This window comes from Phyllobates terribilis, unplaced genomic scaffold (genome assembly GCF_046119375.1).
Source record: "Phyllobates terribilis strain yellow unplaced genomic scaffold, ASM4611937v1 Scaffold_2__4_contigs__length_985480577, whole genome shotgun sequence".
NCBI lineage: Eukaryota > Metazoa > Chordata > Amphibia > Anura > Dendrobatidae > Phyllobates > Phyllobates terribilis.
This window is the reverse complement of record NW_027362762.1, coordinates 125311425-125599782: the sequence shown is the minus strand read 5'-3', so window position 1 is coordinate 125599782 and position 288358 is coordinate 125311425.

Sequence of the window (288358 nt, the reverse complement as noted above, 5' to 3'; positions counted from 1 at the left end):
GCCAACGACCAAAAAATGGTCCAGGACACTTTGCAACGATCAGCGACCTCACAGCAGGGGCCTGATCGTTGCAAAGTGTCACACACAGCGACATCGCTGGTGAGGTCGCTGGTGAGTCACCAAAACCGTGACTCAGCAGCGATATCGCTAGCGATATCGCTATGTGAGACGGGGGTTTAAACCTTGCTGTATAATAGATAAGACAACTTTATTCTTCAAGTCAGTAAAATTACAAAGATACTAGATGTGACAACACAGCTTTTCTTCTTAATTATGCCAGATATAAATTCACTAGGTCGAAAGCCATACGCCTTTATCTTTATGTTGACTTTTGAATTTATGTGTTTTCTTTGGTTGGTCAACACAGACTATTGTTTGGATAAGCCTGGATGTTGACACTTGAGTTTATATTTACTGCAATTTATAGTCTGCTAGCTTATCCAATAAGAATATCTGACCTATAGAATGCAGCACTTCAAATCACAAATAGATCCAAGAAAAAAAGAAGTGCAACTGCTATAAATTCAAAACCAATATATCTTTATTAATTTCAAAAGAAATATTAAAATAAGGAGAAGTAGCAGAGAGACCCCACACATCCTGGTCTACAGATCAAAAATACATACAGTACAGACCAAAAGTTTGGACACACCGTCTCATTTAAAGATTTTTCTGTATTTTCATGACTTTGAAAATTGTACATTCACACTGAAGGCATCAAAACTATGAATTAACACATGTGGAATTATATACTTACCAAAAAAGTGTGAAACAACTGAAAATATGTCTTATATTCTAGGTTCTTCAAAGTAGCCACCTTTTGCTTTGATGACTGCTTTGCACACTCTTGGCATTCTCTTGATGAGCTTCAAGAGATAGTCACCGGAAATGGTTTTCACTTCACAGGTGTGCCCTGTCAGGTTTAATAAGTGGGATTTCTTGCCTTATAAATGGGGTCGGGACCATCAGTTGTGTTGTGCAGAAGTCAGGTGGACACACAGCTGATAGTCCTACTGAATAGCCTGTTATCTGCTTTTTTCTTGCCCTAATACAAATTCTAAGTAAAGAAAAATGAGTGGCCATCATTACTTTAAGAAATGAAGGTCAGTCAGTCCGAAAAATTGGACAAACTTTTAAAGTGTCCCCAAGTGCAGTTGCAAAAACCATCAAGTGCTACAAAGAAACTGGCTTACATGAGGACTGCCCCAGGAAAGGAAGACCAACAGTCACCTCTGCTTCTGAGGATAAGTTTATTCGAGTCACCAGCCTCAGAAATCTCAGGTTAACAGCAGCTCAGATTAGAAACCAGGTCAATGCCACACAGAGTTCTAGCAGCAGACACATCTCTACAACAACTATTAAGAGGAGACTTTGTGCACCAGGCCTTCATGGTAAAATAGCTGCTAGGAAACCACTGCTAAGGACAGGCAACAAGCAGAAGAGACTTGTTTGGGCTAAAGAACACAAGGTATGGACATTAGACCAGTGGAAATCTGTGCTTTGGTCTGATGAGTCCAAATTTGAGATCTTTGGTTCCAACCACCATGTCTTTGTGCGACGCAGAAAAGGTGAACGGATGGACTCTACATGCCTGGTTCCCACCGTGAAGCATGGAGGAGGAGGTGTGATGGTGTGGGGGTGCTTTGCTGGTGACACTGTTGGGGATTTATTCAAAGTTGAAGACATACTGGACCAGCATGGCTACCACAGCATCTTGCAGCGGCATGCTATTCCATCCGGTTTGCGTTTAGCTGGACCATCATTTATTTTTCAACAGGACAATGATCCCAAACACACCTCCAGGCTGTGTAAGGGCTACTTGACCAAGAATGAGAGTGATGAGGTGCTACACCAGATGACTTGGCCTCCACAGTCACCAGACCTGAACCCAATCGAGATGGTTTGGGGTGAGCTGGACCTCAGAGTGAAGACAAAAGGGCCAACAAGTGCTAAGAATCTCTGGGAACTCCTTCAAGATTGTTGGAAGACCATTTCCGGTGACTACCTCTTGAAGCTCATCAAGAGAATGCCAAGAGTGTGCAAAGCAGTCATCAAAGCAAAAGGTGGCTACTTTGAAGAACCTAGAAAATAAGACATATTTTCAGTTGTTTCACACTTTTTTGTTAAGTATATAATTCCACGTGTTAATTCATAGTTTTGATGCCTTCAGTGTGAATGTACAATTTTCATAGTCATGAAAATACAGAAAAATCTTTAAATGAGAAGGTGTGTCCAAACTTTTGGTCTGTACCGTATATAAAATTGTAAGACAGATACAGACATAAAGGGAATATCATACATAATGCAGGGGTTATATTCCTAGGTGGGAAGCATGCAGAATGCCATATATAGTAATAAATAATAAGTAATATTGTTTGCTAGCTTTGCAAGACAGGGACTCATGGTCATTGAACAATGGATGTTTGCTAAATATGTTAATGACCATTGTATAAGTCCATGCAGTTTGTTGACTTGCATTGATTTGGTGTTTGCAAGTCAACATTGGGGGATGAGCTGTGGATACTCAAGCACTGTGAGTTAATATCATCATCCCTGACCCTTGATCTCTGAATGATGGCTTGAAAGGACTATTATGAACTATAAGAAGGGGGTCTCTGCCTCTGTTCTTTGTGACTCTACAGGATGTCAGGCTACGGCCCCAGCTGGAGGAATACAGATCTGCTCCATTTACCATTGCTGAACCCTCAGAGACGTCTTGAAGAATCCAGGTTGGGGCAATCAGGTCACCTGGCCACAGACCTCACTGCTCTTGGCTAGTTTCCTAAGCTTTGGGTGCTCGCCAAAAGCGGGGTGTGACTGGAGGGGGTAGTCGGCCCTTTAAGCCCCAAAATCGCAGCTGCTCTATTCCCGGGGAGGCCAGCAGAAGGGTGAGACTCTGTAATTTGCACCATCTTGGGTATTTGCTGGGACTGCTCTATATGTTAATATTTGCTGGTGATTCAATAAATTATTGCCACACTGTTTTACCCTCACCCTGTCTTGCCTGTGTAGTGTTCTGCCCAAGGCAAAAGAGAACGGGTGTTCAGTGGTATGAGGCCTGGTCCATGCGGTCTTTCTAAAGACAGCAGGACCAGCGGACAAGAGCACCCACTGACCCTTGTGTATCCACACTAGACATATACCGTATTTTTCATTCTATAAGACACACCGGATAATAAGACGCACCTAGGTTTTAGAGGAGTAAAATAGAAAAAAATATTTAAGCAAAAAATGTGGTCATAATGCCCTGCTATAGAGGAGGGAGTTTGCTGCTGACGCTGGTATTGGGGTAATGTCCCACAATTCTGTTAATATCCTCCATCCTGGTATGTATGGCCCCTCCTTCCTAGTATACATGGCCTCCATACCATCTTGATATACGTGGCCCTCATCCCCATCCTGGTATGCATGGCACCCCCTGATCCCCATCCTAGTTTTCATGGCACCCCTTGATCACCCATCCTGGTATGCATGGCACCCCTTGATCCCCCATCCTGGTATGCATGGCACCCCTTGATCTCCCATTCTGGTATGTATGGCACCCCTTGATCACACATCCTGGTATGTATGGCCCCCCTCATCCCCATCCTGGTATGCATGGCACCCCTTGATTCCCCCATCCTGGTATGCATGGCACCCCTTGATACCCCATCATGGTATGCATGGCACCCCCCTGATCTCCATCCTGGTATGCATGGCACCCCTTGAGCTCCCATCCTGGTATGCATGGCACCCCTTTATCCCCCATCCTGGTATGCATGGCACCCCTTGATCACCCATCCTGGTATGCATGGCACCCCTTGAGCTCCCATCCTGGTATGCATGGCACCCCTTGATCACCCATCCTGGTATGTATGACACCCCTTGAGCCCCCATCCTGGTATACTTGGCACCCCTTGAGCCCTCATCCTGGTATGCATGGCACCCCTTGAGTACCCATCCTGGTATGCATGGCACCCCTTGAGCCCCCATCCTGGTATGTATGGCACCCCTTGATCCCCCATCCTGGTATGCTTGGCACTCCTTGAGCACCCATCCTGGTATGCATGGCACCCCTTTATCCCCCATCCTGGTAATCATGGCACCCCTTTATCCCCCATCCTGGTATGCATGGCACCCCTTGATCACCCATCCTGGTATGTATGGCACCCCTTGAGCTCCCATCCTGGTATGCATGGCACCCCTTGAGCTCCCATCCTGGTATGCATGGCACCCCTTGATACCCCATCCTGGTATGCATGGCACCCCTCTATCCCCCATCCTGGTATGCATGGCACCCCTTGATCACCCATCCTGGTATGCATGGCACCCCTTGAGCTCCCATCCTGGTATGCATGGCACCCCTTGATCACCCATCCTGGTATGTATGGTACCCCTTGAGCCCCCATCCTGGTATACTTGGCACCCCTTGAGCCCTCATCCTGGTATGCATGGCACCCCTTGAGTACCCATCCTGGTATGCATGGCACCCCTTGAGCCCCCATCCTGGTATGTATGGCACCCCTTGAGCCCCCATCCTGGTATGCTTGGCACTCCTTGAGCATCCATCCTGGTATGCATGGCACCCCTTTATCCCCCATCCTGGTAATCATGGCACCCCTTTATCCCCCATCCTGGTATGCATGGCACCCCTTGATCACCCATCCTGGTATGTATGGCACCCCTTGAGCTCCCATCCTGGTATGCATGGCACCCCTTGATCACCCATCCTAGTATGTATGGCACACCTTGAGCTTCCATCATGGTATGTATGGCACCCCTTGAGCCCCCATCCTGGTATGCATGGCACCCCTTGAGCACCCATCCTGGTATGCATGGCACCCCTTGAGCTCCCATCCTGGTATGCATGGCACCCCTTGTTCACTCATCCTGGTATGTATGGCACACCTTGAGCTCCCATCATGTTATGTATGGCACCCCGTTGAGCCCCCATCCTTGTATGCATGGCACCCCTTGAGCACCCATCCTGGTATGCATGGCACCCCTTGAGCCCCCATCCTGGTATGCTTGGCACCCCTTGATTCCCCCATCCTGGTATTCATGGCACCCCTTGATTCCTCCATCCTGGTGTTCATGGCACCCCTTGATTCCCCCATCCTGGTATGCATGGCACCCTTTGATCACCCATCCTGGTATGCATGGCACCCCTTGAGCCCCCATCCTGGTATGCTTGGCACCCCTTGAGCCCCCTTCCTGCTGCCCACAAAAAAAAATAAACAATCATACTCACCTCCTCTCTCCTCCAGTGCTGTCCCGCTCTGCAGTGACACTCTCACTGTGTGAGCCGCGCATGGCAGGGCGCGCATGGCGTCCCTGCCATGCGCCCTCACACAGTGTGAGAGCGCGTAGGGAGCAGGGAATATTCATTTTCCTTAATAACCGGCACACTGTACTGCAGCGCGGCTCCTGCTGCGCTCTGCGGCTAGTTTGCCTGTTATTAAAGACCATGGATATTCACTACAACCCATAGGAGTGGGTTGTAGGGAATATTCATGAGCTTTAATAGCGGTCACACAGACCGCAGAGCGCAGCAGGAGCCGCGCTGTGGTACAGTGTGCCGGCTATTAAGGAAAATGAATATTCCCTGCTCCCGACGCCCATGGGCATGGGGAGCAGGGAATATTCATTTTCTTTAGTAGTGGGCACAGCGCAGGCTGCAGCAGTCGGCTGCTGCCTCCTGTGCCCCACTGATCCCCCGCTGCTGCTCCCCCTGACCTCCTACCACGCAGAGCCACAGTATATACAGGGAGATAGTATTCTGACTATAAGACGCACTCTCCACTTTCCTCCAAAATTTTGGAGGAAAAAAGTGCATCTTATAGTCCAACAAATTCGATAGTTGTTTTTTAATTTTCTGATACTCTTACACACTGAAACACTTTTTTTTTACAAAAATACATATTTTTGGACCACTATATTCCACGTTGCCATATTCTGAGAGTAATATTGCTTTGATTTTTCCTCCAATAGAGATATGTGACAGCTTGTTTTTTGTGGGATGAATAGTTTTCAGTGATACTATTCTTGTGTACAGTGCTACTCAACATTATTGGAACCCCTTCATTTTTTTCATAGACTGCACTATATCTTCAGAAATAAATGGAAATGTACCATAGTTATATCCTCAGGATTTTTTAATTAGTGGTCCAAAGTAATACAACGCTAAAACATTGTTTTTCAACTTCCATGTTGCAATTTCAAAGAAGAAATAGAATAAGGAAGAAACAGAATAAACAGCATGTGCAGCAATAAAGGCACCCCTAATTAATACTTGATTGCACACACTTTGGCATTGCTGACAGCCTCCAAACGTTTCTTGTAGCCATCTATAAGCTTCTTGCACTTCTCAGCTGGAATTTTTGCCCACTCTTCCTTTGCAGTTTGTTCAAGCTCTTTAATGTTTGCAGGGTTCTTGTTAGAACCCTCCTGTTAGTTTTTTAGATCTTGTGTTTTGCGGTCACTTGACCATCTGCCTATATATTCCAGCTCCGCCCTTCTGGCTTTGCTGGACTTCAGTGTTGTTTGACTGTCTTGCTAGCCTGGTGCTTCGGTGCCTATCTCTGTCAGTTCGTTTGGTCCTCTGGGACCTCTAGTACTTTTTGTCAGTTTGTCTTTTGTGTTCTACAACAACTTCTGTTTAGGAGGTGTCCCATGTTTTGTCCCAGTCCTTAGTTCTTTTAGGACCCCTCCCTTAATTCTATAGGTCTTCGTTCAGACTAGCCGAGGACGAAGGCGGGTCTGTTCACTAGGAACAGGCAGCCCGCTACATCGTAGGGATTCAGCTTAGTCTTACTGTAGGGACAGCTTTCCCCCATCTTTCCTTAGTTCTTGTTGCAGATCATAACCGTTCTTTTTCCCAATGGCAGATTTCAGCTCAACCGAAAATTTTCTATGGGATTGAGGCCAGGACTCATTGCTGGCCATTTTAAAAAAAGTAGATTTTTCCTTTTTCAACCATTCCTGTGTACTTTTGGATGTGTGCTTTGGGTCATTGTCTTGCAGGAGGACCCATGATCTCCGACTCAAACCAAGTTTTCTTACACTGGGTAGAACATTTCGCTCTAAAATCTCTTAATTCTCTGATTTCATGATTGCTTTGATATGGTCATGGCCTCCAGCACCAGATGCAGCAAAGCAACTCCACAGCATTATGGATCCTCCACCATGCTTAACTGTTGGTAAGGTGTTATTTTCCTTATAAGCTTCATTGCGCCGTCTGTAAACAAACTGTTGCTTTGCATTGCCAAAAAGCTCTATTTCTGTTTCATTCAACATTTTCCCAGAAGGATTGTGGTTTGTTAAGGTACTCTTTGGCAAAAATCAGTCGTTCCTGTTTATGTCTTTTTTTTAGCAATGGTTTCTTCCTTGGCCTTGGTCCATAAAGCTCTGCTTGGTTTAGTGTGCGGTTTATGGTATTTGCTGAAACCATGACCCCAGACTGTTCCAAGTTGGCCTTCGGGTCTTTAGATGTTTGAGGTGGTGTTTTTTCCACCATTCACACCAACCTTCAAAGACATCTCTTGTCAATTTTTCTCTTTCCCCCACGTCCATGGTTGGCAAACTTCTTAATAACCTTGCGCACTGTTGAAACCGGGAAACCAAAGTCTTTGCAGATGGCCTTATACCCTTCGGAAGTCTTGTGTTTGCTAATAATAGCAGCTCTGATGTCATCAGACAGTTCCTTTGTCTTCACCATTGTGACACTGAAGTCATCATTCATTGTCTAATTCATGTCACATTGGCGTCGACAATTAATCACAGGTGAATCTCTTTTGTGATTTACCACAGGTGAGTCAAAATATGTTTCCATACTAAATTAGTGTAAAGGGTGCCAATACCAGTGACACATCAATCTTTAGATTTAGGTTTTTCTATTTTTCCCTCCCATTGTTTTTTGTTTTAAATTATGGTTTATCATTTGCTCTTTTGTATTTAACACGAGGGCTCTATGCAAAAAAAAACTGTTTCACTTGATTCATTTTTTTCATGAGATATTCCACATCATGTACTTACATTTCATGGGTGCCAATAACGAGGAGCAGGACTGTACATCTGACTTTTTGATTTTTTTGATTTTTTATTCCATTCTGGATGATAAAAAAAACAGTATTTTTGGCAATGTTTTTTAATTTATATTATGTGTTAAATAATGTGACGATTCTAGCTTTGGTCATTCCAGAAGCTAATTATGTGTAGGTCTTTATTTTTACATAACTGTATTTGTAATTGTTTTTCCAAGTTTTTACGTAATTTAATTTGTTTTTCTTTTTACATTTTTCTATTGAACATTTTTATTCTTTTTACTTAGTCTTACTTGGTACTCGAACATTTTATGATCTCTGCTTTAATACACTGCAATGCTTATGTATTATTATTATATATTATTATAGCGCCATTTATTCCATGGCACTTTACATGTGAAAAAAGGGGTATACATACAAAAACAATTGCAATGATCTTTAACAAAACGTGACGGCGACTGGTACAGGAGGAGAGATGACCTTGCTCGCGAGGGCACACAATCTACAAGGGATGGGTGAGGATACAGTAGGTGAGTGTAGAGCTGTTCGTGCAGCGGTATGGTGGAGCGGTGGTTACTGCAGGTTGTAGGCTTGTTGGAAGAAGTGAGTCTTCAGGTTCCTTTAGAAGGTTTCCACGGTAGGCGAGAGTCTGATATGTTGGCGTACAGAGTTCCAGAGTATTGCAACATAATAGATCTTTCAGATTTAAGGCAGGTGCAGACAACAGCACTTTTGGTCCGAGCGAGATCCGACAAAACATCTAATTGCACTCGGACCAATGTTATTCTATGGGGCTGTGCATATGTCCGATTTTTTTCCTTGGACAGAGTCTATATGAGGAAAAAATTGCAGCACACACGATTTGCCTCTGTAAATCGGATCATACTCGGCCATGCAAGTCACATCTGAACAGTCCAATTGAATAACATTGATCTGAGTGCTGTCCATGAAAAAAAACAGACAGCACTCTGAAAATACGGTAGTGTAAACTTGGCCTTACACTAACACACAACACCCCCGCTATGTTGTTATCATTCAGTGTGCTGATCTTATAATTTGTTTTGATTATTTTATGATTATGACTTAGTTTTTTAGAAATCTAGCAGTAAATCAGAAATTGTCTCTCTCTATTCTTAATAAAACCCTCCAGGCTGAATTTAAGGCTCTCATTCTAAGTAAAATCATAAGCAATCTGCAGGAACTTTGATTTTCATTTGATGAATGAAGCACTTGAGGGTATTGTATATTAGAGATGAGCGGTGTTCGACTAGAACTGTTCGACAATCTCAAATTCGAGCTGTTTTGGGCGGTGTTCGAGTTGCTCGACGAACCCGAACGATTTGCAAAAAATTCGGCTGTTCGAGGTTATGTTCGATAACTGTTCGTGCACCAAAAGCGTGTCCTGCATGTCTGGCGCTATTTAGAGCACCAATCATGCAGGGATTGTCTGCCACTCACTGTAATGCCACAGCCATGGTGGTTGTGGCATTACAGTGATTGCCCAAATCGATGGGAACAGTGCCAACAGTGAAACATGAGAAGCCGGCAATTCAGCAGCGGCATACACCTGTACCCGACAATTTAGAACCGAAAGAATAGAGCTTCACACATAGATTAGATAGATATAAACATGTCAGCCACATATATACGAAGTACAGTGAAAGTGCTGCTTACTGTACTTGTCATTTAGCGTAAAGGATTTATCAAAAAAAATAATAGTGTTTTCATGCACCGTCTCTTTAAAAAAGCCGGCCGGCAATTCAGCAGCGGTACCCGACAATTTATAACAGACAGAATAGAGCTTCACACATAGATTAGATAGATAGAAACATGTCAGTCACATATATATGAAGTACAGTGATAGTGTTGGTTACTGTACTTGTCATTTAGTATTAAAATAAAGGATTTATTATTAAAAAAATTGGCGTGGGGTTCCCCTTAATTTTAGGCTCTAGCGGAGGTTAAGCAGACGGCTGGGGCAGATGTTTGAAGCCTGGGAAGGGGGTAATACCCACGGAGCTTCCCAGGCTACTAATATCAGCCCCCAGCTGAATACATAGCCTTTACTAGCTATTAAAATGGGGGACCCCCCAAAAAAAATGACGTGGGGTCCCCCCTAATTTAATAGCTAGCAAAGGCTAGGCAGACAGCTGGGGGCTGATATTAATAGCCCAGGAAGGGAGCCATGAATATTGGCCCCCTCCCAGGCTAGAAACACCAGCCGTCAGCCGACCCAGAAATGGCGCATTCATAGGATGCGCCAATTCTGGCACTTAGCCTCGCTCTTCCACGCTGCCCTGGTGCGGTGGCAGGGGGTAATAGGGTTGGGGTTGATGTCAGCTTATAATGCCAGCTGACATCAAGCCCAGGTTAGTAATGGAGAGGCGTCTATAAGACACCCCCATTACTAACCCCATAGTCAAAGTTAAAAAAAACACAAACACCCAGAATAAAGTCCTTTAATTGAAATAAAGACACAATCCTTTATTGTTCTAAATTAAACCATACTTACCGTCACGCCCATTCCAGCTGAAGCCAACGATCTCCTGCAATAAAAGAAAAATAATAAAGCAACCTCATCCTTACCTTTCCATGGTTCCCACGACAGCTTCAGCTCTGCTACATCGAGATGACAGGCTGGACCGCAGCAGAACGCTGCCATCCAGCCTCTCATCCCGCAGACACTGAGAAGCGCAGGCTTGCTTGCGCTGCTCAGCGTCTCTCTGTGACGACATCCAGATGAGCCGAGTTCATGTCCAATGAACTCGGCTCACCTCATGCACGTCACTGACAGCGTGGGAAAATTCTCACGCTGAAGCGGTGAGTGCAGGAGAATTCTCCCACGCTGTCAGTGACGTGCATAAGGTGAGCTCATGTCCAATGAACTCAGCTCACCTCCTGCACGTCACTGACAGCGTGGGAGAATTCTCCTGCACTCAGCGCTTCAGCGTGAGAATTCTCCCACGCTGAAGCGCTGAGTGCAGGAGAATTTTTCCACGCTGTCAGTGACGTGCATAAGGTGAGCTCATGTCCAATGAACTCAGCTCATCTCCTGCACGTCACTGACAGCGTGGGAGAATTCTCCTGCACTCAGCGCTTCAGTGTGAGAATTCTCCCACGCTGAAGCGCTGAGTGCAGGAGAATTTTCCCACGCTGTCAGTGATGTGCATGAGGTGAGCCGAGTTCATTGGACATGAACTCGGCTCATCTGGATGCCCTCACAGAGAGACACTGTGGAGCGCAAGCAAGCAAGCCTGCGCTTCTCAGTGTCTGCGGGATGACAGGCTGGATGGCAGCGTTCTGCTGCGGTCCAGCCTGTCATCTCGATGTAGCAGAGCTGAAGCTGTCATGGGAACCATGGAAAGGTAAGGATGATGTTGCTTTATTATTTTTCTTTTATTTCAGGAGATCGTTGGCTTCAGCTGGAATGGGCGTGATGGTAAGTATTGTTTAATTTAGAACAATAAAGAATTGTGTGTTTATTTCAATTAAAGGACTTTTTTCTGGGTGTTGTGTTTTTTTTAAATACTTTACTAGAAATTCATGGTGGTCATGTCTAATATTGGCGTGACCCCATGAATTTCGGGCTTAGGGCCAGCTGATAATGCCAAGCTGGCCCTAACCCCTTTATTACCCAGTGAGCCACCGCATCAGGGCCCTGGATGAGTTGGGTACAGCGCCAGAAGATGGCGCTTCTATGAACGCGCCATTTTCCGGGGTGGCTGCGGACTGCAATTTGCAGCGGGGGTGGCCCAGAAAGCTTGGGCCTCCCTGCGCTGCGGATTCCAGCCCCCAGCTGCCTAGTTGTACCTGGCTGGACACAAAGAGGGCGAAGCCCCACGTCAGTTTTCTTTAAATTATTTCATGAAATAATTAAGAAAAAAAGGGCTTCCCTATATTGTTATGTCCGGCCAGGTACAAATAGGCAGCTGGTGGTTGGGGGCAGCCCGTTCCTGCCTGCTGTACCTGGCTGGACACAAATATAGTGCGAAGCCCCACGTCAATTTTTTTTAAATTATTTCATGAATTTCATGAAATAATTTGAAAAAAAGTACGTGGGGCTTCGCCCTATTTTTGTGTCCAGCCAGGTACAACTAGGCAGCTGGGGGCTGGAATCTGCAGCGCAGGGAGGCCCAAGCTTTCTGGGCCCCCCCCCGCTACAAATTGCAGTCCGCAGCCACCCCGGAAAATGGCGCGTTCATAGAAGCGCCATCTTCTGGCGCTGTACCCAACTCATCCAGGGCCCTGGTGCGGTGGCTCACTGGGTAATAAAGGGGTTAGGGCCAGCTTGGTATTATCAGCTGGCCCCAAGCCCAAAATTCATGGGGTCACGCCAGTATAAGACATGACCGCCATAAATTTCTAGTAAAGTATTTAAAAAAACACAACACCCAGAATAAAGTCCTTTAATTGAAATAAAGACACAATTCTTTATTGTTCTAAATTAAACCATACTTACCATCACACCCATTCCAGCTGAAGCCAACGATCTCCTGCAATAAAAGAAAAATAATAAACCAACCTCATCCTTACCTTTCCATGGTTCCCACGACAGCTTCAGCTCTGCTACATCGAGATGACTGGCTGGACCGCAGCAGAACGCTGCCATCCAGTCTGTCATCCCGCAGACACTGAGAAGCGCAGGCATGCTTGCGCTCCTCACTGTCTCGCTGTGACGGCATCCAGATGAGCCGAGGTCATGTCCAATGAACTCGGCTCACCTCATGCACGTCACTGACAGCGTGGGAAAATTCTCACGCTGAAGTGCTGAGTGCAGGAGAATTCTCCCACGCTGTCAGTGATGTGCATGAGGTGAGCTCATGTCCAATGAACTCAGCTCACCTCCTGCACGTCACTGACAGCGTGGGAAAGTTCTCCTGCAATCAGCGCTTCAGCGTGAGAATTTTCCCACGCTGTCAGTGACGTGCATGAGGTGAGCCGAGTTCATTGGACATGAACTCGGCTCATCTGGATGTCGTCACAGAGAGACGCTGAGCAGCGCAAGCAAGCCTGCGCTTCTCAGTGTCTGCGGGATGACAGGCTGGATGGCAGCGTTCTGCTGCGGTCCAGCCTGTCATCTCGATGTAGCAGAGCTGAAGCTGTCGTGGGAACCATGGAAAGGTAAGGATGAGGTTGCTTTATTATTTTTCTTTTATTGCAGGAGATCGTTGGCTTCAGCTGGAATGGGCGTGATGGTAAGTATGGTTTAATTTAGAACAATAAAGGATTGTGTCTTTATTTCAATTAAAGGACTTTATTCTGGGTGTTTGTGATTTTTTTAACTTTGACTATGGGGTTAGTAATGGGGGTGTCTTATAGACGCCTCTCCATTACTAACCTGGGCTTGATGTCAGCTGGCATTATAAGCTGACATCAACCCCAACCCTATTACCCCCTGCCACCGCACCAGGGCAGCGTGGAAGAGCGAGGCTAAGTGCCAGAATTGGCGCATCCTATGAATGCGCCATTTCTGGGGCGGCTGACGGCTGGTGTTTCTAGCCTGGGAGGGGGCCAATATTCATGGCTCCCTTCCTGGGCTATTAATATCAGCCCCCAGCTGTCTGCCTAGCCTTTGCTAGCTATTAAATTAGGGGGGACCCCACGTCATTTTTTTGGGGGGGTCCCCCATTTTAATAGCTAGTAAAGGCTATGTATTCAGCTGGGGGCTGATATTAGTAGCCTGGGAAGCTCCGTGGGTATTACCCCCTTCCCAGGCTTCAAACATCTGCCCCAGCCGTCTGCTTAACCTCCGCTAGAGCCTAAAATTAAGGGGAACCCCACGCCAATTTTTTTAATAATAAATCCTTTATTTTAATACTAAATGACAAGTACAGTAACCAACACTATCACTGTACTTCATATATATGTGACTGACATGTTTCTATCTATCTAATCTATGTGTGATGCTCTATCTTTCTGTTCTAAATTGTCGGGTACCGCTGCTGAATTGCCGGCCGGCTTTTTTAAAGAGACAGTGCATGAAAACACTATTATTTTTTTAAATAAATCCTTTACACTAAATGACAAGTACAGTAAGCAACACTATCACTGTACTTATTATATATGTGACTGACATGTTTCTATCTATCTAATCTATGTGTGAAGCTCTATTCTTTCTGTTCTAAATTGTCGGGTACAGAAGCTGAATTGCCGGCCGGCTTTTTTAAAGAGACGGTGCATGAAAACACTAATATTTTTTTTAATAAATCCTTTACACTAAATGACAAGTGCAGTAACCAACACTGTCACTGTGCTTCTTATATGTGTGACTGACATGTTTCTATCTATCTAATCTATGTGTGATGCTCTATTCCTTCTTGTCTAAATTGTCGGGTACCGGTGTATGCCGCTGCTGAATTTGCCGGCCGGCTTTTTTAAAGAGAGTGTCTTCTGAGCAGTTTGTCAGCTTTTGGACACCTTTGCAGGTGTTTTCTATGTGTTTCTATGTGTTTTTGTTTGCCTGCCATTGGTTTTAACGGTGTTCGACGGTGTTCTAAGGTGTTCGACGAACAGTTCGACGAACAGTTCCTCGAACATCCCGGTGTTCGACGAACCGAACCGAACCCGAACACTACGGGGGTGGCTCAACACTATTGTATATGTGTCAGCTCATTACATGTTATGGTAATGAAATTATATTATACTAATCATATATTATATGGTCAACAGCATTTTTGGTGCCAAAGATATTTCAACAAATTTAGGGTAACTTTGGGGTGCTGATTCTGAATATGTCATCAGTTTTGCCAGATTGGCTCTAGTTCTTGATATTTTCTGTGAAATGTGTAAAAAAATGACGTAATTTGCTACACGCGCATTAACTTTATTGATATTGTCATGAATACTATAAATTAAACAAAGTAAATGTTGATTATAGTTTATTTTAACTAGTTTTAGAAAGTAATCTTCAAAAATGAACAAGACATGAAAGATAGGAGACATTTAATCTCTGGAAAAGCGCTTTTTATATGATTTTCTTCTATGTGAGCTTTTCGGGCAGTCACGCTGTAGATCCCAGCAGTAATCAGCCATCATATGTCTGTCCCATCTGCCTTGGTACCTTTCCTCCATCACCATAATATCCTGATGAAATCTCTCCCCTTGTTCTTCGCTAAAATCTCCAAGATTTTCTGGAAATCTGTCCAAGTGACTGTGAAGATAATGCAATTTAATGCTCATGTGTACACCCAGATTTCTAAATCTCAATAGCATGTTTTGTACCAGTTCTTCATAATTGTCTGCCTTTTTATTTCCCAAGAAGTTCTTCACTACCAACACAAAACTACACCATGCAGAAGCTTCCATGTCATTCATTTCCTTAGGAAAATTTGAATCTTTAATGAGTTTCCCGAATTTGAGGACCATCAAAGATTCCTGCCTTCAGTTTTTCGCTACTAAGACCAGGGAAAGATCTGCAGATGTACATGAAGCAATTACCATCTTTGTCTAATGCCTTGACGAACTGCTTCATTAATCCTAACTTTATGTGAAGTGGTGGTAGAATGATTTTTTCCCTGTCCACCAAAGGTTTGTTCACTATGTTTGATGCTCCTACTGTCAAGGTGTCCCTTGGAGGCCAATTCACTTTCTCCCAGTGCTGATGTTTTGCTCTACTATCCCACATGCAGATGAAGCAAGGATACTTTGTGTATCCACTTTGCTGTCCAAGTAAAAAGTTGACCATTTTTAAATCAACACATATCAGCCACGAATGTTCATGGTAGCACAGTTTCTCCAAGACCATTTTGACATTTTTGTATTGTTCTACAAGTTTAGTTGAGTGAGCTACTGGAAGAGATGCACACTGATTGAAATGTGTTTTGTTGAACAATGGCAAACTCCTTTTAGAACTATCTATGAAAAGCCTCCAGTCTTCAGGACGATATACTTGTAAACCCATTTGCAGCATCAGGCCAGGAATATCCTTACAATATACAAGTAGGTCATCTTCACAGAAAAATTGAAGAAGTGCTTCTTCTCTGGTCCTGTAAGATGTAATTTTAGTTCCAGGCATCAGACAATTTTTCTCACTTAGCCTGGAAGCTAAAAGTTTGGATGCACTTTTTGAGAGGTTGAGGTCTCTTATTAGATCGTTGAGCTCTCCTTGGGTAAATTGCGTAGGTGTTCTGAAACTTCATTCATATTCTGGTTCACTTCCAGAACTAATGCTTAGCTCCATACCCTGCATTTCATCATCATCAGGTGGGGGAAGGTCAGGTAACATGGTAAACACAGGTACAGGCACATCTTCACAATGAGGGACAGGCCTTTTTGCAGATTCCATGTTAGGATACTCCCATTTTCATTTCTTATGCTTATTGAATCCTTGCACTTGCACTGCACAGAAATAACCGTCATCATGATGATTTTTTTGCTCTTTCCACACCATTGGAACACCAAATTTGAAGCTTTTTCTTTGTCCTTTGCTCCATTTTCGTAATAATTCGATACATGCTTTGCACACTGTGTGTGGTGCCCAAAACTTGTCTTGGTCCCCAAGCATAACCCCAAAATAGGCCAAATACACTTTTTTTACGAAGTCTGTTATGTTTCTTCTATGTTTTGGCAGTGTATATTCACCACAAATGTAACAGAATGAGTCTGGATCGTTAAGGCAACTTCTTCTTGATGAGTTCATGCTTTTTACTGGAAAACAGACAACAACATAAAGTTAGTATAAAAATCAAGCTATGAACAAACTTCTAGAACACTAATTAACACAAAACTATATTGAGAACTGCTCAGTTCAAGTACTAATCTAAAGAAATTAATGAGATGACGCGTCGCATTTACCAACACGTGCTATAAATAAGATACCAAAAATCTCAAAAACTAGAGCCAATCTGGCAAAACTGATTGCATATTCAGAATCAGCACCCCAAAAATACCCCAAATTCATTAAAATATCTTTGGCACCAGAAAAAAAATATTTTTTTGTTGACCTGTGATAGAACACATTCTGTTGTGTAAGTACTGACATTGGTGATATATAATCTAGTGATCCAAGAAATGTTGTGTCCCTCAAGACGTATTAAATGCTCTGCATGCCATGTATCTTATAACATGTCACTTCTCAGTGTAATGTAATATGGTTCATCTAATTAACAAATATCACATAATATTTAGTTTTTATTCAAACTACACAGAATGTTAGTAGAAAGACCACCACTAGGGGGAGCTAAAAAAAAGACTGATTTATAAATTTTACATGGTCGTCAACAATAAATCTGTTTTCAGTCAGCTCCTTCCTAGTGATGACTGCAGGAAGCTAGATTTCTGACATACAAAGAGGTTAGATGTTATGTTTGATAAGTGAAAAGGCATTTTTTTCAGTTAGAATCATTATTAGTAAGATGCTAAATATTGCTGTTATCGTGCCCAGGGGCAGATTAAGAGTAGCCAGGGTGACAGGCATTTTAGAGGGCATTGCCCCCCCCCCCAACACCTGATGTATCTTGTGACATGTCTCATGATTCCTTTGGGAAATCATGTGATAGGTTTCATGATTAACACACAGGTGCTCTAGTGCACAACTGCAGATGCAAAATTACAGAGACAGTGGCACATGCAGATATGACTTGCATGGGTGGCATTGGTCTCTGCTAGCTCGTTCTTTACTTACACTGTGCAATGACAGTGCGCTCTGCTGCCAGCTCATCAATTCTGACCAAAGAGAGAGCGCATTGTCATGGTGCACTGAGAAGAACAGTGACTGGAATCTACTGAACGTCTGTCGGAACTGACAACTGATGCATGCTCAGTAGATCAGGGACTGACCCAAACCCTGAAACGAAGTCACTCATGACTCTGCTCCCCCGATGACACTAAATTTGATTATCCCAGCATGCACTGAGAATTCTCAAATGAAGAGTCAAAGAAGAAGTAGTAGAAAAAAACAAAGCATATAGAAAGTGTTATTAGGGAAGGATAGTAAATTTTTAATTAAAGTATATTATGAAAAAGATTAGATTATAACATTAGATTATTATTATTATTATTAGATAGAGATTTAGGATGAAAATAAAATTTTGTTTCGCACCTCGCCTTTAACATCTGTTTAAACATACAGATCGCAGTAAATGACTTCCGATTGATAATGGTTTAGTGCCACAGGTCAGTCCGTGTAAATATGTAATAATTCAGTACCCCAATACAGATAAATATTTACATCCAGCAACTTACCGCTGACATCTTGTCTGATTACAGCCTTTTTCTTCATGCTGGCAAACCTTCATGTCAACGTCCTAACGCCATGATTCGGTCACTGATCATCGCACTGCTGAAAATAAATAAAGTCACATATATGTACATATTTGTCTCCTGAATAAGAAATCTCCCATCCTATGCCACGGAACGCAGACACGTACCCACCATTAATATATAATTAGCTATTATGCAACTCATTCTTACAAATATAAATTGATTATCCACCACTGTGCCCCCATTAACTTATCTCAGCTCTGGAAATCTCATGGCGTAAGTAGAAAGGTTACCGTTTTCCCCCAAAAAAAGACCTACTCCGAAAATAAGCCCTAGCATGATTTTTCAAAATTTTTGAGGATGCTTGAAATATAAGCCCTACTCCAAAATAAGCCGTAGTTACAATTCATTAAAAACATCAACTTAAATAGTGTCCAGGCCGCTATACATGTAAAAAAGTTAAATTAATCGGCAATAAAATGCAGCGGGACAGATAGACCCTTCACCAAGGAAAGCAGACACCCCCAAGAGAATCACACTCAAAAGACCCCACAAGACCTAAAACAATAAGAGTATGTGCCCATGGTCAGGAGCCGAATGTGACCTCGACACTGCAGGATAATGCAAGATATTGGAATTCAGAGTTTGGAGAGTTATGATGATGCTCCAGAATGTGAGGACATGATTATATTTGAATAAATGTTGATTTTTGGTTCAAGAATAAATGTAGATTGTTGTTCATGGAAAAATAAGGCATCCCCTGAAAATAATCCCTAAAGCATCTTTTGGAGCAAAAAATAATATAAGACGTTTTCTTATTTTCAGGGAAACAGGGTAAAATTAGCCACTTTTCCTTCCCCCAATAAATATATAAATAAATTAGCCACTATATTCTTTCCCCCAATACATTACCAGTCAATCTCCTGCGTCCTCAGTTCCCCACCACTGTACTTCTCCTACTCCCTGATTCATTAAAATTACAAAACTCCCTCACCCCCAATTCTGTGTCATTTCCTCTCTACCACCCCCACACTCAATTAATTATAATGTCCTCTCTCCCACTCCAACCCTCAATTCATTATATTTTCCTCACTCGCACCCCCTTATATCATTATAATGTTCTCTCTCTCCCTCCTCCCACCCTCAATTCATTATAATTTCCTCTCTTGCATCCCCCCACCCTTAAAAGCAACCTGTCACCAGTTTTGTCATGTATCAACTAAAACTATTATCTTATTCATGCACCTGTGCATTCCATAAATGGTTATATAACCTCTTGGCTCCTCCTGTATGCCCCCCAAAAACCTTTTGAAGTTCTCCCATGCTGTATGTTAATCGTGTTGGTCTGGTCGGAAGGGCGTCTGTTTTTGCTCTCTATCCTTCCTCCTAATTGCTGCTCGCCATCCTCCTGCCTTGATTGACGTGATTCCTGCGTCATCCACATTGCCGGGGCGAAATCTTGCGCCTGCGCAGAGAAATTTCGCCTTGAGCCTGTGCACTATGCTTTGCTCTACTGCCGGCAGAGCCGAAAACATAAGTGCACATGCGCACAGAAGGGGAAAGCATAGTGCATAGGCGTGAGTTGCGATTTATCTGCAAATGCAGGAGGCGTCATCCCCTCAATCAAGGCAGAGGGACGGCGAGCAGCAGCCGGGAGGAAGGATGGAGATGTTAGAAACAAAAACAAACAGGAGGGTTCTATCTTGTGTTTTGCGGTCACGTGACCATCTTCCTATATATTCCAGCTCCGCCCTTCTGGCCTTTCTAGCCAGGTGCTTTTGTGCCTATCTATCTCTGGTTTGCTTGGTCCTCTGGACCTCTAGTACTTTTGTCAGTTTATCTTTTGCTCTGCAACAACATCTGTTAGGAGGTGTCCCATTTTTTGTCCCAGTCCTTAGTTCTTTTAGGGACCCCTCCCTTTCTCTATAGGTCTCCGTTCAGACTAGCCGAGGACGAAGGTGGGTCTGTTCACAAGGAACAGGTCGCCCGCTACAACGTAGGGACTCAGCTTAGTCCTACTGTAAGGACAGCTCTCCCCTTCTTTCCCTAGTTTATGTTGCAGATCATAACAGTAAGTCCAGCCCAAACAAAAAAAAAACTTTAAGGAAAGAAATCCAGGCATCAGTATGGTTTTTGTTCAAGATTTGGCTCAATGCCTGCAGGGATTGTCTCTGGAGGTGTCCGAGCTCCGGCAACACGTGAGTAGCTGTCCTGGAGCGCATTTTGTGGAACCGAAGGTAGGACTCCCTGATATTTTTGATGGTAAACAACAAGATTTTTTTTCCTTTAAAAATGCCTGTTTATTATTTTTTCGTTTGAGACCAAAGTCCTCTGGGAATGAATCACAGCGCATTGGGTTTATCATGTCACTTTTACGCAAGGAACCAGAGGGGTGGGCCTTTTCTCTCCAACCTAATGATCCGTGTTTTAGGTCAGTGGAGGATTTTTTTTCTGCTATGGGGCTATTGTATGACGATCCTGATCGAGTCTCATCTACTGAGACAGAACTGAGACGTTTGAGTCAGGGGTCAGGTGATGTTGAAAATTATTGTACACACTTCAGAAGGTGGTCCTCAGAAGTGAAATGGAATGATTCGGCGTTAAAATGTTTTTTTCTTGCTGGTCTAAGTGAAAGGGTTAAGGATCTGCTGACTGCATTTCCTGCACCTGAAACCTTGCAAGAAGCCATGCAATTAGCTATACGTGTGGACAGGAGACTGCGTGCCAGGGTTTATGATGAAAAGATTCCTGCAATGGCAGCTCCTAGTTCCCAGAGGGTCTGCTCGGATGGCGGAGAACCGATGGAGGTTGGGGCGATGTCACTCCACTCTCAGGAAAGAGACCGCAGGTTTTCCAAGGGATTGTGTTTTTATTGTGGTAAATCTGACCATTTGATTAAGAACTGTGAGCTTCGTTTAAGTAAAGAAAAAAAAAAGCTCAGTTACGCCCGTATTGCTTGTTTAAACTCTAAGGGAGTATTTATTTCAGGGAGTACCTCATTGCAGGAAGATTTGATTGAATTTCAGGTATTTGTAGATTGTGGTTCAACACTTAATGTGATTGATAAGGGGTTTTTGGAAAAACTTAAATTGGAATCCAAACCTTTGTCATCACCTATTTCTGTGATTGCAATTGATAACACTCCTTTGAAATGCATTACTCACAAGGTTGCTGCATTTCCCCTCGCTATCAATGGCATTCACCAAGAAAATTTGGATTTGGTGGTAATAAATAATTTACCCTCTCCAGTCATTTTAGGTTTGCCTTGGTTACAACTGCACAATCCTTTACTGGACTGGTATACTAATGAGATTAAGTCTTGGAGTCCTAAGTGCTATGATAAATGTTGTAATGGTCGCATTGCGGCTGTGGAAAAAGGGGAATTACCTGTACCTATTCAGAATTTTTGGAAGGTTTTTTCAGAGGAGTTTTACCTCCTCATAGGGACTATGATTGCACCAGTGAGTTTGTTCCTGGAGCTACTCTTCCCAAGAGTCGCTTATTTAATCTGACTATCCCTGAAAGAAAGGCCTTGGAGGAATACATACAGACGAGCTTGGCTGCTGGTCACATTAGACCTTCTAAGTCGCCTGTCGCCGCTGGATTTTTCTTTGTTAAAAAAAAAGACGGTGGTTTACGTCCATGTCTGGACTTTCGTGAAATTAATAAGATTACCGTACGCAATTCCTACCCATTGCCGTTAATTCCGGATTTGTTTAACCAGTTAGTAGGGGCCAAGTGGTTCTCTAAAATTGATCTCCGGGGGGCATACAATTTGTTACGAATGAAGGAGGGTGATGAATGGAAAACTGCTTTTAACACTCCGGTAGGTCATTTTGAGAATCTGGTGATGCCTTTTGGTCTTACCAATGCTCCCGCATTTTTTCAGAACCTTATTAATGACATCCTGAGACCTTTGATTGGCAAGAATGTGGTTGTGCATTTGGATGACAAGGTTGCAGTTATTGAGTGATAATTCACTTTTTGCTAAGCTGGAGAAATGTGAATTCGCTGTGCAGAGAATTAGTTTTTTGGGCTACATTATCTCCAGCGAGGGCTTTGAGATGGACCCGGTGAAAGTTCAGGCTGTGCAGGAATGGCCTAGGCCTATTGGTTTGAATTCAATACAGAGATTTTTGGGTTTCGCCAATTATTACAGTAAATTCATTAAGAATTTTTCTATAATTGTTAAGCCGCTGACCGATCTCACCAGGAAAGGTGCGAATATGGTTCAGTGGACTACTGAGGCCATTGAAGCTTTTGTGTATCTCAAGGAGAGGTTCAGTTCTGCCCCTATCCTTATGCAGCCTGATGAGACCAAGCCTTTTTGGTCGAGGTTGATGCTTCTTCGGTGGGAGTCGGTGCAGTTTTGTCTCAGGAGAATCAGGATGGAGTACATCCCTGTGCTTTTTTTTTTCGAAAAAATTTTCAGAAACCGAACTTAATTACGATGTTGGCGATCGGGAATTGCTGGCTATTAAACTTGCGCTTGAACATTGGCGCCATTTCTTGGAAGGTGCTAAATTTCCTGTTCAGGTTTTCACAGATCATAAGAATTTGATCTATCTGGATGCTGCCAAACGCTTGAATGCCCGTCAAGCTAGGTGGGCACTTTTTTTTTCTCGGTTTAATTTTTCTGTTACTAAGTATGGTACTAAGAATGTTAAAGCCGATGCTTTATCTCGCAGCTTTTCTCCCATCGTTGGTACCGAGGAGGAGGAGAGCATTTTACAGGAAGGAATTGTGGTAGCAGCATTGGACTCCGTTTTGGAAGAAGGGATTCTGAAAGCCCAAGAGGATGCCCCATCTAACACTCCTCATGGGAGGTTGTTTGTGCCTAGAAACTCTAGGAGAGATTTGTTTGTGGAGTATCATGAGTCTCGGTTGACAGGTCATCCAGGAATTTCTGAGACACAGAGACTTATCAGTTGCAGTTTTTGGTGGCCTGGGTGGCAGAAGGAAGTTATCAAGTGGGTGCGCCAATGTACGGTGTGTGCTAGGTCAAAGGCTTCCCATACCCCTGCTGCGGGGTTGCTTTGCCCTCTGGAGGTTCCTAGTGCACCTTGGATGCATCTGGCAATGGATTTTATCACTGACCTTCCTGTGTCCGAGGGTTTCACTGTCATCTGGGTGGTCATGGACCGTTTTAGCAAGATGTGTCATTTGGTTCCATTCATTAAGCTACCCTGTGCTAAGACACTCGCTAAGGCGTTTGTTAAGGAAATTGTCAGGCTCCATGGCGTTCCCACCGACATGGTTTCTGATAGGGGACCTCAGTTTGTGGCTCGCTTTTGGCGTACTTTTTGTGACAGGTTGGGAGTCCATTTGTCATTTTCGTCTGGTTATCACCCTGAGTCTAATGGACAGACTGAAAGAAAGAACCAGGATGTTGAACAGTTTTTGCGTTGTTTTGTGGCCGACAATCAAGAGGGGTGGTCTGAGTTTCTGCCACTCACAGAATTTGCTCTTAACCATACATCCTCCTCTGCTGGGTGTTCTCCTTTTTTTTTGTTGTACTGGGAGACATCCGTCTTTTGGTTCGTTCTCCAAATTGGGGTCGGCGGTGCCGGAGGAGGAGAATTTTTCCGGTGATTTGGAGAGAGTTTGGACTAATGTACATTGTAACCTTCAAGAGGCTAGCAAAAAGTCCAAGAAGTATTTTAACAGGAAACGTAAAGAGGTTTTGTTTACTGTGGGTGACATGGTTTGGTTGTCCTCAAAGAATCTGCGGTTGAGGATCCCCTCTAAAAAATTGGGTCTGAAGTTTGTGGGGCCATTTAAGGTGCTTCAGGTGGTTAACCAGTCTGCTGTTAGGTTGGAGGTTCCCTCCTCCTGGAAGATAAATCCTGTGTTTCATGTTTCCTTGTTAAAAAAGGCTGATGTATCGGATAGGAATGCTACTGTCAGAGTTCCTCCGGTGGTGGAGGACGGCGAATATGAAATTTCTCGTATCCTGAATTCCAGAGAGCATAGAGGGAGATTGCAGTATCTCATCGCTTGGAAAGGTTTCGGTCCCGAGGATAACTCCTGGGTTAAGGCGTGTGATGTCTCTGCCCCTAGACTTGTCAGAGCTTTCCACAGGAGATTTCCGGATAGGCCTGGGCCTGGAGGATCCGGGGGATCCTCATAAAAGAGGGGGTACTGTTAGAACCCTCCTGTTTGTTTTTGTTTCTATCTTGTGTTTTGCGGTCACGTGACCATCTTCCTATATATTCCAGCTCCGCCCTTCTGGCCTTGCTGGACTTCAGTGTTGTTTAGACTGTCTTTCTAGCCAGGTGCTTTTGTGCCCATCTATCTCTGGTTTGCTTGGACCTCTGGACCTCTAGTACTTTTGTCAGTTTATCTTTTGCTCTGCAACAACTTCTGTTAGGAGGTGTCCCATTTTTTGTCCCAGTCCTTAGTTCTTTTAGGGACCCCTCCCTTTCTCTATAGGTCTCTGTTCAGACTAGCCGAGGACGAAGGTGGGTCTGTTCACAAGGAACAGGTCGCCCGCTACAACATAGGGACTCCGCTTAGTCTTACTGTAGGGACAGCACTCCCCTTCTTTCCCTAGTTTATGTTGCAGATCATAACAGAAGAGGCCCAAAACCACGCCATCAAACCGGACCAACAGGATTACCATACAGTGCGGGAGAACTTCAAAGGTTTTTGGGGTTATACAGGGGGAGTCAGGGGGTTAAAATAGAATTTATGGAATGCAGCACAGGTGCTGAATAAGGTGATAGGTTTAGTTGATATATGACAAAACTGGTGACAGGTTTTAAATTCATTATAATGTCCTCTCTCCCACCCCCACCCTCAATTCTTTGTCATTTCCTCTTTCAAACACCCACATTTTATTCATTATACTTTTTTCTCTCCCACCCTCATTTCACTTTTTTTATTGAAAAAAAAAAGATTTTAATACTTACCTCTTGATATGATCTTTTGTGGCTCCACTTCTCCTTGTGGCCAGTGAGTACATGCTAGCGCGATGAAGCCATTGCGTCAGTGCTGGGTGAGGCATCAGCACCGGCTGATGACATCATTATTGTCATTCTGTATTTCAGGAGCGGAGCTTCAGGAAAGCTATGGATTAAATAAATAAATGTCCCAGCTCCAAAAAGTTAATTTTTAAAACATTTCTTAGAAAATTTTATTTGAGAAAAATTATTTTAAAAACAAACAGGGTACAAGGGCCACAGTGGCTCAATACCATGTAACAACCATACAAAAAACGCACAGAGAAGAGGATAATAAGCCATGCATTTCGACTGCAACTGCAGTCTTTATCACTATGTGAGGATCAGGATGGAGTTCCGTGCACCACTCTGGAAAATTGGTGAGCTGACAACTATCTTTTTCCTAACTGCTTCAGGAAAGCTCACTGCTCTAAGATATGAGCACAAAACATTATAATGAGGGCAATCTGGCCATGGGACCTCCACAGAGCCTTGGGCCAAGACGGAAGCCCAGATTGCCCTCATTAGAATCCATCTATGATGGCGTCCCCTTGTGTTTGTTTTTGCTATTTTGTTTTCAGAATGTCCACGTAATGTGTCCAGTGATAGTGTACACATCTGCCCAGTAGGTCAGTCCCACTGAGATCATTTTGTACGTACATTAGATGTATGGAACAACCCCTTTAGCTATAGATGAGTTAATCTGAAGAAATTAGAATTTGACCAATTCACTAGAAATTGGCTAGCAAATTAATTTACAGTTAGAAAAATGTTTTCATTATGCTCTCTTGACCCCAAAGCATAATAAATTGAGGGGCAAGACAAGGATTAAAAACTGTCATTTATCATGTTCACAGTGCCCCCCACTTGTTCCTGCCACCACAGATCCAATATAGTCCAGTGCTCACTTCCTAAGCTCTGACTCAAGGATTCTCATCACGCTTTGATGGGATGTACCTCAACGCACGTTATGATGTCATAAATAGGTGGCCCACCGCGCGGTTATGACCATGCACATAACCACATGAGACATGGGATAATTTGCATTGAAGACAAGTTGGAGCCAAAAGTTCTGGTAAAGAGTGAAGAGAAGACTGGAGTCAGAGCTTATAGGGAGCCAGTGGAGAACAGCAGAAGAGCTGCTGCTGCAGGGACAGGTGAGGAGTCAGATGAGTAAATTTTATTTTTTAACCCCTTCCAGGCTCAAATGAATCATGCAACATGGCAGCTGACTTGCCTCCATTTTTGTAAATTTGCACAAATTGAATCCCCCAAAATTCAGATTCGCTAAAATCCATGAATTTGGAGAATTTATAAATTAATTTTATTTGTTTAAAATCGATTTGCTCATCTTTACCTTTAACTTAATAATTATGTTAAGGAAACTGAATTCTGAGCACAGTATTGGAAAGATAAAGCCTAAACTCATATAAAAGGTATAATATTCTGCAGCTATTTAAAAAAAAGAGAAAAATAAAAAAAATCACACAACACATTCAGACATAAACAGCTTTTAAGACTATAGAACATTGTTGGGAGTATTATTGAAATTCAGGAGCTTCATCATTTGATTTAATTCCGTTGTGTACAAACTGGTGCAGAGTTGCATAAGTGATTAGTACACGTTACACATGTGTAATATTTTTTATCTATTTTATATTAGCCAAGGAAAGAAGAGTCAAAAATAGATATTTGCAATTTCCTTTCTTGCCTTCTGTGTTTCCTCTTCTTGTAGTCTGTGGAATTCATATGATATCTTTACTTATTGATTTGTACTGCTCTTGTTAGAGGGAGCAGCTTTACTATTTTATGACCCGCCTGGGAGACTGCTATGTGTTTTGACTACCTGAATGTCTCTCTGCTTCATTAAAATTTCAATGTAAAATAATTATTCTCAGGGGCAGATTTATGAGATCCGTGTTCCTATATTTTAGCAGAGATGTTTCATTACTTGATTAGTGATGGGTGAGCACTAAAATGCTCAGGTGTTCGATGCTCGGGTCAAGCACATTGGAATACTCGGGTGCTCGACCCGAGCAACGAGCCCAATGTAAGTCTATGGGAAACTCGAGCATTTTTCCGGCGGCTCCCACCAGCGGTCTGCAGAGGGCCTAAAATTTGCCCAAATCGATGGGAACAGTGCTCAAATGACATGGGAACAGCATGGTGAAGACCCCTGGAAGCATTTCTGACTCCCAGGTCATTGCTGTCAACAATGTTGTCAGAGGTATTACGCTACTTTTACGGACTCACAATAAAATATACAAAAACAAATCCAAAATGGATTTTCCTGGGAAATAAGTTAAGGAACATCCTTTCCAGGGTAATGACTAGTGTTGAGCGAGCACTAAAATGCTCGGGTGCTCAAAGCTCGGGCCGAGCTCGCCGTGATACTCGGGTGCTCGACCCGAGCAACGAGCCCAATGTTAGTCTATGGGAGACTCGAGCATTTTTGCGGTGGCACCCCCGGCAGTCTTTTAAAAGCCTAACAAGTGCCCAAAACGATAGTGACAGTGCTCAAATGACATGGGGACAGCATGGGGATCGCCCCAGGAAGCATTTCTGACCCCCAGGTCACTGCTGTCAACAACGTGGTCAGAGGTATTAAGCCACTTTTACAGGCTCACAATAAAACGTTCAAAAACGAAAGTGAAACTTTTTTCCTGTGAAATATGTTAAGGAACATCCTTTCCAGGGTAAAGACTTGTGCATAAGTTAAAATAAATGACCAAAAACATAAATACTCCTCCACACCTTCGGCTATGTTCACAATAGCATTTTTTATGCGTTTTTGCACTTTTGTATTGCTTTCAACTATGACAAATGCATTCACCGTGAAATATCATTTTAACATTTTACAACCTTATCTGGCCATGTGCTGTGTGACACATGCATAAAGTGCTGAAAAGACAAGGGAACAGCATGGGGAAGACCCCTGGAAGCATCTCTGACTCCCAGGTCACTGTCTAAAAGTGTGCCCATCATAAGTGATCCTTACCGCATCAGAAGATGCAGACTTGCAACTATCCCCATGCAAGTTCTAGTCCCAGGGGAGTGTTCAATTGTACCTCCCCCATTCCTTGCAATACAAGCTCAAGCATGCAGCCTGCCACCCACCCACCCCCAGGCTGCAATACCATACTGCTTGCTTGCTTGAACTTGAAATTGGGCCTTTTAGGCATGTGGAGGCGGAATCTGGCCACCACGTCATGGCTGTGTTGGCGGCCTGGAATCCATACTCAGTCCCCAGCCGCCCGGCGGCCGGGTGTCCATACTCGGTCCCCATCCGCCCCGCGGCCGGGTGTCCACACACGGTCCCCAGCCACCTGGGGGCAGCAGGGTGTCCATAAACGGTCCCCAGCCGCCCCTATTTCTCCTTGGAACATCCCTCCACACACTTTTCTTAGCCCGGCCTGCTTTAGGCAGCATTGGACGAGCCCACCAGAGAAACAGACTCCTCCGGTGGGCCCTGACTTCTCCATCGGTGGAGTTGAGAGTGCCAAGGTGAGGAGCATGATGATGATGACAGAAGTTAGCATCTGCTATGTTTTCTTTTAATGCAAGTGTAAGTGTGCAGCCTGCCACACACCCACCCCCAGACTGCAATTCCATACTGCTAGATTGCAATTGAAATGGGGCCTTTTAGTTTGGAGGAGGCCGAAGCTGGCCACTACCTCATGGCTGCTTCGGCAGAGAGGTATCCATACTCAGTCCCCAGCCACCCATATTTGTCCTGGTGTGCCTTATACATAAGATTAAGCGCGTATACCAAAACATTACCTGTGCCCTCCCCAGTGCATTTAGTGGGAAGGAGAGCCTATTCCGCTGTAGTGTGTGCATGCCAAACCCCTGTTCATGGTACATGCGAAGATGCCTCCCACCTTGCACCTGTCGTTGCAGACTTGCAACTATCCCCATTCAAGTCCTTGTCCCAGGGCAGTGTTCAATTGTACCTCTCCCATACCTTGCAATGCAAGCGCAAGTATGCAACCTGCCACCCACCCACCCCCAGGCTGCAATACCATACTGCTTGCTTGCTTGCACTTTAAATTGGGCCTTTTAGGCATGTGAAGGCGGAATCTGGCCACCACGCCATGGCTGTGTCGGTGGCCTGGTATCCATACTCAGTCCCCAGCCGCCTGGTGGCCGGGTGTCCCCGCTTGCTCCCCAACCTCCAGGGGGTGGCCGGGTGTCCATACTCGGTCCCCAGCCACCCCTATTTGTCCCGGTAACCTTTCCCACACTTTACTTAGCCTGGCCTGCTTTAGGGCAGCATTGGCCGAGCCCACCGGACTATCAGACTCCTCCGGTGGGCCCTGGCTTCTCCATCAGGGGAGTTGAGAGTGCCAAGGTGAGGAGCATGATGAGAATGATAGAAGTTAGCATCTGGTTTGTTTTGTTGTAATGCAAGCGCATGTATGTAGTAGCAGCTAGGCCTGAGGTGGTCAGCGTTTTGGCGCATATCCTACCTCCTCCGAGGATTGCTGGATGTTGTCCTGCTACTATCCAAGTTCTATGACTCCCGTTAAAACAAAGCTTCAGGTGATAAATGATGGATGAGGTAGTGGCAAAGGAGTAAGAGCAGGAGAAACAGGGACCATTCACATCAATATCAGGCCAGTCAACCAGATAGGTCTTGTAGGATATGTTTCTGTAACAAAAGGAGCGGTTCGGCTACACAGTTATAGGGCATACAGTGAGTGCAATGCCTACCAAAAATTTCGAGGCACTCCAATGCCCCTTGGAAATGACATGGAGGTCAGAGGGCGTTAACTAAACCTTTTTTTCCATTTATAGCAACTGGGTCTCCCGTGCACTGTTGGCCTAAGCAGTGAATGGAAGGCTTTCCAAAAATTATGAGGAACTGCAATGCCCCTTACAAGAGCCATGTGTGGCACCCCAGGGGTCTGGTCACCACAGTAATAGAGATATTACGTCGGAGAGCAAGTGGGAGGTTTCCTGGTCAGGATCGCTTAAACATGCAACATCCTCCTGCCCCAATCCTGGGAGGGGAGAATTCTGCCCTTATAAACTGGATCTGGGGCTGGGTTGAGTGAGTCAGAGAACAGAGAACAGTCAGAGTCAGAGTGAGAGCAAGGGAAAGTAACAGCAAGGAGCTCTGTAGGAGCTAGGAGCTAAAGACCAGGGGCTGGAAGCTGAGCAGAGCTCGCCCTGGCAGAAGACAATAGGAACCGGACACAGGAGTCCGAAGCTGTGAGGACTTATATATCCAGCAGCAGAAACCAGCTGGCAGGGGATTTCAGGTCCTCTGGCCATAGAAGCCCGGAGGCTCAGTCACAAGCAAGGGACCAGCACCGCTGTCGTGGAGCGGAGGCTAACAGAAGGCCCCAAGTCACCAGCCATACGGGTGAGCACTACACGGTACACTCAGGGACGTGGGCTACTTCTACCCGCTTACAGCAAGGTAGCCAGGAAGAGTGCAGACAGACGGGGAGGCCTACAACTCCACCTGGCCAGGGGAACTCCTGCTTGCTCACAGACTGACCAGGCCTCTTATGCTAGCCAGTACTCCCGGGAGGGTCTACCTTATAATCATCAGTAAAGACCCTGAACTGCACTGCAAAGACTGGTGTCATTCCTGCTGCGCTTGTGCACCATCACCCCCATCATCCACACTCACTGCCCTGAGGCTATACTACTCCCGAGAGGAGTTATCCCATTCTATGCTGCGCACACAACACCAGCCTCAGCAGTCTGCCTCGCAGCGGTGGTACTCCCTGACCGCAATCCACAGGTGGCGCAGTCGGACAATTAACCTCAAAACCTAAGAAAGACTGCCACTGGTTTGACCAGCCTGAGCCATGGGACCGGGTCACCGCCACGGAGACTACAGACCCCAGAGACCCGGCACCGGGTATCCCACACACGTGTACACACGGCCCAGGGGGCGCGTCACATGCAGTACAGCATATTACAAACATAAGTCCCATTATTGGGGAGTGGGTGTCCCATGGTATTTGCTTATGCTTTCCAAGCAAAAGCAGCCAAAAATTAGGACGGAATAACTTGCAATGCCCCTTACAAGAGCCATGCAGTACAGCATATTACAAACATAAGTCCCATTATTGGGGAGTGGGTGTCCCATAGTATTTGCTTATGCTTTCCCAGCAAAAGCTGCCAAAAATTAGGATGGAGCAACTTGCAATGCCCCTTACAAGAGCCATGCAGTACAGCATATTACAAACATAAGTCCCATTATTGGGGAGTGGGTGTCCCATAGTATTTGCTTATGCTTTCCAAGCAAAAGCTGCCAAAAATTAGGATGGAGCAACTTGCAATGCCCCTTACAAGAGCCATGCAGTACAGCATATTACAAACATAAGTCCCATTATTGGGGAGTGGGTGTCCCATAGTATTTGCTTATGCTTTCCCAGCAAAAGCTGCCAAAAATTAGGACAGAGCAACTTGCAATGCCCCTTACAAGAGCCATGCAGTACAGCATATTACAAACATAAGTCCCATTATTGGGGAGTGGGTGTCCCATAGTATTTTCTTATGCTTTCCCAGCAAAAGCTGCCAAAAATTAGGACGGAGCAACTTGCAATGCCCCTTACAAGAGCCATGCAGTACAGCATATTACAAACATAAGTCCCATTATTGGGGAGTGGGTGTCCCATAGTATTTGCTTATGCTTTCCCAGCAAAAGCTGCCAAAAATAAGGACGGAGCAACTTGCAATGCCCCTTACAAGAGCCATGCAGTACAGCATATTACAAACATAAGTCCCATTATTGGGGAGTGGGTGTCCCATAGTATTTGCTTATGCCTTGCAAGCAAAAGCTGCCAAAAATAAGGACGGAGGAACTTGCAATGCTGGCACCCTGGTGGTATAGTGGTTGTGGAGGCTGAGGATAAGGAGAAGAAGATTAAACAGCCGAAACGAGGAAGCGTATACCCATGTGTGGGTGTGAAGCGGTGCATGTGAATACACCTCCCGAAATAACACAGTGGATTTGACTTTATGTTACTCTGCTGTCATTTGGTGGTGATGAGAAGTCTGGCCCAATCCAGCCCTTGTTCATTTTGATAAGGGTCAGCTTGTCAGCATTGTCAGTTGACAGGCGAGTGTGCTTATCAGTTAATTCCCCCAGCGGCACTAAAAACATGCTCCGATAACACGCTAGAGGCAGGCCTGGCCAGGACCTCCAAGGCGTACAGAGCGAGTTCATTCCAAGTGTCCAGCTTGGATACCCAATAATTAAAAGGCACAGAGGAATCATGGAGGACGCTGGTACGATCGGCAAGGTACTCCCTCACCATCTTTTGAAACTTTCCACTCCTTGTGAGAGTACCCCGCGCCTCAGGGCCTGTAAGCTGGGCGGGTGTCAGAAAACTGTCCCAGAACGTTGACAGTGTTCCCCTGCCTCTGCTGGATTGAAGTTGCATCTCTCTCGCCTGTACGCCTTGGTTGGGCAACGAACTGTGACCTCTGCCGCTAGCGTGTTCAGATGGGAATTTTTTTAAGAGTTCTGCAGCAAGGGCCTTGTGGTATTGCCCCATTTTTGTAGACCTCTCCACCTCAGGAATAAGAGAGTGAAAGTTCTCCTTGTAGCGGGGGTCTACAAGTGTCACCAACCAGTAATGACTGTCACCCAACATTTTGACAACGCGAGGGTCACGGTTAAGGCAGCGTAACACAAAGTCAGCCATGCGTGCCAGACTGGTAACGGGCAAGATTTCAGTGTCCTCACCAAGATGACGACTGACCATGCTCTCCTCCTCCTCCTCCTGCTCTTCCTCCTCCCCCCTGTCCTCAGGCCACCCACGCTGAACCGACGGTATGACACTTGTACAGGTACTACCGTCTACAACGCATGATAGCAGCTCCTGTTCTTCCTCCTCCTCCTCCTATCCCTCATTGTCCCCCAATGCACGTTGGGATGAGATGAGGCTGGGCTGTGTGTAATCGCCCGCTACGGCTTCTTGATCCATCTCATCATACTCTGGCTGCAATGCCTCCTCTTTAATTCTCTGCAGAGAGCGTTGCAAAAGACAGACAAGTGGGATGCTGACACTAATGATGGCGTCATCGCCACTCACCCTCTTGGTGTACTCCTAAAAGTTTGTCAGGATGGTACATATGTTAGACATCCAGGTCCACTCCTGAGGTCTTATGTGTGGAGTCTGACCTGAATATCGACGGCCTTGTTGCAGCTGGTACTCCACAACTGCTCTCTTCTGCTCACAAATCCTTTGCAACATGTGGAGGGTAGAGTTCCAACGTGTGGGGACATCACACACCAGTCGGTGTGCCGGAAGCTGCAAACGCTGCTGCAACACAGCAAGGGCGGCGGAAGTTGTAGCCGACTTGCGAAAATGAGCTGACAGGCGGCGTACTTTCACGAGCAGATCTGGCAACTCGTGGTACGATTTAAGAAACCGCTGAACCACGAGGTTAAGCACATGAGCCAGGCATGGTACGTGTGTGATCTCACCTCGCCTCAGAGCCGCCACCAGGTTACGGCCATTGTCACACACGACCATGCCGGGATGTAGGTTCAGCGGTCTCAGCCACAGATCTGCCTGCTCTTTCACAGCTGTCCACAACTCACAAGCAGTGTGAGGTTTATCACCTAAGCTTATGAGTTTCAGCACAGCCTGTTGCCACTTGGCGGAGGCAGTACTGCAATGCTTCCAGCTTGTAACTGATGTGGTGATATCTGAGATGGAGGCTGAACATGAGGAGGAGGAGAAGGATGCACAGGAGCTGTACACTGTGGGGGCAACTCTGACTGACATAGGGCCCGCAATCCTCGGTGTGGGGAGGATGTGTTCCGTCCCAAGGTTCGACTGGGTCCCGGCTTCCACTATGTTTACCCAGTGTGCCGTCAGAGAGAAGTACCGTCCCTGGCCACAAGCACTTGTCCACGTGTCCGTTGTCAGGTGGACTCTCCCAGTAACTGCGTTGTTGAGGGAACGGCAGATGCTTTGGGACACGTGCTTGTGTAGTGCGGGGATGGCACACCGGGCAAAATAGTGTCGGCTGGGGACCGAGTACCGAGGGACGGCCACCGTCATAAGATTGCAGAAGGATTCCGTCTCCACCAGCCTAAAAGGCAGCATTTCCAATGCAAGCAGTCGTGAAATGTGCGAATTTAGGACTGTGGACTGTGGGGCGTTAGCTGCGAATTTCCAGTCTGGGATATGGACAATTGAATGCTGCGGTGGGACGTGGACGTTGATGCGGTTTCTTGAGAAACTGCCATAACAAATGAAGACTGAGAGGAGGGGGCATCTTTACATGCAGTATGGACAGGGGATTGCCTTGCACACACAACAGGGGGTTCTATTGCACGCACAACAGTGGAAGAAGCAGTGGTGACACCCGCTGACACTGGTCGTGGACCCTGGGTTTCGCCCCACAAAGTCGGGTGCTTTGCTGCCATGTGCCTGATAATGCTTGTGGTGGTCAGGCTGGTAGTTTTGTCACCCCTGCTGATGCTGGCATGGCAGGTGGAACATATGGCCTTTTTGGGGTTATCAGCAGAGTCTTTAAAAAAATTCCAGACTCTGGAAGACCTACCGCTTGTACTGGCAACGTCCCTCGTGTTGGTGTTACGGGGAAAGGTTGCCTGCCTTCTGTCTGCGGCCACCACACTGCTTCTTCCTGCCTGTTGGGGTACTCTGCCTCCCTCCCCCTGTGTGCTGCTGGCCTCACTCTGCATGTCCTCCTTCCACATTGGGTCAGTTACTAGATCATCCACCACCTCCTCCTCTTCCACTTGCGCACCACGATCCTCCTCCTCACTGCCTGGCAATTGTGTCTCGTCATCGTCCACCTGTGGCCAACGTCGACTTCCTGTGGCCGTGGCTGTTCAAATATTTGGGCATCGCAACATGGGATCTCCTCTTCCACCACTTCAAGCGTATCAGGCGAGGGGCCCAAATATGGAAATGGACCAGTGAACAGCTCTTCAGAGTGTCCAAGTGTGGGATCACTTGCTGTCTGACGACACTCGGCATGGTGGGAGGAAGGAGCATCAGGGTGAGGAGGAGTATGCGGTCGAGACTCACGGCTACTAAGAGTTGGCCGTGTGGAAGACAGACCGGAGGTGGTGGTGCCCAGGTAACTGGAAGTATTATCTGCTATCCAATTAATAACCTGTTCACACTGATCAGTTCTCAATACTGGTGTTGTTCTGTGCTTCCCTAGTAATTCGGTCAAGAAGTGGGAGCGAGAAGATGTGGCTGTTGGTTGTGGCACATTTTCACCTTGGCCACGGCCCCGTCCTCTGCACGAACCAACACCAGAACGTCCACTTCCACGTCCCTTGCCACGCGCCTTGCCCATTGTAAATGAAGTAAAATAGCTTACACTTGCACTATCAATGGAAAAAGGGTAATAAAGAGTAGATTAGAACCGTGGAAGAGGAAAACCACAGTTATTGTTTACTGGGGTATACCACACTTTTTTAAATAGAGATATTTGCGGCTGAACAGTGAGCGACACACTCAAACTGCTTTTTTTTTTAGATACCAAATGCCCAAAACTGGATAGTACAGCGATTTGACCCGTGGAACTGCGAAACCACACTGGGATGTCGGGCCTACACAAGACTATTTTCAACAGATATATTTTTGTGTCACAACAGTCAGGAGACACTACTGTTTTTCTTTACGGAAAAAACTACCAAAACCTGAATAATAGAGATTTTTTACCGTGGGATGGCAAAACCACAGTTATTGTTTACTGGGGTATGCCATACTTTTTTAAATAGAGATATTTGCGGCTGAACAGTGAGCGACACACTCAAACTGCTTCTTTTTTTTTTAGATACCAAAGGCCCAAAATGGATAATACAGAGGTTTGAACCGTGGAAGTGCAAAACAACACTTCTGTTTCTCTAGCCTACACCAGACTATTTTCAACAGTTATATTGGTGTCTGAAAAATCAGAGACATGCTTTTTTTTTGGGGTGGGGGGGGGGACACACCAAAAGGTTAATAAGACGGGTATTTGTACAGTGTGAAGGAGGAAAAAAAAAAAGGAGGATTTAGATGAAAAAAAAATGATTTTTCCTGGCCCCGACACCTGGTGCTAAGTCCAGCAATTTCAGCAACAGGAGCACACAGTACTGTAATGCAGCGTTTGCTGGTATAACCACTGTGTCTCCTATACAGTCTGCCTGCCTGGTATCTGGGATGGATATTAGTCCTGAAAAGGACTGTTTGTTTGTTCTGGCAGCCTTTACAGACCCTACACTAACTATTTCGCAGTTTATATCTCTCCCTAAATCAGCAGCGCTGTCCCTACACTGTCTAATCCGGAGCGACTGTGTCCAAGATGGCGGCGCCCCGTTTTAAATACTCGAGGTGACGCTGTGCGGCCAGCCAATCACTGTAATGCCCACAACCAACATGGCTGCAGCATTACAGTGACTGGCTGGCAATCCCTGCATGTTCATTGGCTCTGTAAAGAGCGCCAAACATGCAGGGCGGAGACCCGAGCTCCCGCCCGAGTAACCCGGAAATGTTCGGTGCTCGCCGAACATCCCGAGTAGCGTGATGCTTGGGCGAGTACCGAGCAGTGTCGAGCATGTTCGCTCAACACTAGTAATGACTTGTATATAAGGCAAAATAAATAGCCAAAAACAAAAATGGTCCTCCACACCTTGGGCTATGTTCACACGTAGCGTTTTTGATTGGTTTTTGCATTGCTTTCAACCAAGACAAATGCATTCACCAGGAAATGTCATTTTAACATTTTACAACCTTATTTCACCACAGCCGTATTCTTTAGCTTGGTGAAAGGACTTGGGAAACCGTATCTACTCCAGCTGTCATTTCTCCCAGGAAGTCCTCTAAAGTTGCTTGCAATTGAAATGTGGCCTTTTAGGCTCGTGGAGGCGGAAGCTTTTCACAACCTCATGCCGGCGACGGCCGGGTGTCCATACTCGATCCCCAGCCGCCACTATTTCTCCCGGTATCGTCTGCACTTTCCACAAGCATGGGTCCCACAACATTACCCGTGGACTTACTGGGAAGGACCGCCTAACCACAAACATGTGGTCAAGTGAATGTGGCCAGGGACGGTACGGAGCCAGTCCACAGCTTTTTTTGCTGTTTTGTATTTCACCACAGCCTTATTCTTTAGCTTGGTGAAAGGACTTGGGAAACCATATCTACTCCAGTTGTCATTTCTCCAAGGAAGTCCTCTAAAATTGCTTGCACTTGAAATGTGGCCTTTTAGGCTCATGGCGACGGAAGCTTTTCACAACCTCATGCCTGCGGCGGCCGGGTGTCCATACTCGGTCCCCAGCTGCCACTATTTCTCCCCGTACCATCTCCACTTTTCACAAGCGTGGGTCCCACAACATTACTCGTGCCCTCCCCAGTGCAGTTACTGGGAATGATCGCCTAACCACAAACACGTGGACAGGTGAATGTGGCCAGGGATGGTACGGAACCAGTCCACAGCTTGTCGGTGAGTTGTATTTCACCACAGCCATATTCTTTAGCTTGGTGAAAGGACTTGGGAGCCAGTCCACATTAAAAATGCAGCCATAGAGTGTCCTGGAACCTTCCCATACACTTTATGTAGCCAGGGCTGCTTCTCAGTAGGGTTGGATGGGCCCACCAGAGAATCCTCGGGTGGGCCCTGGCTTCTCCATCAGGAGAGTTCATGATAGGCGCAAACTTTGCAGCTGCCATGGGATTCTTGAGCGCAGGAGAAAGGAGGGCCCTCAGAATCAAATCTTCTGGTGGGTTCAATGTTTTTCAGTCTGACACTGCTTCTCAGTGAGAGTTGTATTTCATCACAGCCATATTCTTTAACTCGGTGAAAGGACTGGCATAGAGGGAAACCGTATATACTCTGTGTGTCGATGGTGCTTCGACACACAAACATCTTTTTTTGCGCCTGATCTGCAATGCGGTTGAGAAATAACATGCATAAGAACGTCCAATCCACATTAAAAAAGCAGCCATAGAGTGTCCGGGAACCTTCCCACACACTTTTCTTAGCCAGGGCTGCTTCTTGGCAGGGTTGGAAGGGCCCATCAGAGAACCGGAGACTCCTCCGGTGGGCACTGGCTTCTCCTTCAGGAGAGTTCATAGTGCTGAGGTGAAGCCATGATGATGATAGAGGCCACCATCTGCTTAGTTTTCTGTTACTTGGAATGCAAGCGCAAGTATGCAGCCAGCACCCACCCACACACAGTCCGCAATACTAAACTGCCAGATTTCTGGGCAGCTGCTTGCACTTGAAATGTGGCCTTTTAGGCTCGTGGAGGTGGAAGCTGTCCACAACCTCATGGCGGAAGCGGCCGGGTGCCCATACTCGGTCCCCAGCCGCCACTATTTCTCCCGGTATTGTCTCCGCCTTCTACAAGCGCGGGTCCCTGAACATTACTGCTGGTACTTTTCTGTAGGAATCTGAAAGCTTCTCCAGCCTGTTAGATATCAGAGGGTGAACAGCAGCACATTGGATCAGTGGTTAGCACTGAAGCCTTGCAGCTCTGGGATCCTGGGTTCAAATCCCAGCAAGGACAACATCTGCAAGGATTTTGTATGTTCTCCCCATGTTTGCTTGGGTTTCCACCTCAGTAAAAAAGCAGCCATAGAGTGTCCGGGAACCTTCCCACACACTTTTATTAGCCAGAACTGCTTCTCGACAGGGTTGGACGGTCCCACCAGAGAATCCTCTGGTGTGCCCAGGCTTCTACATGAGGAGAGTTCATGATAGCGCAAACTTTGCAGCTGCTCTGGGGCTCTAGAGCAGGGGAGAAAGGTGAGCCCTCAGAATCAAAATCTCTGGTGGGCACAATGTTTTTCAATCTGAAACAGCTTCTCAGTGGGAGTTGTATTTCACCACAGCCATATTCTTTAGCTCGGTGAAAGGACTGGCATAGAGGGAAACCGTATCTACTCTGGCTGTCATTTCTCCATCACCTGGTTCCACCCATTGTCACACACAACCATGCCTGGCTGTAACTTCAACAGTGAGAGCCCCAGATCAGGCTGCTGTGTTATAGCTTTCAACAACTCTGCAGTGCTGGGTGATTTGTCACCTAAGCATTAAGCATGTTATCTTCAGCACAGCCTGTTGCCGCTTGGCCAAGGCAGTGCTGCAGTGCTTTCAGCTTGTGACTGATGTGGTCATGTAGGAGATGGAGGAGGAGGTGCAGGAGCTGAACAATGTGATTACATTGAGGTTACATTGGCGACTGTTTTTATACTAAAGAAAAATCCTATTGTTTTTTGCTTTTTTTACGTTATTTTTTAAGACAAATGCATTCACCGGGAAATGTCAGTTTAACATTTTATAACCTTTTCTGGCCATGTGGTGTGTGACACATCATCAGAAACATCCTGTTTCATTTATGATGGAGGGACTCTGAAAGTCAAAGCCTATTTTTATAGGGCCATCAGGTGGTCCTTACTATTCTTAAAGGGCCAGCAGTCGGCCCTCGCTATTGTTAGAGAGCCATCAGCCAGCTATGCTTTGTTGTTCCCAATATTGATGAGTGGACCTGCTATACTGTTATTGCGTATGCAGTGACTGCAAGGGCTGCCAAAAATTCGGACACAACCCAATGTCCCTTTGAAGGAACATAGAGAGTCTCTGTAAAAAAAATGTTACCATTATAAAGGAGCGGGTCTCCTATAGTGGTAATGCCCATGCTGTGAGTTCAAGGGCTAACAAAATTTAGGAAAAACCCCACTAATAATTTAAAGACACATAGAGCAGGGCCACAGTAATGACATATTTCCATTACAAAGGAGTGGGTGTGCTTTACAGTTATAGGGTATGCAGTGAGTCCAACGGCTGACAAAATTTGGGAAAAACCCCATTAACAATTTAAAGACATATAGAGCAGGGCCACAGTAACGACAAATTCCCATTAGAAAGGAGAGGGTCTCCCATACTAGCCTTGGCAAAATAGCAGGGAAGAGGGAGAGGGAAAAAATATTAACTCACCCGTTCGTAGACAGCTGGAGGCTCTGTGTTGGAGGTGATCCGACAGCGGAATAGCCTTGGTTCCAGGCAATCACTTGGAATATAGAGCAAGGAAAAAGAGAGCACCAGGTATCCAGCAGATCTTCATTAAAATATAGCTTTTATTGGAAACATATAAAAGCAGCCATGTCACAAGGACAACATGGGATCCCATGATTAAGGCTAACACCTAGCTGAAACGCGTTGGGACTACCATGCTCTGTGGATTAGTACTCCGTGTGTTGTCCTTGTGACATGGCTGCTTTTATATGTTTCCAATAAAAGCTATATTTTAATGAAGATCCGCTTGATACCTGGTGCTCTCTTTTTCCTTGGTCTCCCATACTGTTTGCCTATGCAGTGAAGCAATGGCTGCCAAAAATTTGGAGGAATTCCAATGCCCCTTGCAAGAGACGTAGAGGTCGGAGAGCCTCCTAAAAACAATTATTATTAGGAAGTGGGTCTCCCATAGTGTGTGCCTATGCAGTGAGTGCAAAAGCTGCCAAAAATTAGGAAGCACTCCAATGCGCCTTGGAAGAGACGTAGAGGGCCTAATGAAAAAATGTTCCCATTATTAGGAAGTGGGTCTCCCATAGTTTTGGCCTATGCAGTGAATGCAAGAGCTGCCAAAAATTGGGAGGCACTCCAATGTCCCTTGGAAGAGACGTAGAGGAGGGCCTCATAAAAAAAAATGTTCCCATTAGAAAGGAGCGGGTCTCCTATACTTGTAATTCCCATGCACTAAGTGTATGGGCTGACAAACATTTACCCCTGGTGGGTATACGTGAACATACTGTATAACATTTTTTTTTACGGGCATCATAAAAACCCTTTAAAAAAAACTATGTGGGTGATGTTGTTCATTTTTATAAGAGTCAGCCTGTCAGCATTTTCAGTGGACAGGCGGATGAGCTTATCCGTTATAATTCCACCAGCGGCACTAAAAACCCGTTGTGATAAAACGCTAGCGGAAGGGCAGGCCAGGACCTCCAAGGCATAGACAGCCAGTTCATTCCATGCATCCAGCTTGGATACCCAATAATTATAAGGCACAGAGGAATCACGGAGGATGTTGGTTAGGTCAGCAAGGTACTCCCTTAGCATCTTCCCAAACTTTGCACTCCTTGTGAGAGTATCCCGCACCGCAGGGCCTGTGCGAAGGGAGGGGCTGAGAAAACTCTCCCAGAACTTTGACAGTGCTCCCCTGCCTCTGATGGATTGGAGTTGTGTCTCTCACCTGTAGTCCTTGGTTGTCCAACGAACTATGACCTCTGCCGCCAGCGTTTTCAGATGGGAATTTTTTTAATAGTTCCACAACAAGGGCCTTCTGGTACGGCCCCATTTTTGTAGACCTGTCCGCCTTAGCAATAAGAGATATAAAGTTCTCCTTGTAGCGTGGGTCTAGAAGTGTCACCAACCAGAAATGACTGTCACCCAAAATTTTGAGAACGTGAGGGTCATGGGAAAGGCAGCATAAAATAAACTCAGCCATGAGTGGCAGACTGCTAACAGGCAAGACTTTCGTGTCCTCACCAAGAGGATGACTGACCATGCTCTCCTCCTCCTCCTCCTCCTCTCTGTCCTCTGGCCATCCACGCTGTACAGACGGTATGACAGTTGTGCAGGTAGTATAGTCTATAGCGCATGAAACTAGCTCCTGTTCTTCCTCCTCCTCCTCCTCTTCCTCATTGTCACCCAATCCACGTTAGGAGGAGATGAGGCTGGGCTGTGTGTAATCAACCTGTATGGTTCCTTGCTCCATGTCATCATGCTCCGCCTCCAATGCATCCTCTTTGATTGTGAGCAGAGAGCATTTCAGAACACAGAGAAGCGGGATGGTGACTCTAATTATGGCATCATCGCCGCTCATCATCTTGGTGGAGTCCTCAAAGTTTTAGAGGATGGTACATATGTCTGACATCCATGTCCACTCCTGAGGTCTTATGTGTGGAGTCTGAACCAAATACTGACGGCCTTGTTGATGCTGGTACTCAACAACTGCCATCTTTTGCTCACAAATACTTCCCAAAATCTGCAGCGTAGAGTTCCAACGCGTGGGGACATCACACACCAGTCTGTGAGCCGGAAGCCGCAAACGCTGCTGAAACATGGCTAGGGCGGCGAAAGCTGTAGGTGACTTTCTAAAATGGGCACACAGGCGGCGTACTTTAACAAGCAGATCCGGCAGCTCTGGGTAAATCGCTGAACCACGAGGTTAAGCACATGGGCCAGGCAAGGTACATGTGTGAGCTCGCCTCGCCTCAGAGCCGCCACCAGGTTCCGGCCATTGTCACACACGACCATGCCTGGCTGTAGGTTCAGCGGTGTGAGCCACAGATCTGCCTGCTCTTTCAGAGCTGTCCACAACTCTTCAGCATTGTGCGGTTTGTCACCTAAGCATATTAGCTTCAACACAGCCTGTTGCTGCTTGGCCGAGGCAGTGCTTCCAGCTTGTGACTGATGTGGTCATTTCAGAGATGGAGGCTGAAGAGGAGGAGGAGGCTAAGGAGGATAAAGTGCAGGAGCTGTAGATTGTGGGGGCATCCCTGATTGACCTAGGCCCTGCAATCCTTGACGTCGAGAGGACGTGTTCCGTCCCAAAGTCCGACTGGGTCCTGGCTTCCACTATGTTAACCCAGTGTGCCGTCAGTGAGACGTACTGTCCCTGCCCTCAAGCACTTGTCCACGTGTCCGTGGTTAGGGGGACTTTCCCGCTAACTGCGCTATTGAGGACACTGCTAATGTTTTGGGACACGTGGTTGTGTAATGCGGGGATGGCACACCGGGAGAAATAGTGGCAGCTGGGGGTTGAGTATCGATGAACGGCCGCCGCCATCAGGTTGCGGAATGCTTCCGTCTCCATGAGCCTAAAAGGCAACATTTTGAGTGCAAGCAGTCGCGAAATGTGGGAACTTAGTAATGTGGCCTGTGGGGCGTTGGATGCGTATTTGCGCTTGCGCTCCAAGGACTGGGGTATGGACAGCTGGGCTACTTGAGAGTGTGCAATGATAGGTGCAGGGCAGGAGGAATCTTCGCATGCACCATGAACAGAGGATCGGCTTGCATGCACAACAGCGGAAGAAGCAGTGGTGCCACCCGCAGACACTGTTCCTGGACCCTGGGGTTCGGCCCACAAAGTCGGGTGCTTTGCTGCTATGTGCCTGATCATGCTGGTGGTGGTCAGGCTGGTAGTTTTGCCACCCCTGCTGATGCTGGCCTGGCAGGTGGTGCAAATGGCCTTTTTAGTTTTATCGGCAGAGTCTTTGAAAAACAACCAGACTCAGGAAGACCTAACAGTTGTACTGGCAACATCCTTCGTGTTGGTGTTACGGGGAACGGTTGCCTGCCTTCTTTCTGCGGCCACCACACTGCTTCTTAATGCCTGTTGGGGTGCTCTGCCTCCCTCCCCCTGTGTGCTGCTGCCCTCACTCTGCATGTCCTCCTGCCTGGTTGGGTCAGTTACTATATCATCCACCACCTAGTCTTCCACTTCTGCACCCTGGTCCTCCTCCTGACTTTCTGGCAATTGTGTCTCATCATCGTCCACCTCGTGACACTTTCCCACCGTCACCTTCATGTGACCGTGGCTGCTCAAATATTTGAGCATCGCTACATGCGATCTCCTCTTGCCCCTCTTCAAGTGGACTGGGTGAGAGGCCCGAATCTATAAATGGAAAAGTGAACAGCTGTTCAGAGTATCCAAGTGTGGGATCAGTTGTCTCTGGGTATTCGGCATGGTGGGAGGAAGGAGATTCAGGGTGAGGAATATGTGGTCCAGACTCACGGCTACTGAGACTTGACCATGTGGAAGACAGGGTGGTGGTGGTGGCTAAGTGACTGGAAGCATTATCTGCTATCCAACCAACAACCTTTTGACACTGCTCTGTGTTCAATAGTGGTGTTCTGCGGTCCCATATTAATTGGGACAGGAAGTTCGAGCGAAAAGATGTGGGTGTTTGTTGTGGCACAAATTCATCTTGCCCACGGCCTCAGCCTCTGCATGCACCATCACCATCATGTCCAGTTCCCCATCCCTTGCCAGGTGCCTTGCCCATTTTAATTGGAGGACAATATCTTCCACGCTCAGTACAAATGGCTGAATTTGGAACAAACTTATATGTGATCCGTGTGATGGACAAACCACAGTTTTAAATACCTGGCCTGTAGATAACTATTTTGAACAGCAAACTGGTGTCAATAGCTTCACTGACAAACTGAAACAAATTTGTTATCAAGGCCAGAAATGGCAGTATTTTCTGCGCAATTATATGTGATCAGTGTGACGGACAAACCACAGTTTTAAATAGCTCGATTTTTAGCACTGTAATATGGAAAGTACCTGGCTGTATTCTGCAGTGCCAACAAGCAAATGTGTTCACTGGATTGCTTTTTAAGCAAATAATGAGAATTAAGATCCAAAAAAAATAATCCTGGCCCCTGAGACCTTGGCCTCTTTCTAGAAATATCTAACAGCAGCAGCAGGCTGAACTGGAATGGAGCCTCTTGTGCTATATACACTGCAGTCTGCTATATACCCTGCCTGCCTGCCTATATAAACTGCCTGCCTGATATCTCTGCAGATGGATTAGTCCTCAGAAGGACTGTTTGTTGCAATGGATATATGAATCTAATATAGTTTGGTACACCTACACTAACTAGAAACAAGCAAATCTCTCCCTAGCTCAGCAGCACCTCTCCCTGCAACTGTCCGATTCAGGAGTGACTGTGACGAGCACAGCGGTGCCAGGTCGGATATAGACCTGATGACGCTGTGCGGAAAGCCAATCACTGTAATGCCACAACCAACATGGCTGCGGCATTACAGCGAGTGGCAGACGATCCCTGCATGTTCACTGGCTCTGTAAAGAGTGGCAAACATGCAGGGAGGGGACCCGAGCTCCCACCGAGCAACCCCAGAAATACCCGGCGAGCGCAGAGCATCTCGAGCAGTGAGATGCTCGGGCGAGCACCGAGTAGTAGCGAGCATGCTCGCTCATCACTATACTTAATATATTACACCACTTTTTTTTATGACATTTACAGTTGAGCAAAAAGATTGGAAGGTCCTTGGTAGGACCATATTAGTAGTCTGTGGCTCTTCCACCAATCTGCCAACATCCCTGGTGCTTCTTCTATTTAGAAGCACCAGTATGATGCTATGCGTGTGTAACGTGGCGTGGGGCGGTAGCCGTGGGTGAGGCACTCGTCTGTGGCACCCCAGTATGTTACATGAAAGTGGAGGTCCTGACTGGGTGTGTGGACTGGTCCTGTGAGGGCATTATGCCTCGGCAGGTCGCATGTAACCATGGTTGTAGGTTTGCCAGGACCAGATGTTTCAAAGTTCAATGAGGAAGAGCACCATTCAAAAACAAACTCTTTACTGAACAACAACTTAATAAGGGTTATATACCACGGATAGTGAGTACAAAGTCTTATGAATGATTCCTTTACAACTTGAATCATTTTCCACACAGTTTCCTTCCTTAGTACTTTACTCCAGGGTTCTCTATGTGTACTGCTTCTCCCTACTTCACTACAAACCAGTTTTAAAATTGCAGTCCTGATCAACAAGTATCATCAACTTGTTCTGTGTTCTGTGGTTCCGCATCCTCTTTTCTCTTCAGCTTGTCAGTATGGGCGGTAAAGCTGACGCTGTGGAACTCCCACCCGGTACACTATTCTCGTTCCATGTACTCAGCCCATTACCTTCAAGTGTTAGAAGCTCAGGGTCCCGTGGCTAGGCACCCTCTTCTAGGACCTGTTTCCGGAAGGCCATTCTGTCTCTTAGTCACTTGTAATCTGGATCTCGCCATTCCTTTCTCTTCGGTCTCCTCTCACTTAGGGTCACACCAAAATGTGGCACTGCTCACCTTGGACCTTGTGCTCTACTCATTACGCACTCCAGGCCCTACCTGACTCTCTGACAGGAAATTATTTCTGAACCTGTGACATAGTCCCAACACTTAACTCTAACACTCCCTACTCACTGTCTGTTGCTGGGAAGAACTCAGCTTTCATGCAGTACAGTGCAAAACATTACACCACATCACAATTCACAGTGAAGCAGGACACAATTCACATAACATTACAATAATGCGATTGGTGTCTTCAGGGATAGGAATGTTACAGCAGCACTCCACCTCCTTACATGTGAGTCACGTCGCAACAATGACATCGCACCAGGGTTGCCCGGCTGGTAAAAGTTTGTTCGCTGGACTCTGATCCGGCGGTAACTAATTAAATAAGGCAACTGGACCAGGGTCCTGCAAATCGTTTAGGTCAACTATTATGTAATTGTATTATTTTGTAGAAAATCTTGACTTGGAAAAATGTGTTTCTTTATTATTTTTTTTAGTGAATAAAATAACAATGAATCTAAAAAATGATCTGTCTGTATAGGTATATAGTACAAAAGATTTAACGTCTTCTAAATATATTTTTAAATTGTTTTCTTTATTTATTATGTAACTATATGAAAACATAGTTGAAAACTCAGACGGAGACAATGTGACTACACTGTGTGCAGAATTATTAGGCAAGTTGTATTTTAGAGGATTATTTTTATTATTGATCAACAACTATGTTCTCAATCAACCCAAAAGACTCATAAATATCCAAGCTTAATATTTTTGTTAGTTGGAGTGTTTTTTTTTTTAGATTTGGCTATCTTAGGAAGATATCTGTTTGTGCAGGTAACTATTACTGTGCCGAATTATTAGGCAACTTAATAAAAACCAAATATAATCCCATCTCACTTGTTTATTTTCACCAGGTAAACCAATATCAGTGCACAAAATTTAGAAATAAACATTTCTGACATGCAAAAACCAAAACCAAAAAAATTACTGATCAATATAGCCACCTTTCTTTATGATGACACTCAACAGCCTTCCATCCATAGATTCTGTCAGTTGCTTGATCTGTTTTCGATAAACATTGCGTGCAGCAGCCACCACAGCCTCCCAGACACTGTTCCGAGAGGTGTACTGTTTTCCCTCCCTGTAGATCTCACATTTTATGATGGACCACAGGTTCTATATGGGGTTCAAGATCAGGTGAACAAGGGGGCTGTGAAGCCTCGAAAGCCCTACCCTGGGAGATGGGGGACTCGGAGCCGGGTCCTATGTTGTCGATGGGGTGCAGCCGTGGCCCGGAAGCCGCTCCGTGCCCAGGGCCACCACACTAAAAAGGATGGTATGGGCTTATCCGGGTTGAGTGGATGATCTCGACTACGCCACCTGTGGCACCTGATGAAGGCCACCAGCGCTGCTGCAGACCGCTGAGGCAGGATGTTAAGGCAGCCGTCGTTGTTACTACTCCCCACAGGCGGAGCAGGGCCTCAGGGCAGAGAGAGGCAGGATGGAGGGGGTTGTAGTCTAGGAGGTCTGGTGCTGCGTAGTGCGGTGTAAAGCAGAATAAAGAGTCCGGAGGCCATAGGGGTTAACTTCCAGGTTTTTTTTTACTCACAGTGAAGAGTACAGCTGCAAGGCTTCTCCCTGCTCCTCGCGGAGTTCTGCGATCACCAGGAACGGGGGTCCGACAACCTCCGAGTAAGTCAAGTGTTCAATCAGGACCCCGCACCAGAGTGTTCCTAGACTTCAGACCGGGTCCTTTCCTGTCTGTGTGTTTGTAGATAGGCCGGGTCGACCCTCTGAACTTCACTCAGAAAAAAGGGTACGGGTGGCAGCTCCGCTCATTCCGTTACCCGGTGGGATCCTCAGGGCCCACCGGCTTCCCCGACCAGGTCATAGAGTAGCAAGGTCAGGCGTCGGGGGCCAGCACCCCTCTTGCAGCCAGAATCCCCCTGAATAGATCAGACTAGCGAGGACAGGTGGCGTATACCGCTCCGTCTGCATCCCCCCCAGGATCCATTTGCGGTGGAGCTACACTCCTAAGCTCCGGGCCTTCTTGGTCATGGTCCCTGACCGGGCTGAGACATCCATCATCTGCAACCCGCCCCTCAAACCAAGGCCAGGGCACAAAAATGTGAATCCTCCACCCTCACCCACTAGTTGGTTCCCCTATCTCTTGGTTCCCCAGTCTCCCAACTTCCAGTAGGGGCAGCACCTAGTGCTTACTAGCCCCCTCTGGTGGGAGAAGTGTGGTGTTGGATGTGGAGGTAGGGTCCTGACCATCGAACTGTTCTTACCTCAAAGGAGGAACACTACAAGGGTGCCACAGGGCCATGTCATTATTTTTTCTTCTTTTAGACCTTTACTGGCCAGCCATGCTGTGGAGTAGTTGGATGCATGTGATGGAGCATTGTCCTGCATGAAAATCATGTTTTTCTTGAACGATACCGACTTTTTCCTGTACCACTGCTTGAAGAAGTTGTCTTCTAGAAACAGGCAGTAGGTCTGGGAGTTGAGCTTCACTCAATCTTCAACCCTAAAAGGTCCCACAAGTTAATCTTTGATGATACCAGCCCATATCAGTACCCCACCTCCACCTTGCTGGCGTCTGAGTCGGAGTGGAGCTCTCTGCCCTTTACTGATCCAGCGTCTGGCCCATCAATAGTCACTCTAATTTCATCAGTCCATAAAACCTTTGAAAAATCAGTCTTAAGATATTTCTTGGCCCATTCTTGACGTTTTATCTTATGTTTCTTGTTCAAAGGTGGTCGTTTTTCAGCCTTCCTTACCTTGGGCATGTCCCTGAGTAGCGCACACCTTGTGCTTTTTGATACTCCAGTAATGTTGCAGCTATGAAATATGGTAAAAATGGTGGTGAATGGCATCTTGGCAGCTTCATGCTTGATTTTCCTCAATTTATGGGCAGTTATTTTGTGCCTTTTTTGGCCAACACGCTTCTTGCGACCCTATTGGCTATTTGCCATGAAACGCTTGATTGTTCGGTGATCACGCTTCAAAAGTTTGGAAATTTCAACACTGCTGCATCCCTCTGTAAGACATCTCACAATTTTGGTCTTTTCAGAGCCAGTCAAATCTCTCTTCTGACCCATTTTGCCAAAGGAAAGGAAGTTGCCTAATAATTAAGCTCACCTTATATAGGGTTTTGATGTCATTAGTCAACACCCCTCCTCATTACAGAGATGCACATCACCAGATTTACTTAATTGGTAGCTGTCTCTCCAGCCTATGCAGCTTGGAGTAGGACAACATGTATAAAAAGTATCATGTGATCAAAATACTCATTTGCCTAATAATTCGGCACACAGTGTAGTTCAAGAGGCAGGTCCCCGCAGGCTTCTCCCTGCCCACACAGCTAGACAGACCGCTCTGCCTATACACACATAGGGAGAGACCTGTAAGTCTAGCTGAGCAAGTGGGACCAGGGGAAGGTGAGTATAGCATGATTTACTTCTTTATAATAGCCTGCAATCGGGGATTAACTTTTAATGAAAGGTAACAACTCCTTTAAAATTAATATAGGTTTTTTCAATTCCTTTAAAAAATATGATGTACCTAAATATAATATTTAACCACTTGTATGATATTCGTCTTTGGCTGAGTGCATATTTTTTGTGATAGCAAGTGTTTATATCTTGAGTCTTGTGATATATTAGGACCTTGACAAAGGAGCACTAATGAGTTACACTGGAGGGGAAATAGTTAACAATTTTAATTCTGTATTCTTCACTTTGCTTGTTACAGACATCTGGGCTTCTTTTGAGGTTCATTAATATTCTGAATATGTCGTTCAGAGGACACGCTACAAGGTTAATTCTGATAGTAACTGTGTGGGCGAAGAGAAAGTTTCCAGCCTTCATTTCACGTCTACGTTACTGTGAGCTTTGTTACGATGGATCTGTTTTTTGGTTTTGCTGTTAACTTATGTAAGATGAATGATTTTCTGTTGTAAGTGTGATGTTGTGTACAATAATGCGGCCGTACAGCTTTGTAATCAGTCACTGATATTACAAGACTACATCCTCTGCCTGCTGCATGAAGTGCTCTTCTACTAGCACTTTCCAGTATTGATTGTCTGTCTTACAACCATTTTCCGATTCCGATCCAGAAATTGTAATTATGCTGATATATTCAGTATTTGGCGCAAGATCAAAGGAATGTTTGGAAATAATTCAGAAATCTTTTAACCCCTAGATAGCCAGTGTTTTTCTTCTTTAAAAAAACAAAAAAAATTTAAATGATTTTGCATATTTTTTTTATTTTTGTGGACTGCCAAAACAATATTTGTGTCATCACTTTAATGACACTTAGAGCACATTACAGTATTTATTGTCCATAAATTCTCCATCTTAAAAAAAATCCAGAATACTGGAGGGGAGATATGTTTAATTGAGGCTATTAGCTTCAGTGATGTGAAACGTGGAAGTCTTCTCCTGCATGGTAGGTGCAGAGAGGGTTAATCAGCCATATTTAAAAGGGCATGTTTTATTTGTGAATGGCCAAAGTGCGGGCGAGAGGCTATTCACCATATCTCCACTCCTGGGTGTAGTCTGTGCTACAAATAGCCAGCCTTTTGACTCAGGGGTTGTTCAGTGTGTGGAGAAGCTAGCTCCTGATAGAGGAGCTTGTGTTTTGTGCTAACCTGGACCATGTGCTATTGTTAACCCTGAGTGGTCAGACCCCGGCCGATATACGGACTGTGCTGTATCTTTTATTTTTCTTTGCCATTATGCCGAATGGGCTGTGTTTACTTTATGAACTCTAGATTGGTTTATGACATTTTTAATAAACCAATCCGAACCTTAAAGAGACAGTGTTTGTGTCTACCTTTGTGTGCAGCCGAGAAAGCCGTTTTACCACAACATTCATAGAATTGAATGTGTAAGTGAAAGTTGTGCATGCTGTGATATTTTTCTCAAGGACAGTTGGACCTAGGAAAAACATGTTTCATCTGAACAGCACTATTGAATAACATGGGTCAGTGTGCTGTCCGATTAAAAACCAGATAGCACACATCCGATTTATAAGCATGAGCCCTTAGTCTGATGGGAGGAGTGCTCAATGAGAAAAGAAGGCAGTCACTACATCCAATAGTATAGTAACTGATCAGCACCTCCAAACAGAATAAAGCAAGTGTGACCAGATACAAGCTGATATGTCTACATAGTATACAAACAAAAAAATACAGTAGCCTCTGTAAGCACCAAGATATATGCAAACTTTGAATATATTAAATTTGGACTGCTTTACTGCTATATATCCTATTCTTATAAAATGTAGGTGCTTAGTGCATAAATCGGCCAATTCATGAAAGCCCATCAGCCATGACAAGGCGTATATTTCTAAGCTAATATTTATCAAATTCATTGTAATGATGCTAGTATAGTATATATATCTTTATAAAGTTTTATTGTCAGTTTTAGGATGACAGACTCCCTTTCAGTAAGCTAAAAATTAATTTCACCCAACGAATGAACGTTTTGCTCGTACATCAGGTGATTGACAGCCTGTTTAGATAGCTCGATAATCATTTCCCCACTATCGGCTGCAGTGTTAAAGGGGTTGTCTGGTCTAAAACTACAAATCTTCAGTCATTCTATGACTGCAGACTTGTGAATCCTCACATCACGCACTGCTTGCTGTGAGGATTTTCTGGTTTCAGCTTCGGGAACGGCAGCCATGTGACTTCAAGTATTTTGCATACTTCTGGCCACAATCACACTATGCAATTAAATTGAGCGAGGCCACGTCCATCTAGTTGGATTGTGGCTGGGAGTATGCATACCGTATACTTGTGGTAACATGACCTCCATTCCCGGCGCTGACACGGAAAATACTCACATTATACAGTGCACGTACTGGGTGGATTCACAACTCTGCAGGCACTCTATATATATTTGTAGTTGTAGACTGGACAACCCCTTTAATGCTTTTTAAAGGGGTTGTTTCATGTTGGAACGTTATCCCCTATCTGCCGGATTCTGCAGAATTACTTGAATATTTCTAGGGGTTACATTGAGATTAAGCAATTAGGAGATGAAATGGATAAATGTATCAACCATAAACAAAAAAGGGAAAGTTATCACAAGTATGAAGCCTAAAATAGATAACGGATCCCAATGTATTTTCATCTACAAGCAGATATCAACATAACGAATGTAGTGACTAGAAAGTAAACTATTATGGATTTCAACCATTGATTTACTATAATTTTATTTTATCCATAGTACAACATAATATGTGTTATTTCAGATAAAGCTGTTGAGATTCCACTCATTACTGAAGTCTCATGAGAGCTATATACTAAGCGCTCAAATCCAGATGGCTTTTTGAAAAAAAAAGCTAAATATCTCCCTGGGACAAATAGATAATAGAACATCTGTCAAATTCAACTATACCTAAATGTTTGTTTTTAGATTTCAATGTGAAGCATTATCTATCACCCTATTTTAGAACACAATTAGGTATGACACATCCAGTGATGCATAAGATACAAATGATTATGTTTTGAAATAGAAATATTATTAATTTATCGTGGGAAGAGAAGACGCGATGTGAGAAAAGGGCAGCATGAAAAAGAATAGACAGATGATAGTCATTACAACGTCTTCAGTGAAAAATAAACACATCACTGTATTCTAAGGGCATCATGTACAGAATATTTGGTAAATCCCTTTAAACCTAAACTATTGTATTCGAGCTTTAGCATTCCCGTCTTCCTAATTCACTAGGAAGAAATTGTTTTTACAAGCCTGTTAGATTACATTACAGTTGCACCATAGAGTGAGAGATATTACTTTTTTGGATCAGTGCAGAGGCTGCTGTGATCACCAGACTTTATTATAATAAATATACCGTATTTTTGGACTATAAGACGCACGCCAAATTTTGGGGTGGAAAATAGGAAAAAATATTTTTTATAAGATGGGGGTCCGTCTTATAGTCTGAATAGGTATCTTTCCTGGGGGGCAGTGGATCGGGGGTCACAGGGGGCAGGGTCCCTCAGGAAGCCAGCGGAAGTGGAGGAATGATGGGGACCCTGGATGGGAGAAGGGGGTGCTTCAGCAGCAGGTGATTGCGATGAAAAATGGCCACCCGAGCTGGTGCATGCGCAGACTGGGATCTTGGCGGCCATCTTCCTGAAGCCGTGGGCCTTAGGAAAATGGCCACCCTAGCCGGCGCATGCGTAGACTGGGAACTCAGCGGCCATTTCTCTGAGACCCTTTTCCTGTAGATCACGGCTTCAGGAAGATGCCGCTCTGCCTCACCGCCGACAGCCAGACACCAGCCCAGCAGCATCTCACATCTTCTGCTGCCGCCACCGGGTTCCTGACGGAGGGAGCGGAGGGACCCTGCTTCCTGTGATCCCGCTCCACCACCACAACTCCCCGGTAAGCTATGTTCAGATGACCATAAGACGCACCCCCTATTTTTCTCTCAAATTTGGGGGGGGTGCGTCTTATGGTCCGAAAAATACGGTAATACATTCTCTCTACAGGCTATATGTAATTTCCTGTTTGAGTAAGATATTCAGTTCATTAACCTATATTTTATTCTTTTAGCTAGGAGAATAATGAAATGAAGTATGCAGCCTGCAAGTAAATTAAGCCTGTAAACATTATAATTGACTAATTTTAATTTTTACATGTAAATTTACACACTGAAGTGAACATCACTGGTGGGGGATCAAGAGGGGAGTAAGCTTTCAGGCAAATGAGCTATAAAAATTGATGTATATATGTTAGGACTCGTGCAGATGACTGTATTAATCAGAAGAGTGATATCCATGGTTTTGACAGATAGCACTTGTCCCAATGTTAACTCTATGGGGTTTTGCACCCGAGTGTTCCAAGAAAACAAATCGGATCGCACTCTCCCATTCATGTCTATGGATCTGTGAAAAAAATTGGACCACACTCGGATGACATTTTTTTCCCCACTTTTCTAACCACTTAGATTCTGCTGTCGCAATTGAGAGAGGCATTTAAGGGGTTAATCGGCCCCAATCGGTAACAAAATCATCCGGTGCCGATACCGTATGGTGTCAACTGTCATATACAGCTATCCCACATGGCAATTGTGCACGCTATGCGGCGCCATTCACTTTTTTCTCAGAGCCGTTAAAAAGCAGCGCTTAGGAATAAAGCCCCTTATTGATTGCCGTTAAAAGGCGTATCGGTGCTAGTTAAAGGGGTTAATGTCTTTTTGGGAGCGTTTGTAAATAAACAACCGCATCAATAAAGTATCACCGCATCTAGTATTATTCGAACTATAAAACTATCACATTATTTATTCCATACGGCAAACACCATAAAAAAAAAAAAAAAAAAAAACACCGAAAATGTCACTTTTCATCATACTGACACAAAAAATTGAATAAAAAGCGATCAAAAAGTCACATTTTAAAAAAAATTGTAGAAATGAAAATGCCATACTGTCCCACAAAAAACAAGCCCTAATATGGCTCATTCGGCAAAAACAAAAGCTACAGCTCTCAAAATATAGCAATGCAAATTCATTTTTGTAAAATATTGTTTTTATTGTGTAAAAGCAGCAAAGCATAAAAAAACTATATAAATCTGGTATCGTTGTAATCGTACTGATACGATGAACAAATCAGTCTTTTCACTTTTAGCGCATAGTGAACCATGCAAAAAATAATAAAAACAATAACTGAATTGCTGGTTTTTATCTATTCTGCGTCTGAAAATCGGATTAAAAAGAGATCAAAAACATTATATGCCCCAAAATGGTACCAAAAAAATCTCCCACACATTTTGGAAAAAATAAGCCCTCATGCACTACTGATCGCCAAAAACTAAAAAAGTTACAGCTCTCAAAATATGGTGACGAATAAACAATTTTTTCTTTTTTTTTTTTTATAAATAAGCATTTTTACTGGGTGATAGTCACAAACCATAAATCCTGATATACCGTATTTTTGGGAGGAAAATGGGAGGTGCATCTTATAGTCCGAATGCACGCTTAGCGGGGGTTTGCGGTCGTGGTGGAGCATGGGTCCTTCCTTAGGAAGCCGGGGCCGGAAAAAGTGTTTTGATGCTGCCAGCCTGGTGTCAGTGGTGAGGCAGAGCAGAGTGCGTTGGTTTACCAGTGGCCATTTTCCTGAAGCTATGGGCCACCCTCCGAACCAAGATCTCAATCTGCGCATGCGCTGGCGAGGACAGCCATCTTCCTGAAGCCCACCACCAGTAAACTAACACACTCTGCTCTGCCTCACCGCCGGTAAACCAACGCACTCTGGTCTGCCTCACCACCGACATTGGACCTGCAGCATCGCATTGCCTTGACACCCCCTCCTTCCACCCAGGGCCTGCATCATTGCCCTACTTCTGCTGTCGCCAGTTTCCTGAGGAAGGGACATGCCTCTTGCTACCCTGCTCCACCACCGGCACCCCCGGACTACAAGATGGAACCCCCATCTTCTAAAAAAAAATTTTTTTCCACCCCAAAATTTGGTGTGCGTTTTATGGTCCAGTGCGTCTTATAGCCAGAAAAATATGGTAAATCTGGTGTCACTGTAATCGCAACAACCCGAAGAATAAAACCGGCTCATCACTAATACCGCACTCTGAACCGCGCAAAAATTAAAATAAGAACTATTCTTGTACTGCCGTCTATATGTTCATTGTGCCTCCCAAAAATCAGAAGGTTCGACTCACATTTATCCAGCATATGAAAAGAGATAGTAAGGCACCAGTCACACTATGCAGCTTTCAATTGTTGAGCACTAATCGCTGCACTCTGCATATGAAAGAGTGTTAGCCTGGAAAGACAGGGCACTAGCCGTGTGCATGCGAGCCAGGTGGTGCAAATTCCATATATAGTGAAACTTGAGCCATAAAAGCTATAGAAATGGAACAGATAATGCACTCACCAACAGTGTTGCTTGGTAATAGTCCTATTTATTCGGGATTAAACATGCAGAGTGGTGGTGCAGGTTCTGGGGTGCGGGGGTGAGAAGACACCGGCCATTTCACATGAGTCCTGCGCTTCAACGGGTCCACTACAGGTGAGCAGCCGAGGCCTTTTGGTTATATACCTGAAAATGAGGCAATACGGCCAACCCACCTGCACAGTGAAACAACACACAAATAAAAAAAATGTTTAAAAACACAATGCAACACATACACAGTTACAATGAACTTATGAAAACTCATAAATACAGATAAATCCAGGCGATCATTGAGTCCTGTCGGACCTTGTGCGTTAGAGTCCAGAATTAGCCTAGCTTCTTTTTGAAGTAAAACTAAATTGTAATTTCCTCCGTTTTTGGGCGGTCTGATGTTCAGGAGGCCAGCAAAGCATAATTTATTAGGGTCACTACCATGAGCTTCTTTCATATGCTGAATTAAACGGGGAGAGCCTTTTCCTGAACAATCGATCTATAATGCTCACCAAACCTCACATACAAGGGTCTGATGGTTTTCCCAATGTAGAAAAATCTACAGGGACAGAAAATCATGTAGACCACATGATTAGTCTTACAGGTAATCAAATCCTTTACTTGCCACTTTATGCTTCCCAATCGAAAAAACTTACCGCTGAGATGCAGTGAGTAGTGTGAACAGTGTCCACATTTGTAATTACCCTGAGGAATATCTCTCGCCAGCCAGTTCATATGAGGAATTTTGCATAAGCAATTTTTTACAAGCAAATCAGAAAGATTATGGCATCTTTTATACGCGAACAGGGGTTTATTTTTTGCCTTTTCCTGTAGGACCCTATCCTGCTCTTACATATGCCAGTTTTTCCTTATTGCTGGCTGGATCACATTATCAAGGTTGGTATGCTAAAATGAAAAAAATAATTTATCAGAATTATCCTTCCTTGTCTTTTTCTGTCCAGGAGGCTGATTGTTAGGGGGGACAGACGCCTTATAGAGGGCCTGCTCTAATAATTTGTTGGGGTACCCCATATTCAAAAAATCGGTTTTCATTATTTCTGCTTGTTTTTTAAAACCCTCATCACTATTGTTGATTTTCCTCAACCTGAGGAATTGGCTGTACGGCAACCCTCGCTTAGTGTGGCCAGGGTGAGCTGATTCATACCGCAGGAAGGAATTGGTGGCAGTTGATTTTTTAAAACACTGTCAGAATTTTACCATCATCCACATGAATTTTTACGTCTAGAAAATCTATGGACTCTCCTCCCCACTTGGCTGTAAATCTCATATTACACAAATCTGAAGTATTAAGAAATTCTATGTAATCGAAAAATTCCTCTTTTTTCCCCATCCAGACTATGAACAAGTCATCCACATAACATAGATAAGTATGTATAAATTTTAAGAATGGATTATTGTTAGAGGTAATAAACTCATTTTCTAGCCAAGTCAGAAATAAATTGGCGAACGTACACGAGACAGGCATGCCCATGGCGGTACCATTGCACTGTCTGTACCACTTGTCATAAAATTTAAAAGCATTGTTGGATAGGACAAATTCCAACCCCTGGCAAATGAGCTCAACAAGGTTACCGTCCATTCCGTGACGCTCGAGAATTAGACGTACCGCTGTAATGCCCTGTGTTATGTTCTGCTACCAGAGCTAAGGAAAGAGAGGAGATCTGTCCCTACGATAGAACTCAGCTTAATCCCTACGATGTAACAGGGGACCTGATCCTGCGATCAGACCTGCTAAAGTCCTAAGCTAGTCTGTACGGAGACCTATAGATGTGGGGAAGGAATCCCTACAAGTACTAAGGACTGGGAGGAAAACGGGACACCTCCTAACAGAAATAGTAGCAGACAGACGAACAAACAAAATATATAGAACATAGAGGTCCGTAGACCAAGCAAACTAACAGTTAGATACAGAGGACAGGCTAGCTAGAAAGTAGTTAAACAATGAAGTCCAGCAAAGCCAGAAGGGCGGAGCAGGATTAAATAGGCCAACAAGGTCATGTGACCAGCAAAGGAAAAAACCTAAGAACAAGGTTCTAACAGTACCCCCCCTTCTAAGAGGATCCTCCGGATCCCCTAGGACCAGGCTTATCAGGAAATCTCCTGTGAAACGCTCTGATAAGTCTGGACGCGGAAACATCATCCGACCTCACCCAAGAGTTATCCTCTGGTCCGAAACCTTTCCAGGCCACAAGATACTGCAAACTACCTCTATACTGTCTAGAGTTAAGGATGCGAGAAATTTCATATTCCCCGTCCTCCACCACCGGAGGAACAGAGGCAGAGGCGTCACAATCCGATACAACAGCTTTTTTCAACAGAGAGACATGAAATACCGGATTAATTCTCCAGGAGGTAGGAACCTCCAACCTAACAGCAGATTGGTTGACAACCTGAAGCACCTTAAAAGGGCCCTACAAACTTGGGACCCAATTTCTTAGAAGGAATCCTCAACTGCAGATTCCTAGAGAACAACCAAACCATGTCACCAACAGCGAACAAAACCTCCTGTCGTTTCCTATCAAAGTAGTCTTTAGATTTTCTGTTGGCCTCCTGAAGATTACCACGCACATCCGTCCAAACTCTCTCCAAATCACCGGAAAAATTCTCCTCCTCAGGCACGGCAGATCCCAACTTGGAGAACGACCCAAACGACGGATGTCTCCCAGAACAACAAAAAAAAGGCGAACAACCAGCAGAAGAAGATGTATGATTGTTCAGAGCAAATTCAGCAAGTGGCAGAAACTCAGACCACCCCTCTTGATTGTCTGCCACAAAACAACGCAAGAACTGCTCAACATCCTGGTTTTTCCTTTCTGTCTGGCCATTAGATTCAGGATGATATCCTGACGAGAACGACAAATGAACTCCCAACCTGTCACAAAAGGCACGCCAAAAACGAGCCACGAACTGAGGACCCCTATCAGAAACAATGTCAGTAGGAACGCCATGAAGTCTGACAATTTCCTTGACAAAGGCCTTAGCGAGAGTTTTAGCGCAGGGCAGTTTGACGAAGGGAACCAAGTGACACATCTTGCTAAAACGGTCCACGACCACCCAGATGACAGTAAAACCCTCAGAGGGGGGGAAGGTCAGTTATAAAGTCCATAGCCAAATGTGTCCAAGGAGCACTGGGAACCTCCAAAGGACAAAGCAACCCCGCAGCAGGAGTATGTGAGGACTTAGATCTAGCACATATAGTACATTGGCGCACCCACTTAATGACTTCCTTCTGCCATCCAGGCCACCAAAAACTGCGACCCACCAGTCTCTTGGTCTCAGAGATTCCGGGATGACCTGCCAACCGAGATTCGTGACACTCAACAAACAAATCTCTCCTAAAGGTCCCAGGCACAAACAACCTCCCATGAGGAGTGTTAGATGGGGCATTCTCCTGTGCTTTAAGAATCTCATCTTCCAAAACCGAGTCCAAAGCAGCTATCACAACACCTTCTTGTAAAATGTTCTCCTCTTTCTCAGCATCAACTATGGGAGAAAAACTGCGAGACAAGGCATCCGCCTTAACATTCTTAGTACCAGGGATGTAAGTAACGGAGAAATTAAACCGCGAGAAAAACAGTGTCCACCTAGCCTGACGGGCATTCAGGCGCTTGGCAGCATCAAGATATATCAGATTTTTATGATCCGTAAGAACCTGAACGGGAAATTCTGCACCTTCCAAGAAGTGGCGCCAGTGTTCAAATGCGAGTTTAATAGCCAATAATTCCCGATTACCAATATCGTAATTCAGTTCAGTCTCCGAAAATTTTTTTGAAAAAAAGGCACAGGGATGTAATCCATCCCCGTTATCCTGAGACAATACTGCGCCAACCCCCACAGAGGAAGCATCAACCTCAACCAAAAACGGCCTAGTAACATCAGGCTGCATAAGGATGGGAGCAGAGGTGAACCTCTCCTTGAGATACACAAAAGCTTCAATGGCCTCAGAAGACCACTGAACCGCATCAGCACCTTTCCTGGTGAGATCGGTCAGAGGTTTGACAATACTAGAAATTTTTTTTATGAATTTTCTGTAATAATTGGCGAAACCCAAAAACCTCTGTATCAATTTCAAACCAATAGGCCTAGGCCATTCCTGTACAGCTTGAACTTTAACCGGGTCCATCTCAAAACCTTCGCTGGAGATAATGTAGCCCAAAAAACTAATTCTCTGTACAGCGAACTCACATTTCTCCAGCTTAGCAAAAAGCGAATTGTCCATTAATAACTGTAATACCTCACGTACGCTCCGCCAATGAGACTCCAGATCCGGCGAATAAATCAAAATGTCATCCAAGTACACAACCACATTTTTGCCGATCAAAGGTCTAAGGATGTCATTAATAAGATTCTGAAAAAATGCAGGAGCATTAGTAAGACCAAAAGGCATAACCAGATTCTCAAAATGACCCACAGGAGTGTTAAAAGCAGTCTTCCATTCGTCACCCTCCTTCATGCGCAACAGATTGTATGCCCCCTTAAGGTCGATTTTAGAGAACCACTTGGCCCCCATTAACTGGTTAAACAGATCAGGAATCAATGGCAGTGGGTAAGGATTGCGTACAGTAATTTTGTTAATCTCACGAAAATCCAGACAAGGACGTAAACCGCCGTCCTTTTTTTTTTTACAAAAAAAAATCCAACCGCCACAGGAGACTTAGAGGGCCTAATGTGACCGGCGGCCAAACTTGTCTGTATGCATTCCTCCAAAGCCTTTCTCTCAGGAATAGTAAGGTGAAATAAACGACTTTTAGGAAGAGTCGCTCCAGGGACAAATTCAATAGAACAATCATAGTCTCTATGGGGAGGCAAAACCTGCGATTCCTTCTCAGAAAAAACTCTCCAAAAATCCTGAATAGGAGCAGGCAATTCTCCCCTATCCAAAGCTGCAATAAGCCCGTTACAACACTTGTCATAACATTTATGGCTCCAGGATTTAATTTCACTGGTAGACCAATCCAGTACAGGATTGTGAAATTTTAACCAGGGCAATCCCAATATTACTGGAGAAGGCAAGTTATTCAACACTACCAAATCCAATTTCTCATGGTGAACACCATTAATAGTGAGAGGAAATTCACAGACCTTGAGAGTAATATTCTTCAAAGGGGAGCCATCCACAGAAACCACAGCAATGGGGGATGATAAAGGTTCGGGTTTTAAATTGAGTCTTTCCAAGAATCCCCCATCAATAACATTCAGAGTAGACCCACAATCAACAAACACCCGAAATTCCATTAATTTTTCCTGAGCAATCATGGAAGCAGCTAAAAATACACCCTTGGAATTTAAACAGGCAATACGGGCATGACTGACCATTTTTTTTTCTTTCTTGATACGAAGCTCACAGTCTTTAATTAAATGACTAGATTTTCCGCAATAGAAACACAAGCCTTCAGAAAAGCTGCAATGTTTTTCTTGAGAGTGAGGTGCCATCGCTCCAATCTCCATCGATTCACCACTGTTAGTACACACATTCTCATAACCAGAAACTGACATAGCAGAGGATTTGCTCTCATTAACCCTTGCACGCAGTCTCCTATCCACCCGTATAGCTAATTGCATAGCCTGTTGCAAATCTTCAGGTGTAGGATAAGCAATTAGCAGGTCTTTAACCCTTTCACTGAGCCCAGCAAGAAATAGACTTTTCAGAGCAGAATCGTTCCACCCTGTTTGAGTAGACCATCGACGGAAATGAGTACAATATTTTTCCACATTACCTGATCCCTGTCTCAAACGTCTTAACTCAGTCTCAGCTGATGAGACACGGTCAGGATCATCATATAATAGTCCCAAAGCAGAAAAAAAACTATCCACTGAACTGAAGCATGTATCACTAGGTTGCAAAGAAAAGGCCCACTCCTGAGGCTCTTTGCGCAAAAGTGACATTATAAACCCTATGCGCTGGGAATCATCCCCAGAGGACTTGGGTCTCAAACGAAAATACAATAAGCAAGCATTTTTAAATGAAAAAATTCTCGGTGTTCACCAAAAAATAAATCCGGCAAACGTACCTTAGGCTCCAAGAAATGTGCTCCAGGACAGTTACTCACGTGTTGACGGAGCTCAGTCACCTCCAAAGAGAGTCCCTGCAGGTGTTTAGCCAAATCCAGAACCGACACCATGATGGAACAGAAAAAATCTTTCCTTATAGCATTTGCTGGGCTGGACATACTGTTATGTTCTGCTACCAGAGCTAAGGAAAGAGAGGAGATCTGTCCCTACGATAGAACTCAGCTTAATACCTACGATGTAACAGGGGACCTGATCCTGCGATCAGACCTGCTAAAGTCCTAAGCTAGTCTGTACGGAGACCTATAGATGTGGGGAAGGAATCCCTACAAGTACTAAGGACTGGGAGGAAAACGGAACACCTCCTAACAGAAATAGTAGCAGACAGACGAACAAACAAAATATATAGAACATAGAGGTCCGTAGACCAAGCAAACTAACAGAGTTAGATACAGAGCACAGGCTAGCTAGAAAGTAGTTAAACAATGAAGTCCAGCAAAGCCAGAAGGGCGGAGCAGGATTAAATAGGCCAACAAGGTCATGTGACCAGCAAAGGAAAAAACCTAAGAACAAGGTTCTAACACCCTGTGCTTGAGGAATGCGGGTGTATAAACTCTCCACGTCAATTGAGACCAAATTAAATCCTTCTTGCCACTCGATATCATAAAGGCAGCTCAAAAAAGCTCCCGTGTCTTTGAGGTAAGAGGGAATGGCCTGAAGCATGGGGCGCAGTAACCAGTCAAGGTATTGAGAAAAGGACTCTCTGACGGAAGCAATGCCGGAGACTATTGGTCTACCTGGCGGCGCCGTTGAGGACTTGTGGACTTTAGGGATGTAGTACCAATAAGGTTCTGAGGGAAAGTCAGGAAGCAGTTTATTAGCCGTTTTTTCTTGAGAGAACACCGCATTGCACAAACTGCCTTAAGAAAGTGCGCAATTTATTCTTATACCCGAAAGTAGGGTCACTCTGCAATAATGCATATGTAGAACTGTCCGATAGTTGTCTTAGAGCTTCTCTAATATAATCTTCTCTTTTTATGAGAACACGGTTGCCCCCTTTATCAGCTCTTCTGACCACTGTATCCTCCCACGATCTACACCGCGTGCAGAATTATTAGGCAAATGCGTATTTTGATCACTTCGATACTTTTTATACATGTTGTCCAAGCTGCATAGGCTTGAGAGCCAACTACCAATTAAGTAAATCTGGTGATGTGCATCTCTGTAATGAGGAGGGGTGTTGTCTAATGACATCAAAACCCTATATAAGGTGTGCTTAATTATTAGGCAACTTCCTTTCCTTTGGCAAAATGGGTCAGAAGAGAGATTTGACGGGCTCTGAAAAGTCCAAAATTGTGAGATGTCTTGCAGAGGGATGCAGTAGTCTTGAAATTTCAAAACTTTTGAAGCGTGATCACCAAACAATCAAGCGTTTCATGGCAAATAGCCAACCGGGTCGCAAGAAGCGTGTTGGCCAAAAAAGGCGCAAAATAACTGCCCATGAATTGAGGAAAATCAAGCGTGAAGCTGCCAAGATGCCATTTGCCACCAGTTTTGCAATATTTCAGAGCTGCAACGTTACTGGAGTATCAAAAAGCTCAAGGTGTGCGATACTCAGGGACATGGCCAAGGTAAGGAAGGCTGAAAAACGACCACATTTGAACAAGAAACATAAGATAAAACGTCAAGAATGGGCCAAGAAATATCTTAAGACTGATTTTTCAAAGGTTTTATGGACTGATGAAATGAGGGTGACTCTTGATGGGCCAGATCGATGGGCCAGAGGCTGGACCAATAAAGGGCAGAGAGCTCCACTCCGACTCAGACGCCAGCAAGGTGGAGGTGGGGTACTGGTATGGGCTGGTATCATCAAATATGAACCTGTGGAACCTTTTCGGGTTGAGGATGGAGTGAAGCTCAACTCCCAGACCTACTGCCAGTTTCTGGAAGACAACTTCTTCAAGCAGTGGTACAGGAAGAAGTTGGTATCGTTCAAGAAAAACATGATTTTCATGCAGGACAATGCTCCATCACATGCATCCAACTACTCCACAGCGTGGCTGGCCAGTAAAGGTCTAAAAGAAGAAAAAATAATGACATGGCCCCCTTGTTCACCTGGTCTGAACCCCATAGAGAATCTGTGGTCCATGATAAAATGTGAGATCTACAGGGAGGGAACACAGTACACCTCTCGGAACAGTGTCTGGGAGGCTGTGGTGCCTGCTGCACGCAATGTTAATCGGAAATAGATCAAGCAACTGACAGAATCTATGGATGGAAGGCTGTTGAGTGTCATCATAAAGAAAGGTGGCTATACTGTTCGCTAATTATTTTGGTTTTTGTTTTTGCATGTCAGAAATGTTTATTTCTAAATTTTGTGCACTGATATTGGTTTACCTGGTGTAAATAAACAAGTGAGATGGGATTATATTTGGTTTTTATTAAGTTGCCTAATAATTCTGCACAGTAATAGTTACCTGCACAAACAGATATCCTCCTAAGATAGCCAAATCGAAAAAAAAAACACTCCAGCTTCCAAAAATATTAAGCTTGGATATTTATGAGTCTTTTGGGTTGATTGAGAACATAGTTTTTGATCAATAATAAAAATAATCCTCTAAAATACAACTTGCCTAATAATTCTGCACACAGTGTAATCTCCGTTAAAGCCGTTCGTAAGATTGCTAGTGGGGGCAGTGTATCTCAGGGCTTCCACATCTCTGATGACTCTAACAAAACAAATCAATTACATTGCCAGGGCTGACAGGAGGAACAAAGGAGGATTTTACACCTCCCTTGAAAGCTTCAGCCTTTAATACCTCTACTAATGGATTAATCCCATCCTGTGTACTCTGTACACTTAATAATAGATCAATATCTTTCTGCATATTCACACAGTCTGAATTTGGAGCGACAAATGGTTGGCTGTTATGGGAGTTTCACCAATACAGGAGCCATCGGATTTTGTCTCTGTTCTGGGCTGCAACAATTTGTACAGGTGAATTTTCCTAACAGCTCTATACATGTCTATTCTGAAATCAGTAAAATTAAACTTTTCAGTTATGCAAAAATTAAGTCCTTTCGAGAGTACTGCCAAATGGTCCGTATTTCATTCATGGTGAGTCAGGTTTATTACCACAGAGGCAGGTGGTGAGGCTAATTCTTCCAAGACACCTGCTTTCTTTTTATTCCAAATTTTTTTCCACTTTGTCCTTTTTCCTCCTCGCCATGTCAGCCTCCAAAAGGGCCTTGATCCATAGGGGTTTCAAACGGATCAGTTCCTTCCGAAACATTTTCCTCATCATTAGCGCTAGAATCTGACTCAGTGATCCATCCGTCCCTGTTAGATTTCCTCCTTTTCATAGGTCGACGATTTCTGTTCTTATATCTGTAGTTCTTATTAAATTTATTATTCGTGTCTAGTGTTGAGCGAACATGCTCGACACTGCTAGTTACTCGCCCGAGCATCACGCTACTCGGGATGTTCGGCGAGCACCGAGCATTTCCTGGTTACTTGGGCGGGAGCTCCGGTCTCCGCCCTGCACGTTTGGCGCTCTTTAGAGAGCCAATGAACATGCAGGGATTGCCAGCCAGTCACTGTAATGCCGCAGCCATGTTGTTTGTGGGCATTACAGTGATTGGCTGGCCGCACAGCGTCACCTCGAGTATTTAAAACCAGGCGCCGCCATCTTGGACACAGTCGCTCTGGATCAGATGGTGTAGGGAGAGTGCTGCTGAGTTAGGGAGAGATATATAGTGCGAAATAGGTAGTGTAGGGTCTCTACAGCCTGCCAAATCAAACAAACAGTCCTTCTCAGCACTAATATCCATCCCAGATATCAGGCAGGCTGTATAGGAGACGCAGTGGTTATACCAGCAAAGGCTGCATTACAGTCCTGTGTGCTCCTGTTGGTTAAATTGCTAGACTTATCACCCCGGTCTAAGGGGCCAGGAAAAATTATTTTTTTTTCATCTAAATCCTGTATTTTTTTTTTCCTCAGTCAGACTGTCCAAATACGCATTTTATTAACCTTTTGGTATTCCCCCCACCCCCCCCCCCCCAAAAAATGAGTGTGTCTGTGACTGTTCAGACACCAATATATCTGTTTAAAAGAGTCTGGTGTACGCCACATAACTATAACTGTAGTTTTGCAGTTCCACGGGTCAAATCTCTGTATTATCCTGCTTTTTGCAATTTTTGCCGTAAAGAAAACCGTAATAGTGTCTCCCTGACTGTTCAGACACCAATATATCTGTTTAAAAGAGTCTGGTGTAGGCCAGAAAAATATAACTGTGGTTTTGCAGTTCCACGGGTCAAATCTCTGTATTATCCTGTTTTGGGCATTTTTTGCCGTAAAAAAAAAAACAGTAATAGTGTCTCCCTGACTGGTCAGACACCAATATATCTGTTTAAAAGAGTCTGGTGTAGGCCAGAAAAATTTAGCTGTGGTTTTGCAGTTCCACGGTTCAATTCTCTGTATTATCCAGCTTTTGGTATTTTTTCCGTAAAGAAAAACAGTAATAGTGTCTCCCTGATTGTTCAGACACAAATATATCTGTTTGAAAGATTCTGGTGTACGCCACATAACTATAACTGTGGTTTTGCAGTTCCACGGTTCAAATCTCTGTATTATCCACTTTTGGGCTTTTTTGCATAAAAAAAACTGTTTGAGTGTGTCGCTGACTGTTCAGCCCCAAATATATCTATTTAAAAAAGTCTGTAAATACGCCAGTAAATTAGAACTGTGGTTTTGCAGTTCCACGGGTCAAATCTCTGTATTATCCTGCTTTTGGCATTTTTTGCTGTAAAAAAAACAGTAATAGGGTCTACCTGACTGGTCAGACACCAATATATCTGTTTAAAAGAGTTTGGTGTAGGCCAGAAAAATATAGCTGTGGTTTTGCAGTTCCACGGTTCAAATCTCTGTATTAATCTGCTTTTGGCATTTTTTGCTGTAAAAAAAACAGTAATAGGGTCTCCCTGACTGGTCAGACACCAATATATCTGTTTAAAAGAGTCTGGTGTACGCCACATAACTATAACTGTGGTTTTGCAGTTCCATGGGTCAAATCTCTGTATTATCCACTTTTGGGCTTTTTTACATTAAAAAAACAGTTTGAGTGTGTCGCTGACTGTTCAGCCCCAAGTATATCTATTTAAAAAAGTCTGCAAATACGCCAGTAAATTAGAACTGTGGTTTTGCAGTTCCACGGTTTAAATCTCTGTATTATCCAGCTTTTGGCCTGTTTTACGTAAAAAAAAAAAAAAAATAGTGTCTCCCTGTCTGTTCAGTCACAAATATATCTGTTTAAAAGATTCTGGTGTAGGCCAGAGAATTAGAACCGTGGTTTTCCTCTTCCACGGTTCTAATCTCCTTTTTATTACCCTTTTTCCATTGATAGTGCGAGTGTAAGCTATTTTACTTAATTTTCAATGGGCGATGTTCTGGTGATGGTGTGTGTAGAGGACAGGGCCGTGGCCAAGGAGAAAATGTGCCACAACCAACAGCCACATCTTCTCGCTCCCACTTCTTGACTGAATTACTAGGGAAGCACACTACAACACCAGTATTGTGAACTGATCAGTGTGAACAGGTTATTAATTGGATAGCAGATAATACTTCCAGTTACCTGGGCACCACCACCTCCGGTCTGTCTTCCACATGGTCAAGTTTTAGTAGCCGTGAGTAGTGTTGAGCCACCCCCGTAGTGTTCGAGTTCGGTTCGGTTCGTCGAACACCCGTGTGTTCGCCGAACTGTTCGTCGAACTGTTCGTCGAACACCGTTAAAACCAATGGCAGGCAAACAAAAACACATAGAAACACATAGAAAACACCTTCAAAAAGGTGTCCAAAAGCTGACAAACTGCTCAGAAGACACAACTAACACATAGAAAAGTGACAAGTACATATAGTCATGAGAAAAGAAAAGAGGTAGAGGAGTAAAAGGAGGGGGAGACACAGATATAGGCATGTCATGCCCTTCTAAAATCCAAAAAGTGAGAAGCCGACACGTTCAGTCCGCTCCTGCCCGTGCCACCTCCATGTCGCCGGGTTTGTGCCAGAGCTGCGGTGAACCCTGACGGCCAGCACCCCTCTCCCAATACTGGTGCCTGTCCGCTGGTGGGTTGAGCGAGCCCCCCTGTGGTGGAGGCAGCTCTAAGCTTTTTAATTTAAATTGTCTCTCTAATTTGAATGAATACACTTTAAATCCATTTACAAGGATCTATTGGAGGGCAAGTCTCATGCCAGCAGCCGCGTAATTCCAGCTCCAGTAGCGTCCACTAAAGCTGCTGCAGTTAAAAAGCTTTTATAAGGATCGAGCTCGGCTGTCCACCTCAAGGCATCCTACTGCCAGTCCCAGCCCCTATGCCTTGGGGTGCCTCCTGATGCTCTTCACTGAGTATCCCGTGGTCCCGAAGCATTTCCTTTAAAAAAATTAAGTGTCCAAACTACAGGTGGTGTAGCTTGCTTAACAGCCGGGATAATCCGCTCACTAGCAGACACTGCTACTAGGCACAAAGTATTTCCTGGGCTAGATGCAGTTAAAAATTTGTAATTAGATACTCTCGTTGGATGCTGAGAAAGCATTCCATAGAGTCTCCTGGCACGCCATATATGATTCTCTTAAAAAGCTTGGGGTAGGGGTCTAGGGGACCCTTTTATAGACAAAATCACCGCCCTGTATCAAAATACGTCACCTAGGCTGAAGATAAATGGAACTGTAGCACCCTGAGGGCTCGGTTGCTACAGAGGTATTGCACCTCACCCAGAGGTGTGATATCTCACTCTCAGGTAAGGATGGAGTGTGGATCAGGACCCGACACCTGCATGCATTACACCACATTTCCGTGGGGCAGGGCGACCAATATGCCTCTGAGATGGGCACGACAGTCCCTGTCCCTGGCTGGAGTGGGGGGAGGGAACACTGAGGAAGGGGAACCCTGTAGTGGAGGATCAGGGAGGAAGCAGTTCCTGGGTGCATTGAGAAGGGAGTATAAAAGGTGGGCACCATCTTAGTTCAGTGCAGAGAAGTCTGAGCAGAAGTGGCAGGGAGCAGGGGCTCTGCATGAGCTCTGCTCTGGAGAAGGGCCTAGTAACAGAGGCCCAGGCCTGGAAGAGGGAGAAGGAAGGAAGAGGAGCGGAGAAGGCTCCAGGAACGAGGAATGAAGGGATCCCAGGGGTGCGGACGGGCGAGTCGCCACCGCACGCCCGAATCCACCTGCGTGGAGGGGTCAGGCCAAAGGGGGAGACCGGTCCCCGAAACTAGTAGAGGCAGGAAACGACCCTCAGCTAGAATCCGGAGGCTGTGACATTTTATGTGGCGCAGCCCCTCGCTACACCCGCTAGGAAGGCACCACATAGGGTCAGGGAAACTGGCGCCAAGTTTACCAAGAAGAGGCCCGAGGCAGCCGGACAGAAGGGTTGGTAAGAAAGGCCAGACAAAGGACACACAAAGGGGGTCCTGTGAAGCGCTCCAAAGTTATCTGGGAGTTGTCTGAGCCCCTCACCTGGTGAGCACAGTACGACGTGGGCAGCCGTTACCTGCAGACGTGGTCTGGATAATAAGAACTGTGAGTAAAGGCCCTGGACTGCATCACTGACTCCGTGTCGTTACTGCTGCTGCCCTGCACCATCACCCCCATCCTCCGCATACACTGCCCTGAGGCTATACTCCTCCCGTGGGGAGTTATGCTACGCTCTGCTGCACCCACAACACCAGCCTCAGCGGTCTGCCCTGCAGCGGCGGTTCACTCTGACCGCAATCCACGGGTGGCATAGTCGGACATTTAAACATCAAAACCACATAAATAGTTCCGCCACTGGTTTGACCACCCTGAGCCACGGAACCGGGTCGCCGCCACGAAGACTACAACCACCAGCATCCACCAAAAAGGGTCCGGCTCCGGGTGTTCCAAGGTCCAGGGGGTGCATCAGAACATTTTCATCACCTTTCACAATCACCAATGGGACAAGGCAGGGATGTCCTCTGTCCCCTCTCTTATACATCCTAGTGACGGAGCACCTGCTCTCATCAATTCGCCATAACCCCAATATTAGGTGGATTGAGGTGGGAGGCACCGAGTACAAGTGCTCTCTATTTGCTGATGATGTCCTAGCATATATCACTCAATCACATATATCCATCCATGCTGTTATGGCTGAAATAGATCACTTTGTTACATGGTCAAATTTTAAAATCAATGCAGCGAAGTCTGAGGCCCTCGATGTCTCCCTCCCCAAATCCATATAGGATTCCATCCAGTCCAACTTTCCCTTTGCCTGGCCCTCACAGGGTATCAAATACTTAGGAATTCCTATTCATAGAGACCTCTCCCATCTATGTTATCTTAATTTTGGGCCCTTTATTGAACAACTCCATACAGACCACGGTTGGCAAGTTAGAACTGTAAGATTCACTACGTGAACCACTGGTGTTTTGTGGAAAAGCACATGTACACTGTGTTCCAAATTATTATGCAAAAAGTGTTTAGGAGTGATAAGGGAAGAATTTGTTTGTTTGTCAGTTAAACTCATTGATGGTGATGTGTGTCAGGGCTCTTTATATCACTGTAAGCAATTGCAGACACCTGTGCTAATTAGTTTGGCAGGTGTGTCCAATGAAAGGCAAGACTACTTAAGAAGGCTGTCTCACATTATTAAGCAGCCTACATTTTCTGCCAAAATGGGAAAGAAAAAGGATGTGTCGGCTGCTGAGAAGCAACAAATTGTGGAGTGTTTAGGTCAAGGCATGACTACAATCAACATTGTGCGATGATCAGGATGAAGTGTCTTGGCAATCAAGAAGTATGTAGCTGATTCACAGTACACACGTGTGCGTGCTGATAAGGGCAAATTGAGGACTCTTTCCTACAGGCAATTACGTCAGGTTGAAAGAGCAGCGGCAAAAAAGCCTTGTCATAGCAGCAGACAAGTTTTTGAAGCTGCTGGTGCCTCCAACGTCCCCCGAACAACAAGATGCAGGGTCCTTCAGAGGTTTGCAGCTGTGCATACGCCATCCTGTCGACCTCCTCTATCCACTTCACACAAGCAGAAATGGCTCCAGTGGGCCAAACATTACATGAAGACTGATTTCAAAACTGTTTTGTTCACAGATGAGTGCCGTGCAGCGCTCGATGGTCCAGATGGATGGAGTGGAGGATGGCTGGTTGATGGACACCCCACGCACACACGGCTACAGCGCCAACAAGGAGGAGGTGGAGTAATGTTTTGGGCTGGAATCATGGGGAGAGAGATTGTCGGCCCCTTTAGGATCCCTGAAGGCGCTAAAGATGAACTCCATAATGTATGTGGATTTTCTCAAACAGCACTTCCTGCCATGGTTCAAGAAGAAGAACCGTGTATTTCACAGCAAGATCATTTTTTTGCATGATAATGCACCATCTCATGCTGCACATAAAACATCTGCATCTCTGGCTGATATGGGCATAAAAAAGGGACAAACTTATGGTGTGACCCCCATGCTCCCCTGACCTCTACCCCATTCAGAACCTCTGGTGCATCATCAAAAGGAGTGTCTATGATGGCGGGAGGCAGTTCACATCTAAGCAACAGCTCTGGGAGGGTATTCTGTCCTCATGCAAAACAATTGAAGCAGAAACCATCCAAAACCTGACAAATTCAATGGACGAGAGAGTTCAGAAGCTCCTTTCGAACAAGGGGTCCTATGTAAAAATGTAACATCACCTAGAATAAAGTTTTGAGTTGAAAACTGTTTGATTTCAGTTTCTAATAACCTGCTAATACTTATAATTTCAAAAATGACCATTTTTTTGGTCTTTATTAAAATGAAAAGGTTGATCGAAAAGTTTGGGGGATCTAAGAGTGTGGCAACCCAGTAGTCATGATTACTTCGAATTCTGACAATATGAGGGTCATGTTGCAGGTAGTGCAGCAAGAAGGCACTTATGTGTCTTGCGCATCTCGGAGCCCCAAAATTATTTTCCGGGCTAGATGCAGCTAAAAATTATTATTAATTTTAAATCTGGTGGAGCTTAGTATAGATGGCCTAATAGTATCAGTGCTGCACAATGCTACAAAGCCCAAATTATTTTCCAGTCAAGATACAGATAAACATGATTAGTAATTTTAAATCTGGTGGAGCTTATTATAGATGGCCTAATAGAATCAGTGCTGCACACTGCTACAAAGCCCAAATTATTTTCCAGCCAAGATACAGATAAACATGATTAGTAATTTGAAAGCTTAAAACGGTTGGTAGGGTGTGTTATGCACACGCCCGGGCTAAGCGGCGTGTGCGTGTGATTGGTAGTGATTCCACTGGACCGTGCCGGAGAGTGAATGCCTGGAGGGGCGTGACTAAGTATTCACCCGATCCGACCAGGGTCGCACGACGGCATACGACGCCAGTGCACCAAGGAGGAACCGAGCAGAGGGACCAGGTGCTACTCCAGGACAGACCCCGGACACGGCTGTTGACCCACACAGGGAAATACAGGAACAGGCTGGTAGGCTGGCACACAGACTGGAGGGTATAGGCAGGCACGACTGGTATGCAGGCAGGCGGGTATGCAGGCAGGGGGGTAAAGGCAAGCACAGCTAGAGTGCAGACAGGGAGGCACTAGCAGGTAGGAACACAGGCGGGATAGGACCCAGTACACACCGGGACTCAGGAACAATACAGGCAGAGGGTTACAGGCAAGCACAGCTAGAGTGCAGACAAGGCTGAGCAGGGAGGACAGGGCTCTGTTCACACAGAACAGACAGGAAGGGAAAGACAGAGCCAGATACTCACACAGTACTTGCAGAGACAACAAGCAGGAGTTAGGTACGAGTTCAGACTCTGCAGAAAAAGGAAGGGAACGGACATAGAGGCAAAACAGGTAAAAGACAGGAGAGAGTTCAGACTGGAACTGAGTGTACGGAGGAGACCGACACTGCAGAGGGATACAGGAGCGGGTCTGGGAATACGGCCCCCAGAGAGGCGGAACGAACAGGCAAGGAGCGTGTTCAGACAGGATAGACAAGAGAACACAGAAAGGACTCAGTTCAGACACGGGAGCTGATACCGCAAAGCAGGAGACATACAGGACTCAGTACAGACACGGGAACTGATACAAAAAGCAGGAGACAAGAGACGGGACCTGGCACCTTCAGAGTGCAAGCACACACTGAAGGAAACAATATGCTCAGGCAGGGATAGAAGGGAGCTGCTGAGCTATATACCAAGTGACAGACAGCAATAGGCTGAGGACGCACAAGGGGTGTGACCCACAGCAGGTACAAAAGGCAGGAAGTGATCGGGCGCCGCCCTTAAGCAGCAGAAACAGACACAAACAGACAGCATGGAGGGAAGCCAGAGAGACATTCTGGACAGGAGATCAAGTGCGCCCTCTTGCACAGTGGGAGATGGACCACCATGCAAGGACGCCGCCAGGTATGTTACAGGGTGATTTTAACCAATCATCAAGCTTTTACTCTCCCCAGGATGACACAGGGGTAGAAAAGTCGTTTCGGATCCATGATTTGTTCATCTTTATGAACGTGAGTCTGTCTACATTATCAGTGGAGAGCCGCGTGCGCTTATCTGTCAGCACACCACCAGCAGCACTGAACAAACGTTCAGGAAGAACACTGGCTGCGGGGCATGACAAGATCTCCAAGGCGTAAGTGGCTAGCTCCGGCCATTTATCCAGATTGGAAGCCCAAAAAGAGCAAGGGTCCAGTGACACAGTCATGGCTTCAATGTTTACTTGGAGATACTCCTGTACCATCGTCTCTAGGCGTTGACTATGTGTCAGACTTCTTGTCTCCTGTGGCCTTGCAAAGGATGGGCTAAAAAAGTGGTGAAATGATTCCGCAAAATTGATGTTACCAGCAGATACTGTGGTTCTGTTACGGTTTGAGTGCTGAACACTTGACGGTCCCACGGTTGGCAAGTTGGAACTGTGAGATTCACTACGTGCACCACTGGTGTTTTGTGGAAAAGCACATGTAAGATTCTGCAACAGTCTCTGCTGATACTCCTGCATGCGTGCATCCCTTTCTATGGCAGGAATAATTTCTGCAAATTTACTTTTGTAGCGGGGATCTAACAGTGTGGCAACCCAGTAGTCAGGATTATTTCTAATTCTCACAATTCGAGGGTCATGTTGCAGGTAGTGCAGCAAGAAGGCACTCATGTGTGTTGCGCATCCAGGAGCACCAAGTCCCTGTTGTGTTGGTGGCGAGGTAACAATCATGCTTCCTTCCTCTGTCCTCTCCCCCCAACCTCGCACAACAGAAATGTGATCAAGGTCTCCCTCATCTGATGAGTCTTCCATCAGTTCGTCCTCCACTTCTTCCTGGGCTCCTGCACCTTCCTCACTAGTTTGGCTGCTACCATGCGCCCTGGTAAAACCATCTCCCCCACCCTCACATGCCTGCCGCCTTGGTGCTGCCGACCGTCTGGACCTTGCAGATGTTAGCCCTTCCGCATACAGCTCCTCCTCCTCTACTTCCTCCACCTCCTCTTGTGCCACCACCTGACTCCGAATTCTGTTTAACATGTGCTCCAGCATGTAAATCACCGGAATAGTCATGCTGATAATGGCATCGTCAGCACTAAACATCTTCGTCGCCATTTCAAAACTGTGCAGAAGGGTGCATAGGTCCCTGATCTGAGACCACTCCTCCAGCGTGATTTGCCCCACCTCTGGATCTCGTTGGCCCAGGCTATACGTCAGAACGTATTGCACCAGGGCTTGTCGGTGCTGCCACAGTCGCTGCAACATGTGCAGAGTTGAATTCCACCGGGTAGGCACATCGCATTTTAGCCGGTGAAGTGGCAGGCCCAACGACTTCTGTAGAGATGTAAGTCGCTGAGCTGCGGGATGCGAACGGCGGAAGTGAGCACACAGCGACCGTGCCCTCTGCAGAAGGCCATCTAGTCTGGGATAGTGGGCTAAAAATTGCTGGACAACCAGGTGCAACACGTGAGCCATACAAGGCACGTGTGTGACATTGCCCCGGCGAAGGGCCGCACCCAGGTTTGCAGCATTGTCGCACACGGCCTTCCCTGGTTTCAGGTCCAGTGGAGACAACCATTCATGAAATTGGTTCTCCAGAGCTGACCACAACTCCTCAGCTGTGTGACTCACATTTCCCAGACATTTCAAAGTAAAAACCGCCTGATGACGTTGAGCCCTACTGCCAGCATAGTAAGGAGGTGTGCAGGATCCCTTCTGCGCAGTTAGAAAGCTTGTGGCATGACCAGACAGGCTTTGGGTGCAGGTGGAAGACCGAGAGGAGGTTGAGGAGGCAGAAGCAGTGGAGGAACTTTGACATAAAGAGGATTGACGCACAACTCGTGGGGACGGCAAGACTTGGACAGCAGCCCCTTGTCCTGCTGTCACCATAGTTACCCAGTGCCCAGTCAGCGACATGTAACGCCCCTGTCCATGCCTACTCGTCCAAGTGTCTGTGGTGAAATGCACCCTGTCACACACAGAGTTTCTCAAAGAAGCGGTGATGTTGTGTGCGACATGCTGGTGGAGCGCAGGCACACCTTTCTTTGAGAAGTAGTGCCGACTGGGCATCTGGTACTGGGGCACTGCGACGAACATAAGGTCTCGAAAATCCTCTGTGTCCACCAGGCGGAAAGGCAGCATTTCTATAGCCAAGAGCTTGCAGATGGTGAAATTCAACCTCTTAGCTTTGTCATGGCTAGGAGGAAATGGTCTTTTACTTGTCCACATCTGAGGGACCGAGGGCTGGCTATTGTGCTTAGACGGGGTTGATAAGGGTGTCCCCGGCAAACTGCCGGTCTGTGAGGAAGATGCAGGCGGACATGTTAGGTTGCCTTGATCCAAAGGTGATGCTATCGATGTCGGACAGCGCTCAACACCAGCTGGTGTAACCACCTCCAAAGAAAATGATGACCTGCCAATCACGCTGGCTGTTGCGGGTAAAGAGGTGGCAGGTCTGCGCCCCAAAACAGGTGTGACTGCTGTCCCCCCAGTCACAGAGGATGAAGAGGCCGCGGATGCACAAGATATGGCAGACGGTGGTTGGCCCGGCCGGCTAGGCCGCATTGTAGCACACTGAGCTTCCCACTGCAACTTATGCTTCATGTCCATGTGCCGGTTCATGCATGAAGTACTCAAACTATGTATTTTTTGGCCTCTACTTAGCTTTTGCTGACAAATGTTACAGATAACACGAGTTGGGTCATCTTTATCGATCTGAAGAAATGCCCAGGCTATGCAAGACTTAGCACCCATGCGACCTGAAGAGCCACCACGACTTGTGGTGAGAGGCAGAGTTGTGTTTGAGGATGCAGTTGTTGACGTGCTTCCAGTACTACGTCTCTGTCCAGGAAGGCGCAACCTGACCTCGTCGTCACTAGCATCTTCCTCCACCTCCTCTGCTGACCTCATCTCTTGGCTGACTGTGGGTTGAAAGTAAGTGGGATCTCCAACCTCATCATCATCACCCTGTGCGTTATCACACCAGTCGTCCTCAGAGCCAACCTGTTCCTGCCCTGACAAAAAACTAAAGTTGTCGCTCCAATCAGGTATTTGAGTCTCATCATCGTCTTCCTCATTGTCTCCACCAACAGGAGTTACAGTTTGGGAATGAGGGTCTACATTATGGTCAGAACCTTCTGCGTCTGGTCCTGGATCTGACTCATAAAGATTCTGGGCATCAGTGCAGATCATTTCCTCGTCTGGATTCACAGAAGCGCTGGAGTCGACCTCTGATTCCCAGGCTATAGTATGAGTAAACAGCTCTGCAGACTCAACCATCTGTTCTACCTCATATTCAGACGGGCAGCTGGAGATTTGGGAGCTGTGAGGAAGCAAGTGCGATTGGGGTGACACCTTTGAGGACTGGAGTATTTGTGATGTTGAAGTTGATGTGGAGGAGAGCCCACTTAAAGGAGCACTTGATATCCGTTGAAGCACCTGCTGTTTTTGTGCCTCATCTGGAATTTGTAGCGATTGGCGTGGCCGTAAGAAAGGTATTCTTATCACATTGTCCGCTAAAAGAAGTAGACATTTTAGTTTGGCTGGAAGATGGTCTTTCTTCTGCAGATGTTACTGTTGCTTTAACACCTACCCCACGGACACAACCTTTTTTCCCCTTCCCAACACGCCTATTCCCCTTTCCACCAGCAGCAGGCCTTTTTCCACTCATTTTGGTGGTTAACTAATTCACAACTCTGGAGTTGTTTGCACAAAAAAACAATGGATGGGAACCGAGCAGAGCTGAGTGGCCAAACTGTGGTATTAGGCCAAAACTATTGGCTGGGTTAGATGCAGAAAAAAATTATATTCAATTTGCAACCTGATGGAGGTCAGTATAGATGGACTAATAGAACAAGTCCCACACACAGCTAAAAGCCCAAATATTTTTTCAGAGCTAGATGCAGAAAAAAATTATATTCAGTTTGCAACCTGATGGAGGTCAGTATAGATGGACTAATAGAACAAGTCCCACACACAGCTAGAAGGCCAAATATTTTTTCAGAGGTAGATGCAGATAAAAATTATTTTGAATTTGCAGCGTGATGGAGGTCAGTATAGATGGACTAATAGAACAAGTCCCACACACTGCTAGAAGCCCAAATATTTTTTCAGAGCTAGATGCAGAAAAAAATTATATTCAATTTGCAACCTGATGGAGGTCAGTATAGATGGACTAATAGAATGATGCTATGCCCAAAAGATTTTACTTCACTAGGTGCAGTAAAAAAATTGGTATTTTATACACAGGTGGTATATCTTGCAACACAGATAGGCTATTCCACTGACTAACATACTCTGCAATAGGCCAAAAAGGATTAGCTTTGTTAGATTCAGCCAAATGCTGTGAAAAAAACTTGCACAGCACTGGCACAGACCTGCCTGGCAAAAACTGATAGGAACTGATGTAACCTAGTCCTGAAAAGGACTGCAATTACAATTAGTCTTTACTCCCACAATCTATCTATTTAAGAGCACAGACCTGCCTGATAAAAGTCGTAGGAAATGCTGTAACCTAGTCCTTAAAAGGACTGCAATCACAACTATTCCCTACTCCCAAGCTATCTGTAGATTTGTGTGAAAATTGGCTTGAAATTAACAAGGTATAGCGCACACAGCAACAGCGGTTCCGTTTAACACGCAGCTGCAGCAGTGAGAAAATGGTGGCGACGGGGAAAATGGCTTGGTCTTATAGGGCAAGGACATGTGACATACACTGCCAATGACACATGCCCTTGCTTGTGTGAAAAACAGCAGTTCGCTCCGTGTGTGCGCTGCTGATAGGCTGACAGATTGCACCTCCCCACTGCAAATGCGGGAAAGGGAAAAAAAAATGGAGATCTTCATTATTCCTGCAGAGATCCATCCCCTGCCCCTCCCCCCGCCCCGCTGTACACTCAAACTGCGTATTAACATTAATTTTCATCATTACTGAGAAAAAATCCAGTTATGATTTTGGTGCACGAACAGTTATCGAACATAATCTCGAACAGCCGAATTTTTCTCAAATCGTTCGTGTTCGCCGAACGGCTCGAACACCGCCCAAAACAGCTCGAATTTGAGATTGGCGAACAGTTCGAGTCGAACAACGCTCATCTCTAGCCGTGAGTCACGACCGCATACTCCTCCTCACCCTGATGCTCCTTCCTCCCACCATGTCGAGTGTCATCAGACAGCAACTGATCCCACACTTGGACACTCTGAAAGGCAGTTCACTGGTCCATTTCCATATTTGTGCCCCTCGCCTGCTTCGCTTGAAGTGGTGGAAGAGGAGATCCCATGTAGCGATGCCCAAATATTTGAAAAGTTGACGCTGGCAATTTGTCCCAAGAGGTGGACGATGACGAGACACAATTGCCACGAAGTGAGGAGGAGGATCGTGGTGCTGAAGTGGAAGAGGAGGAGGTGGTGGATGATCTAGTAACTGACCCAACGTGGCAGGAGGACATGCAGACAGAGGCCAGCAGCACACAGGGGGAGGGAGGCAGAGTACCCCAACAGGCAGGAAGAAGCAGTGTGGTGGCCGCACACAGAAGGCGGTCAACAGTTCCCCGTAACACCAACACGAGGGATGTTACCAGTACAACCGGTAGGTCTTCCAGAGTCTGGAATTTTTTTAAAAGACTGATGATAACCCCAAAAAGGCCATTTGTACCACCAGCCATGCCAGCATCAGCAGGGGTGACAAAACTACCAGCCTGACCACCACCAGCATGATCAGGCACATGGCAGCAAAGCACCCGACTTTGTGGGGCGAACCCCAGGGACCACAACCAGTGTCAGCGGGTGTCCCCACTGCTTCTTCCGCTGTTGTGCGTGTAATAGAACCCCCTGTTGTGCGTGCAAGGCAATCCCCTGTCCATACTGCATGCAAAGATGCCCCCTCCTCTCAGTCTTCACTTGTTATGGCAGTTTCTCAAGAAACAGCATCAACGTCCACGTCCACGTCCCACCGCAGCGTTCAATAGTCCATATCCCAAACCTTTGAACGAAAGCACAAATTCGCAGCCAACGCCCCAAAGGCCACAGTACTAAATTCGCACATTTCAAGACTGCTTGCGTTGGAAATGCTGCCTTTTAGGCTGGTGGAGACGGAATCCTTCCGCAACCTTATGGAGGTGGCCGTCCCTCGGTACTTGGTCCCCAGCCGATACTATTTTGCCCGGTGTGCCATCCCCGCACTACACAAGCACGTGTCCCAAAACATCTGCCGTGCCCTCAACAACGCAGTTACTGGGAGAGTCCACCTGACAACGGACACGTGGACAAGTGCTTGAGGCCAGGGACGGTACATCTCCCTGATGGCACACTGGGTAAGCATAGTGGAAGCCGGGACCCAGTCGGACCTTGGGACAGAACACATCCTCCCCACACCGAGGATTGCGGGCCCTTTGTCAGTCAGAGTTGCCCCCACAGTGTACAGCTCCTGCGCATCATCCTCCTCCTCCTCCTCCTCATGTTCAGCCTCCATCTCAGATATCACATCAGTTACAAGCTGGAAGCACTGCAGTACTGCCTCAGCCAAGCGGCAACATGCTGTGCTGAAACTCTTAAGCTTAGGTGATAAACCTCACACTGCTCCTGCATTGTGGACAGCTGTGAAAGAGCAGGCAGATCTGTGGCTGAAACCGCTGAACCTACATCCAGGCATGGTCGTGTGTGACAATGGCCGCAACCTGGTGGCGGCTCTGAGGCGAGGCGAGATCACACACGTACCATGCCTGGCTCATGTGCTTAACCTCGTGGTTCAGCAGTTTCTTAAATCGTACTCCGAGTTGCCAGATCTGCTTGTCAAAGTACGCCGCCTGTCAGCTCATTTTCGGATGTCGGATACAGCTTCCGCCGCCCTTGCTGTGTTGCAGCAGAGTTTGCAGCTTCTGGTACACCGACTGGTGTGTGATGTCCCCACATGTTGAAGCTCTACCCTCCACATGTTGCAAAGGATTTGTGAGCAGAAGAGAGCAGTTGTGGAGTACCAGCTGCAACAAGGCCGTCGATATTCAGGTCAGACTCCACACATAAGACCTCAGGAGTGGACCTGGATGTCTGACATATGTACCATCCTGACAAACTTTGAGGAGTCCACCAAGATGGTGAGTGGCGATGACGCCATCATTAGCGTCAGCATCCCACTTGTCTGTCTTTTGCAACGCTCTCTGCAGTATGATGAAATGGATCAAGAAGCCGTAGCGGGCGATTACACACAGCCCAGCCTCATCTCATCCCAACGTGCATTGGGGGACAATGAGGGAGAGGAGGAGGAGGAGGAGGAGGAAGAACAGGAGCTGGTATCATGCGCTGTAGACGGTAGTACCTGTACAACTGTCATACCGTCGGTTCAGCGTGGGTGGACTGAGGACAGGGGGGAGGAGGAGGAGGAGGAGGAGGAGAGCATAGTCAGTCATCATCTTGGTGAGGACACGGAAGTCTTGCCCGTCACCAGTCTGGCACGCATGACTGACTTTATGTTACGCTGCATTAACGGTGACCCTCGCGTTGCCAAAATGTTGGGTGACAGTCATTACTGGTTGGTGACACTTTTAGACCCCCGCTACAAGGAGAACTTTCACTCTCTTATTCCTGAGGTGGAGAGGTCTACAAAAATGGGGCAGTACCAGAAGGCCCTTACTGCAGATCTGTTAAAAAAATTCCCATCTGAACATGCTAGCGGCAGAGGTCACAGTTCGTTGACCAACCAAGGCGTACAGGCGAGAGAGACGCAACTCCAATCCAGCAGAGGCAGGGGAACACTGTCAACGTTCTGGGACAGTTTTCTGAGACCCACCCAGCTTACAGGCCCTGAGGCGCGGGGTACTCTCACAAGGAGTGGAAAGTTTCAAAAGATGGTGAGGGAGTACCTTGCCGACCATACCAGTGTCCTCCGTGATACCTCTGTGCCTTTTAATTATTGGGTATCCAAGCTGGACACTTGGAATGAACTCGCTCTGTACGCCTTGGAGGTCCTGGCCTGCCCTGCCGCTAGCGTCTTATCGGAGCGTGTTTTTAATGCCGCTGGAGGAATTATAACTGATAAGCGCACTCGCCTGTCAACTGACAATGCTGACAAGCTGACCCTTATCAAAATGAACAAGGGCTGGATTGGGCCAGACTTCTCATCACCACCAAATGTCAGCAGAGTAACATAAAGTCAAGTCCACTGGTTATTTCGGGAGGTGTATTCCCATGCACCACTTCACACCCACACATGGGTATACGCTTCCTCAATTCGGGTTTTTTTTGCTCTTCTCCTTATCCTAAGCCTCCACCACCACTATACCACCAGGGTGACCGTGGTCCGTGTTGCCAGCATTCCAAGTTCCTCCGTCCTAATTTTTGGCAGCTTTTGCTTGGAAGGCATAGGCAAAGACTATGGGAGACCAACTCCCCAATAATGGGAATAATGTTTTTAATATGCTGTACTGCATGGCTCTTGTAAGGGGCATTAAAACCGTCTTGTTAAACCACTCTGACCTCCAAGTTTCTCTTCCAAGGGGCATAAAAACCATCTTGTTAAGCTAATGCGACCTCCACCACTTTTTCAAGGGGCATTAAAGCTGTCTTGTTAAGCTACTGCGACGTCCACCACTTTTCCAAGGGGCATTAAAACCATCTTGTTAAGCTACTACGACCTCCACCACTCTTCCAAGGGGCATTAAAATGGTCTTGTTAAGCTACTGCGACCTCCACATCTCTTCCAAGGGGCATTAAAACCGTCTTGTTAAGCTACTGCGACCTCCACGTCTCTTCCAATGGGCACTAAAACCGTCTTGTTAAGCTACTGCGACCTCCACGTCTCTTCCAAGGGGCATTAAAACTGCCTTGTTAAGCTAATGCGACCTCCACCACTTTTCCCAGGGGCATTGATATTGTCTTTTTATTCCACTGCGACCTCCACGTCTCTTCCAACGGGCATTAAAACCATCTCACGGAGGAACAAGTGTCACTACTTAAAAGGGGCCTTTCATTTTGCCCAAACTCACCGGCTAATCCCTTTACCTTGTATCTTGATTTTAATGAGTACACGAGGAAACTAACTGTTCAACGCCATTTTATTTTAGAAAGGCAGCGCAAAAAATGTGGTCCAATTGATATGATGAGTGCCCCTAATGAACCTCTTACAGATGGGTTCCAACATGTGAACCCAAAAAATACCAGTAAATTTTTCCCTTTACATCATAGGGGCCCCCACTTGGAAACCTTCCAACATTTAGCCTTAAAAGAAATCCGGTCCTTTGCGAATATTAGAAAAAGAGATAATCTAACTCCAGGGGAAAGGCAGGCTATTAATACTCTAAAGAGAAAATAGGGAGATTGTTATAAAGAATGCGGATAAGGGGGGGGGCATAGTGGTGATGAATCACGTTTGGTATCTGAGTGAAGGTAAACGAATTCTCGACGACGTAAATTACTATGAGAGACTTGATAATGATCCTTCCATCTCTATTTTTCTAAATTACAATAAACTTATTAAGAATGCCTATGCTCGAGGCATTTTAAATAAGAAAGAGATGAAATTTTTAAACATCTCGAGTTATCAGACCCCTTTTTTCTATTTTTTGCCCAAAATCCCTCCTGGCCGCCCCATAATTTCAGGGGTAGGTTCTATTACTTGCAACTTATCACATTATATAGACCTTTTTTTGCAAAAGTTTGTTCTTAAGTTAGCGTCCTATCTGAAGGACTCATCCCAATTGATCAGACACCTTAGAGAAGCTCCTTCAGTGCCAGGTTGTTTGCTGATGACTTTAGATGTCACAGCTCTTTATTCCAATATTCCTCACGAGCTAGGCATATCTGCGGTAGATCATTTTCTGTCCTTGGATGATACTCTCTTGGAGGACCAGAAGGAATTTCTTAAGATGGGGATCCTATTCATTTTGAACAATAATGTTTTTACTTTTGGGACATCTGTTTACAAGCAGTTGAGGGGCTGCGCGATGGGGACGAGATTCGCCCCCAGTTACGCTAACTTGTTTATGGGGGTGTTTGAGTCTGTTCATCGCGCAGTCCCCCTCTGCAGCTGGACATGTTCTCCTCTACAAGCGTTTCATTGATGATCTCTTCTTTTTGTCGTCAGGGACTAAAGAGGAGGCATCTATGTTTGTGGAAGAATTAAATTTGAATACATGGGGTCTTACCTTTACAGCAACTGTGTCAGAAACAGCCCTCCATTATTTGGACCTTTTGGTGCGGGCTGACCCGTCGGGGAGGTTGTCCACGTCTACCCATTTTAAACAGGTTGATGTTAACAGCTACCTTTACTTTGACAGTGGACACCTCCCTAGATGGGTCAGAAACATACCATATGGCCAATACTGGAGGATTAGAAAAAACTGCACTAATAATTCTGATTTTGCCCAGGAGGCCAAAATCCTCAACAAACGGTTTAGGCAAAAAGGATATCCACGGAAATTACTGAGTGATGCCTTTCAGAAATGTAGAGCATTATCTCAAGAGTCCTGTATCAAAAAACTCCAGCTCCGTTCCCAAGACAGTATTGTTAAGAGTATGACTTCGGCTAGTGATAAAAACCCTGATGACGCTACTGAGTTGAGTAACTGGAGTCTGGTGACTACTTATAACCAGTCCCACAGGAACATCCAGAAGTTACTAGACAAATTCTGGTTTATCCTTAAGAGCGATCCGGTCCTTTCTAGGCACCTTCCTGATAAACCAAGGGTGGTGTTCAGAAGGGGTAAGAACCTCCGCAATATGGTGGCTCCTAGCAATACGCTATGTGAATCCCCTCCAACCCAATCTACCAGCATGGGCAATTTGATCAGTGGTTGTTTCTCTTGTGGGTCCCCAAAATGCATGTGTTGCCAGAGCATCTTTAGCGGTTCAAAGACTTTCTCCTCGAATACCACTGGCAAAACATATACCATTAGACAATTTTTAAACTGTCACTCCATGTTCGTGGTATATCTTCTTGAATGTACGTGCGGCCTACAATACGTGGGCCGTACAATACAGGCCATGCATGCACGGATGAATAAGCATAGGTCTAACATTCGTAGTGGTTTCCTTCTACATAGCGTTTCTAAACATTTTTCTGTGGCGCATAATAAGGATCCTACTGACTTAAGGCTTAAAATTATTGATCAGATTGCTGAAACCACGACTGACCGCTTGGGCCGTTTAATTAATCGTGAGAGTTATTGGATTTTTAGATTGGGCACTCTGTCCCCTGAGGGCCTTAATTTAACAATTGAGAATGCGATTCATTAACCCTATTTCTCTCTTGGTTCTTATTCATGCATTACTAGTTTTTATTTCATTTTTTATTTTTTTATTAATTTTATATTCCCTGCTTTTAGTACATCATGACATTATTGGGTATATTGTGGCATCTTTTATCCTCTCTTTTAACCTTCTGATCTAATGTAGTATTTATATTCATATGATATTCATTTCTTTTACTTACCTTTTTTTTTTTTTTTTTTTTAACTTCCTGTTTTGTATTTCCTGTGTTGTCATAATTGTTAGTGTCCTTTGATTGGTGCACCTACCCTATATAATGGTTGCTCTTTCATTTGCTCTCTAATCCACCTGAGGAAGATAGCGTCTGCTATCGAAACGCGTCGTGGCGTTAGAGAGCGTACTAAACAATAAAAGGTTTGTGTGTTATAACCTAATCCACTGTCTAGTTGTTCTAGCGCTTCACTAACACCGCAGAATTCCTTCTTTCTTGATTGTTAAGCTAATGCAACCTCCACCACTTTTCCAAGGGGCATTAAAACCGTCTTGTTAAGCTACTGCGACCTCCATGTCTCTTCCAAGGGACATTAAAACCATCTTGTTAAGCTACTGCGACCTCCACGTCTCTTCCAAGGGGCATTAAAACAGTCTTGTTAAGCTACTGCCACCTCCACGTCTCTTCCAAGGGGCATTAAAACTGTCTTATTAAGCTACTGCGATCTTCACCACTTTTCCAAGGGGCATTAAAGCTGTCTTGTTAAGCTACTGCGATCTCCACCACTTTTCCAAGGGGCATTAAAGCTGTCTTTTTAAGCTACTGCGACCTCCACGTCTCTTCCAAGGGGCATTAAAACCGTCTTGTTAAGCTACTACGACCTCTACCACTTTTTAAAGGGGCATTGATATTGTCTTTTTATTCCAGTGCGAACTCCACCATTCTTCCAACGGGCATTGCATTACCTCCTAATTTTAGTCAGCTATTGCTTTTCAATGCATAGGCGAACACTAAGGGTTTTTAGTATGCTGTAATCCACGTCTGTTTCAAGGGGCATTGCAGTTCCCCATAATTTTTGGAAAGCCTTCCATTCACTGCTTAGGCCAACAGTGCACAGGAGACCCAGTTGCTATAAATGGAAAAAAAGGTTTAATTAAGGCCATCTGACCTCCATGTCACTTCCAAGGGGCATTGGAGTGCCTCGAAATTTTTGGTAGGCATTGCACTCACTGCATGCCCTATAACTGTGTAGCTGAACCTCTCCTTTTGGTACAGAAACATATCCTACTAGACATGTGTGTTTGACTGGCCTGATATTGATGTGAATGGTCCCTGTTCCTCCTGCTCTTTCTCCTTTGCCACCACCTCATCCATCATTCATCACCTGAAGCTTTGTTTTAACGGGAGTCATAGAACTGGGATAGTAGCAGGAAAACATCCAGCAATCCTCGGAGGAGGTAGGATATGCGCCAAAACACTGACCACCTCAGGACTAGCCGCTACTACATACATGCGCTTGCATTCCCAGAAAACAAAGCAGAAGCTAACTTCTATCATCATCATCATCATGCTCCTCACCTTGGCACTCTCAACTCCCCCGATGGAGAAGCCAGGGCCCACCGGAGGAGTCTGGTTCTCTGGTGGGCTCGTCCAATGCTGCCCTAAAGCAGGCCGGGCTAAGAAAAGTGTGGGGGGATGTTCCAAGGAGAAATGGGGGCGGCTGGGGACCGTTTATGGACACCCGGCCGCCCCCAGGCGGCTGGGGACCGTGTGTGGACACCCGGCCGTGGGGTGGCTGGGGACCAAGTATGGACACCCGGCCGCCCCCTGGTGGCTGGGGACCGAGCGTGGCCACCCGGTCGCCGGGCAGCTGGCGACTGAGTATGGATACCTCGCTGCCGCAACAGCCATGAGGTAGTGGCCAGCTTCGGCCTCCTCCAAACTAAAAGGCCCCATTTTAAGTGCAAGCAAGCTAGCAGTATGGTATTGCAGCCTGGGGGTGGGTGGGTGGCAGGTTGCACACTTACGCTTGCATTCCATGAAAACAAAGCAGATGCTAACTTCTATCATCATCATCATGCTCCTCACCTTGGCACTCAACTCCCCTGATGGAGAAGCCAGGGTCCACCTGAGGAGTCTGGTTCTCTGGTGGGCTCGTCCAATAATGCCCTAAAGCAGGCCGGGCTAAGAAAAGTGTGGGGGGATGTTCCAAGGGGAAATAGGGGCGGCTGGGGACAGTGTGTGGACACCCGCCCGCGGGGCGGATGGGGACCGAGTATGGACACCCGGCCGCCCCCTGGCGGCTGGGGACCAAGCGTGGACACCCGGCCGCCGGGCGGCTGGGGACTGAGTATGGATACCTCGCTATGTCCAGCTTCAGCCTCCTCCAAATTAAAAGGCCCAATTTCAAGTGCAAGCAAGCTAGCAGCATGGTATTGCAGCCTGGGGGTGGGTGGGTGGCAGGCTGCATACTTGCGCTTGCATTGAAAGGAATGGGGGAAGTACAATTGAACACTGCCCTGGGACAAGGACTTGCACGGGGATAGTTGCAAGTCTGCATCTTCTGATGCAGAAAGGATCACTTCTGATGGGCACACTTTTAGGCAGTGACCTGGGTGTCAGAGATACTTCCAGGGGTCTTCCCCATGCTGTTCCCATGTCTTTTCAGCACTGTATGCATGTATCACACAGCACATGGCCAGATAAGATTGTAAAATGTTAAAATGACATTTCCCGGTGAATGCATTTGTCACGGATGAAAGCAATACAAAAGTGCAAAAAAGCATAAAAAATGCTACTTGTGAACATAGCCCAAGGTGTGGAGGAGTATTTTTTTGGGGGTTATATATTTTACCTTATACACAAGTCTTTACCCTGGAAAGGAAGTTCCTTAACATATTTCACAGGAAAATCGTTTCAGTTTTGTTTTTGAACGTTTTATTGTGAGCCCGTAAAAGTGGCTTAATACCTCTGACGAAGTTGTTGACAGCAGTGACCTGGGGGTCAGAAATGCTTCCTGGGGCGATGCCCATGCTGTCCCCATGTCTTTTAAGCACTGTCACTATCGCTTTGGGCACTTTTTAGGCTTTCTACAGACTGCCGGGGGTGCCGTCGCAAAAATGCTCGGGTCTCCCATAGACTAACATTGGGCTCGTTGCTTGGGTCGAGCACCCGAGTATCACGGAGAGCTCGGCCCGAGCTTCGAGCACCCGAGCATTTTAGTGCTCGCTCAACACTATTCGTGTCCACATTACGGTTCCAAGTGAAAACTGCATTATTCTCATTGTCCCATTTGTCCCTAATAAACTTATCTTTTTTCCTTTGCTTAATCTCTACTTGCAAGGGGATGAGTTTTTTATCAAGTTTATTACAAAACCCAGTAACTTGGTGTTCCGTGAGTCTAGTTTTTAGTTCGTATTTTGCCTCCTCCTTCTCCTTAATTAGGAGGCTGTACTCCTTTTCGTTTTGCTGCAATACCAGTTGCATTATCTTAAAAGGAGCAGTCTAAATGGATTTGCTCCCACCGAGCACAGAATTCTTTATCTTTTTGAAACTGGGAAATTTCCTTGTGAATTCTCAATCCTCTTGGGACACGCCCGGAGGCTTCATAAGAATTTAGAGATTTTATAGTCCAAAAAAGTTTAATTTCTTTTTCGGCCAACAGGCTAATTTTGTATTCCAAGGATTTAGTGCTCATCGCCTTGATATTACTGACTGAGTTGCATTCTGTAAAAAAACGCCCCCGCACCCTTTCTTCCTGCCATGATTCCACCTGTAGTTTCTGGCTGTCTTGTATTCATCTGTGGTTGGTTGCTCGTCTCCATTATTTCGCTGCTGTGTCTGTGCTCAAACTCAGAAGAAAAAATGCAAATGTCCAGCATATGAAAAGAGATAGTAAGGCACCAGTCACACTATGCAGCTTTCAATTGTCGAGCACTAATCGCTGCACTCTGCATGTGAAAGAGTGTTAGCCTGGTCCGTAATCTGTCACTGGAACTATAGGGGGTTCCCACATTACTGGCAACATGGCTCCAACACCCCTCAAATAAAATCCAGTGAAATCTGCACTCCCAAATCCAAACCCCCTCCTTTTGAGCCCCAATGTGCCTAAACCCCAGTAAGCGGCCACATGTTTGGCATTTTTGTAGCGGGGAGAGTGCAATTAACAAATTATGGGGTGCGTGTCTCCAGAAGCACAAGCTGGGTGCAATGTATGAGGGCGCTACAATATATGGGGGCGCTACAATATATGGGAGCACAATGTATGAGCCCTAAACTGGCATATTTGCAATTCTCCAGAATAAAGCATGGCATAGATGTTACAAGCTAGTCACTGCAGACGTAGAAGAATTCATTAAGAGGTGCAATTTCTACAATGGGGTCACTTTGTTTTTTTCCTGCTATTCTGGCACCTTTGAGGCTCCACAAATGTCGCTCGCAAGCTAATCTATGTTTCCAAAAGCCAAATAGCGCTTCTTCCTTCTCTGCCCTGACATGTGGCCTGAGGCTATGTGCCCACGTTGCAGAAATGAAGCAGAAAATTTCTGCTTCATTTCTGCAAGTTCTCTCCCGGAAAAACGCATGCGGAATTCCGCACACGTTTATCGCGCGTTTTTCATGCGTTTATCTCGCGTTTTCCACATGCGGAATTGCCTTGCGTTTTTAATGCATTGCACAAGGCAATTCCGCTTGCGGAAGCGCAAAATTAATTGACATGCTGCGGATTTTTGAACGCAGCATAAAAGCTGCGGAAAAATCCGCAGCATGTGCATAGAACTTGCGGAATCCCCTTGGGGACCATGGGGTGCGGATTACCATGCGTTTTACAAGCATTTCCGCTGCGGAAATTCCGCATCAAAAACGCTTGTAATCCGCAACGTGGGCACGCAGCCTAACAGTAGTTTCTGATGATATATGGGGCATCACCACGTTCGAATTGCACAGTTAATTGTGGACTCCTGTTTCACCTATTAACCCTTGTGTAACTGACAAACTTGCAGCGAATTGAAACAATTACATTTTTACCACTAAAATATTAGATTTCCACGTCCCAATGTAATAAAATTCTGTAAGGCACCTGTGGGTTCAAAATACTCACTACACTCTTGGATGAATTCCTGGAGCAGTAAACTTTCCAATAAGGGGTCACCTGGGTGGTTTCTGCTGTTCTGGCACCTCAAGGGCTCAGATAATACAGCCCACAATCTATTCAAATGGAATCTGCGTTCTAAAAGTCAAGTAGCGTTCCTTCCAATCCAATCCCTGCGGTGACTTCAAATAGTAGTGTACAACCACATAAGGGGACTGCCACGTTCAGCAAAAATTGTATAACAAATTATGGGGTCCATTTTCTCCTATTACCCCTCGTGTAAATTATTAACTAGGTGTTAAAACAGTATTTTAGTGGATAAAAAATGCTCAGTACAACCCTAGATGAATTCCTTGAGGCGTCTAATTTCCAAAATGGGTCACTTGAGGAGGGGGGTATCTGCTGTTTTGGCACCTCAGTGGCACTGCAAATGGAGCCCACAATCTGCTCAAACGGAATTTACGTTCTAATTGCCAAGTAGCGCTTTTTCCCATCTGATTCCTGCCATGTGCTCAAACAATAATGTACAACCACATATGGGTACTGAAATGTTCGGTAAAAATTGCATAACAAATTATGGTTCATTTTCTCTTATTACCCCTCATGTAAATTAAAAAATTGGTGCTAAAACAGTATTTTAGTGGATAAAATGTAATTTTTTGTTTTCACATCTAAATTGTATAAAGTTTTGTAAATCACCTGTAGGTTAAAAATGTTCAGTACACCCCTAGATGAATTCCTTGATGGATCTAGTTTCCAAAATGGATTCACTTGTGGAGGGTTTCTTCTGTTTTGGCATGTCAGGGGCTCTGCAAATGTGACATGTCATTCACAATCTATTCCAGACAAATTTAAGCTCCAAAAATCAAATAGCTCTCTTTCCTTTCTGAGCTTTGCCATATCCAAACCACAATTTTTGACCACATATGGGGTATCATTGCATTCAGGAAAAATTTTGTAACAAATTATGGAGTCCGTTTTCTCGTATCATCCATTATGAAAGTTACAAATTTGGTGCTAAAAAAACATTTTAACAGAAAAAACGAGCCCTGTCGTGTGTCCAAATATGTGGTGTATCAGCGCGCTCAGAAGAAACTCGGTAACAAATCAGGAAGGATGATAACCATAAACTAACATTCGTGATGCAATTTTTCTCTGAATTTAATTACATAATTGGCATAATTTGGAAGAAAATTCTTGAACAGGACCACAATACAAGAAATATCCCCAAACAGGACTGTAGACTTGTCGCTAGAAGGGGCAGGACATTGGGAAATATATTATCCTCTGTTCTCTTATCACCAGTACCTTATCTGAAACTTTGCTGGCAAGCAGGGATTTAGACAAATTAGGTCATGCAGAATATGCTATTGAGATATAGCGGGAGAAAAGGGTAGTGGCACTGTCTAATTCACACATACAGAAAAGAAAATGGGCAGCACATGGATCAGTGGTTAGCACTATTGCTTTGCATTGCTGGGGTCCTGGGTTCAAATCCCAAGTGCCACATCTGTTAGTTTGTATATTCTTCATGTGTGCGCGCAGGTTTCCTCTGGTTTCCTCCCACACTCCAAAGACATACTGATAGGGAAATTAGAATGTGAGCCCTAATGGGGACAGTTGTAAGGAGATGGGCAAGTGGGATATTTCCACAGTTAATGCATAACAGGATGTCTGCAAGCAAGCACCGCCACCTACTGGTCAAAGATTGTGCGACAAGAGAAAGTGGAGAGAAGTGCATCAACACAAACTGCATAACAAAGAACATGATTCCAGAGGTGAAGTGTTTGGAAGAGACACCAGGTCAGATGATAGATGTGCTGCGGTTAGTAATAATAAAAGGCTCAGGAGGGCAGTGAGGGGAGGAGTTGATGCCTGGACCCGTTGCCAGATGGACATGTAGTGGACATGTAGTGTAGCAGAGTTGGCTTTTACCCACCATAAACCAGACCCGAGTGAAGAATTGAGTGACCAGGTCCGAGTGAGGAGTCGAGTGACTGAGATCTTAGCTAAGTGAACACAGTGAGAGTTGAGTGAGTGGGACTAGAGTCAGGAGAAGCGAGCAGGCTACGCGAGAGGAACATTTGTGTGCTCCACGACGGGAGGTGCAGAAGTACGGTACACCAGGGACCAGGGTCATGCTCCAGGGGTCAGCACAACATTTGCTAGAATCGACTCACCAAGAAGGGACTTGTGGCCTAACTGTGTAGTAGCTTAGACTCCCATTAGGGCCTGGACGGCGTGTGCCATTACCACCAGAGTGACCGGGTAATGACAGTGACGAGTACATGACTGACTGTGATGCACCATAGGACAGAGTACTAGAATAGAGACACTTCTATCTATTGTAACGGTTCAGTGCCTTGTATGATAGGGTTTAATTGTTATAACTATTACTGATGCTTCTATCTGCAGAAGCGACTTACGTGTAAATTGTAAAACATTTTATTGCTCTCTAATAATTTGCTAACCTTGTATTCAAATTGCTGTGTTACAGTAATAAACAATCTTTGGTTAAGTTACTGCTGTGTCCTCATCTTCTGCGCTGTTGCATCCCAAGCTCCAGTTTACACAGTAATGATGCTGTCTGTAAAGCATTGTGGAATTAATGGTGCTATATAAGTGAGTAAAATAAATAAATCAAATAAAGAACCTCATGAACTGCAATTCTACATATGTCGTGTATGACATGAGATGCAAGCTGCACATGCAAATTAAGAAAGAGGATAAAAGAACACCTTGCGGGCATTGCAAATTCTGCTGGCAAAAGTCTATCAGGTTTAAAACAGCATTTTGCCCATCACCATAATGGGCACCTGACAGGATTAAAAATCAATTACATTGAAAGGGTTACCAAAACAGGTTGATAGGAGAAAGTTGCTTCGCAAGATGAAGGTTTTCTGGATATTAACCCTTGATACAGGGGCGTACACATGTCCACATGTACAGTATAAAGACCCTACTGTACCCCACCTCAACTCCCAGGGCAAAGTATGGTGAACACAACACAGTATGATCCCCCAACTGTGACCCCCACACAGATCTCTATGCACATTAATGGACCCACATAAAGTATAATGGCCCGCACTAGTCCTCCAAACAGTATAATGGCCCCCACACAGTATGATTGATCCCACACAAACCTTCACACTGTTTAATTGCCTGCATGCAGTATAATGGACCCTCACATATTATAATGGCTCCACATAGCCTTCCATATAGCATAATGCGCCCCTATAATCCTCCATATACTATAATGCACTCCCATGGACCTCCATAGAATGTAATTCATTCACCATGGTCCTCCATAAAATATAGTGCATTCCCCATGGTCCTCTATAAAATACAGTGAACTCCCATGGTCCTCCATACAGTATAATGCACCCCCATGGTCCTACATACAGTATAATGCAGTATAATGCACCCCCTTTATGGTTCTACACACAATATAATGCACCCCCTATACTGTATAATGGGCACTGGTCACTGACCCGTTGAGGACCCATTGAAGCGCAGGGAGTGCGAAACGCCCGTTGTCCGACTTTGATCCACTTTGTTCCCCTGCCTGCATGTTTTTAGCTGCAATGCAATAAAGGACTTTTAAAGGGACGGTGAGTGCAACCTTTTTCTTCTTTTTCATGGACTTGTCTGGCAAATTCTTTCTTCAGGTTTGCACCCGTGATCCTGGAGTACCAGTTTGCTATATACTGTGTGGCAGGTAATTAAGTTATGATTAAGACCAACAGTATGGTCAAAACACATAGGATTGCTGGGTTTTAATTTTTTGCACTACACATGTGTTCAGATGAATAAAGAAGTATTTAAATTACTTTAAAATGCAGGAGTATCTCACCTGTGAACTAGCTGCTCCTACTCTGTGGATGGTGAGGACAATTGGGAGAGCTAAAATGCTATTGTCACTGGGCGATGTAGTCGCTTTCCAGCCAAGTATATTGGTGAGTCTGGGAGTTGTGGTGCCAGCCAGGGAGCATGTGTGTTTCTGCAGGCTAGTCAGCAGATGTAATTAGCTCCCTTCAGTGACCTATATGCAGAACCACACCTTAATTAAACTCCTAGCTATCTGTATAAGTGTATACTTGCGCTGGTTTGTGTCTCCTGTTAAGCTCCGCTACCTGACCTAGCTTGTTTGATACCGGTTGCTCACTTTGGACTGACATAATCCTCCGTTTGTCTGACAATTCTGACCCTAATTCTGCCCTTCTGGTTCTGACCTCAGCTATCTCCTGTCCTTGTCTCTGCTTCCTGAATTTTGGCTAGTCAACTTTCCTCTGCCAGCTCACTCCACCAGCCAGCTTCAAGCCCATGAATACATCCCAGGTGTCTTTGTTGTAAGTCCAGATCCCTGTGAAAGAGTTAAAAAACGGAAGGTCAGGGTACCTCTGGGACTTGCTATGTAGAGTGGCTTTTGAAGTCTGTCCAAGGAAGCCGTAATAAGAGCTGACATATTTCTACGAACAGTTCACTGTTACATAAGAATTGTATAATAAATATTTTGTCATCATAGGTGTATTTCTCCCATTATTTGCGTTTTGAGCTTTTGATACAGGAAGATACACAATGATCAGTACAGCCACATCACAAAGGAACTAACAAATAATTGATTGTGACTGACTCATGCGTTCCTGTGATTTAACATATAGTCAATACGGTCTTAGCTTTTTCTAACTCATGCCACAGTTGAGCATGGAATTGACTATTTCTGGCAGATGATCCGAAATCTTCTCTGACACTGTCTGTGCTTTCCACTCCATTTCTTGATCTCTGCTTATTAACTTTTGTTACAGTGCCACCTTTACCACCTGCTCCTTGAATGCATCTGTAATGAGGTCTGGCCTCATCCAATTGTTCATCCATGGGGATCCTGCCTGACACAGCTCACATTTCACTGAACAGTGTCAAGAATACTTGTTTTACTGTCTGATTTCTTCATGCAGTTATGAGTTTCCACTAAGTCATATTTAAGTGATAGGTTAAATGTCATGTTCTGTACTCTATGTAGTGCGTATTTTTTTAATGATGTACTTGCTATACATACATAACATACAGCCAATATCAGACTGGGTTTCCTTGAAACTAGAAGAAATAAGTCTGAGGGCCACCTCTTCCCATCCACACACAGAACTATGAAATGTCTACTTTTAATGTCCAAAACCCTGAGATTTCAGGTTTGTTAATATAAAAAATAAGTTAAAAAAAAAATCATACTTACATTATAAGGCTATGTGCCCACGATGAAGAAATGAAGCAGAAAATTTCTGCAGCATTTCTGCATCTCCCTGGCAGAAAAAACGCATGCAGATTGTGCATGCGTTTTTCCTGCGGAATACATGCGGATTCACATGCGTTTCCGCATGCAGATTGACAAGCACTTTCCAGGCGATTAGCATCACTTGGAAAGTGCTTGACAACTAGGTCACACTATATAAATCCATGCAAACAGCATGGATTTATATAGTGTGACCGTAAAACAATGCTTAAAATAAAGCTATACTCACCCCCGATGCCCCGGCATGTGCTGCAGCGCTCGTTCCTGTCTGGTTCCAGGCTGCCGGCATATCGCGAGACAGAGCGGTGAAGGGCCTGCGGTCACATGACTGTGACGTCACCGAAGGTCCTTCAGCGCTGCTGGCATTCAGAGAGAAGCCGCCGGACAGGTGAATATAAACTTTATTTTTTATTTTATTCTTTTTTTACAGGTACAATGGTGCCCAGGTCTGGATGAGAGTCACATAGAGACGCATAGAATCCGCTTGTACAAATGTACAGACGCGCATTCTACGCGTCTCAATGCAAGTCAATGGCGGCGCTTCCGCTGCACTTCCGCAAAATTAATGAACATGCTGCGGATTTATGAGCGCTGCAGAAACGCTGCGGAAAAATCCGCAGCATGTGCATTGACATTGCGGAATGCTATTGGGGACCATGGGGTGCGGATTACCATGCGTTTCCGCTGCGGAAATTCCGCAGCATAAACGCATGAAAAACGCATCGTGTGCACGCAGCCTAAAAGTAATTACTAAGGACAGTATCTTTAGAAAAGCTTGAACTTCAGGAAATAAAAGTTAACAGGCGAGGAAGTGTTGACTTTGCAGGAAGTGCAAAGAGTTATTCTGGTCCCTGTACAAAAGCTTCACTGATTAGAGAACACAGATTTTCCTGAAAATTAAAACCCAGATGCTGTCACAATAATATTTCATTTCACCCAAAATTAGAAAGAAGGTGAGTTTGTTGTATTGAAATTTTTTTGTGCCTTATCCCGGCTTTGTGGTACAATCAATAATGGCTAAGTATCTTCCATTGAGCCTGATTATTTCCCAAACGGAAATACAATCCAGGAGGTTTGGAAAGAATTGTGGTGAACTTGAACATATGGTAGTACAATTTCCATGTAATTGGACGATTGAACAAATGTCTTTTGATCATACAAAACGAGAACTGATGATGCAATAGAGGTAAAGGAAGAAAGCAGTAGAAATAATAGAAAGCAGTAGGTGAGGATGATGATGGAGCTAATAACAAATACAATGCACTACTTGCGGGTGCAGACGATCATGAGGCAAGGACGAAGCACAGCTTGAGCTTTGCTCATCTTGTTGGTTAGTTTGCTTCCTCCACATGAGCAGGTCATGCCATTTCATGTACTGATGGAGTGATGTAGTTTTTATTCGATGTATAATAGGAATAAACCAAGCAACGTGGAAAATAATTCCCACACACGAGAAGCTCCCAAGTCTGGTTCTCCACCAACACAACCAGACCTTTCAGGTGCCGTAGAGCGTCCTCATCAACAGTAACTTCTCCAGCTCCAGAGCCGACCAAAGGAAAAGCTGATTTGGCCTCGCTGCACACTGCCTGCACTGTACATCGCCGATGCCATAACCCTCATCATCTGATGAAAATAAACTCATCATCAACCCTGTTTGATTCCAAAGTTTTGACCAACCAGAGTTATCATCATCATCATTATCTTCATTGCTATTGCTTCATCACTTCCTTTTTGTGTGAAATGGCCAGGGCTCCTTGCCCCCTCTACACCTTGATTCTTACCCTCAAGGTTTGCCCTGGCTCAGAAGGCTACAGGAAGAAAGTAATCCAACTCACCCTCATCTGATGTCCTTGTTGTTCGGAGCACAGAAGACATATTTGCCTGAGCGTAGTATCATCAATGGAGAAAATGGATACTCCAGCTTCACTAACGAACAAAGCTTTTTTATTTGTGGACAAATACAAACTCTCAGATAGAGATTAAAAGGCTAAAACATTGTGCATAACAGAGCTAGGACATCTACCGGATGCAAGTGCATTGCACCCTTAGCCATGAAGGCTACAAGAGTTCACTGTGTATCACCTGAATCTTGGATTTCTATTCCCAGACTGAGACTATCACTCCCATTTCCAATATGGTACATAAGCATTGAAGTGGTTCACCATAATTGCAAAAGACCTTTTTCTGTCCCTATGCTGTGTGCTCTGAGCTCATATGCCTAAAAAGTACATGCATAAAATGGCATTCCTTGGCTAGCCCTTATGTTTTATAATCCCTATGATAGCCCCCCGATTGACTATGTTGTACCATGTGATCTTATTGCTGCAGGCCATTTGCACCTTGTGATAACATTGCTATTGGGCATTATTAAGACGCCCCTGCTGATAATGCCTGAGGCTATTATCCCTCTCACTGAGTGTGCAGCATGTGTGAAAAGGCATTGGACAAAACTCCTCATTCAAATAAATGATGCCTCATGCACACGTCATATGAGAATATCTGTCCTAGTTTCATCAGTGTTTTTGATCAGATTTATCAGATGCATTAGAATTTCTTCAGTGTCAACAGTGTTTCATCAGAGTTTGGTCTGAGAATCATCATTTTGGCCATGTGCACACATTCAGTATTTAGTGAGCTTTCTACCTCAGTATTTGTAAGCCAAAACCGATGCAGAAGTGGTGACATGTTTCTATTATACTTTTCCTCTGATTGTTCCACTCCTGGTTTTGGGTTACACAAACTGATGTAAAATACTGACCAAATACTGATAGTGCTAACGTGGCCTTCCTCTGACGAGAAAAAAAAAAAAAGTTTCTCCACCTTCTCCTACGTATCAGTTCGTGAAAAACGGACAGCATTTGGACACCATCTGAGTGCTGTCCGATTTTTTTTTTTTCACGGAACCATAGACTTTTATTGCTGAGTTTAATTTGACACTTGGATCAGCATGGGACATGCCTCCGCAATTTTGAACGGACCACTCAATTGGCAAAAAAAAAATCACGGACATGTGAACAACACGATAGACTACCGTAAGTATGAGTGCTATCAGTGAAAAACACAAGATTCATACATGAAAAACTGAGGTGTGAAGAAGCCCTAGGTCTGTGAAAAAACTGAACAGCACACACCATGCGTTGACTGTTTGACGGGCAAGAGAAAGTTGATTTTTTTTTTTTTCTTTTTGCATACGAGAAGAAAAATTGATGACACATTAATGGTAAAAATGACCAAAAATTTATGAAAATGGCATCCAGCACACTGATAAAAACTGGATGAGGCTGACACTGATAATGGGAAAGTCTAGTTCCTGCTTGTGAGTTCAATCTCAGCTATAGCCTATAAAAAAATACAGAAATGTGGTGCACCCGTATTGATTTTCTTTGCAGCGTGCAATATATTTCTCAATGGTGTGCTGATAAAAACAGTCTAACAACTAATCTGCACTTTGCTTCTCTAACCCATGACAAGCAGGGTTTCATCTATTATAGCTTTCCGCCATTCACCGTGGGAAATTGCCAATATTTTCTTATATAAATAAGTAGCACAGCATGGGAGTATAAAGCCACATGCAATTATGACATTTATTGTGACATTAAACCTACTGAAGTGTTAAAATGCACTGAAACAACCCAATAAATTAACATCTATAGCATCAGAAAAACCGACATAACATGATAATAATAATAGTAATAAACATAGCAGTAATAAAAACATCACACATATAAACATAAAAAAGCTCATGAACGCTGGCAAATAACAGCTCCATACAATCTTCAAGTTGAAAACAGCTATAATATAGCAGCCATTGTGCTGTGAAATGTAACATTGCGGATCTATTTGCTCAGTTTACCTCCATAGTGAAGTGTCACCATATGTAATGTGCCGCAGCTTACAGTCATAAAGGCTTTGTACTCATGGCTCTCCCATGTGCAAAAGCCCTAAGAGAAGTATTTATAAAGTTGGACCATAATAAAGTAATACCAATAAATAATTTAACTAACCGATGTTGAGTTTTGTAGCTCAGATTACTATAGGTTATGTGCACACGTTAAGTATTTGGTGCAGAAATTTCTGCACCACTTCTGCATCTCTTGGCAGGAAAAACACAGCATAAAATACATTTCTGATGCGTTTTTTACACGCGGTTTTGTTGTAGATTTTCCCCACTCATTATGATAGCTGTGTTCATACATCTTGTTTTTTTCAGCGTTTTTTCACCACCCATTACTTCCAATGGGTGAAAAAAGCTGAAAAAACGCTGAAAGAAGTAACATGCTCTATTTTCCAAAAAACCATGCAAGGCACAAAATCCTGAACAAAAAAAAAACATGATATGTGAACAGAGAATTCTGGTTTCTCATAGACTTTGCTGCTACTACAAAAGGAAGCTGAAAAATTGCATAAAAATGCATGCAAAAAATGCAAAAAAATAAAAGTTGCATAAAAATTTGCACAAAAATTTCAACAAAAAACGCTCAAAAAAACATGATGTGTGAACATAGCCTAAGGTGTTAAATCTGCAGTAAAATTGACATGATACAGAATTAAAGCTGAACCAAACCTGCAAGTGAAAAATGAGCAACGTGTGCATGAGACTTGAGGATTCTCATTCACTTTTCTGGTATCAGGAGGCCCTTCAGGTTTTGTGCCAAAATTGCACAGAAAAAATTCAACAAAAACGCAGGGCCGGCCCGAACGTATAGGCGAACTAGGCGGCCGCCGAGGGCGCCGACCCTAAGGGGGCGCCAGAGAAAAAATAGAAAAAATTATAAAAAATCTTTTCAAAAGGCAAAAAGTTTTAGGGATGGAAAGAAAAGTGTACATACATTTTTTTACCATAAATTTAAAAGAAAAACCGTTGAGCTTCAATTTACGCATGGAAAGGAGGCGCAAAACTACGGACGTGAGTCGTTTGCATCATCTGCTGACAGGTGTTTGATCCCGCGCGTTTATTTTGCTCCTAAGTTTTCAAATGTTGGCAAAGCAAAGCAAACAACCAAAAATGCACACACTACACTAAGGAGGCACCCGAGAGAAAAAAATACGTATACTTAAAAGGTAGGTGTGCCATATGGCCTATTTATACGTAGTTTGGACTTTAGGTACTAGGTACTAGTTGGCGATTATATTGATAGATGTCATCAGCAGTCGATGCGGCTAGTGGGAGGAGTCTGTTTTGACGCATTGGCGTAGACTGTCTGGACTGCCAGTCAGGCCAGCTAAGGCAAAGGAGATAGTATCTACGTTTTTTGCATATCGGCGCGCGCGATTATAATATTTTCGAGGTATGTCTCTACTGTTTGCATGCTTTATCATGTGAGCCATTGCTGTTATTTTGTATATTCATTAGATTCATTGTTCCATGAGGTTTCATGAATGCAAATAGAAAATAGGAGTTTTTTAGTAAATTTTTGGCCTAGGTTCTAAAGTGTTAGGCGCTGCGAGGTAGGTATATTGTTTTGATTTTCAAAAATATTGGAAACATTGGAAATTGTTAAAGAAATTTGTGGTTTTTGTCTTAAAAGTAAAATCGTATTATATAATGTTCAGATAACAATTTTAATCGTCGCGTTAACTTTTAGGTAAATGCTGTGTGTTGTAACGAGTCATGGCTGATAAGAAGAAAAAACTTTCGGGGTTTCAGAACCGTAAAAGAAAAGCTGAGGAGGAGAAATCACTTTCAAAAATCAAAGGGTCATTTTTAAAATATCTAAGCAATAGAAATGAAGACGCGGAATTCCAAACGTTGGAACAACAGGCTTCTGTTGCCTCGGAAATATCGAATGTGGAAATAGAATTTGTTTCTCATGCTGAAAATAGTGAACTACAACCATCAATATCTGGTGGTAGATCTGATTAAAGTACCAGTACTGACATGGAGGCTGGTACATCTATAGAAATACTACGCAAAGACTATTCGGACGATCCCGCTACGTGGACCGTAATCAATGATGACTTACGACTAGATGTAGTAAAACTCGGCCCCACACAAGTTAAAGATTTCGATTTTCCTTTGGACACTAATCATAGAAAATTTTCTTGTGTTCACTATAAACGTCGTCTTGTCAATGGTGAAAGTCTTGAACGCAATTGGCTAACGTATTCTATTCGGAAAAATTCAGTTTTTTGTTTTTGCTGCACGTTGTTTCCAGACTCATCACTTCAACTAGGAATCATCAAATGCTCAGCCTTAGGTACTGATGGTGTAAATGACTGGAAAAACATATCTGCTATTTTAGCCAGCCACGAAAAAAGCAAAGATCACATGATTAGCTTTCAAAAATGGAAGGAACTCGAAAATAGACTTAAGATGAACAAGACCATTGACGAAGAACACTTACGCAAAATTGAAGAGCAAGAAAAATACTGGCATCAAATTTTAGAAAGGTTGATAGCTCTAGTGAGGGTACTAGGTACGCAAAACTTAGCATTCCGTGGATCAAATGATGCATTGCTTGCATCTAATAATGGGAACTTTTTGAAATTTGTGGAGTATTTGGCTATGTTCAATCCCGTCATGTGTGAGCACATTCGGAAAATACGGGACAAAGAGATTCATGCACATTATTTGGGAAAAACAATACAGAATGAGATGATTCAACTGCTAAGTAATGGTATTCAGGAAAAGATTCTTGACGATGTCAAAACTGCAAAATACTTTTCTGTAGAGCTGGATTGTACTTCTGACGTGTCTCATGTTGAACAAATGACTATCATTGTTCGGTTTGTTTCCACATCAGAAGACAAAAAGTTTGAAATTAAAGAGCACTTCTTGGGATTCATTCCTGTTTCTGATACAACTGGAGGTGGTTTGACAGCCGCTGTCTTGAACAAATTTGAAGAACTGTCGCTCTCTGTGAACAACTTACGAGGGCAATGCTACAACAATGGGAGCAACATGAAGGGAAAAAACATTGGACTACAAAGACGAATTTTGGACATAAACCCACGTGCATTCTTTGTGCCTTGCAGCTCCCATTCTCTAAACTTAGTCGTCAATGATGCCGCTAAATGTTGTTTTGGAGCGCCAACTTTTTTCCTGTTAGTTCAAAATCTCTACATATTTTTCTCTTCGTCAACTCAGTGTTGGGAAGTACTCGTGCGTCATTTGCCATCTCTGACTCTAAAACCTCTAAGCGAAACAAGGGAAAGTAGAATTGATGCTCTGGCCCCCCTCCGTTACCAATTGAGCGAAGTCCATGATGCCCTAATGGACATACCAGAAAATATTAGTCTCACAGGAAGCTCTGGAAATGTCTCCCGGCTAGAAGCTCAAGGTCTTGCTAAACAAGTTGGAACCTTTTCTTTTGTTACATCTGTTCTAGTATGGTTCAACATTTTGTACGAAATCAATTTGACAAGTAACTTACTTCAGTCACAAGAATTCGATTTAGCTTCTGCTTCTCAACACCTTGACAAAACAAAGAAATATCTGCAATCATTAAGAAGCGATGAAGAGTTTGAGAAGCTGTTAGTTGATGCGAGGGAAATCGCAGAAGAGCTTGGCATACCAGCTAATTTTGAGTCAAGTTCTGCGCCAAAACGTTTAAAGAAAAAAAACAGACAGTTCTCTTATGAAGGGAAAGATGAGCCCATAAGAGATGAGAAACAGAGTTTCAAAATTAACTTTTACTTTGCGATCTTAGATACTGCTATAAATTCAGTTGATGAGCGGTTCACTCAGCTGAAAGAAATGGAATTGAAATTTGGATTTTTGTGCCACATCCGTTCACTTGAGGAAAAACCAAGCAAATTTGTTCTGGATAAGTGTAAAGCTCTGGAAAAGTCTCTTACACACAACGAAGTAAAAGACATCGATGCCATAGAGCTATGTGGTGAACTGCAGGCAATGTCAAGACGTGTTCCAGAAGATTCATCACCAAAAGACGTTCTTGAACTTTTGCTTAAATCTGACTTGAAAGAAAGTGTCCCCACCCTGGTGGTGGCTCTAAGAATTCTTTTGACTCTGCCTGTGTCCGTGGCCTCAGGAGAGAGAAGCTTCTCAAAACTAAAGCTAATTAAAACATATTTAAGGGCAAATATGACACAAGAGAGGTTGGTTGGGTTGGCAACAATTTCGATGGAATCTGAAGTTGCTAAACAAATTAATCTCGGTGACTTAGTGTCATCCTTTTCAAAAAAAAAGGCAAGGAAACAAAAATTTTAATTACCTATGGTCATTTTTGTTTTGTGTTATTGATTACTTTGTATATATTTGTCCTATACAACTTCTCAGAAGATTAAAGAGTTAGGAGAGAGTTAATTAATCATTGTTGTTGTGGTTTATTTTGCTCCTAAATTTATATCCCAAGTTTTCATCTACTGCCAAGAATAGTAGGGGCGCAACAAAATAGTTTCGCCTAGGGTGCCGTAATCTCTCGGGCCGGCCCTGCAAAAACGCAATGTATTCATACAGCCTTAGTTATTTTGTACCCAGAATATTAATTTTGAAAAGATCATTACTTTTCAAATTGAAAAAAAATTGTCCTGATCTCTATAACTAGCACAACGGCAATACATCCAATACTCTAAATATATGTTTAACATGATACTGTTGAGATATAACGTAAAAGATACTAAAAGTAAAAGATGAGATCAGCTAAAACTTAATAATTACTGCTGTCTGGTAAAACAGAAATCATGATTATGATATTAGCCACTTTATAAAAAAAACAAACATAAAAAATAATGATAAAACATGAAATGACCATGTACACTGGTGGCCAAAAGTATTGGCACCCCTGCAATTCTGTCAGATAATACTCAGTTTCTTCCTGAAAATGATTGCAATCACAAATTCTTTGGTCTTATTATCTTCATTTAATTTGCTTGCAAGGAAAAAACACAAAAGAGAATGAAGCAAAAATCAAATCATTGATCATTTCATACAAAACTCCAAAAATGGGCCAGACAAAAGTATTGGCACCCTCAGCCTAATACTTGGTTGCACAACCTTTAGCCAAAATAACTGCGAACAACCGCTTCCGGTAACCATCAATTAGTTTCTTACAATGCTCTGCTGGAATTATAGACCATTCTTCTTTGGCAAACTGCTCCAGGTCCCTGATATTTGAAGGGTGCCTTCTCCAAACTGCCATTTTGAGATCTCTCCACAGGTGTTCTATGGGATTCAGGTCTCATTGCTGGCCACCTTAGAAGTCTCCAGTGCTTTCTCTCAAACCATTTTATAGTGCTTTTGGAAGTGTGTTTTGGGTCATTGTCCTGCTGGAAGACCTCTGAGGGAGACCCAGCTTTCTCACACTGGGCCCTACATTATGCTGCAAAATTTGTTGGTAGTCTTCAGACTTCATAATGCCATGCACACGGTCAAGCAGTCCAGTGCCAGAGGCAGCAAAGCAACCCCAAAACATCAGGGAACCTCCGCCATGTTTGACTGTAGGGACCGTGTTCTTTTCTTTGAATGCCTCTTTTTTTTTCCTGTACACTCTATGTTGATGCTTTTTCCCAAAAAGCTCGACTTTTGTCTCATCTGACCAGAGAACATTCTTCCAAAACGTTTTAGGCTTTCTCAGGTAAGTTTTGGCAAACTCCAGCCTGGCCTTTTTATGTCTCGGGGTAAGAAGTGGGGTCTTCCTGGGTATCCTACCATGCAGTCCCCTTTCATTCAGACGCCGACGGATAGTACGGGTTGACACTGTTGTACCCTCGGACTGCAGGGCAGCTTGAACTTGTTTGGATGTTAGTCGAGGTTCTTTATCCACCATCCGCACAATCTTTCGTTGAAATCTCTCGTCAATTTTTCTTTTACGTCCACATCTAGGGAGGTTAGCCACAGTGCCATGGGCTTTAAACTTCTCGATGACTCTGCGCACAGAAGACACAGGAACATTCAGGTCTTTAGAGATGGACTTGTAGCCTTGAGATTGCTCATGCTTCCTCACAATTTGGTTTCTCAAGTCCTCAGACAGTTCTTTGGTCTTCTTTCTTTTCTCCATGCTCAATGTGGTACACACAAGGACACAGGATAGAGGTTGAGTCAACTTTAATCCATGTTAACTGGCTGCAAGTGTGATTTAGTTATTGGCAACACCTGTTAGGTGCCACAGGTAAGTTACAGGTGCTGTTAATTACACGAATTAGAGAAGCATCACATGATTTTTCAAACAGTGCCAATACTTTTGTACAACCCCTTTTTTAGGTTTGGTGTGGAATTATATCCAATTTGGCTTTAGAACAATTCTTTTTATGTTTTTTCACTGAAGACAAATTAAATGAAGATAATAATACCAAAGAATTTGTGATTGCAATCATTTTCAGGAAGAAACTGAGTATTATCTGACAGAGTTGCAGGGGTGCCAATACTTTTGGCCACCACTGTAGTTGGCACATATTGTTTCTGTGTCCTCTATAACTTGTGACGTCTTTGTACTATACATGATTGAAGTCTATGATTCATGTGACTCCAGGGATAGTGTGGACTAGAGCATTATCACATTGATTTCCTCTGAGCATTTGTAGTAAATCTACCTGTATATATCATTTGAGAGTTATAAAGCATGAAGAATGTTCGTTCTTTTGTGCATATAAAAAAGTCTCCAGAAGTACTGTATAGTCACAGAGCTCCCAATTCCTTGCAAAGATAAAGAGTAAAATAATATCTCCTGCAGCGGGTAATAATGTGGCCTGGGATCTGCCTGCATATACGCAGTGTGTACACGGTGAGCTGCTACTGGTGACTGGACGTATCCCATGATGAAAGGGAATCTGACACCAGATTTTACTAGCCCTTGTGAGAGCAGCATGATATAGGGATAGAATCCCTGATTCCAATGATTTATTATTTACTGGGCTGCTTGCTGCAGTTTTGACAAAATAACTGTTTTATCTGATACAGATCTACCAGTTCTCTGAACACTGAGCTCTGTATAACCCTGTTCACTGCACTGATTGGCAGCTTTCTGCGTACATTTTGCATAGGCAGAAAGCTGCCAATCAGTGATGGGTGCGGGTTATACAGAGCTCATGAATTTGAAGGACTACATGGTAGCAGGTTTACTAGTCCTCTAGGGAAAATCTTCTGCAGATACAATTGTGATTTTATCAAAACTACAGCAATCAGCCCAGTAAGTGATACATCCCTGGAATCAGCGTCTTTGTCTCTACATTATGCTGCTCACAGATTAGGTGGCAAAAACTTGGTGATTGATTCCCTTTTATTGATCGATGTGCTATCAGACAGCTTGATCTAGTTTGTTAGATAGTGTGATAGCGTGTCTAGAAAGGTGGGCATTCAGTTTGGGGCAGACAAGCCATTAGACAATGGCAGAAACATTGCATGCTGGGAAGTGAGGAAAGAAAGTTTCAGCAACTATAGTGCTTGCAAAATCCAAAAGGAAATGAACCACCCACTCAAGAGTGAATGGCAAGTTATAGAACATTAGACCTTCAAAGCATTTTAAGTTTATACATTTTTAAAATCATGCTTTTCTACAGGTTTTGTGTGAGAAGATGAGAACTTTCAATACTGAACATACTAAACAAATCAATTTTTCATTTGGTGAATGTGATGACACAGCATTTAGTCTTGATTTTGCCAGACGTATTTTCCAGTCAGTTAAGAGACGTAGGCTATTGATATGAGCTTAATACTTTTATGCCCAAAAATGACAAAAGTATTCTCGGAGTGATATCTTTATTGGCTAACCAGAAAAAAAAAATATATGCAAGCTTTCAGAGCACAGAGGCCCCTTCTTCAGGTAATATTACAAATGAATTCATAAGACACAAGGCACAACATTTAAGAGATGTTACAGCAATGACATTTGTTCATGAGGTGTAAGGGGTGATGCCTCCTGCTGATAAATCAAGGAGATCAAATTAGGATTTTTTGTTGCAAATGGAGAAGAGGCCCTGGGAAAGTTTAATTATCTGGAGGTGTGAATTGTCCATGTAGTGAGTCATAAACCCAAGTGTTAGATTGAGTCCTGTTGTTAAGGAATTGAACATCCTTATCAATTTGAATTCCCAGATTTTTCTCTCCCTGTCTTCCGTGAAATTACCTTTCAGTATTAAGACTTTTAAATCTGTCATACAGTGTCCCAGGCTAGAGAAATGTTTTCCCACAGGCATGTCCAGTTCATTCTTAATTGTGTCTGTGTAAATTCATTCTAGTTTACAGTTTTTGCATAGTTTTTCCAATATAGACACCTTCCAGGCACCTTGTACATTGTATCATGTACACCACATTGGAGGATGTAAATGAAAAGACATTCATGATTTTGTAATCCTGATTTGTGAATGGTATGCAGACTGTATTTGATGGTAATATGTGGGTACAAGTTTTTTGTTTTTACATGGGAATGTGCCAGTCACTGATGGTGATGAGAGGACACTTCTGACAAGGAGATTCCTTAAGTTAGGGGGCTGTTTGTAGGAGAGAAGTGGTACTTCTGGGAATATTTATTTCAGTTTGTGGTCTCTGTGGAATATGGGTTGAAGATCAGCACCAATTTTCCTTAGGATGTTCATGTGGGGGTTGTATATGACCACAAGAGGTACTCTGTTGTTATCCTCCCTCTGTCTGTAATCCAGGAGGCTGCTTCTTGGTATTCTTTTAGCTCTGTTGATCTGTTCATCTATTACCAGTGGCTGGTATCCTTGTTGTAGGAATGTATTCCTCAGTGATAGCAGCTGCAGTTTTCTGTCCTTGCTGTCTGAACAGATTCGAATGTAACTCAGAGCTTGACTGTAGATGATGGATTTTTTTGTGTGTCCCCTGGATGAAAGCTGTTCCATCTAAGATATGCCAGACGTCCTGTGGGCTTATGGTAAATTGATGTTTGTATGGTGTTGTCTTTGATGTATATGGTCGTGTCCAGAAAATGTATTTGGGATTTTGAGAAGTTGAGGGTGAGCTTGATGGTTGGGTGGAACCTGTTGAAGTTCTTGTGGAAGGTCAGCAGATCATCTTTTGAGCCTGTCCAGATTATTAGCAGATCATCAATGTAGTGGAAGTATGCTAGAGGTTTAATAGCGCAAGATGACAAAAACTCTTCCTCTAGTTTAGCCATAAATAGGTTAGCATATTGTGGGGACATTTTGCTTCCAATGGCGCTGCCCATACATTGTTGGTATACATTATTCCCAAAGGAGAAATAATTGTGATGGAGCACAAACCTGATGAATTGCAGAGTTGGTTCTGTGGCCAGATTGTTTTTTGTAGGAAATGTTTGCATGCTGCAATTCCATCCTCATGAGGAATATTGGAGTAGAGAGACTTTACATCCATGGTGGCTAGTATTGTGTCCTCTGGAAGTGGGCTCAGGGCTGACAATTTGCAGAGAATATCCATGGAGTCCTGGATATAGCTGGGTGTGCGTCTCACCAGGGGTTTCAGAATTTTCTCCACCCAGCCTGGGATATTTTCCGTTAATGTCCCAATACCAGAAATGATAGACCTCCCAGGATTACCTTCTTTATGTATTTTAGGTAACATATAGAAGTTCCCCTGATGTACGGGAGAAGGAGCAGTAGTAGTTGTTCCCTCTGTACGGGCAAATCCATTCCATCGAGCTGAACAATCATGGGGAGGCAGTGCCACACAGTTCGACTTCATCAGCTTCCAGGATTCACAGGATGCGGAGGATGCTGTGTTTGAACACAATGAATACGAGTTTTTTTTCTCATCAATTACGTGTGGAGTTCCCCAGGTCAAACCGGAGACCAAGGGGAGGATATAGAATTCCCCACAGGAGGAACAGACCCCCATTCCAGTGAACTGAATACAGAGTCCTCATCTCTGAGATTCCCCCATCAGGAAGTTGGCAGGATCTGAAAGATCATACCAGAGAAGCCTGAAATGTCTGCTATGCTGATGTACACAGGGACGGAATGGGGATCATGGAGTTTAGTCCCAAGGCAGACATTGAATATGTTTTGAGGAAACTGGATGATACAAAGTTTCGTTCCCATGAAGGTGAAACCTCTTACATTCGTGTCTGTGCTGAAAGAAATGCTGATGGATTGTCCCCGGCAAGTGGAGAAGGATGATCGGAAGTCTTTTATGTCTGGCTAATTAAAATGGGGTAGAAATGTGATGACATAGCATTCATTCTTAATTTTGCTAGACATATTTTCCAGTAGGTCAAGAGACATAGGCCATTGTTCATATGAGCCTGAACGTTGACTCTTGAGTTGATGTTTATTGCAGCTTATTGTGTTGCTATCTTTGGAGGACACGTACGCAGGGTAATTGAACAATCAATGTTTGCAAATATGTTGATTACCCATTGTATAAGTACATGTAGCTTGTTGACCTGTAAAAACAGAAAGACAAACTATGCAGATTGATTACTCAAACAATGAGAGATGACCTCGTCCCACCTTCCCCTGACCCAAGGATGATGGCCTGAAGGATGGCTGTGAACTATAAAAGGGGGATCTGCCTCTGTCCCCAGAGAGACTCTACAGGATACCAGCTTAAGAGACCACGGCCCCAGGTGCAGGAATACAGATCTGCTCCAATGACCATCACTGAACCCTCGAAGACGTATCCAGGTTGGGACAATCAGATCAACTGGTCACATACTTACAATGGACTCTGTCATCTTGCTAAACGTGTCGTTACCTCCTCTCTGTGGGCGCCCACCAAAAGCGGGATGCCACTGGTAGGGGTAGTCAGTCCTGGAAGCCTCGAAGTAGCAGACATTTTAATTCCAGGCGAGCCAGCGGAAGGTTGAGACTCTAATTTGCACCACCTTGTGTACTTGCTGGATCTATTCTATATGTTATTGTCTGTTGGTGTTTCAATAAGGTATTGCCACACTGTTTTACCCTCACCCTGTGTTGTTATGCCCACGGAGAAGTCCGGGCGTTCAGTGGGATGAGCCCTGGTCCATGCGGTCTTTCTAAAGACAGCCAGGCCAGTGAACGAGAGCACCCACTGACCCTCGTGTCTTTACATTGTACTTTTTTTTTTTTAAACAAAACGTTTCTAGATATTGCTATAACATACATGTTTTGGTGCTCTCTCATGTTCTTTTGAGTTCCTTTCGGTAAATAAACAGTAAATACACATAATGTGTTCTGTGATAGTGTTGACACATGCCTACTAGCTTAGTCCAATCTCCTGATCTTCTCCAGATCCTCTTGTACTTGGATGGTGAATGGATTCCTGCTACTGTTAGAGCAGTCCCTGACATTCAATGCACTAGAAGTAGCTTCTCCTCACCATCACTGGACTCATTAGATGGATATTCTGAGAGGGAGCAAAAAGAACAGGGAGCGCCACAATAAATATGCCACAGCAATATATGGACACAAGGGCAATTTTTTAAATGATTAACTAATTAAATATTTAATACATTTAAAAAAAGTATTATGTACTGTCAGATCCAACAGAGGAATGTCACATTTAATTAATCCATCTGTTAATTCACCTCTCTTCTTGTTACTCCTCCGCTTTTCCCCTCTGCAAATCCCTTCATTGGCTTCCAATTCCCCAACAAATCCAGCATTGACATACAAGGTGTAACATACCTGGCGGCATCCTTGCATAGTGGTCCATCTCCCACTGTGCAAGAGCGCGCACTTGATCTCCAATCCAGAATGTCTCTCTGGCTTCCCTCCATGCTGTCTGTTTGCTTCTCTTTCTGCTGCTTAAGGGCGGCGCCCAATCACTTCCTGCTTTTTGTACCTGCTGCAGGCACACCCCTTGTGCGTCCTCAGCCTATTGCTGTCTGTCACCTGGTATTTAAACCAGCTGCTCCAATTAACCCATGCCTGAGCTTTGTGTTTCATTCAGTGTGGTCTTTCACTCTGAATGTGCCAGGTCCCCTTCTGTGTTCTCTTGTCCGCCTATCCTGGAGGCTGTATTTCCAGGCCTGTCTGAACACGCTCCTTGCCTGTTCGTCTCGCCTTCTAGGGGCCGCATACCTAGATCCGCTCCTGTATCTTGTCTGTCCTGTCTCAACACGCTCCTAGCCTGTTCCTCCCGCCTTCTAGGGGCTGCATTCCTAGACCCGCTCCTGTATCTAGTCTGTCCTGTCTGAACACGCTCCTGGCCTGTTCCTCCCGCCTTCTAGGGGCTGCATTCCTAGACCCGCTCCTGTATCTTGCTACTGTGTCTGTTCTTGTCTGTATACTCTTCTAGCCTGTTTTCCCATGTTTCTCTATGTCCGTACCTTTCCATTTTCTGCAGAGTCTGAACTCGTACCTAACTCCTGCTCGTTGTCACTGTACTCCCGTTTGTGAGTTTGTGGTCCATTCGCTACTTCACTGCAAGTATCCTGTGGGTATCTGGTTCTGCCTTTCCCTTCCTGTCTGTTCCGTGTGAACAGAGCCCTGTCCCCCCTGCTCTGCCTTGCTCACCGCTCCGGCAGTTCAAGCCTGCCCTGCCTTTGCTCACCGCTCCGGCGGATCTAGCCTGCTCTGCCTTTGCTCACCGCTCCGGCGGTTCTAGCCTGCTCTGCCTTTGCTCACCGCTCTGGCGGTTCTAGCCTGCTCTGCCTTTGCTCACCGCTCCGGCAGTTCTAGCCTGCTCTGCCTTTGCTCACCGCTCCGGTGGTTCTAGCCTGCTCTGCCTTTGCTCACCGCTCTGGCGGTTCTAGCCTGCTCTGCCTTTGCTCACCGCTCCGGCGGTTCTAGCCTGCTCTGCCTTTGCTCACCGCTCCGGCGGTTCTAGCCTGCTCTGCCTTAGCTCACCGCTCTGGCAGTTCTGGCCTGCTCTGCCTTTGCTCACCGCTACAGGCGGTCTTGTCCTGCTCTACTCTTGCTCACCGCTCCAGGCGGCTTTGTCCTGCTCTACTCTTGCTCACCGCTCCAGGCGGCCTTGTCCTGCTCTGCTCTTGCTCACCGCTCCAGGGGGTCTTGTCCTGCTCTGCTCTTGCTCACCGCTCCAGGCGGCCTCGTCCTGCTCTACTCTTGCTCGCCGCTCCAGGCGGCCTAGTCCTGCTCTACTCTCACTCACCGCTCTTGGCGGTCTCGTCCTGCCCTGCTCTCGCTCACCTCTCTGGGCGACCTCACTCTGCTGTGTTTGTCCGCCACGTCTTAGGTTCTGTTCCTGAGTCCCAGTGTGTACTGGGTCCTATCCCGCCTGTGTTCCTACCTGCTAGCGCCTCCCTGTCTGCACTCTGGCCATGCTTGCCTGTGCCCCCCTGCCTGCATACCCGCCTGCATACCAGTCGTGCCTGCCTATACCCACCAGTCTGTGTGCCAACCTAACCAGTCTGTTCCTGTATTCCCCTGTGTGGGTCAACAGCCGTGTCCGGGGTCTGTCCTGGAGTAGCACCTGGTCCCTCTGCTCGGTTCCTCCTTGGTGCACTGGCGTCGTATGCCGTCGTGCGAAACTGGTCGGATTGGGTGAATACCTAGTTACGCCCCTCCAGGCATTCACTCTCCGGCACGGTCCAGTGGAATCACACGCACACGCCGCTCAGCCCGGGCGTGTGCATTACACAAGGCCGTTCATAATTACAATTACCTTTATACAGCTCTGAAATAATCTTCCAATATCTATCTGCACACATTTTCTAGTCCTCCCAAGAAGTCCCTCTCTTCTCCACACTTGTACGTTCCTCACCCAATTGCCTTCAAGACTTCTCCCGAGTGTCCCCCATCCTCTGGAATTCTTTGCCCCAACACGTCCGATTATCCACCACATTTGGAGTTTTCAGATGGAACCTGAAAACCCATATCTTCAAGAAAGTTTACAGCCTACAATGACCCCGCTGTCACCTCACCACCACTGGAGGTGCTGCAACAGCCTACCCTACTGTCTCCTTTCCCATTACCCTCTAGACTGTAAGCCCGCGAAGGCAAGGCCCTCTCTCCTTTCTGTACCTGTCTGTCATTACTAGTTTGTTCATTGTAATTTATATCTGCATTTTGTATTTAACCCCTTCTCATGTACAGCACCGTAGAATCAATGGTGCTCTAAAAATACATAATAAAAATATTTATTCTTAGAACAACCACAACCCATTACATGTAGAATTGCGGACCTACTTGCGCCAAAAAACTTAAAATGGTATCCAAAGTTGGACATTTATTTTAAGGGGTTAATATTTTACAAATGAAGTGAAAAAGAACCACACCCAAACAAAAAATACCTACGTTTCTTATTCTCTGAACCTATAAAAGATTAATGTAGTAAAAAATCCATACTGTAATATAATGCTGCTGACAGTTCAGTGTCAAATTCTTAATAAAGAACAACCCCGTTTGTTGCATGTATCAGTATAGTAAAGAATTTCTAAATATTCTGTAATATAATCGATAGAGGAGCAAACGCGCTTTACATGACATTGCTGAAACTATTTATGATGGAAATACCTAGACGAGGTTATAGGGCCAAGACAACCAAACATTTTCCCTGGTGAAATCTTCATAACAACATGGCCTTTCTCAGGTGGAATATCATCTCTTATCAAAGGTTTAAGCCTGATGTGGATTTCATGATAGTGCATAAAAAGCTATAATGTCAGAAATAATTATCCTAATGTGTAATTATTACTAGCATTTTTTAATTTCACAAAATACCCACCAAGTATAAGAAATGATTTCCTTAAAGGGACTGTCTGGTCTTCAGACAAAAGTCATCAGTCAGTCTTTGTACAAAACAGGATTTACTGCTACTGTCGGTAACAGTGTACGGTCATGTGATAGCAAGTATGCAATTTGCATACTTCCAGCCAAAATACGACTAGACATGCCTAACTTCTCTCAGTACAAGTGATTTGAAAGAAGCATGTCTAGTTGACACTTGATTACACATATGCAAATTGCATACTTGTGGTCATGTGATTGCTCAATCTCACTGGGAATGCTGGTGAGTCCAGACAACATGCACACAGCACACTGTCAGGATTCAGAAGTCTGCAGTTACATAGAGTGACTGTAGACTTTTGTCAGAGGACCAGACAACCCCTTTAAGACCCATCAGCACTCCAGATGTGTATGTTTTAATAAGAAGAACTTGATGACCAGCCTGAGTAGGGGCTTATATGCATACGCACTATCATCATCATTCCAAGCATGCCCTTACTCTATACATGTGTGTTATGTATCAAAGTATAATTTCTGCCTTTGCACCACTTTCTTTGAACACTGGAAACTGAATATTTTGATCCACCATTGTTAATATTATGTGTTATTATTTTATTGAGACACAGCTCTGATTGGCTCTTTGATGTTTGAATATTTGCTAATGTGATATACCAAGCACTTCAGATGAAGCCATTGATGGAATTTGCATTGGGTGTGTTGGGTGAATAGTAGACTTGTCTTCATGCACTTGCTGTGTCCCTTGTGCTATTTTTTCCCTTTATATGGCTTTTATTTAATATATAAATTACTCAAGGATTTCTGACACTATATATTTGTATAGTACTTGTAATATATGCTGGACATTAGGTCTTTCTCTCAGCAGGGTGTCTTCACTTTCATTTATTTACAGTATCTGCACAGCTACAATACTGCACTTATTTCCAGGTACTTTCCTTCTTGTCTGCCGCCAGTTTTTTCTGCTTTCCATGTGCAAATTCTCTTCAAAGGGGAAGAGGACTAGAACTCTAGCGCCACCTATCGGAAGTAGCAATCATAAAAGTCAATATCGACCCTTTAACGAGCCTTGTCACATGACATAGGATAAAAGCCAAACCAGAATCTCAATTTGCAGACACTGTGTTTTGGGATACTGCCCCTCATCAGTGCAAAGTGTGAGATCTGGTTTCGCTAGGTGAGAGGCATCTTTAGCACCATAGTTCTAGTTCTCTTCCTCTCTAAAGAGACAATTTGCATATTTAATTTCCCAGAGGAGCACTGCGAGGCTTAAAAGTCTCCTCACCTTGGCATATCAGGCTTGACATGTCACACTACGCAAGGAGAAACATTACCCCTTGGATCTCTGGTTTCCATATAACTTGAAATACATTGCCCCCTCTCCACTGATGATCTGTGTCCACCTCCACACCTCTCTCATACTGTGACTCATCTAAAAAAGGGAGAAGGAAGCAAAGGGCCATCGGCCAGGAGTTCTGAAGAATTGTATCAGTTTTACAAAACCGCTCCGCTAGATAAAGGACTGACAGGCTCAGTGCAGCAGCAAAATGGTAGAAATGAAGACTATTCAGAAATTGCAAACATTTGCATCTAAAGAGAACCTGTCAGCAGGATTTAACACTATAAAGTAAAGGCTAGGCCATAATGGTGTTTTTATGCTTATTAAACTTATATCGTTGGTGAAGGAATCCGATACCTGGTTATTGCTTAACCAGCCTCTAAAGTTTTCTGCCACTGACTTCTTCTGTGTATCGGGAATGGGACTGGGGGTAGGGTCTTCTTCTGCTCCACTGCCTCACCGCCCGCTTACTACTAGGTGATCCCTGACAGCTGCATAACAGAAAGCAAATAGACTAAAAAAAGTAATATATTTTAGAATCATTGTTCAAGAGAATATATTGTATAGAGGAGCATCTTCCATCATCGCCTGTGATTTAAATTGTTTACTTGGTTGAAGATTTTTGTTTCCATTGGTACGTCATTTTGCTCTCAAGAAATTGTGCATTTTAAATCAGTAAAGATTTTTTACTTGCATTTCTATAATTTTCATAAGCAGTGCATAGAGATAATTTTTGTATCGCCACAGTCAAAAGTTGACCCATATATAATGGGATAATGACACTTGGTTTTCAGCACAGTCATGTACTTTGTATCGTGAATAGTTGTTGTTTTAAAATAATGTTTAATATTCAGAAGAAAACACAATCGGTACCATGTGCATTGGAATACTTTCAGGCAACTTTTTGACAGTGCTTATATTAAATTTTGTCTGATACAAACATCTTGAAATAGCTGTAATTTGCATTGTGAGCTTGGGGATATGTTATTTCATTAATGCTCTTTGTAGAATATCAATGCAAATATAAAGGATCAAAAACATCATTACAAGTGACAGTTCATAGAATATGAATAAACATCCCTTGGTAATAAAAGCTGCATTGTTTCAAGAATAAAAAGAACACAACTTTTCTGTATGAAAATTGTTTATTTCCTTCAGGCCGATCAGGGTGTACACTTCTTTGCTCATTTCAGTGGATTCATATTTGAAAATGGAATCTATCTCTACATTGATGGAATTTTTTCAGTTGCATAAAATCAATTACAATAAAATCAAATTAATCAATAAATTGAAGGGAAATTTTAAAAATTTAGTTTAGTCGTGGTCTTGTGACGTCTTTCAAAATTTTGTACAATAACTGATTGCTGGAGTGCCAAAGGACATTTGTTTGGTATTATGCCATAAATGTAACAGTAAGCAGAAATGTCACGATCACAGACGAAGAAGGGTGTAACCACTGGAGGGTCAGGTCGTATTTCAGCTGTATGTGCGTTCGATGACGCACATTCAGCTGAAGTATATTGCGGTGCAGAAACTCGCCAGCTCCCTGCATTACAATATATGCCGCCGGCCAATCAAAGGGTCATAGCTGACGTCGGTGTTCCCATCACGAGCAGGACATAGCATTGACATCATGCGCTGCCCATGTCTCACACGCTGAAGTCAACAGCAGGCTATAGAAGAGGACGCCAAATGTCATGGGAGCTGAGGTAGATAAGAAGAATAGTTTATTTTGTGATGGAAGAGAGCTGCAGAATGGACATTATGCCAGGAAGGGGCATATGATGGGGGACATTATACAAGGTAGGGGCCCAGAATGTGAGTCATTATACCAGGATGAGGGTTATTACACCAAGATGGGGATCATTATACCAGAAAGGGAACCAGGATGGAGGACTTTACACCAGGAAGGGGCCCGGGATGGGAGACATTATATCAAGATGGGGGTTATTATACCAGTGTAAAAGGAGTGAATTGACGCATGTATTCGGAATGCATTTGTGGGCAGATGCTGTCATTTAGTGTTCAGAGGCAATTGACATAGGAAGTAAAAGAGAGAAAACATGTTGTACGGAAGGAAGACAGAAGCTGGATGGATAGGAGAAATGTGACCTACAAAGACACCGCAGAAAAGTATAAAATGCCACAAGGGCCAGGGCAGGAGTCAGTTGACACCCAGACTTGTAACAAGTTACCTGTGGAAACAAGGTCAGAAACCTGCGAATCACCGAAGCGCAAAGTGCGTGTGCTGGAGGGGATTCATAAGTCTGCAGTCACACAGAGTGACTGCAGACTTATCAGTTTGGATCAGACAACCCCTTTAATTCAACAGCTACCTTTATCTTACAAATAACCATCTATAATGAGAATTTAAGGTGAACATGTCAGTTTCAAAGACACGATGAACCTGCAAGGATAGTGGTAATGTGCTGGTAAATAGAGTTAAAAACATGTTTGGCTTTCTAACTAGAAGAGCAGATACAAAGATAAAATCCCTGCATTCTCTTGCTTTCCGTTATTGGGCAGTAATCAGTCAGCGCTCAGTACACAATGGGCACACTGCACACACTCCCTGTGCTCCTTGGCAGACAGCCTGATCTGCACACACACTGCACTCACTCCCTGTGCTCCTTGGCTGACAGCCTGCTCTGCACACACACTGCACTCACTCCCTGTGCTCCTTGGCTGACAGCCTGCTCTGTACACACACTGCACTCACTCCCTGTGCTCCTTGGCTGACAGCCTGCTCTGCACACACACTGCACACACTCCCTGTGCTCCTTGGCTGACAGCCTGCTCTGCACACACACTGCACTCACTCCCTGTGCTCCTTGGCTGACAGCCTGCTCTGCACACAAACTGCACAAACTCCCTGTGCTCCTTGGCTGACAGCCTGCTCTGCACACACACTGCACTCACTCCCTGTGCTCCTTGGCTGACAACTAGTGTTGAGCCACCCCCGTAGTGTTCGAGTTCGGTTCGTCGAACACCCGTGTGTTCGCCGAACTGTTCGTCGAACTGTTCGTCGAACACCTTCGAACACAGTTAAAACCAATGGCAGGCAAACAAAAACACATAGAAACACATAGAAAACACCTTCAAAGGTGTCCAAAAGCTGACAAACTGCTCAGAAGACACAACTAACACATGGAAAAGTGACAAGTACATATAGTCATGCGAAAAGAAAAGAGGTGGAGGAGTAAAAGGAGGGGGAGACACAGATATAGGCATGTCATGCCCTTCTAAAATCCAAAAAGTGAGAAGCCGACACGTTCAGTCCGCTCCTGCCCGTGCCACCTCCGTGTCGCCGGGTTTGTGCCAGAGCCGCGGTGAACCCTGACGGCCAGCCACCCTCTCCCAATACTGGTGCCTGTCCGCTGGTGGGTCGAGCGAGCCCCCCTGTGGTGGAGGCAGCTCTAAGCTTTTTAATTTAAATTGTCTCTCTAATTTGAATGAATACACTTTAAATCCATTTACAAGGATCTATTGGAGGGCAAGTCTCATGCCAGCAGCCGCGTAATTCCAGCTCCAGTAGCGTCCACTAAAGCTGCTGCAGTTAAAAAGCTTTTATAAGGATCGAGCTCGGCTGTCCACCGCAAGGCATCCTACTGCCAGTCCCAGCCCCTATGCCTTGGGGTGCCTCCTGATGCTCTTCACTGAGTATCCTGTGGTCCCGAAGCATTTCCTTTGAAAAAATTAAGTGTCCAAACTACAGGTGGTGTAGCTTGCTTAACAGCCGGGATAATCCGCTGACTAGCAGACACTGCTACTAGGCACAAAGTATTTCCTGGGCTAGATGCAGTTAAAAATTTGTAATTAGATACTCTCATTGGATGCTGAGAAAGCATTCCATAGAGTCTCCTGGCACGCCATATATGATTCTCTTAAAAAGCTTGGGGTAGGGGTCTAGTGGACCCTTTTATAGCCAAAATCACGGCCCTGTATCACAATACGTCACCTAGGCTGAAGATAAATGGAACTGTAGCACCCTGAGGGCTCGGTTGCTACAGACGTATTGCACCTCACCCAGAGGTGTGATATCTCACTCTCAGGTAAGGATGGAGTGTGGATCAGGACCCGACACCTGCATGCATTACACCACATTGCCGTGGGGCAGGGCGACCAATATGCCTCTGAGATGGGCACGACAGTCCCTGTCCCTGGCTGGAGTGGGGGGAGGGAACACTGAGGAAGGGGAACCCTGTAGTGCAGGAGCAGGGAGGAAGCAGTTCCTGGGTGCATTGAGAAGGGAGTATAAAAGGTGGGCACCATCTTAGTTCAGTGCAGAGAAGTCTGAGCAGAAGTGGCAGGGAGCAGGGGCTCTGCATGAGCTCTGCTCCGGAGGCGGGCCTAGTAACAGAGGCCCAGGCCTGGAAGAGGGAGAAGGAAGGAAGAGGAGCGGAGAAGGCTCCAGGAACGAGGAATGAAGGGATCCCAGGGGTGCGGACGGGCGAGTCGCCACCGCACGCCCGAATCCACCTGCGTGGAGGGGTCAGGCCAAAGGGGGAGACCGGTCCCCGAAACTAGTGGAGGCAGGAAACGACCCTCAGCTAGAAGCCAAAGGCTGTGACATTTTATTTGGCGCAGGCTCTCGCTACACCCGCTAGGAAGGCACCACATAGGGTCAGGGAAACTGGCGCCAAGTTTACCAAGAGGAGGCCCGAGGCAGCCGGACAGAAGGGTTGGTAAGAAAGGCCAGACAAAGGACACACAAAGGGGGTCCTGTGAAGCGCTCCAAAGTTATCTGGGAGTTGTCTGAGCCCCTCACCTGGTGAGCACAGTACGACGTGGGCAGCCGTTACCTGCAGACGTGGTCTGGATAATAAGAACTGTGAGTAAAGGCCCTGGACTGCATCACTGACTCCGTGTCGTTACTGCTGCTGCCCTGCACCATCACCCCCATCCTCCGCATACACTGCCCTGAGGCTATACTCCTCCCGTGGGGAGTTATGCTACGCTCTGCTGCGCCCACAACACCAGCCTCAGCGGTCTGCCCTGCAGCGGCGGTTCACTCTGACAGCAATCCACGGGTGGCGTAGTCGGACATTTAAACATCAAAACCACATAAATAGTTCCGCCACTGGTTTGACCACCCTGAGCCACGGAACCGGGTCGCCGCCACGAATACTACAACCACCAGCATCCACCAAAAAGGGTCCGGCTCCGGGTGTCCCAAGGCCCAGGGGGTGCATCAGAACATTTTCAACACCTTTCACAATCACCAATGGGACAAGGCAGGGATGTCCTCTGTCCCCTCTCTTATACATCCTAGTGACGGAGCACCTGCTCTCATCAATTCGCCATAACCCCAATATTAGGTGGATTGAGGTGGGAGGCACCGAGTACAAGTGCTCTCTATTTGCTGATGATGTCCTAGTATATATCACTCAATCACATATATCCATCCATGCTGTTATGGCTGAAATAGATCACTTTGTTACATGGTCAAATTTTAAAATCAATGCAGCGAAGTCTGAGGCCCTCGATGTCTCCCTCCCCAAATCCATATAGGATTCCATCCAGTCCAACTTTCCCTTTGCCTGGCCCTCACAGGGTATCAAATACTTAGGAATTCCTATTCATAGAGACCTCTCCCATCTACTGTATGTTATCTTAATTTTGGGCCCTTTATTGAACAACTCCATACAGACCACGGTTGGCAAGTTAGAACTGTAAGATTCACTACGTGAACCACTGGTGGAAAAGCACATGTACACTGTGTTCCAAATTATTATGCAAAAAGTGTTTAGGAGTGATAAGGGAAGAATTTGTTTGTTTGTCAGTTAAACTCATTGATGGTGATGTGTGTCAGGGCTCTTTATATCACTGTAAGCAATTGCAGACACCTGTGCTAATTAGTTTGGCAGGTGTGTCCAATGAAAGGCAAGACTACTTAAGAAGGCTGTCTCACATTATTAAGCAGCCTACATTTTCTGCCAAAATGGGAAAGAAAAAGGATGTGTCGGCTGCTGAGAAGCAACAAATTGTGGAGTGTTTAGGTCAAGGCATGACTACAATCAACATTGTGCGATGATCAGGATGAAGTGTCTTGGCAATCAAGAAGTATGTAGCTGATTCACAGTACACACGTGTGCGTGCTGATAAGGGCAAATTGAGGACTCTTTCCTACAGGCAATTACGTCAGGTTAAAAGAGCAGCGGCAAAAAAGCCTTGTCATAGCAGCAGACAAGTTTTTGAAGCTGCTGGTGCCTCCAACGTCCCCCGAACAACAAGATGCAGGGTCCTTCAGAGGTTTGCAGCTGTGCATACGCCATCCTGTCAACCTCCTCTATCCACTTCACACAAGCAGACATGGCTCCAGTGGGCCAAACATTACATGAAGACTGATTTCAAAACTGTTTTGTTCACGGATGAGTGCCGTGCAGCGCTCGATGGTCCAAATGGATGGAGTGGAGGATGGCTGGTTGATGGACACCCCACGCAAACACGGCTACAGCGCCAACAAGGAGGAGATGGAGTAATGTTTTGGGCTGGAATCATGGGGAGAGAGATTGTCGACCCCTTTAGGATCCCTGAAGGCGCTAAAGATGAACTCCATAATGCATGTGGATTTTCTCAAACAGCACTTCCTGCCATGGTTCAAGAAGAAGAACCGTGTATTTCACAGCAAGATCATTTTTTTGCATGATAATGCACCATCTCATGCTGCACATAAAACATCTGCATCTCTGGCTGATATGGGCATAAAAGGGGACAAACTTATGGTGTGACCCCCATGCTCCCCTGACCTCTACCCCATTCAGAACCTCTGGAGCATCATCAAAAGGAGTGTCTATGATGGCGGGAGGCAGTTCACATCTAAGCAACAGCTCTGGGAGGGTATTCTGTCCTCATGCAAAACAATTGAAGCAGAAACCATCCAAAACCTGACAAATTCAATGGACGAGAGAGTTCAGAAGCTCCTTTCGAACAAGGGGTCCTATGTGAAAATGTAACATCACCTAGAATAAAGTTTTGAGTTGAAAACTGTTTGATTTCAGTTTCTAATAACCTGCTAATGCTTATAATTTCAAAAATGACCATTTTTTTGGTCTTTATTAAAATGAAAAGGTTGATCGAAAAGTTTGGGGGATCTAAGAGTGTGGCAACCCAGTAGTCATGATTACTTCGAATTCTGACAATATGAGGGTCATGTTGCCGGTAGTGCAGCAAGAAGGCACTTATGTGTCTTGCGCATCTCGGAGCCCCAAAATTATTTTCCGGGCTAGATGCAGCTAAAAATTATTATTAATTTTAAATCTGGTGGAGCTTAGTATAGATGGCCTAATAGGATCAGTGCTGCACACTGCTACAAAGCCCAAATTATTTTCCAGTCAAGATACAGATAAACATGATTAGTAATTTTAAATCTGGTGGAGCTTATTATAGATGGCCTAAAAGAATCAGTGCTGCACACTGCTACAAAGCCCAAATTATTTTCCAGCCAAGATACAGATAAACATGATTAGTAATTTGAAAGCTTAAAACGGTTGGTAGGGTGATTTTAACCAATCATCAAGCTTTTACTCTCCCCAGGATGACACAGGGGTAGAAAAGTCGTTTCGGATCCATGATTTGTTCATCTTTATGAACGTGAGTCTGTCTACATTATCAGTGGAGAGCCGCGTGCGCTTATCTGTCAGCACACCACCAGCAGCGCTGAACACACGTTCAGACAGAACGCTGGCTGCGGGGCATGACAAGATCTCCAAGGCGTAAGTGGCTAGCTCCGGCCATTTATCCAGATTGGAAGCCCAAAAAGAGCAAGGGTCCAGTGACACAGTCATGGCTTCAATGTTTACTTGGAGATACTCCTGTACCATCGTCTCTAGGCGTTGACTATGTGTCAGACTTCTTGTCTCCTGTGGCCTTGCAAAGGATGGGCTAAAAAAGTGGTGAAATGATTCCGCAAAATTGATGTTACCAGCAGATATTGTGGTTCTGTTACGGTTTGAGTGCTGAACACTTGACGGTCCCACGGTTGGCAAGTTGGAACTGTGAGATTCACTACGTGCACCACTGGTGTTTTGTGGAAAAGCACATGTAAGATTCTGCAACAGTCTCTGCTGATACTCCTGCATGCGTGCATCCCTTTCTATGGCAGGAATAATTTCTGCAAATTTACTTTTGTACCGGGGATCTAACAGTGTGGCAACCCAGTAGTCAGGATTATTTCTAATTCTCACAATTCGAGGGTCATGTTGCAGGTAGTGTTGAGCCACCCCCGTAGTGTTCGGGTTCGGTTCGGTTCGTCGAACACCGGGATGTTCGAGGAACTGTTCGTCGAACTGTTCGTCGAACACCTTAGAACACCGTCGAACACCGTTAAAACCAATGGCAGGCAAACAAAAACACATAGAAACACATAGAAAACACCTTCAAAGGTGTCCAAAAGCTGACAAACTGCTCAGAAGACGCTTTCTTTAAAAAAGCCGGCCGGCAATTCAGCAGCGGCATACACCGGTACCCGACAATTTAGACAAGAAGGAATAGAGCCTCACACATAGATTAGATAGATAGAAACATGTCAGTCACATATATATGAAGTACAGTGACAGTGTTGCTTACTGTACTTGTCATTTAGTGTAAAGGATTTATTAAAAAATATAATAGTGTTTTCATGCACTGTCTCTTTAAAAAAGCCGGCCGGCAATTCAGCATCTGTACCCGACAATTTATAACAGACAGAATAGAGCTTCACACATAGATTAGATAGATAGAAACATGTCAGTCACATATAAAGGAAGTACAGTGATAGTGTTGATTACTGTACTTGTCATTTAGTATTAAAATAAAGGATTTATTATTAAAAAAAATTGGCGTGGGGTTCCCCTTAATTTTAGTCTCTAACGGAGGTTAAGCAGACAGCTGGGGCAGATGTTTGAAGCCTGGGAAGGGGGTAATACCCACGGAGCTTCCCAGGCTACTAATATGAGCCCCCAGCTGAATACATAGCCTTTACTAGCTATTAAAATGGGGGACCCCCCCAAAAAAATGACGTGGGGTCCCCTCTAATTTAATAGATAGCAAAGGCTAGGCAGACAGCTGGGGGCTGATATTAATAGCCCAGGAAGGGAGCCATGAATATTGGCCCCCTCCCAGGCTAGAAACACCAGCCGTCAGCCGCCCCAGAAATGGCGCATTCATAGGATGCGCCAATTCTGGCACTTAGCCTCGCTCTTCCACGCTGCCCTGTAGCGGTGGCAGGGGGTAATAGGGCTGGGGTTGATGTCAGCTTATAATGCCAGCTGACATCAAGCCCAGGTTAGTAATGGAGAGGCGTCTATAAGACACCCCCATTACTAACCCCATAGTCAAAGTTAAAAGAAAACACAAACACCCAGAATAAAGTCCTTTAATTGAAATAAAGACACAATCCTTTATTGTTCTAAATTAAACCATACTTACCATCATGCCCATTCCAGCTGAAGCCAACGATCTCCTGCAATGAAAGAAAAATAATAAAGCAACATCATCCTTACCTTTCCATGGTTCCCACGACAGCTTCAGCTCTGCTACATCGAGATGACAGGCTGGACCGCAGCAGAACGCTGCCATCCAGCCTGTCATCCCGCAGACACTGAGAAGCGCAGGCATGCTTGCGCTCTGCAGTGTCTGGCTGTGACGGCATAAAGATGAGACGAGTTCATGTCCAATGAACTCGGCGCACCTCATGCACGTCACTAACAGCGTGGGAAAATTCTCACGCTGAAGCGCTGAGTGCAGGAGAATTCTCCCACGCTGTCAGTGACGTACATAAGGTGAGCTCATGTCCAATGAACTCAGCTCACCTCCTGCACGTCACTGACAGCGTGGGAGAATTCTCCTGCACTCAGCGCTTCAGCGTGAGAATTCTCCCACGCTGAAGCGCTGAGTGCAAGAGAATTTTCCCACACTGTCAGTGACGTGCATAAGGTGAGCTCATGTCCAATGAACTCAGCTCACATCCTGCACGTCACTGACAGCGTGGGAGAATTCTCCTGCACTCAGCGCTTCAGTGTGAGAATTCTCCCACGCTGAAGCGCTGAGTGCAGGAGAATTTTCCCACGCTGTCAGTGACGTGCATAAGGTGAGCTCATGTCCAATGAACTCAGCTCACCTCCTGCACGTCACTGACAGCGTGGGAGAATTCTCCTGCACTCAGCGCTTCAGTGTGAGAATTCTCCCACGCTGAAGCGCTGAGTGCAGGAGAATTTTCCCACGCTGTCAGTGACGTGCATGAGGTGAGCCGAGTTCATTGGACATTAACTCGGCTCATCTGGATGCCCTCACAGAGAGACACTGTGGAGCGCAAGCAAGCCTGCGCTTCTCAGTGTCTGCGGGATGACAGGCTGGATGGCAGCGTTCTGCTGCGGTCCAGCCTGTCATCTCGATGTAGCAGAGCTGAAGCTGTCATGGGAACCATGGAAAGGTAAGGATGATGTTGCTTTATTATTTTTCTTTTATTTCAGGAGATCGTTGGCTTCAGCTGGAATGGGCGTGACGGTAAGTATGGTTTAATTTAGAACAATAAAGAATTGTGTGTTTATTTCAATTAAAGGACTTTTTTTCTGGGTGTTGTGTTTTTTTTAAATACTTTACTAGAAATTCATGGTGGTCATGTCTAATATTGGCGTGACCCCATGAATTTTGGGCTTAGGGCCAGCTGATAATGCCAAGCTGGCCCTAACCCCTTTATTACCCAGTGAGCCACCGCATCAGGGCCCTGGATGAGTTGGGTACAGCGCCAGAAGATGGCGCTTCTATGAACGCGCCATTTTCCGGGGTGGCTGCGGACTGCAATTTGCAGCGGGGGTGGCCCAGAAAGCTTGGGCCTCCCTGCGCTGCGGATTCCAGCCCCCAGCTGCATAGTTGTACCTGGCTGGACACAAAAACAGGGCGAAGCCCCACGTCAATTTTTCTTTAAATTATTTCATGAAATAATTAAGAAAAAAAGGGCTTCCCTATATTGTTGTGTCCGGCCAGGTACAAATAGGCAGCTGGTGGTTGGGGGCAGCCCGTTCCTGCCTGCTGCACCTGACTGGACACAAATATAGTGCGAAGCCCCACGTCAATTTTTTTTTAATTATTTCATGAATTTCCTGAAATAATTAAAAAAAATTGAAGTGGGGCTTCGCACTATATTTGTGTCCAGCCAGGTACAGCAGGCAGGAACGGGCTGCCCCCAACCACCAGCTGACTATTTGTACCTGGCCGGACACAACAATATAGGGAAGGCCTTTTTTTCTTAATTATTTCATGAATTTCATGAAATAATTAAAAAAAAAATACGTGGGGCTTTGCCCCATTTTTGCGTCCAGCCAGGTACAACTAGGCAGCTGGGGGCTGGAATCTGCAGCGCAGGGAGGCCCAAGCTTTCTGGGCCCCCCCCGCTGCAAATTGCAGTCCGCAGCCACCCCGGAAAATGGCGCGTTCATAGAAGCGCCATCTTCTGGCGCTGTACCCAACTCATCCAGGGCCCTGGTGCGGTGGCTCACTGGGTAATAAAGGGGTTAGGGTCAGCTTGGTATTATCAGCTGGCCCCAAGCCCAAAATTCATGGGGTCACGCCAGTATTAGACATGACCGCCATGAATTTCTAGTAAAGTATTTAAAAAAACACAACACCCAGAATAAAGTCCTTTAATTGAAATAAACACACAATTCTTTATTGTTCTAAATTAAACTATACTTACCATCACGCCCATTCCAGCTGAAGCCAACGATCTCCTGCAATAAAAGAAAAATAATAAACCAACCTCATCCTTACCTTTCCATGGTTCCCACGACAGCTTCAGCTCTGCTACATCGAGATGACAGGCTGGACCGCAGCAGAACGCTGCCATCCAGCCTGTCATGCCGCAGACACTGAGAAGAGCAGGCATGCTTGCGCTCCTCAGTGTGTCGCTGTGACGGCATCCAGATGAGCCGAGGTCATGTCCAATGAACTCGGCTCACCTCATGCACGTCACTGACAGCGTGGGAAAATTCTCACGCTGAAGTGCTGAGTGCAGGAGAATTCTCCCACGCTGTCAGTGACGTGCATGAGGTGAGCTCATGTCCAATGAACTCAGCTCACCTCATGCACCTCACTGACAGCGTGGTAAAATTCTCCTGCACTCAGCGCTTCAGCGTGAGAATTCTCCCACGCTGTAAGTGACGTGCATGAGGTGAGCCGAGTTCATTGGACATGACCTCGGCTCATCTTTATGCCGTCACAGAGAGACAATGTGGAGCGCAAGCAAGCCTGCTCTTCTCAGTGTCTGCGGGATGACAGGCTGGATGGCAGCGTTCTGCTGCGGTCCAGCCTGTCATCTCGATGTAGCAGAGCTGAAGCTGTCGTGGGAACCATGGAAAGGTAAGGATGAGGTTGCTTTATTATTTTATTTTTATTACAGGAGATCGTTGGCTTCAGCTGGAATGGGCGCGATGGTAAGTATGGTTTAATTTAGAACAATAAAGAATTGTGTGTTTATTTCAATTAAAGGACTTTATTCTGGGTGTTTGTGTTTTTTTTAACTTTGACTATGGGGTTAGTAATGGGGGTGTCTTATAGACGCCTCTCCATTACTAACCTGGGCTTGATGTCAGCTGGCATTATAAGCTGACATCAACCCCAGCCCTATTATCCCCTGCCACCGCACCAGGGCAGCGTGGAAGAGCGAGGCTAAGTGCCATAATTGGCTTATCCTATGAATGCGCCATTTCTGGGGCGGCTGACGGCTGGTGTTTCTAGCCTGGGAGGGGGCCAATATTCATGGCTCCCTTCCTGGGCTATTAATATCAGCCCCCAGCTGTCTGCCTAGCCTTTGCTAGCTATTAAATTAGGGGGGACCCCACGTCATTTTTTTGGGGGGGTCCCCCATTTTAATAGCTAGTAAAGGCTATGTATTCAGCTGGGGGCTCATATTAGTAGCCTGGGAAGCTCCGTGGGTATTACCCCCTTCCCAGGCTTCAAACATCGGCCCCAGCTGTCTGCTTAACCTCCGCTAGAGCCTAAAATTAAGGGGAACCCCACGCCAATTTTTTTAATAATAAATCCTATATTTTAATACTAAATGACAAGTACAGTAAGCAACACTATCACTGTACTTCATATATATGTGACTGACATGTTTCTATCTATCTAATCTATGTGTGAAGCTCTATTCTGTCTGTTATAAATTGTCGGGTACAGATGCTGAATTGCCGGCCGGCTTTCTTAAAGAGACTGTGCATGAAAACACTATTATTTTTTTTAATAAATCCTTTACACTAAATGACAAGTACAGTAAGCAACACTGTCACTGTACTTCATATATATGTGACTGACATGTTTCTATCTATCTAATCTATGTGTGATTCTCTATTCGTTCTATTCTAAATTGTTGGGTACAGATGCTGAATTGCCGGCCGGCTTTTTTAAAGAGACGGTGCATGAAAGCACTATTATTTTTTTTGATAAATCCTTTACACTAAATGACAAGTACAGTAATCAACACTGTCACTGTACTTCATATATATGTGACTGACATGTTTCTCTCTATCTAATCTATGTGTGATTCTCTATTCCTTCTATTCTAAATTGTCGGGTACCGCTGCTGAATTGCCGGCCGGCTTTTTTAAAGAGACGGTGCATGAAAACACTATTATTTTTTTTGATAAATCCTTTACGCTAAATGACAAGTACAGTAAGCAGCACTTTCACTGTACTTCGTATATATGTGGCTGACATGTTTATATCTATCTAATCTATGTGTGAAGCTCTATTCTTTCGGTTCTAAATTGTCGGGTACCGGTGTATGCCGCTGCTGAATTGCCGGCTTTTCGTGTTTCACTGTGAGCACAGTTCCCATCGATTTGGGCAATCACTGTAATGCCACAACCACCATGGCTGTGGCATTACAGTGAGTGGCAGACAATCCCTGCATGATTGGTGCTCTAAATAGCACCAGACATGCAGGACACGCTTTTGGTGCACGAACAGTTATCGAACATAACCTCGAACAGACGAATTTTTTGCAAATCGTTCGGGTTCGTCGAACAACTCGAACACCGCCCAAAACAGCTCGACTTTGAGATTGGCGAACAGTTCTAGTCGAACACCGCTCATCTCTAGTTGCAGGTATTGCAGCAAGAAGGCACTCATGTGTGTTGCGCATCCAGGAGCACCAAGTCCCTGTTGTGTTGGTGGCGAGGTAACAATCATGCTTCCTTCCTCTGTCCTCTCCCCCCAACCTCGCACAACAGAAATGTGATCAAGGTCTCCCTCATCTGATGAGTCTTCCATCAGTTCGTCCTCCACTTCTTCCTGGGCTCCTGCACCTTCCTCACTAGTTTGGCTGCTACCATGCGCCCTGGTAAAACCATCTCCCCCACCCTCACATGCCTGCCGCCTTGGTGCTGCCGACCGTCTGGACCTTGCAGATGTAAGCCCTTCCGCATACAACTCCTCCTCCTCTACTTCCTCCACCTCCTCTTGTGCCACCACCTGACTCCGAATTCTGTTTAACATGTGCTCCAGCATGTAAATCACCGGAATAGTCATGCTGATAATGGCATCGTCAGCACTAAACATCTTCGTCGCCATTTCAAAACTGTGCAGAAGGGTGCATAGGTCCCTGATCTGAGACCACTCCTCCAGCGTGATTTGCCCCACCTCTGGATCTCATTGGCCCAGGCTATACGTCAGAACGTATTGCACCAGGGCTTGTCGGTGCTGCCACAGTCGCTGCAACATGTGCAGAGTTGAATTCCACCGGGTAGGCACATCGCATTTTAGCCGGTGAAGTGGCAGGCCCAACGACTTCTGTAGAGATGTAAGTCGCTGAGCTGCGGGATGCGAACAGCGGAAGTGAGCACACAGCGACCGTGCCCTCTGCAGAAGGCCATCTAGTCTGGGATAGTGGGCTAAAAATTCCTGGACAACCAGGTGCAACACGTGAGCCATACAAGGCACGTGTGTGACATTGCCCCGGCGAAGGGCCGCACCCAGGTTTGCAGCATTGTCGCACACGGCCTTCCCTGGTTTCAGGTCCAGTGGAGACAACCATTCATGAAATTGGTTCTCCAGAGCTGACCACAACTCCTCAGCTGTGTGACTCACATTTCCCAGACATTTCAAAGTAAAAACCGCCTGATGACGTTGAGCCCTACTGCCAGCATAGTAAGGAGGTGTGCAGGATCCCTTCTGCGCAGTTAGAAAGCTTGTGGCATGACCAGACAGGCTTTGGGTGCAGGTGGAAGACCAAGAGGAGGTTGAGGAGGCAGAAGCAGTGGAGGAACTTTGACATAAAGAGGATTGACGCACAACTCGTGGGGACGGCAAGACTTGGACAGCAGCCCCTTGTCCTGCTGTCACCATAGTTACCCAGTGCCCAGCCAGCGACATGTAACGCCCCTGTCCATGCCTACTCGTCCAAGTGTCTGTGGTGAAATGCACCCTGTCACACACAGAGTTTCTCAAAGAAGCGGTGATGTTGTGTGCGACATGCTGGTGGAGCGCAGGCACACCTTTCTTTGAGAAGTAGTGCCGACTGGGCATCTGGTAGTGGGGCACTGCGACGGACATAAGGTCTCGAAAATCCTCTGTGTCCACCAGGTGGAAAGGCAGCATTTCTGTAGTCAAGAGCTTGCAGATGGTGAAATTCAACCTCTTAGCTTTGTCATGGCTAGGACGAAATGGTCTTTTACTTGTCCACATCTGAGGGACCGAGGGCTGGCTATTGTGCTTAGACGGGGTTGATAAGGGTGTCCCCGGTAAACTGCTGGTCTGTGAGGAAGATGCAGGCGGACATGTTAGGTTGCCTTGATCCAAAGGTGGTGCTATCGATGTCGGACAGCGCTCAACACCAGCTGGTGTTACCACCTCCAAAGAAAATGATGACCTGCCAATCACGCTGGCTGTTGCGGGTAAAGAGGTGGCAGGTCTGTGCCCCAAAACAGGTGTGACTGCTGTAACCCCAGTCACAGAGGATGAAGAGGCCGCGGATGCACAAGATATGGCAGACGGTGGTTGGCCCGGCCGGCTAGGCCGCATTGTAGCACACTGAGCTTCCCACTGCAACTTATGCTTCATGTCCATGTGCCGGTTCATGCATGAAGTACTCAAACTATGTATTTTTTGGCCTCTACTTAGCTTTTGCTGACAAATGTTACAGATAACACGAGTTGGGTCATCTTTATCGATCTGAAAAAATGCCCAGACTTTGCAAGGCTTAGCACCCATGCGACCTGAAGAGCCACCACGACTTGTGGTGAGAGGCAGAGTTGTGTTTGAGGATGCAGTTGTTGACGTGCTTCCAGTACTACGTCTCTGTCCAGGAAGGCGCAACCTGACCTCGTCGTCACTAGCATCTTCCTCCACCTCCTCTGCTGACCTCATCTCTTGGCTGACTGTGGGTTGACAGTAAGTGGGATCTCCAACCTCATCATCATCACCCTGTGCGTTATCACACCCGTCGTCCTCAGAGCCAACCTGTTCCTGCCCTGACAAAAAACTAAAGTTGTCGCTCAAATCACGTATTTGAGTCTTATCATCGTCTTCCTCATTGTCTCCACCAACAGGAGTTACAGTTTGGGAATGAGGGTCTACATTATGGTCAGAACCTTCTGCGTCTGGTCCTGGATCCGACTCATAAAGATTCTGGGCATCAGTGCAGATCATTTCCTCGTCTGGATTCACAGAAGCGCTGGAGTCGACCTCTGATTCCCAGGCTATAGTATGAGTAAACAGCTCTGCAGACTCAACCATCTGTTCTACCTCATACTCAGACGGGCAGCTGGAGATTTGGGAGCTGTGAGGAAGCAAGTGCGATTGGGGTGACACCTTTGAGGACTGGAGTATTTGTGATGTTGAAGTTGATGTGGAGGAGAGCCCACTTAAAGGAGCACTTGATATCCGTTGAAGCACCTGCTGTTTTTGTGCCTCATCTGGAATTTGTAGCGATTGGCGTGGCCGTAAGAAAGGGATCTTATCACATTGTCCGCTAAAAGAAGTAGACATTTTAGTTTGGCTGGAAGATGGTCTTTCTTCTGCAGATGTTACTGTTGCTTTAACACCTACCCCACGGACACAACCTTTTTTCCCCTTCCCAACACGCCTATTCCCCTTTCCACCAGCAGCAGGCCTTTTTCCACTCATTTTGGTGGTTAACTAATTCACAACTCTGGAGTTGTTTGCACAAAAAAACAATGGATGGGAACCGAGCAGAGCTGAGTGGCCAAACTGTGGTATTAGGCCAAAACTATTGGCTGGGTTAGATGCAGAAAAAAATTATATTCAATTTGCAACCTGATGGAGGTCAGTATAGATGGACTAATAGAACAAGTCCCACACACAGCTAGAAGCCCAAATATTTTTTCAGAGGTAGATGCAGAAAAAAATTGTATTCAGTTTGCAACCTGATGGAGGTCAGTATAGATGGACTAATAGAACGAGTCCTACACACAGCTAAAAGCCCAAATATTTTTTCAGAGGTAGATGCAGAAAAAAAATATATTCAGTTTGCAACCTGATGGAGGTCAGTATAGATGGACTAATAGAGAAAGTCCCACACACTGCTAGAAGGCCAAATATTTTTTCAGAGCTAGATGCAGATATAAATTATTTTTAATTTGCAACCTGATGGAGGTCAGTATAGATGGACTAATAGAGAAAGTCCAACACACTGCTAGAAGGCCAAATATTTTTTCAGAGCTAGATGCAGAAAAAAATTATATTCAGTTTGCAACCTCATGGAGGTCAGTATAGATGGACTAATAGAACAAGTCCCACACACAGCTAGAAGCCCAAATATTTTTTCAGAGGTAGATGCAGATAAAAATTATTTTTAATTTGCAGCCTGATGGAGGTCAGTATAGATGGACTAATAGAGAAAGTCCCACACACTGCTAGAAGGCCAAATATTTTTTCAGAGCTAGATGCAGACAAAAAATTATTTTGAATTTGCAACCTGATGGAGGTCAGTATAGATGGACTAATAGAGAAAGTCCCACACACTGCTAGAAGGCCAAATATTTTTTCAGAGCTAGATGCAGACAAAAAATTATTTTTAATTTGCAACCTGATGGAGGTCAGTATAGATGGACTAAAAGAGAAAGTCCCACACACTGCTAGAAGGCCAAATATTTTTTCAGAGCTAGATGCAGATAAAAATTATTTTTAATTTGCAACCTGATGGAGGTCAGTATAGATCGACTAATAGAGAAAGTCCCACACACTGCTAGAAGGCCAAATATTTTTTCAGAGCTAGATGCAGAAAAAAATTATATTCAGTTTGCAACCTGATGGAGGTCAGTATAGATGGACTAATAGAGAAAGTCCCACACACTGCTAGAAGGCCAAATATTTTTTCAGAGCTAGCTGCAGACAAAAAAATATTTTTAATTTGCAACCTGATGGAGGTCAGTATAGATGGACTAATAGAGAAAGTCCCACACACTGCTAGAAGGCCAAATATTTTTTCAGAGCTAGATGCAGATAAAAATTATTTTTAATTTGCAACCTGATGGAGGTCAGTATACATGGACTAATAGAGAAAGTCCCACACACTGCTAGAAGGCCAAATATTTTTTCAGAGCTAGATGCAGAAAAAAATTATATTCAGTTTGCAACCTGATGGAGGTCAGTATAGATGGACTAATAGAACAAGTCCCACACACAGCTAGAAGGCCAAATATTTTTTCAGAGCTAGATGCAGACAAAAAATTATTTTGAATTTGCAGCGTGATGGAGGTCAGTATAGATGGACTAATAGAACAAGTCCCACACACTGCTAGAAGGCCAAATATTTTTTCAGAGCTAGATGCAGAAAACAATTATATTCAGTTTGCAACCTGATGGAGGTCAGTATAGATGGACTAATAGAACAAGTCCCACACACTGCTAGAAGCCCAAATATTTTTTCAGAGCTAGATGCAGAAAAAAATTATATTCAATTTGCAACCTGATGGAGGTCAGTATAGATGGACTAATAGAATGATGCTATGCCCAAAAGATTTTACTTCACTGGGTGCAGTAAAAAAATTGGTATTCTATACACAGGTGGTATATCTTGCAACACAGATAGGCTACTCCACTGACTAACACACTCTGCAATAGGCCAAAAAGGATTAGCCTTGCTAGATTCAGCCAAATGCTGTGAAAAAAACTTGCACAGCACTGGCACAGACCTGCCTGGCAAAAACTGATAGGAACTGATGTAACCTAGCCCTGAAAAGGACTGCAATTACAATTAGTCTTTACTCCCACAATCTATCTATTTAAGAGCACAGACCAGCCTGATAAAAGTCGTAGGAAATGCTGTAACCTAGTCCTTAAAAGGACTGCAATCACAACTATTCCCTACTCCCAAGCTATCTGTAGATTTGTGCGAAAATTGGCTTGAAATTAACAGCGGTGCCGTCTAACACGCAGCTGCAGCAGTGAGAAAATGGTGGCGATGGGGAAAATGGCTTGGTCTTATAGGGCAAGGACATGTGACATACAGTGCCAATGACACATGCCCTTGCTTGTGTGAAAAAAAGCACTTCGCTCCGTGTGTGCGCTGCTGATAGGCTGACAGATTGCACCTCCACACTGTAAATGCGGGAAAGAGAAAAAAAAATGGAGTTCTTCATTATTCCTGCAGAGATCCATCCCCTGCCCCTCCCCCCACCCCGCTGTACACTCAAACTGCGTATTAACATTAATTTTCATCATTACTGAGAAAAAATCCAGTTATGATTTTGGTGCACGAACAGTTATCGAACATAACCTCGAACAGCCGAATTTTTCTCAAATCGTTCGTGTTCACCGAACGGCTCGAACACCGCCCAAAACAGCTCGAATTTGAGATTGGCGAACAGTTCGAGTCGAACAACGCTCATCTCTACTGACAACCTGCTCTGCACACACACTGCACTCACTCCCTGTGCTCCTTGGCTGACAGCCTGCTCTGCACACACACTGCACTCACTCCCTGTGCTCCTTGGCTGACAGCCTGCTCTGCACACACACTGCACACACTCCCTGTGCTCCTTGACTGACAGCCTGCTCTGCACACACACTGCACTCACTCCCTGTGCTCCTTGGCTGACAGCCTGCTCTGCACACACACTGCACACACTCCCTGTGCTCCTTGACTGACAGCCTGCTTTGCACACACACTGCACACACTCCCTGTGCTCCTTGGCTGACAGTCTGCTCTGCACACACACTGCACACACTTGATGCTGAGCAGGCTGTCAGTCGAGAAGGATGGGGAGTGATTACAGCGGACTTGCTGTGAAGTGAGCGCTCATTGATTACTGCCCCCTGCGCTGCCCTAATGACTAGAAGCAAGTGGCTGCAGGGAGAAAATAACTTTATCTTTTCACTGCATCCGCTCTTGCAATCAGACAGCAGAACATGTTTTACACATTGTAGACATGCAAATTACCATTATGGCTGTACGTAAGTGATGTTTTTCTTAGCTTGATCTGAATTCCAAATTATGAGTGGCTGTGCTATATTAAGAAATAGGGTGAAATTGAACTAAAAAATGAATTAAAAAATAAAAGACTGAAAATTTCTAAAAGGGACTAACAGAAGTACAAATAAAATATATTAATAATTTAGGGACATATGGTACACCCCAAAACATTTCTGGATGCACAGCCATGGCTTGTCGTGGCATGTATTGAGGTGATGTTTCTCTTCTTATGCCTTTTTTTAAACAATCACAGATTCTCTTTGGGTGGCACCTTTTATAAGGAGTTGGGGGCAGTTGGGAGAGATTTCTGTTCCTGTAATCATGCTGCCTCGAAGTCATAGGCGGATTATAATGAGGGCAATCTGGGCTACCGCCCGGGGCCCCAGGCCTACAGGGGGGTCCATGGCCAGATTGTGCGGCACATACCGGCAGTCAGAGGCGGGGGGGCCCCCGGATCGCTCCCCCAGCAGCGGCGCACGACCGCTTACTTCTTCTCCGGCCGGGCCAGCACTGCACTTGTTAACTTCCCTGTGTGCTGTCCCGGCCGCATCACTGCTAGGAGACACGGCCCTGTGTGCAGCCGTGTCTGCTAGTGCACCGGAGAGGAGCTGAAGGACTGGAGCCGAGCCGGGGGATGGTGAGTGTGTGAGTGTGTGTGAGTGAGTGATTGAGTGACTGAGTGTGTGTGTGCAGGCAGATATCATTGTGTTATGTCTGTTATATGTATTTTTGTGTTTCAAATGTGTTTATGCATGTATGTATATGTCTGTTTATGTTTGTGTGTGTGCGTGACTGCGTGCGGCCTCCCGCTGTGTATAGATGGTGCCGTGCGGCCTCCTGATGTGTATAGATGGTGCCCTGTGGCCTCCTGCTGTGTATAGATGGCTACGTGCAGCCCCCTGCTGTGTATAGATCACTACGTGCGGCCTCCTGCTGTGTATAGATGGCTACGTGCAGCCTCCCGCTGTATATAAATGGCTACGTGCGGCCTCCTGCTGTGTATAGATGGCTACGTGCGGCCTCCTGCTGTGTATAGATGGCTACGTGCGGCCTCCTGCTGTGTATAGATGGCTACATGCGGCCTCCTGCTGTGTATAGATGGCTACGTGCGGCCTCCTGCTGTTTATAAATGGCTACGTGCAGCCTCCTGCTGTGTATAGATGGCTTCGTTCAGCCTCCTGCTGTGTATAGATGGCTACGTGCGGCCTCCTGCTGTGTACAGATGTCTACGTGCGGCCTCCTGCTGTGTACAGATGTCTACGTGCGGCCTCCTGCTGTGTATAGATGGCTACGTGCAGCCTCCTGCTGTGTATAGATGGCTACGTACGGCCTCCTGCTGTGTATAGATGGCTACGTGAGGCCTCCTGCTGTGTATAGATGACTACGTGTGGCCTCCTGCTGTGTATAGATGGCTACGTGTGACCCCCTGCTGTGTATAGATGACTGCGTGTGACCTCCTGCTGTGTATAGATGGCTACATGCGGCCTCCTGCTGTGTATATATGGCTATGTGTGGCCTCCTGCTGTGTATAGATGGCACCGTGCGGCCTCCTGCTGTGTATAGATGGCTACGTGTGGCCCCCTGCTGTGTATAGATGGCTACGTGCAGTCTACTGCTGTGTATAGATGGCTACGTGCGGCCTACTGCTGTGTATAGATGGCTACATGCGGCCTCCTGCTGTGTATAGATGGCGTCGTGCGGCCTCCTGCTGTGTATAGATGGCTACGTGCGGCCTCCTGCTTTGTATAGATGGCTACGTACGGCCTCCTGCTGTGTATAGATGGCTACGTCCGGCCTCCTGCTGTGTATAGATGGCTACGTGCGGCCTCCTGCTGTGTATAGATGGCTACATGCAGCCTCCTGCTGTGTATAGATGGCTACGTGCGGCCTACTGCTGTGTATAGATGGCTACATGCGGCCTCCTGCTGTGTATAGATGGCTACGTGTGGCCTCCTGCTGTTTATAGATGGCTACATGCGGCCTCCTGCTGTGTATAGATGGCTCCGTGCAGCCTCCTGATGTGTATAGATGACTACGTGCAGCCTCCTGCTGTGTATAGATGGCTACGTGCGGCCTCCCACTGCGCATAGATGGTGCCGTGCGGCCTCCCGCTGTGTATAGATGGCTACGTGCGGCCTCCTGCTGTGTACAGATGTCTACGTGCGGCCTCCTGCTGTGTACAGATGTCTACGTGCGGCCTCCTGCTGTGTATAGATGGCTACGTGCAGCCTCCTGCTGTGTATAGATGGCTACGTACGGCCTCCTGCTGTGTATAGATGGCTACGTGAGGCCTCCTGCTGTGTATAGATGGCTACGTGAGGCCTCCTGCTGTGTATAGATGACTACGTGTGGCCTCCTGCTGTGTATAGATGGCTACGTGTGACCCCCTGCTGTGTATAGATGACTGCGTGTGACCTCCTGCTGTGTATAGATGGCTACATGCGGCCTCCTGCTGTGTATATATGGCTATGTGTGGCCTCCTGCTGTGTATAGATGGCACCGTGCGGCCTCCTGCTGTGTATAGATGGCTACGTGTGGCCCCCTGCTGTGTATAGATGGCTACGTGCAGTCTACTGCTGTGTATAGATGGCTACGTGCGGCCTACTGCTGTGTATAGATGGCTACATGCGGCCTCCTGCTGTGTATAGATGGCGTCGTGCGGCCTCCTGCTGTGTATAGATGGCTACGTGCGGCCTCCTGCTTTGTATAGATGGCTACGTACGGCCTCCTGCTGTGTATAGATGGCTACGTCCGGCCTCCTGCTGTGTATAGATGGCTACGTGCGGCCTCCTGCTGTGTATAGATGGCTACATGCAGCCTCCTGCTGTGTATAGATGGCTACGTGCGGCCTACTGCTGTGTATAGATGGCTACGTGCGGCCTCCTGCTGTGTATAGATGGCTACGTGTGGCCTCCTGCTGTTTATAGATGGCTACATGCGGCCTCCTGCTGTGTATAGATGGCTCCGTGCAGCCTCCTGATGTGTATAGATGACTACGTGCAGCCTCCTGCTGTGTATAGATGGCTACGTGCGGCCTCCCACTGCGCATAGATGGTGCCGTGCGGCCTCCCGCTGTGTATAGATGGCTACGTGCGGCCTCCTGTTGTGTATAGATGGCTACATGCGGTCTCCTGCTGGGTATAGATGGCTACATACGGCCTCCTGCTGTGTACAGATGGCTCCGTGCGGCCTCCTGCTACATATAGATGGCTACGTGCGGCCTCCTGCTGTGTATAGATTTCTACGTGCGGCCTCCAACTGGGTATAGATGGCTACGTGCGGCCTCCCGCTGTGTATAGATGGCTACGTGCGGCCTCCTGCTGTGTATAGATGCCTACGTGCGGCCTCCTGCTGGGTATAGATGGCTACGTGCGGCCTCCCGCTGTGTATAGATGGCTAGGTGCAGATTCCTGCTGTGTATAGATGGCTACGTGTGCTCAATATTAAGCCATACAATTAATGTAAGGCTATGTGCCCACGATGCAGAAATGCTCCGGAATTTTTTTGAATGTTTCTGCTCTCCCTGGCAGAAAAAACGCATGCGGATTGTACATGCGTTTTTCCTGCCAGGGACAAGCGGATGTGAAGCGTTCTTCACATGCATTTCCGCATGCGGGTTGACAAGCGCTTTCCAAGCGATTTTAGCATCACTTGGAAAGTATTTGACAACTTGGTCACACTATATAAATCCATGCAAACGGCATGGATTTATATAGTGTGACCGTAAAAGAATGGTAAAAAATAAATATATACTTACCTTCTGATGGCCTGCCGACGTCAGCGGCCCCGTGACCCGTCACATGACTAAATGACGTCACCACAGGTCCTTTAGTCTACCGCGAGCTGCCGGCAAGCCAGGACGCATCGGATAAAGACACCGGGGGCCATCAGAAGGTAAGTATACAGTGGTGGCCAAGAGTATTGGCACCCCTGCAATTCTGTCAGATAATACTCAGTTTCTTCCTGAAAATGATTGCAATCACAAATTCTTTGGTATTATTATCTTCATTTAATTTGTCTTCAATGAAAAAACACAAAAAGAATTGTCCTAAAGCCAAATTGGAAATAATTCCACACCAAACCTAAAAAAGGGGGTGGACAAAAGTATTGGCACTGTTTGAAAAATCATGTGATGCTTCTCTAATTCGTGTAATTAACAGCACCTGTAACTTACCTGTGGCACCTAACAGGAGTTGGCAATAACTAAATCACACTTGCAGCCAGTTAACATGGATTAAAGTTGACTCAACCTCTGTCCTGTGTCCTTGTGTGTACCACATTGAGCATGGAGAAAAGAAAGAAGACCAAAGAACTGTCTGAGGACTTGAGAAACCAAATTGTGAGGAAGAATGAGCAATCTCAAGGCTACAAGTCCATCTCCAAAGACCTGAATGTTCCTGTGTCTTCTGTACGCAGTGTCATCAAGAAGTTTAAAGCCCATGGCACTGTGGCTAACCTCCCTAGATGTGGACGGAAAAGAAAAATTGACGAGAGATTTCAACGCAAGATTGTGCGGATGGTGGATAAAGAACCTCGACTAACATCCAAACAAGTTCAAGCTGCCCTGCAGTCCGAGGGTACAACAGTGTCAACCCATACTATCCGTTGGCGTCTGAATGAAAAGGGACTGTATGGTAGGATACCCAGGAAGACCCCACTTCTTACCCCGAGACATAAAAAGGCCAGGCTGGAGTTTGCCAAAACTTACCTGAGAAAGCCTAAAACGTTTTGGAAGAATGTTCTCTGGTCAGATGAGACAAAAGTAGAGCTTTTTGGGAAAAAGTATCAACATAGAGTGTACAGGAAAAAAAAAGAGGCATTCAAAGAAAAGAACACGGTCCCTACAGTCAAACATGGCGGAGGTTCCCTGATGTTTTGGGGTTGCTTTGCTGCCTCTGGCACTGGACTGCTTGACCGTGTGCATGGAATTATGAAGTCTGAAGACTACCAACAAATTTTGCAGCATAATGTAGGGCCCAGTGTGAGAAAGCTGGGTCTCCCTCAGAGGTCATGGGTCTTCCAGCAGGACAATGACCCAAAACACACTTCCAAAAGCACTATAGAATGGTTTGAGAGAAAGCACTGGAGACTTCTAAGGTGGCCTGCAATGAGTCCAGACTAGAGATGAGCGGTGCTCGAATCGAACTGTTCGCCAATCTCAAATTCGAGCTGTTTTGGGCGGTGTTCGAGCGGTTCGGCGAACACGAACTATTTGAAAAAAATACGGCTGTTCGAGGTTATGTTCGATAACTGTTCGTGCACCAAAATCATAACTGGATTTTTTTCTCAGTAATGCTGAAAATTAATGTTAATACGCAGTTTGAGTGTACAGCGGGGCGGGGGGGGGGCAGGGGATGGATCTCTGCAGAAATAATGAAGATCTCCATTTTTTTTTCTCTTTCCCGCATTTACAGTGGGGAGGTGCAGTCTGTCAGCCTATCAGCCGTGTACACACGGAGCGAACTGCTTTTTTTCGCACAAGCAAGGGCATGTGTCATTTGCAGTGTATGTCACATGTCCTTGCCCTATAAGACCCAGCCATTTTCCCCGTCGCCACCATTTTCTCACTGCTGCAGCTGCGTGTTAGACGGCACCGCTGTTGCTGTGTGCACTATACTTTGTTAATTTCAAGACAATTTTCGCACAAATCTACAGATAGCTTGGGAGTAGGGAATAGTTGTGATTGCAGTCCTTTTACGGACTAGGTTACATCATTTACTACGACTTTTATCAGGCAGGTCTGTGCTCTTAAATAGATAGGTTGGGAGTAAAGACTAATTGTAATTGCAGTCCTTTTCAGGGCTAGGTTACATCAGTTCCTATCACTTTTATTAGGCAGGTCTGTGCTCTTAAATAGATAGGTTGGGAGTAAAGACTAATTGTAATTGAAGTCCTTTTGAAGGCTAGGTTACATCAGTTCCTATCACGTTTTGCCAGGCAGGTCTGCTTTAGTGCTGTGCAAGTTTTTTTTTACAGCATTTGGCTAAATCTAGCAAAGCAAATCCTTTTTGGCCTGTTGCAGTGTGTGTTAGTCAGTGGAGTAGCCTTTCTGTGTTGCAAGCTACACCACCTGTGTATAGAATACCAATTTTTTTACTGCACCTAGTGGAGTAAAACCTTTTGGGCATAGCATCATTCTATTAGTCCATCTATACTAACCTCCACCAGGTTGCAAATTCAATATAATTTTTATATGCATCTAGCTCTGAAAAAATATTTCGGCTTGTAGCAGTGTGTGGGACTTGTTCTATTAGTCCATCTATACTAACCTCCACCAGGTTGCAAATTCAAAATAATTTTTATCTGCATCTAGCTCTGAAAAAATATTTGGGCTTGGGCTTGTAGCAGTGTGTGGGACTTGTTCTATTAGTCCTTCTATACTAACCTCCACCTGGTTGCAAATTCAAAATAATTTTTATCTGCATCTAGCTCTGAAAAAATATTTGGGCTTCGGCTTGTAGCAGTGTGTTGAACTTGTTCTATTAGTCCATCTATACTAACCTCCACCAGGTTGCAAATTCAAAATAATTTTTATCTGCATCTAGCTCTGAAAAAATATTTGGGCTTGGGCTTGTAGCAGTGTGTGGGACTTGTTCTATTAGTCCATCTATACTAACCTCCACCAGGTTGCAATTTCAAAATAATTTTTATCTGTATCTAGCTCTAAAAAAATATTTGGGCTTCGGCTTGTAGCAGTGTGTGGGACTTGTTCTATTAGTCCGTCTATACTAACCTCCACCAGGTTGCAAATTCAAAATAATTTTTATCTGCATCTAGCTCTGAAAAAATATTTGGGCTTTGGCTTGTAGCAGTGTGTGGGACTTGTTCTATTAGTCCATCTATACTAACCTCCACCAGGTTGCAAATTCAAAATAATTTTTATCTGCATCTAGCTATGAATAAATATTTGGGCTTCAGCTTGTAGCAGTGTGTGGGACATGTTCTATAAGTTCATCTATACTAACCTCCACTAGAGATGAGCGTTGTTCTACTCGAACTGTTCGCCAATCTCAAATTCGAGCTGTTTTGGGCGGTGTTCGAGCCGTTCGGCGAACACGAACAATTTGAGAAAAATTCGGCTGTTCGAGGTTATGTTCGATAACTGTTCGTGCACCAAAATCATAACTGGATTTTTTCTCAGTAATGATGAAAATTAATGTTAATACGCAGTTTGAGTGTACAGCGGGGTGGGGGGAGGGGCAGGGGATGGATCTCTGCAGGAACAATGAAGATCTCCATTTTTTTTTTCTCTTTCCCCCATTTACAGTGGGGAGGTGCAATCTGTCAGCCTATCAGCAGCGCACACACGGAGCGAAGTGCTTTTTTTCACACAAGCAAGGGCATGTGTCATTGGCAGTGTATGTCACATGTCCTTGCCCTATAAGACCAAGCCATTTTCCCCGTCGCCACCATTTTCTCACTGCTGCAGCTGCGCGTTAGACGGCACCGCTGTTACTGTGTGCGCTATACCTTGTTAATTTCAAGCCAATTTTCGCACAAATCTACAGATAGCTTGGGAGAAGGGAATAGTTGTGATTGCAGTCCTTTTAAGGACTAGGTTACAGCATTTCCTACGACTTTTATCAGGCAGGTCTGTGCTCTTAAATAGATAGATTGTGGGAGTAAAAACTAATTGTAATTGGAGTCCTTTTCAGGACTAGGTTACATCAGTTCCTATCAGTTTTTGCCAGGCAGGTCTGTGCCAGTGCTGTGCAAGTTTTTTTCACAGCATCTGGCTGAATCTAGCAAAGCTAATCCTTTTTGGCCTATTGCAGAGTGTGTTAGTCAGTGGAGTAGCCTATCTGTGTTGCAAGATATACCACCTGTGTATAGAATACCAATTTTTTTACTGCACCTAGTGAAGTAAAATCTTTTGGGCATAGCATCATTCTATTAGTCCATCTATACTGACCTCCATAAGGTTGCAAATTGAATATAATTTTTTTCCGCATCTAGCTCTGAAAAAATATTGGGCTTCTAGCTGTGTGTGGGACTTGTTGTATTAGTCCATCTATACTGACCTCCATCAGGTTGCAAACTACATATATTTTTTTCTTCATCTACCTCTGAAAAAATATTGGGCTTCTAGCTGTGTGTGGGACTTGTTCTATTAATCCATCTATACAGACCTCCATCAGGTTGCAAACTGAATATATTTTTTTCTGCATCTACCTCTGAAAAAATATTGGGCTTCTAGCTGTGTGTGGGACTTGTTGTATTAGTCCATCTATACTGACCTCCATCAGGTTGCAAACTGAATATATTTTTTTCTGCATCTACCTCTGAAAAAATATTGGGTTTCTAGCTGTGTGTGGGACTTGTTCTATTAATCCATCTATACAGACCTCCATCAGGTTGCAAACTGAATATATTTTTTTCTGCATCTAGCTCTGAAAAAATATTTGGCCTTCTAGCAGTGTGTGGGACTTTCTCTATTAGTCCATCTATACTGACCTCCATCAGGTTGCAAATTGAATATAATTTTTTTCTGCATCTAACCCAGCCAATAGTTTTGGCCTAATACCACAGTTTGGCCACTCAGCTCTGCTCGGTTCCCATCCATTGTTTTTTTGTGCAAACAACTCCAGAGTTGTTAATTAGTTAACCACCAAAATGAGTGGAAAAAGGCCTGCTGCTGGTGGAAAGGGGAATAGGCGTGTTGGGAAGGGGAAAAAAGGTTGTGTCCGTGGGGTAGGTGTTAAAGCAACAGTAACATCTGCAGAAGAAAGACCATCTTCCAGCCAAACTAAAATGTCTACTTCTTTTAGCGGACAATGTGATAAGATCCCTTTCTTACGGCCACGCCAATCGCTACAAATTCCAGATGAGGCACAAAAACAGCAGGTGCTTCAACGGATATCAAGTGCTCCTTTAAGTGGGCTCTCCTCCACATCAACTTCAACATCACAAATACTCCAGTCCTCAAAGGTGTCACCCCAATCGCACTTGCTTCCTCACAGCTCCCAAATCTCCAGCTGCCCGTCTGAGTATGAGGTAGAACAGATGGTTGAGTCTGCAGAGCTGTTTACTCATACTATAGCCTGGGAATCAGAGGTCGACTCCAGCGCTTCTGTGAATCCAGACGAGGAAATGATCTGCACTGATGCCCAGAATCTTTATGAGTCGGATCCAGGACCAGACGCAGAAGGTTCTGACCATAATGTAGACCCTCATTCCCAAACTGTAACTCCTGTTGGTGGAGACAATGAGGAAGACGATGATAAGACTCAAATACCTGATTGGAGCGACAACTTTAGTTTTTTGTCAGGGCAGGAACAGGTTGGCTCTGAGGACGACGGGTGTGATAACACACAGGGTGATGATGATGAGGTTGGAGATCCCACTTACTGTCAACCCACAGTCAGCCAAGAGATGAGGTCAGCAGAAGAGGTGGAGGAAGATGCTAGTGACGACGAGGTCAGGTTGCGCCTTCCTGGACAGAGACGTAGTACTGGAAGCACGTCAACAACTGCATCCTCAAACACAACTCTGCCTCTCACCACAAGTCGTGGTGGCTCTTCAGGTCGCATGGGTGCTAAGCCTTGCATAGCCTGGGCATTTTTTCAGATCGATAAAGATGACCCAACTCGTGTTATCTGTAACATTTGTCAGCAAAAGCTAAGTAGAGGCCAAAAAATACATAGTTTGAGTACTTCATGCATGAACCGGCACATGGACATGAAGCATAAGTTGCAGTGGGAAGCTCAGTGTGCTACAATGCGGCCTAGCCGGCCGGGCCAACCACCGTCTGCCATATCTTGTGCATCCGCGGCCTCTTCATCCTCTGTGACTGGGGGGACAGCAGTCACACCTGTTTTGGGGCGCAGACCTGCCACCTCTTTACCCGCAACAGCCAGCGTGATTGGCAGGTCATCATTTTCTTTGGAGGTGGTAACACCAGCTGGTGTTGAGCGCTGTCCGACATCGATAGCACCACCTTTGGATCAAGGCAACCTAACATGTCCGCCTGCATCTTCCTCACAGACCGGCAGTTTGCCGGGGACACCCTTATCAACCCCGTCTAAGCACAATAGCCAGCTCTCGGTCCCTCAGATGTGGACAAGTAAAAGACCATTTCCTCCTAGCCATGAGAAAGCTAAGAGGTTGAATTTCACCATCTGCAAGCTCTTGGCTACAGAAATGCTGCCTTTCCGCCTGGTGGACACAGAGGATTTTCGAGACCTTATGTCCGTCGCAGTGCCCCAGTACCAGATGCCCAGTCGGCACTACTTCTCAAAGAAAGGTGTGCCTGCGCTCCACCAGCATGTCGCACACAACATCACCGCTTCTTTGAGAGACTCTGTGTGTGACAGGGTGCATTTCACCACAGACACTTGGACGAGTAGGCATGGACAGGGGCGTTACATGTCGCTGACTGGGCACTGGGTAACTATGGTGACAGCAGGACAAGGGGCTGCTGTCCAAGTCTTGCCGTCCCCACGAGTTGTGCGTCAATCCTCTTTATGTCAAAGTTCCTCCACTGCTTCTGCCTCCTCAACCTCCTCTCGGTCTTCCACCTGCACCCAAAGCCTGTCTGGTCATGCCACAAGCTTTCTAACTGCGCAGAAGGGATCCTGCACACCTCCTTACTATGCTGGCAGTAGGGCTCAACGTCATCAGGCGGTTTTTACTTTGAAATGTCTGGGAAATGTGAGTCACACAGCTGAGGAGTTGTGGTCAGCTCTGGAGAACCAATTTCATGAATGGCTGTCTCCACTGGACCTGAAACCAGGGAAGGCCGTGTGCGACAATGCTGCAAACCTGGGTGCTGCCCTTCGCCGGGGCAATGTCACACACGTGCCTTGTATGGCTCACGTGTTGAACCTGGCTGTCCAGCAATTTTTAGCCCACTATCCCAGACTAGATGGCCTTCTGCAGAGGGCACGGTCGCTGTGTGCTCACTTCCGCCGTTCGCATCCCGCAGCTCAGCGACTTACATCTCTACAGAAGTCGTTGGGCCTGCCACTTCACCGGCTAAAATGCGATGTGCCTACCCGGTGGAATTCAACTCTGCACATGTTGCAGCGACTGTGGCAGCACCGACAAGCCCTGGTGCAATACGTTCTGACGTATAGCCTGGGCCAACGAGATCCAGAGGTGGGGCAAATCACGCTGGAGGAGTGGTCTCAGATCAGGGACCTATGCACCCTTCTGCACAGTTTTGAAATGGCGACGAAGATGTTTAGTGCTGATGATGCCATTATCAGCATGACTATTCCGGTGATTTACATGCTGGAGCACATGTTAAACAGAATTCGGAGTCAGGTGGTGGCACAAGAGGAGGTGGAGGAAGTAGAGGAGGAGGAGTTGTATGCGGAAGGGCTAACATCGGCAAGGTCCAGACAGTCCGCAGCACCAAGGCGGCAGGCATGTGAGGGTGGGGGAGATGGTTTTACCAGGGCGCATGGTAGCAGCCAAACTAGTGAGGAAGGTGCAGGAGCCCAGGAAGAAGTGGAGGACGAACTGATGGAAGACTCATCAGATGAGGGAGACCTTGATCACATTTCTGTTGTGCGAGGTTGGGGGGAGAGGACAGAGGAAGGAAGCATGATTGTTACCTCGCCACCAACACAACAGGGACTTGGTGCTCCTGGATGCGCAACACACATGAGTGCCTTCTTGCTGCACTACCTGCAACATGACCCTCGAATTGTGAGAATTAGAAATAATACTGACTACTGGGTTGCCACACTGTTAGATTCCCGGTACAAAAGTAAATTTGCCGAAATTATTCCTGCCATAGAAAGAGATGCACGCATGCAGGAGTATCAGCAGAGACTGTTGCAGAATCTTACATGTGCTTTTCCACAAAACACCAGTGGTGCACGTAGTGAATCTCACAGTTCCAACTTGCCAACCGTGGGACCGTCAAGTGTTCAGCACTCAAACCGTAACAGAAACACAGTATCTGCTGGTAACATCAATTTTGCGGAATCATTTCACCACTTTTTTAGCCCATCCTTTGCAAGGCCACAGGAGACAAGAAGTCTGACACATAGTCAACGCCTAGAGACGATGGTACAGGAGTATCTCCAAGTAAACATTGAAGCCACGACTGTGTCACTGGACCCTTGCTCTTTTTGGGCTTCCAATCTGGATAAATGGCCGGAGCTAGCCACTTACGCCTTGGAGATCTTGTCATGCCCCGCAGCCAGCGTTCTGTCTGAACGTGTGTTCAGCGCTGCTGGTGGTGTGCTGACAGATAAGCGCACGCGGCTCTCCAGTGATAATGTAGACAGACTCACGTTCATAAAGATGAACAAATCATGGATCCGAAATGACTTTTCTACCCCTGTGTCATCCTGGGGAGAGTAAAAGCTTGATGATTGGTTAAAATCACCCTACCAACCATTTTAAGCTTTCAAATTACTAATCATGTTTATCTGTATCTTGACTGGAAAATAATTTGGGCTTTGTAGCAGTGTGCAGCACTGATCCTATTAGGCCATCTATAATAAGCTCCACCAGATTTAAAATTAAAAATAATTTTTAGCTGCATCTAGCCCGGAAAATAATTTTGGGGCTCCGAGATGCGCAAGACACATAAGTGCCTTCTTGCTGCACTACCTGCAGCATGACCCTCATATTGTCAGAATTCGAAGTAATCATGACTACTGGGTTGCCACACTCTTAGATCCCCCAAACTTTTCGATCAACCTTTTCATTTTAATAAAGACCAAAAAAATGGTCATTTTTGAAATTATAAGCATTAGCAGGTTGTTAGAAACTGAAATCAAACAGTTTTCAACTCAAAACTTTATTCTAGGTGATGTTACATTTTCACATAGGACCCCTTGTTCGAAAGGAGCTTCTGAACTCTCTCGTCCATTGAATTTGTCAGGTTTTGGATGGTTTCTGCTTCAATTGTTTTGCATGAGGACAGAATACCCTCCCAGAGCTGTTGCTTAGATGTGAACTGCCTCCCGCCATCATAGACACTCCTTTTAATGATGCTCCAAAGGTTCTGAATGGGGTAGAGGTCAGGGGAGCATGGGGGTCACACCATAAGTTTGTCCCCTTTTACGCCCATATCAGCCAGAGATGCAGATGTTTTATGTGCAGCATGAGATGGTGCATTATCATGCAGAAAAATGATCTTGCTGTGAAATACACGGTTCTTCTTCTTGAACCATGGCAGGAAGTGCTGTTTGAGAAAATCCACATACATTATGGAGTTCATCTTTAGCGCCTTCAGGGATCCTAAAGGGGCCGACAATCTCTCTCCCCATGATTCCAGCCCAAAACATTACTCCACCTCCTCCTTGTTGGCACTGTAGCCGTGTTTGCGTGGGGTGTCCATCAACCAGCCATCTTCCACTCCATCCATCTGGACCATCGAGCGCTGCACGGCACTCATCCGTGAACAAAACAGTTTTGAAATCAGTCTTCATGTAATGTTTGGCCCACTGGAGCCGTTTCTGCTTGTGTGAAGTGGATAGAGGAGGTCGACAGGATGGCGTATGCACAGCTGCAAACCTCTGAAGGACCCTGCATCTTGTTGTTCGGGGGACGTTGGAGGCACAAGCAGCTTCAAAAACTTGTCTGCTGCTATGACAAGGCTTTTTTGCCGCTGCTCTTTCAACCTGATGTAATTGCCTGTAGGAAAGAGTCCTCAATTTGCCCTTATCAGCACGCACACGTGTGTACTGTGAATCAGCTACATACTTCTTGATTGCCAAGACACTTCATCCTGATCATCGCACAATGTTGATTGTAGTCATGCCTTGACCTAAACACTCCACAATTTGTTGCTTCTCAGCAGCCGACACATCCTTTTTCTTTCCCATTTTGGCAGAAAATGTAGGCTGCTTAATAATGTGAGACAGCCTTCTTAAGTAGTCTTGCCTTTCATTGGACACACCTGCCAACCTAATTAGCACAGGTGTCTGCAATTGCTTACAGTGATATAAAGAGCCCTGACACACATCACCATCAATGAGTTTAACTGACAAACAAACAAATTCTTCCCTTATCACTCCTAAACACTTTTTGCATAATAATTTGGAACACAGTGTACATGTGCTTTTCCACAAAACACCAGTGGTTCACGTAGTGAATCTTACAGTTCTAACTTGTCAACCGTGGTCTGTATGGAGTTGTTCAATAAAGGGCCCAAAATTAAGATAACATAGATGGGAGAGGTCTCTATGAATAGGAATTCCTAAGTATTTGATACCCTGTGAGGGCAAGGCAAAGGGAAAGTTGGACTGGATGGAATCCTATATGGATTTGGGGAGGGAGACATCGAGGGCCTCAGACTTCGCTGCATTGATTTTAAAATTTGACCATGTAACAAAGTGATCTATTTCAGCCATAACAGCATGGATGGATATATGTGATTGAGTGATATATACTAGGACATCATCAGCAAATAGAGAGCACTTGTACTCGGTGCCTCCCACCTCAATCCACCTAATATTGGGGTTATGGCGAATTGATGAGAGCAGGTGCTCCGTCACTAGGATGTATAAGAGAGGGGACAGAGAACATCCCTGCCTTGTCCCATTGGTGATTGTGAAAGGTGATGAAAATGTTCTGACGCACCCCCTGGGCCTTGGGACACCCGGAGCCGGACCCTTTTTGGTGGATGCTGGTGGTTGTAGTCTCCGTGGTGGCAACCCGGTTCCGTGGCTCAGGGCGGTCAAACCAGTGGCGGAACTATTTATGTGGTTTTGATGTTTAAATGTCCGACTACGCCACCCGTGGATTGCGGTCAGAGTGAACCGCCGCTCCAGGGCAGACCGCTGAGGCTGGTGTTGTGGGTGCAGCAGAGCGTAGCATAACTCCCTACGGGAGGAGTATAGCCTCAGGGCAGTGTATGCGGAGGATGGGGGTGATGGTGCAGGGCAGCAGCAGTAATGACACGGAGTCAGTGATGCAGTCCAGGGCCTTTACTCACAGTTCTTATTATCCAGACCACGTCTGCAGGTAACGGCTGCCCACGTCGTACTGTGCTCACCAGGTGAGGGGCTCAGACAACTCCCAGATAACTTTGGAGTGCTTCACAGGACCCCTTTTGTGTGTCCTTTGTCTGGCCTTTCTTACCAACCCTTCTGTCCGGCTGCCTCGGGCCTCCTCTTGGTAAACTTGGCGCCAGTTTCCCTGACCCTATGTGGTGCCTTCCTAGCGGGTGTAGCGAGGGGCTGCGCCACATAAAATGTCACAGCCTCCTGTTTCTAGCTGAGGGTCGTTTCCTGCCTCCACTAGTGTCGGGGACCGGTCTCCCCCTTTGGCCTGACCCCTCCACGCAGGTGGATTCGGGCGTGCGGTGGCGACTCGCCCGTCCGCACCCCTGAGATCCCTTCGTTCCTCCTTCCTGGTGCCTTCTCCGCTCCTCTTCCTTCCTTCTCCCTCTTCCAGGCCTGGGCCTCTGTTACTAGGCCCGCCTCCGGAGCAGAGCTCATGCAGAGCCCCTACTCCCTGCCACTTCTGCTCAGACTTCTCTGCACTGAACTAAGATGGTGCCCACCTTTTATACTCCCTTCTCAATGCACCCAGGAACTGCTTCCTCCCTGCTCCTGCACTACAGGGTTCCCCTTCCTCAGTGTTCCCTCCCCCCACTCCAGCCAGGGACAGGGACTGTCGTGCCCATCTCAGGGGCATATTGGTCGCCCTGCCCCACGGCAATGTGGTGTAATACATGCAGGTGTCGGGTCCTGATCCACACTACATCCTTACCTGAGAGTGAGATATCACACCTCTGGGTGAGGTGCAATACCTCTGTAGCAACCGAGCCCTCAGGGTGCTACAGTTCCATTTATCTTCAGCCTAGGTGACGTATTGCGATACAGGGCCGTGATTTTGGCTATAAAAGGGTCCCCTAGACCCCTACCCCAAGCTTTTTAAGAGAATCATATATGGCGTGCCAGGAGACTCTATGGAATGCTTTCTCAGCATCCAACGAGAGTATCTAATTACAAATTTTTAACTGCATCTAGCCCAGGAAATACTTTGTGCCTAGTAGCAGGGTCTGCTAGTCAGCGGATTATCCCGGCTGTTAAGCAAGCTACACCACCTGTAGTTTGGACACTTCATTTTTTCAAAAGAAATGCTTCGGGACCACGGGATACTCAGTGAAGAGCATCAGGAGGCACCCCAAGGCATAGGGGCTCGGACTGGCAGTAGGATTCCTTGCGGTGGACAGCCGAGCTCGATCCTTATAAAAGCTTTTTAACTGCAGCAGCTTTAGTGGACGCTACTGGAGCTGGAATTACGCGGCTGCTGGCATGAGACTTGCCCTCCAATAGATCCTTGTAAATGGATTTAAAGTGTATTTATTCAAATTAGAGAGACAATTTAAATTAAAAAGCTTAGAGCTGCCTCCACCACAGGGGGGCTCGCTCGACCCACCAGCGGACAGGCACCAGTATTGGGAGAGGGGGGCTGGCCGTCAGGGTTCACCGCGGCTCTGGCACAAACCCGGCGACACGGATGTGGCACGGGCAGGAGCGGACTGAACGTGTCGGCTTCTCACTTTTTCGATTTTAGAAGGGCATGACATGCCTATATCTGTGTCGCCCCCTCCTTTTACTCCTCCACCTCTTTTCTTTTCGCATGACTATATGTACTTGTCACTTTTCCATGTGTTAGTTGTGTCTTCTGAGCAGTTTGTCAGCTTTTGGACACCTTTGAAGGTGTTTTCTATGTGTTTCTATGTGTTTTTGTTTGCCTGCCATTGGTTTTAACGGTGTTCGAAGGTGTTCGACGAACAGTTCGACGATCAGTTCGGCGAACACACGGGTGTTCGACGAACCGAACTCGAACACTACGGGGGTAGCTTAACACTAACCTCCACCAGGTTGCAAATTCAAAATAATTTTTATCTGCATCTAGCTCTGAAAAAATATTTGGGCTTGGGCTTGTAGCAGTGTGTGGGACTTGTTCTATTAGTCCATCTATACTAACCTAAACCAGGTTGCAAATTCAAAATAATTTTTATCTGCATCTAGCTCTGAAAAAATATTTGGGCTTCGGCTTGTAGCAGTGTGTGGGACTTGTTCTATTAGTCCATCTATACTAACCTCCACCAGCTTGCAAATTCAAAATAATTTTTATCTGCATCTAGCTCTGAAAAAATATTTTGGCTTCGGCTTGTAGCAGTGTGTGGGACATGCTCTATTAGTCCATCTATACTAACCTCCACCAGGTTGCAAATTCAAAATAATTTTTATCTGCATCTAGCTCTGAAAAAATATTTGGGCTTCGGCTTGTAGCAGTGTGTGGGACTTGCTCTATTAGTCCATCTATACTAACCTCCACCAGGATGCAAATTCAAAATAATTTTTAGCTGCATCTAGCTCTGAAAAAATATTTGGGCTTGGGCTTGTAGCAGTGTGTGGGACTTGTTCTTTTAGTCCATCTATACTAACCTCCACCTGGTTGCAAATTCAAAATAATTTTAATCTGCATCTAGCTCTGAAAAAATATTTGAGCTTCGGCTTGTAGCAGTGTGTGGGACTTGTTCTATTAGTCCATCTATACTAACCTCCACCAGGTTGCAAATTCAAAATAATTTTTATCTGCATCTAGCTCTGAAAAAATATTTGAGCTTCGGCTTGTAGCAGTGTGTGGGACTTGTTCTATTAGTCCATCTATACTAACCTCCACCAGGTTGGAAATTCAAAATAATTTTTATCTGCATCTAGCTCTGAAAAAATATTTGAGCTTCGGCTTGTAGCAGTGTGTGGGACTTGTTCTATTATTCCATCTATACTAACCTCCACCAGGTTGCAAATTCAAAATAATTTTTATCTGCATCTAGCTATGAATAAATATTTGGGCTTTGGCTTGTAGCAGTGTGTGGGACTTGTTCTATTAGTCCATCTATATTAACCTCCACTTGGTTGCAAATTCAAAATAATTTTTATCGGCATCTAGCTCTGAAAAAATATTTGGGCTTCGGCTTGTAGCAGTGTGTGGGACTTGTTCTATTAGTCCATCTATACTAACCTCCACCAGGTTGAAAATTCAAAATAATTTTTATCTGCATCTAGCTCTGAAAAAAATTTTGGGCTTGGGCTTGTAGCAGTGTGTGGGACTTGTTCTATTAGTCCATCTATACTAACCTCCACCAGGTTGCAAATTCAAAATAATTTTTATCTGCATCTAGCTATGAATAAATATTTGGGATTCGGCTTGTAGCAGTGTGTGAGACTTGATCTATTAGTCCATCTATACTAACCTCCACCAGGTTGCAAATTCAAAATAATTTTTATCTGCATCTAGCTCTGAAAAAATATTTGGACTTGGGCTTGTAGCAGTGTGTGGGACTTGTTCTATTAGTCCATCTATACTAACCTCCACCAGGTTGCAAATTCAAAATAATTTTTATCTGCATCTAGCTCTGAAAAAATATTTGGGCTTGGGCTTGTAGCAGTGTGTGGGACTGGTTCTATTAGTCCATCTATACTAACCTCCACCAGGTTGCAAACTCAAAATAATTTTTATCTGCTTCTAGCTCTGAAAAAATATTTGGGCTTGGGCTTGTAGCAGTGTGTGGGACTTGCTCTATTCGTCCATCTATACTAACCTCCACCAGGTTGCAAATTCAAAATAATTTTTATCTGCATCTAGCTTTGAAAAAATATTTGGGCTTGGGCTTGTAGCAGTGTGTGGGACTTGTTCTATTAGTCCATCTATACTAACCTCCACCAGGTTGCAAATTCAAAATAATTTTAATCTGCATCTAGCTCTGAAAAAATATTTGGACTTCGGCTTGTAGCAGTGTGTGGGACTTGTTCTATTAGTCCATCTATACTAACCTCCACCAGGTTGCAAATTCAAAATAATTTTTATCTGCATCTAGCTCTGAAAAAATATTTGGGCTTCGGCTTGTAGCAGTGTGTGGGACTTGTTCTATTAGTCCATCTATACTAACCTCCACCTGGTTGCAAATTCAAAATAATTTTTATCTGCATCTAGGTCTGAAAAAATATTTGCGCTTGGGCTTGTAGCAGTGTGTGGGACTTGTTCTATTAGTCCATCTATACTAACCTCCACCAGGTTGAAATTCAAAATATTTTTTATCTCCTTCTAGCTCTGAAAAAATATTTGGGATTTGGCTTGTAGCAGTGTGTGGGACTTGTTCTATTAGTCCATCTATACTAACCTCCACCAGGTTGCAAATACAAAATAAGTTTTATCTGCATCTAGCTCTGAAAAAATATTTGGGCTTGGGCTTGTAGCATTGTGTGGGACTTGTTCTCTTAGTCCATCTATACTAACCTCCACCAGGTTGCAAATTCAAAATAATTTTTATCTGCATTTAGCTCTGAAAAAATATTTGGACTTCGACTTGTAGCAGTGTGTGGGACTTGTTCTATTAGTCCATCTATAGTAACCTCCACCAGGTTGCAAATTCAAAATAATTTTTATCTGCATCTAGCTCTGAAAAAATATTTGGGCTTCGGCTTGTAGCAGTGTGTGTGACTTGTTCTATTAGTCCATCTATACTAACCTCCACCAGGTTGCAAATTCAAAATAATTTTTATCTGCATCTAGCTCTGAAAAAATATTTGGGCTTCGGCTTGTAGCAGTGTGTGGGACTTGTTCTATAAGTCCATCTATACTAACCTCCACCAGGTTGCAAATTCAAAATAATTTTTATCTGCATCTAGCTCTGAAAAAATATTTGGGCTTGGGCTTGTAGCAGTGTGTGGGACTTGTTCTATTAGTCCATCTATACTAACCTCCACCAGCTTGCAAATTCAAAATAATTTTTATCTGCATCTAGCTCTGAAAAAATATTTGGGCTTCGGCTTGTAGCAGTGTGTGGGACTTGTTCTATTAGTCCATCTATACTAACCTCCACCAGGTTGCAAATTCAAAATAATTTTCATCTGCATCTATCTCTGAAAAAATATTTGGGCTTCGGCTTGTAGCAGTGTGTGGGACTTGTTCTATTAGTCCATCTATACTAACCTCCACCAGGTTGCAAATTCAAAATAATTTTTATCTGCATCTAGCTCTGAAAAAATATTTGGGCTTCGGCTTGTAGCAGTGTGTGGGACTTGTACTATTTGTCCATCTATACTAACCTCCACCAGGTTGCAAATTCAAAATAATTTTTATTTGCATCTAGCTCTGAAAATATATTTGAGCTTCGGCTTTTAGCAGGGTGTGGGACTTGTTCTATTAGTCCATCTATACTAACCTCCACCAGGTTGCAAATTCAAAATAATTTTTAGCTGCATCTAGCTCTGAAAAAAATTTTGGGCTTGGGCTTGTAGCAGTGTGTGGGACTTGTTCTATCAGTCCATCTATACTAACCTCCACCAGGTTGCAAATTCAAAATAATTTTTATCTGCATCTAGCTATGAATAAATATTTGGGATTCGGCTTGTAGCAGTGTGTGAGACTTGTTCTATTAGTCCATCTATACTAACCTCCACCAGGTTTCAAATTCAAAATAATTTTTATCTGCATCTAGCTCTGAAAAAATATTTGGGCTTTGGCTTGTAACAGTGTGTGGGACTTGTTCTATAAGTCCATCTATACTAACCTCCACCAGGTTGCAAATTCAAAATCATTTTTATCTGCATCTAGCTCTGAAAAAATATTTGGGCTTGGGCTTGTAGCAGTGTGTGGGACTTGTTCTATTAGTCCATCTATACTAACCTCCACCAGGTTGCAAATTCAAAATAATTTTTATCTGCATCTAGCTCTGAAAAAATATTTGGGCTTGGGCTTGTAGCAGTGTGTGGGACTTGTTCTATTAGTCCATCTATACTAACCTCCACCAGGTTGCAAATTCAAAATAATTTTTATCTGCATCTAGCTCTGAAAAAATATTTGGACTTCGGCTTGTAGCAGTGTGTGGGACTTGTTCTATTTGTCCATCTATACTAACCTCCACCAGGTTGCAAATTCAAAATAATTTTTATCTGCATCTAGCTCTGAAAAAAATTTTAGGCTTGGGCTTGTAGCAGTGTGTGGGACTTGTTCTATTAGTCCATCTATACTAACCTCCACCAGGTTGCAAATTCAAAATAATTTTTTTCTGCATCTAGCTATGAATAAATATTTGGGATTCGGCTTGTAGCAGTGTGTGAGACTTGTTCTATTAGTCCATCTATACTAACCTCCACCAGGCTGCAAATTCAAAATAATTTTTATCTGCATCTAGCTCTGAAAAAATATTTGGGCTTGGGCTTGTAGCAGTGTGTGGGACTTTTTCTATTAGTCCATCTATACTAACCTCCACCAGGTTGCAAATTCAAAATAATTTTTATCTGCATCTAGCTCTGAAAAAATATTTGGGCTTGGGCTTGTAGCAGTGTGTGGGACTTTTTCTATTAGTCCATCTATACTAACCTCCACCAGGTTGCAAATTCAAAATAATTTTTCTCTGCATCTAGCTCTGAAAAAATATTTGGGCTTGGGCTTGTAGCAGTGTGTTGGAATTGCTCTTTTAGTCCATCTATACTAACCTCCACCAGGTTGCAAATTCAAAATAATTTTCATCTGCATCTAGCTCTGAAAAAATATTTGGGCTTGGGCTTGTAGCAGTGTGTGGGACTTGTTCTATTAGTCCATCTATACTAACCTCCACCAGGTTGCAAATTCAAAATAATTTTTATCTGCATCTAGCTATGAATAAATATTTGGGCTTCGGCTTGTAGCAGTGTGTGGGACTTGTTCTATTAGTCCATCTATACTAACCTCCACCTGGTTGCAAATTCAAAATAATTTTTATCTGCATCTAGGTCTGAAAAAATATTTGCGCTTGGGCTTGTGTAGCGCCGGCGTCCCTGCCCTCTGCTAGGCAGGGACGCTGTTCCTCTCACCTCCCTGCTCCGTGCCCGGCATCCTCCTCCCGCTCTGCTGGCAGCGAGCGCTCCTTCCCGTCCACTGTGCTTAGGACGCGCGCGCGCTCTCCCTCCCTCTTAAAGGGGCCGCGCGCGCCGTCCTAAGGAGTCCCCGGCCAATGGCCGGAGGACTTCACCATATACAAGGCACCTCCTCCAAAATAGAGGTGCCCGAGCAATGTTGTTGCACTGTTCACTACTCTGCTTCAGCCCTCAGGTCCCATTGCCAGTTACCTGCCAGATACCTGCCAGATTCCTGCCAGCCTGCTGTCTTATTCCTGCCTGATATTCCGCTACCTGCCTGCTAGCCTGAGGTCCGACGGTCTGCCTTACAACTCCTGTCAGTCTGTCTAAGGACCAGCTTGCCCGCTCACCTGGGAGCGCACTTCAGCTACCTGCCTGCTTGCCTGAGGTCCGACGGTCTGCCTTCCAACTCCTGTCAGTCTGTCTATGGACCAGCTTGCCCGCTCACCTGGGAGCGCTCATCTGCTACCTGCCTGCTAGCCTACCTGGAGGCTCCGCCGTCACGTGCTGTGACCACCTGCCTGTCCAGTGACTCCTGTCCGCTCACCTGGGAGCGCTCATCTGCTGCCTGTCCGTTAGCCTACCTGGAGGCTCTGCCGTCACGTGCTGTGACCACCCGCTTATCCAGAGACTCTCGCCCGCTCATCTGGGAGCGCTCATCTACCGCCTGTCTGTTGGTCTTCATGGAGGCTCCGCCGTCACATGCTGTGACCACCCGTTTATCCAGAGACTCTCGCCTGCTCACCTGGGAGCTCAAGTCTACCATCAGCCGCCACAGGTCGTACCAACCCTTTACCCAGAGACTGCCCCGGTCACTTGCCGTGACCATCTGCCCGTTCTTCCAGAGACTGTCCCGGTCACTTGCCGTGATCATCTGCCCGTTCACCCAGAGACTGCCCCAGTCACTTGCCGTGATCTCCTGCCCGTTCTTCCAGAGACTGTCCCGGTCACTTGCCGTGACCATCTGCCTGGTCGCCACCCGCTCCCTTACAAGGACCGCCCCCTTGTATAGTAGCTCAGAGGTTCCGCCTCCCAGACCCGTTATAGTTTGCTCGGGCCATGGAACCCGGTGGCACCCAAGCTCCCTCGCTCTCGGACCTCTGTCATGAACTGTCCCGTCAGAGGTCCCAACAGGAGTCCATCCTGGGTCACCTGCGGAATGTCAATTCTCGCCTGGACACTCTGACTGCTCCACCAGCAACCACCGCCAGTGCCATGACTCGCAACCCGGCAGCTCCGCTGCCCACCAATACCATGGTATCCTACCCCGGACCCCGGCTTTCTGCACCTCCTCGCTTCGGAGGCGACTCCGCCCAGGCTCGGGGCTTCATTAATCAGTGCACCCTGCACTTTGAACTTTTGTCCCACCAGTTTAACTCCGACCGGGCCAAAATTGCCTTCATCATGTCCCATCTCACCGGGGAGGCCCTGGCCTGGCTAAATCCTCTATGGGAGAGAGGAGACCCCCTGTTGTCCGACTTGCCTGCCTTCCTCACGGCTTTCCGGAAAGTCTTCGACGAACCCAGACGGAAGACCTCATCCGCATCATCTCTGCTACGCCTCCGTCAGGGAAGTCTCACCGTGGGCCAATATGCCATACGGTTCCGTACCCTTGCCTCGGAGCTGGCCTGGGATAACGACGCTCTGGTATCCATCTTCTGGGAGGGTCTGTCCGGCCGTATTAAAGATGAACTTGCCGGTCGGGACGTTCCTACCACTCTCGATGACCTAATAACTCTTGCCACCCGGATTGACCTACGGTTCCAGGAGCGTGCCAAAGAGGTCACCCGTGAGAGGAGGTTTCCACGTCTAGCTCCTACTTTTCAGAAACCCGTCACTCCTTCCGTCTCTCCCCAGGTACACTCTCCTGAGCCTATGCAGGTCGACCAGACCAAGATGGTCAAAACCCGTCAGGACTTACGCCGTGCCGAGGGGAGCTGCTTCTACTGTGGCAGTAAGGAGCACCGTATCCGTGCCTGCCCAGAGAGGTCGGGAAACGCCTGTGTCTAGGTTCGCTCAGAGAGGTCGACCTAGACAAGAATAAATCCTCTCCATCTCTGCTGCTGTCAGTTTCAATCGTCTGCGGGGAGAACTGTTATTTCGAACTAGCCCAACTGGACTCTGGAGCAGCCGGGAATCTTATTTCACAGTCCCTGGTAGAGAAATACCGCATCCCCACCAAACCTCTGGCTGTACCCTTGTCTGTTGCTGCCGTGGATGGGGGTCTCTTACCACGCCCCATCCAACTCATCACCGAATCCATTACTCTGCAGGTGGGAATGCTGCATTCTGAGAGTATCTCCTTTCATGTTCTGCCTGGACTCTCTCACGCCCTCCTGCTAGGTCTACCTTGGCTCCAGAGACATGCACCGGTGCTTGACTGGCAGACCGGAGAAGTCCTTCGCTGGGGACAGGACTGCCATAAGACCTGTCTGATTCCCGTCCATCCCGTCCGTCCTTCTCCTACCCCAGCTAATCTACCTGGACTTCCGATTCCTTATTGGTCTTATGCTGATGTCTTTAATAAAAAGGAAGCAGAGACACTACCCCCTCATAGACCATACGACTGCCCTATCGACTTGTTACCCGGTACTACTCCTCCCCGTGGGCGTATTTATCCATTATCCGCTGCTGAGACCCGGTCAATGTCCGAATATATTGAGGAGAATCTGGCCAGGGGATTCATCCGGAAATCTACCTCCCCGGCGGGAGCAGGCTTCTTCTTCGTAAAAAAGAAGGACGGCTCTCTCCGTCCCTGTATAGACTATAGAGGCCTTAACCAGATCACGGTGAAGAATAAGTACCCCCTTTCGCTCATTCCGGAGTTATTTGATCGTCTGAGAGGGGCTAGAATCTTCACCAAACTGGACCTCCGTGGGGCGTACAACCTGGTTCGTATCCGTCAGGGGGATGAATGGAAGACGGCATTCAACACCCGGGACGGCCACTATGAATATCTGGTAATGCCCTTTGGTCTCTGTAACGCTCCTGCCGTCTTTCAAGAGTTGGTCAATGACATCTTCCGGGACCTTCTCTACTCCTGCGTAGTGGTGTACCTGGACGACATCTTGGTCTTCTCTCCGGATCTCCAGACTCACCGGAGGGACGTTCGTCAGGTCCTGCTCAGGCTCAGGCAGAATCACCTCTTCGCTAAATACGAGAAGTGCCTCTTTGAGCAGACCTCGCTTCCGTTTTTGGGCTACATTATTTCTCAGACCGGCCTACGAATGGATCCAGAGAAACTGTCTGCCATCGAGAAATGGCCTCGACCGGAGGGGTTGAAGGCCATTCAGCGGTTCCTGGGCTTCGCCAACTACTACCGCCTCTTCATACCACACTTCTCTTCCCGGACTGCCCCAATTTCCGCGCTCACCCGTAAGGGTACTAATCCCAAAGAGTGGCCGCCCGAAGCAGAGGAGGCCTTTCTTTCCTTAAAACAGGCCTTCTCTTCCGCCCCGGTGCTGCATCGCCCGGACGGCAACAAGCAGTTCTTCCTGGAAGTTGACGCCTCCTCCTCTGGAGCCGGAGCGGTACTTACTCAAAAATCATCTTCCGGGAGGATGGTAACTTGCGGCTTCTTCTCTAAACTCTTCTCCTCCTCAGAACGCAATTATTCCATAGGAGACCGAGAATTATTGGCCATCAAACTGGCATTGGAGGAGTGGCGTTACCTGCTCGAGGGGGCTCTTCACCCGGTAATAATTTACACTGACCACAAGAACTTGGCTTACCTCCAGCATGCCCAGAGACTTAACCCGCGCCAAGTCCGGTGGTCCTTGTTTTTTGCTCGCTTTGATTTTGTTCTTCATTTTCGCCCGGCTGACAAAAACGTCAAGGCGGACGCCTTGTCTCGATCCTTTCTGGTGTCTGATCTCGAGGAAGATCCGAAACACATCATCGATCCCGCCAGAGTAATGCAGGTGTCTCCCGTGAGTCTAAATCGTCTCCCTCCCGGAAAGACGTTCGTATCAGTACCTGATCGGGAGAAGATCCTTCACTGGGGTCACTCGTCTAAACTAGCTGGCCATGCCGGTCAGAAAAAGACCCTCCATCTTATTACCCGGCACTACTGGTGGCCTACCCTGCACAAGGACGTAATAGACTTTGTTTCTGCCTGTGTGTCCTGCGCCCGCAACAAGGTTCCGAGACATCTGCCAGCCGGTCGCCTCCTTCCGCTCCCAGTACCTGCTGCCCCCTGGCAGCATATAGCAATGGACTTTATAACAGACCTCCCAGTCTCTGCCGGTTGTATGGTCATTTGGGTGGTCGCTGACCGCTTCTCCAAGATGGCTCATTTCGTTCCCCTGCCAGGCCTCCCGTCTGCACCCGAGCTAGCTAAAGACTTTATTCATCACATCTTTCGTCTTCATGGCCTGCCCCTCCACATCGTGTTGGATCGTGGGGTACAGTTCACCTCACGCTTCTGGAGAGCCACTTGTAAACTGCTAGATGTCACCCTGGACTTCTCTTCCGCTTACCACCCACAGTCCAATGGTCAAGTGGAGCGGATCAATCAGAACCTGACCAGTTACCTCCGACACTTCGTTAATGCCCATCATTCTGACTGGGTGGATCTCCTACCATGGGCCGAGTTCTCTTATAATAATCACGAGAGCGAATCCTCCTCCAGATCCCCGTTTTTTGTAGTCTTCGGTCAGCATCCTCGGATTCCTTTTCCTGTCTCCACCTCTGTGGACAACCCGGCTGCGGAATCTCTCGTTAGCAAATTTTCCTCCATTTGGGAGAGTACCCGATCCGCACTCCTTCAGTCGTCCGAACGGATGAAAAGACACGCTGACAAAAAACGCCTGGATCCTCCACAATTTCGTCCCGGAGATAAAGTCTGGCTCTCATCTAAATATGTCCGACTCAAGATACCTTCTTACAAGTTAGGGCCTCGGTTCATCGGTCCCCTGGAGGTCATCAGTCAGATCAACCCGGTGGCCTATAAATTGAAACTCCCGGCCAACTTACGGATCCCTAACTCCTTCCATGTATCTCTCCTCAAACCTGTGGTACTTAACTCTTTTTCCAAGTCTACAGGTACGCCTCCTGCTCCGGTTTCTGCTGAGGACGAGTTTGAGGTAGAGAACATTCTTGCCACCAAAAGAGTAAGAGGAAAGACCTTTTTTCTAGTAGATTGGAAGGGGTTTGGTCCTGAGGAGAGAACGTGGGAGCCCCGGGAGAACATCCATGCCTCTCTTATCCTTGCTAAATTTCTGTCTGGCCTAAAAAGGGGGGGCCTAAAGGGGGGGTACTGTAGCGCCGGCGTCCCTGCCCTCTGCTAGGCAGGGACGCTGTTCCCCTCACCTCCCTGCTCCGTGCCCGGCGTCCTCCTCCCGCTCTGCTGGCAGCGCGCGCTCCTTCCCGGCCACTGTGCTTAGGGCACGTGCGCGCGCTCTCCCTCCCTCTTAAAGGGGCCGCGCGTGCCGTCCTAAGGAGTCCCCGGCCAATGGCTGGAGGACTTCACCATATATAAGGCACCTCCTCCAAAATGGAGGTGCCCGAGCAATGTTGTTGCACTGTTCACTACTCTGCTTCAGCCCTCAGGTCCCGTTGCCAGTTACCTGCCAGATACCTGCCAGATTCCTGCCAGCCTGCTGTCTTATTCCTGCCTGATATTCCGCTACCTGCCTGCTAGCCTGAGGTCCGACGGTCTGCCTTACAACTCCTGTCAGTCTGTCTAAGGACCAGCTTGCCCGCTCACCTGGGAGCGCACTTCAGCTACCTGCCTGCTTGCCTGAGGTCCGACGGTCTGCCTTCCAACTCCTGTCAGTCTGTCTATGGACCAGCTTGCCCGCTCACCTGGGAGCGCTCATCTGCTACCTGCCTGCTAGCCTACCTGGAGGCTCCGCCGTCACGTGCTGTGACCACCTGCCTGTCCAGTGACTCCTGTCCGCTCACCTGGGAGCGCTCATCTGCTGCCTGTCCGTTAGCCTACCTGGAGGCTCTGCCGTCACGTGCTGTGACCACCCGCTTATCCAGAGACTCTCGCCCGCTCATCTGGGAGTGCTCATCTACCGCCTGTCTGTTGGTCTTCCTGGAGGCTCTGCCGTCACATGCTGTGACCACCCGTTTATCCAGAGACTCTCGCCTGCTCACCTGGGAGCTCAAGTCTACCATCAGCCGCCACAGGTCGTACCAACCCTTTACCCAGAGACTGCCCCGGTCACTTGCCGTGACCATCTGCCCGTTCTTCCAGAGACTGTCCCGGTCACTTGCCGTGATCATCTGCCCGTTCACCCAGAGACTGCCCCAGTCACTTGCCGTGATCTCCTGCCCGTTCTTCCAGAGACTGTCCCAGTCACTTGCCGTGACCATCTGCCTGGTCGCCACCCGCTCCCTTACAAGGACCGCCCCCTTGTATAGTAGCTCAGAGGTTCCGCCTCCCAGACCCGTTACAGCTTGTAGCAGTGTGTGGGACTTGTTCTATTAGTCCATCTATACTAACCTCCACCAGGTTGAAATTCAAAATATTTTTTATCTCCATCTAGCTCTGAAAAAATATTTGGGCTTGGGCTTGTAGCAGTGTGTGGGACTTGTTCTATTAGTCCATCTATACTAACCTCCACCAGGTTGCAAATACAAAATAAGTTTTATCTGCATCTAGCTCTGAAAAAATATTTGGGCTTGGGCTTGTAGCAGTGTGTGGGACTTGTTCTCTTAGTCCATCTATACTAACCTCCACCAGGTTGCAAATTCAAAATAATTTTTATCTGCATCTAGCTCTGAAAAAATATTTGGACTTCGGCTTGTAGCAGTGTGTGGGACTTGTTCTATTAGTCCATCTATAGTAACCTCCACCAGGTTGCAAATTCAAAATAATTTTTATCTGCATCTAGCTCTGAAAAAATATTTGGGCTTCGGCTTGTAGCAGTGTGTGTGACTTGTTCTATTAGTCCATCTATACTAACCTCCACCAGGTTGCAAATTCCAAATAATTTTTATCTTCATCTAGCTCTGAAAAAATATTTGGGCTTCGGCTTGTAGCAGTGTGTGGGACTTGTTCTATAAGTCCATCTATACTAACCTCCACCAGGTTGCAAATTCAAAATAATTTTTATCTGCATCTAGCTCTGAAAAAATATTTGGGCTTGGGCTTGTAGCAGTGTGTGGGACTTGTTCTATTAGTCCATCTATACTAACCTCCACCAGGTTGCAAATTCAAAATAATTTTTATCTGCATCTAGCTCTGAAAAAATATTTGGGCTTGAGCTTGTAGCAGTGTGTGGGACTTGTTCTATTAGTCCATCTATACAAACCTCCACCAGCTTGCAAATTCAAAATAATTTTTATCTGCATCTAGCTCTGAAAAAATATTTGGGCTTCGGCTTGTAGCAGTGTGTTGGACTTGTTCTATTATTCCATCTATACTAACCTCCACCAGGTTGCAAATTCAAAATAATTTTTATCTGCGTCTAGCTCTGAAAAAATATTTGGGCTTCGGCTTGTAGCAGTGTGTGGGACTTGTTCTATTAGTCCATCTATACTAACCTCCACCAGGTTGCAAATTCAAAATAATTTTTATCTGCATCTAGCTCTGAAAAAATATTTGGGCTTGGGCTCGTAGCAGTGTGTGGGACTTGTTCTATTAGTCCATCTATACTAACTTCCACCAGGTTGCAAATTCAAAATCATTTTTATCTGCATCTAGCTCTGAAAAAATATTTGGGCTTGGGCTTGTAGCAGTGTGTGGGACTTGTTCTATTAGTCCATCTATACTAACCTCCACCAGGTTGCAAATTCAAAATCATTTTTATCTGCATCTAGCTCTGAAAAAATATTTGGGCTTGGGCTTGTAGCAGTGTGTGGGACTTGTTCTATTAGTCCATCTATACTAACCTCCACCAGGTTGCAAATTCAAAATAATTTTTATCTGCATCTAGCTATGAAAAAATATTTGGGCTTCGGTTTGTAGCAGTGTGTGGGACTTGTTCTATTTGTCCATCTATACTTACCTCCACCAGGTTGCAAATTCAAAATAATTTTTATCTGCATCTAGCTCTGAAAAAATATTTGAGCTTCGGCTTGTAGCAATGTGTGGGACTTGTTCTATTAGTCCATCTATACTAACCTCCACCAGGTTGCAAATTCAAAATAATTTTTATCTGCATCTAGCTCTGAAAAAATTTTGGGCTTGGGCTTGTAGCAGTGTGTGGGACTTGTTCTATTAGTCCATCTATACTAACCTCCACCAGGTTGCAAATTCAAAATTATTTTTATCTGCATCTAGCTATGAATAAATATTTGGGATTCGGCTTGTAGCAGTGTGTGAGACTTGTTCTATTAGTCCATCTATACTAACCTCCACCAGGTTGCAAATTCAAAATAATTTTTATCTGCATCTAGCTCTGAAAAAATATTTGGGCTTCGGCTTGTAGCAGTGTGTGGGACTTGTTCTATTAATCCATCTATACTAACCTCCACCAGCTTGCAAATTCAAATTAATTTTTATCTGCATCTAGCTCTGAAAAAATATTTGGTCTTGGGCTTGTAGCAGTGTGTGGGACTTGTTCTATTAGTCCATCTATACTAACCTCCACCAGGTTGCAAATTCAAAATAATTTTTATCTGCATCTAGCTCTGAAAAAATATTTGGACTTCGGCTTGTAGCAGTGTGTGGGACTTGTTCTATTTGTCCATCTATACTAACCTCCACCAGGTTGCAAATTCAAAATAATTTTTATCTGCATCTAGCTCTGAAAAAATATTTGGGCTTCGGCTTGTAGCAGTGTGTGGGACTTGTTCTATTAGTCCATCTATACTAACCTCCACCAGGTTGCAAATTCAAAATAATTTTTCTCTGCATGTAGCTCTGAAAAAAATTTTAGGCTTGGGCTTGTAGCAGTGTGTGGGACTTGTTCTATTAGTCCATCTATACTAACGTCCACCAGGTTGCAAATTCAAAATAATTTTTTTCTGCATCTAGCTATGAATAAATATTTGGGATTCGGCTTGTAGCAGTGTGTGAGACTTGTTCTATTAGTCCATCTATACTAACCTCCACCAGGTTGCAAATTCAAAATAATTTTTATCTGCATCTAGCTCTGAAAAAATATTTGGGCTTGGGCTTGTAGCAGTGTGTGGGACTTGTTCTATTAGTCCATCTATACTAACCTCCACCAGGTTGCAAATACAAAATAAGTTTTATCTGCATCTAGCTCTGAAAAAATATTTGGGCTTCGGCTTGTAGCAGTGTGTGGGACTTGTTCTATAAGTCCATCTATACTAACCTCCACCAGGTTGCAAATTCAAAATAATTTTTATCTGCATCTAGCTCTGAAAAAATATTTGGGCTTGGGCTTGTAGCAGTGTGTGGGACTTGTTCTATTAGTCCATCTATACTAACCTCCACCAGGTTGCAAATTCAAAATAATTTTTATCTGCATCTAGCTCTGAAAAAATATTTGGGCTTGGGCTTGTAGCAGTGTGTGGGACTTGTTCTATTAGTCCATCTATACAAACCTCCACCAGCTTGCAAATTCAAAATAATTTTTATCTGCATCTAGCTCTGAAAAAATATTTGGGCTTCGGCTTGTAGCAGTGTGTTGGACTTGTTCTATTATTCCATCTATACTAACCTCCACCAGGTTGCAAATTCAAAATAATTTTTATCTGCGTCTAGCTATGAAAAAATATTTGGGCTTCGGCTTGTAGCAGTGTGTGGGACTTGTTCTATTAGTCCATCTATACTAACCTCCACCAGGTTGCAAATTCAAAATAATTTTTATCTGCATCTAGCTCTGAAAAAATATTTGGGCTTGGGCTCGTAGCAGTGTGTGGGACTTGTTCTATTAGTCCATCTATACTAACTTCCACCAGGTTGCAAATTCAAAATCATTTTTATCTGCATCTAGCTCTGAAAAAATATTTGGGCTTGGGCTTGTAGCAGTGTGTGGGACTTGTTCTATTAGTCCATCTATACTAACCTCCACCAGGTTGCAAATTCAAAATCATTTTTATCTGCATCTAGCTCTGAAAAAATATTTGGGCTTGGGCTTGTAGCAGTGTGTGGGACTTGTTCTATTAGTCCATCTATACTAACCTCCACCAGGTTGCAAATTCAAAATAATTTTTATCTGCATCTAGCTATGAAAAAATATTTGGGCTTCGGTTTGTAGCAGTGTGTGGGACTTGTTCTATTTGTCCATCTATACTTACCTCCACCAGGTTGCAAATTCAAAATAATTTTTATCTGCATCTAGCTCTGAAAAAATATTTGAGCTTCGGCTTGTAGCAGTGTGTGGGACTTGTTCTATTAGTCCATCTATACTAACCTCCACCAGGTTGCAAATTCAAAATAATTTTTATCTGCATCTAGCTCTGAAAAAATTTTGGGCTTGGGCTTGTAGCAGTGTGTGGGACTTGTTCTATTAGTCCATCTATACTAACCTCCACCAGGTTGCAAATTCAAAATTATTTTTATCTGCATCTAGCTATGAATAAATATTTGGGATTCGGCTTGTAGCAGTGTGTGAGACTTGTTCTATTAGTCCATCTATACTAACCTCCACCAGGTTGCAAATTCAAAATAATTTTTATCTGCATCTAGCTCTGAAAAAATATTTGGGCTTCGGCTTGTAGCAGTGTGTGGGACTTGTTCTATTAATCCATCTATACTAACCTCCACCAGCTTGCAAATTCAAATTAATTTTTATCTGCATCTAGCTCTGAAAAAATATTTGGTCTTGGGCTTGTAGCAGTGTGTGGGACTTGTTCTATTAGTCCATCTATACTAACCTCCACCAGGTTGCAAATTCAAAATAATTTTACCTGCATCTAGCTCTGAAAAAATATTTGGACTTCGGCTTGTAGCAGTGTGTGGGACTTGTTCTATTTGTCCATCTATACTAACCTCCACCAGGTTGCAAATTCAAAATAATTTTTATCTGCATCTAGCTCTGAAAAAATATTTGGGCTTCGGCTTGTAGCAGTGTGTGGGACTTGTTCTATTAGTCCATCTATACTAACCTCCACCAGGTTGCAAATTCAAAATAATTTTTCTCTGCATGTAGCTCTGAAAAAAATTTTAGGCTTGGGCTTGTAGCAGTGTGTGGGACTTGTTCTATTAGTCCATCTATACTAACGTCCACCAGGTTGCAAATTCAAAATAATTTTTTTCTGCATCTAGCTATGAATAAATATTTGGGATTCGGCTTGTAGCAGTGTGTGAGACTTGTTCTATTAGTCCATCTATACTAACCTCCACCAGGTTGCAAATTCAAAATAATTTTTATCTGCATCTAGCTCTGAAAAAATATTTGGGCTTGGGCTTGTAGCAGTGTGTGGGACTTGTTCTATTAGTCCATCTATACTAACCTCCACCAGGTTGCAAATACAAAATAAGTTTTATCTGCATCTAGCTCTGAAAAAATATTTGGGCTTGGGCTTGTAGCAGTGTGTGGGACTTGTTCTCTTAGTCAATCTATACTAACCTCCACCAGGTTGCAAATTCAAAATAATTTTTATCTGCATCTAGCTCTGAAAAAATATTTGGACTTCGGCTTGTAGCAGTGTGTGGGACTTGTTCTATTAGTCCATCTATAGTAACCTCCACCAGGTTGCAAATTCAAAATAATTTTTATCTGCATCTAGCTCTGAAAAAATATTTGGGCTTCGGCTTGTAGCAGTGTGTGTGACTTGTTCTATTCGTCCATCTATACTAACCTCCACCAGGTTGCAAATTCCAAATAATTTTTATCTTCATCTAGCTCTGAAAAAATATTTGGGCTTCGGCTTGTAGCAGTGTGTGGGACTTGTTCTATAAGTCCATCTATACTAACCTCCACCAGGTTGCAAATTCAAAATAATTTTTATCTGCATCTAGCTCTGAAAAAATATTTGGGCTTGGGCTTGTAGCAGTGTGTGGGACTTGTTCTATTAGTCCATCTATACTAATCTCCACCAGGTTGCAAATTCAAAATAATTTTTATCTGCATCTAGCTCTGAAAAAATATTTGGGCTTGGGCTTGTAGCAGTGTGTGGGACTTGTTCTATTAGTCCATCTATACAAACCTCCACCAGCTTGCAAATTCAAAATAATTTTTATCTGCATCTAGCTCTGAAAAAATATTTGGGCTTCGGCTTGTAGCAGTGTGTTGGACTTGTTCTATTATTCCATCTATACTAACCTCCACCAGGTTGCAAATTCAAAATAATTTTTATCTGCGTCTAGCTCTGAAAAAATATTTGGGCTTCGGCTTGTAGCAGTGTGTGGGACTTGTTCTATTAGTCCATCTATACTAACCTCCACCAGGTTGCAAATTCAAAATAATTTTTATCTGCATCTAGCTCTGAAAAAATATTTGGGCTTGGGCTCGTAGCAGTGTGTGGGACTTGTTCTATTAGTCCATCTATACTAACTTCCACCAGGTTGCAAATTCAAAATCATTTTTATCTGCATCTAGCTCTGAAAAAATATTTGGGCTTGGGCTTGTAGCAGTGTGTGGGACTTGTTCTATTAGTCCATCTATACTAACCTCCACCAGGTTGCAAATTCAAAATCATTTTTATCTGCATCTAGCTCTGAAAAAATATTTGGGCTTGGGCTTGTAGCAGTGTGTGGGACTTGTTCTATTAGTCCATCTATACTAACCTCCACCAGGTTGCAAATTCAAAATAATTTTTATCTGCATCTAGCTATGAAAAAATATTTGGGCTTCGGTTTGTAGCAGTGTGTGGGACTTGTTCTATTTGTCCATCTATACTTACCTCCACCAGGTTGCAAATTCAAAATAATTTTTATCTGCATCTAGCTCTGAAAAAATATTTGAGCTTCGGCTTGTAGCAGTGTGTGGGACTTGTTCTATTAGTCCATCTATACTAACCTCCACCAGGTTGCAAATTCAAAATAATTTTTATCTGCATCTAGCTCTGAAAAAATTTTGGGCTTGGGCTTGTAGCAGTGTGTGGGACTTGTTCTATTAGTCCATCTATACTAACCTCCACCAGGTTGCAAATTCAAAATTATTTTTATCTGCATCTAGCTATGAATAAATATTTGGGATTCGGCTTGTAGCAGTGTGTGAGACTTGTTCTATTAGTCCATCTATACTAACCTCCACCAGGTTGCAAATTCAAAATAATTTTTATCTGCATCTAGCTCTGAAAAAATATTTGGGCTTCGGCTTGTAGCAGTGTGTGGGACTTGTTCTATTAATCCATCTATACTAACCTCCACCAGCTTGCAAATTCAAATTAATTTTTATCTGCATCTAGCTCTGAAAAAATATTTGGTCTTGGGCTTGTAGCAGTGTGTGGGACTTGTTCTATTAGTCCATCTATACTAACCTCCACCAGGTTGCAAATTCAAAATAATTTTTATCTGCATCTAGCTCTGAAAAAATATTTGGACTTCGGCTTGTAGCAGTGTGTGGGACTTGTTCTATTTGTCCATCTATACTAACCTCCACCAGGTTGCAAATTCAAAATAATTTTTATCTGCAACTAGCTCTGAAAAAATATTTGGGCTTCGGCTTGTAGCAGTGTGTGGGACTTGTTCTATTAGTCCATCTATACTAACCTCCACCAGGTTGCAAATTCAAAATAATTTTTCTCTGCATCTAGCTCTGAAAAAAATTTTAGGCTTGGGCTTGTAGCAGTGTGTGGGACTTGTTCTATTAGTCCATCTATACTAACGTCCACCAGGTTGCAAATTCAAAATAATTTTTTTCTGCATCTAGCTATGAATAAATATTTGGGATTCGGCTTGTAGCAGTGTGTGAGACTTGTTCTATTAGTCCATCTATACTAACCTCCACCAGGTTGCAAATTCAAAATAATTTTTATCTGCATCTAGCTCTGAAAAAATATTTGGGCTTGGGCTTGTAGCAGTGTGTGGGACTTGTTCTATTAGTCCATCTATACTAACCTCCACCAGGTTGCAAATTCAAAATAATTTTTATCTGCATCTAGCTCTGAAAAAATATTTGGGCTTGGGCTTGTAGCAGTGTGTGGGACTTTTTCTATCAGTCCATCTATACTAACCTCCACCAGGTTGCAAATTCAAAATAATTTTTATCTGCATCTAGCTCTGAAAAAATATTTGGGCTTGGGCTTGTAGCAGTGTGTGGGAATTGCTCTATTAGTCCATCTATACTAACCTCCACCAGGTTGCAAATTAAAAATAATTTTTATCTGCATCTAGCTCTGAAAAAATATTTGGGCTTGGGCTTGTAGCAGTGTGTGGGACTTGTTCTATTAGTCCATCTATACTAACCTCCACCAGGTTGGAAATTCAAAATAATTTTAATCTGCATCTAGCTCTGAAAAAATATTTGGGCTTCGGCTTGTAGCAGTGTGTGGGACTTGTTCTATTAGTCCATCTATACTAACCTCCACCAGGTTGCAAATTCAAAATAATTTTTATCTGAATCTAGCTCTGAAAAAATATTTGGGCTTCGGCTTGTAGCACTGTGTGGGACTTGTTCTATTAGTCCATCTATACTAACCTCCACCAGGTTGCAAATTCAAAATATTTTTTATCTCCATCTAAATCTGAAAAAATATTTGGTCTTGGGCTTGTAGCAGTGTGTGGGACTTGTTCTATTAGTCCATCTATACTAACCTCCATCAGGTTGCAAATTCAAAATAATTTTTATCTGCATCTAGCTCTGAAAAAATATTTGGGCTTGGGCCTGTAGCAGTGTGTGGGACTTGTTCTATTAGTCCATCTATTCTAACCTCCACCAGGTTGCAAATTCTAAATAATTTTTATCTGCATCTAGCTCTGAAAAAATATTTGGACTTCGGCTTGTAGCAGTGTGTGGGACTTGTTCTATTTGTCCATCTATACTAACCTCCACCAGGTTGCAAATTCAAAATAATTTTTATCTGCATCTAGCTCTGAAAAAATATTTGGGCTTCGGCTTGTAGCAGTGTGTGGGACTTGTTCTATTAGTCCATCTATACTAACCTCCACCAGGTTGCAAATTCAAAATAATTTTTCTCTGCATCTAGCTCTGAAAAAAATTTTAGGCTTGGGCTTGTAGCAGTGTGTGGGACTTGTTCTATTAGTCCATCTATACTAACGTCCACCAGGTTGCAAATTCAAAATAATTTTTTTCTGCATCTAGCTATGAATAAATATTTGGGATTCGGCTTGTAGCATTGTGTGAGACTTGTTCTATTAGTCCATCTATACTAACCTCCACCAGGTTGCAAATTCAAAATAATTTTTATCTGCATCTAGCTCTGAAAAAATATTTGGGCTTGGGCTTGTAGCAGTGTGTGGGACTTGTTCTATTAGTCCATCTATACTAACCTCCACCAGGTTGCAAATTCAAAATAATTTTTATCTGCATCTAGCTCTGAAAAAATATTTGGGCTTGGGCTTGTAGCAGTGTGTGGGACTTTTTCTATCAGTCCATCTATACTAACCTCCATCAGGTTGCAAATTCAAAATAATTTTTATCTGCATCTAGCTCTGAAAAAATATTTGGGCTTGGGCTTGTAGCAGTGTGTGGGAATTGCTCTATTAGTCCATCTATACTAACCTCCACCAGGTTGCAAATTAAAAATAATTTTTATCTGCATCTAGCTCTGAAAAAATATTTGGGTTGGGCTTGTAGCAGTGTGTGGGACTTGTTCTATTAGTCCATCTATACTAACCTCCACCAGGTTGGAAATTCAAAATAATTTTAATCTGCATCTAGCTCTGAAAAAATATTTGGGCTTCGGCTTGTAGCAGTGTGTGGGACTTGTTCTATTAGTCCATCTATACTAACCTCCACCAGGTTGCAAATTCAAAATAATTTTTCTGCATCTAGCTCTGAAAAAATATTTGGGCTTCGGCTTGTAGCACTGTGTGGGACTTGTTCTATTAGTCCATCTATACTAACCTCCACCAGGTTGCAAATTCAAAATATTTTTTATCTCCATCTAAATCTGAAAAAATATTTGGTCTTGGGCTTGTAGCAGTGTGTGGGACTTGTTCTATTAGTCCATCTATACTAACCTCCACCAGGTTGCAAATTCAAAATAATTTTTATCTGCATCTAGCTCTGAAAAAATATTTGGGCTTGGGCTTGTAGCAGTGTGTGGGACTTGTTCTATTAGTCCATCTATTCTAACCTCCACCAGGTTGCAAATTCTAAATAATTTTTATCTGCATCTAGCTCTGAAAAAATATTTGGGCTTCGGCTTGTAGCAGTGTGTGGACTTGTTGTATAAGTCCATCTATACTAACTTCCACCAGGTTGCAAATACAAAATAAGTTTTATCTGCATCTAGCTCTGAAAAAAAATTTGGGCTTGGGCTTGTAGCAGTATGTGGGACTTGTTCTCTTAGTCCATCTATACTAACCTCCACCAGGTTGCAAATTCAAAATAATTTTTATCTGCATCTAGCTCTGAAAAAATATTTGGACTTCGGCTTGTAGCAGTGTGTGGGACTTGTTCTATTAGTCCATCTATACTGACCTCCACCAGCTTGCAAATTCAAAATAATTTTTATCTGCATCTAGCTCTGAAAAAATATTTGAGCTTCGGCTTGTAGCAGTGCGTGGGACTTTTTCTATTAGTCCATCTATACTAACCTCCACCAGGTTGCAAATTCAAAATAATTTTTATCTGCATCTAGCTCTGAAAAAAATTTGGGGCTTGGGATTGTAGCAGTGTGTGGGACTTGTTCTATTAGTCCATCTATACTAACCTCCACCAGGTTGCAAATTCAAAATAATTTTTATCTGCATCTAGCTATGAATAAATATTTGGGATTCAGCTTGTAGCAGTGTGTGAGACTTGTTCTATTAGTCCATCTATACTAACCTCCACCAGGTTGCAAATTCAAAATAATTTTTATCTGCATCTAGCTCTGAAAAAATATTTGGGCTTCCGCTTGTAGCAGTGTGTGGGACTTGTTCTATAAGTCCATCTATACTAACCTCCACCAGGTTGCAAATTTAAAATAATTTTTATCTGCATCAAGCTCTGAAAAAATATTTGGGCTTGGGATTGTAGCAGTGTGTGGGACTTGTTCTATTAGTCCATCTATACTAACCTCCACCAGGTTGCAAATTCAAAATAATTTTTATCTGCATCTAGCTCTGAAAAAATATTTGGGCTTCTTCTTGTAGCAGTGTGTGGGACTTGTTCTATAAGTCCATCTATACTAACCTCCACCAGGTTGCAAATTCAAAATAATTTTAATCTGCATCTAGCTCTGAGAAAATATTTGGGCTTCGGCTTGTAGCAGTGTGTGGTACTTGTTCTATTAGTCCATCTATACTAACCTCCACCAGGTTGCAAATTCAAAATAATTTTTATCTGCATCTAGCTCTGAAAAAATATTTGGGCTTCGGCTTGCAGCAGTGTGTGGGACTTGTTCTATTTGTCCATCTATACTAACCTCCACCAGGTTGCAAATTCAAAATAATTTTTATCTGCATCTAGCTCTGAAAAAATATTTGGGCTTCGGCTTGTAGCATTGTGTGGGACTTGTTATATTAGTCCATCTATACTAACCTCCACCAGGTTGCAAATTCAAAATTATTTTTATCTGCATCTAGCTCTGAAAAAAATTTTGGCCTTGGGCTTGTAGCAGTGTGTGGGACTTTTTCTATTAGTCCATCTATACTAACCTCCACCAGCTTGCAAATTCAAAATAATTTTAATCTGCATCTAGCTCTGAAAAAATATTTGGGCTTCGGCTTGTAGCAGTGTGTGGGACTTGTTCTATTAGTGCATCTATACTAACCTCCACCAGGTTGCAAATTCAAAATAATATTTATCTGCATCTAGCTCTGAAAAAATATTTGGGCTTCGGCTTGTAGCAGTGTGTGGGACTTGTTCTATTAGTCCATCTATACTAACCTGCACCAGGTTGCAAATTCAAAATAATTTTTATCTGCCTCTAGCTCTGAAAAAATATTTGGGCTTGGGCTTGAAGCAGTGTGTGGGACTTGCTCTATTAGTCCATCTATACTAACCTCCACCAGGTTGCAAATTTAAAATAATTTTTATCTGCATCTAGCTCTGAAAAAATATTTGGGCTTGGGCTTGAAGCAGTGTGTGGGACTTGTTTTATTAGTCCATTTATACTAACCTCCACCAGGTTGCAAATTCAAAATAATTTTTATCTACATCTAGCTATGAATAAATATTTGGGCTTCGGCTTGTAGCAGTGTGTGGGACTTGTTCTATTAGTCCATCTATACTAACCTCCACCAGATTGCAAATTCAAAATGATTTTTATCTGCATCTAGCTCTGAAAAAATATTTGGGCTTCGGCTTGTAGCAGTGTGTGGGACTTGTTCTTTTAGTCCATCTATACTAACCTCCACCAGGTTGCAAATTCAAAATAATTTATATCTGCATCTAGCTCTGAAAAAATATTTGGGCTTCGGCTTTTAGCAGTGTGTGGACTTGTTCTATAAGTCCATCTACACTAACCTCCACCAGGTTGCAAATTCAAAATAATTTTTATCTGCATCAAGCTCTGAAAAAATATTTGGGCTTGGGCTTGTAGCAGTGTGTGGGACTTGTTCTATTAGTCCATCTATACTAACCTCCACCAGGTTGCAAATTCAAAATAATTTTTATCTGCATCTAGCTCTGAAAAAATATTTGGACTTCGGCTTGTAGCAGTGTGTGGGACTTGTTCTATTAGTCCATCTATACTAACCTCCACCAGGTTGCAAATTCAAAATAATTTTTATCTGCATCTAGCTCTGAAAAATTATTTGGGCTTTGGCTTGTAGCAGTGTGTGGGACTTGTTCTATTAGTCCATCCATACTAACCTCCACCAGGTTGCAAATTCAAAATAATTTTTATCTGCATCTAGCTCTGAAAAAATATTTGGGCATCGGCTTGTAGCAGTGTGTGGGACTTGTTCTATAAGTCCATCTATACTAACCTCCACCAGGTTGCAAATTCAAAATAATTTTTATCTGCTTCTAGCTCTGAAAAAATATTTGGGCTTCGGCTTGTAGCAGTGTGTGGGACTTGTTCTATTAGTCCATCTATACTAACCTCCACCACGTTGCAAATTCAAAATAATTTCTATCTGCATCTAGCTCTGAAAAAATATTTGGGCTTCGGCTTGTAGCAGTGTGTGGGACTTGTTCTATTAGTCCATCTATACTAACCTCCACCAGCTTGCAAATTCAAATTAATTTTTATCTGCATCTAGCTCTGAAAAAATATTTGGGCTTGGGCTTGTAGCCGTGTGTGGGACTTGTTCTATTAGTCCATCTATACTAACCTCCACCAGGTTGAAAATTCAAAATAATTTTTATCTGCATCTAGCTCTGAAAAAATATTTGGGCTTCGGCATGCAGCACTGTGTGGAACTTGTTCTATTAGTCGATCTATACTAACCTCCACCAGGTTGCAAATTCAAATTAATTTTTATCTGCATCTAGCTCTGAAAAAATATTTGGGCTTCGGCTTGTAGCAGTGTGTGGGACTTGTTCTATTAGTCCATCTATACTAACCTCCACCAGGTTGCAAATTCAAAATAATTTTTATCTGCATCTAGCTCTGAAAAAATATTTGGGCTTGGGCTTGAAGCAGTGTGTGGGACTTGTTCTATTAGTCCATCTATACTAACCTACACCAGGTTGCAAATTCAAAATAATTTTTACCTGCATCTTGCTATGAATAAATATTTGGGCTTCGTCTTGTAGCAGTGTGTGGGACTTGTTCTATTAGTCCATCTATACTAACCTACACCAGGTTGCAAATTCAAATTAATTTTCATCTGCATCTAGCTCTGAAAAAATATTTGGTTTGGGCTTGAAGCAGTGTGTGGGACTTGTTCTATTAGTCCATCTATACTAACCTCCGCCAGGTTGCAAATTCAAAATAATTTTTATCTGCATCTAGCTCTGAAAAAATGTTTGGGCTTGGGCTTGTAGCAGTGTGTGGGACTTGTTCTATTAGTCCATCTATACTAACCTCCACCAGGTTGCAAATTCAAAATAATTTTTATCTGCATCTAGCTCTGAAAAAATATTTGGGCTTCGGCTTGTAGCAGTGTGTGGGACTTGTTATATTAGTCCATCTATACTAACCTCCACCAGGTTGCAAATTCAAAATAATTTTTATCTGCATCTAGCTCTGAAAAAATATTTGGGCTTCGGCTTGTAGCAGTGTGTGGGACTTGTTCTATTAGTCCATCTATACTAACCTCCACCAGGTTGCAAATTCAAAATAATTTTTATCTGCATCTAGCTCTGAATAAATATTTGGGCTTCGGCTTGTAGCAGTGTGTGGGACTTGTTCTATTAGTCCATCTATACTAACCTCCACCAGGTTGCAAATTCAAAATAATTTTTATCTGCATCTAGCTCTGAAAAAATATTTGGGCTTGGGCTTGTAGCAGTGTGTGGGACTTGTTCTATTAGTAAATCTATACTAACCTCCACCAGGTTGCAAATTCCAAATAATTTATATCTGCATCTAGCTCTGAAAAAATATTTGGGCTAGGGCTTGTAGCAGTGTGTGGGACTTGTTCTATTAGTCCATCTATACTAACCTCCACCAGGTTGCAAATTCAAAATAATTTTTATCTGCATCTAGCTCTGAAAAAATATTTGGGCTTGGGCTTGTAGCAGTGTGTGGGACTTGTTCTATTAGTCCATCTATACTAACCTCCACCAGGTTGCAAATTCAAAATAATTTTTATCTGCATGTAGCTCTTAAAAAATATTTGCGCTTCGGCTTGCAGCAGTGTGTGGGACTTGCTCTATTAGTCCATCTATACTAACCTCCACCAGCTTGCAAATTCAAAATGATTTTTATCTGCATCTACCTCTGAAAAAATATTTGGGCTTGGGCTTGTAGCAGTGTGTGGGACTTGTTCTATTAGTCCATCTATACTAACCTCCACCAGGTTGCAAATTCAAAATGATTTTTATCTGCATCTAGCTCTGAAAAAATATTTGGGCTTGGGCTTTTAGCAGTGTGTGGGACTTGTTCTATTAGTCCATCTATACTAACCTCCACCAGGTTGCAAATGCAAAATAATTTTTACCTGCATCTAGCTCTGAAAAAATATTTGGGCTTCGGCTTGTAGCAGTGTGTGGGACTTGTTCTATTAGTCCATCTATACTAACCTCCACCAGGTTGCAAATTCAAAATAATTTTTATCTGCATCTAGCTCTGAAAAAATATTTGGGCTTGGGCTTGTAGCAGTGTGTGGGACTTGTTCTATTAGTCCATCTATACTAACCTCCACCAGGTTGCAAATTCAAAATAATTTTTATCTGCATCTAGCTCTTAAAAAATATTTGCGCTTCGGCTTGCAGCAGTGTGTGGGACTTGCTCTATTAGTCCATCTATACTAACCTCCACCAGGTTGCAAATTCAAAATGATTTTTATCTGCATCTACCTCTGAAAAAATATGTGGGCTTGGGCTTGTAGCAGTGTGTGGGACTTGTTCTATTAGTCCATCTATACTAACCTCCACCAGGTTGCAACTTCAAAATGATTTTTATCTGGATCTAGCTCTGAAAAAATATTTGGGCTTGGGCTTTTAGCAGTGTGTGGGACTTGTTCTATTAGTCCATCTATACTAACCTCCACCAGGTTGGAAATTCAAAATAATTTTTACCTGCATCTAGCTCTGAAAAAATATTTGGGCTTCGGCTTGTAGCAGTGTGTGGGACTTGTTCTATTCGTCCATCTATACTAACCTCCACCAGGTTGCAAATTCAAAAGAATTTTTATCTGCATCTAGCTCTGAAAAAATATTTGCGCTTCGGCTTGCAGCAATGTGTGGGAGTTGTTCTATTAGTCCATCTATACTAACCTCCACCAGGTTGCAAATTCAAAAGAATTTTTATCTGCATCTAGCTCTGAAAAAATATTTGGGCCTGGGCTTGTAGCAGTGTGTGGGACTTGTTCTATTAGTCCATCCATACTAACCTCCACCAGGTTGCAAATTCAAAATAATTTTTATCTGCATCTAGCTCTGAAAAAATATTTGGGTTTGTGCTTGTAGCAGTGTGTGGGACTTGTTCTATTAGTCCATCTGTACTAACATCCACCAGGTTGCAAATTCAAAATAATTTTTATCTGCATCTAGCTCTGAAAAAATATTTGGGTTTGGGCTTGAAGCAGTGTGTGGGACTTGTTCTGCATAACGAACGCACGTCCGTGTGAGCTCGGCTCAAGCCAAAACGCTACCCAGGGTTGGTTCCTGACCCGATATAGGCCCATTCACGGACTGGGCGTATATCTAAAATAGGGACTGGTGGCAGCATACCAACTGGGGATTGGGGAAGGCTGGTAGTGACGGTCGGAGGTTCAGATATATATATTCCTGGCGCGGCCAAGGAAGATATATATACCGCCCTCACTACAGAGGGCCCCGATACCCAGTAGGTTACAGGACAGTCTCCCTGGCGACCGCTTATCCTAGGTGCAGTTCCTTGACTGACCTGAGGCTAAGAGGGCGCTAGCGAGTTGTGCTGTGTAGTGACGTTACGGTTTAGTGACGTTGAAGGGATAACACACTACCGTGTTCCCTGCGCTGGTTGCAGCTTCCTGGCACTACTTTCTCTAGGTGCAGTACCTTGACTGACCTGAGAGGTAAGGGGGCGCCAGAGAGCTGCACCCACCGGCCGGCTTTCATCACATTGGTTCCTTTTGAAGGTTTCCACGGTCGGCGAGAGTCTGATATGTTGGGGTAGAGAGTTCCAGAGTAGGGGGGAAGCACGGGAGAAATCTTGTATACGAGTGTGGGAGGAGGAGATAAGAGGAGAGTAGAGCAGGAGATCTTGTGAGGATCGGAGGTTGCGTGCAGGTAAGTACCGGGAGACTAGGTCACAGATGTATGGGGGAGACAGGTTGTGGATGGCTTTGTATGCCATGGTTAGAGTTTTGAACTGAATTCTCTGGGCAATAGGGAGCCAGTGAAGGGATTGACAGAGAGGAGAGGCCGGGGAATAGCGGGGGGACAGGTGGATTAGTCGAGCAGCAGAGTTTAGGATAGATTGGAGAGGTGCAAGAGTGTTGGAAGGGATGCCACGGAGCAGGAGGTTGCAGTAGTCGAGGCGGGATATGATGAGGGCATGCACTAGTGTTTTTGCAGAGTCTTTGCTGAGGAATGCACGGATCCGGGAGATGTTTTTGAGTTGGAGTCGGCAGGAGGTGGAAAGGGCTTGAATATGTGGTTTGAAGGAGAGATCAGAGTCCAGGGTTACCCCAAGGCAGCGAGCTTGTGGGACTGGGGAGAGTGAACAGCCATTGATGTTGATGGATAGGTCAGATGGGGGATGTGAATGAGAGGGTGGAAAGATGATGAACTCTGTTTTATCCATGTTGAGTTTTAGAAACCTGTCGGAGAAGAAGGATGAGATGGCGGACAGACATTGTGGGATTCTGGTTAGTAGGGAGGAGATATCGGGTCCAGAGAGGTAGATCTGTGTGTCGTCAGCATAGAGGTGATACTGAAAGCCGTGAGACTCTATGAGCTGTCCCAGGCCGAAGGTGTAGATGGAGAAGAGCAGGGGTCCTAGAACTGAACCTTGGGGGACACCGACAGATAGGGGGCGAGATGAGGAGGTGGTGCGTGAGTGGGAGACGCTGAATGTCCTGTCTGTTAAGTATGAGGAGATCCAAGATAGAGCCAAGTCCGTGATGCCAAGAGATGAGAGAATCTGGAGTAAGAGGGAATGGTCCACTGTGTCAAAGGCAGATGACAGGTCCAGAAGGAGGAGGATGGAGTAGTGTCGCTTGGATTTGGCATTTAGTAGGTCGTTTGTGACTTTGGTCAGGGCAGTTTCAGTCGAGTGATGCGGTCGGAAGCCAGATTGTAGACGGTCGAAGAGGGAGCAGGAGGAGAGGTGGGAGGACAGTTCAAGGTGGACATGTTGTTCTAGAAGTTTTGAGGCAAAGGGGAGAAGTGATATGGGGCGGTAGCTGGTCAGAGAGGAAGGGTCAAGGGAGGGCTTTTTGAGGATGGGTGTGATACTAACCTCCACCAGTTTGCAAATTCAAAATAATTTTTATCTGCATCTAGCTCTTAAAAAATATTTGCACTTCGGCTTGCAGCAGTGTGTGGGACTTGCTCTATTAGTCCATCTATACTAACCTCCACCAGGTTGCAAATTCAAAATGATTTTTATCTGCATCTACCTCTGAAAAAATATGTGGGCTTGGGCTTGTAGCAGTGTGTGGGACTTGTTCTATTAGTCCATCTATACTAACCTCCACCAGGTTGCAAATTCAAAATGATTTTTATCTGGATCTAGCTCTGAAAAAATATTTGGGCTTGGGCTTTTAGCAGTGTGTGGGACTTGTTCTATTAGTCCATCTATACTAACCTCCACCAGGTTGGAAATTCAAAATAATTTTTACCTGCATCTAGCTCTGAAAAAATATTTGGGCTTCGGCTTGTAGCAGTGTGTGGGACTTGTTCTATTCGTCCATCTATACTAACCTCCACCAGGTTGCAAATTCAAAATAATTTTTATCTGCATCTAGCTCTGAAAAAGTATTTGGGTTTGTGCTTGTAGCAGTGTGTGGGACTTGTTATATTAGTCCATCTGTACTAACCTCCACCAGGTTGCAAATTCAAAATAATTTTTATCTACATCTAGCTCTGAAAAAATATTTGGGTTTGGGCTTGAAGCAGTGTGTGGGACTTGTTCTATTAGTCCATCTATACTAACCTCCACCAGGTTGCAAATTCAAAATAATTTTTACCTGCACCTTGCTATGAATAAATATTAGGACTTCGTCTTGTAGCATTGTGTGGGACTTGTTCTATTAGTCCATCTATACTAAACTCCACCAGTTTGCAAATTCAAATTAATTTTCATCTGCATCTAGCTCTGAAAAAATATTTGGTTTGGGCTTGAAGCAGTGTGTGGGACTTGTTCTATTAGTCCACCTATACTAACCTCCACCAGGTTGCAAATTCAAAATAATTTAAATCTGAATCTAGCTCTGAAAAAATATTTGGGCTAGGGCTTGTAGCAGTGTGTGGGACTTGTTCTATTTGTCCATCTATACTAACCTCCAACAGGTTGCAAATTCAAAATAATTTTTATCTGCATCTAGCTCTGAAAAATTATTTGGGCTTGGGCTTGTAGCAGTGTGTGGGACTTGTTCTATTCGTCCATCTATACTAACCTCCACCAGGTTGCAAATTCAAAATAATTTTTATCTGCATCTACCTCTGAAAAAATATTTGGGCTTGGGCTTGTAGCAGTGTGTGGGACTTGTTCTATTAGTCCATCTATACTAACCTCCACCAGGTTGCAAATTCAAAATGATTTTTATCTGCATCTAGCTCTGAAAAAATATTTGGGCTTGGGCTTTTAGCAGTGTGTGGGACTTGTTCTATTAGTCTATCTATACTAACCTCCACCAGGTTGCAAATTCAAAATAATTTTTATCTGCATCTAGCTCTGAAAAAATATTTGGGCTTCGGCTTGTAGCAGTGTGTGGGACTTGTTCTATTAGTCCATCTATACTAACCTCCACCAGGTTGCAAATTCAAAATAATTTTTATCTGCATCTAGCTCTGAAAAAATATTTGGGTTTGTGCTTGTAGCAGTGTGTGGGACTTGTTCTATTAGTCCATCTGTACTAACCTCCACCAGGTTGCAAATTCAAAATAATTTTTATCTGCATCTAGCTCTGAAAAAATATTTGGGTTTGGGCTTGAAGCAGTGTGTGGGACTTGTTCTATTAGTCCATCTATACAAACCTCCACCAGGTTGCAAATTCAAAATAATTTTTACCTGCACCTTGCTATGAATAAATATTAGGGCTTCGGCTTGTAGCATTGTGTGGGACTTGTTCTATTAGTCCATCTATGCTAACCTCCACCAGGTTGCAAATTCAAATTAATTTTCATCTGCATCTAGCTCTGAAAAAATATTTGGTTTGGGCTTGAAGCAGTGTGTGGGATTGGTTCTATTAGTCCACCTATACTAACCTTCACCAGGTTGCAAATTCAAAATAATTTATATCTGAATCTAGCTCTGAAAAAATATTTGGGCTAGGGCTTGTAGCAGTGTGTGGGACTTGTTCTATTTGTCCATCTATACTAACCTCCAACAGGTTGCAACTTCAAAATAATTTTTATCTGCATCTAGCTCTGAATAATTATTTGGGCTTGGGCTTGTAGCAGTGTGTGGGACTTGTTCTATTAGTCCATCTATACTAACCTCCACCAGGTTGCAAATTCAAAATAATTTTTATCTGCATCTACCTCTTAAAAAATATTTGCGCTTCGGCTTGTAGCAGTGTGTGGGACTTGTTCTATTAGTCCATCTATACTAACCTCCACCAGGTTGCAAATTCAGAATGATTTTTATCTGCATCTACCTCTGAAAAAATATTTGGGCTTGGGCTTGTAGCAGTATGTGGGACTTGTTCTATTAATCCATCTATACTAACCTCCACCAGGTTGCAAATTCAAAATGATTTTTATCTGCATCTAGCTCTGAAAAAATATTTGGGCTTGGGCTTTTAGCAGTGTGTGGGACTTGTTCTATTAGTCTATCTATACTAACCTCCACCAGGTTGCAAATTCAAAATAATTTTTATCTGCATCTAGCTCTGAAAAAATATTTGGGCTTGGGCTTGTAGCAGTGTGTGGGACTTGTTCTATTAGTCCATCTATACTAACCTCCACCAGGTTGCAAATTCAAAATAATTTTTATCTGCATCTACCTCTTAAAAAATATTTGCGCTTCGGCTTGTAGCAGTGTGTGGGACTTGTTCTATTAGTCCATCTATACTAACCTCTACCAGGTTGCAAATTCAGAATGATTTTTATCTGCATCTACCTCTGAAAAAATATTTGGGCTTGGGCTTGTAGCAGTGTGTGGGACTTGTTCTATTAATCCATCTATACTAACCTCCACCAGGTTGCAAATTCAAAATGATTTTTATCTGCATCTAGCTCTGAAAAAATATTTGGGCTTGGGCTTTTAGCAGTGTGTGGGACTTGTTCTATTAGTCTATCTATACTAACCTCCACCAGGTTGCAAATTCAAAATAATTTTTATCTGCATCTAGCTCTGAAAAAATATTTGGGCTTCGGCTTGTAGCAGTGTGTGGGACTTGTTCTATTCGTCCATCTATACTAACCTCCACCAATTTCCAAATTCAAAATAATTTTTATCTGCATCTAGCTCTGAAAAAATATTTGGGCTTCTGCTTGCAGCAATGTGTGGGACTTGTTCTATTAGTCCATCTATACTAACCTCCACCAGGTTGCAAATTCAAAATAATTTTTATCTGCATCTAGCTCTGAAAAAATATTTGGGCCTGGGTTTGTAGCAGTGTGTGGGACTTGTTCTATTAGTCCATCTATACTAACCTCCACCAGGTTGCAAATTCAAAATAATTTTTATCTGCATCTAGCTCTGAAAAAATATTTGGGCTTGGGCTTGTAGCAGTGTGTGGGACTTGTTCTATTAGTCCATCTGTACCAACCTCCACCAGGTTGCAAATTCAAAATAATTTTTATCTGCATCTAGCTTTAAAAAAATATTTGGGATTCGGCTTGTAGCAGTGTGTGGGACTTGTTCTATTAGTCCATCTATACTAACCTCCACCAGGTTGCAAATTCAAAATAATTTTTATCTGCATCTAGCTCTGAAAAAATATTTGGGCTTCGGCTTGTAGCAGTGTGTGGGACTTGTTCTATTAGTCCATCTATACTAACCTCGACCAGGTTGCAAATTCAAAATAATTTTTATCTGTATCTAGCTCTGAAAAAATATTTGGGCTTGGGCTTGTAGCAGTGTGTGGGACTTGTTCTATTAGTCCATCTATACTAACCTCCACCAGGTTGCAAATTCAAATTAATTTTTATCTGCATCTAGCTCTGAAAAAATATTTGGACTTCGGCTTGTAGCTGTGTGTGGGTCTTGTTCTATTAGTTCATCTATACTAACCTCCACCAGGTTGCAAATTCAAAATAATTTTTATCTACATCTAGCTCTGAAAAAATATTTGGGCTTTTGCTTGTAACAGTGTGTGGGACTTGTTCTATTAGTCCATCTATACTAACCTCCACCAGGTTGCAAATTCAAAATAATTTTTATTTGCCTCTAGCTCTGAAAAAATATTTGGGCTTCGGCTTGTAGCAGTGTGTGGGACTTGTTCTATTAGTCCATCTATACTAACCTCCACCAGGTTGCAAATTCAAAATAATTTTTATCTGCATCTAGCTCTGAAAAAATATTTGGGCTTGGGCTTGTAGCAGTGTGTGGGACTTGTTCTATTAGTACATCTATTCTAACCTCCACCAGGTTGCAAATTCAAAATAATTTTTATCTGCATCTAGCTCTGAAAAAATATTTGGGCTTCGGCTTGTAGCAGTGTGTGGGACTTGTTCTATTAGTCCATCTATACTAACCTCCACCAGGTTGCAAATTCAAAATAATTTTTATCTGCATCTAGCTCTGAAAAAATATTTTGGTTTTTGCTTGTAGCAGTGTGTGGGACTTGTTCTATATTTGGACTTCGGCTTGTAGCAGTGTGTGGGACATGTTCTATTAGTCCATCTACACTAACCTCCACCAGGTTGCAAATTCAAAATAATTTTTATCCGCATCTAGCTCTGAAAAAATATTTGGGCTTGGGCTTGTAACAGTGTGTGGGACTTATTCTATTAGTCCATCTATACTAACCTCCAACAGGTTGCAAATTCAAAATAAATTTTATCTGCATCTAGCTATGAATAAATATTTGGGCTTCGGCTTGTAGCAGTGTGTGGGACTTGTTCTATTAGTACATCTATACTAACCTCCACCAGGTTGCAAATTCAAAATAATTTTTATCTGCATCTAGCTCTGAAAAAATATTTGGGTTTGTGCTTGTAGCAGTGTGTTGGACTTGTTCTATTAGTCCATCTATACTAACCTCCACCAGGTTGCAAATTCAAAATAATTTTTATCTGCATCTAGCTCTGAAAAAATATTTGGGCTTGGGCTTGTAGCAGTGTGTGAGACTTGTTCTATTAGTCCATCTATACTAACCTCCACCAGGTTGCAAATTCAAAATAATTTTTATCTATATCTAGCTCTGAAAAAATATTTGGGCTTGGGCTTGTAGCAGTGTGTTGGACTTGTTCTATTAGTCCATCTATACTAACCTCCACCAGGTTGCAAATTCAAAATAATTTTTATCTGCATCTAGCTCTGAAAAAATATTTGGGTTTCAGCTTGCAGCAATGTGTGGGACTTGTTCTATTAGTCCATCTATACTAACCTCCACCAGGTTGCAAATTCAAAATAATTTTTATCTGCATCTAGCTCTGAAAAAATATTTGGGCTTGAGCTTGTAGCAGTGTGTGGGACTTGTTCTATTAGTCCATCTATACTAACCTCCACCAGGTTGCAAATTCAAAATAATTTTTATCTGCATCTAGCTCTGAAAAAAATATTTGGGCTTCTGCTTGCAGCAATGTGTGGGACTTGTTCTATTAGTCCATCTATACTAACCTCCACCAGGTTGCAAATTCAAAATAATTTTTATCTGCATCTAGCTCTGAAAAAATATTTGGGCCTGGGCTTGTAGCAGTGTGTGGGACTTGTTCTATTAGTCCATCTATACTAACCTCCACCAGGTTGCAAATTCAAAATAATTTTTATCTGCATCTAGCTCTGAAAAAATATTTGGGCTTGGGCTTGTAGCAGTGTGTGGGACTTGTTCTCTTAGTCCATCTATACTAACCTCCACCAGGTTGCAAATTCAAAATAATTTTTATCTGCATCTAGCTTTAAAAAAATATTTGGGATTCGGCTTGTAGCAGTGTGTGGGACTTGTTCTATTAGTCCATCTATACTAACCTCCACCAGGTTGCAAATTCAAAATAATTTTTATCTGCATCTAGCTCTGAAAAAATTTTTAGGCTTCGGCTTGTAGCAGTGTGTGGGACTTGTTCTATTAGTCCATCTATACTAACCTCGACCAGGTTGCAAATTCAAAATAATTTTTATCTGCATCTAGCTCTGAAAAAATATTTGGGCTTGAGCTTGTAGCAGTGTGTGGGACTTGTTCTATTAGTCCATCTATACTAACCTCCACCAGGTTGCAAATTCAAAATAATTTTTATCTGCATCTAGCTCTGAAAAAAATATTTGGGCTTCTGCTTGCAGCAATGTGTGGGACTTGTTCTATTAGTCCATCTATACTAACCTCCACCAGGTTGCAAATTCAAAATAATTTTTATCTGCATCTAGCTCTGAAAAAATATTTGGGCCTGGGCTTGTAGCAGTGTGTGGGACTTGTTCTATTAGTCCATCTATACTAACCTCCACCAGGTTGCAAATTCAAAATAATTTTTATCTGCATCTAGCTCTGAAAAAATATTTGGGCTTGGGCTTGTAGCAGTGTGTGGGACTTGTTCTATTAGTCCATCTATACTAACCTCCACCAGGTTGCAAATTCAAAATAATTTTTATCTGCATCTAGCTTTAAAAAAATATTTGGGATTCGGCTTGTAGCAGTGTGTGGGACTTGTTCTATTAGTCCATCTATACTAACCTCCACCAGGTTGCAAATTCAAAATAATTTTTATCTGCATCTAGCTCTGAAAAAATTTTTAGGCTTCGGCTTGTAGCAGTGTGTGGGACTTGTTCTATTAGTCCATCTATACTAACCTCGACCAGGTTGCAAATTCAAAATAATTTTTATCTGCATCTAGCTCTGAAAAAATATTTGGGCTTGAGCTTGTAGCAGTGTGTGGGACTTGTTCTATTAGTCCATCTATACTAACCTCCACCAGGTTGCAAATTCAAAATAATTTTTATCTGCATCTAGCTCTGAAAAAATATTTGGGCTTCGGCTTGTAGCTGTGTGTGGGTCTTGTTCTATTAGTTCATCTATACTAACCTCCACCAGGTTGCAAATTCAAAATAATTTTTATCTGCATCTAGCTCTGAAAAAATATTTGGGCTTGGGCTTGTAACAGTGTGTGGAACTTGTTCTATTAGTCCATCTATACTAACCTCCACCAGGTTGCAAATTCAAAATATTTTTTATCTGCATCTAGCTCTGAAAAAATATTTGGGCTTCGGCTTGTAGCAGTGTGTGGGACTTGTTCTATTAGTCCATCTATACTAACCTCCACCAGTTTGCAAATTCAAAATAATTTTTATCTGCATCTAGCTCTGAAAAAATATTTGGGCTTGGGCTTGTAGCAGTGTGTGGGACTTGTTCTATTAGTACATCTATACTAACCTCCACCAGGTTGCAAATTCAAAATAATTTTTATCTGCATCTAGCTCTGAAAAAATTATTTGGGCTTCGGCTTGTAGCAGTGTGTGGGACTTGTTCTATTAGTCCATCTATACTAACCTCCACCAGGTTGCAAATTCAAAATAATTTTTATCTGCATCTAGCTCTGAAAAAATATTTGGGCTTGGGCTTGTAGCAGTGTGTGGGACTTGTTCTATTAGTACATCTATACTAACCTCCACCAGGTTGCAAATTCAAAATAATTTTTATCTGCATCTAGCTCTGAAAAAATATTTGGGCTTCAGCTTGTAGCAGTGTGTGGGACTTGTTCTATTAGTCCAGCTATACTAACCTCCACCAGGTTGCAAATTCAAAATAATTTTTATCTGCATCTAGCTCTGAAAAAATATTTGGGTTTTTGCTTGTAGCAGTGTTTGGGACTTGTTCTATATTTGGGCTTGAGCTTGTAGCAGTGTGTGGGACATGTTCTATTAGTCCATCTACACTAACCTCCACCAGGTTGCAAATTCAAAATAATTTTTATCCGCATCTAGCTCTGAAAAAATATTTGGGCTTGGGCTTGTAACAGTGTGTAGGACTTGTTCTATTAGTCCATCTATACTAACCTCCACCAGGTTGCAAATTCAAAATAATTTTTATCTGCATCTAGCTCTGAAAAAATATTTGGGCTTCGGCTTGTAGCAGTGTGTGGGACTTGTTCTATTAGTCCATCTATACTAACCTCCACCAGGTTGCAAATTCAAAATAATTTTTATCTGCATCTAGCTCTGAAAAAATATTTGGGCTTAGGCTTGTAGCAGTGTGTGGGACTTGTTCTATTAGTACATCTATACTAACCTCCACCAGGTTGCAAATTCAAAATAATTTTTATCTGCATCTAGCTCTGAAAAAATATTTGGGTTTGTGCTTGTAGCAGTGTGTTGGACTTGTTCTATTAGTCCATCTATACTAACCTCCACCAGGTTGCAAATTCAAAATAATTTTTATCTGCATCTAGCTCTGAAAAAATATTTGGGCTTGGGCTTGTAGCAGTGTGTGAGACTTGTTCTATTAGTCCATCTATACTAACCTCCACCAGGTTGCAAATTCAAAATAATTTTTATCTGCATCTAGCTTTGAAAAAATATTTGGGCTTGGGCTTGTAGCAGTGTGTGGGACTTGTTCTATTAGTCCATCTATACTAACCTCCACCAGGTTTCAAATTCAAAATAATTTTTATCTGCATCTAACTCTGAAAAAATATTTGGGCTTCGGCTTGCAGCAATGTGTGGGACTTGTCTATTAGTCCATCTATACTAATCTCCACCAGGTTGCAAATTCAAAATAATTTTTATCTGCATCTAGCTCTTAAAAAATATTTGGGCTTCGGCTTGTAGCAGTGTGTGGGACTTGTTCTATTAGTCCATCTATACTAACCTCCACCAGGTTGCAAATTCAAAATAATTTTTATCTGCATCTAGCTCTGAAAAAATATTTGGGCTTTGGCTTGTAGCAGTGTGTGGGACTTGTTCTATTAGTCCATCTATACTAACCTCCACCAGGTTGCAAATTCAAAATAATTTTTATCTGCATCTAGCTCTGAAAAAATATTTGGGCTTGGGCTTGTAGCAGTGTGTGGGACTTGTTCTATTAGTCCATCTATACTAACCTCCACCAGGTTGCAAATTCAAAATAATTTTTATCCGCATCTAGCTCTGAAAAAATATTTGGGCTTGGGCTTGTAACAGTGTGTGGGACTTGTTCTATTAGTCCATCTATACTAACCTCCACCAGGTTGCAAATTCAAAATAATTTTTATCTGCATCTAGCTCTGAAAAAATATTTGGGCTTCGGCTTGTAGCAGTGTGTGGGACTTGTTCTATTAGTCCATCTATACTAACCTCCACCAGGTTGCAAATTCAAAATAATTTTTATCTGCATCTAGCTCTGAAAAAATATTTGGGCTTAGGCTTGTAGCAGTGTGTGGGACTTGTTCTATTAGTACATCTATACTAACCTCCACCAGGTTGCAAATTCAAAATAATTTTTATCTGCATCTAGCTCTGAAAAAATATTTGGGTTTGTGCTTGTAGCAGTGTGTTGGACTTGTTCTATTAGTCCATCTATACTAACCTCCACCAGGTTGCAAATTCAAAATAATTTTTATCTGCATCTAGCTCTGAAAAAATATTTGGGCTTGGGCTTGTAGCAGTGTGTGAGACTTGTTCTATTAGTCCATCTATACTAACCTCCACCAGGTTGCAAATTCAAAATAATTTTTATCTGCATCTAGCTTTGAAAAAATATTTGGGCTTGGGCTTGTAGCAGTGTGTGGGACTTGTTCTATTAGTCCATCTATACTAACCTCCACCAGGTTGCAAATTCAAAATAATTTTTATCTGCATCTAACTCTGAAAAAATATTTGGGCTTCGGCTTGCAGCAATGTGTGGGACTTGTTCTATTAGTCCATCTATACTAATCTCCACCAGGTTGCAAATTCAAAATAATTTTTATCTGCATCTAGTTCTTAAAAAATATTTGGGCTTCGGCTTGTAGCAGTGTGTGGGACTTGTTCTATTAGTCCATCTATACTAACCTCCACCAGGTTGCAAATTCAAAATAATTTTTATCTGCATCTAGCTCTGAAAAAATATTTGGGCTTTGGCTTGTAGCAGTGTGTGGGACTTGTTCTATTAGTCCATCTATACTAACCTCCACCAGGTTGCAAATTCAAAATAATTTTTATCTGCATCTAGCTCTGAAAAAATATTTGGGCTTGGGCTTGTAGCAGTGTGTGGGACTTGTTCTATTAGTCCATCTATACTAACCTCCACCAGGTTGCAAATTCAAAATAATTTTTATCTGCATCTAGCTCTGAAAAAATATTTGGGCTTCAGATTGTAGCAGTGTGTGGGACTTGTTCTATTCGTACATCTATACTAACCTCCACCAAGTTCCAAATTCAAAATAATTTTTATCTGCATCTAGCTCTGAAAAAATATTTGGGCTTGGGCTTGTAGCAGTGTGTGGGACTTGTTCTATTAATACATCTATACTAACCTCCACCAGGTTGCAAATTCAAAATAATTTTTATCTGCATCTAGCTATGAATAAATATTTGGGCTTCGGCTTGTAGCACTGTGTGGGACTTGTTCTATTATTACATCTATACTAACCTCCACCAGGTTGCAAATTCAAAATAATTTTTATCTGCATCTAGCTCTGAAAAAATATCTGGGTTTGTGCTTGTAGCAGTGTGTGGGACTTGTTCTATTAGTCCATCTATACTAACCTCCACCAGGTTGCAAATTCAAAATAATTTTTATCTGCATCTAGCTCTGAAAAAATATTTGGGCTTCGGCTTGCAGCAATGTGTGGGACTTGTTCTATTAGTCCATCTATACTAACCTCCACCAGGTTGCAAATTCAAAATAATTTTTATCTGCATCTAGCTCTGAAAAAATATTTGGGCTTGGGCTTGTAGCAGTGTGTGGGACTTGTTCTATTAGTACATCTATACTAACCTCCACCAGGTTGCAAATTCAAAATAATTTTTATCTGCATCTAGCTCTGAAAAATATTTGGGCTTTGGCTTGTAGCAGTGTGTGGGACTTGTTCTATTAGTCCATCTATACTAACCTCCACCAGGTTGCAAATTTAAAATTATTTTTATCTGCATCTAGCTCTGAAAAAATATTTGGGCTTGGGCTTGTAGCAGTGTGTGGGACTTGTTCTATTAGTCCATCTATACTAACCTCCACCAGGTTGCAAATTCAAAATAATTTTTATCTGCATCTAGATCTGAAAAAATATTTGGGCTTCGGATTGTAGCAGTGTGTGGGACTTGTTCTATTCGTCCATCTATACTAACCTCCACCAAGTTCCAAATTCAAAATAATTTTTATCTGCATCTAGCTCTGAAAAAATATTTGGGCTTGGGCTTGTAGCAGTGTGCGGGACTTGTTCTATTAATACATCTATACTAACCTCCACCAGGTTGCAAATTCAAAATAATTTTTATCTGCATCTAGCTATGAATAAATATTTGGGCTTCGGCTTGTAGCAGTGTGTGGGACTTGTTCTATTAGTACATCTATACTAACCTCCACCAGGTTGCAAATTCAAAATAATTTTTATCTGCATCTAGCTCTGAAAAAATATTTGGGTTTGTGCTTGTAGCAGTGTGTGGGACTTGTTCTATTAGTCCATCTATACTAACCTCCACCAGGTTGCAAATTCAAAATAATTTTTATCTGCATCTAGCTCTGAAAAAATATTTGGGCTTCGGATTGTAGCAGTGTGTGGGACTTGTTCTATTCGTCCATCTATACTAACCTCCACCAAGTTCCAAATTCAAAATAATTTTTATCTGCATCTAGCTCTGAAAAAATATTTGGGCTTGGGCTTGTAGCAGTGTGTGGGACTTGTTCTATTAGTACATCTATACTAACCTCCACCAGGTTGCAAATTCAAAATAATTTTTATCTGCATCTAGCTCTGAAAAATATTTGGGCTTTGGCTTGTAGCAGTGTGTGGGACTTGTTCTATTAGTCCATCTATACTAACCTCCACCAGGTTGCAAATTCAAAATAATTTTTATCTGCATCTAGCTCTGAAAAAATATTTGGGCTTGGGCTTGTAGCAGTGTGTGGGACTTGTTCTATTAGTCCATCTATACTAACCTCCACCAGGTTGCAAATTCAAAATAATTTTTATCTGCATCTAGATCTGAAAAAATATTTGGGCTTCGGATTGTAGCAGTGTGTGGGACTTGTTCTATTCGTCCATCTATACTAACCTCCACCAAGTTCCAAATTCAAAATAATTTTTATCTGCATCTAGCTCTGAAAAAATATTTGGGCTTGGGCTTGTAGCAGTGTGTGGGACTTGTTCTATTAGTCCATCTATACTAACCTCCACCAGGTTGCAAATTCAAAATAATTTTTAGCTGCATCTAGCTCTGAAAAAATATTTGGGCTTCGGCTTGCAGCAATGTGTGGGACTTGTTCTATTAGTCCATCTATACTAACCTCCACCAGGTTGCAAATTCAAAATAATTTTTATCTGCATCTAGCTCTGAAAAAATATTTGGGCTTGGGCTTGTAGCAGTGTGTGGGACTTGTTCTATTAGTCCATCTATAGTAACCTCCACCAGGTTGCAAATTCAAAATAATTTTTATCTGCATCTAGCTCTGAAAAAATATTTGGGCTTTGGCTTGTAGCAGTGTGTGGGACTTGTTCTATTAGTCCATCTATACTAACCTCCACCAGGTTGCAAATTCAAAATAATTTTTATCTGCATCTAGCTCTGAAAAAATATTTGGGCTTGGGCTTGTAGCAGTGTGTGGGACTTGTTCTATTAGTCCATCTATACTAACCTCCACCAGGTTGCAAATTCAAAATAATTTTTATCTGCATCTAGCTCTGAAAAAATATTTGGGCTTCGGATTGTAGCAGTGTGTGGGACTTGTTCTATTCGTCCATCTATACTAACCTCCACCAAGTTCCAAATTCAAAATAATTTTTATCTGCATCTAGCTCTGAAAAAATATTTGGGCTTGGGCTTGTAGCAGTGTGTGGGACTTGTTCTATTAATACATCTATACTAACCTCCACCAGGTTGCAAATTCAAAATAATTTTTATCTGCATCTAGCTATGAATAAATATTTGGGCTTCGGCTTGTAGCACTGTGTGGGACTTGTTCTATTATTACATCTATACTAACCTCCACCAGGTTGCAAATTCAAAATAATTTTTATCTGCATCTAGCTCTGAAAAAATATCTGGGTTTGTGCTTGTAGCAGTGTGTGGGACTTGTTCTATTAGTCCATCTATACTAACCTCCACCAGGTTGCAAATTCAAAATAATTTTTATCTGCATCTAGCTCTGAAAAAATATTTGGGCTTCGGCTTGCAGCAATGTGTGGGACTTGTTCTATTAGTCCATCTATACTAACCTCCACCAGGTTGCAAATTCAAAATAATTTTTATCTGCATCTAGCTCTGAAAAAATATTTGGGCTTGGGCTTGTAGCAGTGTGTGGGACTTGTTCTATTAGTACATCTATACTAACCTCCACCAGGTTGCAAATTCAAAATAATTTTTATCTGCATCTAGCTCTGAAAAATATTTGGGCTTTGGCTTGTAGCAGTGTGTGGGACTTGTTCTATTAGTCCATCTATACTAACCTCCACCAGGTTGCAAATTCAAAATAATTTTTATCTGCATCTAGCTCTGAAAAAATATTTGGGCTTGGGCTTGTAGCAGTGTGTGGGACTTGTTCTATTAGTCCATCTATACTAACCTCCACCAGGTTGCAAATTCAAAATAATTTTTATCTGCATCTAGATCTGAAAAAATATTTGGGCTTCGGATTGTAGCAGTGTGTGGGACTTGTTCTATTCGTCCATCTATACTAACCTCCACCAAGTTCCAAATTCAAAATAATTTTTATCTGCATCTAGCTCTGAAAAAATATTTGGGCTTGGGCTTGTAGCAGTGTGCGGGACTTGTTCTATTAATACATCTATACTAACCTCCACCAGGTTGCAAATTCAAAATAATTTTTATCTGCATCTAGCTATGAATAAATATTTGGGCTTCGGCTTGTAGCAGTGTGTGGGACTTGTTCTATTAGTACATCTATACTAACCTCCACCAGGTTGCAAATTCAAAATAATTTTTATCTGCATCTAGCTCTGAAAAAATATTTGGGTTTGTGCTTGTAGCAGTGTGTGGGACTTGTTCTATTAGTCCATCTATACTAACCTCCACCAGGTTGCAAATTCAAAATAATTTTTATCTGCATCTAGCTCTGAAAAAATATTTGGGCTTCGGATTGTAGCAGTGTGTGGGACTTGTTCTATTCGTCCATCTATACTAACCTCCACCAAGTTCCAAATTCAAAATAATTTTTATCTGCATCTAGCTCTGAAAAAATATTTGGGCTTGGGCTTGTAGCAGTGTGTGGGACTTGTTCTATTAGTACATCTATACTAACCTCCACCAGGTTGCAAATTCAAAATAATTTTTATCTGCATCTAGCTCTGAAAAATATTTGGGCTTTGGCTTGTAGCAGTGTGTGGGACTTGTTCTATTAGTCCATCTATACTAACCTCCACCAGGTTGCAAATTCAAAATAATTTTTATCTGCATCTAGCTCTGAAAAAATATTTGGGCTTGGGCTTGTAGCAGTGTGTGGGACTTGTTCTATTAGTCCATCTATACTAACCTCCACCAGGTTGCAAATTCAAAATAATTTTTATCTGCATCTAGATCTGAAAAAATATTTGGGCTTCGGATTGTAGCAGTGTGTGGGACTTGTTCTATTCGTCCATCTATACTAACCTCCACCAAGTTCCAAATTCAAAATAATTTTTATCTGCATCTAGCTCTGAAAAAATATTTGGGCTTGGGCTTGTAGCAGTGTGTGGGACTTGTTCTATTAGTCCATCTATACTAACCTCCACCAGGTTGCAAATTCAAAATAATTTTTAGCTGCATCTAGCTCTGAAAAAATATTTGGGCTTCGGCTTGCAGCAATGTGTGGGACTTGTTCTATTAGTCCATCTATACTAACCTCCACCAGGTTGCAAATTCAAAATAATTTTTATCTGCATCTAGCTCTGAAAAAATATTTGGGCTTGGGCTTGTAGCAGTGTGTGGGACTTGTTCTATTAGTCCATCTATAGTAACCTCCACCAGGTTGCAAATTCAAAATAATTTTTATCTGCATCTAGCTCTGAAAAAATATTTGGGCTTTGGCTTGTAGCAGTGTGTGGGACTTGTTCTATTAGTCCATCTATACTAACCTCCACCAGGTTGCAAATTCAAAATAATTTTTATCTGCATCTAGCTCTGAAAAAATATTTGGGCTTGGGCTTGTAGCAGTGTGTGGGACTTGTTCTATTAGTCCATCTATACTAACCTCCACCAGGTTGCAAATTCAAAATAATTTTTATCTGCATCTAGCTCTGAAAAAATATTTGGGCTTCGGATTGTAGCAGTGTGTGGGACTTGTTCTATTCGTCCATCTATACTAACCTCCACCAAGTTCCAAATTCAAAATAATTTTTATCTGCATCTAGCTCTGAAAAAATATTTGGGCTTGGGCTTGTAGCAGTGTGTGGGACTTGTTCTATTAATACATCTATACTAACCTCCACCAAGTTCCAAATTCAAAATAATTTTTATCTGCATCTAGCTCTGAAAAAATATTTGGGCTTCAGCTTGTAGCAGTGTGTGGGACTTGTTCTATTAGTCCAGCTATACTAACCTCCACCAGGTTGCAAATTCAAAATAATTTTTATCTGCATCTAGCTCTGAAAAAATATTTGGGTTTTTGCTTGTAGCAGTGTTTGGGACTTGTTCTATATTTGGGCTTGAGCTTGTAGCAGTGTGTGGGACATGTTCTATTAGTCCATCTACACTAACCTCCACCAGGTTGCAAATTCAAAATAATTTTTATCCGCATCTAGCTCTGAAAAAATATTTGGGCTTGGGCTTGTAACAGTGTGTGGGACTTGTTCTATTAGTCCATCTATACTAACCTCCACCAGGTTGCAAATTCAAAATAATTTTTATCTGCATCTAGCTCTGAAAAAATATTTGGGCTTTGGCTTGTAGCAGTGTGTGGGACTTGTTCTATTAGTCCATCTATACTAACCTCCACCAGGTTGCAAATTCAAAATAATTTTTATCTGCATCTAGCTCTGAAAAAATATTTGGGCTTGTAGCAGTGTGTGGGACTTGTTCTATTAGTCCATCTATACTAACCTCCACCAGGTTGCAAATTCAAAATAATTTTTATCCGCATCTAGCTCTGAAAAAATATTTGGGCTTGGGCTTGTAACAGTGTGTGGGACTTGTTCTATTAGTCCATCTATACTAACCTCCACCAGGTTGCAAATTCAAAATAATTTTTATCTGCATCTAGCTCTGAAAAAATATTTGGGCTTCGGCTTGTAGCAGTGTGTGGGACTTGTTCTATTAGTCCATCTATACTAACCTCCACCAGGTTGCAAATTCAAAATAATTTTTATCTGCATCTAGCTCTGAAAAAATATTTGGGCTTAGGCTTGTAGCAGTGTGTGGGACTTGTTCTATTAGTACATCTATACTAACCTCCACCAGGTTGCAAATTCAAAATAATTTTTATCTGCATCTAGCTCTGAAAAAATATTTGGGTTTGTGCTTGTAGCAGTGTGTTGGACTTGTTCTATTAGTCCATCTATACTAACCTCCACCAGGTTGCAAATTCAAAATAATTTTTATCTGCATCTAGCTCTGAAAAAATATTTGGGCTTGGGCTTGTAGCAGTGTGTGAGACTTGTTCTATTAGTCCATCTATACTAACCTCCACCAGGTTGCAAATTCAAAATAATTTTTATCTGCATCTAGCTTTGAAAAAATATTTGGGCTTGGGCTTGTAGCAGTGTGTGGGACTTGTTCTATTAGTCCATCTATACTAACCTCCACCAGGTTGCAAATTCAAAATAATTTTTATCTGCATCTAACTCTGAAAAAATATTTGGGCTTCGGCTTGCAGCAATGTGTGGGACTTGTTCTATTAGTCCATCTATACTAATCTCCACCAGGTTGCAAATTCAAAATAATTTTTATCTGCATCTAGCTCTTAAAAAATATTTGGGCTTCGGCTTGTAGCAGTGTGTGGGACTTGTTCTATTAGTCCATCTATACTAACCTCCACCAGGTTGCAAATTCAAAATAATTTTTATCTGCATCTAGCTCTGAAAAAATATTTGGGCTTTGGCTTGTAGCAGTGTGTGGGACTTGTTCTATTAGTCCATCTATACTAACCTCCACCAGGTTGCAAATTCAAAATAATTTTTATCTGCATCTAGCTCTGAAAAAATATTTGGGCTTGGGCTTGTAGCAGTGTGTGGGACTTGTTCTATTAGTCCATCTATACTAACCTCCACCAGGTTGCAAATTCAAAATAATTTTTATCTGCATCTAGCTCTGAAAAAATATTTGGGCTTCAGATTGTAGCAGTGTGTGGGACTTGTTCTATTCGTACATCTATACTAACCTCCACCAAGTTCCAAATTCAAAATAATTTTTATCTGCATCTAGCTCTGAAAAAATATTTGGGCTTGGGCTTGTAGCAGTGTGTGGGACTTGTTCTATTAGTCCATCTATACTAACCTCCACCAGGTTGCAAATTCAAAATAATTTTTAGCTGCATCTAGCTCTGAAAAAATATTTGGGCTTCGGCTTGCAGCAATGTGTGGGACTTGTTCTATTAGTCCATCTATACTAACCTCCACCAGGTTGCAAATTCAAAATAATTTTTATCTGCATCTAGCTCTGAAAAAATATTTGGGCTTGGGCTTGTAGCAGTGTGTGGGACTTGTTCTATTAGTCCATCTATAGTAACCTCCACCAGGTTGCAAATTCAAAATAATTTTTATCTGCATCTAGCTCTGAAAAAATATTTGGGCTTTGGCTTGTAGCAGTGTGTGGGACTTGTTCTATTAGTCCATCTATACTAACCTCCACCAGGTTGCAAATTCAAAATAATTTTTATCTGCATCTAGCTCTGAAAAAATATTTGGGCTTGGGCTTGTAGCAGTGTGTGGGACTTGTTCTATTAGTCCATCTATACTAACCTCCACCAGGTTGCAAATTCAAAATAATTTTTATCTGCATCTAGCTCTGAAAAAATATTTGGGCTTCGGATTGTAGCAGTGTGTGGGACTTGTTCTATTCGTCCATCTATACTAACCTCCACCAAGTTCCAAATTCAAAATAATTTTTATCTGCATCTAGCTCTGAAAAAATATTTGGGCTTGGGCTTGTAGCAGTGTGTGGGACTTGTTCTATTAATACATCTATACTAACCTCCACCAAGTTCCAAATTCAAAATAATTTTTATCTGCATCTAGCTCTGAAAAAATATTTGGGCTTCAGCTTGTAGCAGTGTGTGGGACTTGTTCTATTAGTCCAGCTATACTAACCTCCACCAGGTTGCAAATTCAAAATAATTTTTATCTGCATCTAGCTCTGAAAAAATATTTGGGTTTTTGCTTGTAGCAGTGTTTGGGACTTGTTCTATATTTGGGCTTGAGCTTGTAGCAGTGTGTGGGACATGTTCTATTAGTCCATCTACACTAACCTCCACCAGGTTGCAAATTCAAAATAATTTTTATCCGCATCTAGCTCTGAAAAAATATTTGGGCTTGGGCTTGTAACAGTGTGTGGGACTTGTTCTATTAGTCCATCTATACTAACCTCCACCAGGTTGCAAATTCAAAATAATTTTTATCTGCATCTAGCTCTGAAAAAATATTTGGGCTTTGGCTTGTAGCAGTGTGTGGGACTTGTTCTATTAGTCCATCTATACTAACCTCCACCAGGTTGCAAATTCAAAATAATTTTTATCTGCATCTAGCTCTGAAAAAATATTTGGGCTTGTAGCAGTGTGTGGGACTTGTTCTATTAGTCCATCTATACTAACCTCCACCAGGTTGCAAATTCAAAATAATTTTTATCCGCATCTAGCTCTGAAAAAATATTTGGGCTTGGGCTTGTAACAGTGTGTGGGACTTGTTCTATTAGTCCATCTATACTAACCTCCACCAGGTTGCAAATTCAAAATAATTTTTATCTGCATCTAGCTCTGAAAAAATATTTGGGCTTCGGCTTGTAGCAGTGTGTGGGACTTGTTCTATTAGTCCATCTATACTAACCTCCACCAGGTTGCAAATTCAAAATAATTTTTATCTGCATCTAGCTCTGAAAAAATATTTGGGCTTAGGCTTGTAGCAGTGTGTGGGACTTGTTCTATTAGTACATCTATACTAACCTCCACCAGGTTGCAAATTCAAAATAATTTTTATCTGCATCTAGCTCTGAAAAAATATTTGGGTTTGTGCTTGTAGCAGTGTGTTGGACTTGTTCTATTAGTCCATCTATACTAACCTCCACCAGGTTGCAAATTCAAAATAATTTTTATCTGCATCTAGCTCTGAAAAAATATTTGGGCTTGGGCTTGTAGCAGTGTGTGAGACTTGTTCTATTAGTCCATCTATACTAACCTCCACCAGGTTGCAAATTCAAAATAATTTTTATCTGCATCTAGCTTTGAAAAAATATTTGGGCTTGGGCTTGTAGCAGTGTGTGGGACTTGTTCTATTAGTCCATCTATACTAACCTCCACCAGGTTGCAAATTCAAAATAATTTTTATCTGCATCTAACTCTGAAAAAATATTTGGGCTTCGGCTTGCAGCAATGTGTGGGACTTGTTCTATTAGTCCATCTATACTAATCTCCACCAGGTTGCAAATTCAAAATAATTTTTATCTGCATCTAGCTCTTAAAAAATATTTGGGCTTCGGCTTGTAGCAGTGTGTGGGACTTGTTCTATTAGTCCATCTATACTAACCTCCACCAGGTTGCAAATTCAAAATAATTTTTATCTGCATCTAGCTCTGAAAAAATATTTGGGCTTTGGCTTGTAGCAGTGTGTGGGACTTGTTCTATTAGTCCATCTATACTAACCTCCACCAGGTTGCAAATTCAAAATAATTTTTATCTGCATCTAGCTCTGAAAAAATATTTGGGCTTGGGCTTGTAGCAGTGTGTGGGACTTGTTCTATTAGTCCATCTATACTAACCTCCACCAGGTTGCAAATTCAAAATAATTTTTATCTGCATCTAGCTCTGAAAAAATATTTGGGCTTCAGATTGTAGCAGTGTGTGGGACTTGTTCTATTCGTACATCTATACTAACCTCCACCAAGTTCCAAATTCAAAATAATTTTTATCTGCATCTAGCTCTGAAAAAATATTTGGGCTTGGGCTTGTAGCAGTGTGTGGGACTTGTTCTATTAATACATCTATACTAACCTCCACCAGGTTGCAAATTCAAAATAATTTTTATCTGCATCTAGCTATGAATAAATATTTGGGCTTCGGCTTGTAGCACTGTGTGGGACTTGTTCTATTATTACATCTATACTAACCTCCACCAGGTTGCAAATTCAAAATAATTTTTATCTGCATCTAGCTCTGAAAAAATATCTGGGTTTGTGCTTGTAGCAGTGTGTGGGACTTGTTCTATTAGTCCATCTATACTAACCTCCACCAGGTTGCAAATTCAAAATAATTTTTATCTGCATCTAGCTCTGAAAAATATTTGGGCTTTGGCTTGTAGCAGTGTGTGGGACTTGTTCTATTAGTCCATCTATACTAACCTCCACCAGGTTGCAAATTCAAAATAATTTTTATCTGCATCTAGCTCTGAAAAAATATTTGGGCTTGGGCTTGTAGCAGTGTGTGGGACTTGTTCTATTAGTCCATCTATACTAACCTCCACCAGGTTGCAAATTCAAAATAATTTTTATCTGCATCTAGATCTGAAAAAATATTTGGGCTTCGGATTGTAGCAGTGTGTGGGACTTGTTCTATTCGTCCATCTATACTAACCTCCACCAAGTTCCAAATTCAAAATAATTTTTATCTGCATCTAGCTCTGAAAAAATATTTGGGCTTGGGCTTGTAGCAGTGTGTGGGACTTGTTCTATTAGTCCATCTATACTAACCTCCACCAGGTTGCAAATTCAAAATAATTTTTAGCTGCATCTAGCTCTGAAAAAATATTTGGGCTTCGGCTTGCAGCAATGTGTGGGACTTGTTCTATTAGTCCATCTATACTAACCTCCACCAGGTTGCAAATTCAAAATAATTTTTATCTGCATCTAGCTCTGAAAAAATATTTGGGCTTGGGCTTGTAGCAGTGTGTGGGACTTGTTCTATTAGTACATCTATACTAACCTCCACCAGGTTGCAAATTCAAAATAATTTTTATCTGCATCTAGCTCTGAAAAATATTTGGGCTTTGGCTTGTAGCAGTGTGTGGGACTTGTTCTATTAGTCCATCTATACTAACCTCCACCAGGTTGCAAATTCAAAATAATTTTTATCTGCATCTAGCTCTGAAAAAATATTTGGGCTTGGGCTTGTAGCAGTGTGTGGGACTTGTTCTATTAGTCCATCTATACTAACCTCCACCAGGTTGCAAATTCAAAATAATTTTTATCTGCATCTAGATCTGAAAAAATATTTGGGCTTCGGATTGTAGCAGTGTGTGGGACTTGTTCTATTCGTCCATCTATACTAACCTCCACCAAGTTCCAAATTCAAAATAATTTTTATCTGCATCTAGCTCTGAAAAAATATTTGGGCTTGGGCTTGTAGCAGTGTGTGGGACTTGTTCTATTAATACATCTATACTAACCTCCACCAGGTTGCAAATTCAAAATAATTTTTATCTGCATCTAGCTATGAATAAATATTTGGGCTTCGGCTTGTAGCAGTGTGTGGGACTTGTTCTATTAGTACATCTATACTAACCTCCACCAGGTTGCAAATTCAAAATAATTTTTATCTGCATCTAGCTCTGAAAAAATATTTGGGTTTGTGCTTGTAGCAGTGTGTGGGACTTGTTCTATTAGTCCATCTATACTAACCTCCACCAGGTTGCAAATTCAAAATAATTTTTATCTGCATCTAGCTCTGAAAAAATATTTGGGCTTCGGATTGTAGCAGTGTGTGGGACTTGTTCTATTCGTCCATCTATACTAACCTCCACCAAGTTCCAAATTCAAAATAATTTTTATCTGCATCTAGCTCTGAAAAAATATTTGGGCTTGGGCTTGTAGCAGTGTGTGGGACTTGTTCTATTAGTACATCTATACTAACCTCCACCAGGTTGCAAATTCAAAATAATTTTTATCTGCATCTAGCTCTGAAAAATATTTGGGCTTTGGCTTGTAGCAGTGTGTGGGACTTGTTCTATTAGTCCATCTATACTAACCTCCACCAGGTTGCAAATTCAAAATAATTTTTATCTGCATCTAGCTCTGAAAAAATATTTGGGCTTGGGCTTGTAGCAGTGTGTGGGACTTGTTCTATTAGTCCATCTATACTAACCTCCTCCAGGTTGCAAATTCAAAATAATTTTTATCTGCATCTAGATCTGAAAAAATATTTGGGCTTCGGATTGTAGCAGTGTGTGGGACTTGTTCTATTCGTCCATCTATACTAACCTCCACCAAGTTCCAAATTCAAAATAATTTTTATCTGCATCTAGCTCTGAAAAAATATTTGGGCTTGGGCTTGTAGCAGTGTGTGGGACTTGTTCTATTAGTCCATCTATACTAACCTCCACCAGGTTGCAAATTCAAAATAATTTTTATCTGCATCTAGCTCTGAAAAAATATTTGGGCTTAGGCTTGCAGCAGTGTGTGGGACTTGTTCTATTAGTACATCTATACTAACCTCCACCAGGTTGCAAATTCAAAATAATTTTTATCTGCATCTAGCTATGAATAAATATTTGGGCTTCGGCTTGTAGCAGTGTGTGGGACTTGTTCTATTAGTACATCTATACTAACCTCCACCAGGTTGCAAATTCAAAATAATTTTTATCTGCATCTAGCTATGAATAAATATTTGGGCTTGGGCTTGTAGCAGTGTGTGGGACTTGTTCTATTAGTACATCTATACTAACCTCCACCAGGTTGCAAATTCAAAATAATTTTTATCTGCATCTAGCTCTGAAAAAATATTTGGGCTTGGGCTTGTAGCAGTGTGTGAGACTTGTTGTATTAGTCCATCTATACTAACCTCCACCAGGTTGCAAATTCAATATAATTTTTATCTGCATCTAGCTCTGAAAAAATATTTGGGCTTGGGCTTGTAGCAGTGTGTGGGACTTGTTCTGTTAGTCCATCTATAGTAACCTCCACCAGGTTGCAAATTCAAAATAATTTTTATCTGCATCTAGCTCTGAAAAAATATTTGGGCTTTGGCTTGTAGCAGTGTGTGGGACTTGTTCTATTAGTCCATCTATACTAACCTCCACCAGGTTGCAAATTCAAAATAATTTTTATCTGCATCTAGCTCTGAAAAAATATTTGGGCTTGGGCTTGTAGCAGTGTGTGGGACTTGTTCTATTAGTCCATCTATACTAACCTCCACCAGGTTGCAAATTCAAAATAATTTTTATCTGCATCTAGCTCTGAAAAAATATTTGGGCTTCGGATTGTAGCAGTGTGTGGGACTTGTTCTATTCGTCCATCTATACTAACCTCCACCAAGTTCCAAATTCAAAATAATTTTTATCTGCATCTAGCTCTGAAAAAATATTTGGGCTTGGGCTTGTAGCAGTGTGTGGGACTTGTTCTATTAATACATCTATACTAACCTCCACCAGGTTGCAAATTCAAAATAATTTTTATCTGCATCTAGCTATGAATAAATATTTGGGCTTCGGCTTGTAGCAGTGTGTGGGACTTGTTCTATTAGTCCATCTATACTAACCTCCACCAGGTTGCAAATTCAAAATAATTTTTATCTGCATCTAGCTCTTAAAAAATATTTGGGCTTCGGCTTGTAGCAGTGTGTGGGACTTGTTCTATTAGTCCATCTATACTAACCTCCACCAAGTTCCAAATTCAAAATAATTTTTATCTGCATCTAGCTCTGAAAAAATATTTGGGCTTGGGCTTGTAGCAGTGTGTGGGACTTGTTCTATTAGTACATCTATACTAACCTCCACCAGGTTGCAAATTCAAAATAATTTTTATCTGCATCTAGCTCTGAAAAATATTTGGGCTTTGGCTTGTAGCAGTGTGTGGGACTTGTTCTATTAGTCCATCTATACTAACCTCCACCAGGTTGCAAATTCAAAATAATTTTTATCTGCATCTAGCTCTGAAAAAATATTTGGGCTTGGGCTTGTAGCAGTGTGTGGGACTTGTTCTATTAGTCCATCTATACTAACCTCCACCAGGTTGCAAATTCAAAATAATTTTTATCTGCATCTAGATCTGAAAAAATATTTGGGCTTCGGATTGTAGCAGTGTGTGGGACTTGTTCTATTCGTCCATCTATACTAACCTCCACCAAGTTCCAAATTCAAAATAATTTTTATCTGCATCTAGCTCTGAAAAAATATTTGGGCTTGGGCTTGTAGCAGTGTGTGGGACTTGTTCTATTAGTCCATCTATACTAACCTCCACCAGGTTGCAAATTCAAAATAATTTTTAGCTGCATCTAGCTCTGAAAAAATATTTGGGCTTCGGCTTGCAGCAATGTGTGGGACTTGTTCTATTAGTCCATCTATACTAACCTCCACCAGGTTGCAAATTCAAAATATTTTTTATCTGCATCTAGCTCTGAAAAAATATTTGGGCTTGGGCTTGTAGCAGTGTGTGGGACTTGTTCTATTAGTACATCTATACTAACCTCCACCAGGTTGCAAATTCAAAATAATTTTTATCTGCATCTAGCTCTGAAAAATATTTGGGCTTTGGCTTGTAGCAGTGTGTGGGACTTGTTCTATTAGTCCATCTATACTAACCTCCACCAGGTTGCAAATTCAAAATAATTTTTATCTGCATCTAGCTCTGAAAAAATATTTGGGCTTGGGCTTGTAGCAGTGTGTGGGACTTGTTCTATTAGTCCATCTATACTAACCTCCACCAGGTTGCAAATTCAAAATAATTTTTATCTGCATCTAGATCTGAAAAAATATTTGGGCTTCGGATTGTAGCAGTGTGTGGGACTTGTTCTATTCGTCCATCTATACTAACCTCCACCAAGTTCCAAATTCAAAATAATTTTTATCTGCATCTAGCTCTGAAAAAATATTTGGGCTTGGGCTTGTAGCAGTGTGTGGGACTTGTTCTATTAATACATCTATACTAACCTCCACCAGGTTGCAAATTCAAAATAATTTTTATCTGCATCTAGCTATGAATAAATATTTGGGCTTCGGCTTGTAGCAGTGTGTGGGACTTGTTCTATTAGTACATCTATACTAACCTCCACCAGGTTGCAAATTCAAAATAATTTTTATCTGCATCTAGCTCTGAAAAAATATTTGGGTTTGTGCTTGTAGCAGTGTGTGGGACTTGTTCTATTAGTCCATCTATACTAACCTCCACCAGGTTGCAAATTCAAAATAATTTTTATCTGCATCTAGCTCTGAAAAAATATTTGGGCTTCGGATTGTAGCAGTGTGTGGGACTTGTTCTATTCGTCCATCTATACTAACCTCCACCAAGTTCCAAATTCAAAATAATTTTTATCTGCATCTAGCTCTGAAAAAATATTTGGGCTTGGGCTTGTAGCAGTGTGTGGGACTTGTTCTATTAGTACATCTATACTAACCTCCACCAGGTTGCAAATTCAAAATAATTTTTATCTGCATCTAGCTCTGAAAAATATTTGGGCTTTGGCTTGTAGCAGTGTGTGGGACTTGTTCTATTAGTCCATCTATACTAACCTCCACCAGGTTGCAAATTCAAAATAATTTTTATCTGCATCTAGCTCTGAAAAAATATTTGGGCTTGGGCTTGTAGCAGTGTGTGGGACTTGTTCTATTAGTCCATCTATACTAACCTCCTCCAGGTTGCAAATTCAAAATAATTTTTATCTGCATCTAGATCTGAAAAAATATTTGGGCTTCGGATTGTAGCAGTGTGTGGGACTTGTTCTATTCGTCCATCTATACTAACCTCCACCAAGTTCCAAATTCAAAATAATTTTTATCTGCATCTAGCTCTGAAAAAATATTTGGGCTTGGGCTTGTAGCAGTGTGTGGGACTTGTTCTATTAGTCCATCTATACTAACCTCCACCAGGTTGCAAATTCAAAATAATTTTTATCTGCATCTAGCTCTGAAAAAATATTTGGGCTTAGGCTTGCAGCAGTGTGTGGGACTTGTTCTATTAGTACATCTATACTAACCTCCACCAGGTTGCAAATTCAAAATAATTTTTATCTGCATCTAGCTATGAATAAATATTTGGGCTTCGGCTTGTAGCAGTGTGTGGGACTTGTTCTATTAGTACATCTATACTAACCTCCACCAGGTTGCAAATTCAAAATAATTTTTATCTGCATCTAGCTATGAATAAATATTTGGGCTTGGGCTTGTAGCAGTGTGTGGGACTTGTTCTATTAGTCCATCTATACTAACCTCCACCAGGTTGCAAATTCAAAATAATTTTTATCTGCATCTAGCTCTGAAAAAATATTTGGGCTTGGGCTTGTAGCAGTGTGTGAGACTTGTTGTATTAGTCCATCTATACTAACCTCCACCAGGTTGCAAATTCAATATAATTTTTATCTGCATCTAGCTCTGAAAAAATATTTGGGCTTGGGCTTGTAGCAGTGTGTGGGACTTGTTCTATTAGTCCATCTATAGTAACCTCCACCAGGTTGCAAATTCAAAATAATTTTTATCTGCATCTAGCTCTGAAAAAATATTTGGGCTTTGGCTTGTAGCAGTGTGTGGGACTTGTTCTATTAGTCCATCTATACTAACCTCCACCAGGTTGCAAATTCAAAATAATTTTTATCTGCATCTAGCTCTGAAAAAATATTTGGGCTTGGGCTTGTAGCAGTGTGTGGGACTTGTTCTATTAGTCCATCTATACTAACCTCCACCAGGTTGCAAATTCAAAATAATTTTTATCTGCATCTAGCTCTGAAAAAATATTTGGGCTTCGGATTGTAGCAGTGTGTGGGACTTGTTCTATTCGTCCATCTATACTAACCTCCACCAAGTTCCAAATTCAAAATAATTTTTATCTGCATCTAGCTCTGAAAAAATATTTGGGCTTGGGCTTGTAGCAGTGTGTGGGACTTGTTCTATTAATACATCTATACTAACCTCCACCAGGTTGCAAATTCAAAATAATTTTTATCTGCATCTAGCTATGAATAAATATTTGGGCTTCGGCTTGTAGCAGTGTGTGGGACTTGTTCTATTAGTCCATCTATACTAACCTCCACCAGGTTGCAAATTCAAAATAATTTTTATCTGCATCTAGCTCTTAAAAAATATTTGGGCTTCGGCTTGTAGCAGTGTGTGGGACTTGTTCTATTAGTCCATCTATACTAACCTCCACCAGGTTGCAAATTCAAAATAATTTTTATCTGCATCTAGCTCTGAAAAAATATTTGGGCTTCGGATTGTAGCAGTGTGTGGGACTTGTTCTATTAGTCCATCTATACTAACCTCCACCAGGTTGCAAATTCAAAATAATTTTTATCTGCATCTAGCTCTGAAAAAATATTTGGGCTTCGGATTGTAGCAGTGTGTGGGACTTGTTCTATTAGTCCATCTATACTAACCTCCACCAGGTTGCAAATTCAAAATAATTTTTATCTGCATCTAGCTCTGAAAAAATATTTGGGCTTGGGCTTGTAGCAGTGTGTGGGACTTGTTCTATTAGTCCATCTATACTAACCTCCACCAGGTTGCAAATTCAAAATAATTTTTATCTGCATCTAGATCTGAAAAAATATTTGGGCTTCGGATTGTAGCAGTGTGTGGGACTTGTTCTATTCGTCCATCTATACTAACCTCCACCAAGTTCCAAATTCAAAATAATTTTTATCTGCATCTAGCTCTGAAAAAATATTTGGGCTTGGGCTTGTAGCAGTGTGTGGGACTTGTTCTATTAATACATCTATACTAACCTCCACCAGGTTGCAAATTCAAAATAATTTTTATCTGCATCTTGCTATGAATAAATATTTGGGCTTCGGCTTGTAGCAGTGTGTGGGACTTGTTCTATTAGTACATCTATACTAACCTCCACCAGGTTGCAAATTCAAAATAATTTTTATCTGCATCTAACTCTGAAAAAATATGTGGGTTTGTGCTTGTAGCAGTGTGTGGGACTTGTTCTATTAGTCCATCTATACTAACCTCCACCAGGTTGCAAATTCAAAATAATTTTTATCTGCATCTAGCTCTGAAAAAATATTTGGGCTTGGGCTTGTAACAGTGTGTGGGACTTGTTCTATTAGTCCATCTATACTAACCTCCACCAGGTTGCAAATTCAAAATAATTTTTATCTGCATCTAGCTCTGAAAAAATATTTGGGCTTCGGCTTGTAGCAGTGTGTGGGACTTGTTCTATTAGTCCATCTATACTAACCTCCACCAGGTTGCAAATTCAAAATAATTTTTATCTGCATCTAGCTCTGAAAAAATATTTGGGCTTAGGCTTGCAGCAGTGTGTGGGACTTGTTCTATTAGTACATCTATACTAACCTCCACCAGGTTGCAAATTCAAAATAATTTTTATCTGCATCTAGCTATGAATAAATATTTGGGCTTCGGCTTGTAGCAGTGTGTGGGACTTGTTCTATTAGTACATCTATACTAACCTCCACCAGGTTGCAAATTCAAAATAATTTTTATCTGCATTTAGCTCTGAAAAAATATTTGGGTTTGTGCTTGTAGCAGTGTGTTGGACTTGTTCTATTAGTCCATCTATACTAACCTCCACCAGGTTGCAAATTCAAAATAATTTTTATCTGCATCTAGCTCTGAAAAAAATATTTGGGCTTGGGCTTGTAGCAGTGTGTGGGACTTGTTCTATTAGTCCATCTATACTAACCTCCATCAGGTTGCAAATTCAAAATAATTTTTATCTGCATCTAGCTCTGAAAAAATATTTGGGCTTCGGCTTGCAGCAATGTGTGGGACTTGTTCTATTAGTCCATCTATACTAACCTCCACCAGGTTGCAAATTCAAAATAATTTTTATCTGCATCTAGCTCTGAAAAAATATTTGGGCTTGAGCTTGTAGCAGTGTGTGGGACTTGTTCTATTAGTCCATCTATACTAACCTCCACCAGGTTGCAAATTCAAAATAATTTTTATCTGCATCTAGCTCTTAAAAAATATTTGGGCTTCGGCTTGTAGCAGTGTGTGGGACTTGTTCTATTAGTCCATCTATACTAACCTCCACCAGGTTGCAAATTCAAAATAATTTTTATCTGCATCTAGCTCTGAAAAAATATTTGGGCTTTGGCTTGTAGCAGTGTGTGGGACTTGTTCTATTAGTCCATCTATACTAACCTCCACCAGGTTGCAAATTCAAAATAATTTTTATCTGCATCTAGCTCTGAAAAAATATTTGGGCTTGGGATTGTAGCAGTGTGTGGGACTTGTTCTATTAGTCCATCTATACTAACCTCCACCAGGTTGCAAATTCAAAATAATTTTTATCTGCATCTAGCTCTGAAAAAATATTTGGGTTCGGATTGTAGCAGTGTGTGGGACTTGTTCTATTCGTCCATCTATACTAACCTCCACCAAGTTCCAAATTCAAAATAATTTTTATCTGCATCTAGCTCTGAAAAAATATTTGGGCTTGGGCTTGTAGCAGTGTGTGGGACTTGTTCTATTAGTACATCTATACTAACCTCCACCAGGTTGCAAATTCAAAATAATTTTTATCTGCATCTAGCTATGAATAAATATTTGGGCTTGGGCTTGTAGCAGTGTGTGGGACTTGTTCTATTAGTCCATCTATACTAACCTCCACCAGGTTGCAAATTCAAAATAATTTTTATCTGCATCTAGCTCTGAAAAAATATTTGGGCTTGGGCTTGTAGCAGTGTGTGAGACTTGTTGTATTAGTCCATCTATACTAACCTCCACCAGGTTGCAAATTCAATATAATTTTTATCTGCATCTAGCTCTGAAAAAATATTTGGGCTTGGGCTTGTAGCAGTGTGTGGGACTTGTTCTATTAGTCCATCTATAGTAACCTCCACCAGGTTGCAAATTCAAAATAATTTTTATCTGCATCTAGCTCTGAAAAAATATTTGGGCTTTGGCTTGTAGCAGTGTGTGGGACTTGTTCTATTAGTCCATCTATACTAACCTCCACCAGGTTGCAAATTCAAAATAATTTTTATCTGCATCTAGCTCTGAAAAAATATTTGGGCTTGGGCTTGTAGCAGTGTGTGGGACTTGTTCTATTAGTCCATCTATACTAACCTCCACCAGGTTGCAAATTCAAAATAATTTTTATCTGCATCTAGCTCTGAAAAAATATTTGGGCTTCGGATTGTAGCAGTGTGTGGGACTTGTTCTATTCGTCCATCTATACTAACCTCCACCAAGTTCCAAATTCAAAATAATTTTTATCTGCATCTAGCTCTGAAAAAATATTTGGGCTTGGGCTTGTAGCAGTGTGTGGGACTTGTTCTATTAATACATCTATACTAACCTCCACCAGGTTGCAAATTCAAAATAATTTTTATCTGCATCTAGCTATGAATAAATATTTGGGCTTCGGCTTGTAGCAGTGTGTGGGACTTGTTCTATTAGTCCATCTATACTAACCTCCACCAGGTTGCAAATTCAAAATAATTTTTATCTGCATCTAGCTCTTAAAAAATATTTGGGCTTCGGCTTGTAGCAGTGTGTGGGACTTGTTCTATTAGTCCATCTATACTAACCTCCACCAGGTTGCAAATTCAAAATAATTTTTATCTGCATCTAGCTCTGAAAAAATATTTGGGCTTCGGATTGTAGCAGTGTGTGGGACTTGTTCTATTAGTCCATCTATACTAACCTCCACCAGGTTGCAAATTCAAAATAATTTTTATCTGCATCTAGCTCTGAAAAAATATTTGGGCTTCGGATTGTAGCAGTGTGTGGGACTTGTTCTATTAGTCCATCTATACTAACCTCCACCAGGTTGCAAATTCAAAATAATTTTTATCTGCATCTAGCTCTGAAAAAATATTTGGGCTTGGGCTTGTAGCAGTGTGTGGGACTTGTTCTATTAGTCCATCTATACTAACCTCCACCAGGTTGCAAATTCAAAATAATTTTTATCTGCATCTAGATCTGAAAAAATATTTGGGCTTCGGATTGTAGCAGTGTGTGGGACTTGTTCTATTCGTCCATCTATACTAACCTCCACCAAGTTCCAAATTCAAAATAATTTTTATCTGCATCTAGCTCTGAAAAAATATTTGGGCTTGGGCTTGTAGCAGTGTGTGGGACTTGTTCTATTAATACATCTATACTAACCTCCACCAGGTTGCAAATTCAAAATAATTTTTATCTGCATCTTGCTATGAATAAATATTTGGGCTTCGGCTTGTAGCAGTGTGTGGGACTTGTTCTATTAGTACATCTATACTAACCTCCACCAGGTTGCAAATTCAAAATAATTTTTATCTGCATCTAACTCTGAAAAAAATATGTGGGTTTGTCCTTGTAGCAGTGTGTGGGACTTGTTCTATTAGTCCATCTATACTAACCTCCACCAGGTTGCAAATTCAAAATAATTTTTATCTGCATCTAGCTCTGAAAAAATATTTGGGCTTGGGCTTGTAACAGTGTGTGGGACTTGTTCTATTAGTCCATCTATACTAACCTCCACCAGGTTGCAAATTCAAAATAATTTTTATCTGCATCTAGCTCTGAAAAAATATTTGGGCTTCGGCTTGTAGCAGTGTGTGGGACTTGTTCTATTAGTCCATCTATACTAACCTCCACCAGGTTGCAAATTCAAAATAATTTTTATCTGCATCTAGCTCTGAAAAAATATTTGGGCTTAGGCTTGCAGCAGTGTGTGGGACTTGTTCTATTAGTACATCTATACTAACCTCCACCAGGTTGCAAATTCAAAATAATTTTTATCTGCATCTAGCTATGAATAAATATTTGGGCTTCGGCTTGTAGCAGTGTGTGGGACTTGTTCTATTAGTACATCTATACTAACCTCCACCAGGTTGCAAATTCAAAATAATTTTTATCTGCATTTAGCTCTGAAAAAATATTTGGGTTTGTGCTTGTAGCAGTGTGTTGGACTTGTTCTATTAGTCCATCTATACTAACCTCCACCAGGTTGCAAATTCAAAATAATTTTTATCTGCATCTAGCTCTGAAAAAAATATTTGGGCTTGGGCTTGTAGCAGTGTGTGGGACTTGTTCTATTAGTCCATCTATACTAACCTCCATCAGGTTGCAAATTCAAAATAATTTTTATCTGCATCTAGCTCTGAAAAAATATTTGGGCTTCGGCTTGCAGCAATGTGTGGGACTTGTTCTATTAGTCCATCTATACTAACCTCCACCAGGTTGCAAATTCAAAATAATTTTTATCTGCATCTAGCTCTGAAAAAATATTTGGGCTTGAGCTTGTAGCAGTGTGTGGGACTTGTTCTATTAGTCCATCTATACTAACCTCCACCAGGTTGCAAATTCAAAATAATTTTTATCTGCATCTAGCTCTTAAACAATATTTGGGCTTCGGCTTGTAGCAGTGTGTGGGACTTGTTCTATTAGTCCATCTATACTAACCTCCACCAGGTTGCAAATTCAAAATAATTTTTATCTGCATCTAGCTCTGAAAAAATATTTGGGCTTTGGCTTGTAGCAGTGTGTGGGACTTGTTCTATTAGTCCATCTATACTAACCTCCACCAGGTTGCAAATTCAAAATAATTTTTATCTGCATCTAGCTCTGAAAAAATATTTGGGCTTGGGATTGTAGCAGTGTGTGGGACTTGTTCTATTAGTCCATCTATACTAACCTCCACCAGGTTGCAAATTCAAAATAATTTTTATCTGCATCTAGCTCTGAAAAAATATTTGGGTTCGGATTGTAGCAGTGTGTGGGACTTGTTCTATTCGTCCATCTATACTAACCTCCACCAAGTTCCAAATTCAAAATAATTTTTATCTGCATCTAGCTCTGAAAAAATATTTGGGCTTGGGCTTGTAGCAGTGTGTGGGACTTGTTCTATTAGTACATCTATACTAACCTCCACCAGGTTGCAAATTCAAAATAATTTTTATCTGCATCTAGCTCTGAAAAAATATTTGGGCTTCGGCTTGTAGCAGTGTGTGGGACTTGTTCTATTAGTCCATCTATACTAACCTCCACCAGGTTGCAAATTCAAAATAATTTTTATCTCCATCTAGCTCTGAAAAAATATTTGGGCTTAGGCTTGTAGCAGTGTGTGGGACTTGTTCTATTAGTACATCTATACTAACCTCCACCAGGTTGCAAATTCAAAATAAATTTTATCTGCATCTAGCTATGAATAAATATTTGGGCTTGGGCTTGTAGCAGTGTGTGGGACTTGTTCTATTAGTACATCTATACTAACCTCCACCAGGTTGCAAATTCAAAATAATTTTTATCTGCATCAAGCTCTGAAAAAATATTTGGGTTTGTGCTTGTAGCAATGTGTTGGACTTGTTCTATTAGTCCATCTATACTAACCTCCACCAGGTTGCAAATTCAAAATAATTTTTATCTGCATCTAGCTCTGAAAAAATATTTGGGCTTGGGCTTGTAGCAGTGTGTGAGACTTGTTCTATTAGTCCATCTATACTAACCTCCACCAGGTTGCAAATTCAAAATAATTTTTATCTGCATCTAGCTCTGAAAAAATATTTGGGCTTGGGCTTGTAGCAGTGTGTGGGACTTGTTCTATTAGTCCATCTATACTAACCTCCACCAGATTGCAAATTCAAAATAATTTTTATCTGCATCTAGCTCTGAAAAAATATTTGGGCTTCGGCTTGCAGCAATGTGTGGGACTTGTTCTATTAGTCCATCTATACTAACCTCCACCAGGTTGCAAATTCAAAATAATTTTTATCTGCATCTAGCTCTGAAAAAATATTTGGGCTTGAGCTTGTAGCAGTGTGTGGGACTTGTTCTATTAGTCCATCTATACTAACCTCCACCAGGTTGCAAATTCAAAATAATTTTTATCTGCATCTAGCTATTAAAAAATATTTGGGCTTCGGCTTGTAGCAGTGTGTGGGACTTGTTCTATTAGTCCATCTATACTAACCTCCACCAGGTTGCAAATTCAAAATAATTTTTATCTGCATCTAGCTCTGAAAAAATATTTGGGCTTTGGCTTGTAGCAGTGTGTGGGACTTGTTCTATTAGTCCATCTATACTAACCTCCACCAGGTTGCAAATTCAAAATAATTTTTATCTGCATCTAGCTCTGAAAAAATATTTGGGCTTGTGCTTGTAGCAGTGTGTGGGACTTGTTCTATTAGTCCATATATATTAACCTCCACCAGGTTGCAAATTCAAAATAATTTTTATCTGCATCTAGCTCTGAAAAAATATTTGGGCTTCGGATTGTAGCAGTGTGTGGGACTTGTTCTTTTCGTCCATCTATACTAACCTCCACCAAGTTCCAAATTCAAAATAATTTTTATCTGCATCTAGCTCTGAAAAAATATTTGGGCTTGGGCTTGTAGCAGTGTGTGGGACTTGTTCTATAAATACATCTATACTAACCTCCACCAGGTTGCAAATTCAAAATAATTTTTATCTGCATCTAGCTATGAATAAATATTTGGGCTTCGGCTTGTAGCAGTGTGTGGGACTTGTTCTATTAGTACATCTATACTAACCTCCACCAGGTTGCAAATTCAAAATAATTTTTATCTGCATCTAGCTCTGAAAAAATATTTGGGTTTGTGCTTGTAGCAGTGTGTGGGACTTGTTCTATTAGTCCATCTATACTAACCTCCACCAGGTTGCAAATTCAAAATAATTTTTATCTGCATCTAGCTCTGAAAAAATATTTGGGCTTCGGCTTGCAGCAATGTGTGGGACTTGTTCTATTAGTCCATCTATACTAACCTCCACCAGGTTGCAAATTCAAAATAATTTTTATCTGCATCTAGCTCTGAAAAAATATTTGGGCTTGAGCTTGTAGCAGTGTGTGGGACTTGTTCTATTAGTCCATCTATACTAACCTCCACCAGGTTGCAAATTCAAAATAATTTTTATCTGCATCTAGCTCTTAAAAAATATTTGGGCTTCGGCTTGTAGCAGTGTGTGGGACTTGTTCTATTAGTCCATCTATACTAACCTCCACCAGGTTGCAAATTCAAAATAATTTTTATCTGCATCTAGCTCTGAAAAAATATTTGGGCTTTGGCTTGTAGCAGTGTGTGGGACTTGTTCTATTAGTCCATCTATACTAACCTCCACCAGGTTGCAAATTCAAAATAATTTTTATCTGCATCTAGCTCTGAAAAAATATTTGGGCTTGGGATTGTAGCAGTGTGTGGGACTTGTTCTATTAGTCCATCTATACTAACCTCCACCAGGTTGCAAATTCAAAATAATTTTTATCTGCATCTAGCTCTGAAAAAATATTTGGGTTCGGATTGTAGCAGTGTGTGGGACTTGTTCTATTCGTCCATCTATACTAACCTCCACCAAGTTCCAAATTCAAAATAATTTTTATCTGCATCTAGCTCTGAAAAAATATTTGGGCTTGGGCTTGTAGCAGTGTGTGGGACTTGTTCTATTAGTACATCTATACTAACCTCCACCAGGTTGCAAATTCAAAATAATTTTTATCTGCATCTAGCTCTGAAAAAATATTTGGGCTTCGGCTTGTAGCAGTGTGTGGGACTTGTTCTATTAGTCCATCTATACTAACCTCCACCAGGTTGCAAATTCAAAATAATTTTTATCTCCATCTAGCTCTGAAAAAATATTTGGGCTTAGGCTTGTAGCAGTGTGTGGGACTTGTTCTATTAGTACATCTATACTAACCTCCACCAGGTTGCAAATTCAAAATAAATTTTATCTGCATCTAGCTATGAATAAATATTTGGGCTTGGGCTTGTAGCAGTGTGTGGGACTTGTTCTATTAGTACATCTATACTAACCTCCACCAGGTTGCAAATTCAAAATAATTTTTATCTGCATCAAGCTCTGAAAAAATATTTGGGTTTGTGCTTGTAGCAATGTGTTGGACTTGTTCTATTAGTCCATCTATACTAACCTCCACCAGGTTGCAAATTCAAAATAATTTTTATCTGCATCTAGCTCTGAAAAAATATTTGGGCTTGGGCTTGTAGCAGTGTGTGAGACTTGTTCTATTAGTCCATCTATACTAACCTCCACCAGGTTGCAAATTCAAAATAATTTTTATCTGCATCTAGCTCTGAAAAAATATTTGGGCTTGGGCTTGTAGCAGTGTGTGGGACTTGTTCTATTAGTCCATCTATACTAACCTCCACCAGATTGCAAATTCAAAATAATTTTTATCTGCATCTAGCTCTGAAAAAATATTTGGGCTTCGGCTTGCAGCAATGTGTGGGACTTGTTCTATTAGTCCATCTATACTAACCTCCACCAGGTTGCAAATTCAAAATAATTTTTATCTGCATCTAGCTCTGAAAAAATATTTGGGCTTGAGCTTGTAGCAGTGTGTGGGACTTGTTCTATTAGTCCATCTATACTAACCTCCACCAGGTTGCAAATTCAAAATAATTTTTATCTGCATCTAGCTATTAAAAAATATTTGGGCTTCGGCTTGTAGCAGTGTGTGGGACTTGTTCTATTAGTCCATCTATACTAACCTCCACCAGGTTGCAAATTCAAAATAATTTTTATCTGCATCTAGCTCTGAAAAAATATTTGGGCTTTGGCTTGTAGCAGTGTGTGGGACTTGTTCTATTAGTCCATCTATACTAACCTCCACCAGGTTGCAAATTCAAAATAATTTTTATCTGCATCTAGCTCTGAAAAAATATTTGGGCTTGTGCTTGTAGCAGTGTGTGGGACTTGTTCTATTAGTCCATATATATTAACCTCCACCAGGTTGCAAATTCAAAATAAGTTTTATCTGCATCTAGCTCTGAAAAAATATTTGGGCTTCGGATTGTAGCAGTGTGTGGGACTTGTTCTTTTCGTCCATCTATACTAACCTCCACCAAGTTCCAAATTCAAAATAATTTTTATCTGCATCTAGCTCTGAAAAAATATTTGGGCTTGGGCTTGTAGCAGTGTGTGGGACTTGTTCTATAAATACATCTATACTAACCTCCACCAGGTTGCAAATTCAAAATAATTTTTATCTGCATCTAGCTATGAATAAATATTTGGGCTTCGGCTTGTAGCAGTGTGTGGGACTTGTTCTATTAGTACATCTATACTAACCTCCACCAGGTTGCAAATTCAAAATAATTTTTATCTGCATCTAGCTCTGAAAAAATATTTGGGTTTGTGCTTGTAGCAGTGTGTGGGACTTGTTCTATTAGTCCATCTATACTAACCTCCACCAGGTTGCAAATTCAAAATAATTTTTATCTGCATCTAGCTCTGAAAAAATATTTGGGCTTCGGCTTGCAGCAATGTGTGGGACTTGTTCTATTAGTCCATCTATACTAACCTCCACCAGGTTGCAAATTCAAAATAATTTTTATCTGCATCTAGCTCTGAAAAAATATTTGGGCTTGAGCTTGTAGCAGTGTGTGGGACTTGTTCTATTAGTCCATCTATACTAACCTCCACCAGGTTGCAAATTCAAAATAATTTTTATCTGCATCTAGCTCTTAAAAAATATTTGGGCTTCGGCTTGTAGCAGTGTGTGGGACTTGTTCTATTAGTCCATCTATACTAACCTCCACCAGGTTGCAAATTCAAAATAATTTTTATCTGCATCTAGCTCTGAAAAAATATTTGGGCTTTGGCTTGTAGCAGTGTGTGGGACTTGTTCTATTAGTCCATCTATACTAACCTCCACCAGGTTGCAAATTCAAAATAATTTTTATCTGCATCTAGCTCTGAAAAAATATTTGGGCTTGGGCTTGTAGCAGTGTGTGGGACTTGTTCTATTAGTCCATCTATACTAACCTCCACCAGGTTGCAAATTCAAAATAATTTTTATCTGCATCTAGCTCTGAAAAAATATTTGGGCTTCGGATTGTAGCAGTGTGTGGGACTTGTTCTATTAGTCCATCTATACTAACCTCCACCAGGTTGCAAATTCAAAATAATTTTTATCTGCATCTAGCTCTGAAAAAATATTTGGGCTTTGGCTTGTAGCAGTGTGTGGGACTTGTTCTATTAGTCCATCTATACTAACCTCCACCAGGTTGCAAATTCAAAATAATTTTTATCTGCATCTAGCTCTGAAAAAATATTTGGGATTGGGCTTGTAGCAGTGTGTGGGACTTGTTCTATTAGTACATCTATACTAACCTCCACCAGGTTGCAAATTCAAAATAATTTTTATCTGCATCTAGCTATGAATAAATATTTGGGCTTCGGCTTGTACCAATGTGTGGGACTTGTTCTATTAGTACATCTATACTAACCTCCACCAGGTTGCAAATTCAAAATAATTTTTATCTGCATCTAGCTCTGAAAAAATATTTGGGTTTGTGCTTGTAGCAGTGTGTGGGACTTGTTCTATTAGTCCATCTATACTAACCTCCACCAGGTTCCAAATTCAAAATAATTTTTATCTGCATCTAGCTCTGAAAAAATATTTGGGCTTGGGCTTGTAGCAGTGTGTGGGACTTGTTCTATTAGTCCATCTATACTAACCTCCACCAGGTTGCAAATTCAAAATAATTTTTATCTGCATCTAGCTCTGAAAAAATATTTGGGCTTCGGCTTGTAGCAGTGTGTGGGACTTGCTCTATTAGTACATCTATACTAACCTCCACCAGGTTGCAAATTCAAAATAATTTTTATCTGCATCTAGCTCAGAAAAAATATTTGGGCTTCGGCTTGCAGCAATGTGTGGGACTTGTTCTATTAGTCCATCTATACTAACCTTCACCAGGTTGCAAATTCAAAATAATTTTAATCTGCATCTAGCTCTGAAAAAATATTTGGGCTTGGGCTTGTAGCAGTGTGTGGGACTTGTTCTATTAGTCCATCTATACTAACCTCCACCAGGTTGCAAATTCAAAATAATTTTTATCTGCATCTAGCTCTTAAAAAATATTTGGGCTTCGGCTTGTAGCAGTGTGTGGGACTTGTTCTATTAGTCCATCTATACTAACCTCCACCAGGTTGCAAATTCAAAATAATTTTTATCTGCATCTAGCTCTGAAAAATATTTGGGCTTTGGCTTGTAGCAGTGTGTGGGACTTGTTCTATTAGTCCATCTATACTAACCTCCACCAGGTTGCAAATTCAAAATAATTTTTATCTGCATCTAGCTCTGAAAAAATATTTGGGCTTGGGCTTGTAGCAGTGTGTGGGACTTGATTTATTAGTCCATCTATACTAACCTCCACCAGGTTGCAAATTCAAAATAATTTTTATCTGCATCTAGTTCTGAAAAAATATTTGGGCTTCGGATTGTAGCAGTGTGTGGGACTTGTTCTATTTGTCCATCTATACTAACCTCCACCAGGTTGCAAATTCAAAATAATTTTTATCTGCATCTAGCTCTGAAAAAATATTTGGGCTTCGGATTGTAGCAGTGTGTGGGACTTGTTCTATTCGTCCATCTATACTAACCTCCACCAAGTTCCAAATTCAAAATAATTTTTATCTGCATCTAGCTCTGAAAAAATATTTGGGCTTGGGCTTGTAGCAGTGTGTGGGACTTGTTCTATTAATACATCTATACTAACCTCCACCAGGTTGCAAATTCAAAATAATTTTTATCTGCATCTAGCTATGAATAAATATTTGGGCTTCGGCTTGTAGCAGTGTGTGGGACTTGTTCTATTAGTACATCTATACTAACCTCCACCAGGTTGCAAATTCAAAATAATTTTTATCTGCATCTAGCTCTGAAAAAATATTTGGGTTTGTGCTTGTAGCACTGTGTGGGACTTGTTCTATTAGTCCATCTATACTAACCTCCACCAGGTTGCAAATTCAAAATAATTTTTATCTGCATCTAGCTCTGAAAAAATATTTGGGCTTGGGCTTGTAACAGTATGTGGGACTTGTTCTATTAGTCCATCTATACTAACCTCCACCAGGTTGCAAATTCAAAATAATTTTTATCTGCATCTAGCTCTGAAAAAATATTTGGGCTTCGGCTTGTAGCAGTGTGTGGGACTTGTTCTATTAGTCCATCTATACTAACCTCCACCAGGTTGCAAATTCAAAATAATTTTTATCTGCATCTAGCTCTGAAAAAATATTTGGGCTTAGGCTTGCAGCAGTGTGTGGGACTTGTTCTATTAGTACATCTATACTAACCTCCACCAGGTTGCAAATTCAAAATAATTTTTATCTGCATCTAGCTATGAATAAATATTTGGGCTTCGGCTTGTAGCAGTGTGTGGGACTTGTTCTATTAGTACATCTATACTAACCTCCACCAGGTTGCAAATTCAAAATAATTTTTATCTGCATCTAGCTCTGAAAAAATATTTGGGTTTGTGCTTGTAGCAGTGTGTTGGACTTGTTCTATTAGTCCATCTATACTAACCTCCACCAGGTTGCAAATTCAAAATAATTGTTATCTGCATCTAGCTCTGAAAAAAATATTTGGGCTTGGGCTTGTAGCAGTGTGTGGGACTTGTTCTATTAGTCCATCTATACTAACCTCCACCAGGTTGCAAATTCAAAATAATTTTTATCTGCATCTAGCTCTGAAAAAATATTTGGGCTTCGGCTTGCAGCAATGTGTGGGACTTGTTCTATTAGTCCATCTATACTAACCTCCACCAGGTTGCAAATTCAAAATAATTTTTATCTGCATCTAGCTCTGAAAAAATATTTGGGCTTGAGATGTAGCAGTGTGTGGGACTTGTTCTATTACTCCATCTATACTAACCTCCACCAGGTTGCAAATTCAAAATAATTTTTATCTGCATCTAGCTCTGAAAAAATATTTGGGCTTGGGCTTGTAGCAGTGTGTGGGACTTGATTTATTAGTCCATCTATACTAACCTCCACCAGGTTGCAAATTCAAAATAATTTTTATCTGCATCTAGTTCTGAAAAAATATTTGGGCTTCGGATTGTAGCAGTGTGTGGGACTTGTTCTATTTGTCCATCTATACTAACCTCCACCAAGTTCCAAATTCAAAATAATTTTTATCTGCATCTAGCTCTGAAAAAATATTTGGGCGTCGGATTGTAGCAGTGTGTGGGACTTGTTCTATATTTGGGCTTCAGCTTGTAGCAGTGTGTGGGACTTGTTCTATTAGTCCATCTATACTAACCTCCACCAGGTTGCAAATTCAAAATAATTTTTATCTGCATCTAGCTCTGATAAAATATTTGGGCCTCGGCTTGCAGCAATGTGTGGGACTTGTTCTAGTAGTCCATCTATACTAACCTCCACCAGGTTGCAAATTCAAAATAATTTTAATATGCATCTAGCTCTGAAAAAATATTTGGGCCTGGTCTTGTAGCAGTGTGTGGGACTTGTTCTATAACTCCATCTATACTAACCTCCACCAGGTTGCAAATTCAAAATAATTTTTATCTGCATCTAGCTCTGAAAAAATATTTGGGCTTGGGCTTGTAGCAGTGTGTGGGACTTGTTCTATTAGTCCATCTATACTAACCTCCACCAGGTTGCAAATTCAAAATAATTTTTATCTGCATCTAGCTCTGAAAAAATATTTGGGCTTTGGCTTGTAGCAGTGTGTGGGACTTGTTCTATTCGTCCATCTATACTAACCTCCACCAAGTTCCAAATTCAAAATAATTTTTATCTGCATCTAGCTGTGAAAAAATATTTGGGCTTCGGCTTGTAGCAGTGTGTGGGACTTGTTCTATTAGTCCATCTATACTAACCTCCACCAGGTTGCAAATTCAAAATAATTTTTATCTGCATCTAGCTGTGAAAAAATATTTGGGCTTCGGCTTCTAGCTGTGTGTGGGACTTGTTCTATTAGTCCATCTATACTAACCTCCACCAGGTTGCAAATTCAAAATAATTTTTATCTCCATCTAGCTCTGAAAAAATATTTGGGCTTGGGCTTGTAGCAGTGTGTGGGACTTGTTCTATTAGTCCATCTATACTAACCTCCACCAGGTTGCAAATTCAAAATAATTTTTATCTGCATCTAGCTCTGAAAAAATATTTGGGCTTCGGCTTGTAGCAGTGTGTGGGACTTGTTCTATTAGTCCATCTATACTAACCTCCACCAGGTTGCAAATTCAAAATAATTTTTATCTGCATCTAGCTCTGAAAAAATATTTGGGCTTCGGCTTGTAGCAGTGTGTGGGACTTGTTCTATTAGTCCATCTATACTAACCTCCACCAGGTTGCAAATTCAAAATAATTTTTATCTGCATCTAGCTCTGAAAAAATATTTGGGCTTCGGCTTGTAGCAGTGTGTGGGACTTGTTCTATTAGTCCATCTCTACTAACCTCCACCAGGTTGCAAATTCAAAATAATTTTTATCTGCATCTAGCTCAGAAAAAATATTTGGGCTTTGGCTTGCAACAATGTGTGGGACTTGTTCTATTAGTCCATCTATACTAAACTTCACCAGGTTGGAAATTCAAAATAATTTTTATCTGCATCTAGCTATGAATAAATATTTGGGCTTCGGCTTGTAGCAGTGTGTGGGACTTGTTCTATTAGTACATCTATACTAACCTCCACCAGGTTGCAAATTCAAAATAATTTTTATCTGCATCTAGCTCTGAAAAAATATTTGGGTTTGTGCTTGTAGCAGTGTGTGGGACTTGTTCTATTAGTCCATCTATACTAACCTCCACCAGGTTGCAAATTCAAAATAATTTTTATCTGCATCTAGCTCTGAAAAAATATTTGGGCTTGGGCTTGTAGCAGTGTGTGAGACTTGTTCTATTAGTCCATCTATACTAACCTCCACCAGGTTGCAAATTCAAAATAATTTTTATCTGCATCTAGCTCTGAAAAAATATTTGGGCTTGGGCTTGTAGCAGTGTGTAGTACTTGTTCTATTAGTCCATCTATACTAACCTCCACCAGGTTGCAAATTCAAAATAATTTTTATCTGCATATAGCTCTGAAAAAATATTTGGGCTTCGGCTTGTAGCGGTGTGTGGGACTTGTTCTATTAGTCCATCTATACTAACCTCCACCAGGTTGCAAATTCAAAATAATTTTTATGTGCATCTAGCTCTGAAAAAATATTTGGGCTTCAGCTTGTAGCAGTGTGTGGGACTTGTTCTATTAGTCCATCTATACTAACCTCCACCAGGTTGCAAATTCAAAATAATTTTTATCTGCATCTAGCTCTGAAAAAATATTTGGGCTTCGGCTTGTAGCAGTGTGTGGGACTTGTTCTATTAGTCCATCTATACTAACCTCCACCAGGTTGCAAATTCAAAATAACTTTTATCTGCATCTAGCTCTGAAAAAATATTTGGGCTTCGGCTTGTAGCAGTGTGTGGGACTTGTTCTATTAGTCCATCTATACTAACCTCCACCAGGTTGCAAATTCAAAATAATTTTTATCTGCATCTAGCTCTGAAAAAATATTTGGGCTTCGGCTTGTAGCAGTGTGTGGGACTTGTTCTATTAGTCCATCTATACTAACCTCCACCAGGTTGCAAATTCAAAATAATTTTTATCTGCATCTAGCTCTGAAAAAATATTTCGGCTTGGGCTTGTAGCAGTGTGTGGGACTTGTTCTATTAGTCCATCTATACTAACCTCCACCAGGTTGCAAATTCAAAATAATTTTTATCTGCATCTAGCTCTGAAAAAATATTTGGGCTTCGGCTTGTAGCAGTGTGTGGGACTTGTTCTATTAGTCCATCTATACTAACCTCCACCAGGTTGCAAATTCAAAATAATTTTTATCTGCATCTAGCTCTGAAAAAATATTTGGGCTTGGGCTTGTAGCAGTGTGTGGGACTTGTTCTATTAGTCCATCTATACTAACCTCCACCAGGTTGCAAATTCAAAATAATTTTTATCTGCATCTAGCTCTGAAAAAATATTTGGGCTTCGGATTGTAGCAGTGTGTGGGACTTGTTCTATTCGTCCATCTATACTAACCTCCACCAAGTTCCAAATTCAAAATAATTTTTATCTGCATCTAGCTCTGAAAAAATATTTGGGCTTGGGCTTGTAGCAGTGTGTGGGACTTGTTCTATTAATACATCTATACTAACCTCCACCAGGTTGCAAATTCAAAATAATTTTTATCTGCATCTAGCTATGAATAAATATTTGGGCTTCGGCTTGTAGCAGTGTGTGGGACTTGTTCTATTAGTACATCTATACTAACCTCCACCAGGTTGCAAATTCAAAATAATTTTTATCTGCATCTAGCTCTGAAAAAATATTTGGGTTTGTGCTTGTAGCAGTGTGTGGGACTTGTTCTATTAGTCCATCTATACTAACCTCCACCAGGTTGCAAATTCAAAATAATTTTTATCTGCATCTAGCTCTGAAAAAATATTTGGGCTTGGGCTTGTAACAGTATGTGGGACTTGTTCTATTAGTCCATCTATACTAACCTCCACCAGGTTGCAAATTCAAAATAATTTTTATCTGCATCTAGCTCTGAAAAAATATTTGGGCTTCGGCTTGTAGCAGTGTGTGGGACTTGTTCTATTAGTCCATCTATACTAACCTCCACCAGGTTGCAAATTCAAAATAATTTTTATCTGCATCTAGCTCTGAAAAAATATTTGGGCTTAGGCTTGCAGCAGTGTGTGGGACTTGTTCTATTAGTACATCTATACTAACCTCCACCAGGTTGCAAATTCAAAATAATTTTTATCTGCATCTAGCTATGAATAAATATTTGGGCTTCGGCTTGTAGCAGTGTGTGGGACTTGTTCTATTAGTACATCTATACTAACCTCCACCAGGTTGCAAATTCAAAATAATTTTTATCTGCATCTAGCTCTGAAAAAATATTTGGGTTTGTGCTTGTAGCAGTGTGTTGGACTTGTTCTATTAGTCCATCTATACTAACCTCCACCAGGTTGCAAATTCAAAATAATTGTTATCTGCATCTAGCTCTGAAAAAAATATTTGGGCTTGGGCTTGTAGCAGTGTGTGGGACTTGTTCTATTAGTCTATCTATACTAACCTCCACCAGGTTGCAAATTCAAAATAATTTTTATCTGCATCTAGCTCTGAAAAAATATTTGGGCTTCGGCTTGCAGCAATGTGTGGGACTTGTTCTATTAGTCCATCTATACTAACCTCCACCAGGTTGCAAATTCAAAATAATTTTTATCTGCATCTAGCTCTGAAAAAATATTTGGGCTTGAGATGTAGCAGTGTGTGGGACTTGTTCTATTACTCCATCTATACAAACCTCCACCAGGTTGCAAATTCAAAATAATTTTTATCTGCATCTAGCTCTTAAAAAATATTTGGGCTTCGGCTTGTAGCAGTGTGTGGGACTTGTTCTATTAGTCCATCTATACTAACCTCCACCAGGTTGCAAATTCAAAATAATTTTTATCTGCATCTAGCTCTGAAAAAATATTTGGGCTTTGGCTTGTAGCAGTGTGTGGGACTTGTTCTATTAGTCCATCTATACTAACCTCCACCAGGTTGCAAATTCAAAATAATTTTTATCTGCATCTAGCTCTGAAAAAATATTTGGGATTGGGCTTGTAGCAGTGTGTGGGACTTGTTCTATTAGTACATCTATACTAACCTCCACCAGGTTGCAAATTCAAAATAATTTTTATCTGCATCTAGCTATGAATAAATATTTGGGCTTCGGCTTGTAGCAGTGTGTGGGACTTGTTCTATTAGTACATCTATACTAACCTCCACCAGGTTGCAAATTCAAAATAATTTTTATCTGCATCTAGCTCTGAAAAAATATTTGGGTTTGTGCTTGTAGCAGTGTGTGGGACTTTTTCTATTAGTCCATCTATACTAACCTCCACCAGGTTCCAAATTCAAAATAATTTTTATCTGCATATAGCTCTGAAAAAATATTTGGGCTTGGGCTTGCAGCAGTGTGTGGGACTTGTTCTATTAGTCCATCTATACTAACCTCCACCAGGTTGCAAATTCAAAATAATTTTTATCTGCATCTAGCTCTGAAAAAATATTTGGGCTTCGGCTTGTAGCAGTGTGTGGAACTTGCTCTATTAGTACATCTATACTAACCTCCACCAGGTTGCAAATTCAAAATAATTTTTATCTGCATCTAGCTCAGAAAAAATATTTGGGCTTCGGCTTGCAGCAATGTGTGGGACTTGTTCTATTAGTCCATCTATACTAACCTTCACCAGGTTGCAAATTCAAAATAATTTTAATCTGCATCTAGCTCTGAAAAAATATTTGGGCTTGGGCTTGTAGCAGTGTGTGGGACTTGTTCTATTAGTCCATCTATACTAACCTCCACCAGGTTCCAAATTCAAAATAATTTTTATCTGCATCTAGCTCTGAAAAAATATTTGGGCTTGGGCTTGCAGCAGTGTGTGGGACTTGTTCTATTAGTCCATCTATACTAACCTCCACCAGGTTGCAAATTCAAAATAATTTTTATCTGCATCTAGCTCTGAAAAAATATTTGGGCTTCGGCTTGTAGCAGTGTGTGGGACTTGCTCTATTAGTACATCTATACTAACCTCCACCAGGTTGCAAATTCAAAATAAATTTTATCTGCATCTAGCTCAGAAAAAATATTTGGGCTTCGGCTTGCAGCAATGTGTGGGACTTGTTCTATTAGTCCATCTATACTAACCTTCACCAGGTTGCAAATTCAAAATAATTTTAATCTGCATCTAGCTCTGAAAAAATATTTGGGCTTGGGCTTGTAGCAGTGTGTGGGACTTGTTCTATTAGTCCATCTATACTAACCTCCACCAGGTTGCAAATTCAAAATAATTTTTATCTGCATCTAGCTCTTAAAAAATATTTGGGCTTCGGCTTGTAGCAGTGTGTGGGACTTGTTCTATTAGTCCATCTATACTAACCTCCACCAGGTTGCAAATTCAAAATAATTTTTATCTGCATCTAGCTCTGAAAAATATTTGGGCTTTGGCTTGTAGCAGTGTGTGGGACTTGTTCTATTAGTCCATCTATACTAACCTCCACCAGGTTGCAAATTCAAAATAATTTTTATCTGCATCTAGCTCTGAAAAAATATTTGGGCTTGGGCTTGTAGCAGTGTGTGGGACTTGATTTATTAGTCCATCTATACTAACCTCCACCAGGTTGCAAATTCAAAATAATTTTTATCTGCATCTAGTTCTGAAAAAATATTTGGGCTTCGGATTGTAGCAGTGTGTGGGACTTGTTCTATTTGTCCATCTATACTAACCTCCACCAAGTTCCAAATTCAAAATAATTTTTATCTGCATCTAGCTCTGAAAAAATATTTGGGCTTGGGCTTGTAGCAGTGTGTGGGACTTGTTCTATTAATACATCTATACTAACCTCCACCAGGTTGCAAATTCAAAATAATTTTTATCTGCATCTAGCTATGAATAAATATTTGGGCTTCGGCTTGTAGCAGTGTGTGGGACTTGTTCTATTAGTCCATCTATACTAACCTCCACCAGGTTGCAAATTCAAAATAATTTTTATCTGCATCTAGCTCTGAAAAAATATTTGGGCTTTGGCTTGTAGCAGTGTGTGGGACTTGTTCTATTAGTCCATCTATACTAACCTCCACCAGGTTGCAAATTCAAAATAATTTTTATCTGCATCTAGCTCTGAAAAAATATTTGGGATTGGGCTTGTAGCAGTGTGTGGGACTTGTTCTATTAGTACATCTATACTAACCTCCACCCGGTTGCAAATTCAAAATAATTTTTATCTGCATCTAGCTATGAATAAATATTTGGGCTTCGGCTTGTAGCAGTGTGTGGGACTTGTTCTATTAGTACATCTATACTAACCTCCACCAGGTTGCAAATTCAAAATAATTTTTATCTGCATCTAGCTCTGAAAAAATATTTGGGTTTGTGCTTGTAGCAGTGTGTGGGACTTTTTCTATTAGTCCATCTATACTAACCTCCACCAGGTTCCAAATTCAAAATAATTTTTATCTGCATCTAGCTCTGAAAAAATATTTGGGCTTGGGCTTGCAGCAGTGTGTGGGACTTGTTCTATTAGTCCATCTATACTAACCTCCACCAGGTTGCAAATTCAAAATAATTTTTATCTGCATCTAGCTCTGAAAAAATATTTGGGCTTCGGCTTGTAGCAGTGTGTGGGACTTGCTCTATTAGTACATCTATACTAACCTCCACCAGGTTGCAAATTCAAAATAATTTTTATCTGCATCTAGCTCAGAAAAAATATTTGGGCTTCGGCTTGCAGCAATGTGTGGGACTTGTTCTATTAGTCCATCTATACTAACCTTCACCAGGTTGCAAATTCAAAATAATTTTAATCTGCATCTAGCTCTGAAAAAATATTTGGGCTTGGGCTTGTAGCAGTGTGTGGGACTTGTTCTATTAGTCCATCTATACTAACCTCCACCAGGTTGCAAATTCAAAATAATTTTTATCTGCATCTAGCTCTTAAAAAATATTTGGGCTTCGGCTTGTAGCAGTGTGTGGGACTTGTTCTATTAGTCCATCTATACTAACCTCCACCAGGTTGCAAATTCAAAATAATTTTTATCTGCATCTAGCTCTGAAAAATATTTGGGCTTTGGCTTGTAGCAGTGTGTGGGACTTGTTCTATTAGTCCATCTATACTAACCTCCACCAGGTTGCAAATTCAAAATAATTTTTATCTGCATCTAGCTCTGAAAAAATATTTGGGCTTGGGCTTGTAGCAGTGTGTGGGACTTGATTTATTAGTCCATCTATACTAACCTCCACCAGGTTGCAAATTCAAAATAATTTTTATCTGCATCTAGTTCTGAAAAAATATTTGGGCTTCGGATTGTAGCAGTGTGTGGGACTTGTTCTATTTGTCCATCTATACTAACCTCCACCAAGTTCCAAATTCAAAATAATTTTTATCTGCATCTAGCTCTGAAAAAATATTTGGGCTTGGGCTTGTAGCAGTGTGTGGGACTTGTTCTATTAATACATCTATACTAACCTCCACCAGGTTGCAAATTCAAAATAATTTTTATCTGCATCTAGCTATGAATAAATATTTGGGCTTCGGCTTGTAGCAGTGTGTGGGACTTGTTCTATTAGTACATCTATACTAACCTCCACCAGGTTGCAAATTCAAAATAATTTTTATCTGCATCTAGCTCTGAAAAAATATTTGGGTTTGTGCTTGTAGCAGTGTGTGGGACTTGTTCTATTAGTCCATCTATACTAACCTCCACCAGGTTGCAAATTCAAAATAATTTTTATCTGCATCTAGCTCTGAAAAAATATTTGGGCTTGGGCTTGTAACAGTATGTGGGACTTGTTCTATTAGTCCATCTATACTAACCTCCACCAGGTTGCAAATTCAAAATAATTTTTATCTGCATCTAGCTCTGAAAAAATATTTGGGCTTCGGCTTGTAGCAGTGTGTGGGACTTGTTCTATTAGTCCATCTATACTAACCTCCACCAGGTTGCAAATTCAAAATAATTTTTATCTGCATCTAGCTCTGAAAAAATATTTGGGCTTAGGCTTGCAGCAGTGTGTGGGACTTGTTCTATTAGTACATCTATACTAACCTCCACCAGGTTGCAAATTCAAAATAATTTTTATCTGCATCTAGCTATGAATAAATATTTGGGCTTCGGCTTGTAGCAGTGTGTGGGACTTGTTCTATTAGTACATCTATACTAACCTCCACCAGGTTGCAAATTCAAAATAATTTTTATCTGCATCTAGCTCTGAAAAAATATTTGGGTTTGTGCTTGTAGCAGTGTGTTGGACTTGTTCTATTAGTCCATCTATACTAACCTCCACCAGGTTGCAAATTCAAAATAATTGTTATCTGCATCTAGCTCTGAAAAAAATATTTGGGCTTGGGCTTGTAGCAGTGTGTGGGACTTGTTCTATTAGTCCATCTATACTAACCTCCACCAGGTTGCAAATTCAAAATAATTTTTATCTGCATCTAGCTCTGAAAAAATATTTGGGCTTCGGCTTGCAGCAATGTGTGGGACTTGTTCTATTAGTCCATCTATACTAACCTCCACCAGGTTGCAAATTCAAAATAATTTTTATCTGCATCTAGCTCTGAAAAAATATTTGGGCTTGAGATGTAGCAGTGTGTGGGACTTGTTCTATTACTCCATCTATACAAACCTCCACCAGGTTGCAAATTCAAAATAATTTTTATCTGCATCTAGCTCTTAAAAAATATTTGGGCTTCGGCTTGTAGCAGTGTGTGGGACTTGTTCTATTAGTCCATCTATACTAACCTCCACCAGGTTGCAAATTCAAAATAATTTTTATCTGCATCTAGCTCTGAAAAAATATTTGGGCTTTGGCTTGTAGCAGTGTGTGGGACTTGTTCTATTAGTCCATCTATACTAACCTCCACCAGGTTGCAAATTCAAAATAATTTTTATCTGCATCTAGCTCTGAAAAAATATTTGGGATTGGGCTTGTAGCAGTGTGTGGGACTTGTTCTATTAGTACATCTATACTAACCTCCACCAGGTTGCAAATTCAAAATAATTTTTATCTGCATCTAGCTATGAATAAATATTTGGGCTTCGGCTTGTAACAGTGTGTGGGACTTGTTCTATTAGTACATCTATACTAACCTCCACCAGGTTGCAAATTCAAAATAATCTTTATCTGCATCTAGCTCTGAAAAAATATTTGGGTTTGTGCTTGTAGCAGTGTGTGGGACTTTTTCTATTAGTCCATCTATACTAACCTCCACCAGGTTCCAAATTCAAAATAATTTTTATCTGCATCTAGCACTGAAAAAATATTTGGGCTTGGGCTTGCAGCAGTGTGTGGGACTTGTTCTATTAGTCCATCTATACTAACCTCCACCAGGTTGCAAATTCAAAAAAATTTTTATCTGCATCTAGCTCTGAAAAAATATTTGGGCTTCGGCTTGTAGCAGTGTGTGGGACTTGCTCTATTAGTACATCTATACTAACCTCCACCAGGTTGCAAATTCAAAATAATTTTTATCTGCATCTAGCTCAGAAAAAATATTTGGGCTTCGGCTTGCAGCAATGTGTGGGACTTGTTCTATTAGTCCATCTATACTAACCTTCACCAGGTTGCAAATTCAAAATAATTTTAATCTGCATCTAGCTCTGAAAAAATATTTGGGCTTGTAGCAGTGTGTGGGACTTGTTCTATTAGTCCATCTATACTAACCTCCACCAGGTTGCAAATTCAAAATAATTTTTATCTGCATCTAGCTCTGAAAAAATATTTGGGCTTCGGCTTGTAGCAGTGTGTGGGACTTGTTCTATTAGTCCATCTATACTAACCTCCACCAGGTTGCAAATTCAAAATAATTTTTATCTGCATCTAGCTCAGAAAAAATATTTGGGCTTCGGCTTGCAGCAATGTGTGGGACTTGTTCTATTAGTCCATGTATACTAACCTTCACCAGGTTGCAAATTCAAAATAATTTTAATCTGCATCTAGCTCTGAAAAAATATTTGGGCTTGGGCTTGTAGCAGTGTGTGGGACTTGTTCTATAGGTCCATCTATACTAACCTCCACCAGGTTGCAAATTCAAAATAATTTTTATCTGCATCTAGCTCTTAAAAAATATTTGGGCTTCGGCTTGTAGCAGTGTGTGGGACTTGTTCTATTAGTCCATCTATACTAACCTCCACCAGGTTGCAAATTCAAAATAATTTTTATCTGCATCTAGCTCTGAAAAATATTTGGGCTTTGGCTTGTAGCAGTGTGTGGGACTTGTTCTATTAGTCCATCTATACTAACCTCCACCAGGTTGCAAATTCAAAATAATTTTTATCTGCATCTAGCTCTGAAAAAATATTTGGGCTTGGGCTTGTAGCAGTGTGTGGGACTTGATTTATTAGTCCATCTATACTAACCTCCACCAGGTTGCAAATTCAAAATAATTTTTATCTGCATCTAGTTCTGAAAAAATATTTGGGCTTCGGATTGTAGCAGTGTGTGGGACTTGTTCTATTTGTCCATCTATACTAACCTCCACCAAGTTCCAAATTCAAAATAATTTTTATCTGCATCTAGCTCTGAAAAAATATTTGGGCTTGGGCTTGTAGCAGTGTGTGGGACTTGTTCTATTAATACATCTATACTAACCTCCACCAGGTTGCAAATTCAAAATAATTTTTATCTGCATCTAGCTATGAATAAATATTTGGGCTTCGGCTTGTAGCAGTGTGTGGGACTTGTTCTATTAGTACATCTATACTAACCTCCACCAGGTTGCAAATTCAAAATAATTTTTATCTGCATCTAGCTCTGAAAAAATATTTGGGTTTGTGCTTGTAGCAGTGTGTGGGACTTGTTCTATTAGTCCATCTATACTAACCTCCACCAGGTTGCAAATTCAAAATAATTTTTATCTGCATCTAGCTCTGAAAAAATATTTGGGATTGGGCTTGTAACAGTATGTGGGACTTGTTCTATTAGTCCATCTATACTAACCTCCACCAGGTTGCAAATTGAAAATAATTTTTATCTGCATCTAGCTATGAATAAATATTTGGGCTTCGGCTTGTAGCAGTGTGTGGGACTTGTTCTATTAGTACATCTATACTAACCTCCACCAGGTTGCAAATTCAAAATAATTTTTATCTGCATCTAGCTCTGAAAAAATATTTGGGTTTGTGCTTGTAGCAGTGTGTTGGACTTGTTCTATTAGTCCATCTATACTAACCTCCACCAGGTTGCAAATTCAAAATAATTGTTATCTGCATCTAGCTCTGAAAAAAATATTTGGGCTTGGGCTTGTAGCAGTGTGTGGGACTTGTTCTATTAGTCCATCTATACTAACCTCCACCAGGTTGCAAATTCAAAATAATTTTTATCTGCATCTAGCTCTGAAAAAATATTTGGGCTTCGGCTTGCAGCAATGTGTGGGACTTGTTCTATTAGTCCATCTATACTAACCTCCACCAGGTTGCAAATTCAAAATAATTTTTATCTGCATCTAGCTCTGAAAAAATATTTGGGCTTGAGATGTAGCAGTGTGTGGGACTTGTTCTATTACTCCATCTATACAAACCTCCACCAGGTTGCAAATTCAAAATAATTTTTATCTGCATCTAGCTCTTAAAAAATATTTGGGCTTCGGCTTGTAGCAGTGTGTGGGACTTGTTCTATTAGTCCATCTATACTAACCTCCACCAGGTTGCAAATTCAAAATAATTTTTATCTGCATCTAGCTCTGAAAAAATATTTGGGCTTTGGCTTGTAGCAGTGTGTGGGACTTGTTCTATTAGTCCATCTATACTAACCTCCACCAGGTTGCAAATTCAAAATAATTTTTATCTGCATCTAGCTCTGAAAAAATATTTGGGATTGGGCTTGTAGCAGTGTGTGGGACTTGTTCTATTAGTACATCTATACTAACCTCCACCAGGTTGCAAATTCAAAATAATTTTTATCTGCATCTAGCTATGAATAAATATTTGGGCTTCGGCTTGTAGTAGTGTGTGGGACTTGTTCTATTAGTACATCTATACTAACCTCCACCAGGTTGCAAATTCAAAATAATTTTTATCTGCATCTAGCTCTGAAAAAATATTTGGGTTTGTGCTTGTAGCAGTGTGTGGGACTTTTTCTATTAGTCCATCTATACTAACCTCCACCAGGTTCCAAATTCAAAATAATTTTTATCTGCATCTAGCTCTGAAAAAATATTTGGGCTTGGGCTTGCAGCAGTGTGTGGGACTTGTTCTATTAGTCCATCTATACTAACCTCCACCAGGTTGCAAATTCAAAAAAATTTTTATCTGCATCTAGCTCTGAAAAAATATTTGGGCTTCGGCTTGTAGCAGTGTGTGGGACTTGCTCTATTAGTACATCTATACTAACCTCCACCAGGTTGCAAATTCAAAATAATTTTTATCTGCATCTAGCTCAGAAAAAATATTTGGGCTTCGGCTTGCAGCAATGTGTGGGACTTGTTCTATTAGTCCATCTATACTAACCTTCACCAGGTTGCAAATTCAAAATAATTTTTATCTGCATCTAGCTCTTAAAAAATATTTGGGCTTCGGCTTGTAGCAGTGTGTGGGACTTGTTCTATTAGTCCATCTATACTAACCTCCACCAGGTTGCAAATTCAAAATAATTTTTATCTGCATCTAGCTAAAAAAAATATTTGGGCTTCGGCTTGCAGCAATGTGTGGGACTTGTTCTATTAGTCCATCTATACTAACCTTCACCAGGTTGCAAATTCAAAATAATTTTAATGTGCATCTAGCTCTGAAAAAATATTTGGGCTTGGGCTTGTAGCAGTGTGTGGGACTTGTTCTATAGGTCCATCTATACTAACCTCCACCAGGTTGCAAATTCAAAATAATTTTTATCTGCATCTAGCTCTTAAAAAATATTTGGGCTTCGGCTTGTAGCAGTGTGTGGGACTTGTTCTATTAGTCCATCTATACTAACCTCCACCAGGTTGCAAATTCAAAATAATTTTTATCTGCATCTAGCTCTGAAAAATATTTGGGCTTTGGCTTGTAGCAGTGTGTGGGACTTGTTCTATTAGTCCATCTATACTAACCTCCACCAGGTTGCAAATTCAAAATAATTTTTATCTGCATCTAGCTCTGAAAAAATATTTGGGCTTGGGCTTGTAGCAGTGTGTGGGACTTGATTTATTAGTCCATCTATACTAACCTCCACCAGGTTGCAAATTCAAAATAATTTTTATCTGCATCTAGTTCTGAAAAAATATTTGGGCTTCGGATTGTAGCAGTGTGTGGGACTTGTTCTATTTATCCATCTATACTAACCTCCACCAAGTTACAAATTCAAAATAATTTTTATCTGCATCTAGCTCTGAAAAAATATTTGGGCTTGGGCTTGTAGCAGTGTGTGGGACTTGTTCTATTAATACATCTATACTAACCTCCACCAGGTTGCAAATTCAAAAAAATTTTTATCTGCATCTAGCTATGAATAAATATTTGGGCTTCGGCTTGTAGCAGTGTGTGGGACTTGTTCTATTAGTCCATCTATACTAACCTTCACCAGGTTGCAAATTCAAAATAATTTTAATCTGCATCTAGCTCTGAAAAAATATTTGGGCTTGGGCTTGTAGCAGTGTGTGGGACTTGTTCTATAGGTCCATCTATACTAACCTCCACCAGGTTGCAAATTCAAAATAATTTTTATCTGCATCTAGCTCTTAAAAAATATTTGGGCTTCGGCTTGTAGCAGTGTGTGGGACTTGTTCTATTAGTCCATCTATACTAACCTCCACCAGGTTGCAAATTCAAAATAATTTTTATCTGCATCTAGCTCTGAAAAATATTTGGGCTTTGGCTTGTAGCAGTGTGTGGGACTTGTTCTATTAGTCCATCTATACTAACCTCCACCAGGTTGCAAATTCAAAATAATTTTTATCTGCATCTAGCTCTGAAAAAATATTTGGGCTTGGGCTTGTAGCAGTGTGTGGGACTTGATTTATTAGTCCATCTATACTAACCTCCACCAGGTTGCAAATTCAAAATAATTTTTATCTGCATCTAGTTCTGAAAAAATATTTGGGCTTCGGATTGTAGCAGTGTGTGGGACTTGTTCTATTTGTCCATCTATACTAACCTCCACCAAGTTCCAAATTCAAAATAATTTTTATCTGCATCTAGCTCTGAAAAAATATTTGGGCTTGGGCTTGTAGCAGTGTGTGGGACTTGTTCTATTAATACATCTATACTAACCTCCACCAGGTTGCAAATTCAAAATAATTTTTATCTGCATCTAGCTATGAATAAATATTTGGGCTTCGGCTTGTAGCAGTGTGTGGGACTTGTTCTATTAGTACATCTATACTAACCTCCACCAGGTTGCAAATTCAAAATAATTTTTATCTGCATCTAGCTCTGAAAAAATATTTGGGTTTGTGCTTGTAGCAGTGTGTGGGACTTGTTCTATTAGTCCATCTATACTAACCTCCACCAGGTTGCAAATTCAAAATAATTTTTATCTGCATCTAGCTCTGAAAAAATATTTGGGCTTGGGCTTGTAACAGTATGTGGGACTTGTTCTATTAGTCCATCTATACTAACCTCCATCAGGTTGCAAATTCAAAATAATTTTTATCTGCATCTAGCTCTGAAAAAATATTTGGGCTTCGGCTTGCAGCAGTGTGTGGGACTTGTTCTATTAGTCCATCTATACTAACCTCCACCAGGTTGCAAATTCAAAATAATTTTTATCTGCATCTAGCTCTGAAAAAATATTTGGGCTTAGGCTTGCAGCAGTGTGTGGGACTTGTTCTATTAGTACATCTATACTAACCTCCACCAGGTTGCAAATTCAAAATAATTTTTATCTGCATCTAGCTCTGAAAAAATATTTGGGCTTGAGATGTAGCAGTGTGTGGGACTTGTTCTATTACTCCATCTATACAAACCTCCACCAGGTTGCAAATTCAAAATAATTTTTATCTGCATCTAGCTCTTAAAAAATATTTGGGCTTCGGCTTGTAGCAGTGTGTGGGACTTGTTCTATTAGTCCATCTATACTAACCTCCACCAGGTTGCAAATTCAAAATAATTTTTATCTGCATCTAGCTCTGAAAAAATATTTGGGCTTTGGCTTGTAGCAGTGTGTGGGACTTGTTCTATTAGTCCATCTATACTAACCTCCACCAGGTTGCAAATTCAAAATAATTTTTATCTGCATCTAGCTCTGAAAAAATATTTGGGTTTGTGCTTGTAGCAGTGTGTGGGACTTTTTCTATTAGTCCATCTATACTAACCTCCACCAGGTTCCAAATTCAAAATAATTTTTATCTGCATCCAGCTCTGAAAAAATATTTGGGCTTGGGCTTGCAGCAGTGTGTGGGACTTGTTCTATTAGTCCATCTATACTAACCTCCACCAGGTTGCAAATTCAAAAAAATTTTTATCTGCATCTAGCTCTGAAAAAATATTTGGGCTTCGGCTTGTAGCAGTGTGTGGGACTTGCTCTATTAGTACATCTATACTAACCTCCACCAGGTTGCAAATTCAAAATAATTTTTATCTGCATCTAGCTTAGAAAAAATATTTGGGCTTCGGCTTGCAGCAATGTGTGGGACTTGTTCTATTAGTCCATCTATACTAACCTTCACCAGGTTGCAAATTCAAAATAATTTTAATCTGCATCTAGCTCTGAAAAAATATTTGGGCTTGGGCTTGTAGCAGTGTGTGGGACTTGTTCTATTAGTCCATCTATACTAACCTCCACCAGGTTGCAAATTCAAAATAATTTTTATCTGCATCTAGCTCTTAAAAAATATTTGGGCTTCGGCTTGTAGCAGTGTGTGGGACTTGTTCTATTAGTCCATCTATACTAACCTCCACCAGGTTGCAAATTCAAAATAATTTTTATCTGCATCTAGCTCTGAAAAATATTTGGGCTTTGGCTTGTAGCAGTGTGTGGGACTTGTTCTATTAGTCCATCTATACTAACCTCCACCAGGTTGCAAATTCAAAATAATTTTTATCTGCATCTAGCTCTGAAAAAATATTTGGGCTTGGGCTTGTAGCAGTGTGTGGTACTTGATTTATTAGTCCATCTATACTAACCTCCACCAGGTTGCAAATTCAAAATAATTTTTATCTGCATCTAGTTCTGAAAAAATATTTGGGCTTCGGATTGTAGCAGTGTGTGGGACTTGTTCTATTTGTCCATCTATACTAACCTCCACCAAGTTCCAAATTCAAAATAATTTTTATCTGCATCTAGCTCTGAAAAAATATTTGGGCGTCGGATTGTAGCAGTGTGTGGGACTTGTTCTATATTTGGGCTTCAGCTTGTAGCAGTGTGTGGGACTTGTTCTATTAGTCCATCTATACTAACCTCCACCAGGTTGCAAATTCAAAATAATTTTTATCTGCATCTAGCTCTGATAAAATATTTGGGCCTCGGCTTGCAGCAATGTGTGGGACTTGTTCTATTAGTCCATCTATACTAACCTCCACCAGGTTGCAAATTCAAAATAATTTTAATATGCATCTAGCTCTGAAAAAATATTTGGGCCTGGTCTTGTAGCAGTGTGTGGGACTGGTTCTATAACTCCATCTATACTAACCTCCACCAGGTTGCAAATTCAAAATAATTTTTATCTGCATCTAGCTCTGAAAAAATATTTGGGCTTGGGCTTGTAGCAGTGTGTGGGACTTGTTCTATTAGTCCATCTATACTAACCTCCACCAGGTTGCAAATTCAAAATAATTTTTATCTGCATCTAGCTCTGAAAAAATATTTGGGCTTTGGCTTGTAGCAGTGTGTGGGACTTGTTCTATTCGTCCATCTATACTAACCTCCACCAAGTTCCAAATTCAAAATAATTTTTATCTGCATCTAGCTGTGAAAAAATATTTGGGCTTCGGCTTGTAGCAGTGTGTGGGACTTTTTCTATTAGTCCATCTATACTAACCTCCACCAGGTTGCAAATTCAAAATAATTTTTATCTGCATCTAGCTCTGAAAAAATATTTGGGATTGGGCTTGTAGCAGTGTGTGGGACTTGTTCTATTAGTACATCTATACTAACCTCCACCAGGTTGCAAATTCAAAATAATTTTTATCTGCATCTAGCTATGAATAAATATTTGGGCTTCGGCTTGTAACAGTGTGTGGGACTTGTTCTATTAGTACATCTATACTAACCTCCACCAGGTTGCAAATTCAAAATAATCTTTATCTGCATCTAGCTCTGAAAAAATATTTGGGTTTGTGCTTGTAGCAGTGTGTGGGACTTTTTCTATTAGTCCATCTATACTAACCTCCACCAGGTTCCAAATTCAAAATAATTTTTATCTGCATCTAGCACTGAAAAAATATTTGGGCTTGGGCTTGCAGCAGTGTGTGGGACTTGTTCTATTAGTCCATCTATACTAACCTCCACCAGGTTGCAAATTCAAAAAAATTTTTATCTGCATCTAGCTCTGAAAAAATATTTGGGCTTCGGCTTGTAGCAGTGTGTGGGACTTGCTCTATTAGTACATCTATACTAACCTCCACCAGGTTGCAAATTCAAAATAATTTTTATCTGCATCTAGCTCAGAAAAAATATTTGGGCTTCGGCTTGCAGCAATGTGTGGGACTTGTTCTATTAGTCCATCTATACTAACCTTCACCAGGTTGCAAATTCAAAATAATTTTAATCTGCATCTAGCTCTGAAAAAATATTTGGGCTTGTAGCAGTGTGTGGGACTTGTTCTATTAGTCCATCTATACTAACCTCCACCAGGTTGCAAATTCAAAATAATTTTTATCTGCATCTAGCTCTGAAAAAATATTTGGGCTTCGGCTTGTAGCAGTGTGTGGGACTTGTTCTATTAGTCCATCTATACTAACCTCCACCAGGTTGCAAATTCAAAATAATTTTTATCTGCATCTAGCTCAGAAAAAATATTTGGGCTTCGGCTTGCAGCAATGTGTGGGACTTGTTCTATTAGTCCATGTATACTAACCTTCACCAGGTTGCAAATTCAAAATAATTTTAATCTGCATCTAGCTCTGAAAAAATATTTGGGCTTGGGCTTGTAGCAGTGTGTGGGACTTGTTCTATAGGTCCATCTATACTAACCTCCACCAGGTTGCAAATTCAAAATAATTTTTATCTGCATCTAGCTCTTAAAAAATATTTGGGCTTCGGCTTGTAGCAGTGTGTGGGACTTGTTCTATTAGTCCATCTATACTAACCTCCACCAGGTTGCAAATTCAAAATAATTTTTATCTGCATCTAGCTCTGAAAAATATTTGGGCTTTGGCTTGTAGCAGTGTGTGGGACTTGTTCTATTAGTCCATCTATACTAACCTCCACCAGGTTGCAAATTCAAAATAATTTTTATCTGCATCTAGCTCTGAAAAAATATTTGGGCTTGGGCTTGTAGCAGTGTGTGGGACTTGATTTATTAGTCCATCTATACTAACCTCCACCAGGTTGCAAATTCAAAATAATTTTTATCTGCATCTAGTTCTGAAAAAATATTTGGGCTTCGGATTGTAGCAGTGTGTGGGACTTGTTCTATTTGTCCATCTATACTAACCTCCACCAAGTTCCAAATTCAAAATAATTTTTATCTGCATCTAGCTCTGAAAAAATATTTGGGCTTGGGCTTGTAGCAGTGTGTGGGACTTGTTCTATTAATACATCTATACTAACCTCCACCAGGTTGCAAATTCAAAATAATTTTTATCTGCATCTAGCTATGAATAAATATTTGGGCTTCGGCTTGTAGCAGTGTGTGGGACTTGTTCTATTAGTACATCTATACTAACCTCCACCAGGTTGCAAATTCAAAATAATTTTTATCTGCATCTAGCTCTGAAAAAATATTTGGGTTTGTGCTTGTAGCAGTGTGTGGGACTTGTTCTATTAGTCCATCTATACTAACCTCCACCAGGTTGCAAATTCAAAATAATTTTTATCTGCATCTAGCTCTGAAAAAATATTTGGGATTGGGCTTGTAACAGTATGTGGGACTTGTTCTATTAGTCCATCTATACTAACCTCCACCAGGTTGCAAATTGAAAATAATTTTTATCTGCATCTAGCTATGAATAAATATTTGGGCTTCGGCTTGTAGCAGTGTGTGGGACTTGTTCTATTAGTACATCTATACTAACCTCCACCAGGTTGCAAATTCAAAATAATTTTTATCTGCATCTAGCTCTGAAAAAATATTTGGGTTTGTGCTTGTAGCAGTGTGTTGGACTTGTTCTATTAGTCCATCTATACTAACCTCCACCAGGTTGCAAATTCAAAATAATTGTTATCTGCATCTAGCTCTGAAAAAAATATTTGGGCTTGGGCTTGTAGCAGTGTGTGGGACTTGTTCTATTAGTCCATCTATACTAACCTCCACCAGGTTGCAAATTCAAAATAATTTTTATCTGCATCTAGCTCTGAAAAAATATTTGGGCTTCGGCTTGCAGCAATGTGTGGGACTTGTTCTATTAGTCCATCTATACTAACCTCCACCAGGTTGCAAATTCAAAATAATTTTTATCTGCATCTAGCTCTGAAAAAATATTTGGGCTTGAGATGTAGCAGTGTGTGGGACTTGTTCTATTACTCCATCTATACAAACCTCCACCAGGTTGCAAATTCAAAATAATTTTTATCTGCATCTAGCTCTTAAAAAATATTTGGGCTTCGGCTTGTAGCAGTGTGTGGGACTTGTTCTATTAGTCCATCTATACTAACCTCCACCACGTTGCAAATTCAAAATAATTTTTATCTGCATCTAGCTCTGAAAAAATATTTGGGCTTTGGCTTGTAGCAGTGTGTGGGACTTGTTCTATTAGTCCATCTATACTAACCTCCACCAGGTTGCAAATTCAAAATAATTTTTATCTGCATCTAGCTCTGAAAAAATATTTGTCATTGGGCTTGTAGCAGTGTGTGGGACTTGTTCTATTAGTACATCTATACTAACCTCCACCAGGTTGCAAATTCAAAATAATTTTTATCTGCATCTAGCTATGAATAAATATTTGGGCTTCGGCTTGTAGTAGTGTGTGGGACTTGTTCTATTAGTACATCTATACTAACCTCCACCAGGTTGCAAATTCAAAATAATTTTTATCTGCATCTAGCTCTGAAAAAATATTTGGGTTTGTGCTTGTAGCAGTGTGTGGGACTTTTTCTATTAGTCCATCTATACTAACCTCCACCAGGTTCCAAATTCAAAATAATTTTTATCTGCATCTAGCTCTGAAAAAATATTTGGGCTTGGGCTTGCAGCAGTGTGTGGGACTTGTTCTATTAGTCCATCTATACTAACCTCCACCAGGTTGCAAATTCAAAAAAATTTTTATCTGCATCTAGCTCTGAAAAAATATTTGGGCTTCGGCTTGTAGCAGTGTGTGGGACTTGCTCTATTAGTACATCTATACTAACCTCCACCAGGTTGCAAATTCAAAATAATTTTTATCTGCATCTAGCTCAGAAAAAATATTTGGGCTTCGGCTTGCAGCAATGTGTGGGACTTGTTCTATTAGTCCATCTATACTAACCTTCACCAGGTTGCAAATTCAAAATAATTTTTATCTGCATCTAGCTCTTAAAAAATATTTGGGCTTCGGCTTGTAGCAGTGTGTGGGACTTGTTCTATTAGTCCATCTATACTAACCTCCACCAGGTTGCAAATTCAAAATAATTTTTATCTGCATCTAGCTAAAAAAAATATTTGGGCTTCGGCTTGCAGCAATGTGTGGGACTTGTTCTATTAGTCCATCTATACTAACCTTCACCAGGTTGCAAATTCAAAATAATTTTAATCTGCATCTAGCTCTGAAAAAATATTTGGGCTTGGGCTTGTAGCAGTGTGTGGGACTTGTTCTATAGGTCCATCTATACTAACCTCCACCAGGTTGCAAATTCAAAATAATTTTTATCTGCATCTAGCTCTTAAAAAATATTTGGGCTTCGGCTTGTAGCAGTGTGTGGGACTTGTTCTATTAGTCCATCTATACTAACCTCCACCAGGTTGCAAATTCAAAATAATTTTTATCTGCATCTAGCTCTGAAAAATATTTGGGCTTTGGCTTGTAGCAGTGTGTGGGACTTGTTCTATTAGTCCATCTATACTAACCTCCACCAGGTTGCAAATTCAAAATAATTTTTATCTGCATCTAGCTCTGAAAAAATATTTGGGCTTGGGCTTGTAGCAGTGTGTGGGACTTGATTTATTAGTCCATCTATACTAACCTCCACCAGGTTGCAAATTCAAAATAATTTTTATCTGCATCTAGTTCTGAAAAAATATTTGGGCTTCGGATTGTAGCAGTGTGTGGGACTTGTTCTATTTATCCATCTATACTAACCTCCACCAAGTTACAAATTCAAAATAATTTTTATCTGCATCTAGCTCTGAAAAAATATTTGGGCTTGGGCTTGTAGCAGTGTGTGGGACTTGTTCTATTAATACATCTATACTAACCTCCACCAGGTTGCAAATTCAAAAAAATTTTTATCTGCATCTAGCTATGAATAAATATTTGGGCTTCGGCTTGTAGCAGTGTGTGGGACTTGTTCTATTAGTCCATCTATACTAACCTTCACCAGGTTGCAAATTCAAAATAATTTTAATCTGCATCTAGCTCTGAAAAAATATTTGGGCTTGGGCTTGTAGCAGTGTGTGGGACTTGTTCTATAGGTCCATCTATACTAACCTCCACCAGGTTGCAAATTCAAAATAATTTTTATCTGCATCTAGCTCTTAAAAAATATTTGGGCTTCGGCTTGTAGCAGTGTGTGGGACTTGTTCTATTAGTCCATCTATACTAACCTCCACCAGGTTGCAAATTCAAAATAATTTTTATCTGCATCTAGCTCTGAAAAATTTTTGGGCTTTGGCTTGTAGCAGTGTGTGGGACTTGTTCTATTAGTCCATCTATACTAACCTCCACCAGGTTGCAAATTCAAAATAATTTTTATCTGCATCTAGCTCTGAAAAAATATTTGGGCTTGGGCTTGTAGCAGTGTGTGGGACTTGATTTATTAGTCCATCTATACTAACCTCCACCAGGTTGCAAATTCAAAATAATTTTTATCTGCATCTAGTTCTGAAAAAATATTTGGGCTTCGGATTGTAGCAGTGTGTGGGACTTGTTCTATTTGTCCATCTATACTAACCTCCACCAAGTTCCAAATTCAAAATAATTTTTATCTGCATCTAGCTCTGAAAAAATATTTGGGCTTGGGCTTGTAGCAGTGTGTGGGACTTGTTCTATTAATACATCTATACTAACCTCCACCAGGTTGCAAATTCAAAATAATTTTTATCTGCATCTAGCTATGAATAAATATTTGGGCTTCGGCTTGTAGCAGTGTGTGGGACTTGTTCTATTAGTACATCTATACTAACCTCCACCAGGTTGCAAATTCAAAATAATTTTTATCTGCATCTAGCTCTGAAAAAATATTTGGGTTTGTGCTTGTAGCAGTGTGTGGGACTTGTTCTATTAGTCCATCTATACTAACCTCCACCAGGTTGCAAATTCAAAATAATTTTTATCTGCATCTAGCTCTGAAAAAATATTTGGGCTTGGGCTTGTAACAGTATGTGGGACTTGTTCTATTAGTCCATCTATACTAACCTCCATCAGGTTGCAAATTCAAAATAATTTTTATCTGCATCTAGCTCTGAAAAAATATTTGGGCTTCGGCTTGCAGCAGTGTGTGGGACTTGTTCTATTAGTCCATCTATACTAACCTCCACCAGGTTGCAAATTCAAAATAATTTTTATCTGCATCTAGCTCTGAAAAAATATTTGGGCTTAGGCTTGCAGCAGTGTGTGGGACTTGTTCTATTAGTACATCTATACTAACCTCCACCAGGTTGCAAATTCAAAATAATTTTTATCTGCATCTAGCTCTGAAAAAATATTTGGGCTTGAGATGTAGCAGTGTGTGGGACTTGTTCTATTACTCCATCTATACAAACCTCCACCAGGTTGCAAATTCAAAATAATTTTTATCTGCATCTAGCTCTTAAAAAATATTTGGGCTTCGGCTTGTAGCAGTGTGTGGGACTTGTTCTATTAGTCCATCTATACTAACCTCCACCAGGTTGCAAATTCAAAATAATTTTTATCTGCATCTAGCTCTGAAAAAATATTTGGGCTTTGGCTTGTAGCAGTGTGTGGGACTTGTTCTATTAGTCCATCTATACTAACCTCCACCAGGTTGCAAATTCAAAATAATTTTTATCTGCATCTAGCTCTGAAAAAATATTTGGGTTTGTGCTTGTAGCAGTGTGTGGGACTTTTTCTATTAGTCCATCTATACTAACCTCCACCAGGTTCCAAATTCAAAATAATTTTTATCTGCATCCAGCTCTGAAAAAATATTTGGGCTTGGGCTTGCAGCAGTGTGTGGGACTTGTTCTATTAGTCCATCTATACTAACCTCCACCAGGTTGCAAATTCAAAAAAATTTTTATCTGCATCTAGCTCTGAAAAAATATTTGGGCTTCGGCTTGTAGCAGTGTGTGGGACTTGCTCTATTAGTACATCTATACTAACCTCCACCAGGTTGCAAATTCAAAATAATTTTTATCTGCATCTAGCTCAGAAAAAATATTTGGGCTTCGGCTTGCAGCAATGTGTGGGACTTGTTCTATTAGTCCATCTATACTAACCTTCACCAGGTTGCAAATTCAAAATAATTTTAATCTGCATCTAGCTCTGAAAAAATATTTGGGCTTGGGCTTGTAGCAGTGTGTGGGACTTGTTCTATTAGTCCATCTATACTAACCTCCACCAGGTTGCAAATTCAAAATAATTTTTATCTGCATCTAGCTCTTAAAAAATATTTGGGCTTCGGCTTGTAGCAGTGTGTGGGACTTGTTCTATTAGTCCATCTATACTAACCTCCACCAGGTTGCAAATTCAAAATAATTTTTATCTGCATCTAGCTCTGAAAAATATTTGGGCTTTGGCTTGTAGCAGTGTGTGGGACTTGTTCTATTAGTCCATCTATACTAACCTCCACCAGGTTGCAAATTCAAAATAATTTTTATCTGCATCTAGCTCTGAAAAAATATTTGGGCTTGGGCTTGTAGCAGTGTGTGGTACTTGATTTATTAGTCCATCTATACTAACCTCCACCAGGTTGCAAATTCAAAATAATTTTTATCTGCATCTAGTTCTGAAAAAATATTTGGGCTTCGGATTGTAGCAGTGTGTGGGACTTGTTCTATTTGTCCATCTATACTAACCTCCACCAAGTTCCAAATTCAAAATAATTTTTATCTGCATCTAGCTCTGAAAAAATATTTGGGCGTCGGATTGTAGCAGTGTGTGGGACTTGTTCTATATTTGGGCTTCAGCTTGTAGCAGTGTGTGGGACTTGTTCTATTAGTCCATCTATACTAACCTCCACCAGGTTGCAAATTCAAAATAATTTTTATCTGCATCTAGCTCTGATAAAATATTTGGGCCTCGGCTTGCAGCAATGTGTGGGACTTGTTCTATTAGTCCATCTATACTAACCTCCACCAGGTTGCAAATTCAAAATAATTTTAATATGCATCTAGCTCTGAAAAAATATTTGGGCCTGGTCTTGTAGCAGTGTGTGGGACTGGTTCTATAACTCCATCTATACTAACCTCCACCAGGTTGCAAATTCAAAATAATTTTTATCTGCATCTAGCTCTGAAAAAATATTTGGGCTTGGGCTTGTAGCAGTGTGTGGGACTTGTTCTATTAGTCCATCTATACTAACCTCCACCAGGTTGCAAATTCAAAATAATTTTTATCTGCATCTAGCTCTGAAAAAATATTTGGGCTTTGGCTTGTAGCAGTGTGTGGGACTTGTTCTATTCGTCCATCTATACTAACCTCCACCAAGTTCCAAATTCAAAATAATTTTTATCTGCATCTAGCTGTGAAAAAATATTTGGGCTTCGGCTTGTAGCAGTGTGTGGGACTTTTTCTATTAGTCCATCTATACTAACCTCCACCAGGTTGCAAATTCAAAATAATTTTTATCTGCATCTAGCTGTGAAAAAATATTTGGGCTTCGGCTTCTAGCTGTGTGTGGGACTTGTTCTATTAGTCCATCTATACTAACCTCCACCAGGTTGCAAATTCAAAATAATTTTTATCTGCATCTAGCTCTGAAAAATATTTGGGCTTTGGCTTGTAGCAGTGTGTGGGACTTGTTCTATTAGTCCATCTATACTAACCTCCACCAGGTTGCAAATTCAAAATAATTTTTATCTGCATCTAGCTCTGAAAAAATATTTGGGCTTGGGCTTGTAGCAGTGTGTGGTACTTGATTTATTAGTCCATCTATACTAACCTCCACCAGGTTGCAAATTCAAAATAATTTTTATCTGCATCTAGTTCTGAAAAAATATTTGGGCTTCGGATTGTAGCAGTGTGTGGGACTTGTTCTATTTGTCCATCTATACTAACCTCCACCAAGTTCCAAATTCAAAATAATTTTTATCTGCATCTAGCTCTGAAAAAATATTTGGGCGTCGGATTGTAGCAGTGTGTGGGACTTGTTCTATATTTGGGCTTCAGGTTGTAGCAGTGTGTGGGACTTGTTCTATTAGTCCATCTATACTAACCTCCACCAGGTTGCAAATTCAAAATAATTTTTATCTGCATCTAGCTCTGATAAAATATTTGGGCCTCGGCTTGCAGCAATGTGTGGGACTTGTTCTATTAGTCCATCTATACTAACCTCCACCAGGTTGCAAATTCAAAATAATTTTAATATGCATCTAGCTCTGAAAAAATATTTGGGCCTGGTCTTGTAGCAGTGTGTGGGACTTGTTCTATTAGTCCATCTATACTAACCTTCACCAGGTTGCAAATTCAAAATAATTTTTATCTGCATCTAGCTGTGAAAAAATATTTGGGCTTGGGCTTGTAGCAGTGTGTGGGACTTGTTCTATTAGTCCATCTATACTAACCTCCACCAGGTTGCAAATTCAAAATAATTATTATCTGCATCTAGCTCTGATAAAATATTTGGGCTTCGGCTTGCAGCAATGTGTGGGACTTGTTCTATTAGTCCATCTATACTAACCTCTACCAGGATGCAAATGAAAATTAATTTTTATCTCCATCTAGCTCTGAAAAAATATTTGGGCTTGGACTTGTAGCAGTGTGTGGGACTTGGTCTATTAGTACATCTATACTAACCTCCACCAGGTTGCAAATTCAAAATGATTTTTATCTGCATCTAGCTATGAATAAATATTTGGGCTTCGGCTTGTAGCAGTGTGTGGGACTTGTTCTATTAGTACATCTATACTAACCTCCACCAGGTTGCAAATTCAAAATAATTTTTATCTGCATCTAGCTCTGAAAAAATATTTGGGTTTGTGCTTGTAGCAGTGTGTGGGACTTGTTCTATTAGTCCATCTATACTAACCTCCACCAGGTTGCAAATTCAAAATAATTTTTATCTGCATCTAGCTCTGAAAAAATATTTGGGCTTGGGCTTGTAGCAGTGTGTGAGACTTGTTCTATTAGTCCATCTATACTAACCTCCACCAGGTTGCAAATTCAAAATAATTTTTATCTGCATCTAGCTCTGAAAAAATATTTGGGCTTGGGCTTGTAGCAGTGTGTAGTACTTGTTCTATTAGTCCATCTATACTAACCTCCACCAGGTTGCAAATTCAAAATAATTTTTATCTGCATATAGCTCTGAAAAAATATTTGGGCTTCGGCTTGTAGCGGTGTGTGGGACTTGTTCTATTAGTCCATCTATACTAACCTCCACCAGGTTGCAAATTCAAAATAATTTTTATCTGCATCTAGCTCTGAAAAAATATTTGGGCTTCAGCTTGTAGCAGTGTGTGGGACTTTTTCTATTAGTCCATCTATACTAACCTCCACCAGGTTGCAAATTCAAAATAATTTTTATCTGCATCTAGCTCTGAAAAAATATTTGGGCTTCGGCTTGTAGCAGTGTGTGGGACTTGTTCTATTAGTCCATCTATACTAACCTCCACCAGGTTGCAAATTCAAAATAATTTTTATCTGCATCTAGCTCTGAAAAAATATTTGGGCGTCGGCTTGTAGCAGTGTGTGGGACTTGTTCTATTAGTCCATCTATACTAACCTCCACCAGGTTGCAAATTCAAAATAATTTTTATCTGCATCTAGCTGTGAAAAATATTTGGGCTTCGGCTTGTAGCAGTGTGTGGGACTTTTTCTATTAGTCCATCTCTACTAACCTCCACCAGGTTGCAAATTCAAAATATTTTTTATCTGCATCTAGCTCAGAAAAAATATTTGGGCTTTGGCTTGCAGCAATGTGTGGGACTTGTTCTATTAGTCCATCTATACTAACCTTCACCAGGTTGGAAATTCAAAATAATTTTTATCTGCATCTAGCTATGAATAAATATTTGGGCTTCGGCTTGTAGCAGTGTGTGGGACTTGTTCTATTAGTACATCTATACTAACCTCCACCAGGTTGCAAATTCAAAATAATTTTTATCTGCATCTAGCTCTGAAAAAATATTTGGGTTTGTGCTTGTAGCAGTGTGTGGGACTTGTTCTATTAGTCCATCTATACTAACCTCCACCAGGTTGCAAATTCAAAATAATTTTTATCTGCATCTAGCTCTGAAAAAATATTTGGGCTTGGGCTTGTAGCAGTGTGTGAGACTTGTTCTATTAGTCCATCTATACTAACCTCCACCAGGTTGCAAATTCAAAATAATTTTTATCTGCATCTAGCTCTGAAAAAATATTTGGGCTTGGGCTTGTAGCAGTGTGTAGTACTTGTTCTATTAGTCCATCTATACTAACCTCCACCAGGTTGCAAATTCAAAATAATTTTTATATGCATATAGCTCTGAAAAAATATTTGGGCTTCGGCTTGTAGCGGTGTGTGGGACTTGTTCTATTAGTCCATCTATACTAACCTCCACCAGGTTGCAAATTCAAAATAATTTTTATGTGCATCTAGCTCTGAAAAAATATTTGGGCTTCAGCTTGTAGCAGTGTGTGGGACTTGTTCTATTAGTCCATCTATACTAACCTCCACCAGGTTGCAAATTCAAAATAATTTTTATCTGCATCTAGCTCTGAAAAAATATTTGGGCTTCGGCTTGTAGCAGTGTGTGGGACTTGTTCTATTAGTCCATCTATACTAACCTCCACCAGGTTGCAAATTCAAAATAACTTTTATCTGCATCTAGCTCTGAAAAAATATTTGGGCTTCGGCTTGTAGCAGTGTGTGGGACTTGTTCTATTAGTCCATCTATACTAACCTCCACCAGGTTGCAAATTCAAAATAATTTTTATCTGCATCTAGCTCTGAAAAAATATTTGGGCTTCGGCTTGTAGCAGTGTGTGAGACTAGTTCTATTAGTCCATCTATACTAACCTCCACCAGGTTGCAAATTCAAAATAATTTTTATCTGCATCTAGCTCAGAAAAAATAATTGGGCTTTGGCTTGCAGCAATGTGTGGGACTTGTTCTATTAGTCCATCTATACTAACCTTCACCAGGTTGGAAATTCAAAATAATTTTTATCTGCATCTAGCTCTGAAAAAATATTTGGGCTTGGGCTTGTAGCAGTGTGTGGGACTTGTTCTATTAGTCCATCTATACTAACCTCCACCAGGTTGCAAATTCAAAATAATTTTTATCTGCATCTAGCTCTGAAAAAATATTTGGGCTTCAGCTTGTAGCAGTGTGTGGGACTTGTTCTATCAGTCCATCTATACTAACCTCCACCAGGTTGCAAATTCAAAATAATTTTTATCTGCATCTAGCTCTGAAAAATATTTGGGCTTTGGCTTGTAGCAGTGTGTGGGACTTGTTCTATTAGTCCATCTATACTAACCTCCACCAGGTTGCAAATTCAAAATAATTTTTATCTGCATCTAGTTCTGAAAAAATATTTGGGCTTCGGATTGTAGCAGTGTGTGGGACTTGTTCTATTTATCCATCAATACTAACCTCCACCAAGTTCCAAATTCAAAATAATTTTTATCTGCATCTAGCTCTGAAAAAATATTTGGGCGTCGGATTGTAGCAGTGTGTGGGACTTGTTCTATATTTGGGCTTCGGCTTGTAGCAGTGTGTGGGACTTGTTCTATTAGTCCATCTATACTAACCTCCACCAGGTTGCAAATTCAAACTAATTTTTATCTGCATCTAGCTCTGATAAAATATTTGGGCTTCGGCTTGCAGCAATGTGTGGGACTTGTTCTATTAGTCTATCTATACTAACCTCCACCAGGTTGCAAATTCAAAATAATTTTAATCTGCATCTAGCTCTGAAAAAATATTTGGGCCTGGTCTTGTAGCAGTGTGTGGGACTTGTTCTATAAGTCCATCTATACTAACCTCCACCAGGTTGCAAATTCAAAATAATTTTTATCTGCATCTAGCTCTGAAAAAATATTTGGGCTTGGGCTTGTAGCAGTGTGTGGGACTTGTTCTATTAGTCCATCTATACTAACCTCCACCAGGTTGCAAATTCAAAATAATTTTTATCTACATCTAGCTCTAAAAAAATATTTGGGCTTTGACTTGTAGCAGTGTGTGGGACTTGTTCTATTCGTCCATCTATACTAACCTCCACCAAGTTCCAAATTCAAAATAATTTTTATCTGCATCTAGCTGTGAAAAAATATTTGGGCTTCGGCTTGTAGCAGTGTGTGGGACTTGTTCTATTAGTCCATCTATACTAACCTCCACCAGGTTGCATATTCAAAATAATTTTTATCTGCATATAGCTCTGAAAAAATATTTGGGCTTCGGCTTGCAGCAATGTGTGGGACTTGTTATATTCGTCCATCTATACTAACCTCCACCAGGTTGCAAATTCAAAATAATTTTTATCTGCATCTAGCTCTGAAAAAATATTTGGGCTTGAGCTTGTAGCAGTGTGTGGGACTTGTTCTATTAGTCCATCTATACTAACCTTCACCAGGTTGCAATTTCAAAATAATTTTTATCTGCATCTAGCTCTGAAAAAATATTTGGGCTTGGGCTTGTAGCAGTGTGTGGGACTTGTTCTATTAGTCCATCTATACTAACCTCCACCAGGTTGCTAATTCAAAATAATTTTTATCTGCATCTAGCTCTGAAAAAATATTTGGGCTTTGGCTTGTAGCAGTGTGTGGGACTTGTTCTATTAGTCCATCTATACTAACCTCCACCAGGTTGCAAATTCAAAATAATTTTTATCTGCATCTAGCTCTGAAAAAATATTTAGGCTTGGGCTTGTAGCAGTGTGTGGGACTTGTTGTATTAGTCCATCTATACTAACCTCCACCAGGTTGCAAATTCAAAATAATTTTTATGTGCATCTAGCTCTGAAAAAATATTTGGGCTTCAGCTTGTAGCAGTGTGTGAGACTTGTTCTATTAGTCCATCTATACTAACCTCCACCAGGTTGCAAATTCAAAATAATTTTTATCTGCATCTAGCTCAGAAAAAATATTTGGGCTTTGGCTTGCAGCAATGTGTGGGACTTGTTCTATTAGTCCATCTATACTAACCTTCACCAGGTTGGAAATTCAAAATAATTTTTATCTGCATCTAGCTCTGAAAAAATATTTGGGCTTGGGCTTGTAGCAGTGTGTGGGACTTGTTCTATTAGTCCATCTATACTAACCTCCACCAGGTTGCAAATTCAAAATAATTTTTATCTGCATCTAGCTCTTAAAAAATATTTGGGCTTCAGCTTGTAACAGTGTGTGGGACTTGTTCTATCAGTCCATCTATACTAACCTCCACCAGGTTGCAAATTCAAAATAATTTTTATCTGCATCTAGCTCTGAAAAATATTTGGGCTTTGGCTTGTAGCAGTGTGTGGGACTTGTTCTATTAGTCCATCTATACTAACCTCCACCAGGTTGCAAATTCAAAATAATTTTTATCTGCATCTAGTTCTGAAAAAATATTTGGGCTTCGGATTGTAGCAGTGTGTGGGACTTGTTCTATTTATCCATCAATACTAACCTCCACCAAGTTCCAAATTCAAAATAATTTTTATCTGCATCTAGCTCTGAAAAAATATTTGGGCGTCGGATTGTAGCAGTGTGTGGGACTTGTTCTATATTTGGGCTTCGGCTTGTAGCAGTGTGTGGGACTTGTTCTATTAGTCCATCTATACTAACCTCCACCAGGTTGCAAATTCAAACTAATTTTTATCTGCATCTAGCTCTGATAAAATATTTGGGCTTCGGCTTGCAGCAATGTGTGGGACTTGTTCTATTAGTCTATCTATACTAACCTCCACCAGGTTGCAAATTCAAAATAATTTTAATCTGCATCTAGCTCTGAAAAAATATTTGGGCCTGGTCTTGTAGCAGTGTGTGGGACTTGTTCTATAAGTCCATCTATACTAACCTCCACCAGGTTGCAAATTCAAAATAATTTTTATCTGCATCTAGCTCTGAAAAAATATTTGGGCTTGGCTTGTAGCAGTGTGTGGGACTTGTTCTATTAGTCCATCTATACTAACCTCCACCAGGTTGCAAATTCAAAATAATTTTTATCTACATCTAGCTCTAAAAAAATTTTTGGGCTTTGACTTGTAGCAGTGTGTGGGACTTGTTCTATTCGTCCATCTATACTAACCTCCACCAGGTTGCAAATTCAAAATAATTTTTATCTGCATCTAGCTGTGAAAAAATATTTGGGCTTGAGCTTGTAGCAGTGTGTGGGACTTGTTCTATTAGTCCATCTATTCTAACCTCCACCAGGTTGCAAATTCAAAATAATTTTTATCTGCATCTAGCTCTGATAAAATATGTGGGCTTCAGATTGCAGCAATGTGTGGGACTTGTTCTATTAGTCCATCTATACTAACCTCCACCAGGTTGCAAATTCAAAGTTATTTTTATCTCCATCTAGCTCTGAAAAAATATTTGGGCCTGGGCTTTTAGCAGTGTGTGAGACTTGTTCTATTAGTCCATCTATACTAACCTCCACCAGGTTGCAAATTCAAAATAATTTTTATCTGCATCTAGCTGTGAAAAAATATTTGGGCTTGGGCTTGTAGCAGTGTGCGGGACTTGTTCTATTAGTCCATCTATACTAACCTCCACCAGGTTGCAAATTCAAAATAATTTTTATCTGCATCTAGCTCTTAAAAAATATTTGGGCTTGTGCTTGTAGCAGTGTGTGGGACTTCTTCTATTAGTCCATCTATACTAACCTCCACCATGTTGTTAATTCAAAATAATTTTTATCTGCATCTATTTCTGAAAAAATATTTGGCCTTTGGCTTGTAGCAGTGTGTGGGACTTGTTCTATTAGTCCATCTATACTAACCTCCACCAGGTTACAAATTCAAAATAATTTTTATCTGCATCTAGCTCTGAAAATATATTTGGGCTTGGGCTTGTAGCAGTGTGTGGGACTTGTTCTATTAGTCCATCTATACTAACCTCCACCAGGTTGCAAATTCAAAATAATTTTTATCTGCATCTAGCTCTGATAAAATATTTGGGCTTCGGCTTGCAGCAATGTGTGGGACTTTTTCTATTAGTCCATCTATACTAACCTCCACCAGGTTGCAAATTCAAATTAATTTTTATCTCCATCTAGCTCTGAAAAAATATTTGGGCCTGGGCTTGTAGCAGTGTGTGGGACTTGTTCTATTAGTCCATCTATACTAACCTCCACCAGGTTGCAAATTCAAAATAATTTTTATCTGCATCTAGCTCTGAAAAAATATTTGGGCTTGGGCTTGTAGCAGTGTGTGGGACTTGTTCTAATAGTCCATCTATACTAACCTCCACCAGGTTGCAAATTCAAAATAATTTTTATCTGCATCTAGCTCTAAAAAAATATTTGGGCTTCAGCTTGTAGCAGTGTGTGGGACTTGTTCTATTAGTCCATCTATACTAACCTCCACCAGGTTGCAAATTCAAAATAACTTTTATCTGCATCTAGCTCTGAAAAATATTTGGGCTTTGGCTTGTAGCAGTGTGTGGGACTTCTTCTATTAGTCCATCTATACTAACCTCCACTAGGTTGCAAATTCAAAATAATTTTTATCTGCATCTAGTTCTGAAAAAATATTTGGGCTTCGGATTGTAGCAGTGTGTGGGACTTGTTCTATTTATCCATCAATACTAACCTCCACCAAGTTCCAAATTCAAAATAATTTTTATCTGCATCTAGCTCTGAAAAAATATTTGGGCGTCGGATTGTAGCAGTGTGTGGGACTTGTTCTATATTTGGGCTTCGGCTTGTAGCAGTGTGTGGGACTTGTTCTATTAGTCCATCTATACTAACCTCCACCAGGTTGCAAATTCAAACTAATTTTTATCTGCATCTAGCTCTGATAAAATATTTGGGCTTCGGCTTGCAGCAATGTGTGGGACTTGTTCTATTAGTCCATCTATACTAACCTCCACCAGGTTGCAAATTCAAAATAATTTTTATCTACATCTAGCTCTGAAAAAATATTTGGGCTTTGACTTGTAGCAGTGTGTGGGACTTGTTCTATTCGTCCATCTATACTAACCTCCACCAAGTTCCAAATTCAAAATAATTTTTATCTGCATCTAGCTGTGAAAAAATATTTGGGCTTCGGCTTGTAGCAGTGTGTGGGACTTGTTCTATTAGTCCATCTATACTAACCTCCACCAGGTTGCAAATTCAAAATAATTTTTATCTGCATCTAGCTCTAAAAAAATATTTGGGCTTCAGCTTGTAGCAGTGTGTGGGACTTGTTCTATTAGTCCATCTATACTAACCTCCACCAGGTTGCAAATTCAAAATAACTTTTAACTGCATCTAGCTCTGAAAAATATTTGGGCTTTGACTTGTAGCAGTGTGTGGGACTTCTTCTATTAGTCCATCTATACTAACCTCCACCAGGTTGCAAATTCAAAATAATTTTTATCTGCATCTAGTTCTGAAAAAATATTTGGGCTTCGGATTGTAGCAGTGTGTGGGACTTGTTCTATTTATCCATCAATACTAACCTCCACCAAGTTCCAAATTCAAAATAATTTTTATCTGCATCTAGCTCTGAAAAAATATTTGGGCGTCGGATTGTAGCAGTGTGTGGGACTTGTTCTATATTTGGGCTTCGGCTTTGTAGCAGTGTGTGGGACTTGTTCTATTAGTCCATCTATACTAACCTCCACCAGGTTGCAAATTCAAACTAATTTTTATCTGCATCTAGCTCTGATAAAATATTTGGGCTTCGGCTTGCAGCAATGTGTGGGACTTGTTCTATTAGTCCATCTATACTAACCTCCACCAGGTTGCAAATTCAAAATAATTTTTATCTACATCTAGCTCTGAAAAAATATTTGGGCTTTGACTTGTAGCAGTGTGTGGGACTTGTTCTATTCGTCCATCTATACTAACCTCCACCAAGTTCCAAATTCAAAATAATTTTTATCTGCATCTAGCTGTGAAAAAATATTTGGGCTTCGGCTTGTAGCAGTGTGTGGGACTTGTTCTATTAGTCCATCTATACTAACCTCCACCAGGTTGCAAATTCAAAATAATTTTTATCTGCATCTAGCTGTGAAAAAATATTTGGGCTTCGGCTTGTAGCAGTGTGTGGGACTTGTTCTATTAGTCCATCTATACTAACCTCCACCAGGTTGCAAATTCAAAATAATTTTTATCTGCATCTAGCTCTGAAAAAATATTTGGGCTTCGGCTTGCAGCAATGTGTGGGACTTGTTCTATTCGTCCATCTATACTAACCTCCACCAGGTTGCAAATTCAAAATAATTTTTATCTGCATCTAGCTCTGAAAAAATATTTGGGCCTGGTCTTGTAGCAGTGTGTGGGACTTGTTCTATAAGTCCATCTATACTAACCTCCACCAGGTTGCAAATTCAAAATAATTTTTATCTGCATCTAGCTCTGAAAAAATTTTTGGGCTTGGGCTTGTAGCAGTGTGTGGGACTTGTTCTATTAGTCCATCTATACTAACCTCCACCAGGTTGCAAATTCAAAATAATTTTTATCTACATCTAGCTCTGAAAAAATATTTGGGCTTTGACTTGTAGCAGTGTGTGGGACTTGTTCTATTCGTCCATCTATACTAACCTCCACCAAGTTCCAAATTCAAAATAATTTTTATCTGCATCTAGCTCTGAAAAAATATTTGGGTTTCGGCTTGTAGCAGTGTGTGGGACTTGTTCTATTAGTCCATCTATACTAACCTCCACCAGGTTGCAAATTCAAAATAATTTTTATCTGCATCTAGCTCTGAAAAATTATTTGGGCTTCGGCTTGTAGCAGTGTGTGGGACTTGTTCTATTAGTCCATCTATACTAACCTCCACCAGGTTGCAAATTCAAAATAATTTTTATCTGCATCTAGCTCTGAAAAAATATTTGGGCTTCGGCTTGTAGCAGTGTGTGGGACTTGTTCTATTTGTCCATCTATACTAACCTCCACCAGGTGGCAAATTCAAAATAATTTTTATCGTCATCTAGCTCTGAAAAAATATTTGGGCTTTGGCTTGTAGCAGTGTGTGGGACTTGTTCTATTAGTCCATCTATACTAACCTCCACCAGGTTGCAAATTCAAAATAATTTTTATCTGCATCTAGCTCTGAAAAAATATTTGGGCTTCGGCTTGTAGCAGTGTGTGGGACTTGTTCTATTAGTACATCTATACTAACCTCCACCAGGTTGCAAATTCAAAATAATTTTTATCTGCATCTAGCTGTGAAAAAATATTTGGGCTTCGGCTTGTAGCAGTGTGTGGGACTTTTTCTATTCGTCTATCTATACTAACCTCCACCAAGTTCCAAATTCAAAATAATTTTCATCTGCATCTAGCTCTGAAAATATATTTTGGTTTCGGCTTGTAGCAGTGTGTGTGACTTGTTGTATTAGTCCATCTATACTAACCTCCACCAGGTTGCAAAGTCAAAATAATTTTTATCTGCATCTAGCTCTGAAAAAATATTTGGGCTTGGGCTTGTAGCAGTGTGTGGGACTTGTTCTATTAGTCCATCTATACTAACCTCCACCAGGTTGCAAATTCAAAATAATTTTTATCTGCATCTAGCTCTGAAAAAATATTTGGGCTTGGGCTTGTAGCAGTGTGTGGGACTTGTTCAATTAGTCCATCTATACTAACCTCCACCAGGTTGCAAATTCATTCAAAATAATTTTTATCTGCATCTAGCTCTGAAAAAATATTTGGGCTTGGGCTTGTAGCAGTGTGTGGGACTTGTTCTATTAGTCCATCTATACTAAACTCCACCAGGTTGCAAATTCAAAATAATTTTTATCTGCATATAGCTCTGAAAAAATATTTTGGCTTGGGCTTGTAGCAGTGTGTGGGACTTGTTCTATTAGTCTATCTATACTAACCTCCACCAGGTTGCAAATTCAAAATAATTTTTATCTGCATCTAGCTCTGAAAAAATATTTGGGCTTGGGCTTGTAGCAGTGTGTGGGACTTGTTCTATTAGTCCATCTATACTAAACTCCACCAGGTTGCAAATTAAAAATAATTTTTATCTGCACCTAGCTCTGAAAAAAGATTTGGGCTTCGGCTTGTAGCAGTGTGTGGGACTTGTTCTATTAGTCCATCTATACTAACCTCCACCAGGTTGCAAATTCAAAATAATTTTTATCTGCATCTAGCTCTGAAAAAATATTTGGGCTTGAGCTTGTAGAAGTGTGTGGGACTTGTTCTATTAGTCCATCTATACTAACCTTCACCAGGTTGCAAATTCAAAATAATTTTTATCTGCATCTAGCTCTGAAAAAATATTTGGGCTTGGGCTTGTAGCAGTGTGTGGGACTTGTTCTATTAGTCCATCTATACTAACCTCCACCAGGTTGCAAATTCAAAATAATTTTTATCTGCATCTAGCTCTTAAAAAATATTTGGGCTTGGGCTTGTAGCAGTGTGTGGGACTTGTTCTATTAGTCCATCTATACTAACCTCCACCAGGTTGCTAATTCAAAATAATTTTTATCTCTATTTATTTCTGAAAAAATAATTGGGCTTTGGCTTGTAACAGTGTGTGGGACTTGTTCTATTAGTCCATCTATACTAACCTCCACCAGGTTACAAATTCAAAATAATTTTTATCTGCATCTAGCTCTGAAAAAATATTTGGGCTTGGGCTTGTAGCAGTGTGTGGGACTTGTTCTATTAGTCCATCTATACTAACCTCCACCAGGTTGCAAATTCAAAATAATTTTTATCTGCATCTAGCTCTGATAAAATATTTGGGCTTCGGCTTGCAGCAATGTGTGGGACTTGTTCTATTAGTCCATCTATACTAACCTCCACCAGGTTGCAAATTCAAAATAATTTTTATCTCCATCTAGCTCTGAAAAAATATTTGGGCCTGGGCTTGTAGCAGTGTGTGGGACTTGTTCTATTAGTCCATCTATACTAACCTCCACCAGGTTGCAAATTCAAAATAATTTTTATCTGCATCAAGCTCTGAAAAAATATTTGGGCTTCGGCTTGTAGCAGTGTGTGGGACTTGTTCTATTAGTCCATCTATACTAACCTCCACCAGGTTGCAAATTCAAAATAATTTTTATCTGCATCTAGCTCTGATAAAATATTTGGGCTTCAGCTTGCAGCAATGTGTGGGACTTGTTCTATTAGTCCATCTATACTAACCTCCACCAGGTTGCAAATTCAAATAATTTTTATCTGCATCTAGCTCTGAAAAAATATTTGGGCTTTGGCTTGTAGCAGTGTGTGGGACTTGTTCTATTAGTCCATCTATACTAACCTCCACCAGGATGCAAATTCAAATTAATTTTTATCTCCATCTAGCTCTGAAAAAATATTTGGGCCTGGGCTTGTAGCAGTGTGTGGGACTTGTTCTATTAGTCCATCTATACTATTCTCCACCAGGTTGCAAATTCAAAATAATTTTTATCTGCATCTATCTCTGAAAAAATATTTGGGCTTGGGCTTGTAGCAGTGTGTGGGACTTGTTCTATTAGTCCATCTATACTAACCTCCACCAGGTTGCAAATTCAAAATAATTTTTATCTGCATCTAGCTCTGAAAAAATATTTGGGCTTCGGCTAGCAGCAGTGTGTGGGACTTGTTCTATTAGTCCATCTATACTAACCTCCACCAGGTTGCAAATTCAAAATAATTTTTATCTGCATCTAGCTCTGAAAAAATATTTGGGCTTCGGCTTGCAGCAATGTGTGGGACTTGTTCTATTAGTCCATCTATACTAACCTCCACCAGGATGCACATTCAAATTAATTTTTATCTGCATCTAGCTCTGAAAAAATATTTGGGCTTCGGCTTGTAGCAGTGTGTGGGACTTGTTCTATTAGTCCATCTATACTAACCTCCACCAGGTTGCAAATTCAAAATAATTTTTATCTGCATCTAGCTCTTAAAAAATATTTGGGTTTGGGCTTGTAGCAGTGTGTGGGACTTGTTCTATTAGTCCATCTATACTAACCTCCACCAGGTTGCAAATTCAAAATAATTTTTATCTGCATCTAGCTCTGAAAAAATATTTGGGCTTTGGCTTGTAGCAGTGTGTGGGACTTGTTCTATTAGTCCATCTATACTAACCTCCACCAGGTTACAAATTCAAAATAATTTTTATCTGCATCTAGCTCTGAAAAAATATTTGGGCTTGGGCTTGTAGCAGTGTGTGGGACTTGTTCTATTAGTCCATCTATACTAACCTCCACCAGGTTGCAAATTCAAAATAATTTTTATCTGCATCTAGCTCTGATAAAATATTTGGGCTTCGGCTTGCAGCAATGTGTGGGACTTGTTCTATGAGTGCATCTATACTAACCTCCACCAGGTTGCAAATTCAAAATAATTTTTATCTCCATCTAGCTCTGAAAAAATATTTGAGCCTGGGCTTGTAGCAGTGTGTGGGACTTGTTCTATTAGTCCATCTATACTAACCTCCACCAGGTTGCAAATTCAAAATAATTTTTATCTGCATCAAGCTCTGAAAAAATATTTGGGCTTCGGCTTGTAGCAGTGTGTGGGACTTGTTCTATTAGTACATCTATACTAACCTCCACCAGGTTGCAAATTCAAAATAATTTTTATCTGCATCAAGCTCTGAAAAAATATTTGGGCTTCGGCTTGTAGCAGTGTGTGGGACTTGTTCTATTAGTCCACCTATACTAACCTCCACCAGGTTGCAAATTCAAAATAATTTTTATCTGCATCTAGCTCTGATAAAATATTTGGGCTTCAGCTTGCAGCAATGTGTGGGACTTGTTCTATTAGTCCATCTATACTAACCTCCACCAGGTTGCAAATTCAAATAATTTTTATCTGCATCTAGCTCTGAAAAAATATTTGGGCTTTGGCTTGTAGCAGTGTGTGGGACTTGTTCTATTAGTCCATCTATACTAACCTCCACCAGGATGCAAATTCAAATTAATTTTTATCTCCATCTAGCTCTGAAAAAATATTTGGGCCTGGGCTTGTAGCAGTGTGTGGGACTTGTTCTATTAGTCCATCTATACTATTCTCCACCAGGTTGCAAATTCAAAATAATTTTTATCTGCATCTATCTCTGAAAAAATATTTGGGCTTGGGCTTGTAGCAGTGTGTGGGACTTGTTCTATTAGTCCATCTATACTAACCTCCACCAGGTTGCAAATTCAAAATAATTTTTATCTGCATCTAGCTCTGAAAAAATATTTGGGCTTCGGCTAGCAGCAATGTGAGGGACTTGTTCTATTAGTCCATCTATACTAACCTCCACCAGGTTGCAAATTCAAAATAATTTTTATCTGCATCTAGCTCTGATAAAATATTTGGGCTTCGGCTTGCAGCAATGTGTGGGACTTGTTCTATTAGTCCATCTATACTAACCTCCACCAGGATGCACATTCAAATTAATTTTTATCTGCATCTAGCTCTGAAAAAATATTTGGGCTTCGGCTTGTAGCAGTGTGTGGGACTTGTTCTATTAGTCCATCTATACTAACCTCCACCAGGTTGCAAATTCAAAATAATTTTTATCTGCATCTAGCTCTTAAAAAATATTTGGGTTTGGGCTTGTAGCAGTGTGTGGGACTTGTTCTATTAGTCCATCTATACTAACCTCCACCAGGTTGCAAATTCAAAATAATTTTTATCTGCATCTAGCTCTGAAAAAATATTTGGGCTTTGGCTTGTAGCAGTGTGTGGGACTTGTTCTATTAGTCCATCTATACTAACCTCCACCAGGTTACAAATTCAAAATAATTTTTATCTGCATCTAGCTCTGAAAAAATATTTGGGCTTGGGCTTGTAGCAGTGTGTGGGACTTGTTCTATTAGTCCATCTATACTAACCTCCACCAGGTTGCAAATTCAAAATAATTTTTATCTGCATCTAGCTCTGATAAAATATTTGGGCTTCGGCTTGCAGCAATGTGTGGGACTTGTTCTATGAGTGCATCTATACTAACCTCCACCAGGTTGCAAATTCAAAATAATTTTTATCTCCATCTAGCTCTGAAAAAATATTTGAGCCTGGGCTTGTAGCAGTGTGTGGGACTTGTTCTATTAGTCCATCTATACTAACCTCCACCAGGTTGCAAATTCAAAATAATTTTTATCTGCATCAAGCTCTGAAAAAATATTTGGTCTTCGGCTTGTAGCAGTGTGTGGGACTTGTTCTATTAGTCCATCTATACTAACCTCCCCCAGGTTGCAAATTCAAAATAATTTTTATCTGCATCAAGCTCTGAAAAAATATTTGGGCTTCGGCTTGTAGCAGTGTGTGGGACTTGTTCTATTAGTCCATCTATACTAACCTCCACCAGGTTGCAAATTCAAAATAATTTTTATCTGCATCTAGCTCTGATAAAATATTTGGGCTTCAGCTTGCAGCAATGTGTGGGACTTGTTCTATTAGTCCATCTATACTAACCTCCACCAGGTTGCAAATTCAAATAATTTTTATCTGCATCTAGCTCTGAAAAAATATTTGGGCTTTGGCTTGTAGCAGTGTGTGGGACTTGTTCTATTAGTCCATCTATACTAACCTCCACCAGGATGCAAATTCAAATTAATTTTTATCTCCATCTAGCTCTGAAAAAATATTTGGGCCTGGGCTTGTAGCAGTGTGTGGGACTTGTTCTATTAGTCCATCTATACTATTCTCCACCAGGTTGCAAATTCAAAATAATTTTTATCTGCATCTATCTCTGAAAAAATATTTGGGCTTGGGCTTGTAGCAGTGTGTGGGACTTGTTCTATTAGTCCATCTATACTAACCTCCACCAGGTTGCAAATTCAAAATAATTTTTATCTGCATCTAGCTCTGAAAAAATATTTGGGCTTTGGCTAGCAGCAGTGTGTGGGACTTGTTCTATTAGTCCATCTATACTAACCTCCACCAGGTTGCAAATTCAAAATAATTTTTATCTGCATCTAGCTCTGATAAAATATTTGGGCTTCGGCTTGCAGCAATGTGTGGGACTTGTTCTATTAGTCCATCTATACTAACCTCCACCAGGATGCACATTCAAATTAATTTTTATCTGCATCTAGCTCTGAAAAAATATTTGGGCTTCGGCTTGTAGCAGTGTGTGGGACTTGTTCTATTAGTCCATCTATACTAACCTCCACCAGGTTGCAAATTCAAAATAATTTTTATCTGCATCTAGCTCTTAAAAAATATTTGGGTTTGGGCTTGTAGCAGTGTGTGGGACTTGTTCTATTAGTCCATCTATACTAACCTCCACCAGGTTGCAAATTCAAAATAATTTTTATCTGCATCTAGCTCTGAAAAAATATTTGGGCTTTGGCTTGTAGCAGTGTGTGGGACTTGTTCTATTAGTCCATCTATACTAACCTCCACCAGGTTACAAATTCAAAATAATTTTTATCTGCATCTAGCTCTGAAAAAATATTTGGGCTTCGGCTTGTAGCAGTGTGTGGGACTTGTTCTATTAGTCCATCTATACTAACCTCCACCAGGTTACAAATTCAAAATAATTTTTATCTGCATCTAGCTCTGAAAAAATATTTGGGCTTGGGCTTGTAGCAGTGTGTGGGACTTGTTCTATTAGTCCATCTATACTAACCTCCACCAGGTTGCAAATTCAAAATAATTTTTATCTGCATCTAGCTCTGATAAAATATTTGGGCTTCGGCTTGCAGCAATGTGTGGGACTTGTTCTATTAGTCCATCTATACTAACCTCCACCAGGATGCACATTCAAATTAATTTTTATCTGCATCTAGCTCTGAAAAAATATTTGGGCTTCGGCTTGTAGCAGTGTGTGGGACTTGTTCTATTAGTCCATCTATACTAACCTCCACCAGGTTGCAAATTCAAAATAATTTTTATCTGCATCTAGCTCTTAAAAAATATTTGGGTTTGGGCTTGTAGCAGTGTGTGGGACTTGTTCTATTAGTCCATCTATACTAACCTCCACCAGGTTGCAAATTCAAAATAATTTTTATCTGCATCTAGCTCTGAAAAAATATTTGGGCTTTGGCTTGTAGCAGTGTGTGGGACTTGTTCTATTAGTCCATCTATACTAACCTCCACCAGGTTACAAATTCAAAATAATTTTTATCTGCATCTAGCTCTGAAAAAATATTTGGGCTTGGGCTTGTAGCAGTGTGTGGGACTTGTTCTATTAGTCCATCTATACTAACCTCCACCAGGTTGCAAATTCAAAATAATTTTTATCTGCATCTAGCTCTGATAAAATATTTGGGCTTCGGCTTGCAGCAATGTGTGGGACTTGTTCTATGAGTGCATCTATACTAACCTCCACCAGGTTGCAAATTCAAAATTATTTTTATCTCCATCTAGCTCTGAAAAAATATTTGAGCCTGGGCTTGTAGCAGTGTGTGGGACTTGTTCTATTAGTCCATCTATACTAACCTCCACCAGGTTGCAAATTCAAAATAATTTTTATCTGCATCTAGCTCTGATAAAATATTTGGGCTTCGGCTTGCAGCAATGTGTGGGACTTGTTCTATTAGTCCATCTATACTAACCTCCACCAGGTTGCAAATTCAAAATAATTTTTATCTGCATCTACTCTGAAAAAATATTTGGGCTTTGGCTTGTAGCAGTGTGTGGGACTTGTTATATTAGTCCATCTATACTAACCTCCACCAGGTTGCAAATTCAAAATAATTTTTATCTGCATCTAGCTCTGAAAAAATATTTGGGCTTGGGCTTGTAGCAGTGTGTGGGACTTGTTCTATTAGTCCATCTATACTAACCTCCACCAGGTTGCAAATTCAAATAATTTTTATCTGCATCTAGCTCTGAAAAAATATTTGGGCTTTGGCTTGTAGCAGTGTGTGGGACTTGTTCTATTAGTCCATCTATACTAACCTCCACCAGGATGCAAATTCAAATTAATTTTTATCTCCATCTAGCTCTGAAAAAATATTTGGGCCTGGGCTTGTAGCAGTGTGTGGGTCTTGTTCTATTAGTCCATCTATACTATTCTCCACCAGGTTGCAAATTCAAAATAATTTTTATCTGCATCTATCTCTGAAAAAATATTTGGTCTTGGGCTTGTAGCAGTGTGTGGGACTTGTTCTATTAGTCCATCTATACTAACCTCCACCAGGTTGCAAATTCAAAATAATTTTTATCTGCATCTAGCTCTGAAAAAATATTTGGGCTTCGGCTAGCAGCAGTGTGTGGGACTTGTTCTATTAGTCCATCTATACTAACCTCCACCAGGTTGCAAATTCAAAATAATTTTTATCTGCATCTAGCTCTGATAAAATATTTGGGCTTCGGCTTTCAGCAATGTGGGACTTGTTCTATTAGTCCATCTATACTAACCTCCACCAGGATGCACATTCAAATTAATTTTTATCTGCATCTAGCTCTGAAAAAATATTTTGGCTTCGGCTTGTAGCAGTGTGTGGGACTTGTTCTATTAGTCCATCTATACTAACCTCCACCAGGTTGCAAATTCAAAATAATTTTTATCTGCATCTGGCTCTGAAAAAATATTTGGGTTTGGGCTTGTAGCAGTGTGTGGGACTTGTTCTATTAGTCCATCTATACTAACCTCCACCAGGTTGCAAATTCAAAATAATTTTTATCTGCATCTAGCTCTGAAAAAATAATTGGGCTTTGGCTTGTAGCAGTGTGTGGGACTTGTTCTATTAGTCCATCTATACTAACCTCCACCAGGTTACAAATTCAAAATAATTTTTATCTGCATCTAGCTCTGAAAAAATATTTGGGCTTGGACTTGTAGCAGTGTGTGGGACTTGTTCTATTAGTCCATCTATACTAACCTCCACCAGGTTGCAAATTCAAAATAATTTTTATCTGCATCTAGCTCTGATAAAATATTTGGGCTTCGGCTTGCAGCAATGTGTGGGACTTGTTCTATGAGTGCATCTATACTAACCTCCACCAGGTTGCAAATTCAAAATAATTTTTATCTCCATCTAGCTCTGAAAAAATATTTGGGCCTGGGCTTGTAGCAGTGTGTGGGACTTGTTCTATTAGTCCATCTATACTAACCTCCACCAGGTTGCAAATTCAAAATAATTTTTATCTGCATCAAGCTCTGAAAAAATATTTGGGCTTTGGCTTGTAGCAGTGTGTGGGACTTGTTCTATTAGTCCATCTATACTAACCTCCACCAGGTTGCAAATTCAAAATAATTTTTATCTGCATCTAGCTCTGATAAAATATTTGGGCTTCGGCTTGCAGCAATGTGTGGGACTTGTTCTATTAGTCCATCTATACTAACCTCCACCAGGATGCAAATTCAAATTAATTTTTATCTCCATCTTGATCTGAAAAAATATTTGGGCCTGGGCTTGAAGCAGTGTGTGGGACTTGTTCTATTAGTCCATCTATACTAACCTCCACCAGGTTGCAAATTCAAAATAATTTTTATCTGCATCTAGCTCTGAAAAAATATTTGGGCTTGGGCTAGCAGCAGTGTGTGGGACTTGTTCTATTAGTCCATCTATACTAACCTCCACCAGGTTGCAAATTCAAAATAATTTTTATCTGCATCTAGCTCTGAAAAAATATTTGGGCTTCGGATTGTAGCAGTGTGTGGGACTTGTTCTATTCGTCCATCTATACTAACCTCCACCAAGTTCCAAATTCAAAATAATTTTTATATGCATCTAGCTCTGAAAAAATATTTGGGCTTCGGCTTGTAGCAGTGTGTGGGACTTGTTCTATTAGTCCATCTATACTAACCTCCACCAGGTTGCAAATTCAAAATAATTTTTATCTGCATCTAGCTCTGAAAAAATATTTGGGCTTGAGCTTGTAGCAGTGTGTGGGACTTGTTCTATTAGTCCATCTATACTAACCTTCACCAGGTTGCAAATTCAAAATAATTTTTATCTGCATCTAGCTCTGAAAAAATATTTGGGCTTGGGCTTGTAGCAGTGTGTGGGACTTGTTCTATTAGTCCATCTATACTAACCTCCACCAGTTTGCAAATTCAAAATAATTTTTATCTGCATCTAGCTCTTAAAAAATATTTGGGCTTGGGCTTGTAGCAGTGTGTGGGACTTGTTCTATTAGTCCATCTATACTAACCTCCACCAGGTTCCTATTTCAAAATAATTTTTATCTGCATCTATTTCTGAAAAAATATTTGGGCTTTGGCTTGTAGCAGTGTGTGGGACTTGTTCTATTAGTCCATCTATACTAACCTCCACCAGGTTACAAATTCAAAATAATTTTTATCTGCATCTAGCTCTGAAAAAATATTTGGGCTTGGGCTTGTAGCAGTGTGTGGGACTTTTTCTATTAGTCCATCTATACTAACCTCCACCAGGTTGCAAATTCAAAATAATTTTTATCTGCATCTAGCTCTGATAAAATACTTGGGCTTCGGCTTGCAGCAATGTGTGGGACTTGTTCTATTAGTGCATCTATACTAACCTCCACCAGGTTGCAAATTCAAAATAATTTTTATCTCCATCTAGCTCTGAAAAAATATTTGGGCCTGGGCTTGTAGCAGTGTGTGGGACTTGTTCTATTAGTCCATCTATACTAACCTCCACCAGGTTGCAAATTCAAAATAATTTTTATCTGCATCTAGCTCTGATAAAATATTTGGGCTTGGGCTTGCAGCAATGTGTGGGACTTGTTCTATTAGTCCATCTATACTAACCTCCACCAGGATGCAAATTCAAATTAATTTTTATCTCCATCTAGCTCTGAAAAAATATTTGGACCTGGGCTTGTAGCAGTGTGTGGGACTTGTTCTATTAGTCCATCTATACTATCCTCCACCAGGTTGCAAATTCAAAATAATTTTTATCTGCATCTATCTCTGAAAAAATATTTGGGCTTGGGCTTGTAGCAGTGTGTGGGACTTGTTCTATTAGTCCATCTATACTAACCTCCACCAGGTTGCAAATTCAAAATAATTTTTATCTGCATCTAGCTCTGAAAAAAGAGTTGGGCTTGGGCTAGCAGCAGTGTGTGGGACTTGTTCTATTAGTCCATCTATACTAACCTCCACCAGGTTGCAAATTCAAAATAATTTTTATCTGCATCTAGCTCTGATAAAATATTTGGGCTTCGGCTTGCAGCAATGTGTGGGACTGGTTCTATTAGTCCATCTATACTAACCTCCACCAGGATGCAAATTCAAATTAATTTTTATCTGCATCTAGCTCTGAAAAAATATTTGGGCTTCGGCTTGTAGCAGTGTGTGGGACTTGTTCTATTAGTCCATCTATACTAACCTCCACCAGGTTGCAAATTCAAAATAATTTTTATCTGCATCTAGCTCTGAAAAAATATTTGGGCTTCGGCTTGTAGCAGTGTGTGGGACTTGTTCTATTAGTCCATCTATACTAACCTCCACCAGGTTGCAAATTCAAAATAATTTTTATCTGCATCTAGCTCTGAAAAAATATTTGGGCTTCGGCTTGTAGCAGTGTGTGGGACTTGTTCTATTAGTCCATCTATACTATCCTCCACCAGGTTGCAAATTCAAAATAATTTTTATCTGCATCTAGCTCTCATAAAATATTTGGGCTTCGGCTTGCAGCAATGTGTGGGACTTGTTCTATTAGTCCATCTATACTAACCTCCACCAGGATGCAAATTCAAATTAATTTTTATCTCCCTCTTGCTCTGAAAAAATATTTGGGCCTGGGCTTGTAGCAGTGTGTGGGACTTGTTCTATTAGTCCATCTATACTAACCTCCACCAGGTTGCAAATTCAAAATAATTTTTATCTGCATCTAGCTCTGAAAAAATATTTGGGCTTGGGCTAACAGCAGTGTGTGGGACTTTTTCTATTAGTCCATCTATACTAACCTCCACCAAGTTGCAAATTCAAAATAATTTTTATCTGCATCTAGCTCTGAAAAAATATTTGGGCTTCGGATTGTAGCAGTGTGTGGGACTTGTTCTATTCGTCCATCTATACTAACCTCCACCAAGTTAGAAATTCAAAATAATTTTTATCTGCATCTAGCTCTGAAAAAATATTTGGGCTTCGGCTTGTAGCAGTGTGTGGGACTTTTTCTATTAGTCCATCTATACTAACCTCCACCAGGTTGCAAATTCAAAATAATTTTTATCTGCATCTAGCTCTGAAAAAATATTTGGGCTTGGGCTTGTAGCAGTGTGTGGGACTTGTTCTATTACTCCATCTATACTAACCTCCACCAGGTTGCAAATTCAAAATAATTTTTATCTGCATCTAGCTCTGAAAAAATATTTGGGCTTCGGCTTGTAGCAGTGTGTGGGACTTGTTCTATTAGTCCATCTATACTAACCTCCACCAGGTTACAAATTCAAAATAATTTTTATCTGCATCTAGCTCTGAAAAAATATTTGGGCTTGGGCTTGTAGCAGTGTGTGGGACTTGTTCTATTAGTCCATCTATATTAACCTCCACCAGGTTGCAAATTCAAAATAATTTTTATCTGCATCTAGCTCTGATAAAATATTTGGGCTTCGGCTTGCAGCAATGTGTGGGACTTGTTCTATTAGTGCATCTATACTAACCTCCACCAGGTTGCAAATTCAAAATAATTTTTATCTCCATCTAGCTCTGAAAAAATATTTGGGCCTGGGCTTGTAGCAGTGTGTGGGACTTGTTCTATTAGTCCATCTATACTAACCTCCACCAGGTTGCAAATTCAAAATAATTTTTATCTGCATCAAGCTCTGAAAAAATATTTGGGCTTCGGCTTGTAGCAGTGTGTGGGACTTGTTCTATTAGTCCATCTATACTAACCTCCACCAGGTTGCAAATTCAAAATAATTTTTATCTGCATCTAGCTCTGATAAAATATTTGAGCTTCGGCTTGCAGCAATGTGTGGGACTTGTTCTATTAGTCCATCTATACTAACCTCCACCAGGTTGCAAATTCAAAATAATTTTTATCTGCATCTAGCTCTGAAAAAATATTTGGGCTTGGGCTTGTAGCAGTGTGTGGGACTTGTTCTATTAGTCCATCTATACTAACCTCCACCAGGTTGCAAATTCAAAATAATTTTTATCTGCATCTAGCTCTGATAAAATATTTGGGCTTGGGCTTGCAGCAATGTGTGGGACTTGTTCTATTAGTCCATCTATACTAACCTCCACCAGGATGCAAATTCAAATTAATTTTTATCTCCATCTAGCTCTGAAAAAATATTTGGACCTGGGCTTGTAGCAGTGTGTGGGACTTGTTCTATTAGTCCATCTATACTATCCTCCACCAGGTTGCAAATTCAAAATAATTTTTATCTGCATCTATCTTTGAAAAAATATTTGGGCTTGGGCTTGTAGCAGTGTGTGGGACTTGTTCTATTAGTCCATCTATACTAACCTCCACCAGGTTGCAAATTCAAAATAATTTTTATCTGCATCTAGCTCTGAAAAAAGAGTTGGGCTTGGGCTAGCAGCAGTGTGTGGGACTTGTTCTATTAGTCCATCTATACTAACCTCCACCAGGTTGCAAATTCAAAATAATTTTTATCTGCATCTAGCTCTGATAAAATATTTGGGCTTCGGCTTGCAGCAATGTGTGGGACTTGTTCTATTAGTCCATCTATACTAACCTCCACCAGGTTGCAAATTCAAAATAATTTTTATCTGCATCTAGCTCTGAAAAAATATTTGGGCTTCGGCTTGTAGCAGTGTGTGGGACTTGTTCTATTAGTCCATCTATACTAACCTCCACCAGGTTGCAAATTCAAAATAATTTTTATCTGCATCTAGCTCTGAAAAAATATTTGGGCTTCGGCTTGTAGCAGTGTGTGGGACTTGTTCTATTAGTCCATCTATACTAACCTCCACCAGGTTGCAAATTCAAAATAATTTTTATCTGCATCTAGCTCTCATAAAATATTTGGGCTTCGGCTTGCAGCAATGTGTGGGACTTGTTCTATTAGTCCATCTATACTAACCTCCACCAGGATGCAAATTCAAATTAATTTTTATCTCCATCTTGCTCTGAAAAATTATTTGGGCCTGGGCTTGTAGCAGTGTGTGGGACTTGTTCTATTAGTCCATCTATACTAACCTCCACCAGGTTGCAAATTCAAAATAATTTTTATCTGCATCTAGCTCTGAAAAAATATTTGGGCTTGGGCTAACAGCAGTGTGTGGGACTTGTTCTATTAGTCCATCTATACTAACCTCCACCAAGTTGCAAATTCAAAATAATTTTTATCTGCATCTAGCTCTGAAAAAATATTTGGGCTTCGGATTGTAGCAGTGTGTGGGACTTGTTCTATTCGTCCATCTATACTAACCTCCACCAAGTTAGAAATTCAAAATAATTTTTATCTGCATCTAGCTCTGAAAAAATATTTGGGCTTCGGCTTGTAGCAGTGTGTGGGACTTTTTCTATTAGTCCATCTATACTAACCTCCACCAGGTTGCAAATTCAAAATAATTTTTATCTGCATCTAGCTCTGAAAAAATATTTGGGCTTGGGCTTGTAGCAGTGTGTGGGACTTGTTCTATTACTCCATCTATACTAACCTCCACCAGGTTGCAAATTCAAAATAATTTTTATCTGCATCTAGCTCTGAAAAAATATTTGGGCTTCGGCTTGTAGCAGTGTGTGGGACTTGTTCTATTAGTCCATCTATACTAACCTCCACCAGGTTACAAATTCAAAATAATTTTTATCTGCATCTAGCTCTGAAAAAATATTTGGGCTTGGGCTTGTAGCAGTGTGTGGGACTTGTTCTATTAGTCCATCTATATTAACCTCCACCAGGTTGCAAATTCAAAATAATTTTTATCTGCATCTAGCTCTGATAAAATATTTGGGCTTCGGCTTGCAGCAATGTGTGGGACTTGTTCTATTAGTGCATCTATACTAACCTCCACCAGGTTGCAAATTCAAAATAATTTTTATCTCCATCTAGCTCTGAAAAAATATTTGGGCCTGGGCTTGTAGCAGTGTGTGGGACTTGTTCTATTAGTCCATCTATACTAACCTCCACCAGGTTGCAAATTCAAAATAATTTTTATCTGCATCAAGCTCTGAAAAAATATTTGGGCTTCGGCTTGTAGCAGTGTGTGGGACTTGTTCTATTAGTCCATCTATACTAACCTCCACCAGGTTGCAAATTCAAAATAATTTTTATCTGCATCTAGCTCTGATAAAATATTTGAGCTTCGGCTTGCAGCAATGTGTGGGACTTGTTCTATTAGTCCATCTATACTAACCTCCACCAGGTTGCAAATTCAAAATAATTTTTATCTGCATCTAGCTCTGAAAAAATATTTGGGCTTGGGCTTGTAGCAGTGTGTGGGACTTGTTCTATTAGTCCATCTATACTAACCTCCACCAGGTTGCAAATTCAAAATAATTTTTATCTGCATCTAGCTCTGATAAAATATTTGGGCTTGGGCTTGCAGCAATGTGTGGGACTTGTTCTATTAGTCCATCTATACTAACCTCCACCAGGATGCAAATTCAAATTAATTTTTATCTCCATCTAGCTCTGAAAAAATATTTGGACCTGGGCTTGTAGCAGTGTGTGGGACTTGTTCTATTAGTCCATCTATACTATCCTCCACCAGGTTGCAAATTCAAAATAATTTTTATCTGCATCTATCTTTGAAAAAATATTTGGGCTTGGGCTTGTAGCAGTGTGTGGGACTTGTTCCATTAGTCCATCTATACTAACCTCCACCAGGTTGCAAATTCAAAATAATTTTTATCTGCATCTAGCTCTGAAAAAAGAGTTGGGCTTGGGCTAGCAGCAGTGTGTGGGACTTGTTCTATTAGTCCATCTATACTAACCTCCACCAGGTTGCAAATTCAAAATAATTTTTATCTGCATCTAGCTCTGATAAAATATTTGGGCTTCGGCTTGCAGCAATGTGTGGGACTTGTTCTATTAGTCCATCTATACTAACCTCCACCAGGTTGCAAATTCAAAATAATTTTTATCTGCATCTAGCTCTGAAAAAATATTTGGGCTTCGGCTTGTAGCAGTGTGTGGGACTTGTTCTATTAGTCCATCTATACTAACCTCCACCAGGTTGCAAATTCAAAATAATTTTTATCTGCATCTAGCTCTGAAAAAATATTTGGGCTTCGGCTTGTAGCAGTGTGTGGGACTTGTTCTATTAGTCCATCTATACTAACCTCCACCAGGTTGCAAATTCAAAATAATTTTTATCTGCATCTAGCTCTCATAAAATATTTGGGCTTCTGCTTTCAGCAATGTGTGGGACTTGTTCTATTAGTCCATCTATACTAACCTCCACCAGGATGCAAATTCAAATTAATTTTTATCTCCATCTTGCTCTGAAAAATTATTTGGGCCTGGGCTTGTAGCAGTGTGTGGGACTTGTTCTATTAGTCCATCTATACTAACCTCCACCAGGTTGCAAATTCAAAATAATTTTTATCTGCATCTAGCTCTGAAAAAATATTTGGGCTTGGGCTAACAGCATTGTGTGGGACTTGTTCTATTAGTCCATCTATACTAACCTCCACCAGGTTGCAAATTCAAAATAATTTTTATCTGCATCTAGCTCTGAAAAAATATTTGGGCTTCGGATTGTAGCAGTGTGTGGGACTTGTTCTATTCGTCCATCTATACTAACCTCCACCAAGTTCCAAATTCAAAATAATTTTTATCTGCATCTAGCTCTGAAAAAATATTTGGGCTTCGGCTTGTAGCAGTGTGTGGGACTTTTTCTATTAGTCCATCTATACTAACCTCCACCAGGTTGCAAATTCAAAATAATTTTTATCTGCATCTAGCTCTGAAAAAATATTTGGGCTTGGGCTTGTAGCAGTGTGTGGGACTTGTTCTATTAGTCCATCTATACTAACCTCCACCAGGTTGCAAATTCAAAATAATTTTTATCTGCATCTAGCTCTGAAAAAATATTTGGGCTTCGGCTTGTAGCAGTGTGTGGGACTAGTTCTATTAGTCCATCTATACTAACCTCCACCAGGTTGCAAATTCAAAATAATTTTTATCTGCATCTAGCTCTGAAAAAATATTTGGGCTTGGGCTTGGAGCAGTGTGTGGGACTTGTTCTATTAGTCCATCTATACTAACCTCCACCAGGTTGCAAATTCAAAATAATTTTTATCTGCATCTAGCTCTGAAAAAATATTTGGGCTTCGGCTTGTAGCAGTGTGTGGGACTTGTTCTATTAGTCCATCTATACTAACCTCCACCATGTTGCAAATTCAAAATAATTTTTATCTGCATCTAGCTCTGAAAAATATTTGGGCTTCGGCTTGTAGCAGTGTGTGTGATTAGTTCTATTAGTCCATCTATACTAACCTCCACCAGGTTGCAAATTCAAAATAATTTTTATCTGCATTTAGCTCTGAAAAAATATTTGGGCTTCAGCTTGTAGCAGTGTGTGGGACTTGTTCTATTAGTCCATCTATACTAACCTCCACCAGGTTGCAAATTCAAAATAATTTTTATCTGCATCTAGCTCTGAAAAAATATTTGGGCTTGGGCTAGCAGCAGTGTGTGGGACTTGTTCTATTAGTCCATCTATACTAACCTCCACCAGGTTGCAAATTCAAAATAATTTTTATCTGCATCTAGCTCTGAAAAAATATTTGGGCTTCGGATTGTAGCAGTGTGTGGGACTTGTTCTATTCGTCCATCTATACTAACCTCCACCAAGTTCCAAATTCAAAATAATTTTTATATGCATCTAGCTCTGAAAAAATATTTGGGCTTCGGCTTGTAGCAGTGTGTGGGACTTGTTCTATTAGTCCATCTATACTAACCTCCACCAGGTTGCAAATTCAAAATAATTTTTATCTGCATCTAGCTCTGAAAAAATATTTGGGCTTGAGCTTGTAGCAGTGTGTGGGACTTGTTCTATTAGTCCATCTATACTAACCTTCACCAGGTTGCAAATTCAAAATAATTTTTATCTGCATCTAGCTCTGAAAAAATATTTGGGCTTGGGCTTGTAGCAGTGTGTGGGACTTGTTCTATTAGTCCATCTATACTAACCTCCACCAGTTTGCAAATTCAAAATAATTTTTATCTGCATCTAGCTCTTAAAAAATATTTGGGCTTGGGCTTGTAGCAGTGTGTGGGACTTGTTCTATTAGTCCATCTATACTAACCTCCACCAGGTTCCTATTTCAAAATAATTTTTATCTGCATCTATTTCTGAAAAAATATTTGGGCTTTGGCTTGTAGCAGTGTGTGGGACTTGTTCTATTAGTCCATCTATACTAACCTCCACCAGGTTACAAATTCAAAATAATTTTTATCTGCATCTAGCTCTGAAAAAATATTTGGGCTTGGGCTTGTAGCAGTGTGTGGGACTTGTTCTATTAGTCCATCTATACTAACCTCCACCAGGTTGCAAATTCAAAATAATTTTTATCTGCATCTAGCTCTGATAAAATACTTGGGCTTCGGCTTGCAGCAATGTGTGGGACTTGTTCTATTAGTGCATCTATACTAACCTCCACCAGGTTGCAAATTCAAAATAATTTTTATCTCCATCTAGCTCTGAAAAAATATTAGGGCCTGGGCTTGTAGCAGTGTGTGGGACTTGTTCTATTAGTCCATCTATACTAACCTCCACCAGGTTGCAAATTCAAAATAATTTTTATCTGCATCTAGCTCTGATAAAATATTTGGGCTTGGGCTTGCAGCAATGTGTGGGACTTGTTCTATTAGTCCATCTATACTAACCTCCACCAGGATGCAAATTCAAATTAATTTTTATCTCCATCTAGCTCTGAAAAAATATTTGGACCTGGGCTTGTAGCAGTGTGTGGGACTTGTTCTATTAGTCCATCTATACTATCCTCCACCAGGTTGCAAATTCAAAATAATTTTTATCTGCATCTATCTCTGAAAAAATATTTGGGCTTGGGCTTGTAGCAGTGTGTGGGACTTGTTCTATTACTCCATCTATACTAACCTCCACCAGGTTGCAAATTCAAAATAATTTTTATCTGCATCTAGCTCTGAAAAAAGAGTTGGGCTTGGGCTAGCAGCAGTGTGTGGGACTTGTTCTATTAGTCCATCTATACTAACCACCACCAGGTTGCAAATTCAAAATAATTTTTATCTGCATCTAGCTCTGATAAAATATTTGGGCTTCGGCTTGCAGCAATGTGTGGGACTGGTTCTATTAGTCCATCTATACTAATCTCCACCAGGATGCAAATTCAAATTAATTTTTATCTGCATCTAGCTCTGAAAAAATATTTGGGCTTCGGCTTGTAGCAGTGTGTGGGACTTGTTCTATTAGTCCATCTATACTAACCTCCACCAGGTTGCAAATTCAAAATAATTTTTATCTGCATCTAGCTCTGAAAAAATATTTGGGCTTCGGCTTGTAGCAGTGTGTGGGACTTGTTCTATTAGTCCATCTATACTAACCTCCACCAGGTTGCAAATTCAAAATAATTTTTATCTGCATCTAGCTCTGAAAAAATATTTGGGCTTCGGCTTGTAGCAGTGTGTGGGACTTGTTCTATTAGTCCATCTATACTATCCTCCACCAGGTTGCAAATTCAAATTAATTTTTATCTCCATCTTGCTCTGAAAAAATATTTGGGCCTGGGCTTGTAGCAGTGTGTGGGACTTGTTCTATTAGTCCATCTATACTAACCTCCACCAGGTTGCAAATTCAAAATAATTTTTATCTGCATCTAGCTCTGAAAAAATATTTGGGCTTGGGCTAACAGCAGTGTGTGGGACTTTTTCTATTAGTCCATCTATACTAACCTCCACCAAGTTGCAAATTCAAAATAATTTTTATCTGCATCTAGCTCTGAAAAAATATTTGGGCTTCGGATTGTAGCAGTGTGTGGGACTTGTTCTATTCGTCCATCTATACTAACCTCCACCAAGTTCCAAATTCAAAATAATTTTTATCTGCATCTAGCTCTGAAAAAATATTTGGGCTTCGGCTTGTAGCAGTGTGTGGGACTTTTTCTATTAGTCCATCTATACTAACCTCCACCAGGTTGCAAATTCAAAATAATTTTTATCTGCATCTAGCTCTGTAAAAATATTTGGGCTTGGGCTTGTAGCAGTGTGTGGGACTTGTTCTATTAGTCCATCTATACTAACCTCCACCAGGTTGCAAATTCAAAATAATTTTTATCTGCATCTAGCTCTGAAAAAATATTTGGGCTTCGGCTTGTAGCAGTGTGTGGGACTTGTTCTATTAGTCCATCTATACTAACCTCCACCAGGTTACAAATTCAAAATAATTTTTATCTGCATCTAGCTCTGAAAAAATATTTGGGCTTGGGCTTGTAGCAGTGTGTGGGACTTGTTCTATTAGTCCATCTATACTAACCTCCACCAGGTTGCAAATTCAAAATAATTTTTATCTGCATCTAGCTCTGATAAAATATTTGGGCTTCGGCTTGCAGCAATGTGTGGGACTTGTTCTATTAGTGCATCTATACTAACCTCCACCAGGTTGCAAATTCAAAATAATTTTTATCTCCATCTAGCTCTGAAAAAATATTTGGGCCTGGGCTTGTAGCAGTGTGTGGGACTTGTTCTATTAGTCCATCTATACTAACCTCCACCAGGTTGCAAATTCAAAATAATTTTTATCTGCATCAAGCTCTGAAAAAATATTTGGGCTTCGGCTTGTAGCAGTGTGTGGGACTTGTTCTATTAGTCCATCTATACTAACCTCCACCAGGTTGCAAATTCAAAATAATTTTTATCTGCATCTAGCTCTGATAAAATATTTGGGCTTCGGCTTGCAGCAATGTGTGGGACTTGTTCTATTAGTCCATCTATACTAACCTCCACCAGGTTGCAAATTCAAAATAATTTTTATCTGCATCTAGCTCTGAAAAAATATTTGGGCTTTGGCTTGTAGCAGTGTGTGGGACTTGTTCTATTAGTCCATCTATACTAACCTCCACCAGGTTGCAAATTCAAAATAATTTTTATCTGCATCTAGCTCTGAAAAAATATTTGGGCTTGGGCTTGTAGCAGTGTGTGGGACTTGTTCTATTAGTCCATCTATACTAACCTCCACCAGGTTGCAAATTCAAAATAATTTTTATCTGCATCTAGCTCTGATAAAATATTTGGGCTTGGGCTTGCAGCAATGTGTGGGACTTGTTCTATTAGTCCATCTATACTAACCTCCACCAGGATGCAAATTCAAATTAATTTTTATCTCCATCTAGCTCTGAAAAAATATTTGGACCTGGGCTTGTAGCAGTGTGTGGGACTTGTTCTTTTAGTCCATCTATACTATCCTCCACCAGGTTGCAAATTCAAAATAATTTTTATCTGCATCTATCTCTGAAAAAATATTTGGGCTTGGGCTTGTAGCAGTGTGTGGGACTTGTTCTATTAGTCCATCTATACTAACCTCCACCAGGTTGCAAATTCAAAATAATTTTTATCTGCATCTAGCTCTGAAAAAAGAGTTGGGCTTGGGCTAGCAGCAGTGTGTGGGACTTGTTCTATTAGTCCATCTATACTAACCTCCACCAGGTTGCAAATTCAAAATAATTTTTATCTGCATCTAGCTCTGATAAAATATTTGGACTTCGGCTTGCAGCAATGTGTGGGACTTGTTCTATTAGTCCATCTATACTAACCTCCACCAGGTTGCAAATTCAAAATAATTTTTATCTGCATCTAGCTCTGAAAAAATATTTGGGCTTCGGCTTGTAGCAGTGTGTGGGACTTTTTCTATTAGTCCATCTATACTAACCTCCACCAGGTTGCAAATTCAAAATAATTTTTATCTGCATCTAGCTCTGAAAAAATATTTGGGCTTCGGCTTGTAGCAGTGTGTGGGACTTGTTCTATTAGTCCATCTATACTAACCTCCACCAGGTTGCAAATTCAAAATAATTTTTATCTGCATCTAGCTCTCATAAAATATTTGGGCTTCGGCTTGCAGCAATGTGTGGAACTTGTTCTATTAGTCCATCTATACTAACCTCCACCAGGATGCAAATTCAAATTAATTTTTATCTCCATCTTGCTCTGAAAAAATATTTGGGTCTGGGCTTGTAGCAGTGTGTGGGACTTGTTCTATTAGTCCATCTATACTAACCTCCACCAGGTTGCAAATTCAAAATAATTTTTATCTGCATCTAGCTCTGAAAAAATATTTGGGCTTGGGCTAACAGCATTGTGTGGGACTTGTTCTATTAGTCCATCTATACTAACCTCCACCAGGTTGCAAATTCAAAATAATTTTTATCTGCATCTAGCTCTGAAAAAATATTTGGGCTTCGGATTGTAGCAGTGTGTGGGACTTGTTCTATTCGTCCATCTATACTAACCTCCACCAAGTTCCAAATTCAAAATAATTTTTATCTGCATCTAGCTCTGAAAAAATATTTGGGCTTCGGCTTGTAGCAGTGTGTGGGACTTTTTCTATTAGTCCATCTATACTAACCTCCACCAGGTTGCAAATTCAAAATAATTTTTATCTGCATCTAGCTCTGAAAAAATATTTGGGCTTGGGCTTGTAGCAGTGTGTGGGACTTGTTCTATTAGTCCATCTATACTAACCTCCACCAGGTTGCAAGTTCAAAATAATTTTTATCTGCATCTAGCTCTGAAAAAATATTTGGGCTTCGGCTTGTAGCAGTGTGTGGGACTTGTTCTATTAGTCCATCTATACTAACCTCCACCAGGTTGCAAATTCAAAATAATTTTTATCTGCATCTAGCTCTGAAAAAATATTTGGGCTTCGGCTTGTAGCAGTGTGTGGGACTAGTTCTATTAGTCCATCTATACTAACCTCCACCAGGTTGCAAATTCAAAATAATTTTTATCTGCATCTAGCTCTGAAAAAATATTTGGGCTTGGGCTTGGAGCAGTGTGTGGGACTTGTTCTATTAGTCCATCTATACTAACCTCCACCAGGTTGCAAATTCAAAATAATTTTTATCTGCATCTAGCTCTGAAAAAATATTTGGGCTTCGGCTTGTAGCAGTGTGTGGGACTTGTTCTATTAGTCCATCTATACTAACCTCCACCATGTTGCAAATTCAAAATAATTTTTATCTGCATCTAGCTCTGAAAAAATATTTGGGCTTCGGCTTGTAGCAGTGTGTGTGATTAGTTCTATTAGTCCATCTATACTAACCTCCACCAGGTTGCAAATTCAAAATAATTTTTATCTGCATTTAGCTCTGAAAAAATATTTGGGCTTCAGCTTGTAGCAGTGTGTGGGACTTGTTCTATTAGTCCATCTATACTAACCTCCACCAGGTTGCAAATTCAAAATAATTTTTAGCTGCATCTTGCCTGTAAACTAATTTTGGGCATATTAGCTGTGTGTGGTACTCATTCTATTAGGCCATCTATACTAAGCTCCACCAGCTTTCAAATTAATAATAATTTTTAGCTGCATTTTGCCTGGAAAATAATTTTGGGCATAGTAGCAGTGTGTGGTACTCATTGTATTAGGCCATCTATACCAAGCTCCACCAGCTTTGAAATTAATAATAATTTTTAGCTGCATCTAGCCCGGAAAATTTTTTTTCTTCCCAATAGTGGTAGCAATAGAAATATGCGGCGTGCTCCTGGCTAACAAAAATATACGCTTCATAACAAAAAACACCAGCCTAGCGCACTGCATTAATAAGATGGCATCATCGTCTCTCCTGTCTACGCTGGCTAGCATTCCTGTGCCTAAAACACAATGCATGGGTCCGCGCTAGCCACGATGCTGAGGGGTCTAAAGCTGCTGCTAACGCTTTATCACAATTCAATTGGCAGATTTTCACAGAGCTCCTCCCCATCGCCCACCCATCGGGCAACAGTAGCCCAGCCTCCCTATGGGATCTAGTGGCGAATAGTTGATGCAATTAATCAGAGCGTCAGTTGCCCCGTCGATGTGGCAAGCATACGGTAAGGCATGGGAACAGTGGACACGACTAGTAGCAGGCAGACGGGTTGACCAATGTGAACAAGCCAGATTACAAGTCACCATAGAATTTCTCCACCAGCTAATGATGAGGGGCATATCAGGGGCGTCAGCGCAGCGGTGTCCGACCGGAGTAGCATTTCACTTCCAACTACTGAACTGGGGAGATGTGACAAAGAGATTCATCATCAGACAATCCATAAAAGGGTGGAAAAGGGGTTAGCCAAGTCAGGAGTGTAAACGTCCCGTCCCGTGTCACTAAAACTGATTTCTCACATCATATCCCTAACACCATTAACATGACACTCACAATTTGAAGCAACACTACTGTCTACTGCATTTGCGATCGCCTTCTTCGGAGCGCTATGCATAAGCGAATTAGTCCCTCAATCCAAAATTACCACCAGTGGAGGCTTATTACACCAGGACGTAGTCATAGCCAATAATGCAATACGTCTACGTATACGCCAATCAAAAACGGTTCCAGCGGGCAGGGGCACTTGGGTACTTCTACAACCCACAAACGGTACACTGAGTCGGGTAACAATAGTAAAAACATATATAACCATCAGATCACAAAGTAATTTCTTCCTATCGCACATTGATGGAATGCCATTATGAACATTGGCAGGGAACCACCCCAAAGATTACGGTACACAATCATTCTGCATAGGCACGGCCACGGAAGCAGCAAGAGCAGGTCTGTCAGAAACGGAAGTTCAGAGGATAGGGAGATTTTGATCCACGTGTTTGGCGAGATACATGAGACTGGACTTGTTATCCTAACGTGGTTTGTTTCTTTTACAGGTGACGCTAAGCCAACAGTGTGGGTGATAGGCCACTCGCATATATATTGGGCAGAAAAAAGGGCAAAAGTCCGCCCAGGCGGGAGGAAATTAGAGTTTCATAACACATATTTCAGCTGGAGAGGTATTAGAGGCCTGCTATGGCCACAGGTACTAATGGAGGTAATCAAGGTAGGGAGAGAGGCAAGAGGTCCGGTCATCTTAGTTATACAGGCCCGGGGAAATGACCTAGGTCATCACAAGAGCGCATATCTAATGGCAATAATGAAACTAGACACTGAGCTCTTCAGAGAATTTTTCACAAAACTAACTATAGTATGGTCAGAGATTGTGCCGATAGCGGTATGGCAAGGTGCGCGAGACATCACGGCCATCGAACGGACAAGGCGGGTAATAAATATTCGGATGGCAAAATTTAGAAGAGACAGAGGCGGTGTAGTGATACAACACCGACAACTGGAGGGAGATAAAGCAGGCCTCATACGGCCCGACGGTGTTCACTTAATGGATATTGGACTGGACATATTCCTGTCAGGACTCCAGGATGGAGTGGAACAAGCGTTAAGAGTGATGGATGGGGGTCAGAGTCCTGCATACGAGTACGCAGGATCCTCCGTGGCCTGGAAATAGAAAGAACATGTTTGAGAGTTACACTTGTTGGCCAACTTGCCGGTGTGGAGACCCAGGGCATGCTGCAACAAGCTGAATTATTTTAGAATTAAAATGCCTTTTTAATGGAATGAGTATAAAGAGTTAATAAAGCTGTGACCGATCCTCACCCATCCAGTTGTAAGAGTTACATTATTGTATTGTCAAGGAAAGGGGGGCGGTAGGGGGGCTGAGCGTCTGAGTTTGGTTGGGGGTCCCCACAGTCTGCCTAGGCTAGATGCATTTAAAAATTCTTATTAGATACACAGGCGGTGCAGCTTGCTTCGCAGCTGGGCTACTATGCCCAAAGTATTGCCTAGGCTAGATGCAGTTAAAAATTCTACGCTGACTAGCAGACACTGAAGCTTTGGAGCAGACCTCTGAGTAAACAGCTCTTCAGACTCAACCATCTGTGTTACCCCAAGCCATAGTGTATGTAGTTTCTTACAGTTAAAAGGGGGGGGGAGCGACCCAACCCACCTGGAATTGACGATGCCAACGTCACGTAAAACACAGCAAGGGGACTCCAAAAAGAGTCTCCATTTTTTCCAAAAATTGTGTCACAGACACCACTTAAGTGGCATCAATTGCCCCAGAGTTGCTTAAAATGGTTGGTGAGGTGATTTTACCAAATCCTCAAGCTTTTAGTCTCCCCAGGATGACACAGGGGTAGAAAAGTCCTTGCGGATCCATGATTTGTTCATTTTTATGAATGTGAGTCTGTCTACATTCTCAGTGGACAGCCGCGTGCGCTTATCTGTCAGCACACCACCAGCAGCGCTGAACACACGTTCAGAGAGAACGCTGGCTGCAGGGCATGACAAGATCTCCAAGGCGTGAGTGGCGAGCTCCATTTTTCCAGATTGGAAGCCCAAAATGAGCAAGGGTCCAGAGACACAGTCATAGCTTCGATGTTCACTTGGAGATACTCCTGTACCATCCTATCTAGGCGTTGACTATGTGTCAGACTTCTTGTCTCCTGTGACCTTGCAAAGGATGGTCTAAAAAAGTGGTGAAACGATTCCACAAAATTGCTGTTACCAGCAGATACTGTGTTACTGTTACGGTTTGAGTGATGAAGACTCAACAGTTTCACGGTTTGCAAGTTGGAACTGTGAGATTCACTACGTGCACCACTGGTGTTTTGTGGAAAAGCACATGTAAGATTCTGCAACCGCCTCTGCAGATACTCCTGCATGCGTGAATCCCTTTCTATGGCAGGAATTATTTCGGCAAATTTACTTTTGTACCGGGGATCTAAGAGTGTGGTAACCCAGTTGTCGGGATTACTTCGAATTCTGACAATCCGAGGGGCATGTTGCAGGTAGTGCAGCAAGAAGGCACTCACGTGTCTTGCGCATCCAGGAGGACCAAGTCCTTGTTGTGTTGGTAGCGAGGTATGAATCATGCTTCCTTCCTCTGCCCTCTCCCCCCAACCTCGCACAATAGAAATGTGATCAAGGTCTCCCTCATCTGATGAGTCTTACATGCCCATCGCCAGTTCGTCCTCCACTTCTTCCTCGGCTCCTGCACCTTCCTCAACAGTTTGGCTGCTACCATGCGCCCTGGTTAATCCCTCTCCCCCACCCTCCCATGCCTGCCGCCTTGGTGCTGCCGACCGTCTGGACCTTGGAGATGTTATCCCTTCCGCATACGACTCCTCCTCTACTTCCTCCACCTCCTCTTGTCCCACCACATGACTCTGAATTCTGTTTAACGTGTGCTCCAGCATGTAAATCACAAGAATAGTCATGCTGATAATGGCATCGTCGTCAGCACTAAACATCTTCGTCGCCCTTTCAAAACTGTGCAGAAGGGTGTGTGGTGCCCCTGAGGGTTCAGTCGCCACAGAGGTACTGCATATCACCCAGAGGTGTGGTATCTCACCCTCAGGTAAGGAAGGAGTATGGCTCGGGACCCTAACACCTGCATCCAACACATACCTGCAGTGGTGGTAGGGCGAGATTGCTCCTAAGGGAGAGCACAGTCCCAGGTCCCTAGCTGGTGGGAGGGTCCTATGTAGTGGGTGTGGGTGGAGAAAGCAGCTTAGGGAAGCACATGACAGGGAGAGTATAAATAGGAAGCCATCTTAGAAAGAGCAAGCCAGTCAGAGGAGGAGAAGTAACAGGAGCAGAGGCTCTGCATGAGCTCTGCTCCGGAGGCGGGCCTATCCTGGGAGGCCCAGGACTGAAGGAGAGAAGAGAGGAGTGGGAGCAGGAAGGCTCCAGGAACCGAAGGGACCCTAGGGGTACGGGCCGTGCAGAAGGCCACCCGTACGCCCGCTGCTACCAGGAGGTAGATGGGTCAGGCCAGGTAAGGGGAACCGGTCCCTCAACTAGCGGAGAAACAGCAAGGCTCAACTAGAAACCGGAGGCTGCAGCATTTCATGTACTGCAGGCCAAAGTCCACACCAGTCTCACTAAAAAAGTAGCCACATAGGACCCAGGGGACGGAACACAGTTCGCCCGCCAAGGCCCGAGGGTACCGGATAGAAGTGTCACTGGGTGTGAGGTGCAGGGAGAAGGCCAGAGAAAGGACACACAGAAGGGGGTCCTGCTAAGTACTCCAGAGCTATCTGGGGGTGGACTGAGCCCCTCACTGAGTACGCACAGCACGACGGGGGAGATTGCTCTGGTACCTGTAATCTGGACTGCAACAACTGTGAGTAAAGATCTTGGGACTGCATCACACGGACTCTGTGTTCATTACTGACTCCCTGCACTACAACCACCATCATCCACCCACACTGCCCTGAAGCTACACTCTTCCTGTGGGGAGTAATAATACCATTGCTGCAAAACCACCAGCTTCAGAGGACTGTTCCACAGCGGCGGCCCCTTTGGCCACACTCCACAGGTGGCATAGTCGGACATTATAAAACCCATATATACAAATTACCCTTGGATTGACCGCCCTGGGTCACGGATTGGGTCACCGCCACAGTGACTACAACCCCCAGCGTCTACCGGCCCGGCTCCGGGTACCCCACGGCCCAGGGGGCGCGTCCACTTCATAGGTCCCTGATCTGAGATCACTCATGCAGCGTGATTTGCCCCACCTCTGGATCTCGTTGGCCCAGGCTATACGTCAGAACGTATTGCACCAGGGCTTGTCGGTGCTGCCACAGTCGCTGCAACATGTGCAGAGTTGAATTCCACCAATGCGGCACATCGCATTTCAGCCGGTGAACTGGCAGGCCCAGCGACTTCTGTAGAGATGTAAGTCATTGAGCTGCGGGATGCGAACGGCGGAAGTGAGCACACAGCGACCGTGCCCTCTGCAGAAGGCCATCTATTCCGGGATAGTGGGCTAAAAATTGCTGGACCACCAGGTTCAACACGTGAGCCATACAAGGCACGTGTGTGACATTGCCCCGGTGAAGGGCCGCACCCAGGTTTGCAGCATTGTCGCACACGGCCTTCCCTGGTTGCAGGTCCAGTGGAGACAACCATTCATGAAACTGGGTCTCCAGAGCTGACCACAACTCCTCAGCTGTGTGACTCACATTTCCCAGACATTTCAAAGTAAACACCGCCTGATGCCGTTGAGCCCTGCTGCCAGCATAGTAAGGAGTTAGAAAGCGGGTGGCATTACCAGACAGGCTTTGGGTGCAGGTGGAGGACCGAGATGAGGTTGAGGAGGCAAAAGCAGTGGAGGAACTTCGAGATAAAGAGGATTGACGCACAACTCGTGGGGACGGCAAGACTTGGACAGCAGCCCCTTGTCCTGCTGTCACCATAGTTACCCAGTGCCCAGTCAGCGACATGTAACGCCCCTGTCTATGCCTACTCGTCCAAGTGTCTGTGGTGAAATGCACCCTGTCACACACAGAGTTTCTCAAAGAAGCGATGATGTTGTGTGCGACATGCTGGTGGAGCGCAGGCACAGCTTTCTTTGAGAAGTAGTGCCGACTGGGCATCTGGTACTGGGGCACTGCGACGGACATAAGGTCTCGAAAATCCTCTGTGTCCACCAGGCGGAAAGGCAGCATTTCTGTAGCCAAGAGCTTGCAGATGGTGAAATTCAACCTCTTAGCTTTGTCATGGCTAGGATCTGAATTACAGACAAAGGGAGGACAACAACAGGGTACCTCTTGTGGTCACATACAACCCCCACATGAACATCCTAAGGAAAATTGGTGCTGATCTCCAACCCATATTCCACAGAGACCACAAACTGAAATAAATATTCCCAGAACTACCACTTCTCTCCTACAAATTGCCCCCTAACTTAAGGAATCTCCTTGTCAGAAGTGTCCTCTCATCACCATCAGTGACGGGCACATTCCCATGTAAAAACAAAAAATGCAAAACTTGTACCCACATATTACCATCAAATACAGTCTGCATACCTAACACAAATCAGGACTACAAAATCATGGATGTCTTTTCATGTACATCCTCCAATGTGGTGTACATGATACAATGTACAAAGTGCCCAGAAGGAGTTTATATTGGAGAAACTATGCAAAGGCTGCAAACCAGAATGAATTTACACAGACACACAATTAAGAATGAACTGGATACACTTGTGGGAAAACATTTCTCTGACCGGGGACACTGTATGAAAGATCTAAAAGTTTTAATACTAAAAGGTCACTTCAAGGGCAACAGAGAAAGAAAAATTTGGGAATTCAAATTTATAAGGATGTTCAATTCACTGACAACAGGACTAAATATAACACCTGGCTTCATGAGTCACTACATGGACACAATTCACACCTCCAGATAATTAAACATTACCCAGGCCTCTCATTTTGCAACAAAAAAAAACTAATTACCTCTCCCTAACTTATCAGTAGGAGGCATCACAACTTACACCTCATGAACAAATGTCTTGTAACATCTCTCAAATGCTCTGCCTTTTGTCTTATGAATTAATTTGTAATCATGCCTGAAGAAGGAGCCTCTGTGCTCTAAAAGCTTGCATATATATATATTTTTTTTTTCTGGTTAGCCAATAAAGGTATCACCACAAGAATACTTCTGTCATTTTTGGCACAAAAGTATTTACATCGATTTTTCTGGCTAACACGGTACCACAATATAACTTTGTATTGTACATCATCATGGCTAGGAGGAAATGGTCTTTTACTTGTCCACATCTGAGGGACCGAGGGCTGGCTGTTGTGTTTAGACGGGGTTGAGTAGGGTGTCCCCGGCAAACTGCGGGTCTGTGAGGAAGATGCAGGCGGACATGTTATGTTGCCTTGATCCAAAGGTGGTGCTCTCGATGTCGGAGAGCGCTCAACACCAGCAGGTGTTTCCACTTCCAAATGAACTGACGACCTGCCAATCACACTGGCTGTTGCGGGTAAAGAGGTGGCAGGTCTGCGTCCCAAAACATGTGTGACTGCTGTCCCCCCAGTCACAGAGGAT